Consider the following 268,662-nt stretch of genomic DNA (forward strand, 5'->3'; position numbering starts at 1 on the left):
ACATCCCTGACCACCTAATTTATTCTATGATTGCTGCATGGTCTCTTTCTGAATTGCATCTGAAGCATTTGTGACTTGTCCATTCTTGGCTTTTGTTCAAATAAGTAGAACATTCATTTATGTCACTGGCAGTAGTGTTGCTCTAGCTGCAGCAGTGTGCAGATGCAGCCCAGGCAAACTTTATAAAGTGAAATCTTTCACTTGGGCCAGTTCCTACAGCTGGACTAGATACAGATACTGTATGCCCACACAGATTGTGCTGGATCTGAAGCTAGCAGCAAACACATGGCTGATAAAGGTTGTGAACAATTGCTCTGGTAGAATGAGAGAGGGTTTCTTTTTTCCAGTTTAGTGCATTAGATTAGACTGATATGGTTTAGGATGACAGGATGTCTGCTATACCCATTGATATTCTCTGTTTTCATTGGAAGAAATTACAACATCAACCTTTGTGAAAAATTGGATTTGAAATTCCCCTTTGAGGAGCTTGTGTGTTTATACTCTGGCCCTATAGCTTTGCACTGACATGAGCACTGACATGCTCTGGGGTGGTTGAATTGTGACTAGCCATGAGGGGCTCTGGACTGATCAACATCTCTGATTTATAATCCAGATTTGTGATCCTGACCTTGAACTACACTCCATCATTTCTGACCCTTAGAAGTATTTTCCTTACTGCTAAGTGCTCCTCAGATGGCTTACATAAAACACTTCCACCTCTGCAAACTTCTTATTTTGACTGTGTGCTCTTTGTCACCTGGGACTGGCCCTCTGGTTGGTACTGTTGGTGTTTTTCATGAGCAGGGACTAGAGCTGAGTGAATACTCAGCTAAATATTCATTTGCATTCAAAAGGGAACTTCCATTTAACTGTGGTTGTAATCCTTTCATATTTGTTTTCCATGAATATGAGATCATGTGAGCTTTACTAGCATAATACTTCTCTGTGAGAATGCCCATGTGACTTACTCATGGGAGGCAAACATTTAATTCAAATGTTGCATTTCCAAAACGAGAGTGAGATTTTTCTATTGACTTTGTTTTGATTACTTATTCAAATAAAACATTACAATCCTTGAGGATAAAGCAAAGCAAACCTAGGCAAAATTATAGTCAGTGGGACAATAAGCAGTCACACTCAGCATGTTAATTTTTAAAAATAGTATCAATATAGTCCAAAGATATATGGGGCTTAAATTCACTTTTCTTCATTTATTGTAGAACATACATTCCCAACTGAAAATTTCAGTGTGGATTAAAATATTCATAAATGAGATGATCTGCAGACATATAATTATGCACTGGAGTATTTAATTCATGATTTTATAACAAGCACATTTTAGACTTGAACTGCAGATTTACAATTGATTCAATGTAAACTTTGCCAAAGAAAATCCTCTGGTAAGATCAAAATGTGTGAGTTAGAGGTGTAGGATGTGGTTGCTTAGTTACTAAGCAGGAGTCTACCTGAAAAGCACAGAGTATGGAGAAGGGTTTTGCCCTTTACTTTTGACTGACATTTCTGCTGAATGTTGAACTCTTAAACCAATTTTAATAAACAGTGACTCCAGTCTGGCAACCTCATTGCTGCTGCAGCCAGTGCTAGTGCAACTAGCAGGGAAGATAGAATCAAATGGGAAAATTCAGACAAAAATTCAGACAAAAATTTAGACAAAATTTAAGAGGCATTTTAGAGAAGGCATTTTGGACATCTTTCTCTCATATGCCATCCTAGTTGCCTTCAGATAAAAAAAAAAATCACAGAAATTTTTTATCTGTTTTAATATTTTCAATTTATCTTTGGATTATTTTTAATAAAATTTTTATAACTGCTTAAAATTAAAAAAACTTAAAAAGATTGTTAACCTATAGTATTTAAAATTAGTTTTCTCTTGAATGTGATTCTTGACAGTAACAGTATTTAACAGGATTCTGTGATGTTTCTGCAATTTGCCAAAATTTTTTCAAATATTTATAATGTATTTTCACCACTGTCTTGAAAATAATAAAGAAGACAATGGATTATTCTCCTTTCAACTGTGCAACACTAAGTTAGGATCAGAGATGTTTTTCATAATTTGAACCTTAGTGGCCACAGGGAAACATATTTTTAAATCAAATCTTTAATGGTTTTCATAATTGAAAGAGATGCTAACATATTGTTAGGAATGCACAAAGCTTTTGTTTTAGAAGATATACAATTTTGACTATGAGTGAATCTTGGAAAACAGAATGATTTAATTTGCCATCACAGCCAAGTGATCTATATGAATGATATCAGACAATCTTATGACATTCATTTTTATGCTTCTGCAGCTGTCATCTTGTCTTTTTCCAATTTTCTTAGCTACAAAACAGATGTCAAACATTTTGTTTGTAGAAGTTACCCTGGAATTATTTTATCACTCACACCATTCATAGGCATTAGTGTACCTAAGGATGCAATTAGTAAAGAAATCTCTGCATGAATTGCAATAAGTATTGTATTAAGCTATGCACAGTCATTTCTTTACAAATTCTAGAAAGTACAGAACATTTTTCCAGAACTTGCATCTTAATGGAAGGTCACTGTCAAAGCTATGGCTACTGTGTAGAAATGTAGTGTGACCAAGAAAGAATATATAAATAATATGTAAAGCCTTTTTCTGAAGGAAAATATGTATTCCTTTTTCTGAAGGAATCTTCCATCTCTGAAACCCTCAACCACACCTTGCTATCCAAATTACGTTTTCCCCCCCTCTCTCCAATTTCATCTTGTGGCTTCCTTCAGCTGGCCTCCTTCATTAACAGTTCCTGGCACACAAGCAGGTTAGTACAAGAAAATCATATCAAGATGAAATCTCCTTTCACACAGGCTGCTGAAGCCTGGCTGGGAATTAACAAGAACCTTCAGTAAGGGTTCTCCTGAGCAAATCCTATTAACAGCAGGCTGGCATGGTCAGTCAAAACACTGAAATATTTCATTTGAACCCACCAGAAGTCATTGGCAAAGTTTTATAGTGTTATTCCTTGTATATATCCTTAGGTGGGTTAAAAGAGTACAAGCGATGGTCGGAGCAATGTTGTATTTTAACAGGCAAAGCACAAAGCAGCATCTACAGCTCTTACTTCAGGTGAGTAATTTAGCATAGTTTCAGAACTATATAAAAAAAATAAGTTGTTTCTTTTAAATGCTGTGATTAATTATTATTGAAATGCTAACTTTCTTTGAGCCAAATTCTACTCTGAAAATGAGATTTAATCAAGAGTTACAGTTTTTATTGTTACTCTGTGAAGGTTTGATTGATTCAGTTTTCTTCTTGTTCCTGCAAAAATGAATGCAATGACTCTTAAAAAGTAGATTATCACCTTCAGAGCAGAGTCAAAGGATTTAGGAAGAACCTCAAATAGGGGATGGATGAACATATTAATGACAAAGGAGTTAGCATTCACTGTCTGCTAGGTTGAAATAAATTAAGACAATTTGAGTATATGTATGACAAAGCTTTTTCAGTTTCCTGAAACCAAATTTGTTAACTATTAATGTGTGCTAAAGACCCTTAACCCTTTCATGAAATGTTGGGAAGTAAGATGTGCATGTTAAAACTAAAGTAATTTTTCACTGTTAGTAATATTATTAAATGTGGTATTTTGTCCTGTTTGTTTTTGTTGGGTAGGTAGCTGCTCATGTTCTGCCAGTTAATCCTGTTCTTGTGCCTGTTTTAATTACAAAGCACTTAATAATGTAGTGAGTGCTTCTAATAAATTAAAAATACCTGGATAAATAGAGAGGTGGTGGTGTCTATTAGGGACAATATCCAGGTTTGGTTAAAACCAGGAAAGTCTGCCTGAGCTCCTAAAGTAGCTTCTGCAGCTTGACACAGATACAGAAGACTTGCTCTCAGCTCTAGCAGAAATGCCTGAAGCATAAGGACCTGGGAACTTCTCTTCAAGGACAGAAATAATCAGCACACACAACATCAGATTTTTTTCTGTTCAGCCCTCATAAATATTGTTGCTAATTCTACTTGTGACGGAAAAGCATTTTGCAGCCTTGTGAGGTTTTTACATTTTCAGCTTGGTGTGGTTTAACCACAAGCTGTGTTGCTTGGGCAAGAACAACCTTCTTGTGCATTTCTCTAAAAGCAATGGTTCATATGCCTCTGATACAGAGGATAAAATGTTCAGGCTCTGTCCAGTTTCAGTGTTTGCCACATCAGTGGTGCTGCCAGTCACTCTGCAAAGCCAATGCAATGTAGCTTTTAGTCACACTGCTTACACTAACTTCTGATATTCTGAAACAACTGGGACTTGCCATGGGCTTTTAATCAGGCCCTTATAGTTCTCCTTTTCATAGTATCCAGCAGCTCTTAGAGGCTGGGTTTAGCAGTGTTTCCTAGTGAGGTCTCAGCAAAATTTGGATTGTATCTTGTATGAGCTCACATAGAAACTGAGTTCTTTGAAAACCTTCATCACCATTATCTGAGTGCAACTTTATCATTCTAGAGCAGTAACCTTTCTGGGGACCTCAGCATGGGTGAAAGTACTGGGCTGAGGAGAAAAAAGGGATCAGGAGAAAATGTACTACAGTAACCCCTTATTAGTGAATGAATGCACACTCATGCATACTTCAGCTATCTGCTTTGATATCCAAATACAACAGAGCTATAGACTACACTCAGAATTTGACCTTCAGTATCTTTCTGCCAGGGTATTTATTCCTCAACTGGATTCTTAATTCTCAGGCTGTTTTTGTGCTAAGTAGTGAAGAAGTCTGGTAACCCCTGCTGTGCCAGAGGAGATTGGCCCTGTGCAGTGACCATGGTGTAAGACTGGCAAACTTGAGCCTGACATGTAATGACATCTCCTGCCAATCCTTCCTCATCCACAGAAACCAAGCTTTACTAAGCTGCTTAATGATGGCATAATGTTTACTTCCTTTTCAACATAGGTAGAGAAGGGACCTGAAGAAAATTTATCCCATTTTGATCATGCAATATTATATGTTGTGAAACACAGGTTGTACAGCTGAGAGCATAACAATTTGAGGACAGAACTACCTCTGGGAAAAAAAAAATTCTGTTGCACTTCTGCACGTTATCTGCCTTTTATATTGCTGTTTATCTTTGTTACTATGAAATACATCTTTCTGCATGATGGTCATAGCTCAAATATTATTTGAAGGGAATGTCTACTGACTGTCATTTTGCTTGCTCAAGCCTTTGGAGTTCTTGAAATGTAAAGATTTATGGCTTTTTTACTCTGCTTGTCCCTTTCCTATGCATATATCTCTATATAGACATATATCTCTATCTCAAGCTGGCTGATTAAAGTAACTGGTGCAGAGGAATCCCCATCCTAGGAACAGTATCTTCTGCTATATCTGTGGCTCCAGTCAGTGCTTGTCTTCTGAGACCTGGAGGAAAAATATACACTACAAACACAAAATCAAGGAAGTGTTTTTTGGTGTTTTTTTTTTTTTTTTTTTTTTTTTTTTTTTTTTTTTTTTTTTTTGGGTGGTTTTTTTTTTTGTTGTTGTTGTTGTTGTTTGTTTTTTTTTTTTAATAAAAAATTTTGCTGACTTACGTTAATTTGCTACAATACTGAAAGCCCACCTATAGAACATGGTACTACAGCTTTGAGTAGGGGAAATTAATTCAACAAATAAAAGGCCCTGATGACTCTCTGATCAATTATCAGAACTGCTAATTCCCCTTTAATAGTAGGGTTAAGATGAGGATGTATTTTGTGAATCTCCATAGCACTGGGCCAGATATCCAGAGTTTTAAAAAGAGAAAAGAGCACTTCTCTTTTAGGAAACAATCTGAATTTGTTTTAACATCCCTGAATGGTTTCTCCTTCCTGTGCTAAACCATTTTCAGTGTGTAAGTGGCTACCTTTGCTGGTGCTTTTTGTACCAGCTGCATTGACATGTTCAGGAATACATGTGAAAAAGGCTTTGCCACCACACCTTAACATTACAGGTAGTGTATTTTATTGAGAGCCATGAAAAAAAAAAAAAAAAGTAGAAAAAAGTGAGGCTTGAAGCAGGCTTGTAATGTTCATAGTTTGTAAGGGAGCTCATTGCCCCTAAGATGGGTATGCCATTATGGGGAGTTCTCTGCCAAATGAGGAGCAAAGCTGGACATCATTGTCTTCACACAGGAACTTCAGATGAATTTGGGACCCAGACCACTGAGTGCTTTGGAGACTTGGGCTGGAGTCAGCATTGCAGGAAAACACTAAGAGGGTACCAGTCCTAATGTGTGCAGGTGAGAAGAAATATTGCAGCCTTCAGCATTTGCTGGAATTTCCTAAGAGCTCATGACTTCTCACTCATGTGTGTGACATTGCTTTGGTCTAGACAAGAGCTGACAAAAGCTTGTATAATGAGGAACAGGTCATCATCTGATGCTGACTCCCACAACCATTAAATGACATTGTTTTTCCAGACAGTTATCATAAATAACATTTTCTATTAGAACATATGACAAAAACTCTATTACAGTTTTTGCTCTGGTTTGAAAGAAATCCCTTTCTACAATTCATGGTCAAAACTGGCTAAAAGATTCTGGAATGTGGCTTTTGTGATCAGAATTTTCTGCTGTGAATTGAAAAAGAAAAAAAAAATTCTTTGTCAAGGGGGTTTGAAGTTGACACAATCCAAAGTTAAAACTTCCACACAATCTAAAATGACCAAGAATATTTGTGAAGTGTAAGTGTAAAGTTTGATGACAAAAAACCCTTCAGAAAAGTCATATTGCCAGACAACAGTAATTCAAACATGACCACATAATATTTTTTCTTTTACTCTAGATGTCAGCATCTCTCATAAATAAACAAATATATAACTTGCCAGATGAATTATCAAATCCCTCATGTTCTGAAAATAAGCAGTAACTCAATAAAGATTTTTTTTTTAAGAAAAGTTACAATATTTGATGACCCTGTGAAATTTACCCCTCTGCTCCAGCCCTCACCTGCACCATCACACCTCAGGTCACTGCCCTCCTGGGTGTGCTATCACATGTGTTTATTGTGATCAGTGCTGCTGATTGAAATGATCCAATTTAGTCCTCAAATGGTGCAAGCAATTGAGCTGGTGCAGAGGAGAAGGCACTAACCTCTAAGGAAGGGATGAGTACAAGCCCTATGTGTAACATCCTAGCCCAGTGCACAGTTGAGACCAGTGTTTCCTGGAATTACCCCTCATCCTGTATTAATTAATGAGTGACAGGGACTCTCCCAGCTGCTGGCCCCTGGTGATCAACACACAGTTTGTTGAAAGGTGCTGGCCCGAGGGTTTGGCCCATGGTGACTAATGCTATTCCAAGGGATTTAGCAGCTAGCACAAATAAGGCTCTCTTCCCAGGAGATACTGTGCTTAAGAAGTTAAAATGGTTGAATACAGCAGGCATGGGCTAAACTCCATCTCCCTACAGACTGAGAATGGTCCTGGGTGGTGCTCATTTGTGAGGATGTCTGCCTACACATTTATTCATCCATCTTGCCCATACCACATGATCTGTAAAGAGAAAATTATTATTCACTGTCCCTCTGCAAACTGTCACTGATCACTCTGGAGGGAACATGGCCTTCAGGAGTACTAATAGAATTGTAGAATCACAGAATAGTTTAAGTTGGAAGAGATCTTTAAAGGTCTTATGGCCTAACCCCCTGCAATGAGAAGGGACGTCTTCAACTAGATCAGGTTGCCCAAAGCCCCACCCAACTTGACCTTGAATATTTCCAATGATAGGGCATCTGCTTCTTCTCTGAACAACTTGCTCCAGTGTTTCAGCACCTTCATTGTAAAAATTTTCTTTCTTAAATCTAGTCTAAATATACCCTGTTTTATTTTAAGATCATGACCTCTTGTCCTATGCAACAAGCCTAAAGGTTTGTCTCCATCTTTCTTGTAGGCTCCCTTATAAGTACTGAGAGGTTGTAATAAGGTTTCACTGAAGCTTTTTCTTCTCCAGCCAGCACAACCCCAACTCTCTCATAATTTCTGTACAGGAGAGGTGCTCCATCCCTCTGATCATCTTGGTGGCCCTCCTTTGGACCTATTCCAACAGGCCTGTGTGCTTCCTGCCCTGGGGACCCCAGAGCTGGGTGCAGCACTCCTGGTGGGTCTCAGCAGAGTAGAGAGGCAGAGTCACCCTGCTGCCCACCCTGCTTTGGATGCAGCCCAGGACACGTTTGGCTCTCTGTGTTGTGAGCACACATTGCCAAGTCATATCCAGCCTCTCACCCACCAGCACCCACAGTCCTGCTCTGCAGGGTTGCTCTCAAGCCCTTCTCCCCCAGCCTGTGATAATCCCAGGGATTGCCATGACCCAGCTGTAGGACTTTCTCAGAGCCCCTTGCTAGCACTCTGTCCCTCTAACCTTGGTGTGTCATCTCACAGCTTGTCACAGGCAAGCCTGGCATTATCTCCCTCTCCCTTAAAGCCTAGTTTAAAGCTCTGTTGACAAGCCCCACTAAACTGTGAGCAAAGATCCTATTCCCCCTTAATTATGGGGGGAAAAATATAAGGTTTAAATTTGGCCACTCTTCAACATCAGACTGAATTTGACCCACAGCCACTGAACACCATTGAAAGGAAAGCTGCAAAATAATTACTTCTGGGGCTGGAAGAAAATTGCTGGGCAATGCTTCTGAATCCTTTTGCTGCAGTACTGTCATTTTTGTTAGTTAATACTTCTTTTAGCAAGGAAACTGCTTTGATTTAGGTAGAACTCAGAACTTCTCTGCTTTCTTAGAAAAACAGAATTATGCTGATTTGTATTTTTTCCTTGTGCAGGCTGCATTTGTTTGCACACAAGATGGGAATAATGAAGGAGTCTACAAAATTCAGCTGGCGAAATTCTATCGGAGTTTGCAAGAAACAAAACAAACACAAAAACAGCCCATCAAGTAAAAATGGCTGATTGATGCAAAAGGCAACACAGATGGAGGTAATGGGGTTTCAAAAGAGGAATTAGAGAAGAAGTGAATGGAAGCTCGTAAATCTGCAGCAATTCAGCTTTGCCAAGAATTGCAGTGGGAAATCCTCATTATGGGAGATATTTCCATTCTGCACTCACCCATGAGAGCTTTGCTAGGGCAACCACAGGGAAAGCAGGAGACTCAGCCATCAGCATTCCTGAGCCCTGCCAGCCTGCACTGCTGACTCACAAGGCAGCCTTGAGTGAGTCACTCATTGCCAGATGCTTCCACCTGACCTTGTCAAGGTGCTGCAAACAAGGAAGCAAAACAGACTCACCTTTGGCAACTCTGGCAGACAAGTTTTATCATGTTGTATTCCAGCTTCCCCCACACCACCAGTGAGCAGTGTGGCCAAGGAAGAAGCTTTAGACCAGGCTGAGCCATTTTTGGGGCTGGGAGCCACTGCCCTGGTATGGCAGACACATAAAGGAGTTGTTGTAACAGAGGAGGATTTGACTGCTGCAAAGGAAACATGACAGACAACTGTTGTAAAGTTCTTTTCACACAGAAAGTGGAGAACCTGGTTGGTGGAAAGCTTTTTGTACATAAGCAGCAGAGAAGCCAGTGGCTCAGCAGATCCTGTGGGAAAGATCAGTGGAGAAGGAGGATGCAGAGTCCCAGGGAAGGAGCCACATAAACACATGAAATAGCCTCCTACCACGCAAGCTCAGCTGAAGGACTTGGATAGAGGCTGGTCTTAAATCTTACACCAAATGGGAAAAATATTGCTGCTTCTAATAGTGGACAAGTGTACCTGGGAGGGCTACAAAATCTGGGAATTTTTCTGTTTTGTTCCAGCAGTTTCTCACCAGAGGGCATGCCACATTGCTAGTCTGGGAAGGGCAGTCCTTGTTGGTGTGACAATCTGTCTCGAGGCAATTGCTGTGACATGCTCTTTCTCTTCCACAGGATCAGATGTGGGCAGCCTGATCTATGTTAGAAAAACATCATCAAAAGTTTCTGAAATAATTCACTTGGGACTGAGCTTTCCTGAGGGTTTTTCTCTGTAGTGCCTCTCTGTAATATCTCTTGTACCACCACCTCTCACCACTAACACTGGGCAGGACTAACATGACTTGCAAAGCCTAAAAAAAGAGCTGAGACCTGAGTGGTGTGTGGTCAGACCTGCAAGCTCAGGGGAGAAGGAGCCATAATCACCTGTATCCTTGCCTAAGCTTCATCTCCCCTTGCCTCCCAGCACTGGCTCTGGATCAAACTTCCCTGTTTCATGACAGGAGACAATGCCATTAATCACGTTGCTGCATCCAGGATTTATACATAGAAAAATCCAGATGTGTTCCAGGTTATCAAAAATCCCTCCTGAATGCCAGCAGAGGGTTAGTTTTAGGCTGCAGCTGCCCAGGTACCATTCTGGTAAGGATCCTTACTATCAGCTATAGGGGGAGATTCTTGGGGAGGGTTGGGGAGGGGGGATGTGAGAGGCTGCCCTGCAGAGCTGTAATCTGGGGTTTAGAGTCAGCCCACATCTCCTACAGTGCCATTAAAGTCAGAACTGGTGCTCTCACTGCAGAAGGCAGCTAAGACAAACACAAGCTGTGTCCTAAGTGCTGCTCCCCACTTTGCCCATCTTCCCCAGGCTCTGTGAGGACTGTGAAATGCAGGAGGGTTTGGGATGGGTCTCAGCTCGGTAGGGCTGATGAAGGTAAACTGATGTGAGTTATATAGTTCCTGTTTTCTGTTACTGTGACCGTTCTGTGACACCTGAAACCTTCAGGAAGTGATTCATAAAAAGGCATTTGCAGCAGCTTAGGTGCACTAAGGGAGCAGTAGGAAGAGGTGTCAAGAAATCGTCACAGGTATGGGAAAACCCAGCTGTGACCACCAGCAACACAGAAAGCTGTCCTGAGCTGCTGGTCCTGAGCCAACAAGCCAGGCTGTACTGGAGTGGGTGTGTCTGCACCAGGCGGTGGATCCTCCCAGCACTCTGTCAGTCACCCCAGCAGGATGGATGTCCCCCTGTGTGAGGTCTCCCCCTGACACCTCAGAGTACCCCACAGGGAGCAAGCCTTCCTTCAGAGAGAGAGAACCTCCATGCAATGAGTGCCTCTCTCGTTTCTGCTCTGTGACTCTGTTAGAAAACCAGGCTAGTGAAATACTCTTGCCAATTTTAATCCCTGGATAGCACAGTGAAGCCTTATGTCCTTTGTGCTGCTTCCAGCTACAGCATTAGTTTTGCTAAATATATTAAGTGTTAGAATTTTTGTACTCTCTTGGTAGTAACAGAGAAAAATAATACTGATGCTGGAGCTACCCATTTGAACTAGTGAAGCACTGAAAACTCCCAGTTGTCTTTGAATAGAAATATTTCAGAGTATTACCTAAATATCTTGGAACAATATTCAAACTATGTTTTCTTTGTGAGATATTTTATTTGATGTTTGCTAAACATTTGATGTCTGCAAGCTACTGAATTTGACTCTCAGCTCATGCTGAGCAGTAAGCAACATGCTTTTTGGCTGCAGGACTAAAGCTTTCCTCCTGACAACTGGTGACTTGCACACCATTGTCTTTCTTTCTTTGCATTTCTGCAGGTAATTTATGCTAAATTAATGAAGCATTTTTAGAATAGCTTCTAATCACCAATAGAAAAACCATTATGCTATCTCAGAAGCTGCAGTTAATGAAATGATGTGGTTTTACTTGCAGTGCACCTAAGTGCTTTATTTGTCCCTTGAAAAGAGCTATAAGCTAATTTTCTCTTTCTGAAACTATCATGGGCATATTTTCTGTCACAGCCAGGGCTGTGTATATTATGTGACCAGCTGTCTTGTTAAATTCCTTTGAGCAAATCATCAAATAGTGCTGCAGATTGTTCAGCAGCCAGTGGGTGTAGTGAATCCATATCTGACACCTGCATTTTCCCTGCTGAATCGAGCTGCCCAGACCCTCAGAGGACCAAATGGGACAAAGGGAAAAATGGGAGCTGTGAACTGCAGTACCACCAACGGGCTGCTGCATTGTAAGGATACAGACATGTGCTTTTGGGACATAACCACTTCCCAGTGATGAGAAAAGCTGGGGAAAGCAGCGACATTGGAGAGGCTGGGAAAGAGATGGAGCAACTGGAGTGGGAGAGCATGACTGCACCCACTGTCAGAGTTTCAGTGCACCAAAGCCAGGGTGCCTCACCCCATAATGACACAGCTAAATGGAAAGATTTTGTTTCTTTTGTGTCTCCACCCAGCTAGATAAAGATATGGCTAATGAAAGCCAGGTCACACCTGTCTACTGGCACCTTTTCCTCTCTCATTATGCGTGTTACCTTCACAGATAGATTTATCTCGGCAGAGAGATAAAGGCGGTTCTTTCTGTTTGTTTTCTGTTTTCTTTTTAATTTTAGAGGAAGTGTTTCATACCTGAAAGATACAGATTACAGTTGCTTTTACTTTCTCTAACCTTAACTTCAGTGGAAAAATGGGAGTTGCTGAATCTGTTGTGTTTGACCCACTAGAGAATAAATATGTAAACAAAAAGTTGGGGCTGCACAGATTATAGCCCTCTGACAACAGCTGATTAAAAGCCTTGAAGTAAAACCAAGGATATCTTAAGCAATTTCATGAAATAAAAAATATTTATGATTCTGGTTTTAATATTTTCACATATCTTTTTATCTTTTTGCATATTATCATTTAAAGAAATTTTAATTTACCTCAAAATACTTGTTAATTCAATGGAAACACTTCACTGTCTAGTACAGCTGGTTCTAGACCTGCATCTTTTATCAATACCTTCTCTGAGGGAATCCTATTTATTTCTAACAGACAACCCAAATCAGGATAATAGAGTTTAACCTACAATGAATTAGGAATGCATGGCTCAGCTGAGAAAGCACAGGTTTCAGTGAATCGTGGAATTATCTGTCCTGAAGCAAAAGCCCTCCTTGAATGTACTCTGTGTTCAGATAAGAGAATATTTTTTCCACTTCAAGCCTACAGCAGAAAAATAAAAGTCCTCATGTTGAAACCACAGGTGCTTCATGCAACACTGAGTAAATTACTCCAGAGTGAGTTTGGCTGGGGAGAAGTGACAGTCTTTTATTCATTGCACAAGCACCTCAGTCAGTCTGTCTGCTCAGGTTTCTGGAAACCTCTGTGGTCTGATTCACTATTTCCTTACTGTTTGTTTTGGGACTGGGAGTAACTATGCAAACACGACATTGATGCAATGTTGTAGGGAGTATCTAGGCTAATCCCTGCATTCAACTTCTGAACATGTTTGTTGAGAGCAAGGCCTTGGATTCCTTACTGTCTTCTCTACAGAGCTAAGTCTCTGGAGATATAGGCACCCACAGTTTTTACACTTATTTTCTAGCTAGATCACCATATGCAAGCCAGTGAAAGAGAGAGCTTCTAGTGTACAGTAAATGTTCTGACAGTTGACATAAGGACATAGCACAAAAAATATATTTTCACACAAAACCATTCTGCAAATTTGCAGCTTCTAAGAAAATATAATTGTCTTCAAAATCACCTGAGATAGTCAGGCTAACATCTTGGTTTTGGTAATTGGTGCTTTCAGGGAAGAATTAGAATTTGCTTCCTTCCAGATTTGTTCAAATATGTCCAAAGATATAGTAATTCTACCAGGCCTCTTCTGGTGACTCAGACTTTAGCTGGAGGGCCGCTCTAGGGGCCAGAAACCGACTTTTAGAGACCTGAGCCACTTTTTAATATGCATTCCAGGCAGCATCCATCTCAACTAAGAGTAGCTGTGAGAAACATCTGACCTGTTCTAGATGTCTGCCTTATGAAGAAAGGTAGGAAAGCTGCTTCCATGGGTCAGCTGGCAGGGATCCATTCAGTGCCCTCAGATGTGGAAGCCTGCAGCCAGTTTGGCCACTACCCTTTGCTGCTGAGAAAGAAGCAGGATTTGACACAATAAATACTTTATTTACAGTAGCAGAAAGTGTGAAGGAAGAAAAAACCAGCAAACCTTTCAGCCCTGCTTTCCAGTTCCTGATTCTCCAGGGAGTGTTGTGTTGGTTTTGGAGACATTTATGAGGGAGGATTTAAAGTTTCCTTTAAGAACTGCAGAGTTTCTAAGGGTGGGGTGGATGGTGTTTGCAAGTCTTTTTAGGAAAGAAAAGCTTGACTTGTATCTCTCTGCAGACAGGGCCACTTTCAGTTGCAAAGCAGTGGTATGGAGACCAGAAAGGTTTCCTGTTTAATCTCCCAGCCAAAACTAAACACGGGAATAGTTCTCTAGAAAAACACAGGTAAAAAAATGGCACTTCCAGGCACTGACTACAGAACATCAAATTGTTGGTGGCTGTGCATTGTAAACAGGTGCATTGCAGACAGATGGGACAGAAGTCCATGGGACTCAGGGTGCATCCCAGGGTGCTAAGAGAGACAGCTATGGATTTCTGCCATCTTTGGAAGACTGTGGTCATCAGGGAAGGCCTCCAAAAACTGGCAAAATGCAAGTGTCACATCTGAAGTGTGAGAGAGGATGCTAGGAACTGAAGGCAGGTTGGCCTAAAGTGGAAAGATTATGAACATATCTTCTGGAAGCTGTGACTGGACACACGAAGAACAGACAGAAAACTAGGAACAGCCAGCATGGGCTCAGCAAGGACAAATGATGCCTGCCCACCCTGCCTGTCTTCTGTCCTGCAATGGCAGACTCTGTGAACGAGAGGAGAGCAATGTTCATGACAAAGATGCTAAACAGTACTGGCCCCAGCACTGACCTCTGAGGAGACCAGTAGCAACCAGCTGCCAGTGGAACTTTGTACCTCTGACCACAAGTCTTTAAGCTCAGCAACGCAGCTTAAAGCTTTCCACCCACCATGCACTCTGCTATTTGTTTCAGCAGTTTGGCTCTAAGGATACTGTGAGAAGCTACAGTGAAGGTCAAGATCAAATCAAGAGGCAGCTGGCAGAGGTTGCAACAAAGGCAATCCCAATCAGATAAAAAAAAAACCAAACCTCATGGTGGTGGGGGGGGTTGATTCTTATTTTGGAACCCCTGTCCTTGGAGATGCTGATAACACTATCAGCTATCCAAGGCCCTGACAACATGTTCTGAGAGAGCCACATTCCAGTGAAGGGGTGGCCCAGATGGATGGAAGGCACCCAGACAGGTCCTTTCCAAACAGAATTATTCTGTGATGCACATTGGATTATAGTATGTGTTTATATGTAGGTGTGCAGGAGACTTCCAGCACCATCTCTGGCCTTGTGTGGGAGGCTGTTTTGTACCTTCATTCAAAACAGTTGTGTCTGGCTTTCTCCAAGAGAAGAGATAACCTTCTGGGAGCTCATGTTTTTGTTTCCACTTCTGTTAGGGAGATGTCAGAGTCATGAAAGTTACTACTGTGTGCAAGACTAATTACTGCCTATTTGAGAGAAGGAATATGGGGCTGTATTGCCTTTCACAAGGTCAGGTGTGGAAGCAGTCTGGGCAATGGGAGGAGGTGTGTGCTCTCCTGCAGAGGAAGAGCTGAAGAACAAAGCTGTCAGACTGCTGCTTATCACCCCCAATACACATCTCTGTTTTGTGTGCAAATTGGTATTTGCTCCATGCCTGACCCTGGTCTAAAATTAAAGATAATATTTCAACATGTTCTTGCCATGCAGAGACAGCTAAAGGGAATTAACAGCAACCATAGACCCGTGGGGAGCAGCAATGAGGAGTAGTATGTACTTTCTCTGTCCTCCAGACAGGAAACAGAATAACCTCTAAGGGCTCAGCCAACAAACATTTCTGTGACATCATCAGTGTTTAATCTAAACAACTCATGTTGATATTACCTCCAATATCATGATAGAGATAATGCCTGTGAATGGACAGGAAGGCTCTACATTGTGGGGCTACATCCATGTACATTTTATATCTGATGACATAAGCACTCATATCTGTGCTCATTCTGGATCTTAGAGGTACATCTAGTAGGGCACTTCTGACCCATTTTACAGCAAACCCATCTAACTGACATTCCCTCTGTGGTCAGAGGAAAGATTTAGGCATTTTCAGGGGGTAATTTATCTCTTTTGATAGCAGATCTTCAGAATAGATTATACAACTTTCTGTTTTTCCAAGTTACTGAAAAGGAAGTGTGGGTAACAGGCTCAAATGCAGATATCTTCATTGTGAACATCAAAAGTGCAGATTCATCCCACCCTGATTTTTGGGTGTTGGAGTATTTGCCCTGAGTAGCCTCCCACAGGAACCCTGTACCTGCTGTGGCAGGGGCTGTGTGTGAGCTCAGGCCCTGGTGCCCAGCCCTTCCCCAGCTATGCTGTAGCTGTTCCTGTGCCCTCTGCCCATGCCCTGCTGATCCAGACTCACTCCCTGGACTCCCCACATTGACTTCATCCCCAGCTCCTTGCCTGCTGCCACCCTCTGAAGGGCTTGATCCAATCACCTCAGCTCTAATGCCATTTGCTGTTGGTTATCTTGCTTAGTTGTGAGCTGATGCTCCAGTAGTCTCCCACACGTCTGGCACCAGCCCTGCAGGGATTTCACAACAACCCAGAGGGGACTGAAAAGGTGTCAGACATCAATGGGCAGGCAGCTGGGCTCCATCTCAGGTGTCTAAAGCCAAGTGTCTGCATGAGAGCAAGGTGTCTAAGCTCTTGGTACAGGCAGCAAGGATCTAGACCATCTAGTTAGTGGAGTATGGAGAGCAAATGTTGGGATCAGCCTCAGGAAGAAAGTAGTTTGCTAGGCTCCACCAGCTGTATGGGCTTGGTCTTTGTCTACCACTGGAGTTTAAGCTGTATCTCACATTCAGGCACTATAATTTAGGCAAGCTAAATCCCACCCATGGTGACTAAAAGGAGAAGAAATAAATACACTTAATAGAAAAATATTTAAATGATCACTCTCTGTGTTAAAAATTATGATTTTCACCTGAAAGGTACAGAAAGGCAAAAGCTTTGTGGATATTTAAAGTTCACTCACTGTGTCTGTACATGCAATCACACACTCTAAGAGTATTACATACACTCTCACAAAATACATCCTTTGTTTACAGTCATATGGATTTACAAACACTCCCTGGAAGAACAGGGACACACTCATTGTATAAAAGATATTTTTTGCTTCTGTAAACCATTCATGTAAAATTATAAATAATAATTTGGGATATTTCACACACATTCTTCTGCATTCTGTGATTCTATCTCCCCAAGTAAATGAAAATATTGGTAGTGTAAATAATGATCTCCTCTTGCCCAGTCTCCTCTGCTCAGTTCTACAGTATCGTTATACCCTCCCCTGTTGCCATAGAAATGATTGGTATGTCCAATCATCGCACTCTTGCCATACCCTTGCCTCTACATATTATGTATTTTGCCCTTTAAACCAGAGTCTCTGTTGGCTTTTTGATATTTTTGGTTATGTTCTGCAGAGACAACAACAATGAAACATACAAACAAAAGAAAAAAGAAAACTTTGGCTTTGGGAAGACTGAAACTAATTCAAAAGAGTTACCTGTATTAGTACTGTGAATATCCATGATTTTACTGTAAACCTTTGACATTTGTTGTTCTTATTAACTCCTAGCTCTGGCAAGCAATGACTTTGTGAGATTCTTAGCATCTTCTCATGCAAAACAAGTATTTGCAGTGTTTAAAGCTTCCTAGCTATGGAATGTTAAACACAAGGGAAATTTAAAGACCTGCCTTTTGGGTGGCCTGCTGATTTTAGGGGGAATTAATTATGATTTTTGCAGATTTGGGTTTCCCTCTCAAGAAAGCAGAAGGAAAAAAAAAAGAACTAATCAAGCTCTTCTTTGACAAGATGCAAAGAATAGCAGTCAAAACGATGAATTTAATTTTGCTTCACATGTTTCATAACTTACTAATGTAAGCTGCTACTTCCAGACTCAGATGCCCATTCCACAGCACGTTATGACTCTAGAAAATACCCTGGGGCTGCCTGGACTTCCTTTTCACTGACTTCCACTTCCCTCAGGAGTGCCTGCAGGGATGTGGCACCAGACATACTCCCCTTGTCCCTCTTTACTCCCTGCCCCAGTCCTTTGCTCAGAGCCCCAAGAAGGTCCCTACATTCCCCCCTACATCCCCTAGGCAGGAGAGAGGGCTTTCTGTTCATCCAAGGCTTTGCTTCCAGCCCGGAGCACAGGAAACAGACAAGCCAGGTTTCAGGGAAGGGGCCGGCAGGTTTTGCGCCCCTGCTGCCTCCTGCCGAGATGCTCAGCATTTGGTCCAGCCCCAAAGGATGCCCAGCCAGCAGCACACAGGGCAGTGCTGCCACCTCTAAGCTGAACCTCCTTCTCAACCTCCTGCCTTTTTTGGGGACTTCACATCCCGAAGCTGTCTTCAATTCCGATTTCTGCGAAGTGCCACTAGGTGGCCCGAGATTGAACCTCTGCAGGCAGCAGCTTTCAGTGGGATGTGCGTGTGTGGGGGGCAGGAATTTGGGAATTATCCTTGGGCGGTGCGCACCACCCTCATCGCTTCTGTGATTTTTAGATCTTGGTTGCAGATGCTGGAGGAGGGAAAGGGGCATCCCAGCAAACCCTCTGAAATGGGAACGAGCTCATTCTTATTTCTCACGTGAAATCAAACAGAGTTTTCTCTTGAGAATTGGGACTAGTGATAGCCTGGAGCCTAGTAGTACTCCTTGGAATACCAGCCACGCTGCCACCCCAAATAAAAATGTGTATTCTTCTTCTCTTTTAAACTTTTTTTTCAAAAGCAATTGTTACCATCATCAGGGGCATATTTTGACGCAGGTTAGCTTTGAGAACTCACCACGGATGAGAGGTCAGCAGATGACAAGGGTGATCCACAGGCATCAGTTTTATGCCTGCCACCCTTCTAAGCCTTTCTCTCAGAGGTGCCCTGAAGTAATTGATTACTCCCCATTTCTCACTTCCCTCCATACCAAACCTGTGTTTCCTGCCCATTCCTGTTCACTCTCACTGCAGGGTGCTCCGTGTCCCCCTTCCTCACCGATACCTGCCCGGGTGTCAGAGCTGTGGTTTGGCACACACGCTCACCCTGTGCCTCTCCTGCCTCCCAGCCGGAGCTGCCCCTGCTGCTCGGGGCCATGAGAGAGGATGCTGCGGGCAAGAGCCGGGGAGGAGCAGGGAAGGCGGGATGCACAGCCCAGCATAGCCTGGAAAACCTCGCCCTGCTCCCTGGGGAGGCCAGGGATGAGCTTGTCAGGGTGTCAACACCTCAAAGGCAAGGAGGAGGGGGGAGGGGGAGAGAGAGAGGAGATAGAGATATCGTTGAGCAAGAAGGTGCAAGTGGGTGCCATCAGCCAGTTGTTTGAACTATAAACAACTGCAGAGATGCTGGGAGCTGTAGCTATGCTAAACAGTTGGCCCATCCACCTCCTGTGTTGTTCCCATTTTTCCTTCTCTCCTCCACAGTCAACAGTGGCCAGCGATACCTTCCCTGACATTTTGGATTTGATTGGAAAACAATGTATATCCATGCAGGCAGGTAAGAACTGCAATGCTGGCAAGTCAAGCACGTGGTCTCACAGACTCTGACAGCAAGTCAAAAAATCCCCCCACTCCCTTTCAGGCCTTAAAAATTCCTAATTTAGGGGCAGAGGCAGCAAAGGTGAGCAACACCAAAGTGCTCACCTGGCTCTTCTGGGGTACAGAGTGGGGAAGTCTCATTTGGCTTCTGCACAGCAGCTACCAGAGCTCCTGCTAACCATCCACAAATTAGGGGCTTGTTTTAAAGTGTAAAAGTACACTTATCCTCAACTTTGCTTTTATTGAGAGAAAAGGGATAAAAACCTAATTCATAAGCCCCACCTAAAGCCTCTTCCCCAGTGTTGGCTCTGCCTCAGCCTCCCTCCCCACAAACATTACCTGCCTTCCCCCCAGAGGGCTCCTCCTGTCTTCCTCGTTTTTAGGGTGGAGGCTAATAAGCTCCCCAACCCTGGTAAGTCAGTATTAATTAACCTGCAGATCCCTGCAGGCTTCCAACACCTGCTAACTGAGAGAATCCAGCCAGGCTCTCACGGTGGTTTTTTTTGGTTGCTTTTTTTTTTTTTTTTTTTTTTCTTCAATTGTGCACACAGCAAGCTTTAGAACCTGGAATAAGAGAAGGTTATAAGCTCCAACTTTGCCTGTGATTTACAGTGAGTTAGAAAAATATAAGGGGGAAAAATAGTATTTTGTAGGGTCTGTTTTCTTTCTTCTCCTTTTTTTTTTTTTGGTTTTTGTTTTCCTTTTAATTTACACCAGCAACCTCTTTTGCATGGGAGGGGCATCTGCTAGGCAGCACACTGCTACATGCCATTACCACCTTTCTGAGGCTGGGGGAGGCACTTTTAGCTGAATTCTGCTTCTCTGCTAATGGGCACCCTTCTCTGCTGGCTGGTGGCTGCCATCTGTGGCAAATGTTTTAGAGCATGTAGTCAGTCACTGTAGGATGCAGTTATGTGGTTCAACAGCTCTCTAGGGACTGATTTAGGGCCACTACAGTAAGGCCAGTTGGAGCTAATTGGATTTCCCCCCCCCCCCCCCCCAACCTGGGTTTCCAGATGTGACAAGACAGCATAGCTTTATTAACCTGTGTTCATCCATGCTCCCTGCTACAGAGGAAGAGATTTCTTTTTTTTTTTTTTTTTTTCCCCTTGGTGTTGAATCACAGCTTAGTGGGGGTTGTTTCCTGCCAGTTCTTGAACAAGAGCCAAGTGGCATTCCTTGCCTGCTGGAATTTTACAGCATGCAGCGAGCAGGGGTGCCACCCTGCTGAATGCTGGCAATTTTTATTTCAGTGAGCACTTCTTGTTATCTCCACTAATACATGAGTCATTTTTCAGTGGACTAGGAAAATCAGAAAAAAAAATCCCTAGCAACATTCTTCAGTGACCCTTTCAGGTGGCTAAAGCTTTTACAAATATTCCCTCACAGCTAACAGGACACACTGGTAAATAGCCTGTGTGCAGAAGGATGAAAATGGTGTTTTGTTGGGCTACCATCCCACTCTCCCCTGCCCAGGCTCTGTCTTGGTACCAGATTTGGTGCTCTGGGTCCTCCCCACAGCCACTTCACCATTCCAACCAGATGGAAACACAGAGCTGTTTCCTGCTAGTGCTTTGGCCCAAGACCAGCTGGGCTGAGAGGGAGAAGAAAAGGGCCCACCAGGTAGGGAAGATGTTTGATCAATGTAGAGCAGCAGCCCCAGTTCATCTGCCAGTGCCACTCACATGCCACTCAGCCATGTGTTATTTATCACAGATGAGAAACAAAGGTCCAAGCAGAGCTTAGATGACTTCCTGGAGGTCATAATATAAAAACCCAGCTTTTCTCACAAGTTTTGCTAGAGTGTTGTACCAAAATATCAAACAAATTACTTGTATGCTATATTTGTTTGGCTAATCCTGTGATTTAGATAATGGAAGCTTGGCTCCATATGCACTGTGACCCCTTCTAGGGCAAAGGAGTGTGTTTCAGAGAACAGAAATAATGTTCTGCCATGGCTGTTGATCCTTTACATTCTGCAGTTGTTCCCTGAGCATCCCCACAAGAATAAGAGTTCCACTTTTATTTGTCTTGCAGATCTTTAAGAGAGGCAGAATGTTTGTGCACAATGCAACTCCAGAGCCAGAGTAGAGAACATCCTTCAGATCAGCATGGTAAATCTGTTCTTCACAGTCCAGGCAAGGGTAGTGGTGGCTCCTCCCAATACAAGTAGCTCCAACAGGATCCTTAAAAGAATGTTTAAAAGGACACTCCATCCACCTTCAGTCATGGCAAAGACTTTAGGAAATGTGGCTCTGGAGCAAGAAAGACCACATGCAATTCCATCTGCATAAATGTCAGAGGCTTCACTCCCCTGGAGATCCTGGATATATCTGCTCATGTCTGGTCACTCCTTTCTCCTCATGTCACAATTAACCTCTCTGCTTTTTTTTTTTTTTTTTTTTTTTTTCCCCATCTGCTAGCAACAGGGCAAATCTCCTTTTGTATGGAGAGCAACTGCTGTTTCCCTACCACCAAGCCATCACCCACAGTGATGGATCTTTTCCATCCTAAATGATTCCATGCTTCCATACAGCTCTTCTCTCACTAGCAATGGAAGGCTAGTACTGGAATAGTGGTTCTCCCCACAAACTTCCTACCTGCCTTCCCAGACAGTTTCCCTGTGAAGCATCATCCCTAGCTGTGCTTGGCTTGCCTAAAGGCTGCTGCCCTTTAACTGGAAGACATGCTTCTGGCATTCCTGGGCAGTGAATTACAATCATGTTGGCAGCTGCCCTCTGCCCCTGTCTATTGCAATAGCTCAGAATGATGCCAGCAGGCCCTGGGCTGCATTGGGAGGAGGGTCACCAGCAGGTCGAGGGAGGTGATTATTCCCGTCAGTTCAGCACTGGTAGACAGACACAGCTGGGGTTCTGGGTCCAGTTCTCAGCTCCCCAGTACAACACAGACAGGAACTTGCTGCAGCAAGTCCATGCAGGGCCATCAAGATGATGAAGGGACGAGATGTTGAGAGAGCTGTTATTATTCAGCCTGGAAGAGAAGGCTCAGGGGGATCTCACCCTTGTGTATAAATACTCAGTGAGGTGACTGAAGAAGATGAAGTCAGACTCTAAGTGGTGTCCAGTTAAAGGACAGGAGACAATTGGCAGAAATGGAAATAAAAGAAATACCATTTCAACATTAACTGCCCCCTGCCCCTCCTCCACTTCTCTAGTAAAAGGGTGATCACCCAGACAGGGTGTGGAGTCTCCATCCTTGGAAACAGTCAAAATCTGACTGTACCCATTCCTAAGCAACCTACACTAGCTGACTCTGCTCTGACCAGGTGTCAGACCAGACAATTCTCAGGGGCGCCTGCCTCCCAGCCTTAACTGTTCTATGGTCCTATTTGCTGATTCTCATGTCTTGCAGTCAATCCCACTACCCTTATCTTAACCATCCTGATGAAATGCTGTTTAGCACTCCTGGGTGAAGGAGCAAATTAGCTCTTCTGCAGCAGATACTCTGAGACACCTGAGCAGCAGTCAGATGCACAGCTGATATGGGGAGTAGGTGAGAAAAAAGCTCTTTCCATAACATATTAAGTCCAGAGAAGGGGATTCATCCCATCTAACTCTGGACATTTGCAGTATAACCATTTATGTCTGAGTAGTATATCTAGACTCCCTTTGGAGTCAACACAGAGAAATAGGCATTTCTACAAAGTGACTCATGTGACCTATTTCACATGAGATGAATCATGGCCAAGAGCTGCCCTTCTTTCTTTGCTGACTACTGTGAGGAGAGTGAGGAGTGAAGAGGTCAAGTTTGGACTTCTACAGTGTAGACATCTTACAATATTTAGGATGATTCTCACCTCTGATACTTGTACAGAAGTATGTTATTGCCTAGAGAAAAGTTTTACACACCATAAAATGCAGTCAAATTTGATTAATGTCTCTTTGCTTACTAAGAGGATTAAACAAACATACAGCTGAAAAGGACAGGCAAACCCCAGAGCACTGCAGATTAACAGTTCATACAAGTGATCTAGGGGGTGGATGGAATCCTATTGTCTTACTCCAAGACTGAGTATTTTAGAGATACAGGTCAAGGGCACTTTGAGTAATGGGACTTCATCTAGTAGATTGGACCAAAGTTAAGGACCCTAAACCCAACCCTACAGACTCCTTGCCTGGTTGGGCTCCTTAGAGTCCAGGGGAGTCTAGAGAACTGCTTACTTGATCAGTCCATGCTACTGTTTCTGCGGTGGACAGAAGAGGGCTGTGGATAAGATGGCTTGGTAAGGATATGTCTTAGAGCATTCTTTGCAATTTTTGCAGATTTCTTCGCATATATCCATCAATAGGATCTTACCAGGGCAGATCTTCACCTCATCACTCTGTTGACTGAGCTTTCTTAGTCATAAACTATCCTTGGCCTGCAATGACAAGCAGCAAGGAGGTCATGTGTGTCCTTGGCAGTGACAGGCCCTAGGCTGGGTCCAAGGCTTGAAGAGCATGGCAAGAAGACACAACCTCTCTTGTTTTTTTATTTTGAAATAAGATGAGGCAATACAGCATAAAACTGTTTTCCCTTTTAGCACTGTCTGGCACGCATCTGGAGAGCATCTGGACAGAAGAGTGATCGGAATTGGCAGAAGTGGTTTGTCTGTGCAGCATGATGGTCCTGGTGCCTCAGACAGTCAGCTTTACCCTTGTACCAAGGACTCTGGGAAAAGGCAGCATAGCTCCAGATTTCATCAGGCAAGTGATCTCTGAGCAAGATGCTTAGCCCCAGGATTTTTCAAGGGAAGCCACAACTTCTAGATAGCTGCGTCATTTTGGGATGTTAACACTGTAGAAAAAGGAAAGATTGAGAAAGAGTAAATAAAGTCAACGGCCGAGGAAAATAACACGCAAAGTGTGAATGAAAATAGTTCATTTCAAATTAGGTACCTCAAATCTTAAATTAATTCCTGGTATAAAATAACTTGTGACCTCAAATTTCTCAGAACTTTAATAAAGATAATAATGTGGGTATTTTTCTGAAGTGCTTAGATATGTCATACAACTCTATAAGATTTAAGTGTTATTAAGTGTAGGTATGAGCTGCTGTCCTGTAAAATGTAGTATGCAAACATGTTGGAAACTGCTGTGGGATGCAGGGAAAAGGTTGATATTTAAATATAATTTTAAACCTTGACAGTGTAAAATCTCATCATCAAAAAATCATAGTGTTCTGTCCCAGGTTATTTTGGTGGTGAGAGGAAAGTGACTAACTGTACAAAATGCCTGATATACCTGGTGCTAGGGTTAGTGGCCCTTATTTAAAACTCATTAACTTCCCTCATTTTGTATTGCCTTTTCTTGCCTTTTCAATAGTATGAAAATACATTTTTTCTTCCAGCTGAGCCCAGTGAACAGCAGGACAGGGCCTTTTTTTCTCTGCTGCATGGGTGTTCAGAGATGCATGACCTCCACCTCTTCTTGGAGTGGTGTGATTCCATGTAGGTCAAGAACAGTCCAGCTTCAAGGGTTTTTACCCCCAGTCTTGTTAAAATTTATGTGCAAGGCAAAACTATTTTGGTGAGCTTACATTCACCCTCAGTGAGCTGACTTTCAGATGCCAACATCAGTGTAAAGAGAGCCTTTCTTTCCTGGAGGAAATCAAGGACTTGATCAGGCAGGGAGCTGCATGCAGGGTTTGAGTACCTCCGTCAGTGTCCTGGGGAGCTCTGCAAAGCCTTTTGCCAAACACTTAGGATCTAATCTGGGCACCTTTAGTTCTTGAGCTGTCTTCTAAACTGGGACTTCCTCCTGTGGTGCATGCCTTCATCTCATCATTTCTCCCTAAGTATTTACACCAAGCTCAAATAACGGCTCCAGGCTGGGCTTGTGAGAGGAGGGAACAATGATCAAAGCAGCAGAAAATGTTTTCTAGGTGCTGTTGGGAAATCATGTGCTGTTTTTCTTTTCTTTGTATAAATTTTCCTGCTTTTTCCATTTCATGGCTAACTGAGCCAAGGCCAAATTGCCTATTCATCACTGCCTAACAGCATCCATATCTCTGATGATGACTGTGTATAGTAAAAACAGCAGTCTTAAATAAGAGAAGTTGGTCATTAGAGCTTCCATGCAGTTTCAGAAGCAGAGCTACCCTAATTCACAGAAGTTAAATATCTGTCCCCTTGACTTCACTTTGCAAGTCAAATGGGTAAATAATTTCAAAAGTATGCACGACTTTATTGAAAATCTTTAAAACTGTCACTTCATGAAAAAGCATTGCCTGGCTGCAAGGGATTCATCACACCTGCCTGAGATGCCTTCAGCACAGGCTTCAGCCTCCAAACTAACCACGACTTCTTCACGGCCACTGCTAAGATACCACTCCTCTGTGCCACTTCATTGTTTCTTTCATGATGAGAGGAACCTTAAGATTCACCCTGGAGATGCTCACTTCTTCAAATGGACAGGTAAAGCCCACGTGTTTTATCTGGAGATAACAGCTCTCAGTAGACCCTCTATACTCAGTGTTTCTGTTATGACCAGAAGATCCCTAAAACATTCACATTTCAGAATAAAAAGTAATTGCGTTGATTAGTTCTTCACTAACAGCTACACCAAGGGACTTTATCAAACTGCTGTGTCACAGCAGCCCTGATATTTGGCTTACTTAAAACCAGATAGATCACAGAGGGTAAATGAGCCTCCTGTTAAATTAGCAAGATCTAGAAATAGACAGAAAATGCCTCTGAAAGCAAAACTGTAGCTAAAATACTTCGCCTTAGATCAAAACCCAGCAATGCCCCATAATATCCAACATTCTACTGTATTTTGATGACAACATTTTGTTTAGGAAGCAACACCTGGACAATTATCTTGTGTCAATCAGCAGCCCTTTTCATTTCAGCCATCGATGATGACCAGCAGGTGTCTTTTATTTCAAATTACACCCTCTAAGGTGATACCAGCTGAGAGGCTGTGTCCCTTTCCTTGGACCTTTCTTTGGTGTTTCTATTGACATGTCAGCAGCAGCCCCATGAGATCTTGGCTTTGCTTTGGAGTTAACTTAGGAAGTTGCAAAGCCATTTCACTTGTGCCTCTTTGCTGTCATGGCCTTTCTGTGATGCCACTGCCAGGCATCAGAACTGATTCACTTTTTCTGGAGAGTGTTATTTTTCAGCTGATGTAGGCTTAACCCTGCAAATCCTTGTTCTGCCAATAGCAGTTGCCCATGGAGGTGTGAAGCCAGGTACAAAGCACCAGGGAAAGGAGCAGAGGAAACACTTTAAGTTAGCTTCACTGACAAAGCCAGAGTTTCCTGAAATTGTGGCCTCTGTGGACCTCATGCTGTATAAAATGAAAGGTAAACCTAAACCAATTAAGCCTGTGTATTAATTGTGGAAATTCTTACGTGGTTCTAAATTTCCTTCTACAGCACCAGGGTTTTAATTTTTCATTTGAAAGGATAGTTAATTCTCACCTAAGATTTTTTCCCCCTTTCTTTTGCATTTTTGTACTAATTCACTCTTCATCTTAAAGTTAGTTTCTAAACACAACTCCACTCACTGTAAAACATAACAGAAAATGAAAATCCCTTCAACATTCAAATAAAAGTGACTTGGAAACTGAAGAAGAAAGCTTTCAAAGGGCAGACTTCAGTAGCTTTAATGTTTCTTTAAAATACATGCTCTACACTTCAATTTCAATGTTAAATTCTATAATTTACCTCACTAAGTCACAATTCTCAAAGATTTATGAATTCACAGGGAGCTTGCACAATGCATGAAGTTCAACATGGGGATAAATTTTCAGAATCAAGGATGGCTGCACTCAGACCAGGGGCACTGCAGGAATTTATGCTCTCACAGATTCCTTGCAGAAGCCCACTGCTCGAAGTGCATTAGCTTCATTCTGGGGACACAATAACTTCTGTACCAGCTCAGGCCATGTTAAAGGTTGGTTATTAGCAGATCAGCTTTTTTGGATCACCTTGCTCTGCATCGGATGCAGACACATAACATCATCATCTTTTCATTCAGCCCAAGAATAAAAAATATTTCTGTGCTAGCTTTATTTACCAAGTTTAAGCTGACTTCAGTATCTACTCCATAGATGTTCTGTGACAAAATGCCTCCCTCAGAATTTTTTGAAACATTTGAATTGACAGAATAAGTTCATAAAGGTTCAGTGATTTGCATCACATCGTCATGGCATTTCTGACTCATTATATGGCACATCAAGACTATGTTCAGGGTCATGCCAAAATGAGGCCCAAGTTCTTAAAAAGTGATCCCCACTGATCTGCTCATGAGCCTGGCAGGCTTGCAGACTCAACTTGAACTCTGTTTATATAAGCTGAAGGGCTCTGAAAGAACAACTACTTCCACACTCATTACCTTTCTGCTTTCATCACGCTGTGGACACAACAGAGCTGGATAAAACAAAATAAAATCTGCAAACAGGTGTTATTTCCAATAATTATCTGTTTGCTTACATGGCTCTTGTAAGGACAATGCAGTGACAGGAGCCAAGGAGCAGGAGGATAAGCAAAGGATTGCCCATATGCTTTCTGGGGAAGGCCTGGGACATCCTTGCACAAGCACTGCCTGTAAATGCCTGCACAGCCACAGCCACCATCATGATGGCAAAGCAACTTTTCTTATTCCAGGGCACAAATGTGGCATAAGCAGATTGTCTCCGTACTGAAGACAGGTTCCAGAAACTCTGGGTGAGCATCCCCAGGTGCCCTCGGATGAGATAAAGCACATCTAGGCAAATGTGAGGAGATACAATACTCCTCGAGGAGTTCTGACTCAGATGGGGAGCAAAAGAGTTTGCTCATAGCTACTACAGAAATGGCTCAGGGCTCTGTATAAGAGGTGAAATAAGTGTCACACTTGGGTCATGGGAAGATAGCTACAAGCCAGCTTAGCTACAAGCAGAGATAGCCTGTGACAGCCAGTCACACTCAGTAATTGCGTACTTTGTGTGACAGATAGCAGACCCAGAAACAGCTAGCTTGTTAAAACCCTAGAGCATGGGCAGGGTACAAAAATATACATGGGATCTTCTCAATTAGCCCAAGCATGCAACAGTATTTTTCATGCCAGGTTTGTGAATCGTTGCCTGGCTTAAGTCTAGCTGCAGGACTGACAACTGTCTGATATGAAGTACAAGATTCTGGACTGTACTGCAAGTTCAGTCTGGGTTGACCAATTAGGGATGTGGAGTCAGTGAAAGACTGTGGCAACATGAAATCGCCCTTTCTTCTGCGCAGAAGCAGCCTCCTTGCAGAGGCTATGGTTCCATGGATGCAAATCTTGTGTGGGCATGTTCAGAGTCAGATTCAAAATGCCCCAGCTAGGTGATGCAAATTTCTGAACTTCACTCTGCTGGTTTAGATTTGTTTACAGATTTCTCTGGAAGCATGTTGTCCTGGCAAACTTCATACCATTTCAGCTGTCAGCTTCTCATGTCCTATGACTCTAGATGGACCAGATACCATGTTCATCACAACTAGCATAAAAACATTACATAAAAATTGTATTGTGTTATTTTCATAAGAACATTTTCATATATTCATTTGTGATCTGGGTGAAGTTAGAACTGCTGGGTGCTCCAGTACTGCACAAGTGTGATATTACTTATTGTAGGACTAAGGTTAACTTTTCCCATTAGGCTATACTTCAGTACAGTTTATGGTAACTCTTCCCAAAATGGTTTTCAGGGCATGGTTTCGTGGTAGCTAAATCCCTGTGCAATAACAACTTAAGAAATTCCCACTCTCACATAACTGCCCACCACTCATTCAAAGCAGGGTGCTAATGAGAGGTAAAGCAAAGCTTGCAAAAAAATAAAGATGGTGCACTCTTTTTTTGCTAAGATCAGCCTAGCTACCAAACCACAATACAGGAAGCCATACTAGCACAGCTGAAAAAACAGCACAGATGTGGAGCCTGGCAGGGGATGGAGAAAGGTGGGTACCTCCAAAGTGCTGACAGTGCTGACTGTACTGTGCCTTCCTGCATGGTACCGACAGCTGTGGAATGCGCTCTGCCTCACTCTGCCATTCTTCCTGCACTAGCGGGATCGCTATATTTAGACAGCTCCTGTGTTTCAGGAGTCCTTTCAATCCAGTCCCCAAAATGCTAATAGAGGAAGCCAGCCTCAAGGAGTACAGCTGGTGGAAAGCTGCTCCTTTCTGGCTCTGTGCAACTTCGTGTCACCTACATCAATATCTACATGTGTGTCCCCAAGCTTGGGTCCAGCTATGTGCCTGAGCCTTGGCTGCGTGCTGGAATGAGGGAAACTCATCAGCCTGGGAGGCAGGGCAGTATCCTGAGGAGTGGGAAGCAGCAGGATGTCACCAGCAGCAGTGTGTGCACTGGGCAACCAGAGCTGCAGGAACATGTCCATCCCATATGACATTAAGATGCAGCATGAAAGAACCTGGGTGTGCCGGCAGTGATCATGCAGAGCAGCTCTCACATGGAGGTGTGAGATAGGGGTGGTGGAAACAGCAGAGCAGGAAGGAGCCTAAGCTGGAGGGAGGCTGATTGTGTGGCATCCCTCTGTGAGTGATCTGCCCCCAGCGTGTTGTAATAAATAGCATGAGAACAGTCTCTAGTCTCCCTCTGCTCTTAGGATCCCACTTGCAGCAGGAGAGCTGGACTATGCAAAGCCTCACTCAGCCCCACTCACTACCCTGTCCTCTGTTACTTATCACCCTAGCTTGAGCCTCCCTCTGGGATTTTTTCAGCCAAGGAGAGAACCATTTCCCTAGAGTATGACGGGGCACATGTCTAACACTTCATGCTATAAAGGAGGTCAAAATCACTCCCATTTTCCACATAGAGAACGGGAGTGGAAGCAGGAAATTAGATGCCCCAAGGCTATGGGATGAATCAGTAGTAGAACAAAATGAAAATTCAGAACTTCCTGTCTCTTTACTCATCTCCTTGAATACTGTTGATGATTAAGCTCATAAAAAGTTAGTGCAGTTGATGACCTCTGCATCTCTGGTCAGTGATTAGGGCACCAGAACATTAAAAGCGGAAAATTATAGAACAAAGACAATTTCAAAGAACTTGAAAAAAAATAGAGGGCAAGGAATTTCTTTTGTGGCTACAACATAAATGTTGGGTTCCCATTACTCCCACGGTGTCTCTTCCAGTAAGGAAGGAAGTTTCTCTAGTTTTACCCCTATGGGTCCACTGAGAGTTGAAATTGGCTTAAGCCACAGCCACAACCAAGAGGCAATGCTATGGTTACACTTCCTGCCCTCCCGTTAGTCTCTGACCCCTCTGCTTCCCTTTTGTTAACACAACTGCTCAAGGAGGCACGTGACAAACCAGCCCAGGGAACTGATCAATAGTAACATTAAAAGTTATTTTCCTTTTGTGGGCTATATTTGCTGAGTCCTGGCTCACTACACAGCTGTAGGAATGCTCATACCGCACAAGGGATGAGGTGGCATTCAATGGGAATAAATAGCCAGAGAAAGGGAAGTTTAGGACCCCTCTTTCAGGGATGCTGAAACTGCTCAGGGAGCTCCAACTCCTCTGTTCCCTTCACTACCAGTGAGAAGAAATGGGTGCAACTGTATCTGAGGGTGATGGAAAGCAGCACGCATGCCCCAGCTTTCTCCTGCTTTGCAGTGGACTCAGATTTTTTGATGCTTCTACTGAAGTTTTTAATTAGAAACACCATGTGTGCTCTGTGGAGTAACAATCCACAGGGGTGAAAATGCCTTTCCTTGCATTTAGTCTTCATTATGATTTTTGATGGCTGTCCCATTCCACCTCCTTCAGGATTGCTGATTTCACTATGAGGAAGAGCTAAAACAGACTGCTCATCTTCTTTCCAGTGGTTTTAGGTTTGGTTTTTTAACCTTTAGACTTTCACGCTGGGTAAGTACATTGAGCTGGTAAAAAGCATGATGAACATGTGAACAGAGTGGTTTTGGCCACAGCTGAAGAGCCTTCTTCCTAAAGAATGCAAGCCTTTCATCCCTCACTTGAGTGGGAAGGAAAAGGAAGGTGAGGCGTTGTGGTGCATCACCCTGGGAAGTAGCAGGAAGCTCTCTTGTGGCATTTACTGCTTTATGAAAACTACTTTCCCCTAAAGTTACGGGATGCCTTACTTTTCAAGAATTCACAGTCTTATTGCTAGAACTTTAGCAGTAGTCAGATTAATACTAAAACACACCAAAGAACTGAACTCACTGTAATAAAACAAAAGTTCAAAGCAGAGAGGGGACATTGTGGTGGAGCCACATGAGAGGTCGGGTGAAACGATGTGAACGGTGAAAATACGTATTTGGGCTCAGACCCTCATCTCTAAAAAAACTGGGCTGTACTTTTCAGAGGCACAAGAAAGTTGTTACATACTGGGTTTGGAAAACTGACAGTTCAGAGTTTGGGCTTGAAAATCTTTCAGCATTCAGAAACACACAGCAACAGTCTCTGAGGTAGTATTAACATTGCAGAAGGGGATTCTGGAGTTGTAAAAGACATGTTCCACATAAATGTTGTACTCATACTCAACAACAGTGAAGAAAGGATCAGGAAAGGACTAGAAATGAGGACATCACTATGATGCTGCATGGGGAACACTGCATGAACATGATACGGAAATCCTTTTACTCATCTTAAAAAGGAAGGCATTAAAAACAGAAATGGTTCAATGAAGGGCAAAAATTCCATTCATGGTATCACTAAAAAGACCAGAATTTGCTAGTTGGCAAAAACTGAGGGGAAAACACATCAGAAGTCTCTAAAAAAATTAATATAATGAAGAAAATTAATAGGAAATTGCTGGTGTCTCTTCCAAAACAAAAACCAGCAGGGTTTTTTTTTTTTTTCAATCTAGCAAAAGGTGGTCTCCAGATAACATGCTAACTCAGCTTTGGAACTCCCTGCTAGAGGACACCATAAGAGCCAGAAGCATGTATGAATCCACAAAGTAAATAGGCAATCTAATGGAAGGAAAATATAAATAAAAAAAATTAAATGCAGTACACCAAACGCTGCTAAAGAACTCCCTGAGCTGTAGAGAGCTGGTAAAATAAGCCAGGAAAGTATTATTGGATGGTAAAAGTATCCCTGTGATCTTCTCTCAGCATTTACTACTGGCTACATCTGGAGATGGATGCTGGGACAGACAGCCAATGGGTCTGACCTAGCAAGGCTTCTCTTACACATAAAAAGGTTGAGTTAAATAAGCCATGTAATGCAAACCAGGCCGATGATAATAAATCTTTATGGAAATCCACTTTTCAAAACCTACTGCATCTCTAGCCTTGACCTTGCTCCTGTGCATGCACTGAGGCAGACACGGCACCGGATCCACTTGAAATTATTTGCCTTTTCCTGACTATAGGTTCCTGTACAGAGAAAAAGGTTTCCTGGTCCAGGCTGGAGTTTCCTTCCTTTGTATCTACACTTAAAGTGAAAATGAAGTATGCCATTAAACTGTTATGGTAATTTATCCTTACACTTTCTGCTCAACAGGTTTGCTTTGTTTCAAAAGTATGTTTCTGTGATACTTATAGCTATGTGTATGTAATTTTGTGGTTAAATTAGAAGAGAGAGGAAAACCCTGGTTCCCACAGGAAACATAACTCGACCTCTTGCAAGCAGGTAACATTTTTGCCGTATCAGTGTGATAAAGAACTTCAATGAGAAACAAATCCTGCCAAGGTTTACACCTGTGTGCAACTGTCTGATGTGTCTTGCTCAAGTGAGGTTAATGAGATTTTTCCACGATTCAAATTCTGCTGGATGATTCTTCTGGGTGGGAAGGGAGCCTGAGACAGCTCTGTCAGTGTTAAAGTATGAGAGATGAGACTGCTTCTGTGGGCCAGGATTTGAGTCCCTTCCGTAGAAATTTCTTTGTGGGACAGGAATACGTTCCCTGTGGGCCTGCGGTCTCGGGGCAGGGGTACCTGTGACATTTTGCTCGCCATCTCACCGCACGGTGAAGAGCAGCCGTGACAGACTCACACTGTCCCGAGAGGCGCGGCGGGGCTGCAGGGCCCGGTGCCTGCCCCGGGCGCGGGCAGCGGCAGCGCGGGCCGCCCCCTGCAGCCGGCGCTGGGCCGGCCTCACGGCCCTGCCGCGGACACGCGTGGGGCTCCCGCCGGCCCGCCCGGCCCAGCGCCGCTGCCCGGCGGACAAAGCCCGCCCCCGCCCCGTGGGGCTACTGCTGGGCGGCGGGGCGGGCAGGCTGCGCGGCCGGTTCTCTCCCCGCCTGCGCCCGCTGCTCCCTCCCTTCTCTCTTTCTCTCTCCCCGCGAGTTTACCCAGCAGTGCTCTGGTGCGGGCGCGTTTCCGCCGGTTTTTCCTGTTGGAGAAGGGAAGGGGGAGCTGTTCTCTCTCTCTCTCTCTCTCTCCGCTCGCAGTATATTTTCTCCTCCTCCTTCTCCTCCTCCTCCTCCTCCTCCTCCCCGGCTATCTTTGTCTGGCTCGCAGCACCCCGCTCCAGCCCCGCGCCCCTGCCCCGCCGCCGCCGGGACGCGCAGCCGCTGCCCGCCGGTGCCCGGCGCCGTTTGATGCGAGGGCAGCGCCGCGGGAAGGGCTCGCAGGCGGCGGGGGCTCCGCCGCGGCGCTGGGCGTGAGCCGCCCCCCCATGCGAGAGCGGGGCCGCGGCTGCCACTGCCGGCTCCCGGCGTGAGCGCCGCCGGCCGGGCCGAGCCGTGCCGTGCCATGCCCGGCTGCGGGGCGTATCGTGAGGCTGCCAGAGGCTGCCGGCACCGGCGCCGCTCTTGCCGCCGCCGCCGCGACATGGTGTGAGCCCGCTGCCGCCGGGGACGCGCGGGCACCCACCGACTCACCCGCTCAGCCACCGACCGGCCGGCCGGGATCCTCGGGGGGATCCAGCCCCGCACCGCAGCGCGGGGAGACGGACGGACGGACAAACAGCAGCACCCCTTCTCCTTCCTCCTTCCCTTCCTTCACCTCCCTTTCCCCCCTCCTCCTCCTCCCACCATCCATCTATCTATCCATCATCCCCCCCCGCCAACCCCTCCCAATGCTGAAGAGTTTCAACCCGGCGGGGCTGGAGTGAAGAAGGGAAGGGCGGAAGGGAGGAGAGGAGCGGAGCTCCGCTCAATTCACAGCTGCTCCAGGGAGGGAGGAGCGGCCTCGCTATTATTTAACAGTGAAGAAAAAAAATATTAAAGGAAAAAAAAGAGAAGAGACGGGAAAATGGCGAACGATTCTCCTGCAAAAAGTCTGGTGGATATCGACCTTTCCTCCCTGCGGGTGAGTGCCGGGGCCGGGGCGGGGGCCCCGCGGGGCCGGCGCGCCCCTTGCCGGGGCTGCGGGGCCGGTGGGGAGGAAGCGGCCGGGCCCGGGGCCGGTGCCGGGGCGCGGGGGGCCGCGGCTGCATGCGGGGAGCCCTCCCGCGGGGGCGGGCGGGGGGACCGGGCCCTGGGCTGCTTTTCCTTTGTTTGCATGTATTGGCATGTGCGTGGAAAAACAGGGCGCAACAGCTGCACGCCGCCAGCAGCCGGGTTCGCTGGCTGGGCTCTGCCAGCAGCCATCGCCTGAACAAAAATGTAACCCCGCTTCTCTTCTCCCCTTTCCTCCCCCGCCCCCTCTGCCCCTTCCTCCCCCTAGGACCCCGCTGGGATTTTTGAACTGGTGGAAGTGGTTGGCAATGGCACGTACGGGCAAGTCTACAAGGTTTGTGTCAGAATTTCTTCTCCTTTTGTTGTTGCCGATTTTCCAGAGGGTACCCGCTGCCTGCGCCGGGCTGAGCACACGGCTGAAGGCAAGGCGAGCCGCCCGCACTGGCACCCGGAGCAGTGAGGGGTGGTAGAAGTGTTGCCCTTGTCATTGTTGCTGGCCTTGTCAAGTTTGTCAGCCTCTCGGCTTCTGCTTTTTCAGATGGGTGCAAATTACTCTCCTAAGTACCCGTCCTGTAAATGGTGAAATACGCCTTTGTTGTCCTTATCCTTCTCTATGCTCCCTCCAGAGAAATGACCAAACCAAGTGGACGCTGTCAGAGTCTGGCTGGGTTATACAAATACGTCCACAGGCTTATTCTGCTTTGCTGCTGGAAATCCTTATGGAAGTTGCTGCTGCTGCAGTGACTTTAGACAAAGACATTGGCCTTAATTAAAATTGTCACCCGGTTTCCTTGTTGGAAATCCTTCAGAGTGTTGAAGCTGTGGAGTTGGGGGCGAGTGCATCTGATGGGCTGTGCAGAGATAAGGGGTGCAGAGTGACAATAATAAGTGACTGAAGTAGAGAAGCTTATTTTGTGAAAATCAGAATTCCCAGAATAACCTGTTTGACAAGTGTATGACTTTAAAAACTAGAAATCAGAGAGTGCCCATGTGGGTGTGAAACTAGCCTAGTTTTTTTTCTTTTTTTCTTTTTTTCTTTTTTTCTTTTTTTCGCCTTTAGTGTGCAGTCAGTGGAACAAACAAATCTTAAGCTTGCATGACTTTGCAGTGAGTGCTAGCTACCAGGATGACTAATTATTCACACAGACTTAATACTTGGCTAAAGATTGGAGGCTCTAGCCTTAAACTGTAGAAATGCAAGATGCATTTGGAGAGAGAAGGAGGAAGATGAAGATGCTTAACTGCTTGTTTGGTTTTTTGGTTGCTTTTCTGTTGTCGTTTTGTTTTGTTTTTCTTTTTGCTTATAAACAAGGGGGTGTAATTGGTGAGTTTCCCTGATGGCAAGATACTGCTGCTTGCAGCGCCAGTAACTAAATAAAGCGCTTTGGTGCCTCTTCTGCAAATGAAACACATGTCAGTTTGTTTTGAGGGCATGAACCTCAGCTTTCCTGATGGAGAATTAGTCTGCCTGCACAGTGTATTAGTTGCTTTTTCAGACTTGAGCTGGAATAGCCAGGCTGCTGCTGTTGGTATAAAGGTGGAAAAAAGAATGTGGCTCAACAGGCAACAGGAGAGGGGGACGATTAGTAAAAAGCTGCACTTTGACACAACCTCAACAATTTAATTTTTTTCTGCCATTTGAAACGATACAATTTTTTCTGTAATAAATTTGCTCCCAGAGCTTGCATCATCTGAACCCTTACTAAAAAAAAAATAGGGTGTGAATGTGTGAGTTGAAACTCTCCGGTTAATTATTGCAATTTAGTGCACTGTTTCTCAGTGTACTTGTTAATGCTTTTGAGTTAATGAGCAAAGTTCTCCTTAGTTTACCAGTCTTGACAACAGAAACTTTAAATTTTGTTTTCTTTCAGTAAGGTAGAGCTCTCCCAGAATAGTTAGCATTAGAAGTGAAACGGAGCACATGCATTTGTTGCCTTGGAAGAGTTGAACGAACACCTGATGTCTAAAAGCATCGGTGTCACTGTGATAATGGGGAGCAACAGGCAGTCTCCTTTCTTGCCGTAGACCCTGCTAGACAGTAAGGGATTGACAGGTGTTGAAGTTTGGGTTGGCACTGCTTCTTCTTAGGCATTTGCCCACTTTTGTGTACGTGCACTGATAATGTGGACACCTAAGAGGGCTGTGTGTAAACAAATAATACCAAACCAAAAAACTTCCTTGCTGTGATAAACATCTTTTTTTTTAAAAAAAAACTAATGAAGTTATGTTAAAAAAAAAATTAAAAAGTTGTTGCAACAGTATTTAACTTTTCTCGGCCACTTTTTTTGCTAGGAAAAATGCTCTAGGGACACCCAAAGATGAGACTGGATGTATATGTTTTGAGGGCTTTCATAGGAACTGCATAACCTAGGGAAAAACGTGTTTACGCTGTATTTGCTTGTTGCCTTCCGCTTTCCTCCTACCCGGCAACCACTTCTTGAAATCCCTCTTCCTGGATGGTTTTATTTCCCGTCCGAGCGGTGTGGCATGGCGGGGGGCGGGGTGCTGGCGGCTCCTGAGGAGCCGGGCGCGGAGCCGTAGCTGATGCACTTCCACGGTGGTGTGCCGGCATCGGCGATGATGTCACCCGGGCGCGGGATTGGCTGGCTACCTGCCACTGCGGGAGGCCGCGGAGCGAGCGGGAGGCCATGACGTTATCTCTTTGTCTGCCTCCCGCACCCGCCGGTGATGCCCGAGGTCGCCTCCCGCCTGCCCGGGGAGTCGGCTTTCCAGCAGCGCTGGCCAGGCCACTGTGCCAACCTGTTGGAAGGCAGAAAACAGCCCTGGTGTTCTCCTCTTTGCCTTAGCTGAGCTAGCTGGAAATAGCTCATCTGTATGCCTAGCGATATTTCTGTAGCTGGTTCTACCTTAGCTTTTTATTTAGCTATATGTAGGTGTATAGATGTTTGTACGTGTATGAAATGTGAGGGCAGTCCTTGGATGTTTGGCACCTAAATGCGAGTTACTCCCGCGTTTTATGCATTAAATGGCTTGGCTTAGGTGGAGTATTACTGTGGGCCTGGGACCTCACTGGTGAGGTGGTAACACAAAGTTTTATGTTGCTGTGCTTGAATTGGGGTAATGGCTTTAAACTGAGAGTAGGTTTAGACTAGGTATTGGGAAGAAATCCTTTCTTCTGAGAGTGGTGAGGCACAGGAACAAGTTGCCCAGAGAACTTGTGGATGCCCCATCCCTGCAAGCCTGGGTTGGATGGGGCTTTGTGCAGCCTGGCCTAGTGGAAAGTTCTGCCTGTGACAAAGGGGTTTGAACTAGATGAACTTTGAGATCACTGCCAACCCAAACAGTTCTGTGATTCTGAAATCTATAGAATTTTTATTATTTTCATCTTCATTACCTTACTGACACGTCTCCTGTGTGAAGGAGCCTTGTGTGAATTAATGGGGGGCCTGGGTAGGTAAAAGAAAGGGCTGTTTTGGGGAAGCCTTTGCCCACCAGAGGGGAGGGGGCAGCGGGGATTGCCTCATTCGTCCTGGGGCCAAGCAGGGCTTCTCTACTGCTGCTCGGAGATCCTGGGGAATGAGTTGTTTTCCCTTTCGTAGTTGGTTCGAAACCCGAGAACGATGGCGTGGAAACTGCACCACTTCGATTAGAGAGAAAGCAAAAGGTTAACCGCTGCCAAGTACGGCCGGCAGCGTTCCGAGGCGGGAAGGAGCGGTCGCGGAACCCCCTGGGTCGGTCGTTCTAACACTTCTGGGGAGTCCCAGGCCAGCGCTGGCTTTGGGAGGGAGCAGTCTCCCTTGGGCAGGCCGGTATCAGCTGGCGGGAGCCGAGCGGCGTGTGCGGGCCGGCCCGGGCCGCGCCTGTGCCCGCGGCGGGCGGGGAGCCCCGGGCCGGGCCAGCGCCCTGGGCCCGCCGGGCAGGGCCGGCACGGGCACGGGCCGTGCTGCTGCTGCTGTGGCCGGAGCAGTGCTGCTATACCCGGACCGGGGCAATGCTGCTGCTGTGGCCGGAGCAGTGCTGCTATACCCGCACCCGGCCGTGCTGCTGCTGTGGCCGGAACAGTGCTGCTGTAGCCGGACCGGGGTCGTGCTGCTGCTGTGGCCGGAGCAGTGCTGCTATACCCGGACCGGGGCCGTGCTGCTGCTGTGGCCGGAGCAGTGCTGCTGTAGCCGGACCGGGGCCGTGCTGCTGCTGTGGCCGGAGCAGTGCTGCTGTAGCCGGACCGGGGCCGTGCTGCTGCTGTGGCCGGAGCAGTGCTGCTATACCCGCACCCGGACCGGGGCCGTGCTGCTGCTGTGGCCGGAGCAGTGCTGCTGTAGCCGGACCGGGGCCGTGCTGCTGCTGTGGCCGGAGCAGTGCTGCTATACCCGCACCCGGACCGGGGCCGTGCTGCTGCTGTGGCCGGAGCAGTGCTGCTATACCCGCACCCGGCCGTGCTGCTGCTGTGGCCGGAGCAGTGCTGCTATACCCGGACCAGGGCAATGCTGCTGCTGTGGCTGGAGCAGTGCTGCTATACCCGGACCGGGCAATGCTGCTGCTGTGGCCGGAGCAGTGCTGCTATACCCGCACCCGGCTCTCCGGGCCCGCCGCCGGCCTGTGCTGCGGCTGGGGAGGAGCACGGATGTGCTGCCCCTCTCCTTCCCTCCTGAGCCAGCCCGGTCCCGATGCCGTGTAGCTGGGATTTTTCAGCCAGCTCACCAGTGATTTGCTGCCTTAAGGGCTTTTTTTGATCTTTTGCAAGTAGTGGGAGAAGCATTTTAAGCATTGCTGCGGTTAGGTTTTAGTTTTTCACATCCAGCAGTAAGCTTAATATGAAGTTGGGCTTGCACCAAATGAGAACATTCCTGGAATTTGTCTCAAGATAAGGTCTTAGCTGGGTGTTTGCTTCCCTTCTGGTATTTTATTTTATTTTATTTTATTTTATTTTATTTTATTTTATTTTATTTTATTTTATTTTATTTTATTTTATTTTATTTTATTTTATTTTATTTTATTTTATTTTATTTTTTTAAATGCAAAAATTACCTGTGGCCTAAAGGCAATTGTTCAATACTTTTGAAATTTTAAAATATCTATCATCTATCTGGTCATTCATAGAGTCATAAAACTTTGTAATTCTGCTGTTGAGACTGAACCATGTTAACTTGCTCAATCACTTTCTCCTTTGTTGCGTACGTGTCTGTTTTTAAAGACATCTAACACTTTAGCCCTTGTGAGTGTCCTGTTACATCTCTCAGACATGTAATTGTCTTGTGGCAGTAATGGCTTGGGTGGAAGGATGTATTTGTGGCAGTTCTGAGGCATAGCAGGAGTGCACCAGAAAGATGAGAATTAGGGATGATACTCCTAATTGCCCTAAACGGAGGCTGGAGTGACTTTCTAAGAGCCTTGTAATAGTTAATTCATAGTGAAGGCTTCTTTTGTTGATCTATGTTGCAGCCTTCCAAAACTGCATGTAAATGATGTGTATTGTCTAACTGCTGGCTCGTAAAAGGAAGTGATGTAAGATGCGATCGTTTAAATGCTGATTTGAAAGTAAATTAAAACTTGGCTAAATGTTTTCCCACGCTAAGGATACCCTATTTTTGTCTTAATGGACTTTCTGTCTTACAAGGTGACCATGTAGTGGGGATAGGAAGATAGGACAGCTCTTGGTATTCTCTAGTAACTCAGCTAAGGGTGTTTTTTCTTCTCTCTCTCCCCTTTGTTTCTCTCACTGCTAAAGGCACATCATTGTGGATTCAAATGATTTTGTTAAACATGAATACAATTCTAGTCTTATCACTATAAAGACGAACTGTACTGGGGATCAGTTAGGTCACTGGCTTTCAGGAACTGGTCCAGACCAGCTCTCTTAAGTACAAATTGCACTTCTTCCCTTACTCCTCTGATTTTTTGTGGATTGTGTTGCAAAGTGAGACCTTGCTGTTTTAGAAATTGTGAAGGACCAGGCAGCGGCTGGAATAATGGTATTTTTTTTGGGTCCTGCAGCTAGATGTTTACTTTCCTGTCCTCCCCTAAACTGACTGAACTTTTGACCAGTTCTTCATCACCCAAATCCTTCTTAATTAAATATACAAAAGCCAGGCAGGTGGCCAGTGGGGATTACTGATATTTATTTTTATTAAAAAAAGAAAAAGAGAAAAGAAAGCAATGTGCCAGTTGTGGGTAACCACATGTCCCTCTTGTTCTTCCTCCCCCAGTCCCATCTGTCTGTTTGCAAAATGTGGGGGTTTTGTAAACTCCTGGGGCAAAGACTCCTTATTCTGAACTAATTAGAAGAGTCCCAGCACTCTGGGACTTGAGTGTGTGCAGGGCTTCGAGGTGATGGCTGTAACAAGATCCAGCCCAGAGTTTTGTGCTGACTCCTAGACATTTTTTTCAGCTTTCTATAGGGAGAAATTACAACTGATGTGGATAAAATTTCAGTTGAAATCATCTGGTACTCTCTCCTTGCTTTTTGCATGTGTGGGCTCCCTCTCCCTTGGCAATGGTGGGGGTCGTTTGCTTGGGCTTGTATGTGAGGATGGTTTTTCCCATCAAGGTTTCCTCTTGCACCAGGCATGAGGAAGCTGAGCTGTATCTGTAGGGCCTGGAGTAGGGGTTCTTAGTCATTTTGGGGTAGTGAAGAAAGGAGAAAACCAGGAATGTACACCTTCCATCCCTTACTTAATTTTTATTCTCTCCTAGAAATGTCATGTAGTTTGGTGATATGTTGTCTAACTTCCAAGCACCAGAGCCTTGGCCTGATAGCGCAGAAATCCTTCTTTTGGTCTCTGTGATGATGGCAGGTCTGCACCTCCCACCCAAGGGAATGATGTAGAGGAACGTCCCCAAAGGCAATGCAGCATTGTAAGAGGTGCTCACCCTTTGCATTTCCTTGCCTTCAGCATATACATTTTTTAGTATAAATTTTTGGACTAGAATGCTAGCTGACTTTTCTCATGTGGTCTAGCACGTGTTTGTATATACACATTATGTTCTAGTCATCTTTTCAAGTGGTACTTGCAGTTGAAAGAGTGTTTTAGCCCACTATGTTGTATACCTACCCTCCTGAGACCTGTTTTCTGTGGAGGAAAGTGGTATTTTTGTTTTTCCATTTTACATTTCTGACTGTACACTCTGGCTCCACCAGGCTTTGGATGACGTTGATGTTTAAGCTCAACAGCATTGACTTGCACAATGTGAGCCTGACTGTAGTCAAAGTTACAGTAAGATTCTTATCTGCATCCTTATTTTAGGTCTCAGCCCACAGAAATTGGTGGAACGAATACAGCTTGCTTGAACGAGAGGTGGATTTGGGAGGGGATCTCATAGCTTTGCACAAGAGTTCTCTTATCAAATACTTTATGTTTGTAACATTATGGGTCTCTGATTATTTCTCAGGTTAGCATGGGCTCTAGAAAAGATACTGTTGGCTCTAAAATCAGCCAACTATGGGAAGGAGGAGGAAAAAGCCCTCAGTTGTGCTTATGTCTTGGGAACCTTGAGGCAGTTTTGATTGTAGAGGGCTTGGGGATTTTGATATTGCATCTCAGTCTCCAAAGTGTATTTTCTGCCTTGGATGCATTGTGAAGCACTTTCACAGAGGCACAAAAAATATGACCCTCATTACAAGCTGTGGAGTACTGCTGAATGGCCAATACACTCTTGTGAAGCTCATGATACCTCCAGCTAAGCCTCATTCCTGGTCCTCTGTCATGTCTTGAGCAAGTCCTGATGTATCTCCTCCAAGGTGGCTGTGGGGCCCTGTAGGCCTAACTCATGTGGTATCTATTTCAGTGTTAGAGAAAGGACAGAGCAGCTTTTTGAAAGAGGAGCAAATACTGACTGGAGACTTGATAGTACTGCCAGCAAAGCACTCCCCTGCTCTCTCAGGCTTTGCTGTCCTGCAGCAGAGTGAAATCTGCTGTTCTGAGTGTAATGAATAATTACAGTTTGACCTCAGTGGTGTTGCTTTTAATTTGCTGCCAATTGGGAAATCTGTGAAAAGCACCACTAAAGAAGGATGAAATCACAGAGACTTTCAGAGGATATGCACTTCAGGGGCACATAAGGATCAGATAGAGGTATGGATGGAGTAGGCTTTTCTCCACTTTACTTAGAAATTGGTGCAACTAAGTCCCATCTCTAGTGCCCTATGCAGCTCAACTGTATGGGCATGAAGGGTGTTGACATCTCCCAAAGGTTCTTCTATGGCCTCCTGCTTGACCTTGCATCATAGTTGCAAGTGAAGGATGAAATCTATGGGAAGATTTGGAGTTACGAAGAGATAGTAGGACAGTTCAGAGAGAAACAGTCTACTGAAAGGTGAATTTACAGAGGAAATCAGAGAATGAAGAAGGAGAACAAGGCTTAAATGTAGAGAATGAATTAGGACTGTTGATAGTTGTGGGGAAGAAAAAGTAGTGTGGAGTCAAGGAAGTGTTTAATATAGGAAAAAGTAAGGGACACCTTAGTTGTTAGTAGAAATGTATTAGCACATATATTATATTATATTATATTATATTATATTATATTATATTATATTATATTATATTATATTATATTATATTATATTATATTATATTATATTATATTATATTATATTATATTATATTATATTATATTATATTATATTATATTATATTATATTATATTATATTATATTATATTATATTATATTATATTATATTATATTATATTATATTATATTATATTATATTATATTATATTATATTATATTATATTATATTATATTATATTATATTATATTATATTATATTTATATATATATATATATATATATATTTTATTATATATAATGAAAGAGATTAGCTTTTAGCCATGGCAGCTCACTAGTCGGCCAGGCTTTGGGTTTATGCACACCAGGGAAGTGTTCATTGACACGTTTTTGTGCTGATTTCAGCATGGCCCAGGCTGAGGAGACCTCCCTTAGCCCACCTAGCTGTGTTTGACTGTGTGCCAGAATAAGGGATGTGTTTTGGGGGGGATGGTTTTACACTTCTGGCAAAATGTTTCTTTCCCACCAGAGCCACACCTTCCTGGGTTGCTCTGACACTGTGGCTGTCATTATCACTGTACAAATAGGACACTGCAAGTGCCAACAGGTCTTGATTGGCCTGTCTAGCAATAAAACAGCTAACGTGGTAAAACTCCTAACATGGATGCAGTTATACTGGTATTGTAGGGCTTATCTAGTATGTCTCTGTCACCTCCCTTTGGAGCTGTCCCGTGGTGCATTGATAACAGTTGCTCTCAGTGCAGGGATTGCAGTGATTCATGGCTTTGTACCTGTGGCTGAAGGGGCCGCGTGAGCGGTGGCCACTCTCTTCCTGGAGCAAGGTAGTGCTAGCCCTGGAGGAGGTCTGCTGTGGGCTGTGGTCAGGATGTGGCTGCTGGGGCTGTTGCTGGTGTGCCACGAACTTTTGTCTGCTTCCTCCCCTGCCCCTGTGTGCCTTAAGCACCCCAGTAGTTCCCTGGCTCGGGGGCTGCTGGCATGGTCCACTTGCCAGGTGTTCTTATCATCACCCTGGTTGAGAAAGTCCTAAGAGATCCCTCTGGGCACCATAGATTTGCAGCTTTGGAGGGGTGGTGCTGCTCCACTCTGTACCTGCTTTCCAAGGTTTTCCTTCTAGTTCCACTCTGCTCAATGGAAATGCATGTCCACATATCTATCTGTGACATCCCTCTGCTTCTTCTTTGGCTATTCATTCTGTGATGTTTTAACTCCCAAAATAGCTTTTCCTTTCAGTTTGTCTGTCCATGGAGTTCCCCTTAGTTTCACTGGGTATTATAGGGCTCTGAAGGTTATGCAGGTATTATGTGTAGATACTTGGGTTACCATCTTCTAATGTTGTTCTAGTCCATGGTGTGGAGTTGTTGGCTGTAGTTCCTGCACTGGGAAACTTCACCAGAGAACAGAGGTGGATGTGTTAATTACTTAGGTAGGTAAAAGAATGGTAGCAGCTCAAAATAATCAGTTGCATCAAATCTGTTTTATTAACTTCCTGTGGACTACTCTTTACCTCAAAGCTGATGCTCTCTGGGACTGGCACTGTTAAAAATTGAAGGCTTAAAAATATGACAATTTCAGTTAAGCTCTGGCAGTTTCAAGAGCTTCTTCTCAGGATTGAGAGAGACTAGCTGTAGGGAATGACAGTGGGCAAGTTCATGATTCTAATTTAAACTCTGAGCTCAAAACAAAGTAAACCTGTCTCAAAACTTGCTCCCTAAACTTTCAGCTGTCTAATGGTGTTGGGTTGTTTTGTTTTCAAATGCAGAAAAGAAAAGCTTAAGGTCTATGGGTCTTAATATGCTATTATGAAGTATTCTATGCCTTGCTTGGGTTTATGTATCTTAGAGTCAGGGACCCTCCCAATAATGTTTTGGTTTGTTATTTTTCTTTATTTTTGTGCTTCCCAAAGGAAAATCAGTAGAAAATTTAAAAGAAAGCACAACTGTACCCGTCTTACTGGCTGTTGTCAAGAGGGAACACTTGTAACTGAGCTATAAACCCTTACAGATAGGGATACAGAAAGAAAATCAAAATGCTGGTGAATCCTCATCTGTAGTCCACTACCATGAGCTACTGCAATAATCAAAATAATTCTCAGGGGAACTGGTGCAGCAGAGTTTGCAAATAATGAGGTATTTGCTGACTGGAAGCCCTAATTAAATTTGTTTTGTGCTTCCCAAAAAACTGATAGTGCTGTGTATTTCCAGTTATATTATGGTGGCCTGATGGGTGAAAAATGCATTTTGTAGTGAGAGCTGCTTTTACACACAGATGCTCAGAAATGTAAAGCTTGTTTCTGTGCAGTGGGCTTGGATACTTTTGAAGGTGCTTGTGTAGTTGGGCTGCTTACAGTCCTTTTGCTGCTTGATCTGAGCTGTGTGCTCTTGGACTTGGTGGAGAGAAATAGGACAGGGGAATAGCCTCTGGAGATAACTGCCATAGGATGAGATAAATTACTCTTTACATGAGTCTATGTCTGTTAGTTAAAATGGGAACTTTTGATGAATGTCTCAGTTTTATGTCTTCTGAATGTCTAAGATTGGACAGGTTCACCCCACTCTGTACTGTGTATGTAGCAGCTCTTGCAGTCCATGTTCTTTGTGGGATATATAGTAGGAGTGAAAATGCCTTTGTAAGTGAATATATGAAAGTGAGTGATCTGTAAAACCCCACGTGCCCATCATGGAAGGGAAACATCCATTTTCTCAAAAAAAAACTCATAAGGGGCCTGTTTTTGCATTTACCAAGAGGTGAATGTGCTAGCTCTCAGTTAGGATTCTCTGCACTCTTCTATGAAGTATGATAACTTATATGAGACAATTCTTTTCAATCAGATTCCTCAGAAGTTTTGCAGAAATAAATCTATCAGTGTGAAAAGCAGTCTCCTCACTGTGCTTCAGCAGTAAGCACTGGGGTCTTTCCTGTTCAGGTAGATAATACATCTGTAGAGAACACATTTAATCCAGGTTAGTGTTTGTCAGGTGAGAATTATAGAGGTACTTTAGTTTTTTATGATGTTGATAAGGGTTGTAATTAAGTACCTGATATTCAAACTCTTTTTTTCAAACGTGTGCTTCTCTGTGAGGTGTCCTTTCCCATCAAACCTGTTTTGTTTTTTATTTATTTATTTTCCCTACCTGTGTTGTTGTATTACTTCTTCCTATCTGTAAGCTCAGCTAGTAGAATTTAGTCTGGTTGTGACTCTTGTGTTTAAATCTCGACCTGTTGTAAATCCAAGTATCTCTTCTCTAATTAACACTTGAGTTTTTTCAAGACAATATCCTGGGTATTCCTTCAGCAGCTACAGTGGACATTCCTGAAGTACTTGAAGTTTCAGATTCTGTACCATTTGTTAAACTGAACTTTCAATTGCATGGTAATGTCCTGTATAAACACAGAAGGAAGTGGAACTCTTATGTGCTTCTCTGATACTCAAGTTATCCACTATGCTTTACTCCAGGGTGAGGAGATGGAGAACTGATGTAATTTATTCCCAGCCACCTAGGAAATATGTAACAGAGGTACAATCCAAACCTCTGAACACAGAGTAGTTATGTGCTTTAATCAAGAGAGATCCCTTCTTTTGCCTTAGAACTGGCTGGGGTCAATTTTCACACTTACCCATGCCAAAGAGAGGGAAGATTTTGCATGCTGACCCTGTGGTTTCCTAAAAACTGCCCAGAGAAGGGGTCTAAATATCTTTGGGTGGCTAGGTGGGTGGATCTCATAGAGCAAGTCTCATGGTACCCCTGCTTGTTTTGTATTTGTGGTGGAATTATGTGCTGGCCTGCAGTTGGTGAGGTTTCTGCTTAACTGTCTTTTGCAGAAAGACCTGAACTGAATTGCTCACATTTAACTGTACTGCTGTCTGTAACGGAGGTGAGGAAGGTATTAGGTTACTTTGCCATGACTAAACAGCAGCTTTAATACCTTTAAAATTGGTATATTGACATTTATGAGCAAATATCACATTACAGTGATAGCTTCAGGGGCCTTCTGCTGCACATGAGAGCTCTTGGTTGCTTTAGAAAGCAAATAAATAAAATTTTAAAGGTACCCTAACACAGCTAAGCATGTTAAATCAAAAATGCAAGGTGATGCTATATCCTTGGATTATCCTGTCAGCTGCTGCTATTTCAGCAGATGAAGTTAATGATGTACTGTTGCAGGAGAAGGAACAAAAGGTGCATCATTGATAACTACAGGGGAGTCTGGGATATGACAGCTTGTCCTGGGGTCTGTTTGGAGTAGTCTCTATGCTGCAGAGTTGGGGTTTGAAGAGCTGGCATGACTCCAGGCTCCCTTAACTTGTCGCCTTCGCCTGTGTTTCTGGTGTGGTCTTGTGGGGGAAGAAAGAATGTCAGCCTATTAATAGTGACAGCACAGGCTTTCTCATCTTCTTCTCTTAAAAATCACTGGAATGCTTTGAATAACAAATAAATGAAAAATATTTTCTTCCTTTTTGTTTTTCTTTTTTTATTTCAGTCTGAGTGTTGTGAAAGGTGTACTTTGCTCTTCTTTTCTCCCATATGGAGCACACTGAAATTCTCTGATCTTGTCTTTGGCGACTGTGGATAACGCTCTGTACGGCTCCCCCTGTGCGTTTTCACCAAGAGTTAAGTTCTGGGGTGATGACAAGTGAATATGGAAAAAATGTTTCAAGTCATGTGAAAGAAATGTTACTTGCTAAATAACTTGAGTGTTAAAAGAAAGAATGGGAAAAGCTTTTCTTAGCCTTCTTGCAATCTTATATGGCAAGGAATGAAAATCTTTAATATTGACCTAATTTTATTTGTATTTGAGATCAAAGAGCCCTTGTAAATGAGGTGCTTGTCTTGTCTGTCAGTGGCTTTATGGTCTTCTGAATGGCTTGAGGCACTAAATCAGCTCTGAGTAATGCTACCTTTCCTTAGGTTTCCTCTGAGGTAATGGTGGAGTGCTCTAGTTTCTTCTTCAGAAAGAAAGATACACTCATTGTTGAGAAGACTTCTTTTGGCTAGTTGCTGAATTTGGAGGTGCCTCCTCATGGACCGAGTATTGTGGCAATGCTTGTGCTGGGTTTTGGGAAAGGATGAGAGAAATTGGCAATGAAATCACTGTCATTGACACTGCCTCTGTTAACAGATCAAGTCCTTGCTATGATCAGGGCTGGCTTTGGAGTGTCCTCATCTGCTGCTGCTCTGTACCTCTGAGCTCTTTGCTAACAGAGTGTGTAGTCAGTGCATGCTGGTGTTGTAAGAAAGCGTGTTTTGTGTACATATGCTATGGTTGCACTGGGCTATGTGGGAAAGGGGAAGGTTTTATTTCTCCCCATCAGAAGGATTTCCTATTTCAAAAAGGAGAAGGGAAGGTTAGGCAGACAGATGGAACACCTTGGGTGGTATCTGGTTGCTTTATTCCTGCACGGAGAGGGATCCTGCTAGCTTACATGATTCAGAGCTGTGCTGAAAGCACTGGGTCTTGGAGATACCTGGAATTGCTGAAGAATCTCTTGATCCAGTAGCACCATAATGTGGATTTTAATCTTGCTCTGTAACTCAGAAAGGAGAAAATGGGGAAAAGAAATGTGAACAGCATTTCAAATGCATAAAGATGGCATCAAAGTAGTTTGTAGATTGTGAGTTTGGAAAGAAAGCCATTAGACTTGAGTATTAAAGTGTTTTGCTACTGCTAAAATCTGTTCACCCTGTAGGATTCCTATGCTTAGGACAAGAAGAGATTCTTCTTAAGTGAAGAATCCCAAATCCTCTTCCTTATTCTTTAAGAATTCTTTTTGTGGCTGCCATTGTCTCAGCTGTTGGCTGTTGTGAAATGGCACATCTAGACGAAAACCCACTGAAGGGGGTGTGGGTGGTATGGTACCTCTGGGATTGTAGTTGTGTCTGCTGAGCCTTGGCTGCTTGTGGATCTCTGTGGTGGTGGATGCTGCTGACTTGGCAGTGCCTCTTCTCACCTCCTCTGCTTGGAGATGGTGCTCATTTGTGGCAGTGAGAGGTGCCCAATAAACAGGGAATATCACAAAGCCACTTGTGTTGCTGAAATTTACCAAAACCTGTCTTTTTGTCAAGGTTAGATGAAAAGTTTGGGTTGTGTTTTTCTTTCAAGAGCTCTTGGTTAAAGCTCCATTAATTGTGTGTCAGTTACCGTATGTGTTATGATAATAAACAAGAGTGGAAAAGATTAGATTTATTTCAGTAAACATTTCACCTAGTAAAATTTTAATAGCTTGTCCATCTTCAAAGGCCATTCCTTTTTCTCCTGTGCAGATTGTGTGCACCCAGCAGCAGTACAGAGTGTTTCCCTGAGAGACGTGTTTATAACCTGACCTTGAGATGCTGTTCTTTACAAGATGCAGACAGGGTTGTTCCAAAGATGCTCAGTCCTGAGTTTCTTTGCAAGGCAGGGATTGAGTTTGTCTCTGCTGTGCTGGATCTTGTGGGTTTCTTTTAATAGTGACTATGGACAGCTTTGAAAGATGATAAAAACAGCATACTGAAATGACTAGGGACTTGAGGCTGAATCACAGCCATCAGCAAAACCACATTTCGGGAACAGTTCTGCGTGACAGCAGAAAGTCTTGTGAGCACCCGAGCCAAACTTCTCTTCAACAAATACAGGATTTCATGGTTTGAATGTTTTGAGGGAAATGCTTTGAACATCTTTACTGTCTTAGGCCAGCAGGAATGCAAACCTTAACAGATTATGAAACCACCTGTATGCTCATAATTTAAGAGGTGTAAATGTCATTTGAGAAATGAAGAAGTGTGGTAGAATAAGAGCATGGTAGAAGCAATCCTTGTGCAGAATTGAGGTGGGTATTGGTTTAACTTAGGTGGTATTTTGTTGTATTTTTTTTTTTCTTTTTTGTAAAGCTAGAAGTACTTTGACTGTCCAGGAACAGATCATGTCTGCTGAAGTCAGAGGAACTGAACTGAGTGTCAGCCTGGCTCTGGAGCTTGTGGTTAGAGCTGTGTGGACAAAGGCTGGCACATTTTTGGTTTGAGACAATGTTCACATGTCAGACTTGAGAGAAAGAAGTATTATTTCTAGAAATAACACTTCTCAGAAGCACCTCAGGTCCTTAACTTCTTTGACTTATTCTTTAATCTCTTTTTGTATAATGAATTTTGTAATTTTGCCCATTTCCTTAGTGGTGTCAGGTTTCTCTCCCTTTGTGTGGTTTGTTTTGTCCTTGCTGTCTTCCTTCATACTCATCTGATGTGGGTGAATTCCTCCTGCTAGTCTCCCTTCCTCTAAACTCTATGCTCGTCATCCTTTGCATTTCTTCCTTTGGACTTGTCTGAGGCCTTTTTTTTTTTCTTCTAGAAGTAACTAACAAATAGAAGGATATGGTTAAATCCACATGATGTCTGGTATAATGGCTCTAGTTCTGCCAAGATGAATCAGGTATATTTGTTTTTACATTAGTGTGTTGCTCACATGCATTCTGTAGCTTCTTTTTTTTTTTTTTTTTTTTTTTTTTTTTGTGGTCTCTTTTTACCCTGGGTTTCTGAAGAAATGAAGCTTTGTCCATTTCATTCTGTCCTCAACACTTTTTCAACCTCAGGGCTGACTTCAGCTGTGTTTGGATTTGTGGATTTGGGTTATGGGTCTGAAATCCTTAGAAGTTTAATGAAAAAATAGATGACTAGATCCTCCCCCCTGCTTCTCGTTAAACCCCCTCATTTTTGGTCATTAGGAAGGTGTGTGCTCAAACTTCAGATTACCCCTGCTTACAGATCTGGCTTCTTCTCCAGTGAGGTATTTTTTTTTAACCCTGGTCTTCCAGAGAAAAAGGATGGTACCATTTTCTGAAGTTCTGGTGTTCCCCTCAGTCAGAGGAGCTCTGAGGGGAGATGCTCTCTGCTCTCTCTCAGGGCTTCTCTCTCCATTGGGATATAAGATGTGAGATTTGGATATGCTCACTAAAGTGCATTGAAAGTCTTTGTCTAGACAGGGCATGCTGTCCTTGACACATGCTAAGTTGGTGTGGTTTAAAGCCTTGGGTACTTAGTGTGTCCTAACCTCAGGAGGTAAATCCAGGGCTAGACAAGCCCCCTAAGGAGGTGGTGGACAAGGTGGGGATTTCTTTGCATTTGCTGTGACTTCAGCTGGTGCCTGAATGCAAAACTAGTAGCAAACAGTCATAAACTCTGGATGCTTTTTCTCTTGTCAGCTCCTGTCTGAATAGGGGCTTTTTCATGACACATACTTGTTTGCTCATGTTTCTCTTTTAAGGAAAGCAGTTAAACTAGGCAATAACCACCAGTAATTCAGTGCTCTATTAAGCATGTAATAAAGCAAGCCCCAGATCTCTTGTCTGGAACCATTAGAGACTGCCACCCTTTGTTTCTCTCATTGGGGAGGAGGGAAGAAATGGGGAACAACCGGGTTTTGGTGTGGGAAGGACAAAAGGGCACCAAACAGGGGAGAGGTGTGATGGTGTGGTGCTCCCGGGACAGGCATCACCACCCTGCCCAAAGAGTGCAGGGTCAAACCCCAGCCTGTGCTGTCTGCCTGCCATGGCAAAACATTGTGAAGTCTGCTTCAGATTTGTTCAAAAAAGGAGTTGCAGCCCCTTGTGATTGGTGCCAATTCAAGCAGGGTCTCAGCAAATTCTTCTGATCCAGGCACCTCTCCTTGACTACAGGGCTTGCTATCATATTCTGACCTTTGTTTAATCCAAGAGCAGCCCACCTGTGGGCTAGCAAGTAGCTGATTTCTATTCTGCTTTGCCTGCAGTTGTTGCTAAAATACAACCTTCTACTAAGTTATCAAGTGGACTTTGTTAGAATTTTGTTTTTTTAAATAAAACTACTCCATGGTACAGAGTAGAAACAAAGCAAAGGCTTTAACCAATGTGTGAATACATATTTAGGACGCGTGTATTATAGAGTTCTGGGAAACTAGTGTAAAAAACAAAATTCAAGTGCCATCTTACCTCTGAACTGCCCCTCAAAGCCTAAAACACAGCTTCTGAAAATCAGTTTGCTCTTTAAAAAAGAGAATGGCTTCATACTCTTTCTCTCTATGATCCTGCAAAAAGCATTTCCAGAGGGTACCTTTCTTACACTTATGCAGAACAAATTCTAGCAAAGCATTTCACTTTCTTCTCTCTTCAGATTTATGAAAATGAACTCCATCATGCCTTTTCAAAGTGTGGGTTTAAGCAGAAACTCTCAAGGCATTTCAGTGCTGTTCTGATGCAGCTGTTAGTTTAAGAAATCTCTTTTTAAACTGAGGGTGGCTGTTAATTTTATTCAGGAGAGGAAAATGCAGTGTTGAGTTGGATAAACTGTAGCTGATACTTATTTTGAGATTGGGTGTGGCAGGTAAAAAGACATTCTATCAGAAACATGAAAGAAGAAGGACTGGTTTAAATTTTGTTACAACAAATTTTAAACAACCTTTTCTAAAATTCTCTCCTTCTGAAAAGTGAATTACCAGTGCTGCATTCCGGGAGAGCACTGTCACCCCCTGACATTCTGCTTTGACTTCTTTATTGCAACATTTCTGCCTTTTCAGTGTATTGTGACAAGTGTTTAGATGCCCAGCGCAGCTCACTGTAGGACATGCAATATACATGAACTTTTGTTTCTTGGGCTTCTAGGTGCAAGGAGGTGCCTAGTGGCTCTGTAAGTGCAGAATGGCAGTGTGTGTCGGTAGGTGCTAGGCAGCTGTTAAAGAGGAACTGGGGGAATGGAGGGAGGAGGGCAGGTTGTCTCTGTGGGTCTGCCTTCATTAGCTTGACTTGGAGCTGCCACGTGGACCTTCACCACATCCTGTCTCTGGCTCTGTGGGTTAGCCCGTGTGATTGTCCCCCTGAGACTGTGTGGGCATCATGGCCTTAAGAAATGGTCCATTTAATTTGCCTAGATGATAATAGCATTTGATGTGGGATGCTTTAAATGTAGAGTTACTGCCATTGGAGCCTGGAGCTTAGTCACAGTTTTCCTTGCTGGTTGTGCTTCTCTCCCCCAGATGTGTTCGGGGTGATCCACTCTGTACACAGGAGCGATGCTCTTCCATTGGGAGCTGTTCATCCTTTTGCTTTGATTCAGATTCTGCTGCCCAGGAACTGCTTTCCTGTCCTTCCTGGGTATGGAGTGGATGGGAGAGCAGGAACACAGCAGGCTTATTATATACTCAGTTTCTAGCCTGCCAGGTTTACCAGATGAAGTAAAATTAGTTATCTGTTCAGAGTTTTTTCACCTCATGGATGAATTGAGAAGTGTGTAAGGGTGTCTGTGGCCTTGTGCCATACAGTGAGCAGTGGAGGATGAAGAAACTGCTGTAGGTTTCATCTCCAGCCTTCCACATGCTGATTGCCCCTGCATCCCTGTATCAGTCTTTCAGATGCTGGATAGTAATGCAGTGGTTTCCCTGGTAGCAGCAGGGAACAAATTATAAAGATCAAAACTCTCTTTCTTGGATATCTGCAGTTTTGAATGTACTCACATAGCCCTTTTTCCCCCAGGAAAACCATAATTGCATCTATTTTTTAAGATTACCTCCTCTCTTCACCCCCCCCCCCCCCCCCCTCCGCCTTGATCTCCAAGGAGGTGACAGTTGTGGAAGGATTGAGCCAAATCTGGTTTTTTAGGTATTAGGAGGTACTTAGAGCAGTTTCTGCTGAGACCACCATCTGGACAAAAATTCATTTGCTGAGGAGCTGCAGTGGTTCCAGGGGAAGACTGTTCACATGGGGTGTGTGTGGTACCAGCAGGCTGGAAAGGCAGTAGGGGAAGATACAGGCTGCTTTGTGGTTACTCTAGGACACTGTGTTTCTTGAAGTTTTTACTGGATGAAAAAGAGCAAGCAGTCCTTGCAGATGGGCTTGGTGCTGACCTCTGTAATGTACTGGGTAGGCAAAAGATTCTAATCATTGTTAATTTCTCCTATGTGGCAAATTCACTAATAATATAGGTGCTCAAGTACTTGGGAGTCACTTTTTCCTTCTAGGGATTGGTCCTGTACCTGTCCCATACAGGAATTGCTGAAAGCAGCCTAGGTTCTTGGAAGAGTTGAAATTGCAGCATATTTCCAACTTGACCCCTTGAAGTGTTTGGCTCTTGCCCTCGGACACGGATCTTGTTAGTCCTGCTCTGCTGAATTTAACTGGCTGTGTTTCATGCTCTCTCTGCTGGAATTGATTGAAGATTAGAGCCATGTGGACGTGCCACACATGTCCCACTCTGGGGGCATTGTACTGGTGGGGCTTCACATTCAGGCACCAGAAGGATTAAAGGGCATGCTTTGGAAAGATACTTCTTCATCTTGCTGATAAGAAGCACTGAGCACACAGGATGGAGGGGCGGTTAATGCCCCTTTTACCCAGGGTCTGTTTAAAGAAAGGCAGTAATTCAGCTAAAATATACATCCACAGTTCATTTCTGTTTAAACTGAAATTATTGAGTAAAGAAGTGCATCCTGGGAACAGATTAAGCTGTATGCTGGGAAAGGAGCACGCTTCTCTCAAGCTCAGTTGACAGCAATATGCTTCAGGGCTTTCTGTATTAAATATTTGATAAATCTCTAGTAGACTTGAATTCTGTGTGGTTTTAATTACTTTTGATTTTTTTAAGTCTGCAGGATTTTGACATCTTTTTTTTCATTGTGATCCTTTTCCATCATGAAATGACCACTTGGGTATAATCATTTGTAGCCACATCCTGATGATGGGCAGAGCCATCCCTGTGGAACTGGCCATAAGGCTACATTTTCAACTCTGGGAGGTCCAGAAAGCTCTGGTCTTGAAATTTGTTGCTTCAGAAATACAGAAATACTTGGTTACCTTTGTTGTGTTATCATAAGGTTGGTTTTAGTGCTATTTCCTATACTTTATTAAAAATCAGTTATTAAAAGTGCAAACATATGTATTTCCTTGTAACGAACCCTTTCTTTTTCTGCTGTTGGCAGCAGTTTTCTGTAGGGTTGTTAGCAGCCACTGCTTCCAGGCATGGTGGGATGGGAGTGAGGAGTGGTGGAAAAACATTTGCGCCTCCTATTTAAAAAAATATATATATTATATCAAAAAATATTTAGGGGTTTGTTTGGGTTATTTTTTTGTTTGTTTGTTTGTTTGTTTTTAACTGGAGAGAGATTAATTCTTCTTGTGCATTCTAGAGCAGAAGTCTGGGTCTTCCTCTCTTTTTGAGTTATATTTGGAATGTATTTGCCCATCTGTGTGCTGTAAGTATGTAGGTGCCACTGGCCTCTGTGCATGTTTGCTTTCTTCCCTCCCAATTCCCAGCTGGCACAGCGAAGACTTTTCACCTTCCCTCTGCATTGCATTCCCACCCTTTGGATAAACTTGCCTTGTCAGAGGGCTGTGGGCACAGGTGATTTCTGCTGAATAGATGCACCTGCCTGTGTGTCCCTGTGTGATTTATATCAGCCAGTGCACTGGTGTTCTCAAAACACTGAATGGAGAGGAGGGAGGTCAAGGGGAAAAGAGCCCAACCAACTCGGCCTTGAGCAGTTACTTGTAGCTGTTTCAGGCAGCCTATTCTTGCTGCTTACTCATGTTCTTGGGGCCTGCAGGCTCTGGACTGCAGAGGATAAGAAAAAAAAAATATATAAATCCACTCCAGAGAGAACTTGATTTGTTTATTCACAGTACAGATATCCCTCCTAGCAAGTACACAGATTTTTTTTTTTTTTTGTCTAAGGGAAAAGTGCTGATTCCGTGTAAGCAATTGTGGTGTTTTGTTGTGAGTAATGAATACATTCCTGTGCAAAGCAGGACTGTTAAAAAATTATTTCACCCAGCTAGGGGTGCAAGCTGGTGTTTGGTGGTCTTTCCCCATTGCTCCTTGTTTTGACCAGGTCTGCAGCTATTTGTCCTTTGAGAGACCCTTTCTGGAGATGTTTTCTGTGACTTAATTTTTTCCCTCTCTACTAATGGTATTTTCTTGGTCTCTCAGTTTGCATTTTCCATCCATCAGAATATTTAATACTTGAGACATTAATCTTTGTTCAGTCTGTTTTCCATAAGGTTATAGGTATGTAAGGAGTGCTGGAGACAGCTAAAACAAAAGACCTTCCCAGACAAGAAATATAATACAAGCCACCTGAGTAGCTTGGTCTTATCCAGCTGCCCGCTAGCAACTCTGCTTTTTTTCCCCTCAGCCTCAGGGCCTCTGTGAAGTCTCTCCCCTCCAGATTTGCCAAGTGCTTGGTTGCCTGTTAATCACTGGTAATAAAAAGCATGTTTAAGATCAGGCAGGTGTCTAGGGATACTTGATCAAGACTATCTGTCTCCTCAGTCTGCAGCTTTTTCCAGCAGTGAGTGTGGAGGAGTTACTCAGACCCCCAAAGTGCAGCTGAGCGAGCAGTTTGCCTGTGGGTACAGGCTTGGCCATTTCCCTCTGACCCCCTGCTTTGTGCAGAGACAGGTATCAGGCAGATCCTCATTTTTCAGGAGACATCAGGGAGGGTGTGTTGTGTATGGCAGGGTAGAGGATGTGTTTGCTTTGTGCACAGCACTAGTGAAACTTCTGCTGAAGGGCTGCAGTTCACCCTGCTCCTTGCTCTGAGAACAGATGTGTTTTAAGGGGGCTCTGCTGCTATGGAGCCATGGAGAGCTGCTCTCAGCATGGATATGGGTCATAGGGTCATGGTCACATTGCTGATGAGGGTTGGATCTCTCAGGGCTTGTGTTAGCCATGGATGACCCTCTGGCTGACTGCAGGTTTGAAAATTAAGCTCAGGTGGGAGAGCCTGTTGGTGCTATCTTTGTCCATCACTAGCCTTGGCCAAAACTCATCAGCACCTTGGTGTTGCCCAATGCTGGTTCAACTCCTTGTCAATTCATCTCTGTTATACAAGTCATTTGCTGACAAAACAAAGATCTGGGTCACTGCTCTTAAAATAGATTCAGCATTAGGCAAATTGCTCAAGCAAGCTCTCCTTTCCTCTGAGAAGGCAATGTCAACCCAACCTCATAAGGATACCCCTAAGAAGCACAGCATCCTATTGCAGAGGCTCTGTCAATTTAGCCCACTTGCCTAATACACTTTCAAAATACAATGCCCAGCTGTTTGCTCAACATTTGACTGGTGCCTTAGGGAGAAAGGTTTTTTTTCTTTATATTAATGCAGATATATGCATCAATATGATTTGTTTTGTTTTTTTTGTTTGGTTTGGATTTTTTTGGTTTTGTGGTTTTTTTTTTTGTGGTGGTCCTTGCAAATAGTTTTTTTCTTTGTGCTTTTGTGTCTGGAAGTGTGATCGGCACATTTAACTTTCATCTATAACAGCCATAATAAATGATAGCTATATAAGGTGATTGTTGCCTTTGCTTATAGGCAGAGTCTGGTGGTGCCACTTTCATCTTGATAACAGTCATCCTGAAACTGCTTTGAACACGCTGTGCCAAGTTCACATGTGGGTGCACAACTGGTCAAGGTTGAATTACTCGTGAAATTAATTTTTAAGGTCACAGCCAGGCCTCTGTGGACTGTGATCCTGAGTTTATAGGGTCCACAGTCCACAGTTTATAATTTGCTGTACCCCATGCCCTGCTCTGAGAGTTCTGTGGGCTTCCTGGGCTGCAAAGCTGCCTGGCAGTTTCTTCTGCATGTGCAGGGGATTTCTTCCACTTTGTAAAGGACTGCTGTTGCTGGGAGTGGGACTGGAAAACACTGATGAGAAAAGGGGAACTGGAAAGCAGGATATTGGTTCTTCTTGCTCATCAGAGTTCACCTCTCTGTGTCTATTGACGTTAATGTGGGCATGGAAAGCATAGTAGCCACTGGTTTGGTGAACTGTGAAGTCTAGGTGGAATTTCCCAACTGAAGAGCAGTGATGTGAGTGCTCACCAGATACAGGGAATGCTAACAATTCTGTAGAGTGTTAGCAAGAGCACTTGGCTAGTGGGGAGCGGGGTTGCAAGCTCTTCCTTTGGGATGTGATCTCTTACCTTCTTCCCTCCTAGTTCCCTCTAGCTACTGTAATGTAGGAAAGTCTTGATAGATTTGATCCTGCTGTCTTTCTGAAATTTTAATACTTGTGAGAATAAAGTCTGATTGGTTTGGGGGAAGGAGGTGATACAATGCATAAGGATTTGTGTGGACTGTCTCCTTAAAAGTTCCATGTCTGCACATCTGAGAATGTTGAAATACTGTTCAGGTGAAGAGAGGATGGTGGGTTGGTTGTTACTGACAGTTCTTCCACTTGGAAGAGGAGAGGTGGGGATGCTGTTAGCTACTTCAGCCCCCTCCCAGCAGTGTACTTGCAGGAAAAGCAAAGTGCCTCAGTACTGCTGAGGGGTGGGAGGGGAGGGCAGGCTGATTTGAGGAGGGGCTTTTGGTACATAACAGTTTTACCCCCAGTGATGGACTGAGGAGCAGAGGGAGTCAAATACTTCTGTAAAAACTGTCCTTGATGGGAGCAGAAAGCTCCCTTATCAGGCCTGTAAGGCCCAGTGGTAAGTCCAAACTCTGTTTGTCCTGTCAGCTTAGAAAAAAACATGTCTTCTCATAGACTGGAGGAAAAATCAAGGATCAGCATGGTAATTATTAATTATGTTTCTCTACTTTCCCTGTGTTGCAATGTTACTTTGTTTCTTTTTTAATCTTTTTTCTTAATGAGGAAGCTGAAAGACTAGTCAGTGATTTTAAACAGCCTTGCTCCAGAGGACATTGCTACTTTAGAAATGAACTCCTTTATTTTGCAGTGCTGCATTGAGGTTAATCCTGACCTGGAGCCTAGCATTTGGCTTTTCATTTTGGATTCTTCCCACTCCCAAATCACAGATCTAATCAACTTAAACAGCAATGAAAGATGGCAAACTGGGAGAAGGCTTTGTAGCTGTTTTCCTAGAGGCTGGTGCTTGTCCTGGTGGAGCCTTTTTTTTTCAGTGATGCTTTGGTAGCAGAAAATACTTGTTTGCTCCAAATCATTAAGTCAGGAATGTGGACTAAAGGAGGATCAAAAATTGTTTCAGGTGGTTGTCACTTTTTATTGCATGTGTTCTGAAGTTTTGGTGTACTTAGCCCAGCACTAAAGCTGAATGACCTTCAACTGTTGTTACGTCTTCACTTGGGAGCTGAGCTCTGGGCTTGATTTTATGCTTGAACATTTTATTCAGGAAGGTGAGGATTAGGACATGCTGGCACATGGGTGTGCTTATGAGATCAGGTCCAGAGTCATTAATGTGATAGTACTGAAGTACTGTGATGTACAGAATGGAATTTTTCAGCAGGGTGATGCTATGCTGATGTATACTTCAGATTCTTGCTGTATCTTTAAAAAATAGTTACCTACCTCTCTATCTCTGTTCAGCAATTTATTTTTTTTTACAAAATTACAAAAAATGACCCCAGAAATCATTGTGTTGTTTTTATTTTCTTTTTTTCCTACGGGTGGCATATTCACATGGGCTAGAAAAATAGCAAAAAGCAAATAGAAGCTTGCTGGAATGGTCTTGGGGCTTGTGATCTGCTTTTAGGTATTGTTCTCTTTGCTGAAAGTGCTGAGCTAAATCTTAACCAGGGTTTGAATGCTGAAATCACATGAGCTGCTAATTTTGACTCAAGAGGTAAGACAACAAAAGGAAGATGAAGAGAAGGGTGGACATAATGCAGAGATGTGGAATTAGTGTGTTAAAGCCCCATGCAGAATATTCCTATTCAGGCATTTCATGCAGCTTCTAAGAGCTCTCGCTACCGTGTTGTTGATTGGTCTCCTCTGTCTCGGTACCATGAATTTTTCAGTGTGTGAGGGAACTGTGTGTGTACTGCACATCAGAATAATATAAATCATGCATGTTAACATACAAAAGGGATAATGCTGACTGCTCTGTCAGGTTGATAGTGTCTTTATAATCAGGACTTCCAAATCAATGTCCTCACCTCAAAGCATGGAGCTATGACAGCTGTCTCTTGGACATTTGTCTGTGTGTATTCATTTTTAGTTCCTGTATCAATCACTAGCTTTATGCAAGGCTTGATCAGGTTGATAAAAGACAAAAAAGGATCCATCTAATACAGCTCACAGTGAAAGTGGCACAGTAAGTTCCTCCTGCATGAACAGCAGTCCCCTGATATATCAAGGAGACCTGATTATACAACAGGACTAATCAGCTCTGGATGCTGCCATGAATTATGGGTTGGCTTAAGTGCTGTGGTACACATTTCTGCCTTAAATTATGTCAGAATCAAAACAGAAAACCAGAGCACAAAGCCCAAATGTCAACAAGGCTTAACCCTGATAGAGACCTAAAGAAGATAAGGAAGAGGTTTTTTAATGTAATTATAACCTGTCTCTTCTATCCAGGCTAGCAAAAATAAACCAGGTTATACTGGAGCTTCACTGCATAATGTTACAAAACCATGCTTATTTAAATGTAGCTATTTTTATAATATGCATTGTCCCTTAATGGGAGTCATGGATAAAGTGCGTTGACCCACTGAAACAGCTTAATATAGAGGTACAACATTTATAGAAGTTACAGTGAACTCAGCATATTTGCACTTACGGCAGAAAAAAGGTGGAAAATAATGAATGTTTTAAAAAAATATCTGCCTGGTGTAACTATATGCCTTTTTCATCCTATGGAGAGCTAATTGGTTGTTCCTGTGCCCCCCTTTTCTTTCTTTGTCTGTTTTCCATTTTTAATTTGCCATTTACAGTGGTGTAATTTTGGCATCTTTTGCACACAACCTCCTCAGTTTTTTTAATTTCAGATACCTACAATTAATGTCTAAGGCTTACTTGTTTACTCATACTTAGTTGCATCTGTGGTTGAGAGATTAATAGGTGCTTCCAGGTGATTCATCTGACCTGTCTTAGACCTTGATGAAAAGGTGACTAGCTGAAACTAGCAGTTAAGTGCTCTGGATTGGGACAGATGTGTTCCCTCTCGCCACCTGCATGATATGCCCAGCTCAGGTCACTTTGTGAAGAGGATGAGGAGGGTGGTGTTGGTCTATTCCTGATAGTTCCCAAACCAGGTCCACAGCTATTAGGTGAGTTTTGGTGGTAAGTGTGCTTGGGAGGTGGTGATTCAGACCAAGGGCTTTCAGAAATACAGCACGATGCTGGCTGTGAACTCAGCTGTTTCTTAGATATGCAAATCTACTCCCTCTGATTTGGCTGGAAGAACTGGGTGTCTGTCTCCTCCTGATGAGATTGTTTGTTTGTTTGTTTGTTTATCTGTATGGAATTTTCAACATTACAAATTTGGAGTATAATTATAATAATAGATGGCATGGTTATTTCACAAACATGTGCCCTCTGCTGTGAAGAGATACTGCATTCAGGAGCCTATGTGCCCATCTACAGCTTCATACGCTCTTGCCATATCTCTGTTCTGGTTGTTCCAGGTTTCCCATCCTCAAGAGCAGCAGCAGTTTCCAAGTATTAAGAAAAAAACAATAAAGGAATTCTCTGATTATTTTTGGGGTTGTCCTGTGCAGAGGCAGGAGTTAGACTCAGTGGTTCTTGTGGGCCATTTCCAACTCAGGATATTCTATTTCTGTGATTCTAACGTGATTTAGGAAGGAGGAAATTATTAATGGATTGGTAAGAAGCAGCACTCTGTTGGCTTATTTTTATGCAGGCTGGGAGTAGTGAGTGACAGCCCCTGTGACGTGCAGGGTACGTCTGTGGAGGAAAGCTGGCACCTACCTTGCAAATAATGACAGTCTAAGCAAGCTTGGCAAAGGGGTGGAGTGCAGGGAATAATTCAATCTGTGAGGGTTTGGTTGTACAATGAGGTCGACTTCTCTTGGTTCTCATTCAGTCTTTCTTCTAGGGTTTTACTCTTGGAGGGTTCGAGTGACAGACTGAGGGAAACTACTACTCATATACTTCTCCTTGGAGAGGACTCTCAAAATTTGAGAGTATTTGGGTATTTCTCCAGTGTTTGTTTCAGCAGACATGTCATCTGGGAGAGCTTGGCCCTTCCCCACCACCATGTCCTTGGCCGGGCTGGTACAGCCCTGGCAGCAGCTGAATTTCAGTGCCTGTCCAGCTGCACAAAGTGGCTCCAGGTGCCAGAGCAGTGGGGAGAGGGAGGAGGAGGAGAAGGAGGAGAAGGGGTGCAGGGCTTGGCTGTGCTATCAAAACAAGAGCTTGTGGTTGGAGGCTGTCAGTTTGTGTAAAGTGGTTTTAGGGCTTTTTAGTACTGGATCAGAAGTGTTCTCATCAAATATGAATCTTTGCTGTACAGACTCACCTGGTTTGAATCTGTTAGCAGTTATTTATTTATTTAGTTTAATCAGGTTAACTTCCTACTGATGGGGCTTTGTGCTGGTTTGGGTGTCATCCTCCTGCAGCCAGTGGAAAGCTGGCAGGGTGTCCAAGCGTTGGCTAATGCAAGAGTAAAATGGCTGGCTGGCTGGCTGCTGGCTTCTTGCCGGCATTTTGGGGTGGGGCTGCAGCCAGCTTTGCCTGCCCCACGGGTGCCTGCTGGCTGGGGCTGGCAGCTGGTGGGGAAAGGTCCGGCCGGTCCCCAGCTGGCAGCGGCGCGCTGGCACAGCCGTGACACTTCTCGCTCGGCTCGCCTGGCCCAGGGACAGCCACCGTGGGGTGTACCCAGCCAAAGGAGAGCTTCACCCGCCTCCCTGGGCGTGTTGGGGGCACAGTGTGCCGGGCAGGATGCCCTGGCAAGGTGCCCCTCTGCAGATGAGGTCCCCACCACCCTCGCTGGGGTGCCGTGACAGCTGGGAACTGTTAGCTTGGTAGTGGGACCACATGCATTAACATAAAATGTATTTAAAATGTCAGGCTGGAGCACTGGTGGGAGATCCCTCAAGTCTCACCTGTGCTGTGAAGATAACCATCCAGGCTTCTTCCCCCAGAGTACAGCACAGCCTGAATAAATGGCCCTTAATGCTGAGGAGGAACACCCCACAGCTTGTCTCCCTCAAAAAGGGCCACGGGGCTTGCAGATGCTTTCAGCATTGTCATGAACAGTTTCACCTGCATGCTGCTGATTCTGAGTGAGCATCACACGGGGCCTGTTGAGATGAGGCACAAATCCTATTTAGTTGATGGTTTCTGCTGCCCCAAAGAGAGCTAAGAAAACCTGTGCCTCTTTCTCTTCCCTCCTCCTCCTGGTCCCTGTGTCTGTGGGATGGAGAATGTACTGGGCAGTGCAATACTCTTTTTCATTTATTGCTGTTTCTTGATGGGAGATTAAATCAAGATGCAAGCAACACATGAGAAAATAGATTGATAGAGCATATCATAAAGCATACAGAAGCTGTAGCAACCATGTGCAACTTCTTGCTAAGTTTTTCCCTGAAACTGTGTTTTGGCTGTGCAGCCCTTTTATTTGTTTGAACCAAGGGTGCTCCCGCCTTACGTTTACTGTTTTTTCCTTTTGCAAGTCAAACATCCCTCAGGTGTGCAGCTGAGCCAGTTTGGGTGGGTGGGACTGAAGGCAAGAGGAGGACAAGCATATGCAGGAAGAGACATATTCTGGATTCCTGCTGTGGAGATGAGTAATCACTGGTGGTTAAGGCAAAACAGGCGAGTTACAGATAGAGTTTAGTCTATTCCTTAAGTCTCTTTTTCCTACTGGAGTGCTGTGTCCCTATTTGTGATTGAGGTCTAAACATCTGAACTCCACAGTTGCAGAAAAAGGTATAGGCTGTGGTTTTTGTTGGTATTGGATAAAACTTGCAAATTACCTTACTGGTTTTTTATGGTGAGCTTTGAAAAGATGATCTGTAGCCATGTTCAAAATACCAGATAATCTGTGAAAGGGATTGTTACGCAGGAGGTGCTTGTGTACTGTCTGGCTATGAGGATATAAACAAATCCTAATTTGTTTTTTTGGGACTAAGTTTGACTATATAGTATATTGAGGAAGGCAAGGCAGAGCTGGAGCCTACTCACATAGTTGCCCAGCCTGGCAGTTGTAAAGGTTTTGTGTATGAGGCCATGAACAATGGCTTGGAATGTGATGCTATTGATTTTTTTTCCCTGCAGTGTTTCATAAACTCTGTGCAGTTTAACTCGGCTTTTAACCTTGTATGCAGTTCAGAGTGTGAGGCTTCTCACCCGGTGTCAGATGGCTCACTCAGTGGAAAAAAAGCCAGGCACCCTGGAGCTCCAATCCCATCAGTACGTGGAAACGTGCCCGTTCTGCTGTCCGATTCCCAGCAAAAGCGCCTGGGTGGTGGCAGCCCTCTGGGGTGGTCCCTGGGAGCTCTTGCACAGCTCACTGAGAGAAGCATGAGCTCTGTAGGCTCCATACTGCCCGGAGCCTTAGGCTGCAGTCTCAGATGCCTTTGTTTCCTGCCTGGATTGCTATGGCATCTGTTTGGGCTGAACGGGGCTGTGCAGCACAGTGTAACTCTGCTTGAGGAGTTTCACTCTGCGTGTGGTACTCAGCACTTGCTGAAAAGAAGTCTTACAGCTACCTGGGACTTGTTTTTAACCAGTTACCGTTTCACAGAATATTGCATTGCATATTCATTAAAAAACCCCCGAAACATAAAAACTGCAGTGGGGGTGCTTTATACTTTCTCCATGTTTTTTATAACGTTCCCATTTTTCTGGATGTGCAGGTGTCTCATTTACATTCCTAGAAACACAGCCTTTGTGTTTCCTTTAAAGTCAAGGTTTCTGATCTGTTGTACTTAGTTAGCTTAAGGCATCCTTGGCATCGCTCAGGAACACCTTTGAGAGGGGATTGTTTCACAACACAGTACCTGCAGGTGGTGATGTCATGGCAACACGAGCAAAAGAAAAACGATTAGGAGCATTGCAGTGTGAGTTGGGTTCCTCCTGTGCTGTGTCACCCAAGGATGTGTCTTCTTGGCTGCTGAGTTTCTGTCACAGCATTTGTGCCTTTGTGTTGTGGTGTGCCTCTCATACAGCTAACCCTTGGTACAGGTTATTGTGCAGGCTCCCAGTTGCACAGATTTGGATTTAGGTAGCGTTGCACTTGCCTATCTGACTTATTTATTGCTGTTTCACATGGTGGATCTGTAAATACTGTTGAAAGACATGCTTGATAAAACAGTATTAGGAGAAAAGCCAAAGCTGATTTTGTCTGTAGGTGGAGTGACTGACTGCCCCTCATAAATAAGATGATTAACACACATGCACACATCAGAGAAAAACCCCAATCAAAAAAAAAAAGCCTTGAAATGTTCACTTTTTCCTTTAGACATCACTCTTGACTTGCTCAGGACCATGACCCTGTGTTGTGAGCCTCAGACAGGTGACTCAGAAGGGGTGCTGATGACAAAATATCTGCTTGGAGTTTCTGATTATGAGAGGAGATCGTGTTTCTGCTTCTCTTTGCCTTGCCTGCTTAGCCACGTGGCAGCTGGAGACATTGTATGTGTCTGCACTGGTAAATGTTCTGAGGTCACCCCAAAAATGAATTATATGCTGGACAAACACTGGAAATGTAAACATAATTTGTATTTCCTGGAGTAGCCCTCTTCAAACTTTGGTGAAACAGAAGAGGGACTGGAGGGTCTCACAGAGTTTGTACAGGGAAGGTTTTGCTGGTAGGATCAGCTAAAGGTGAAAAGGTCTGACACATAGCTGATTGAAATAAATGTGTTGGCTAAAGTTAATGATTGCAGTTTCCTTTGCTGTTTTTGTTAATAACTTCCCCTAGTGCAGCACTGGAAGTGTTCACATTTTTAAAAAAAAAGTTTTGGGTTGCTGAATCCACAACAAATCTTAATCTAGAGGTATCTCAGAATAGTATGACTCAAAGTGCTGTGTGTGGGAAGCTGAAACATGGGACCTGTGTACTCTGCCACTGGACCCCATATAAAACTAAAAAAAACCCCACAATGTGTAATTTTGTATTTTTGTGTGTTACACCTTTAAGTTTATACCTCTGCTTAAACTCAAGTTATCTATGAAAGTGTATAAATGCAAGTTTTGCTAGAAGATTTGGATATTGAATGCAGCTTTTATTATTGAACACCTTTGGAAATCAAATTCTATTGTTTTATTATGGAATTATTTTAAGCAAGGACAAATGCTAGGTCTCTCTCTCTCTCTCTCTTTTTTTTTTTTTTTTGAGCAGAGGGTGTACTGTTTAAAAAAAAAAAAATTAGCACTGTGTTAAGTTGTTTGCAGCTGTTAGGATCCTAGTATGTTGCTCCTGTGCTTCCAGACAGTGTAGCCATGATGTAGGCATTGCACTTGAATTCTTTTCATTCTGACAGCACTTACAGTTTAGCTGTTGGGATCTGTTGGAGTGCAGAAATCCCCACGGTGGGAAGGCATGCACATGGGCTCTCCGCTGAGAAATCATTCGATTGACACCCCCCTCCTTCCATGGAAAAGTACAAGCATGTGCATGTACTTTTGAAAGCTATTTATTTGCCTTGCAGAGGGTCAACTGTAAAACCCTTTCTGAAAATATGCTCCTTGAAAACCTCCTGAAGTATGGTGGGCTCAAGCCAGAAAGATCTTGTTTTACAGCCCTGCTGTCATGAAAGAAATCTAAGTGTAGAAAAGAATACAGTTTAAATACCTCAGATATTTATTTTGTCCTTGCTTTACACAAGCCTCCTCTCCCTCCCTGGGCTGGGAGGTCAGGGCACATGTGTGTGTGTGGCTGTGCTTTCAGGGGGAACCCTGCTGCACAGGCACTTGTGGGCCTGGTCTAGCCCCCTTATTGCTTTAACAACTAATCTTTCACCCATTTATAATTCAAAGCACTAATAAATACACCCTTCTCTCCCCAAATTCTCAAGAATTTCTGCAGTCTCCTGTTTGATTATGTATCTCCATGCTTGCTCAAATAGCTTCAAGTGTTACCCTGCCAAATGAAACCTTGAAAGGGTTGTACCTTACCCACTTGTCCTGAAGACAGAAAAGAATGTTGATATTCACAATGTGAAAATAAGTGTTTGAAGATGGGTTTTGGTCTGTCAACATGAACAAAAATCCTTCTCTTGTTTGTGTGTTAAGGGTCTGTATTGTAGCCTTTACAATATTACTCTGTATAATCCAAAGGCCTTTCATAGGAGGCATTTTGAATTGAAAGTTAAAACCAGAAAACAAACCAGAAGTGAAACTCCTGCATTCCTATGATTGCTTGTATTCCTTTCTTCTTCTTAAATTCTGTATGGATTTTTTTTCTTTTATGTTTTTCCATATCCTCACAGCAAATGGTATGTTTGCTACCCACTAGGAAGCTCAAACTGCTGCCTAGCCCAGCCCTTGCTTTCATGGGAGGCCTTAATTTGGAAGAAAATTTGAGCATTTCTATAGGCTGCCAAGAAAAATTGGAAGAACTTGTTTCATGTTGGAGTTCCCACCTTCATTCTTAGCTGTGGAAATAAATAAAAAACTTGTTTTGACAACCTGGAGTATTTGCCTGAATGCCTTCCTTGTCACTGATGGATGGAGGGACAGGCTTGTAGCTCTGGGTAACAATGGGCCAGGGAACACTGCTTCCCAGAACATCTAGTGACAGGACAGGAATGAAGGCCTAAATACCTGCTTTCAGTCCCATGTGCTCCAGGAAACTTCAAGATGGAAAAAGTGTAAGATTCAAGGATACCTGGTTGATGGCTTTGTTGATACGTGATCCTATCTGTGGATGCTCTTGTTTCATTCTCTCTTGTTGTTGAATAAGTATAAGACCCTTATTTTAGGCTACTCCCCTTCCATTAAGACCTCCTAAGAAAGTAAGGAGTGACATACTGAGTTTGGAGTGGGCCAGGTTTGTTTGCCTGAGGCCAAATAGGAAACTGCAGTGGGCTCTAGAGAAGTAATCTCTTGCAAAGAAAATGCTTCTTCAAATGGTGGTGGTACTCATTTCCCAAAGTGGAGCTTGCATGAAACAAGGATGTCTGTACCACTGAGGTAGTGTGGTGTCTCTGATCTGTCTGTCCTGAGAGAGCTGTGCCTGTGGGAATGGGCTCCTGCTGATGGAGATGTGACAGTGTGTCACAAAACTCTCCACCTACTATTGCAAAATTTCCCTATGAGTTTTGCTGTAAAGGCTAGCAGAAACCAGAAGCATTTGGCGTTGGGTCAAAATGCTGGGATTATTTTTCTTCTACTTGCTGTGCTTTTATATTTTTAAAGCCAAGGTGAGATTGGTAGCAGTCTCTAATATGTGTTCACTTAATTTCGAGGTACTTCCAATAGTACCTTGCCTGCTAGGACTGTTTTAGACTATCAGGATTTTGTTAGTTCCAGAGAGGTCTATAGAAGGACAATTGTTGGTATCAGTTTCTGCACTGAGAGTTCACTGACAGTGAACATACAAGGACTAGATCTGGTTTTGATCTGATTAGCTTGTTTATAGCTTGAGCTAGAAGAGCTGAAAGTCACTTTGCCATCCTTTGTTTTCCCTGGCTGTTGCTTTTTCTTAGAGTTTTACTCCTCCTTGGGTAGTCTTTCCAACTCCGTTTAAAAGGGGCTGCTGTGTTTAGTGCATTATTTGTAGAAGATCTAATGTTGACAGGCAGTAATATATTTAAACAGCTTTCCTTGAAACCTTTTTGTCATGGTTGGACTGTCTGGCAGGCTGATTGTATTGTGCAGAGCAAGGGCATGGAGTCAGGTTTCATGTTCTGGTTAATTTGCAGGTCATTTCGAGCTCAGGGTATTGCAGGGAGAAGGCAGCAGAGTTGTGTGAAAAACATGGGGTTTATCACTTGCCTGTGTCTGGGTTTTTTGTTTTTTTTTGAAAACTTGTTCAGAGGAATTAGTTTTCCTGCCTTTCCTGCCTTTCCAGTTCATGCCCTAAAAATCACTGAACTTTCAATGAAGAGGTAAACTTGAAGTCACCCAATTGGCTTCCTTGTTTGTTATGGTTTGATTTGAATGAAAGTTTTATGTTATAAGAAGGAGAACTCTAACCAACCATCAGTGGTACTTTAGCTCTTCACTGGTGGCCTTTTCCTGGTGGTGGTGTCCTCATGGCACTGAGGCCTTGCAGTAAACCTTAAGATGAAGAAAACTCCGTGTAGGGCTGCATCTGTCCTATAGTTTTTATAGTCTCTGCTCTAGCTCTGTTCTGCCAATAGTGAGTGAGAAATGTGATTCTTGATGTGGGAGGTCAAAGATGGCACCAGCTACTTTCTCTTCGGAATACAGATCACCCAGCTCCTGAGGCATATACACCTTCAATCACTCCTTGTGTTTTTGCTTATTCTTCTTTTCACTGTGGAGGGAAAAGTAAAGCAGAAAAAGTAAAAGTCATATAAAATTAGAGTTGTGAGTCAGGAGAGGTTCTCTGTCCTTTCCCATGCAATATTAACCGTGTAATTGTCTTAGGGATAAACAAGTGCTGGGAGCAGTTCAGGAGTCTGAAGTCTGATCACTTTGGACAAATCTGTGTGGTTGGAAGCAGTGACAGACAAGAGGACACAGCTGGAGGCTTGCTAAGCTGCTTTGCTTTCCAAGAGAATGACAACACCTGGTTAATCTGTCTCTGCTGTGGGGTGCCTGGCTGTCCCCCTCAGTGGGACAGCAAACAAGGTGCAATGAGTTTGGACCCAAGAGCAGGAAGGGACTGAGGCAGGAAAAGTCCCTGCTTGGTGCGGGCAGCTTCTGAGACAGTGGTGTCAGGGTGTCAGGGTCTGCTCAGAGCCATGTCAGGACCTTCTTGTGCCAAGAGCAGCTGTTAAGGAAAGGCTGACAAATTTGATATGAATCACCCAATATGGGGAAAAAGCCCTCTTTAATTAACTAACAGAGAGAGAAGCAGCTGGTTCTGAACTGTGCCCATGCTGTAGACCTTTCCTCAGACACTGTCAGCTTAGCCTGCTATCAGTACCTTGCCACCCAAACCCAATGCTTTGGCCTGTGAGTTCTTACTGGTGCCATTTGTCCTGGGGGCTTTCACCTAAATGAGGACTGGGTCTTGGATTTGGCCTGGGGAAAACAAATTAGGCTGTGGATCATTTCAGGCACTTTCATGTGTGCTTTGAATTTGCTTTACTGGAAGAATAAGCATTTAGCCTTTTTTTTTTTTTTTCTTCCCTACTTTAGACTAGTGATGGCCTGAGTTTTCCAGAACTACTCCACTGAGAGAAGGAGAAAAAAAAAAGTGTTTAGGCAAATGAAGGCTTCTGCAGCTTAGTGCTTGTCTACATGGGGAAGTTAGTGCGCAGTAAGCTAGGGTGTGAATTTACAGCACGCTAGCTGCTCTGCACTAACTCCCCCTGTGGATGCTGAGTGTGCACTAAGAGCGCCTGTTGGGCAGGTCAATTTAGTCTGCTGAAAGAAAGTGTGCTGAAAATTCACACTGCCACTTCCTTTGCCCTGACTTTCCCATGTAGACAAGCCCTTAGTAGAGATAGAGTAAAAAGTCTTTGTTCATAGGACTGCCTTAAATTCTTTCTGCTTTGTTGTTTCTTCATTCTTCTTTCCTTCTTCTCTTCTCTTCTCTTCTCTTCTCTTCTCTTCTCTTCTCTTCTCTTCTCTTCTCTTCTCTTCTCTTCTCTTCTCTTCTCTTCTCTTCTCTTCTCTTCTCTTCTCTTCTCTTCTCTTCTCTTCTCTTCTCTTCTCTTCTCTTCTCTTCTCTTCTCTTCTCTTCTCTTCTCTTCTCTTCTCTTCTCTTCCCTTCTCTTCTCTTCTCTTCTCTTCTCTTCTCTCCTCTCCTCTCCTCTCCTCTCCTCTCCTCTCCTCTCCTCTCCTCTCCTCTCCTCTCCTCTCCTCTCCTCTCCTCTCCTCTCCTCTCCTCTCCTCTCCTCTCCTCTCCTCTCCTCTCCTCTCCTCTCCTCTCCTCTCCTCTCCTCTCCTCTCCTCTCCTCTCCTCTCCTCTCCTCTCCTCTCCTCTCCTCTCCTCTCCTCTCCTCTCCTCTCCTCTCCTCTCCTCTCCTCTCCTCTCCTCTCCTCTCCTCTCCTCTCCTCTCCTCTCCTCTCCTCTCCTCTCCTCTCCTCTCCTCTCCTCTCCTCTCCTCTCCTCTCCTCTCCTCTCCTCTCCTCTCCTCTCCTCTCCTCTCCTCTCCTCTCCTCTCCTCTCCTCTCCTCTCCTCTCCTCTCCTCTCCTCTCCTCTCCTCTCCTCTCCTCTCCTCTCCTCTCCTCTCCTCTCCTCTCCTCTCCTCTCCTCTCCTCTCCTCTCCTCTCCTCTCCTCTCCTCTCCTCTCCTCTCCTCTCCTCTTCCTCTTCCTCTCCTCTCCTCTTCCCCTCCCCTCCCCTCCCCTCCCCTCCCTTCCCTTCCCTTCCCTTCCCTTCCCTTCCCTTCCCTTCCCTTCCCTTCCCTTCCCTTCCCTTCCCTTCCCTTCCCTTCCCTTCCCTTCCCTTCCCTTCCCTTCCCTTCCCTTCCCTTCCCTTCCCTTCCCTTCCCTTCCCTTCCCTTCCCTTCCCTTCCCTTCCCTTCCCTTCCCTTCCCTTCCCTTCCCTTCCCTTCCCTTCCCTTCCCTTCCCTTCCCTTCCCTTCCCTTCTCTTCTCTTCCTCTTCCTCTTCCTCTTCCTCTTCCTCTTCCTCTTCCTCTTCCTCTTCCTCTTCTCTTTCTCTTCTCTTTTCTCTTCTCTTTTCTCTTCTCTTCTCTTTTCTTCTCTCCCAATTCTTCCTCTGTTTTTTTCTGTCTTGTCTCTCATCTTTATTTTTTCTCCTGCTTTTCTCTTTTCAGTGCAGATTAAATGTAATTGGAGCTTTGTCTTCCTGGTGAAGATTCTCTGTACACATAAATTTGGGGGCAGTGAAGGAATGGCTTCAAAGGGAGGCCTGAAGTTGTATCATGTGCAAGTGTAAAATGCTGTTTTACCAGATGCAGAAGGGGGCATGTCCTCCAAAACATAAGGTGTGCTTGATTTGGCTTAAACAGTATAACCAAAAGGTAGAAGAGCATAGTCATTTGGAGGAACTTCCCCTTGCTTAGAAGATGAGAAGCTATTTTTAAATGAAACTGTATGTTTTGTAGACACAGCATTAGGTTTGTTTAATTTTCAACGATTAGGGGCCCCATAAAAAGCCCCTCTTCTAACAAGTACAGACAATAATTCTCTTACTGGTTCCTGAGGTATCAGGGCAGATTAGTGTTGTGGAAATTATAGAAACAAATTAATTTTTTAATAGGTTATGCTCACTGATGGTTATTACTTTCAGCACATTTCACTGCCTATTATCTCCGTTTATTTCCTCTTGGGAAGTAGGAAATATGGGAAGGAAAATCCTATGTTCTGGTACAAAATGCAGAGCCATCAGTCCTTTTCATTTTTGAGATGGTTTAGCACATAAAATTTTGGCTGTCTCATACTGATATTTGCTATCTAGGTTTCTGAGAAATAGGTTGTTTTCGTGACTTAAATAATGGAAGGAAAATTTGCGTTTTATCTTCTTAATTGGGAGGGTGAGAAGGTGTGGTTACATACATGTGTGAAAACAAGCTCTTCTGCAGCTCATCTCACTGTGCTAAATTAAGCCCAGTCAAATGGGTGAAATAGGTCAGGTACAATGTTGCACCATACTGGCTTTTCACCTACCCTGGTTCCTGGTGGAGTTTCACAGAAAGCTTTTCCAATATGCCTTTTTCCCCAGCCCTGATGAGGAGGGAGATACAGGCTCTTCCCTCCTTCCTCTCTTCAGTATGCATGTGCTCATGGACCCGTTGTGTGTGTGTGTGGTTATGCTGGATGCAGTCCATTTCATCCAGAGTTTCCAAATGCAAAGGAGGGTGAGTGATTTGGGGGTAAAAGAGACGTTCTAGGGTTGTCTTTGATACAGAGATCTTGTTTTAAGGATCTGCACTCACTGAAGTATGGCAAAGAGGCTGTGTTCAGAGCTTCCTTTGGTTTTATAGATCCTTCCCATCTATGCTGTCTTAATGCTGCTTTAAGAGATACTGCCACAGGGGTTGGAAACAATTTTATCATCCTCCTCTTTTCAACAGAATGTGTATTTTTGTTAAGTAGTTTGTCTTTAAAGTAGAGAGATTGTGGTGGTGGCTTTTGCTTGGTGTCCTGGCTCATGTGGCAGTGAGTTAGTGAAGTCTACTTGGGTTTTCTGTAGAAGAGGTCATGAGCAGTAAATACAGATGTGCCACTGTGTTGGGATGTTTTGACTTAATTCTTCCTTACCACTGTTTCTTGTCTGCTACAGTGTATCAGCTGATACTTTGTCAGCCTGTAAACATATATTTATTTTATAGAGAGTTTATAAAACACAGGAGTAAGTTCCTGTAGTGTTTGAGAATAATAAATAAACCCCCAATGTATATCTGCAAAGGAGCAGCAGTTCCTTGTATTATAATTCGAATGTATTGTTGATGGATGTCTCTTATATAAACAAGCCTGAAAAAAAAATCGATGTGGTAGGTGCTCTTGCTGCAATTTCCCTTCCAAATTAAACTGATCTATGCCCTTTTTTTCTTGCCTGATGTAACCTCGCATAAATTGCTTTGAGCTTTTTTTTTTTTTTTTAATCTGTCTGGTCATTTCCTTTCTTTTCTGGCATCTGTGGTGGGAATATGTCTCTGTTTAGCTGCTCCTCCCCTCCTTTCCATTTTTGGGAGACCCTTCTCCTATAAATGCTCCCAGTGCCAGCTTCCCTGGGCCGCTGCTCTGGACCATGCCCAGCAGTGAACAAAGCTGAACTTTAGCAGTCTCTTGGCTTTCCAGACGCCTGCCTGCTTCTGAATAGCAGCTGGGGAGACTGACGAGGCACTGTTCGTCTCCTGCTTTGCTGTGCTTAGGCAAGGCAAGTCTGGCTGCTGGGACTGTGCCCTTGCAGGTTTATGAAGATGTTACTCACCTTCTATTTGCCCAAGTTAGGGTTTGAGTGACTCCCTTCATAGCCAGCGGGGCTCAGAGGTGGGATTGTGCCACGCCTGAAAGCTTTGGCTCTGCTGAGCTTGGGGAGCCTTGCTCTGGAGTTCTGCCTGTTTTCTATGGGTGAGAAGAGTCATTCAGAGCACTGCTTTTGATGTTTGAGCACCAAACTCCTGAACACAATTAAGCAGGGCAAGAAAGAGAAGGGAAACGGGACTCTCTACTTTCCCAGTTTTCCTCCCTGGAGCTGGGAGGTGCAGGGGACAGCATGCTGCAGCAGGAGCCATGGCAAAGCCTCATTGTGTGGGGGGGCAGCTAGCTCTGCACACCGGCTGGCAGCCTGCTAGGAACTTGAAGGTGGCAGAGATAAGGCTTGGATCCTAGTAACCCGACTAATAAAAGACTTATTCCAGCCTTAATAAGCTCCTTGGACAGATGGATTCTGTTGGACAGATGGATTTAATCTGGGAAAATGATTACACGGCATTTGTACTCATTAGTATTTTTGGTCTTGGTATTTATGCCTTAATATTCTTGGTGAAAATACATCTGTGTAAACCTGCACTGCTTCTGCTTGCAGCAGTGGGGCTTTGTGCTTCCCTTTCCAGCCAGGTATGTGGTGTACATGTGTGCCTCTGTATTTTATAGACATATGTCTATACATATACATACAGGTATGTAGATATGTATGAAGACGTATGTCCATGTGTCTGTAACCTTACTGTAGACTATGTGCTCCCACAATTCTTGCATGACTGAGCTGCAAACTTCCATTCTGATAGGGCTCTGCAGCCCTGTGTTCCCTGAAGGTGTAGCTCAAGGTGATTTTCTAAGCTGGAATATTCTCTTCCCAGCTTGCGTGCAGCCATGTTTTTGAAGGAGACTTGGCAGTTCTTCAAGTTAATGAGGGGGATCAAAATTGAGACTTAGGGTTGTCCTCATGTCCCCAGTAATGTATTAGACAGCAGGATGGATCAGAGAGTAACTGAATAGATTCACAGTCTTCATATAACAGAGGAAAGCTCTTGCAATGGAGTGGGCACATACTTAGGTGATGGTTTGGGAATAATTGATGTTAGAGCAGAGGATGCTAATGAGCATCATCTTTCCCCAAGGTTCATTTAAAGCAAGAAGTTATAGAAACATAGAGTGAGAAAGAACATGCCAAACATTTTGTGATTGGACTTTATATTTTCGTTGCCTTAAGTGAGAGGTGCTTAATTTTAAGCACTTAATTTCCCCATTATAGATGGGTGTCATTTGCAGCTCTGGATTGGCTGGGGATTTTTGAAATAGCTGGAGCATGATGAAGTTTAAATGAAGTCAGAAACCGAAACTTACAGTGGAAACTTTCTTAATATTTAATTTACTACCTCTAGAGCTAGTGGAAAAGGGCTAGGGGCAGAGGGGAAGGGAAGAATGATATTCCTGAATTGTTCCGTGATGTGTGAGTGGGTGTTTCAATGGAACAAAAAAACCCCAAAGTTAATTTCATAAGATTTATCAACTTACTTTTCTATAAACTACAGTGGTGTTTGCCAAATATTTTTCTTCCTTGGCACTTCATTTTCCTATAGGTGCTTTACCAATGCTACCTGTCACGGAGGATTAGCTTGGTAGTTTTGCAGGCTTTGGAGGAAGGGCCATGTGCAGTGGGGGTGGTTTTTGTTACCTGCCCTGGAAGTCTGGGCAACCTTGCTGGCACTGTGATGGTGCTGGGTCAGGTGATTCCCACCCTGTCACCTCCCTGATGCTGGGTTGCCCTGCAGGATTGGCAGCCTCCCATTCCTGGGACTGCCCAGAAGGAATCCTCTTTGAAATACCTTTTACTCTGTAGGTGCCTGCACTTTGGGTTTTTATAGGGGGTGTACTAAGGTGAAGGTATTAGTATTTAAAATGTTTCAGTGTTTTCTCAGATACAGTGTGTGCCTTGTCTTCTCACACAGGTAGGCATGAATAGGTTAGCTGTTTTCTGTTTCTGTAGGGGCCTGGAAACCCCAAGTAGGGGTGTCAGAGGTCCCTCATCAAGCCCTTTCCTTGTGCTCCCTGTAAGGCATGAGGTGCACAGATGGGGTCCTGGTCCAGGTATGTGACCCAGCAGAGCCAGGTACTCTGGAACTCAAGCACACGGTGCAGGTTGTGCTGTTGTTGTGAGACTTCTCTACCCCTCTAATTGCCATACTAATGTGGATTAGTAGTGAAATACTTGGGTGGAAAGTGTTCATGTTATGTTCTGATTTTTTTTTTTTTTAATGTGTATGTGTCTCTGACTTAGTCCTTGTATGTCTTCTTGATTCTGGAAAGAAAGAACCTGAGTAAAAGACTCCAAAAATGATGTGCTTGTGTTTCAGGGAGCTCAGTGCTGTTATGGTGAGGTGCTCAAGACCTGTTTGCTATGAAAGGGGGTGAGGTTGTCAAGCAAAGAGCAATTAAACAGTTCTTGAGGGAACAGATGATCCCAGGTGTGTAATTAAAAATAGTGGTCTGCTGCTGTCATTGCTGTTTGGGTTTGCAGTTAGAAGCAGAGCCAAGAAGGGCAGCAGGCAGCTGCCCCTCCCATAGCCTGGCTGCAGGATGCAAAGGCCTGTCTGCTCAATCATTCTTCCCCCTGGTACCTGCTTTCCCCCTGCTTTTCAAGCACACCCACAGGAAGCCCCACCCCAGCCAAGGGAGTGAAGCCTGTGCATGCTCTGGGGTGCTTGTTACTGTACAGCCTGCTTCAAAGCACCAGCCATCCCTGTACACAGAAAAACCTCTTGCTGTGTTCAGTTGGATACTTCATGGGTTTCTCTGAAAAAAGTGCTAACACAGCCCTTTAGTTATAAACAAAAAACAGAAGAACAATTGCTCTGAAGCAGCATCATTTACACTGGCTTGGCAGTGTGTCTTAGAAATTTATTTCCTCCCAAGTTACAGAATTCACTGGGTTTTTTCTGCCTTTTTTGTTTTCCAGGTAGGTGTTCTGTACTAGGTATTATATTTATAAAGCACCTCCTAGATGAATCCCTTTATTTAAGGGAATATCCCCTCAGCTTCTCTCCTTTTTCTTTCTTAATGATGGCTTTGCTCCTCTTTCTGACTGGTGTCATGAATCATGTGCTTATTAATAGATCTCTGTCAAGGTCTGCTTTCTCACAGAATTCAGAAGGGGAGCAAATGATGAGATGTCTTGTAGATGAAGAACTGCTGTAGCCATATTCTAGGTTGAAAAATAAAGAAACTCCAAACCTGCTAGCAGGTGGTAATTTTTCTGTGAGGAAGGGCATTAGAAAAGACAGTAGAAAAGCAAGTCTGGCATAACTGTGACTCTCCAATTTTTTCAAGTCCTGTCCTGTTGTGTAAGGAGTGCAGATGGCACTGAGTTTTTGACCATCCGTTTCTTTGCTTGCTTGTTATGGTTCTTCAAGAATATTTGCATGCATTGCCTGCAGCAAACCAGAATTTGCTTTTATGGTGAGATTTGAGTGACTCAAGGGAATTTCTGCTGTAGTTTTATTTAAATTCAAAACACGCCTTGATTAATCACATGAAGAGGGGTCATGTGGTCAGTATCCTCTGTTTTGCCAGGAAAATTATTATGCTTCCCATATTCAGCTTGCAAAGAGTAGTTGCTGGTGTGTTCAGTTGCTAGTACTCAGCTGTGATGGATGATTCAGGGTTCTAGGATAAAGACCTTTGGACTCCTGACTAAATTCTTGTGCTCAACTTTTTGGCAAAGCAACTAACTGAGCTAGCCTTTGTGAATATCTTATTCACTTAGGGTTTGCACAAGCAAACTGAGCTATGGGGCATGGCCAGGGACCTCCTTGAGTGCTTGCAGGTGAGCCATGGGGGTATGTGATGTGCTACTGGAAGTGTGTTCTTGGTGGCAGCCAGGCAGAGGGGAAGGAGTGCCTGCCCCAGAGTTTGTGTCACACAGCCATGGACAGAGCTAGCTAGAGCTCTGATGCCACTCTAATTTAGAGCAGGCAAAAAGCATGTAGGTGGATTTCAGTGGGTGAATTTGGCTGCAGAGGGATCAGTGGCAGACACCTGGAGTGAGGAGGACCTTCAGCAAGCACTGTCTCACCAGCCAGAGCTCTTCTGCCTTGGGAGTGAGTAAGAGTGTTTTGGTAACATTGATGGAAAGGAGAAGTTACCTTCCAGCCCACAGAAATATGCAAAACCCAAGTTCGTATGTTGGATTTCTTTGCTCACAAGTTGAGAAGCAGTAGATGTGCAGTTGTTCTTGCAGCAACTCTCTTTTTGCACCCTTTCTCTGTGTAGCCTAAAACATGGACAAGTGGAATATGGTGACATTTGTCATAACTGTAGGAAAACTAAATGGAAGCTTGTGTGGAAAAAAGAATAGTCCCAGCTGGTCCAAAATTTGGGTCCAAGAATTGGATAACTTGAGCACAAAGAAAAAAATTTCTGCTGTAGGCTTTGGTAGAGAATGGTGGGGGCTTTTCATTTTTCAGTGATTGAAAAGTACTGTTTTTTGACAGCATAGCTGTCACAGACCTTTTTTTTTTTTTTTTTTTTTTTTTTTCCTTGTAGAAATAATGATTCCTTAGGGTAATCTTGCTCTGAAGAGTAGGTATGCATTTGCTGTTCAACTCTGCTCTGGACCATGCAGGCCAAATCCCAAATAATCCCCACATTTAGTGAGAAGAGAATTCCAGCTCTGGGGCTGAGCAGAGTGTTAGTCGTGTGTCCATGTATTGGATGGAGTGGGAAACTCCTATTTTGGAGATGCCTGTTGTTAACATTGGTAGTCTTTGTTCCTTGAACCCTGTTCAGAGTTCTTGGGATGGCTGTATGTTATCACTCTCCTTGGAGATTATTTGCTGTGCTTTGAGCTGTGATGATTGCCATGAGGTTGAGGCTGTCAGTATTATTTGGGTTGCCTTTGTAGCCTAAAAGTAAATATTTTTATCGTAGCCTGTATTCTTGGGAATTGCATGCACATGTTAACCACTCCTTGGAAACACCCTTACTGAGCAAAGCACTACTGAGAAAATGCTGTAATCTTTGTTAAGAAGTGGCAATTTTGGTCTCTTATTCTTTCTCACTTAGATTTCTCCTCCTGGTGCTTATTCACCTTGATTGCTTGGGAACATGCCTTTTTCTGGTGTATGTAGGAGGCCTGCTGTATGAGGAGTTATCTTTAGTTTTTGGATGGATGTTCTAGGACATTGATACTGAGGAAAATACAGATATCCTGGCAGATTTACATTCACACATAATTCCATTGATCAGGGGCCTAAAGGAGCAAATTATTTAAATTTATTCATTACATTTTTGTAATTCTAGATTTGAAGACTTTCCTGTTTTAATTAGATGCATGGGAGAAGCCTGTATCTAGTTTATTCTGTGTACTGAAGAAGTAGAAACATTTGGGTTTGGATTAATTAGAACTAACAGTAATAAATTGTTTTTCCCATAGCTCTCAGACTGTCTTGAAGAGCAGATTCGTCACTGTGATTGAAGGTGACATGAGGACTGAGTCATATTCTCAGCCCCATCCAACACTTGCATATAATAAGTTTTAATTAATTTTAAATTTGGAATAAAACCCCGTCTCATGATGGTCTTTATGCTATAAGAGCATGCTTTGTGTTTTTATAGTAAGGCTGCATTTTGAGTGATTGCTACATGGCATTTTAAGATAGTTTTTTAGAGGGGAATTTTTTCTAAAGAGGCTTTGCTTTGTGTTTTTATAAAAAAAAAAAAGTCTTTTTCTGGGAGACATTAATGAATATTAAACTGAAAGATAATTTACTTTGTCTTTTTTATGCAATGTTCTTGTGCCCTAGCGTGGTTTTGAACAATGTTACCTTTGGGTACAGGATGAAGGTGATGACAAGTTGATGAAGTATGACGACAAAGTGAGACTTAATTTTAGCATATTTTGTACTTGGAAAGTTCACTAAGTTCTTTAACAGTCTGATTTAAATGCATCTGTTAGTTGCTTAACCCATGACTGAAGTGGAAGGACAAACCTCTTAGCGGGCAGAACATGTAATCATGAAAAGTGAATAACAGCTTGTGATTATGGAATTGAAACTATTGGTGAGAATTTTTATAGTGGCATGTAGTTTATATAACTAACCAAATTAAAATTTAACCATATGTGAATATCTTTCCTCTTATGAAATACATTTACTTTAAAAAAAAAAAAAAGGGAAAACAAACCCCAAAGGAATTCAGCAGTTACAGGGAGCGCATTGCATTTGATCTCTTACCAGTCTTTCACTAATGGTATTTTAAAGTATGAATTTAATCTTAATGTATACATAATTCTCTCCTATTTCCACTTGTTTGATTTGGACTGTGAGAACAGAGCAACAGCTAATATCTGTGTTTATCAATATCTGTTTCCACATCACCACCTCCTCGGGGGAGAGCTTTTGCTTTCAGAGCAGTGTTTCAAAATCACTTTTCTAAGCTCAGAGTTGAGCTCTCCTCCCAGAAGCTGGCAGGCTGGTTGGTCCTGAGATACATGGAGGGCTGTTTTAATTTACCTGCTGCTAATTCATAAGGAAGAAAATGTCTGAAAAGAGGGGAGGAGTAGGGGTAAAAAACCTTGCTTTTTACATAGAGCTGTGCAACTCCACTTAGCCAACTTGATATTAAATCCTGATAAAGGGAAAACAGGAACTTTTTTTTTGCTTAGTTACTTTATGTCAGCATTACACCTTCTCAACTGCACTTAGGGCTGAGTCCTACTTTTTAAGATGCCAGTGAACTGCCACTGTTGATGTAAAAGCCTGTTTCCAAGAACTTAAACTTTTTCTACACAAAATTCTAAATGTACTTGGAAAAGCCTAAGAACTTCCATGTGGCATCAGGCTGCAGATCTGTACTGCCTAGGCAACTGTCTTTAGTACTTGTCAGTGATTGAGAAAAGGATTAAAAATACGTATACAGACAAAAAGAGAGACTTCCCTTATTACCAACCCTTGGCAGCTGATGCTGGGGGTTTGCTGTGGATCTAGTTCATCCATACTTGATAAGCCTTATGATATAAACCATGTTTCCACCCTTGGCTTCAGTGGCATCCAGTGGGAAGGAGTCTGGCTGTGTGAAAAAGTACTGGTTGAACTTGCTACTCAGTAAACAGTGGTAGGAGCACCAGGAGGGCAGAGGAGAATCAAGAGCCGTCTGCAGCTGGCACAGCCTCATCTTTCCTACCATTCTTCTCTGCTCATTTCTAGATAGCAAAGTTACACCTACACCTCAGCAGCTTGATGACCTGTGGGTTGTGTTGCATGGATTTACAGCCCACTTCCATCTGCCGGACATAATTAATGATCTGTGTGTGTCCATCTATTAAAATATCAGGCTAGTGTAAACAGTCATTTTTCCTTTGGAAGCACGGCTGCTCAAAAGCATGCTATCACCAAATTGGTATTTGTTTTAATCTACAAGTTGGAAAAATATGTTTTTCTGATTTATTAGGCTGTCTTGAGGGCTCCCTAAGTCAGGCCTGAATCTTGCTGTCTCCTGCAATCCCAATTAGGACTCCCTTCCAAAGCTGCTATGAATCCCATTTTTGCTGAAACGCTTTCATATGTTCTGCTGTTAGAGGAAGAACACTTGAGATGAAAATTAGTTTGTTAACAGTAAATATAGGTCTCAAGCCTGAGGTTCTTTTTAGCTATGAAAGAGCTCTTATTCCTGAGTTTCTGCAGTTCCTTTCATACTTCTCAACAAAATATAGGATGAGTTTTATGAACAATCAAAGCAATTTTTAGGTGCTGCTTGCCACATAGTATTTGTTTGGTAATAGTTCCTCAACTGTAGGGTTATCTGATGTGATTTTCTAATTTGGCTCTACAGACTATATTCTAAGTGTATGGATTTCCTTGTTGCTCTCCTTTCAAATTTTTCTGTATGGAACTTGGTGCATCCAACTGTTTTTACCTTTTGTGGAAGGAGGGAAGAAGATAGCAAAAAGGGCACATATAAATGTTTCATGGTATATTCTTATGTATGCATGGTATATTCTCATGAACTTAGTGTTCATCAGATCAGTAGGGAGCACAGTTTTTTCTAGAATTGGTGTCCACCAAGAAGTAGCAAATTTGAATAGCCCAGGAAGACAGGAACAAAAGGATGTGACTCATGCTGCATATGTCTTTCAGGGAGACCAATGAAACTGTGAAGAAAGACTGTGAATTTTTGTGTATGTTGTTTTTGGCATCTGGTTGGTTTGCAAAAGGCTTCAATTTTTATTAGGAAGAATGCTTTTTTTTTTTGCTTTTATTTTCTGAATACTTTCAGCAGCTTCAGAAACCAAGATTTTGAGGAAAAAATGTTTGGGTTATTACTTCTTTACTCTTTGTTAGTAAAGAGTGAGAATTATGATTTACTCTAATAAATATTTCCAGGATATAGTAATCTGCAATGAAATATGGCATGCACTAAAGGTTTCCTAAGATATGGAATACATTTTTTGTATTTTTCAGAGAGTGCGTAATCTTATTTTTTTTCCAGGATGGAGTTGATTAAAAAAGGTTTGGTGTTTTTTTTCCACACCAGCAGTTGGTGACATAGTTTGCCGAGCATGCAGTATATAAACAGATGAAAGCTATTTTTGATGTGTCATTGTCTCAGCAAGATGGGAATTGGCAGCACTGATGAAATGACAAGTACTTGGCGCTGTCGACTTGACCACATGGCTGTCAGTCTAGCGATTAAGAGCTGGCAGGCGAGGATTGCTGTGGTTTTGAGCAGAGAAGCTGATTTTCTGCTGTAGAGCCTGATTCTGCACATTTTGACTCATTTTGAGGTGCTGAAATCGGGTGACTTGGCTCAAGTGAGGTAGGGGTTGCTGGAACATCCTTCGGGACTGAGCGCTCAGGAGCAGGTTTAGTGCTCAGCAGGTGCCCCTATTGTGGCACAGGGCTTGCTAACACACGGATGGATGCATGGACACACATGGATGCACGGACACACGGACAGACACACACATGTGCAGTCAGGTCACTGCCTTCTGAGCCAGAAGGATTCCAGCCTTGAACTGATCCTTGGACACAAATCCTCTGGGTCTCTGTCAGGTCTGAACTCTGGGCTGAAGTTACATTTGCTTTTTACAGCACTGCTTCCAATTCCTGTTGGAAATAAGGAGGATAAGTTGTTTTATATTGCTTCCTCTGAAATGGGCATCTTAAATTACTGTCCTCTTAGGTACTGTGCGGGAATGATTTCATCCTTTAAACTAGCCAGTTAGATGAACACCATTAATGAAGAACTTGATCTGTTGATGGGTACAAAGGGAGCAGAAAACATGCCTAAATGTAGGAATTTTCTCTCCCTGTGGGTGGGGGATGTATATGCCCCAGCAGTGCCACTTTCTGTGGTGAAGGGCTGACATTGTTGCATAAAAGGGTTTTCTTTATTTATTTTAGTGGCACAGTTTAAAGGCTGATTGGAAGGATACTCCAGGGCTGTGCTGTTTAAAGGGCTCCTTGTGGCTGGTTGAGCAAAGGGCCTTTGTTCCTGTGCAGACTCACGTGACGGCAGCGAGGGGATAAATAGCGACAAGACATGTGCACAGCAAAGCCTGACTTATCTCTGCAGCCCCCCTTCCTGCCATCTCCACCCTCCCACCCTGCTGCAGGCCCTTGGATGATTTTTTAAAAATATGATCCAGTGTTCTCTCCTGTAGTTAAATCTGGGGTGAGCGGAGGAAGGGGGGAGGGAGTGCAGAGGGAAACCTCCAGCCCAGTTAAGATGAAGTTGCCAATGACTTTCTAATGCTGTAGAAAGGGCAGTTCTCCAGGCGTCTTTAGGATTTTAATGAGTGTAGCTGATGGTTGGGTTAGGGCTTTCCTTTCCTTTTATGACAGATTGCTGATACCCGTCCAGGAAACCTAAATGCAGAAGTCATTTGTGGCTGCACCATTGTTCTCCTTCTCATCCATCTCCCCAGGTGTGTGCTCGCTGTGGCAGCAGCCATGGGTGAGGATGGTGGGAGCTGGGTGAGGATGGTGGGAGCTGGGTGTTCTGTCCTGGCAAGGTGCTGCACATCTGTCCTGCTCACAGCCCTTCTGTTTTGTCTGTGGGCATCTTCCTCTGCCAGCAGATACGTAGGTGATCAGTGCTGCTCTCCAGGTTTGAGGAGCATGCTCCTACCAGCCCTGCAAATTAGCCATCTGTCTTTAATGACCTCTCTAGCAGGGGTTGGTTTTGGGGTTTTTAAATTTTTTTCCCCCCCTCTCTATCTGAGTCAGGAAATTTTTCAGTATTGTGCCTGGTGGTTTCATGTTACAAATCATCTCAGCTGGCTTCTCGTTTTATTAGCCATTTTTCTGACCACCTTGTACTGGCAGTAGGGAAAGGGGGGAAAAGCCACCCTTGGGATCTGAGGCTTAACTGCTGCCCCTGTGTTGTTTCATTTTCCTACTACTTCTGTTTTTCAGGCTCAGTTTTAAGTCACAGTTGCCAAATGTTTGAAACAAGATGGCTAGGCCTATTCTACCTTGAATTCATTTCAACATTTTAAACTCACCATAAGTGTGTTAAGGGATTTAAAGTTGCTTGGCCATTTCAGAAGTGCAGCAGGTATTAATTCCCTGAGCGCCATCTTTATGGAGAGAGCTGGACCACTGCACGGTTTTGACCTACATTTATCTGATGAAAGGAAGAGGGCATGAAATACAACTCCTCAGTTGTTTAGTTCTGGTCTTCTTTTTTTTCCCCCCCTTTGTTTTGTGAGGACATCAAGAAAGAAGTGTGGGGTCGGTGTCTCAGAGTTACCTGAAGCTTTTGAAGTCTTGGAGGCCAGGAGCAATACAAATGTGAAGGGGGGATGAATTCTTGCCATCACTGGTCTCAGGCTGGCTATCCACAGAGCTTACAGCAGCTTCAAAAAGCTATGAAAATACTTTCTTTAGGTATGCATAGGCTATTGGGTTTTGGTTTTTGTTTTAAATTCTTTGTTTAGGAGTTTAAGATACAAACTGTTTCTTTGTTTTAAGAGAGAAGTGAGTAGCCATCAGTGATTAGCCTTTCCTGTGTTGCATACTTAATCAGATATTATGTAAAGCTCCTAGCTACTGGTTTTTTATTCAACACAAGATCCAGCCACTCCCAGCTCTGACCTACAAGTTTTCCAGACCTTTGAAATGTTGCACTATTTCAGGTACAAGTGTGACTGATGGCTCTGCTCCCTCATGGAGTATTGCTGTTGTTTTGCTCAGCACATCCATTTTCTCTGGATGACTGGGCTTCAGGGAGGTCCTGAGCTTGCAGCACTGCAGATTCTCACAACAGGTTAGGTTAGGCCTGCCATGAGTTATGAAGATAACAGGCTCTTTTCACAGCTTTTAATACTAAAGTTTAATCAGAACTTCTTGCAACTTAGGCTTTTAGCACTCTTGATCCATATGAGAAGGCTGTTGACCGTGGATATTTTATAAGGGTGGCATCAGAAGAGAAAATTATCTACTCATTAGCATTGACATTGCCAGTTGGTACAAGTATAATATTACATGTCATTGTCCCTTGGTGACGTGTAGTTGTTACTGAAAGTGTCACACTGTGGTTTGTGACTCTCTGTTGGAGGCTTGAAGTAGCTTGGAGCAATGATTTCTTCCCCCCACTCTTCCTCCTTACCCTTGTGATGCAGCACTGTGGAGCTGTTGGCATTTTACCTGTGTCCAGAGGGAGCCCTGGAAAGGGGATGCTGTTTGGGGCTGAACTCTGAGGATAGCAATAACCTCTGGCTTCTCTTCTTCTGGCTGCCCCCAGATGGCATTAGGGAAGCCTTAGCTTTCATTATGGTAAATTGCATTAAATGTGCCCTTTTGATTGCTGCCCTTGTGTTGTTAGAGTGCATTTATGCCAGATGAAATACCTGGGTTTGGAGGGGTGTTTAGGGCACAGGCTGAAGGAATGGTTTTTATTTTGCATATGTGGCTTGCACAAGAAGTCTTTGAATCTCTCCTGTAGCTTCTAAATTAATTCCCAGGTAGTGTGAGGCCTGCAGCTCAAACTCTTAGACATGACAAGTGACTATTTGCATGCCTTCAGTTTTTGGGAAGGCTTTAAGAAACTTGTCTTTTTGGAATGACTTGTGAAAATCAGTGATTGCTTCTTTTTCCTTTTTTTTTTTTTTTTAATTACCTTTGAAGTAACATTGAGTGCTATCATTTAATCTTTCTTACTGCTGATGCTGAAAAAATGCCATTGCTAGTGTGATACCATTTCTGTGAGGTTCTGGGGACTGCTTGAGTAAAGGCAGCAGGTGGTTCTTTTGGTTTCTCTCCCTTCCTGCTGTGCTCTTGCTGGGGAACATGACTTGTTCCCTCCTGCCATGGAGAAGGCTCTTCAATCCAGGCCCTTGGGGATGAACTGATGGAGATGTTGGGGTGGCCTGAAGGGCAGCAGAAGCCCAAGAAGGTGGTTAGCTCAAAGCAGGCACACACAGTTTGTGTCTGGGTACCAACCAGATAGTCCCTAGGTCCTTGTGTCCTGTGATGTGCTGGCATCGCTGCTGGCAAGGTTGCTGATGGCCCTGTTGATGGTATCAACACATCTCCCACTGTTCTCCCAGTCACGGCTCTGGAAAATACCAGGCTTCCTCTCCTGACTTGAGCAAATGTCAGGTCTTGTTACTAATCAGTTTTTTCCTTCTTTTCCCCACTAATCTTCCTGTGAGTACTCCCTGTGCAAGTCTTAAGAAGTGGATCAGCGCTTGAATTTTCATCCCTGTAAATATGGTACTCCTGTGTGCTGACTTACAAATCCCATTGAAATGTCTTATGCTGCTGTTTGGTTTTTGAAGTATTTCAGATAGGCTCTCATTGTCTGTGAGTGCATGCTTGCTTATTTACTTATCCGAGTGCCCTTTGGTCAGCTGGAGGGCTTCAGTCGTTTTTGGCTGCACTTTGGTAGATCTGTAACGTGTGGTTAGCAAGCATGCTTAAGCATGGTTTAAAATTCTTATGGCTGGGCAGAATTACAACACGCTTCTGCCAGCATTGTGGTGGGAGCCAAATGGTGTCAGAACCGTCTGAAAAAACTTGCTGGAAAAAAAATGATGGAGAGCTTCAGCAGTCAGGGACACTCAGCCAGGCTGACCTGTGTTACAGCCTGGGTTGGCCAAAGCCACATCTGAGCCCTGCCCTGCTCCAGCCTGCCGACCTTCTGTGCCATCGATTGCTGCCCTGCCTCCCTTTAGGGACAAGGAGGCTTTGGAGATGAGGCAGGACTTGGTAGAGGTTGATGGGGAAGAGACAGGAGGAAGGAGCAGAGGTGCTTTGGCATGGAAGAGCAGAGATTGATTCACTAGCATTGGATGTTAGTCGGGACCATAATCTGTATTCGTCTGTGTCATCCTGGGCTTTTAGTAGGCACTTTCCATAATTGTTTTTGTAATAGTGGGCTAACCTTTCTGAGGGAAAAAAATGGCCAACAGGTTTAAGAATAAAAGTCTGGCTATTATTGTAAAGGAAAAAATGTTCTTAGCACAAATGGGTAATTATCTCCCAGAACTTGGTCTTATCTATTCCCTGTTCTCAAAGGATCTGATGATACCATCTCGGTGGCATTTCCTCAGGAAAGTTTGTTGCTCAGATCCCCTGCGCCACCCTGCCCTGCCCGAGCCACTGGGAAGTGGGGGGGGTTGGGGGGGAGGGAGGACCATGTGGACATGTTTTCTGAGAGAGACAGGAAGCAAAAGAGATTCATTGCCCCCTTCACCTCCACTTTGCTCGATGGAGTGCCCCACTGAGAGCACGTTGGGCATGGCAGAGGTCTGAGCACACATCCTCCTGGGCGCCTTTGCCTGGGCCATTGTGTTCATGTCTGCAGAGTGCTAATCTCCTGCATGTGATCGGTCTCCTTTCGGTGTCTGGCCTAAGTTACTTAACAACCAGCAGATTAACCTTAGATTTCCTCTGCTTTGAGGGGGAAGCCTGTTCTTTTCTTACTGAACCAGGACTTGAACCTTATGTAAGGGACCAAAGGTGTTGGCTGCAGTCCTTGGATATGGGATACTTGGCAACATCTTGTGTTACTGGGGCTTTTTTATAGTGTAGGTAATTTGAAGGGGGTTTGGACTTCTGTTCTCCTTCCAGCCAAGATCCAGGTGAGCTGGAAACTGTATTAAGGAAATCATATATGCCATCTTTTCTTGCCCCAGATTCGATAATTTATGTGCACGTTTGTTTATATATATCTCTGTGTGTGTACATGTATGCATGGACAGGTAAACAATCCATTCATGTAAAAGAATCCCAGGAGATGATCTAGTCCCTTGTCCCAAGCTGCAGACCTTTGGTCTGTTAGGCTGTTCCTGATCGCTAATTTGTGCAGCCTCTGATCTCATGGTACTGCATCCTCAGGTGATCTGTTTCTGCAGGCAACCATCATCAATAAGGAGGATCCTGTAGTTTATAGCCTGAGGCCAAGGCTGGAGGTGCAGGGAGGGGAGCTGCCAGGGACCTGCTCCTGGTGGCAGGAGCTCATCCTTAGCTGAGTTTTTAGCTGAATCCCTGAGTCACACCCACAGACATCCGCTCAGGTCTGGTCTGAGTGAGGTGTGAGCTGCTGGTGCCTGGCGATGGGGCAAGACGTGGGTCTAAGCTGTGACTGCAGCAGGAGGGTCTGCTCAGATAGATGGGCTTCATCTGACAGTGAGGGACTCTGGAGGAGTTGTTGCACATACATGGGCGTCCCATCCTGGCTGCTTCGACACCCTGCTTTCTGCTTATGTTATCAGATGCTTTCTTACTCTTGGCTTTTGCCCATTTTTTTGCCTGTTCCATCATGCACATAGCAGCTTCCCTGCTTTGCCTTCTTACCTCCACACAAGGACAGGAACTAACTTCTTGCAGTTTGGCTGAAGCTGAAAGCAAAACAACCTTCTCTTAAACACCTACTTTGTTTTGGTGGGCAAGGTGGTAAATCTCTTTGAAAGAACATTTGCACCACACTTGCTTTCCTGTTTTGGGATCAATGCTTCTTTTTTCAAATATGATAATTACTGAAAGTAATCAAGTCACCCATGAATACAAGTGATCCTGTACTTTAAGACAAATAACTTCTGGCAAACTAGACCTTTTCATTTCCTCTGGCATCAAAAAAAGGTGACTTACTCTACCCATAAACACCACCAACCTTTCTGTTTTCCTGGCTTTAGCTGAAAGAATGTCCTGAATAGTCCTGCATTCATCTTGCTGGTGTGAGAGAGCCTGCTTTCGTGGAGGCATGTTTTGAAAAGGCTTAAGTTACAGTTATGTTGTCCTCAAAAAACCAGAATTTGTTTTCATAGCTGAGGACAGAATAAATGGATTTCTTTAAATAACAGTATTTTTAGTAAAATTGTGGGGAGTAGAGTAGTAATAAAATTGTCTACAGCTGAGATAACATTTTATTTTATTTACTTACGTGTTTTTTTTCTCCTGGTGGAGAGCTAGCACAAGGCATTGTCATCGCATGAGCACAGCAGAAAGGTCAGGTGCTAATTTCTGTTATTCAAGAAAGGGACAAGAGCTGGAGAAACTCCACTCTGCTGTTGAGCTCCTGATCTTTATTTGCAGCTTGTGAACTAATCTCTTTGTTCTTCTTGTCAACGTGGTTTTCTTCCTCCTCACTTTGTTCCAAGTCAGCTGGACATCCATCCATCCATCCATCCATCCATCCATCCATCCATCCATCCATCCATCTTTGAAGTCCATATTTTTGGTAACAGCAGCTAAAGTCATGGAACCAGGAATATGTCTCAGCCTTTCCAAATTATTTCTCAGTTCCTTGGCAGCTCTCAGAATACCTGCTTGGAAAGGGGAAAGGTGGATATTTTTTTCCTCTTGTCAGGGTTCATCACAGTTCCAGTCACACAGCACAGTGGTAGTTAATTGTGAACCCATGCTGGAAGTGATGTCCTTGGCAGCAGTAAGTTTTTCTTGTTGAACTTTTTGGCGTGGAAGTGGCTTTTAGCAACTCAGTACTCATGAACCTACTTCCTTAATTTATAAATATTAAATAAGAAGAATTAAATGTCTTCTGATTTTAGTCTTTAAGCTAATGAAAATGAAGTAAATCATGGTTATGGATGAACTGCTGTGTAAACTTGCTGCTGTAAAATACTCTGCCAAATAGAATACTATAACAAAGTAAATCCTGTAAGCCTAAAGCTTTATTATTGATTTGATTTAGGCATGTATACAAATGCTAAGAAAATACTATAACTTTGGGTTCTAGTCTAAGTTGTAATTCAAGTTGTAAAACAGTTTCCGTTATGAGCCTCAGATTGGAGACCCTCTTTTTTTAATTTTTTTTTCCTTTCCTGTTTTGGCTGACAGTTTTCATCTGGCTCGTTGTCTCTAGAGGTTGCTTTGAGTGTTTGTGCTTTGTGGTTTTGTTCTGGCCTTGGAAATCAGGAAGGTGATAGGAATTAGTAGTTCCCTCCATCTGACTGAATTCTATCCTTTCTTTTATAGTGGGTTATAGCAAACATTCTAAACTAGAGGAGAAATTGGCATTATGGGAAAACTTGATAGTTCTTGAGATATGGAAATACTTTGGTATTGATAAAGCAGTCCTTTGGTGGAAGAGAGCCCTGAGAAACTGTCTCCATCAGAACTTTACAGTATTTTCTTAGAACAAGAACTATAAATAGTATCACAAACTCTATAGGTTAGAGCTGTGGAAATTCTAACAAAATCATGTTTATGGGGAGCTGTAGTGTGTTTGGTAAACATTGTCAAAATTTGGTCATGGAATCCCTCCTTTGAGCCCTGCAACAGGAGGCGCAAGCTTCAAGAAGTGATTTTTTTGTGTTTGGTGTATTTTTGGGGATGTATGTGGGTTTTTAAAATGGATTTTAATACTTTTATTGTCTGCATGGTTTCTGTTTGAATATCAAAACTGCATTTTGATCACTTTAGAAAGCATTTTACTAATCTTAAGCATACCAAGGCTTTTCCTTCCAGGTTACCAAGTAGCTGGGAACTTGCAGGAGCTGAGTGTTGGACATAAGGCAGCCAGAGAAAAGACCTGAATTTGAAGTAATGTTTGTTCAGGCCAGGCATTTTCCAGGCAGGCATTTCTGCCCTAACTGGGACAAGATTAAACTCTTGGAGTATTTGCTGTCTGGGATAGCTGGAGTGCACGTGCTTTCCTGAGTGAGGGCACCAGGCTGTAAGCACTCTGGACCAAGAGATTTGCCTGTGTGGGTGGCTGGATGGTGTCTGACACAATGCTGATTTGGTCATGATTTGAGGCCACTGAGTGGTACTGAAGTGTAAATAAGAAATAAGTTGACGCTGAGCTGCACTCTCACGCTGAGCATGTGTAAATCTATTCAGTCCCAGCAGCCTGTTGTTCCATGTTTAGTGTTCAGTGCGAGCTGCCCCCAGTACCCAGACCACATTGGTAGCTGGTGGAGAGGCTGCAGCCTTATCTTTTCCCTTCCTTTGCAGAGTTAGCTCTCTGGTTTCATTCTGCTCCTAATTGAAGAATTCATGTTGAGTTCCCATTGGCTGCACATCAGTTTGTGCCTCTCTGAGCTCTGGGGATGTCCCAAACTCCTCTATTCTGCCTGCAGTGCAATTCCACAGAGAAGGGCTTCTTTGACTTCCCTTGATTCGTGCTGGGTCAGATTCTCAGGACGTGGCTGGTGGGGAAGTTGTGTGAGCTGCAGGCTTCCTGCTCACCCCATGTGAGGCATGTCTGCCTCACACTGTCCCTTTGTGGTTTCTTCAACTGTTTCCCTTTGGGAACTGGTGACATCATGTATATTTTCAGTGATACAGAAAAACTGCCTGGCAAATCCAGCCTTGTTCATTTGTTCCTATGGACATCTTGTACCTTGAAAAATAACCTGCAGAACATCTGCGTGCAGGGGTGTATTTACTCATGCTATAGATACCCACTATGAAGTTTCTCCCATCTGTTCTTCTGCCTAGATGGATTAATTTAATTTATAGCTTGCTGCAGCTGTAGCTGCAGATGTGGGAGTCTGTCTTTTCTACCCGCAGACCCAGGGCAGGCTCTTGCTCAACCTCTGCTCCTTTTTCTAGCATTTTTCTGAGGTTTAGGATCCTCTTTGATCCTTGGCTCGCCTAGGAAGGCATGAACTGTGTAAACCTGAAGGTAATTGGTTGTTCTACTCAATAAAAAAGCTCTGTGTCTTTTTTTTTTCCTGAAGTAGCTTAATTTTTGCCATGATTTCCCCTCTTGTTTTGCTTCAGCTGTTGGTGTTTGGGCATAGTAATATAAAACAGGTAGCACTGGGGGGTATAAAATAGTTATTTATAAATACTGCACGTGTAACTGCACTTCCACATCCCCCACTTCTTGCTGTAAGCTTGGTCTTCTTTTGAAATGCCAGAAACTTGATAGCTTAAGAGAAGTGGGATAAAGCAGATTGTTGGTGTCAAACCCAGCACTGGAAAGAGACAGAGAAAGGGCTCAGGGAGGAATTGCACTTCACATTTGCATGTGTTGTGAGGTCAGATATGCGTTTGTGCTGAGTGGTGCCTTGGTGACCTCTGTCATTCTGTTGAATGACTAATCAAATAGATAGTTAAATGCCTTCCAGTCCAAATTGTTCGTCCTCCTTTCTCAACAAAGAGAAGAATAACACAATTTTAGCCCACTGTGCTGTTCCCTACTGTGCTATAGTGTAGGCCTCACAGAGGGCTTTATGTGAGACTTGACATGGGGAGAAGATAATTGGACTGTTGCTCTTTTTTCTTACTGTTCTGTTAAATTCATGATGCACTTTCCTCTAACCAGTGCTCATTATATGTAATCTTATAAACTGCCCTTAGTAATATTCTAATGGTTTAGAGACACACAAAAGCACCAGGCAGAGGGTGATCTTAGGACCTGATTAATGATGTCTGCTGCTCCTAGGGGAGGAGGGTGACAAGTCCTTCCTGCTGGATGCGTGGTGCAGTTTCTTTAAATAGCTGTAACTCTTGCAGCTGAGCAAGGAAGGAGCATGAGGCTGTGTGCCCACTGAAGTGTCATGAGAGGAGTGGGCTGCACCTAAGTTCTTGGTGGTCCTGCATCACAGCATTTAATGAATCATGACCTGGGGAGCTAAGAATCTTTTTGCTTCAGTGCAGTTCCTCAGGGGTCCCAGCTTGCTCTGCAAAAATTGTCATTTGAGGGTGGGATGTAATCCTGCAGCAAATGCTAGGTGGGTTTTGGGGTACAGAAGAGGGTCCCTGCAGGTGGAGGGTGCTGCACAACCCCAGGCTGCTCCTTGTTTCTGGAAACTTCTTTCTTGGATTTGCAGAATTTTAAAATAATTTGGCATAGAGTGAGCCATCAGTTGCAAAGTGTGGGAGGAGTTGGACTGCATTAAAGGCAGTCTTTTCTCACCACCCCTGAAATACAGAGCCTTTGGAGGATCTAGTGACTTGTAATTTTAGAAACAAGAACACCTTAGATCTGAAAGAATACCAGCAGCTCCAGCTCCAAGCCAGGCAAGGTATAGAAGTGATAGTGCTGAAGCAGTGGAGTTTTGTATTGAAGGGCAAAATATCTCTGCAGAGAGGGAATTCAGAAATTTATTTCATTTTGCTTTGCTTTCAGGCTTACAGATAAAGATCTGAATTTCCTCTGCATCAGCAGATCTTGGATTTACAGCCTCTTGAAGACATCTACATAATGCTGTTAATATTTGTTCAACAAACCTTCCATTACTAAAAAAACTGCTTTTTTGGAGACTGTCTTAACCTGCTCTTTTCCTTTTGCTGTGCTGAAGAGAAGTGCAAGAATTAAGAATAATCCTTCCTGTAACCCCTTTCTTCCTTTTCATATTTACTGTGGAAAACATGAATACTCAGAAGCTCAAAGTCAAAATGCATATACTCTCTGAAAAACCATGCCACCTTTTCAGGAATAGAAGGTGGGGTTTTTTTTTTTTTTTTTTTTTTGTTGTTTGGTTTTTTTTTTTGTTTTATATTTGTTTTGGTTTTTTAGTATATGGACTCGAGAGTGAAAAATTAAAAGGTGGCAGGATCTCATCTCACGTGAAGTAGTAGTAATCAGTAGTGCCTTTTTGAATAGGCACTCCTCTTCCTTTTCATCCTGGCTGCCAAACTGCAGCCTTGTTTGCAGCATGCCTTTTTATGAAGCCACGCCTGCTGCTAAGCTGCTCCTGGGTCCTTTGTTCCAGTCACGTTGAGGCACTTCCTCAGAGTCAGAGGGATTGATCCCACTTTCAGGGGCCACCACAGCCCAGTTGCCTTCAAAACCAAGGTGCACCCAGCTGGGACACTGCCTTTGAGCTGTTGTACTTGGGGTATTGCTGGTGATGCCATTGTACCTCAGGGGCAGTGGGATGGGACCCGTGTCCTACTCTCTTCCCCTCCACTCTCCCCTCTGCTTATTTTCAGCAAGGAGAGCTGTGCTGGAGCATCCTGTCCTGCCTGGCCCCCAGCAAATGCTCAAAAAAGACACAGAACATGACATTCTTTTCTGCTTGCCCTGGGATGTCCCACAGGCATCAATCACCCATATTTAGGCTACAGAGATTGAACTGCAGGATGCTGGCAGTCTGGTCTCAGCCTCTTGCTGGAGGAAGAGGAAGTCTGACTCAGCTTCCTTGGTTTTCCCTCAGCACCCATGATTTTGTCGCTTTGCTTCTGTGGTGTCATCTGCTCTCCTCTGGATCTGGCATGGCACTGAATGTCCCTGATGCTTCTGATGGATGTGTCCAGTGCTGCTTCCTGGTCTCAAATGGCCACTCAGTACAGAGAAATTGGAAACACTCTTGTAAGGCATTAGTGCTGGTAATATTTAGCTGTTCTTTAATATGTGATCTATCTGCAGCAGCTTTCACTCAGGAACATCAAAGCACTTTTTTACTGAACATTAATGAATTACATCTGACAACACAACTATGGAGTTGGTATTTTTATGGATTAAAAGAAAACAACCAAAACAAAACAGAAATTTGAGTTGCATGTTTAAAATTGCACAGAAAAATCTACAGCTGTGGTGGAAATGTGTCATCTCCTTCCAGACCTGTCTTCTTGACATGCATTCTCCCATCTCCCACTGTCTTGTGGTGACAGACACCCCAGATTTGTGTTCATGTGTGTCTTTCAATGTGCCTCAAATTGCTCAAGAGAGTAAGTCCCTTCTGAATTTATATTTTGAAATTTCTGCTAGTTTTCATGGCAAAGCTGGAAAACTAGAGATGGGGGCTGGGTAGGGTGGGAAGATCAAGGTCTAGAGTTTATCCTGGGAGCTGACTCTCTACTGGATCCTGGCAATGTGCACATCTCCATGTTGCCTTCCAACCCCATGCCCATTGTTCATGGGAGCATCTTTCTGATGCTTTTGTGTTCTCTTGTAAGCCATGTTAGAGCTACCTGCTGGGTTCAACAGGAAAAAGAGATGGTTGGCATGTTTTTCTCTTTCAATGCAAAGGCAAGATGCATCTAAGGAAGTGAAAGGTGGTCCAAGAAAATTATTTTTTTAGGTAGCAGATTTGGCAGGATAAGGCTTGAAAAGAGTTAAAAGAAGTATTTGCAAACTGAGAAGATTTAGAGGAGTGGTCACAAAGGTAGACATGCAGATGCTGTTTGGGTCAGACTGTAACTGCTTGCATGAACTGGATGAAAAATGGTGGCAGTGCTAAGATCTAAATGTGTATAGAAGCTTCTCCACAAGTAATTTTATATGTGCAGAGGTCCTCTGGTATAACTGTTGGTTTCAGAAGTAATTTGGCAGAGAACTTATGGTCTGCTAGAGAGTTTTGCAAAAACATTTAATGGATATTTGTTACTTAAGTTTTAAAATTCTTGTTAGTGGTACTTTTTCATAGCCCTTAACTACCTGTTTTGTAGACTTGAGAAGTGTGTTCTGGATATTGCAGCAGACAAACAACACAGAATGTAGTTTCTTCCCATTTTTGAACATTAGGCCCTATTTTTTCCCCACTGAATTTGAGGTACCTGTATTTTCATGAACACCTTCCATCACAGCCAAAGTAGACAAGTAGAGTCCAGTCCTGGAAGTGTCTGTGTCTATCTGTGGTGGAGAGAATTATCGTTAACTCTCGTTAATGGCATCATTAAATGGATAAGCCTTCTTTAAATCTAGCTTTGAGGAATCAAATTATCTTAATCTTATTGGCAATAAGTCACAAACACTCCTTTTTTTTCCCCATTGGGAATGAAATTTGGCACTCTAAAGGGAGAGTCCCCTGTGCAAAGGCACATAGCCAGGTTGTGATAGTGGATGGGATTACTAAATCCTGGCCTTTGCTCATCCTTACAATCTCTTGTGTGCACACTTGTTTCCTGGACTTGTCTGATGTAAGGGTCTGCTGTCATGTGTTGACTTCTTAGTAGTGACTAGGCAGGGACCTTTTGTGAGGATTAATGGTGCTGGAAGCAGTCTTCTTTTTCTTTCTCCATCCTTGCTTTTTTTTTGGTTCTAGCTTTATGGAGTGGGTGCCACCTCCTTTGTCATGGTATATCCATGAGAAAAATTTTTTTGTCTTGAGTTTGAACGTTCAAAGTGAGTAGGCATCTTAGGAAAGAAGCTCCATTGGGTGTTGCCACCCTCCCCTCCCTTGGATGATTTTTAGATTGCTAGGCTACAGGTGAGTGTCACATGGGATCCAGTATCAGGTAATCTTGATTGAAGAAAGAAAGGCTTTGCTCATCATTCACGAGGTGATTCTAGCTGGGGGAAATGAAATCCCAACAATACTTTAATTTATTAGGTGTTCTCTCTTGAGATTCTGTTTTCTGAGATGAAGGGAGTAGTCATGGCTGGGAGTACTGAAGATCTGATGTGGAGGAAGAGATGAAAGATAAGGCTGTACTTGCACCTACATGCCATAAATTCAGCTCCCTTGCCATTGACCCATCCAGCAGTAAAAATGCAGTCTCTGGTTTGTTTACAGTTGTTACCTCCTAGCTCTCAGAGCTCTGGCAAAGCTGTAGCATGGCAAGGCTCCCCAGGGTAGCTGTGCCAAGCCAGACTTGCAGACCTCTGTCTTGGTTCTTCCCTGGGCCATCATCTGTCCTCTCTGTTGTTTTTGACCTGCTCTTTCTCTCAGGTCTCTTTCATAATGCAGCCTAGAGAAATATAGCCCAAAGGCCTTTTTTAAAAGTGAATTTCCTTGAAGGAATCAGACTTCATTTAAGCATATCGTGTATCTCTCTAGTTTGTTTGCTTGGAAGGTATTGGCACAGGCTTGCCTATGCATTGAATGATTTCTATCCTGAGAGAGAGCTAAAATTTGTCATTAGTAAGGGTATACTTTTTGCTGAGTGTGTGACACATTCACAGGAATCATAAAAGTAGAACAAATTAATTTCTGCCCGCAATGAACATGAAAATGGAAAGCTGGAATGATCTACTTCAAATTCCCACTAGTTGTTTCTGTTGTTCTGTAGCTAAGGATGGTTCTTGAAGACTTTAATGCAGCAGTCGACTAGACTTCTCTTTTCTTGCTTGCCACCTCTTGTTGAATTTCACCCACTGATTGCAATGCTAGCTATAAATGCAAGTGGCAAACAGTATAATTAAGTAGATTAAACCTCTCTTAGTTGCAGACTTATTCACATAGAGGAGAAGTGTTTGGTTTCTTCTCTTTTTTTCCTTTTGCTCTGGAATAGTGTCTCCTGAAATTCTCTGAGTAATGAGCAGGCGAAATAGAAGCCAAGTATTATAATTTTAAGTGTGTATAGAAGATAGTTTGTTACCTACTGAAGTGATAGTAAAAATGAAAATAAAAAGCAGAATCATCAAAATCCATTGAAGTAAAACCGAGCACTTGCTATTTTTTTCTTAAATGGAGTGCTGATGTTTGCCAGTAACTTTTATCTGCTAACTTTCTTTGTCCCAACCATTTGGTTTCACACTGATGAACCCTTGCTCTATGTGTCTTGCAGATATTTGGATGTAACAGCCCCTCAGTTTTAATTCTTTGGATCTTAGATGATTCTATCTCTGATCTCTTAGCTTCACTCTTTCTTCGTTGCACTTAGGGTTTGTGGCAAAAATCAGAAAAAGAAATCCTACCTTTCTGCTGGTGGAAAGTACAAGCTCCTTCCCTTCTTTCTGCCATGTGGGCATCTTAAATGCTTCCAGCTTTGAATTCTCATGTTTATTTGAACTCAAGCCCAGTGTAACATCCAGTTAAGCTGTGGGGGTTTTCTTGATGTTTCAGATGGAAATTCACTGGCAGCTTTGAGCTGTGGTTTGTTTATTTTCTTTCCAGGCATCTCAGTTTGGGATGTGCTATAGCTAGATGATGAGAAAGAGCACAAGATCCCTGGGTTTTTTACTTTTTTTTTCTAACTGAGACAGCTTCTCAGGCCCTGATCTAGGTAGAATAAGACCTTTGGGACACACCTGTGTACATATAGGGACCTGACTGCTCTCCTACAGATCCTTCAGTGTGCAGCTGCAGTGGGTGCTCCATAGGTGCCCTTGGGAAGGGTAAGAAAGCCCCTGGCTTTCCCTTGAAAAGAGCTGGTTGTGGAGCCTCCCTGCCACAGACAAAGTCAGGCGGAGGTGAGTGATGATGGAAAATGTGTTTTGGCGTGACTGAGGTGTATGACTCTGTGTGTTTTTCACCTTCAGTGACAGTGGGGCAGCATTCCAGCCAGAGTTCAACAACTTTGCCACAGATGGGTCTCCCAGGGCTGTGCTTTGCTGACTGTATCCAACACCCCTTTCCTTTGTGCCCTGTAGTTCCTGGATGTTGGTAGTTTCCCTGTGTGGTGAAGCAACCTTACCTGCTGGGCTGGTGAGTGGGGTGGGATTCTGACTTTTATCAGGGTCTTCTCACTCAGACTAGGTGATGTTGGTGGTGAAGTGGTTATTGATGCTCAGGTTTAGAGCATGGTAGCATAGTCAGCCCTTGGCTTATCTGTGTGTTTGATGGGGCTGCCCCACACTTGGCATAAATATGCATCTGCCCATGTGTGCATCCATAACAGCACTTCTGGCTAAACTTTGTCTTGCATGTGCTTTGCCTGGTGATCTACGGTTCAGTGAAATTGCTTAAAGTGTTAACTATTGCTTGTGCTTGTGTTTTGCAAAACAAGTGCTTGGACTTGTTCTGAAATCTATTTTGACAGCAGTTGCAATAGCTGTGCACTATAATTGAGCAATCTATTCCAGCATTCCATCTTCATATTTTCAGTGCAGACACATGATTATAATAAACTGTAATGCTTTTTCAGTAATTAGACAAGTGGTTATAAATTTATAAGGCAAACTTTAAAAGCATTGGAACTTTTTAAAATCCAGTTTCATTGCAATTTTTAAAATAGTTACTTTGTTTTAGCTGTCCTCATATTGTGTACTTTGGTGTACTTTGGGACAAGGTCATCTGAGGTGTCTAGACCCCTCCCCAGCATGCTGGAAATCCAGTCCTGCTGGTGATACAACATTCATATTGGTGGAAAGGACTTTGTTTTCTTTCCCTGATGGGAGAAGAGAGTAGAAGTAGTAGGGCAGCATCACAACTGATTTAATTTTGTTTTCAGTGCATGACACTTAATTGGAAGATTGCTTAATTCTAGGAACTGCTGTTCTGCACCACCATACCACATAATGTAATTAGGTCATGGCTGTAGTGTTTGGTTGGAGTACCTGATTGTGATTAACACAACTGTTTTCCAGATTCAAGTGGTGATTTGTTTAAATGGTGGGTAGCTTTTCAGGCAGTGTTACTCAAACTTTGTATGTAGGTTTCCATATGTCCTAGGAAAGTGACTGAGCAGAAACCTTAAAACAAGTGGAAGGCTTCAACTCCTAAAAAAAAAAATTATTTCCAGTCCCCCCCTCTTCAGTCCTTTTTGTAAGGTTGGAAGTGGTGGAACGAATGGTAAAAGATTAAGTTTGGCTACAGCTTTGGCATTATTTATATCTGTGTTTTAAGGATTAAAATTTTCTAAGGTTTAAATTCTGAGTGGGATTAAGCAGTATTTTCACTTGTGACTTCTAACAGAAAGCTTACTGGAGGCTTCCAGGCTTTTCCCCATGTCTCTGAGCTGCAGTAGCTGAGATGACTGGTTATTTTGCAAAGAGCCATGCAGCAGGAGGCAGTGTGCTGGCTTGGCTCCAGCTGTGCTGCAATCCAGATGTGTCTGGGTGCATCCTTCACAGTCAGCTGCATCTGCTCTTGGAGACACCAGTGTATTGGCAAATACATGGGATCTTCCATGACTGCTTCTTTGGAAACCACCCAGCTGGGGATGGAAACTTTGGGTGTGTAGGGCGCTCCTGAGTCAGGGCTGAATGATTACTGGAGAAATATTTTTTTGTTTGCAGGGGGCTGGGACTTTCCATCTGAACTGTTTATAGGTTCCCATTTCTGTATTTAGGGGAGATGAGGTGATGGGCCCAGAGATGATCAGCCTGCTGTAGTCATCAACAGGGCTGGTCCACTGTCTGCTTCCTTCATGTTGTGCCCTGGCCCTTGGCAAGATGTGTCCCTGCTGCCTCTCCCTTTTATGTGAGTGTGGCTGCCAAGATATTTGCAGGGCCAGAGGGACAGCTTTGTTGCTCCTGTGGGTGAAGTGTTCTTCCTTTCCCTTTGCCACCTGAGAAGTGGTGCAGTATTATGGAGGCTTCATGGATAGTGATGCTGAGTTAAACTGCCTGGCTATAACTACAAAATATATGAGTCATGGTTCTCAGCTGAGTTTTGATCATTACTTCTCTTTTGAAGTCCAGGGCAATGGTAAGTTGTCTTATTTGTTCCAGTTTACCAAATGATTTACAACCAAAAGCTTGGCCTTTCTGACTAGAAATTTTTATATTACATCTAATGGCAGTTGTGGTCCAGAGCAGTGACTTGTGGTTTGCAGGAATGGCTGATCTTGGATCATGAGATGAATAATAGTTTTGTGTGTGTTGTGGTGTCACGAGAAAAGAGATTTTTATTTTTCCCGAAGTGCAATTGTTACTAGAAATACTAAAAAAAGTTTTCGGTGTATATCCTACCTACAGCTAGAGATGTGTGTACTGGGGAATAAAACCACAGAATCATAGAAATGTTTAGGTTGAAAAAGACGTTTAAGATCAAGTCCAACCATTAACTGAGCACTGCCAAGTCCACCACTAAATTAGGTTCCCAAGTGCCACATCTGTATGTCTTTTGAATACCTCCACAGATGGTGATGTCACCACTTCCCTGGGCATCTTGTTCCAATGCCTAACCACTCTTTCTGTGAAGAAATTATCCCTAATATGCAATCTAAACCCTCCTTGGCACAATTTGAGTCCATTTCCTTTGGCTGTGTCACTTGTTTGCTTAGGGGAGGGTCTGACCCCCACCTTGCTACAGCCTCTTTTCAGGTGGTTGTAGGGAGCAGTAAGGTCTCCCCTGAGCATTCTTCCCCAGGCCAGACACCCTCAGCTGCTCCTCATGGGACCTGTGCTCCAGACCCTTCCCCAGCTATGTTGCCCTTCTCTGGGCACACTCCAGCCCCTCATTGTCCTTGTGAGGAGCCCAGAATGGAACACAGGATCTAAGGTGTGAACCACTCTACTGCTGATACAGGCCAGGGTGCTGTTGGTTCTCTTGGCACATTCCAGTGTTTTCTGCCCCTTCTTCCAAAGGCCATGAACTCTCCTTTTTTCTCTAAGTTCACCCAAAGCGCTTTATTCATGTAGCCTTTTCCTTCCAGCTTGTCTTTCATCACATGGGGATGGGCTGTTCCTGTGCTTTTAAGATTTCCATCTTGTAGAATGTCCAACCTTTCTGGGCCCATTTGCCCCTCAGGGCTACCTAGCAATGGACTTTGTCAACCAGTTTCCCAGACAGGCCAAAGTGGCAGTTCTGCTGCCCTCACCCTTACTTTTTTAAAAGCTGAAAACTTCACCATTTTGTGATTGCTTTGCTCAAGAGTCCTCCAACCATCACATCACCTGCTATCCTTCTCTGTTCACAACCAGCAGTCCTAGGCAACTGCCCTAGTGTCCACATTTGACCAGCTGCATCAGGAAGTTAAAATCTTCTACACTCTCCAAGACCCACCCAGACTGTTTCCTCTCTGCCCTGTTGTATTTCAAGCAGACGTCTGGTAAGTTAAAGTTCCCCATGAGAATAAGGGCCAGTGATAATGAGATGATTTCCAGCCGCTTGTAGAATATTTCATCTGCCTCTTCATCCTGGTTGGGTGGTCTATAACAGAATCCTACCAGGATATCTGCCTAGGCCTTCCCTCTGATTCTTATCCATGAACACTCTACCCTGTCATCACCATCATTAAACTCTAAGCAGTCAAAACACTCCCTAACACACAGGGCTACCCTACCACCTCTCCTTCCTTGCCTGTCTCTTCTGAGCAGTTTATAGCCATCCATTGCAGCTCTCTAATTGTATGAGTTATTGCTCCATGTTTCAGGGCAACTGTAGAATGGTTTTCTTGCTGCGTGACAACTTCCAGTTCCTCCCGTGCTGTGTGCATTGATGTAGATGTGCTTCAGTTGGTCTCTTGATTCCGCCACCTTTTCATGGGAGAAATCCCTGATTCTTGTGTGACCCTTCTCAGAGACTTCTGTGGTTTCCAAAACACCAGTAACCCATCTTTGCTGTCATATGAACCTCCAGCTCCAGCCTTCACTAAGACAGCAGACTGAATGGTTCTTCCAGGCTTATCTCTAGTGACTCTGGTTTTATCCCTTTCCACTTTCAAACCTATTTAAGGCTGTTTCAGTGAGCCCTGTTAACTGCTGTCCAGAGATCCTTTTCTCCCTTTGGGACAGGTGTACCCTGTCTGTTGCCAGCAAGTCTGCTGTCATGTAGACTAACCAATAACCAAAAAGCCCCAAAATTCTGCTGGGGACACCACGCTCAGAGACAGGTATTGATCTGCTGACTCTTCCTGTAGAAAGAAACTGAACAAAGCCTTTTGCACCAAAATAACTTTTGCTTAATCTGTGTTTTATTTGTACCCTGAGTTCACAGCAAGGCAGGTAAGGACCAGCTGCAGTGGCAGCAGTACTGTGGCCTTGCTTTGCAAATTCTCCCAAGGAATTTCTTTCCCTTTTTGTTTGCCATAACTTGGTCTGTGAAGGCCTGTAGTGTGTTATTTAAGAGTGGTGAACATGTTTTGACTAGTTTTTGTGAGGCACTTGGTATGTTCTTGAGTACTTTGTAAAAAGTCATTACTGGAGAACACACAGCCTCCATTTCCTTAATGCTGTTCTTTTCCGTGGATTAACCTGTGAGCTGAATGTGTTGCATAATGGCTTTTCTGTCTTCTGGCCCTTTCACATAATAAACATATTGACCACAGGCTTTGGGAATGCAATTTGCACACTATCGAGGTAGCAACAGGGAGGAAATGACATTTATTTTGGTCCTTCTTTTGCTAAATAGATAAATGGTTCTGTAATCGCCAAGATTGGGGAGTTGTTCCTGACTCTGGTATAGAAAGGGTTGTTAGCACAGGCTTGAATTTCTGAGTCAAACTCCTGCTGACAAAGCAGAAATAGTTTGAGGTCTGAAAATACTGCCTGAGTATTTGAAAATAGTTGTGTGGACACAAAGCTGTTTACAGATCACTTGCTGGCCATCAGCCAGTTTCTCAAGGACAAGGTGGTTTGGATTTTTTTTTTCCCCTTTAGAATCACAGATGTACTTGGCAGGTTATCAGAAGATAAAAATGCTGGAAATAGTCTCCTGGTTCGAGTCCTCATTTAACTAAAATACATACAATTTTAGGCTAAATGTTGCTTGCAAGCAACTTGGTAAAATATTTCTGAATTTGTTCATCTGTATGGGGTTACAGTATAAGGCATAGTCCCTACTTTTTTCAAGAATGCTTCTTACTGTAGTCCTCCTGCAGCATACCTTGTGCTCTACAAGATGTATTTCGGTTTCAGCAGTTTCTGCCTGGCGAATTCTGGCTTCATAGTCCATAGTGGCAAGGAGATGTGATTAACTAAAACTGGTGGTGTTTGTAATGGCTAAAGGAAGAGGTTTGAAGGGTAGAATATCCTGAGTTGGAAGGGACCCACAACTCTTGATGGAGTGTCTCCCCTTAGTAGGAAAAGTGAAAAGCTCAAAACCATGCAGTTCCAGCCCTTTTTTTTTTTTTTTTTTGTATGGGGTAGCACTGGAGAAATATTAACAGTTGGACTGAAACATTTTTTATATATATATACACATACATATATATGTGTGTGTATATATATATATATATACACATACATATATATGTATGTAAATAAATGTACATTGAAGAGTTCATTAACTTTTCTTCTTTAATGCTAATGTTCTAGAATTTTTTTAAGGCTGCCAGTGTGAAATCTCTCATTTCAATCATGTTGGAATAAAATTCATTATATAGCCTGATTTCCTTGCTCTGCCCAGCTGTAATGTTCTGCTGGGAAGGTGTACATGAAATATTTCCCCTTCCCGTTGCCCCTCATTAATATTAAGCTATCAGCTTCTCCCCATGTAGTGTGTTTGTTAGCATCTTGTGATGCAATTAGACTAAAGATGGGACTCTTGATGGGGGCAGCTGTATGGGGCAGTGTGTGTTGGGCTCCTCTGTGCAGCAGCAACCCCAAAAACATACTAAAAAGTGAAATAAAATGCAGCAAAGGCAGTTGCTCCCCCCTTTCCCTTCCCACTGTGTCTTTTGCATTTACAAGGGGTTTTGTGCCTTCCAAAACTATTGCCCCATCCATTTAGCATTCTTGTAATAAAAGCAAAGGTTGATTTTCATTTATTACCCCTCCTTGCTGCTCTCCAGGAGGCTGCTGGACATTTCAGTCTGGTGCCTCAGGCAGCCAGGACCTGAAGCAGGGTAGCTGGACACTTGCTGTGTGTGACTGTTGGATGCTGCCCAGGGAGGGACACTGACCTCTTTGCTGCCTGGTAGCTGTCACCCATTTCTCACCCTTTGACTGCAGATGGATTGCACCAAGGCTGGTAGGGTGTGTGTGGACTTATTTTTCCCTCTGTTGTAGTGTACAACCTCTGACAGTGCCCCCCACAAGAATGCAGGCTGCTTACAACAGCAGTGATGCATGGAGGGGCTGGGACTAGGGTTTGATTATTATTTTTTTCTTCCCCCAAAGAAAAGTACATATTTTGTGGCACTTCTCTGTACTCAGTGCCTAAATACTTAAATTTCTCAAGGACATCTCACCCCCTTTTTCTGGAGGGGTGTGCCCAGCACTGAGGTGGTTTCTTTGTAAGTTGGTGTCGAGTATGAGCAAAGTGAAACAGGTGCAGACTTGCCTGGGTATGCAGAGGGCCTTGGTCACAAGGTGTCACTTGCTCCTTTCAGTTGGAAAGCTCTGCTCATCCAGGATGATGATTAGATGTCAATATAAATTCATTTAAAAAGCAGTCAAACGAAGAGAAGCAGCCCCAGGCTTTTTTCATCCAGGCTTATTTTGATGTCACTGTGCAGAAGGGATGGAGAGACTCTGCCCTTTATCTGCCATCTCTCAGCTGCAGAAGCACCTGCATTGTTTTAAAGCCCCATGTGTACCCATGTGGGGACCCTGGTAGATCAGTTTGGGCCATACTTGGTCTGAGGTAGGGACTTTGTGTGGTGCCTGATGTCTCTGAAGTGACACTGGGTGGTTGTGATGCCTTGTGGCAGGCACAGGGCTTGCTCTGGTCACTTGTGGTGCTTCCCTTCAACCTAAGTGACACAGCCCCTTTGCAGGGACTTGCTATGGCCATGCCACCAAACTGAGCTTGCTGCTCCTTCAGGCAGTAGTCAAGACTGTGAAAAGTATTTTGTGGTGAAAGTGCTTGTCAAGGTGTAAGATGAGAAATTGGTACAGTCTGTCTCAACAGATTGTGTAATTTTGTTTCTACAAGTACATGTTCTATAATTTTGATCTAAATTCTTTTCTTGATATTCTCTATCTGGCTCATTTTTAATTATAGCTGCCAGAAAGAAATTGTTCTCTATAAAAGAGACTATTGCAGGGCATCCAGAGAGACGAACTGGTGTTAGGAGGGGTGTATTTAGTGACTGGTAAAGCCATTAAGGTAGGGTGAAGAACTGGTTTGAATGAGGGCCAATTGATTTTAGTTGATGTTTCCAAAGGAAGCCAAATGTGCTATAAGCCATTTGTGTCCACGTGGGAGGTATGCCTCTATTCTGATTGAATTAGTTTCTTTTGTTATAGTTTGGGATTTTTTTTTTTTTTTGGTGTGTCTTTCAGTAGTGTGCTAAGTCATCTAGGAAGGTTTAAAACCAGAAAAATAGTGCAAGGATTAATAAAGTCCTTTTCTTTTTGGACAGCTGAGCGTGCAGACTCTATTATAAGAGAAATTGAGTGGTGGTGGTTTCAATAAAGGTCACTAAATCTGGATATATCATGGTGGTGACTGGAAGAATGGGATGATGACTTCAGGGATGGCTCTTGAAGAGGGTCTCTGCCAGGCTGGGGTCTCCAGCCAGTTAGCTCAAATGTCCCTTTAAAAGAAGCATCTTCTCTGGTGCAGGAAGCTGTGGTGGTCACCTACAGAGCAGCAAAGCATGATCCAGCACCCAACTGATGACTGGGGTGTCCAGCAGAGGGGCAGCACTCAGCACAGTATATCCTTCAAAAATTTTTCTATGGCCTGGTGTGAAAACACATCACAGCCTCGCTGCCAGCGTTTCCAGCAGGGCCCTGTTTGTCAGACTTTCCTCTCGGTATTTGAGGAATGAAAAACAGGGAAATCTGGAGCTTTCACTTGGTAAGGGAATGTTTTGTGCCATTTGAGCCAGGAAATGTGTAGTCTTGAAGGGATCCCAGTTGGCTGAATGGACTGCAGCTGGCATGACTGAGTTAACAAAGGACCATCCATAGTCCTAAACTGCACGGCTGCACTCCTCTTACCCCCCCCTTCCCCTGCAACATCTCCATCTTTTGCTACCTTTTTGAATCTATTACCAGGTGAAGTATTTCAGTGGCTGTGAACTGAAACCAGCATGAACATCAGGCCTAAGGCAAATCTTTCAAAGCTCCTTGGGGAATTGGTGTTGTTTTCCAGGCGAATTGTCAAGAGAACTGGCTGCCTTTGCAGTTCTCTTTCTGTCTTCTCCCATCAGACTGAAACATCTCCTGCTGCTGGATGTGATGAGGTGGAGTGCTGGGATGATGCCTCCTAACTGAGCTCTGCAATTGACCTGTTGTTATCCTGGGAAAGTTAGATTGTGGCTTTCTGCCACACTTTTCCCACCATCCTTTCTTCCCCCTCCCCTTTCTTTTCTTCCTATTTAGGGAATGAGCTGTTTGGGAGAAGGAAATGCCTCTGATAATGTATATCCAGCATCTTTCACAGTGGGAAAGCTACCACAAAACTAGGAATCAAAGTGGAAAATCAGTGAATAGAACTCTCTTTTTTTTCTTCCTAGTGGGAAACATCTTTTCAGTCTGTCCCCAGAAGGACAAAACCAATAATAACTGTGTATCTTTCTGTGCATTATTTCACAGAATGCAGTACTATGCATGAGTAAATTGTCATTAGTATTTCTTCATCAATAGAAGCTAGTGAGCCTGTGGATATCAAAAGCAGGATAGAGAGTGTGTTATTTTCTGTTTTGCTTTTTGGGCATTTGATGTCAAGAGTTAGACAGAAGGAAAACACAAGAGCTCTGTCCTGTCTGTGACTTAAACAGTGACAGTCTTTAATAGCTCTGGTTGGTTTGGGTTTAGAAGTCATCTAACAGGATGACTTCTTCTCCTGTATTTCTGCACTGATTTTCCAGGTTTTTGTACTGAGGTTTTTTTGCTCATTTTTATTCTAGAAGAATTTATGCCAGATAATGTTTATCTTTTTGCTTACAAATTCATCTCCATTGCTGCAGCCTATGATTATTTACCTTACAGAATGCTGTATCAGTAGGAACAGCATAATTTTGGCTACAAATGCAGTTAGATACTTTTTGCTTAAGAACACTTTAAGTTTTTGATTTTGACTGGGGAGGTTGTTTTCACTTTGTGCCATTCTGTCTTTTTGCCTGTCAAAAATATGTTCTGTTTCCGCCACAAGCACTATTCCCATTGCTTTTAGCAGAGTAAACCTGGTCTTTTCAGGGAGTGGAAAGTAATGCCATGTGGAGTCCAAGTTTTCCCAATACAAAGTTGGTTGGTCTACAGCTTTCTATGCTGGTGAATGACAAAAACAGCTGATGGTAAACATGACTTGGAGTAATAAGTTATCATTTATTGCACTGGGGCATGCAACCTAATAACAGAGTATTTATTGCTTCATGGCCTGTTGCCTCAGGCTGGTAGGAGTTAAGAGTCAGCTGAATGAGAAGCAAAATGGAAAGTTAAGTTTGGCATGAGGGCATTGTCCAGCAATCCCTACTAAGAGATGGCACTTTGGTGAATTTTCACTTGATGACATGTCTGAATCTGGTGTGCTGCTTCTGTGTGCATTGTGGCAACTGAAATTGGATTAGTAGTTGTTTGTTTGGTGTTTTTTTTTGTTTTCTTCCAAATAAATTCCTCTTCTTTCTACAACTGCAAGCATAGATACTGGGAGCTGGGAGAGGTTTACCAAACACTTAATTGTACAGTGGACAGGATAATCCAAAATTGCAAGTCATGAATCACAAATGGTGCATTCGTTCCTTAATGTGTGATGTTGCCCCATGTGCTATTTCCATGCCATTTAGCTGGGCAGCAAGCTTCCAGGAACAGTCTCCCAGAGGCATGTTAATATGCAGGTCTGAAACTGTGTTAGTAGGAGAATTACATTACTGTGACATAAATATCTTGGATAATTGGGGGGGGGGGTGGTGGGGAAAAGAGGTAAATTAGCTGATAGAATTTCTTTTGCACTTAATTTGCATAGTTCTTTGATAATATTAAGGCACAGGAGAAAAAAAGCACCATGAAAAACAGCACATAACACCACTTGCCTTTGAACCTTTCTAAAGTAAAAATTTTACAGTAATAACGTGTGCAAAGGAAGAAAGAGGCAAGAAGTAGGTGTATTAACTGACTTGGAGAGTGTGGGAAGGCTTGAAATTTATAATGTTCTGCAGATCTTGGCAGTCTACCACGGATTCCCCTTGTCCCCTCTGCTTTTCAACATGCATAAAGCCCACTGAGATGAGAAATAAACACCATATTGCTATCAGACATGACTAGGAATGTGCTGAAGTAGTGGATTCAGTTTAAGATCCAGTTAAATGCTGCAGTATTGCTGTGTTGATGAGAAGAACTATAGCTCTGTGTAAATGAACTTGCAGTCATCTGCATGAGAAGAAACAGGACAAGATTTGAGGTTGGCAGTCTCAATTCCATTGAATTGCTCATCCCAACAGGCCATTTAAAAATGCAGTGGTACAAGTAGCACTCTTAAAAATATTCTTATGCTGCCTCCTTGGGAAGATAAACCAAATCCTTTAATATGAATAGAGCCATGAAATGAGGGTGAGGAAAGTGGGGAGAATGTGTAAGAAACAAGAAGTAGGTCAGAAATTTTGGTGAATAAAATCTTAATGTGGTCTGATGAAGGGAATGTGTTGGTGGGCTCATTTCCATGGGGACATGCTGACAGTGCTGATGTTTTCTTGTGGTGTTCCCATGCTGAAACCTAGTAAGAGGCAAACTCTCACTCCCAGGATGATGTAGCCTTTCCTACCTGTTGCTGCCACTGTTTGAAGAAACCTCTGCAGCTTCCTCAGTCCATTGGCTCTGGAGATCAGTCACCTTATGCTTAGCAAGATGCTGCCAGGTTGCTGTTGTCTTCATTGCATGTTTCATATCCACACAGCATTCTGGCTATGGGGCAGTATCTTGTGATCCTCATATATGATATTTGGTGTCTAGCTATATTTTAAGAAACTGCTGTTTTCAGTTAGCATTTTGCAATAAGCAGAGCTTTTCAGATATCCAGATGGTAATTGCCAACTATTTGCCTGGAGAAACAAGGCTGCAAGAAGCTCTGCCTTGCCATGGGGATGGGGGATCCCTGGATGCCCTGAGGGGACATGTGTCCATACTGCACTAAAACAGAGGCCTCATTCTGCATGACAAATGTTATCCCAGTGGAGTGGTGTTGTGTGAGATATGGTGTCTGGATGGAGCCTTGATGGTTACTGAATTTGAAGTGCCCTGTGAGCAGAATTTGAATAAATTTTAATCCCAGGAGATTGAGTTCACAGGGTTTCTCCCATCTATGATTTCTGCAGTTCTTTCTTCACATTCAACCACTTTGCAATTTTATTATTACTCTTTTTAACACAGACAAATTTTTCCAAAGCAAAAGCTGGCCATGCAAATCTGATGATTGGTTTCCAAAATGGGAATGCTTAGCCATTTCATGTTTCAAGCAAAATTATACCAGCATGCTAATAGTTTGACAGGTCTGCTCTTGAGCAGAGCTGTTAAGCAGATAAACAAACAAATACCCTGCTCATGCTTATATCCTGTGCTTGCGATGTTTGTTTTTTCCCGCCCTCTGAAAATATTTTTAATGAAAAGAGTGTGGCTTCTTTTTCCTTCTCTCATATAAATTACTGTCATGCAGTCCATCCCTCCTCCTCCCCATATGTTGTAGATTTTTAGAATATGAGTGCTCCATACATTATGGAAAGGGTATTTGGAGTAATTTTAAACAATATTCTGAAGTGACCAGGATTTAAATTTGGTCTGGGATCCTGAGCAGACCACGCTTCCCACACTCTGCAGTTCCCTTGCCTTCAGTCCCTTAGGAGGGTTATGTAGAAGCTTTTTCCCTCCCAGAAGCAGCAAAGTGAAACATGAGCAGTGTCTGTGTTCTGCTGTAGCTGGCCCCAGTTTTCATGGGGACACTCGTGGAGGCACCAGCAGATCCCATAAAGCTGCAGGGGAAGGATGGTAGGGCTGGTGCACATTAGTCATCCCGAGTGGGCCAGTCTCACAGGGAAGAACGCTGACTTCAGAAAAGCTGTGAAGTCGAGCACTGGGAAATTTTACATGTCTCTGGAAATAGCAAGCCCACTAGCAGTTAGTAGATTTAAAATGACAAATAAAGCAAAAATCCCATGAAAATGACATCCTGTCCTGCTAGTTCACTCTTCTACATGCCACATTTTCTGCTTCGGTATATTCTGCCACCATTTGAGCACCTCCACTTAGCTGCAGAGTGAAGGAGGATCTGTATTTCACTGTTTTTTTAAAAAAAAGTTTCTATCCTCAGACCTCCTTAGTGTTGTGAGGACTTTTTCCTCAGAGATGTCTTTGTTTCTCTGTTATCTTTAGCATATTCTTTTTGTACCTAAAACTGTACTTCCCATGTCCTTGAGCTTTCAAATTTTTTCAACAAAGCTGTGGAAAATGGAGCAGAGCTGAGAGCAGGCATTTTTCCCCCTTAGTGTAAGCCCTTTTCTCCTCCTTCCTTGTGGGATGCTAAGTCTTGAGGAGAAGACCACAGGCCTTTGTCATTAGGCAGAGATCCAGGGTGGGAAATTGGAGTTGGAAATCTCCTGGGCTTGCTGAAAGACTTTGGTTCAAGAAGTAGTAAGGTCAAGGTGAGGTCGGTGTTGGCTACTGCACACATGTTACGACCCCTAACTTTGTTTCAAAATCAAAACCAGCTTGAGACCAAGCTGTAAAAAGAAATGCCTGCGGTAAAGCGAGTTTACAGAGCAAGCAAAAGCCTGAGCACAGTAATGTATTTATAGAAAGCACGTGGATTGGTTAGTAAGGGGGAGAGTGAAGCACAAGAAGAGTTGTGGAAGAAAGCTGAGGCAGTGAATTCTGCAGCATTTAATCCTTTTGAATGCACCAGCAATGCCTGGCCATTACCTCCATGGAGGGCAGCATAAGGTGTGAAAGGGTCAGGATTTCTCTAAAGAGACTAGCAGTTTGGGGTGCTTCAGTTCTGGGGTGCCACTCTCAAAAGACCCTGTAAAGAGATTAACATGTTAGTCCAGGCAAAAAATAGACTGTTCATGTCCATCATACAGATTTCTGCCTAGGAAGCTCAGAAATTGGCAAGGAGAGAAAAAAAAAAGGAATTTTGACTTCAGTTAAATGTTCCATTGTGTTCTTATCATCATTTGTGATAAAAGTGAAGGAATTTAATAGGCATACCTGTTGCTAAAGAGCTTGACTGGTGCAGATAAGAACCTTTGGAGATGGTGCCTGGGAAGGTGGTTGGGAGACTGGGCTGTTTGACTGGCTTAGGATAGACTGCTGGGTGTTACACTGCTGAGTGTTCAGTGGAGAGCTGGAAAATACCAATATTAGGACCATTTCTAAGTGCCTGTTTAGAAAAAGTACACAACAGCTAATTGATGTCTCTACCTCATGTAAACATACACTGGAGAGAAAAAGGCTTTTGTTAGAAGTCAGCTGAGGTGAGTTACAGCCCACCAGGGCTGGAGGGGCCTGCCATGCCCCTTGCCTCCCAGCCTGTCATTGCATCCTGCTGGCTCTGGCTCTGTTTCCACTGCAGAACAAACCAGTTTAATTTCCTGGACTGCAGTCTCCTGCCCCGCCCCGCAGTTTGCTTTTTCTGTGTTAACTTTCTGCCATTTTAGTGATCTCAATCAGCTTATCATATGATACAATGAGTGCCAGAAGGAGCTCGGTGCTCCTGGGAGAAATATGTGACAGGAGGCTGGAAGGAGGCAGAGGAAGGAAGGGTAGGAGCTCCCTGCTGCAGGAGCTGGGATCTATTAACTCAGCTCCAGCTGTACTGAGAAACTGTACCCTTACTGTGGTGTAGCTGAAGGGAGATGATGTTCTTGTTCTTTTGTGAGACAGGCAAAGAGAGCTCTTGCAGGTCTGGTGCATCCCTTGCAGAAGCCTCACATTTTTTACTTGGGAAGACCAAACCAGTGAGAAATGTCCTAAGCCCTAAGAATGAACTAAACATGCTTGCTAGGTAAAGCATGTAATATATCACCGAGCTACTAGACATTGGTTCATACAAATAAAATATGCAACACGTGGAGTTTATTCTGACATGTTAATAAACTATCATTACTGACAACAAGCTTTGCTAAAGTGAACAGAAGGGAAGCTGTGAATATAACCTGTTTGTACTTGATAATCATTATTTTGATGTGGAGAAAAAGAAATTGATGCTAAAATTTGAAGAGGAACACTTTAAATTTGTTATTGTTGTTGTTGTTTTAGCCATCTAGAGTATTTGTAATATTTCCTAGAAGTATCAGAAGAGTCCAGCATAGCTGGGGAAAACCCAGTGACTGGAACTCATGTTCAAGTGTTTGCTCTGTGTAAGCTGAAGGAATGGGTGAGATGCTGGTGCTGACTGTTCTCTCTCTCTCTTACTCAGGGTCGCCATGTCAAAACAGGTCAGCTGGCAGCCATCAAAGTCATGGACGTTACTGAGGTGAGTAGAGGAACCTTCTGCTTTATTAGCAACATGTAAAATTTAATAATGAAATGGTATAAGGGTTACCACATATTTCTGTTGAAAGGCATGGTCCTTGCATGTGAATGTTTGCTCTCTGCTTGCAGGACCTTAACAAATTACATTATCCTGTCTGAGGGCATATGGGTGCGTGTAGCACTCTCTTTTCAGAAATTTCTTAGAACAGGGAGAAAAAGTTCAGACTGCTTGCTTCTCACTTTTTTTTTTCTCTAAAATGTGTCATCTTGCTTTTACCAAAAAAGAAGGTGAGGTGTACATCTGCTTGATGTAGAGGACAGTGTTCTCCCTGGTACATCTGCAGCCTACACAGGATATATGTTTATTCAAAGAAATGAGTCCAGTATAGTTCCAAGAAGCCTAAAAGCAGAAGCATCTGCAGGAATGATGAGCAGACTGCAAACAGAATTCAGCAATGTAAAGTAGTTGTACTAAGTGACCCATTGGGATTTACTGTGGAGCTTCAGATGGGAAAGAGGGGGAAATTAACCCAGTCAAAGAAATAAAAAATATATGCTTATATTTTAATTCTTGGGTGACTTGCAGTTTATCTTCAAGAAGCAATCAGTTTAAGTTAAGTGTTCAAAACAGATGAACTGAAGCATGGGCTTCTTCCTGTTACTCCATTTGTGTTACATAGAGTTCCATTCACAAATTAACAGCTTCAAATTTAAAACTGAATGAGATCCTCCCATGTGATATCTACATAGCTTGACTGATACCACTCTTCTGTAGAGATGTTGTGCCTTTTCAAACTGTCATATTCTTCTGAGCTCCTCAGCTTTACACAGGGGGAATAATTACATTAATGCATGTACATTGTACAGAGCAGGGAGTCTTTGTTCAAGATGGTTATAGCAAGCAAAAACTCTGCAAGGATATTGCTGCAGAATGTTTTATAGCTTAGTGTGTGTATAGATGCAACAAGTAAAAATGACCCTGGACACAAGGTCCTAGAGTGGTGGGGTGTGATGGGTAAACAGGCAGGAGAGGAGGAAAACAAGAGGCAGGGTTAGGTCAACTGATAGGACTTCAGTCTTATCTCTGAATCTCCAGTGATCGATGGGCAGCGTGACTGCTGCGCTCTAGCTTCAGCTGTTGTGTCTGCCAACAGCAAGATATTCCTTTTTTGTCAGACGGCTTGATAAAGATCAATTTTCAGCTGAAGTTTTTCAAAGGCTGCCTTCATGAGGAGGCAATGCTTTTTTTGATGCATTAACAAGCAGAGAAACCAGAGAAGAATGAAGGTACATTGACACACAGTGAATGTTCTTTGCACAGCAAATGTTTTCCTTTGTGCAGCAGTTTTACACAGGGCAGCTTGCTGGACTGTGCATGACAGTGGTTTCTTCCATAATACTAAGATTGGCTCTGCTGCACACTCCCTCTGTTTTTAATAGCACGTATTAATCACAAACAGTTGTAAAAGAGAGGTTGGACAGAAAAAGGAAAAGAGTTGAAAAATGCTGTTTATAGTATGGCTAAGCTCATATTGCAGAAGATAGCTTAAGTTTGAAACTTACTGTAATTTTTGTCTGGTTTTGAAAAGTGAGTTGTATATTGCCACTGTCTTTTATCTCATAAGTGCAGTGCTTTTTTAGGGGATGAAGGGTAGTCAGAGAGAGGAGTTTGGAGATATTAGCCCCATGCAGCTTAAAAGCATTGTCATTCATTGGAGCTCATGTGTTTTTGCTTCAAAGTAAAGAACTCACAGACACTAAAAATGTGTAAATTCTTCCAAGTTGTTCTAAGCCAGCTCCACTTTTTAACAGCCGGCATGGGTTGTTGCATGTACCATTTTCTCAGTGGCAGATGTGGCTGTAGGATGGTCTTGTCCAGCCTTGCTTGCTGGTTCCTTCCCCATTTCCCAACACTTGTGCCAGCACAGCTGCCTTGGGGCCAGATGTTGACCTGGATCAGTGAACGGGTTCTGGTTCCAGTTTTAAAATATCCTTACTCCTCTCCTTCCCCTGGTTATTTATAACCTGGATTGGTTTATTGATTGAGTTCAGCACATGATGTTCCAAACTGTTGTGAGGTTGCTATGAGGAAGGTGGCATGAGACTGGGAAAGAGCCACTGCTGGCTATCAGGGAGAAAGGGCAGTAGCTCAAATTGGTATTTCTGCTGGAGATGGCCATATCCTCAAGCCATAGCTTCCATTCCTCAAGGGTTTGTTTCATGAACACCTCCTTTGCTGGCAAACATTGCAGGTCCATCCTGGTTCTAGCTTGCCACAACAGTGGGAGGAGAGAACAAGGGGACAGAGAGGGCAGTGGCTGCCACCCATAGCACTGTTCCAAAAGAAAAGCTTTCTTTTTGAAATGAGAGAACCACAGCCACAAATTCACCTTGTCAGATTGCTTTAAGAGCTACAGTTAGATGAACTGCTAATGGTAACGCCCGTGGAGAAAAAGGCTTGAGTGGAAACTTTCACAAAACTGAAATTGTGATTTTCTGATGAGTGGTTGCTTGAAGCTGTTGGTGATTTGTGCCTATGTGCGTATTTTATTGGCAGTGTTTTGCCTTTCTGCTTAAATATGAGTGGTGCCATGGGGGATATCTGATTATTCTGACTAACCTGAACTGAGAACAGACACAAGACTTCCTTTCTTCTGGGATACCTCTGATCCAGTGCTTGCTTTGCCAAATGTTTAACAAATTAGAAAACTTAATGTATTGGCATGCTCTGTGGGCACACATTGCTCAGGATCAGCAAAGTTAGGTCTGTTCTGGGCTGTAAAGCTTTGATCACGCAAACAGGAGGGATGTCAAAGTCAGAGTGAAGGCTTTCCTTAAAAAGTTTTGGTTGGCATGAAGAAAATGAGGTAGTATAACCTCTGGCTAGAGGCATTGGAAGAAATATTAGAACTCTGTAGAGCACACTGCAGTGTGGAAATGCTCTTCATCCTTCTCATCTTTTCTTGTGGTTTTCTCTTTAGATTTTAATTTTGAAAAGAATGGTGGCAAGGATGAGAAAAGAGGAGGTGGGCTGAAGCCTATCAGCTTGATCTTTGAATAAATTATGACTAGTTAGTTCTGCCTGAAACGTTGGGGGATGTTGATGTGCATAAAGCTTCCCTGCTTCTTCTACTTTCCTCCTTTCTAAATAAATAAGGAAAATACTTAGAAGACTGGATCTTTATTGATCTTTAGATCTACAGCATTAAAGCAAGCACTAATGGAACTGTAAGACCTAAAGATCTATAGATTTTACTACAGAATGGTGCACAGATAGGTCTTCTTTTTACTTTTGAAGGGCGAAGCTGCTGTGCATGTAGGCTGAAAAAATTCACTGGAGCATAGAACAAATAAAACCAAAAAACCCACCAGTTTTCATCAATGGAAAGCTATTCTTATTCCTTGTTGGAATGAGCCCAATGACCATAAAAGGGGAACAGTGCAAACTATCAGCATAATGCACACTTTAAAAATTGTTTTACAAAATCTACACATGTAGGATGAATTTCATGCTGTATGCTTGTTGTGAGGGAGGCATTATATGTAGTCTGTCATTAATCTTTCTTGTAAGGCTTCTGTTCCTTTTGTGACATTGGTCTGGAGAAGGTGGTGTTCAGTCTGTGTTGATCCCTTCCACTCACTGACCATACTGTTTAGGTTTCCATGACTGTAAGATTGCTATGACTCCTAAGATTTAGCAGTCCCTGTTTAGTTAGAAGAATCTATTTTCTTGTGAAGCAAACAGCATTTAAAACCTTAGCAAAGCTTACTTGGCAAACCTGCCTGTATCCAAGCTGCTAACTTGCATTCCACCCTGAAGCTTGACTCTGCTTTAACTGCTTTGGAGCCTTTCCTTGCAGCTGCACGGTTGTTTCCAGTGTCGCTCCTGTGTTCCGCTTCCAGCCATGCTTTTCTCTTTGAAAAGTTTAGTAACTGATTTTGAGGGAAAAACACAATTGCTTCTTTTCTGTTTGTTATAACCCCTGACGCTGCTGCTTCTTCCTCCTACCTCTTCCCACACACACTCTTGGCATCCCTTGGGAAAGTTTTCTGCATGCCTTTTTTAATAGCAGCATTTCTCAGCTCTTGTGCCCAGTGTTTCATGACTTGTCCAATCTAGTCTGTGTAAAATTATGCTAAGTAAACAACTGGATCCTGTATCCTGCTGATTTATGAAAGAGGTTGGATTGCTTTTAGTGCTTGCCTGTCTTGCCCTTTCTGTGTGTCCTCTGCAGAAAAATTAACAACCTCAGACCAAGGCCTCCAGGCCTGCAGAGAAACATGGCTTATCTCCCATACCTAGACAGGAAAGGTTCCCCAAGTTACTCATTGCCATCTTCCTTACTCTGCTGACTGCTTATTTCTGTTAAATAGCAAAGTCACTTTGATTGTTGTGAGTCTGTGTCTTGGCCTACATAGTGGTATAAACTGCAATCGTGTGGATAATTTGTCCATTTTCCATAGGACATCTCAAAGCACTCTGCAGAAAAACTGCAGATAAATAAAAATGTGTGTCCCCACATAAACTAGCAGACAAAGTGAGGGAAAAATGAGCTAATAAGCCAAACCAAAAGTTTGTCCTATTATGTATGTTCTTGTTTTCTCCATGAAAACTCAAAGAAAATCCATGGATTTTGATCTTTTTGAAGGGGAAAAAAAAAAAGTTGATGGCTCACTCTGGAAGATGGAGAAATACAGATCCTTGTGGCCCTGTGCAACAGAACTGGGTCAAGCCAGCCTGGAGAAGCTGAATAGAGGCCATTCTTTTATTGTAGAGATATGAATGCAGTGCTTTACCTGGCTTTATCTGGCTTAGTGCAGCTGCCTGATAAAGTACTTATGTACCAGTCCATGGCTGTACTTACTGTGAAGTTAGCCAAAGCTAACCTAAAGCCACTAGAATTACCAGAAGCCTTGGCCCTTCCAGTGTTTCATAGGAGTCACTTCTTAATGTGGATTGGGGAAAGTGGATCTTAGGGACCTAAAAATCCAGATTGTTCCATGGAGAGTACTGGCACTCTGCTTGCTTGTCCCTGAAATGAGAGATTGCTTGCTACTAGTCTGTGCAACATTTTGCAGTCTTTGGTTAAACAGTTACCTGGCAAAATAAAGAATCATTCTGTGGAAAAGAAGTAAATAGGAAAGCTATTTACAATCTTGACAGCCCTGCTGTCCAGTTCTCCTGAAGCTGATTAACCTCTGATCTGTTCTAGGGATTAGGTTAAAAAAAAACCCACCACCACCACCAACAAAAACAAAACAAACAAAACCCCATCAAAAAACAACCAAAAAAAACCCAAAAAGCAAAAGCAAAACCAACAACAACAACAACCAAAAAAAAAAAAAAAAAAAACCAAAAACTGCTGGGAACTATATATTTCAGAGGAAAACAGAGCTGGACAGAGTGGTCCCTTGAGCTGTAACATCTGGTTTTGGAGGAGGTCAGAAAGAGCTGTAATAGTATTGCAGCCAGTAGGGTAGCCTTTTTTGAACTGCAGATCATTTGTATAATTGACTGTTTCCTTCTTTGAGATCCCTCACCTACCTCTGTTGCATGCCCTTGCCTAGCAGTTTGGCACAGTTCTTTCTCCTGCTTTACCATGGACCTGATGCCAGAGGGTTCAGCCCTGGGTGCTGGCTGATGTCTGTGTGGGACTGGGCTCTGCTGCAGCTTCATGCTGCCTTTTTTCTGCAAGACTCATGTTTGGATCAGGCAGAGGTAGTTCTGTCCATCTTCAGGGCAAGAGCAGTGCAAAGAGCCTTGCAGGGGTGCCAGACATGTCACAACATCCCTGCCCTTGGGTGGCCAGGAAATTTTTTGGATTGCTAGTTCATAGTTCTAACAGAGCAGAATGACATTTAACTCTAAAGAGCCTTTTGTCCTTACAAGGAGCAGTGACTTTATCTCTCAGCAAGGCAGATACATCTAACACCTGGTTTAAGTCAGAGCTGCATTTTCTGGACACAATCCAAGAAATTTCCTGGAGCAGTGCTGGCACCAGTTTGGATAAAGGACAAACTTCCACTCTCTTCATCTGGTTGCTCAGGTGGTTAGCAAGATAGTCAGGCTGAAGAAGCTTATTTGGAAAGGGGAGGATGTCTGGTTTGGTGCAGTTGCAAGGAGACTGAAAAGGGAGTTTTACAGGCGATTTGAGATCAGGGCAAAAAGCTGTGGCTGTTAGCAAGCAGCTTGGGAGATTATACTGCTGGAGAGAGCTGATGTTGAGCACTAAGGCTCTGCATTACTGTGTCCCTGTGAAGAGCAGCTTTGCACTGATAGTGTAGTGTGTGTTTGAGGGAAAAATTGGCAAAGGGGAGAGAAGAAGGCTGAAAGAAGCAGATACTTTCCTTTTGCATGAAGATTCTCAAGGGCACCATTGCAGCATGTCAACAGCAATAGAGCTTTAGCTGTAAAGGCTTCATGGTGCTCATTTAGTAGGATTCCTGTTGCATGGCTTTTTCAGTTGAGGCTGGCAATGGCTTCATACTCAAAGTTGATTGTGGAACACTGTGAGTAAAGTGTAAATAAAGCAGTGTTGCCTCTGCCTTCTCCTCATCTGTATGCTTATGTCTGATGTGCAAAGCTCTTGTCCTGTTCTACCAGTGCTCTGTAAATTGAAATGTAATTTAGATGACACAACCTGAAGTTATGGCCGCATAAGGGGACCTTGCTGTAGTTTGGAGTGTAAAAGAGTCTCCTTTGTTTTAGGGAGACAGCTTTAAAATTTTGCCTACTGGCTTTAAGAGAACCACATAACACTCTTATATAGCATAGCAGACAATGCTCAGGATATACTCCTCAGCTGTGGCACCAAGATCTGTTATTGCTCATCAGTATGTGAGAGCACGTGTTTAATATTGGAGCATAATAGAAACGGCTGCAGCTGATTTCTATAGGCAGAAGGGCACAATTGCATATTAAGAAGATTTCTCTGCAAGTCTTGAGCTCCTTGTGCAAGTCTGGACTTGTTTGAAAATTTCCTTTGGTCTTATGGTACAGCTGCAGTGGCATACTGAGAAAGAAAAAGTCACCTAGGTGAACTTATTGACATCTGTTACCATCCTTGGGCACTGTCACCTGTCCAGGTGGACAGTACTCATGCATTTAGACTCTAATACTGTGCCTGTTTTTCTTCAGTCATTAGGCTTGATACCTGGAATCATCTGAAGTCCATTGACAAAGGGGTCATCACTAATAGATACGTGATTTCATATGTATACCAATGACTGCTGTGTCCTCTGTGGAGGACTGTGTCCTGGACCCTAATGCTAACAGTAGTGAAGGCTCAATGTGGGTAGCATGCAGATGCTTTCACAGTTGAGATATTTTTCCTACAGGTCATACCTGCTCTAACATGAATTTGAGCAATAATAACCTGTGCAAAGTCTAGGGATGGAGCATTTCTTCTGAGCTGAGAGGAGCTTTTGTGGAGGTGGCCTCAGTGCCAGTGATTTGCTGCTGCCTTCCCCAGTGCTGAGCTCTGATTTTCTCAGCTGTTTAAGGAGGTTCGAGTTCTGATGGGAAACAAATGTTTTGTGTGCAGATAATAGCAGAAAGTATGGGGCTGCATTTTATATCATTTCTATCAGACAGAGCACAGCTCAATTTACCCCCAGTGAGTCAGACATACTGTCTACTCAAGGATAACAAGGCAGTCCTGTCAATACAGTGTTAGAGCATGTGTGCTCTTGCCAGTTTGGGCAGAGTGAAACCAATAAGGATTGTGACACAGCATTGTGCTTTCATTTTAGCAGGTTTCTAGGCTGAACTTGGGTCTGCTGAGTATTCTTCCTGTCTGCATAGGCAATCAAAAGATCCCAGGTCCAATATAAGCTTCTGTCTTTCAGAGATACTTTAAAATCTGGCTTGGGCATTAGGATCAAAGTCAGGGGAATTAACTCTCTGTTTATATTAACGGGGATATATCTGCTTGAAATGTAATCTCTCTTGACTGTGTTTAATTGTATTTTCATAAACTGCACCTGCCTGTGGGCTCCTCCTGTTTTTGCTGCAGCATTCCATATTTTTATCTTGACTTCCTAAGGAAATGAGGCTTCTTGGTGATAGTGAGTGTGTCCTGCCTTCTTTTCCACCAAATACCATTTGGATCTGCTGGTCAACTTCAGCCAAGTTTAATGAGGAAGAGAAATTCCGGAGATACAAAGTCCTGACAAGTTATATGAAAACTGGCAGGCTGCATGGAGAAGGGAGGGGTTGAAATTTATAGCCTCTGCTTTGAAAATGGTAGGCAGACCTTAGCCACCTTCCATTATCAGTCAGCTGGCCACTGTTTTGCAGTAAAACATGAGGAGAAAGTATATCACTTCATTTTTATTTAAGGAAGAAGTTCTGTGCAGTGTAGCACATGCAAGCTACTTTCAAGCATTTTAAAATTTGCTCTGGTTCTTTCTTTAGTTTATGGGTCCACAAATCTAGTACTGTGCATTTGAGATTATCCCCTGTGATCTGTCTTCTCTCTGCTACTTTCTTAATGTGCCTGTGTATATATAAAGATAAAATAGCAATGTTATTCTCCAGCATTTAATGAGACAAAAATGTTTTTTCTAAGTCCCTTGACAGTGCTTCTTTTGCAAGGCACAGTTTGAATGATTGTGTATACAGTTGTTGGCAAAAATAGTCTTAAAGCCCAGCTCCTGAATCTAGAGATTATGGTAGCAAGTGCTAATGCTCAAGGACCTGGGAATTCATTGTACTCTAAGCTGGTTTGTAACCACAATAAACACTGCCCTTGTGCCTAAAGCATTCTGCTTCCCCTGTGCCCAATCTCTTAAATATGCAGTGGAAAGTGTTAAAGGAGCCTTGAAGATGCTGTGCAAACTAGTTCAGTTGATCAGTGTGGAAGATTCTGTTTGCCTTCAGAGCCTGTAAGTGTCTCAAATCCTTTCCAACGAGGCTTCTGTGTACATACCTCTAGACAGAAAGTAACCTCTTTGTCAGAAAACAATAGATAAAGTGCAGAGAGCACTTTAGATTGAAGTGCAAAGGCGTTGTCATTAAATTGCAAAGATTGGTGCTTCCTAATAAGCACTTGGTTTAGTGTTGCTCTCTCTTACTAAGACCCTGCTTCAAGTATGATTAGAGCAATGGGAGTCTGGCCACAGAGGCACATTATTTTCGTTGTGATGTTTGTCTGTTGATTTCTTTAATTTCAGGCTTTATTTCTTGAACACTTAATCAGTGTTTTATTCTGAAAGATGAATCTGTGAGAAATGAACAAGCTAACAGCTGAAGTACTACTGTTCCTGTGTGGGCAGCAAGCACCTGGGTGTTGTGTTTTGCCTTATATACACAGGTAAAATGGTAGTTTCTTTACCTAGTGCATCACTGGTGCAGAGGATGGAGGTGGGAGCTCCAATAGCCTGCTCTCTTTTGTACCTCATTCTCTAAGATGATGGGTGCCTTTACAGGTGTCCCTCTCTCTGCCTAGTGGAGGGGTCAGTTCCAGAAGTAAGCTCAGCTTTTGTGTGTTGGTTGATGTATGAGGTGTTGCTGCAGTGTTTCTCTTCAGCAGCAATACTTTCCACTGTACCACCTTCTTCCTGAGCTGATGTGTTTGATTCAAGATGTGGTAAGAACTAAGTGGAAATCCTAGTGTAAATGCAGTAGCCCACAGACCTTTGGATAACTATTAGTGTCATGGCTAAGCACCATGGCTCTGCCTGCAAGAGTAAGAAAGGGGAGCATCCATGATCCCTGAAAATAATTTTCTCATGTGGAATATTTTAGCGAATGGAAATGTAATTGGGCAGAGACCAGAGGCAGCAGGGAGAGAGAACAATCCTGGTGGCTGCTTGGCTCCCCCTGTGCTAACCTGTCCTGGCAGGGCTGCAGGCAGACAGGCAGCCCTGAGTCACTGCTGTGGAAACACTGATGCAAAGGCAGCATTATTATGGAAGGTTTTATTTGTCTCCTGCATATTTTACCTCAGCTCCCTTTTCACTAGCATTTATTGTAGTTCCCTTTCTTTGAGTGGGACAAAATAATTTTTTGTAAATGAGTTTGTCTTTCTCCTTCTCTTACTACACTTCTTTGCAGCAATTTTTAAAATGTGAAGCCTTGCATAGATAATAAAATGATAGAGTCACATGGATTTATAGATCAGAGGGGGCTGCATGGTCAAACAAGTCTGCACTCGAATTTGAGTCCCTGAAGGAGATGTCTGTTCCTATGTCAGAATTGCTGCTGCTCCCCAATTCTGATGAAAGAGTTTGGAAAATGTACCTAGCCTAGTCTTGATTTGCAGCACAAATTGTAAGAGTTTGCACTGATGAAGTAAAAGTGGATGGATCAGCATGTAAATGCAAACTCCTTCTCTGTGCCTACAAATGTAAACAAACTGTGTGTATGTGCAGGAAAATATTTCTTTCACTGGCAGGAAAAAAAGGAGGAATAGTTACACTTTCTATTTGTAAATGTTCAGATGGCATCCTGTTGTGTTAGCAACATAGGTGTCTCTGACATAGGTGTCTCTGATCTCCCCATTTCTAGTAACTTCTCCCTAGAGATAAGGTTTTACAATACAACAAAGACAATTGGGTGTCTGGATGCTATTGTAGGGATAGCCTTGCCTCTCCTCCCTTCCCTTCTGAGTTCCCCTTACACCAGCATCTATCATGTCCCATCCTGTGCTCCACTGGCAAGGAAAGATATGTATTTTAAAAAATATATAGATTAGCTTTCTACTGTTTTTGCCCTTGGTAAAGCTGCCTAGGGGGTGGGTGAGAGGGGACAGGCAGGATGGGAGTGGAAGTGGCAGCATCTCCACAGGGCTGCAGTTGTGGGGCTGCATGAGGAATCCAGAGCTGTCCCTTTGCAGTGCAAATCCCAGAGCAAAGCCAGCTGCAGAGCCTTTCCAACATCTTGACTGCATCTTTCTCAGCCACCTGCAGTGACCGCTGAGGGACTGTTTGTAGTGCCCTGAACCTGCAGATTTAGGAGTGAAGAATGGAGTGTAGAGGTCTTCTGCAGGCATTCCCCTACCCTCTAATTCTTTCCACTGTGCAACAGGCTATTTTTAGCCTGCTTGCTTGCCTTAGAAATTACTTCACTTTCTGCTTTGGATGATTTCCATAACATTCAATGTGATTCTGAATTCCAGTGTTCAGGGTAATAGCAGAGCAAACTATCGCTGTGTGGCAAGCTCAATTCCAACAGTGGAGCCAGAAAACCTGTGCTGAGGGTGTGGGATGTGTGATGCCAGCTGCCTCTGACCTGGTGACCTGTGGGAGGCTGGCTTAGCTGAACTACATTGTGGATCATGCCCCATGTTTGCAGGCAGAGAGCCTCATTAACCCTGAGTTTAACCGTGCTTTGGTTAGTGAATGGCAAAAGAAAACAACCCTTTAGTGGACTAATCCAGGTAGCCAAAGTAGATCTACCTCTGAAAGACATCTGTTTGCTTTAAGTGAAGTCCAGAGTCAAAAGCCCAGCCTGCCCTTGCTGTGTGTGCTTGGATGGTACCATTGCTAATTCACTGAATGTCACTCATTCTTCCTTCACACAGTAGTTAGATATGATTTAAATTGGCAGTTTCTTTGTCAATAAAGTGCTCTTAAGCTATATAAAGCATTAGAGCAGACCTTGAGATGAGAAACCATGCTCATCTTAATGCATATGATGCATCTAATCATTTGCCACTTTGCCATATAAAAAATATCAGAGAATCAAAGAATCACCAAGGTTAGGAAAGACCTACGAGATCATCCAGTCCAACTGCTCACCTGGCACTATCACTGTAACCCCTAAACCACTAACCCACATCACCCAGCACCAGATCCACACACCTATTAGACACCACCAGTGATGATGACTCCATCACCTGCTTGGGCAAACAATTCCAATGTCTGACATCACAAACAGTGAATTAAAAAAAAAAAAAAAATCTAATCTGAATCTCCCCTGTCTGTTTAAGACCATTTCCTCTGGTCATCTCACTGAAGGCACAGCAGAAGAGATCAGCCCACATCTCACTAAAACCTCCTTTCAGGCAGTTGTAGGAATGATGAGGTTCCCCCTGAGCCTCCTTATCCCACTCCCTCAGCTGTATCTCATAGGACATGTTTTCTAGACCCTTCACAAGCCTTTCTGCCATTCTCTGGACACACTTCAGCACCTCAATATCCTTTCTATTTATTTAATATAGCTAGTTCTGTAATAAATGAATTTCATACAGCTGCTTGATAAAGCAGAAGAATGCAGTTCAGTGAGTTTGGGCAGGGTGTTGCAGTTTCATAGGAAAGGACTGCATACTTAGCATCCCTGAGGCAGTGCTGGATCCAGAGGGTGATGAAGACTGGCAGTTAATAGGAAATTTTCTTAGATAAAAAGGAAGGTGTTTCTTCTACTGGTTTTCTCTGCAGCTTGATAATGCATGGGATGAATATACTTATGGGAACTCATATACTCAGGAGCTGTATATTCAGTGGAGAACAGAGGTTGAGCCTATTGCTGTGGGTCAGTATAGATCAACAAGTTGGAATTCAGTGTTTCAGATTGGGGGAAAAAGACATTTTGGATCAAGGCTATATTCTTACAAATTTTCCACTTTTTTTTATGGGTCTTGATTAAGAACCACTCCGGATAGATTGGTTCCTGTTTGGATTAGAAGTCTAATCCATGATTGTTTACAAAAGTGCCCATATTTATCAGCCTTTGGAGGACAAATGGCTACTTAGAGCATGGATAAACAGTCACAAACACTGCTTAGCATGGTTCCATGAGCTCCTTGAAAAGTAGCCATCCTCACTTGGTGTGGCAGATGAGCAGTGATAACTTGTGCAAGTGTTTTTCTGCATTTTTCCTCCTGATTGCACCCAAAAAAAATGAATGTGTGACTGCTCTGCTTTTGGCCATCACTAGAGGGCTTCAGAGAGATAAACCTGCTTGCCTCCCATGATGTCAGGAGCCAAAAGTTTCTTCTGAAACCTGATACACAGGGTTGTAAAAGAGACATTCAAGTTATGCTAGTAGGAGCTTATTGGTGTTCAGCAGTTTTTTTGCAACTTTCCATAATTCTTTTTTGCTTTTTAAGCTTCTCTTTTAATTATCTTTACAAGATGAATGGTAAAACAGGTGTGATATGAGTAGGGCTGGTGGGCACCTGACACCACTTAGAGTTTTGCAGAACACTGCACTTCCCCAAAGGGAAGCAATTGCAACATGGAGATTGTTGGTGTGCATGGGCATGTGCCCACTCTCCAGGCCAGCACTGTGGAGAGGTGGCCAAAACTGGATGTACACTCCATGGTTCCTCAGGAAGAGTGTCTGCTCACGAACCAGAGGGAATAAGGGATGTATTGTATGAGAGACAACCTTTAGCTGGGTGTCTTGCTTTGAAGAGGCTTACCAGCAAGTTGGAGAGCTGCCCTCAGCCAAGCTCACTTTCAGTCAGGAAGTTTTATAGGCCATGAAAACCAGCAATGTCCTTTCTCTTCCATCGTGCCCTGCCTTTATATGCAGCAGCACACATGCACTGCCCTCATCCTTCGTGCTTTGGATCAGTGGCTCAGCGTTAGCCCAGGAAGACTTGTGAGTGCCTCCAACTTCTCTGTGCTGTGGGAACACTGCAGCACATAATGGCTGCGATTCAAAGACAAATGCTAGCTCTTTGCTACTGATCACTTTGGCAGAAAGCCCCAGATGCTCAGAGACTACAGATGGAGCTGTTTTGGGGAGAGTTTTTTTGTTAAGGGGGAAAAAAAAAAGCACCCACAGCCTTAGGATTTTCTATTATTATTAAATATCATCAGGGGTGGTAGTACTAATATTACACTTTTCCATCTTTTTAATAGCCTCCCTATTTCTCCTTTTCTTATTCTGTACCCTCTGAACCTCCCTTTTCAATTCATGTCAGCTAGAGCACAGCTAAAAGATTTTTGTAGTGGTGCATCATTTTTTAGTAAACCAGTGAAGGCAAGCTTAACCAATTTAACCATCAATTTCAGTGTGAGACTTTTCTTTTTGAGTGGGCTTCGGGATATCTACATGTGCCTTTTGGAGGGACTAGGCTGCAGGAAGCTGCAGGAGGGGAGCCTTCAGCTGTGACGGGCTTTGTCCAGATACCTTAGTCTGGCAGAAGCTGACCTCTGCAACACATGATCTTTCACTTAGCTGCCTCTCTCCAGCTATTGGAGAGGTCTGATTTGCTGTGTGTGGGATTTCTGCTGTTTCCATGCTGCTTGGCAATGTTTCCAAATCACCCAGCGGATCCTTGCCTTGGTCCTGGAGCTGGAGCTGGAGCTGGCAGGGTTGCTGCAGCTGTCCCTTTGTGCATTACTTCATTGTCACACAGCTCTGCTCTGAGCAAATCCGGTGCCTTGAACCTCATCCTCCTGAATTTGCTCTCCAAACAATCTAGGTTTCGTCTTTTGGATGTAAATGCCTTCCCTGTCTCCTCCACACATTTTGGCTGGGCTAATTGCTCTTAGTTTGATTTCAAATCAAGTGTGATTAAGGGAAGATTTCTTCAGACTGCCACCTAATCATGTTACCAGACTAGCATAGCAAAGAGTTGTAATATCTGTTGGGGTGAATACCCTGAGCACAAAATTACAGGCCCTTTCCTGCTCATGAGTCATCTTCCCCTGAGACTCTGTAGTGATAGCATTACTTTTATTTTAACAGAAAAAATCTCTGAGAAGGCGACCAGTTATTTATCTGAGCAAGAAAGGCCATGTTTCTTGTTTTTTTTGTTTTTTTTTTTTTTTTTTTTTTTAACTCTGAACTTTTATCTATATCCTTAAGGAAGGCACTGCTTTGAGTGTAATTCCCATGCAGATGCTGGCTGGGGCCATGCTTGGCACAGGAAATGTGGTGCAGACTGGGGAAACCAAACCAATACTTTTTCTGAGGGAGATCAGATTATATTATATATTGGGGGATTTCAGTAAAACATGTTATGCCTGCATTTATTCTACAGTCAGGTTGCTGAGTTTCACTTTTTAACAGGGGGTTGTGCCTGTCTGAACTGCCTGCTTGAGAAAAGAGCCTCCAGAGCAGCTCACAGCAGGCTTGTAACACACACCCAGACACACACATGCACACCCTTTCTGTGTTACCTTCCTGTCTGAACATGTGCCCAGTGAGTAGAAGAACCAAAGTGAGCCCCTGACCACAAGCCTGAGGAAGCAGTGTTACCCATTGCTGCCCAGGGAGGCTTGCAGCAGTCTGGATGGGGTGGTGGATGTTCTACCACCTCTTCCCAGACTATTGCAGGGCTTTTTCTTTCTGGATGAGGTGGCCTGGCCTCTCTGGTTTCTCTTACTGGCTTTGTGGTTGATGTAGGACCTGCCACAGGAGAGTTTTGGACTGAGTAAACTTAATTTTCTTCTCGTCAGCATCCGAGTGCTGGTGCCTGACTCCCTTGTTCTGTTAGGACTGCCTGCTGTGCATGCACACCTGCAGTTTTGAGCAGATGTCTGACCATTCAGTATTTTGGTTCCTGCAGGTCCCCTCTGCTAGTTGTGGTGCAGTTGTGACAGGCAAGGCACAGCTGGAAGGTTAGGGTCTGGCAGGAGCCCCTGCTTTTCAGCATGGGAGCAGCAGGGCAAAGGGCCCCTGCTCTCAACGTTTCAGCTCAAGAGGGAGAGACTTGTGCTGGGATCTGAGCTGTTTGTTTTTAAACTGGAGAGTGAGATGCCATAGCAGCTCTGATTTTTGAAGTGAAATACCTTTTAATAAATGCTTGCCTGTTCACAGCCCAGCAGCAAAAACAAACATGTACTGTAGCATTAGGACTGTTTTATATTTTTTCCAGTCCTGTTTTCTTGGCTGTTAATCAAGGTCTCTTTGTCACCTTCCCAGCTAAGGGTAAATGCAGCTGGGTTGTAATATTTGCAAGCATTTGTTGATTTTATTTATCCTGATGGAGGCAGAAAGGCTTTTCTTCTCAGACAGGTAAATAATTAGATGGCCTAGCTTCCTTGCTCAGAGAACACGAGTAAGGGAGAGTGGGGACCATGACACCCCATTCAATACATGGACATGAGCATCTTATGGCTCTGTTCATTGTTAATTCACTCCTGCAGCACTGCTCAGCTGTGAGGTTTCCAGGCGTGCTTGGCAGCACCGACAACAAAAACATCTGGTCCAAGAATATAGCTCCCTTCTGCTGGCAGCTGCATGAGAATGATTTTGTACATGGTAGCATAGAGCCAAATGCACTTAACTTGTACACTAAAGTGCACAGCCTTTATAGAGCTTTGGCAGTGCAGGGCGGTTTTTAATGCTGTGCATAAGTCAGCGTTAATCTACCAAGGAAAATCAAAACCTCAGCAGCCAGTTTTATAAAGAACTCGCTTATCACACGTGCCCAGACGTGGCTGTACCTTTGTACCTGTGTAACAGCTGTTCCTGTCTGAACACAAAGGAAAAGCCTTTTGGTTGCAGCCCTGGTTGTCATCTGTCCTCCGGGAGGTTTTGGCACAGACATGAAGGGAAATTCGCCCCTCTCAGACATCCCTGAATTCCACTCGTCAGCAGCTGCATTTGTTACTGATAGAGGTTGTCTGTCTCCCCTCCTGTTTTAGAAAGGACCTGGCAATTGCTGAAGAAAAAATGTTAACTGTGAATCAAATAGTTTGTGTGTCTGCTGGTAAATGGTAATTTGAATGATTGGACCTGATAATTACAGACATCATCATCTTGTCAGTCAGTTGTAAATCATTTGGTAATGGATTTCCCATTTTTAGAAGAGCTGTTTTTTTGAGCAGAAGTGTATTTTAGAGGTAAAATATAATATCCATATTCCTTCTTGCTTTGAAAACCCCTAGGGTTATAAACATGGATCTCATACATGAACAAGCAAGTTGGAGAGGTCTGCTTTAGGAAAGCTGCTCTCAGCATACACATTTCTAGTTATTTATTTTCTGTTTATTCCTTCAGAGTGGCTTAGCATGGTGATTTTTTTTCATCCTTAAAGATGTTGTTACGTTGTAGGTTTTGGGAATGAAGAAGAGCAGGGAGGAGCAGAAATCCCAGGTCTGGTCTAGTATCTGTCATGGGCTTGGGTTTATCCTTTGCTTCCCAAGAAGTAGCATATGGTTTAAGGGCTTGAACAGGTTTCAGTAGGTCTGTGCAGGTCTTGTGGTGTCACAGCTACTGACCTGATACTGTTTTTTTGCTCTGTCACTGTTATGAGGAGCAGTTTTCACCAAAACAGAGGGAAGAGAAGGTGGTGACAAAGGCAGTAGGAGCGAGCCTCCTCCTCCCAGCTTTTTACATATTCTTTGTGTGCAGTGTTGATGTAAGAAATCAAAGACATTTTTTGGAGTATCTTGAAAAATGATTTTGACAAACCTGTAGGGCTTGGTCCAGTCTCCTCCCTTCTCCTCATCCCAGCCACCCATGGTCTGTGCAGACAGTGGTTTATTCACCCTCTTTCTCAAACACACAGTGGGCTGGTGTTGCAGCTGTTTTTGTGATTCCTTCTGTCCCTCATCAGGTGAGAGGAATGAGACTTTGAACCTCTTGGGTCCTCCCTATTGGCACTTGGCATTTTGGATTTGCAATAGTTTCTCTGCATAAGGCAGTGGGGGAGGCTGTGGATTACTGACAGAGAGGCTGAGTGGTGACTAACATTGGACCAGAGGAGCTAAAGTGTTTAACCTTTAGGCAAAGATTACCTGAAATTAAAACTTGTAAGGACTTGTGCTCTCACACTGTGTCATTCAATCGTGTTTGTAAGACACATGTACAGATCGGACGATTTCTTTTATTCCTGGGCAATTTACATATTTTGGCTGCTTCACAAAAGAAACCTTATGTTGAATAAGTCAGATCATGATCTCACACCAATCCTTGCTTACAAGAAGATTTTTGGAAGCTGTAGCACAGTGCAGAATTTTGAGCTTTCCTTTTGTGGGTGTGAAACAGAGCACAGGTTACTGGCTGCACTAAAAATGGGCATTAAGCATAGAAGTTCCTAAGCCAGTGTTTTACCTTCTGTGTTTGTGGATGTGACAGCTGTCTGTTGGAAGTAGTTTCACCTGGCAGGTGACAATGGTAGACCACTTTGCAAAAGAAGTGTTAAATCTATTTCTTCGTAGTAGCAGACTTAGTGAAGTGTATGGCACTCTATATTAAGTGGATTGGTTGGCTGCAGAGAAAACACAGTAATTTCAGGTTTGGGACTTTTCTTAGTATTTATTTTCTGACAAAATGCAGGGCTTTGTTAGTGTTGCAGACTGTTTTAAATATTTGGAAGGAAAAATTGCTGCACTCGCAGCATTTTAATGAGGACAGTTCCCTTAATTAAAGCATTAGAAGACTTAGGGAATGTGGACAGCTGAGGGATTAGCAATATATTACAAAGTTCTTCCATCTACTAGTTGATTTGGGATCAGAAGACCAAGACCATAATAAAACTTTCAGTCTTCCAGCAGTTATTTACTTGTTTTAACCATTGATGTGACCAAAGTGATCAAAGCCTGGGTTCATTCTGTCTTAATTTTAGGCTTACAGTGTTTATACTGAAGCCTGGAGTGTAAGTGACCTGGAGATCTGCAATTTAACATGGGGGAAAGGTGCCTGTGAGGGATGGGTCTGTCCCCCTGAGATGGTATTTGTCATGTAGATGGGTAAAGGTCACTGGTGGCAATGTGTCTCCTGGAACTGTGAGGTACTTACTTCATGGCTACCAGCTGCTCACTGCTGGCAATTGTGGTGGTACTTGTTTGTGCTGCTCTGTGTTTTGGGTCTGTTTTTGTTTCTGGTGGTTTTGTTTGTTTGTTTGTGGGTTTTGTTTGTTTTGGTTTGAAATTTTTTGTTTTTATTTATTTTTTTAAATTTTATTTCTTATTGTGTGATTGATTTTGGAGTACCATTGCCAGTCTGCCCCCTTTGCTTTGCAAATCTGTCTGTTTGCTTTTGGCCTAAATAATATCATGTACTGAGCAGTGGCAGGCCCTTCAGGAAAGAAATGGTGGCATGTGATAGAATTGCTGAATTTCTCTTGTAAACTACTTTTCCAGCCCCATCTCATTTTGATAAAAGATTCTGTATGAAACAGCCCTGAAGAAAGCCCAAGAGGGATTACTTTTCCATCCTCTCAGTTGTTCTGTTCCTATTTGGGTGTGTATGGTTATAGCTTTTGTGTTTGTTATCCCAGACGGTTGGGATATTTTATTTGTCTTGTAGCATTTGGGTTTCCTTCATTGTGTGAAAGAGGGATTGTAAATAAATTTCCTCTTCCCTGTTCATCTACAAGACTTGTTGGTCAGTGTGGGTGTGAGGCTGTGTATTGAGTAAATCTGTCCTGTAAGGAAATTAGTGTCTTTGTGTAATTATGGGTTTTCACTATGTATGTACTAGAAGAACATTAGTGTTATGCCAGAACCACTATTTTTAATGTATTTTACTTTATTGGCTTACATTTCTGCTAATAAAATGTCTGTGTGGCATTTGGTGCATAGGAAATCTGCTTTCAGTCATTTCAACCTTTTGTTTCTTCTCTCAGATGTTTGCCTTCTGCCTCCCTCTAAGTTTAAAGCTAAGTCTCAAGCCAGAACTTCAGTTTCTTGTTGAATCTCTCCAGCTGCATGAAACCTGCAGGACTTGGGAGCCTTTTACATCTCCCAGGTCCAAACTAGAGCCCCAGCAGTGTCTGGACTGCACATGTGGGGAGGGAGGGAGGGACTCATGTGTTGATCCCTTTGGGAAGGAGATCTGCCTTCCAGCTGGGAGTGATGGAGTTTCATACTGCCCAGGGCAGAGCAGGGACCAGGCAGTGGGCAAATGCCATCCTGGGCTCTGTCACCCCCTGAGATGCTGCTTTCCTTGGCATCAAATGCATGCTGAGATTGGAGGTAGAAAACCTGTGCAACATTTTGGCATTGTGCATCAGCCTGTTTTCTCTCCAGTGTCTACATCTCTTCTAATTATCTGAGCCTGGAGCTTTGCATAAAGGAGATTTCTTTCTTTAACACACACAGGCTTAATTTTAATATCAGCTAGGAAGGGCTTGTTCTGATCACAAGAAACCTGAGACTGGATGTAGAAATTGTATAGCAACAGGCATTTTTATTGTGAATAATAGTGATGAAAGTAGGGGACTAGTCCTTCCCTCTTTTATGAGAGCTCTGAAGATGTCAGTATAAGGCTGGCTTGTTGTGTAACTTGTAAGTAATTTAGGCTTGATGAGGATGGACAGTTGAATTGTATAGCTGGGACAAACATGCAATCTGAGCAGGAAACTCTTTTCAGTAATCAGGACTAGGATCAAGGAATTAGCCTTGGAAATAGAGGAAGGGATTTGCCCTTAGGAGGTTTCTCTCTGGGTTGTCTGGAAAAGCCTATGGCATCCTGGGATTTTGCTGAGGGAGGTCAGCAGTGGTGTGTGTGGTTTCTGTGCCTTCAGAGCAGCTCATTCAGTGACCAGTGAAGGCACCGAAGGCACATCAGGCAAGAAAGAAAATACTGTTGTCGAAGTGACTGGCAGAGGAGGTGGTTTAGGGGAAAGACAACAGACAAGTATTGTCTTCACGTGGTTTTTGGCTCCTTCCTGCCTGCACGTGATTCCATCTCCTGCGCCTGCACAATGCTGCTACACAGGCTCCTTGGGCACTGCTGGGACCCTGCCTAGGAGCCGGTCCTTCCTCATGCCTCCTTGTCCAGCTAATGTAACTTTGCTTTATGGCTGCAGCCTCAGCGAGGGCACTGTCGTGAACAGCCTGGCTCATTTGCTTTCTTGTTTCAAACAGTGCCTTTAGCGTGCAGTAGGGAGGGTGTTGTGCCAAGGGGAGACAAAGCAGCTTCTGTGCTGTGTGTGTTCGGAAGTGTTTCTCACCTGCTTGATGAAATGTTGCCACTGAAGGTAACTGAGTGTGGTCATAAGGACAGCACTGTTCTGCCAGCCAGTCCTCACCAAAGTAAGGGGCTTTTTTGACCCCTGAAAAGCTTCACAGCCTGCACAGCGTTGCTGCTTTTCTGTTCCTGGCAGCATGGCTCTGTGCCGGCAGCAGCAGCAGCTCGCAGGCTGGTGGGCAGCTCACAGTGACAGGATGCCTGCTTCCAGAAAGCTCCCAAATGGTAAAGCCCATGAAGGCCTTTCTGTGCGTGGGCTGTGCATGTGGATGGGGGCAGAGGCTGAGGCTCCCTCCCAGCAGTGCTGGGGGATGCTCACCACCCGTGCCACTGCTTGCTGGATGGCTGGTGCTCCGTCAGTGTCACCAAATGTGTGGCTTGATGGATGCCTTTCTTAAGAGGGTACAGTCTGAAGGCCTTGGAAGAGTCTGTGTTTGGGAAGGACTTGAAGGACAGTGCAGAGAAATCAGGCAGATGCTGATGCCAAGGTGGGAAGAGTATGTGGGTAAGGGGTCCGTGGAAAAGAGACCTTGCATGAGAAGTGAAACAGGCACAGAGAATGCTGGGAGTGAGAAGGTAAAACAGGAGAGAGACAGATGGGAAATAAACTTACATGAGGTCTTTAGCTTGAGGTGACAAAGCTCAAAGGCATATAAAAAGCTCTCAAGAAGGATGGGATGTAATAAGAAAGTTAAGATTTAGGAGGGATTGTATAAGGACTTGTTAAATGTTTATTGCACTTTTTGATTAAAGTCTTATATTTAAAACAGTTTAGACTTTCCCTCCCAAGAAGCCTTTGTTTGATACTTTTTCTTATGAACTGTTTGATGTCATATTCCCAATTCCAACACTTGGTTGTGGTGTTGGAGAGGATCATGTTTTTCCACGTTGCACTCTATGCACTGCAAGCTGCTCTGCTTTATACAAACTTGCTACCTTGGCAGTCACTGGCAGGGACTTACCCACTCGGAGTATCGTTTCTCTTGTGGTTTGGTTCCTCCTGAAATTACAGCCTCCTTCCCGGCTTGGAGGCAGCACCACAGCTCCCAGTTCAAGTCCTGTGCTGTGTGCAGTACTGCCCCAACTTTCCCTGCCAAAACATCTCCCTCGTGTGTGAGAACTTTATTAACGAGTGCATATATTATGGATTCCAGCAGCAGAAAAGGTCACCTATTGTGCGAGGCTCTATTCAGACGTTCCCTGTCCTGGACAGATTCTGCTCCAAATGGATGCTGGCCACGTCTGAAGTGCAAAGAGGAGGGAGGTTGTGACACTCAAGCAGAATGGTAGTTTGCAAAAGTTGGTGTTGTGATTTGATTTATCCAGGAAAATTTTTGTTTGTGGTTTTGGTGTCCTTTAGGATTTTTATTTTTATTTTTAATAGGAGTGGAAGGCAGAAATGAAAAGTGAGAGGAAACGAAAATAAATGGGGTTCCTTTTGGACGTCTGTTTTTCTTCAGTTAATGTGTCAGGGGTAGATGATAAAAGAAAGGGAAAGTTGTTATCATTTTGATGCCTGTGAAGGCAAACTGGTTTCCTCTCCACTGCTTGGGGGTGGTTAGCAGTGGGTTTTGGTTTTTTTTTAACATAGGTTAGCAGTGCCTTTTCACTCCCAGTGCTGGGCTGAGGCTGCTGCCTGCTGCTTTACACAGATCCCAAATCTGCCGTGATCTCAAGATTCCAGAATTCCAGAAGCTACCACTGGAGCTCAGGAACTCGGCTTACTCTGAAGCCCCAGGCAGAGTGTTGCCAGCTGCCATTCTCCAGGCAGGGCAGTTCCATGGGTACAGGCAGGCAAAGCTTTGTGAGCAGCACTGGGAAAGCCAAGGAATAGAGATTGAAGGCTTCCCTCACTCCATCCTGTTTTGCTGGTGTTTGACTTTCCACTGTTTGGTAGTGATATTAATTCTAAAAAACCTTTGATAGTAGCTTAAAATGACTGGATGCCATTTGTGTGAGGAGAGCAGAGATTTGTCACTGTCTTATTTCTTAAATCAGAAGGCAAAGTTAGCGAAAGGACCAATTTGTATTCTGCTTCACACTTTTGATTTAGAGCAGTGTATAAATCATCTGGTAGGATAAGTAAACTTGCTCTCTCCTTTATCACAGAACATCGTTTTGCTGGACTGTGTTTTCTCATTCACATTTCTCCTCACCTTATTAGGGTAAATAAAACAATAAAACCTTTGGAAATTCTCCCGAGTTTCTTTTCCTCGAGCTGGCAAAATAAATATCCAGCCAAGACCAATGGTCAGACAGATCTTGCAGGTGGGGGAGTTTGGATGGAAAGTCACCACTTACATGCCCTGAGATATGTCTTTGCTCTATCTTTAAGAGGCTTGGGTTTTTTTTAATTTTAAAATTCAGTTCCTGAAATAATTTCATTAAGCTATAGAGCTTGGGAAACAGTGTTATTTCCCCCTTACTCCTCTAGGTGTGCTTCTCAGAGAGAGCTTCTCTTAGGGGTCTCATTTGTGTTTCAGTGCTGGAACAAGTCAGGACTGTTGTGTTTGGTCTCCTGAGGTATCTAGACAGTGATGTCTAGGGACAGACTTGAAGTGATTTTTCTTTTCCTTTGGTTACATCCTTGCTGATTCTGACACTTCTAGAGCTTATTTATCTTCTTTTCCATCCCTCAAAAATGTCCAGCAACGTGCTTCAGAATTCCTTATCTTCTAAAAATTTGTGTAAATAAGCAGCATTTTCATTCAGTAATGAGGCAGGGAGTGGTGTGTTACCTTTGGAAAACAGCTGATAATCTTCCTTACATGGATCTGTAGTAGTAGCATTTTTTTGACTGCTAGTTTCTGCAGAGACAAACACGGTCAGATACTTAAATCTTCAGCTACTTAAATCATCACAATTTTGTAAATGCTGAAGTAATAAAAAGGAGTCATTGATTTGCCATCTGCATGCAGAAAGCCCCACACTGATATTTAGTGTGCAGTGATGAATGGAAGAACAAGGGATGCTGAGCTTTGTGGTGGAGCAGTGAGCAAGCGGATCAGGTGCTGCTGGGTGGTAGGCTGAGGTAACACACCTGGGTTTATTTTTAGTGTGCTAATTCAAATGGTTAGAAGTTATCTGAATGTACATAGGTGGATTTCTGTGTGGGAGTCATGCGCAGGTTTTAATCTTATAGGCAAGATTATTTTGGTAAAAGAGTGTTGCAGTTAGAAACCCCTAGGGATGCTGGCACGTCCATTTAGTCTCTGAAGGGAAACACATGAAAAGGGAAAGGAAAGCTGCTCCAAGCTTGATTTAACCACGTGGGTCTTGCAAAAGTATAGCTTACTGCAAAAATTACTGGTAATCAGACATGCTGTCACAAACAGACAGTGAATGTATAAGTATAAAACACTTCCACCGGCTAGATCAGAGGGAAGACAAAGAGGGTTTCAATGGGAGTTTGTATTCACAGATAATGGCTTAAAGTGGTAATTGATGCCAGCTGCATAAAATCACTAGGAAGGGCTCACCAGCTGCCTCTCTCCTTCAAGAAAAAAGGATGTACTTTTGTATTACTCTATGAGAATGACACTCTCTTGCCTCAATCAGTTTTAATTTTCTGCTTTTGTGATACCCTTGCCTCTGGTGGTGCAGTGCGTGTGGTGTCTGGAGGAGGTGACAGACCTTCCTTCTCTGAGGCTGGCTCACATGTCCAAATCCCAGGACAGCCTCTGAAGCACCTTGGTCTCCCCAGGGGTATCACTGCTGCAGGCTGCAACCTGCCCTCCCTGAGGCACGTGTGTCCATAAGGAGATCTGTGCGGAAATGGCCTTATCCGGTGAGATTTTTGGGTGGGATCATCTCACCCTGATGCAAGACATCTGCAAGATTGGTGTCTACATTTTGCTAATGACCTCACCCTCCTTTTGTAGTTAGTGGGGAGAAGTAAACACCGGTAGGGTGCACATTGTTTGGCCTCTTTCAGATGTCCATATTGGGATGAAATGACCTGTACCCTGGAAAAAAAAAATGCTCCTGAATCTGGAACAGAACAGTTTTGGTCTGGCCAACTTGTTGTTTTTAATTTCCTTTTTTTAAAGTCTTCCACCAATTGCTGTACCACACTGGTGCTTCAGCCTTTTCTGTGCTGATTAATCCTCATAACAGTTCCTGTCGCCACAAAGTCTTCAGGTCTCATTGCCAGGGAGTTATCGATCCACTCTAAGTAAGTGGAGTCTTCCAAAGCCTGGCAAAAATTACTGAATCCACTTATTATTGTAGACTGGATTGAACTGTAGGTGAGGTGCTATTTGTGTTGTGGACAAGTGCTCAAAGGCAGCTGAAATGTGAATGTAGGACCATTGTTAATTGTAGTTCAGGGAGATATTTGGGGAGATATTGCTGCAGGGAGATTCTGTAATACCCTTGAGCCTTTGAGCAGGTGCTGTGACACAGACTCAGTCTGCTGGCTCTGTGTGTGCCTTTTCTGTTGTTTGTTCTTCAGGATTTTTTATTTTGGAGGGTAGGGAGCTGGGATTTTTATTATTTCATTTTTCAGAAATAGATCCTGTTTAAGTATTGTCATTTTGGCTGCTGTTACAATAAATAAACACAAACAACCTTTAGGATATCCTGCCCATTGTATTGTAAAATCTATTGTGTTCATGTGCTGAGGGTAGGAAGTAATTTTTATCTAAAAAGTCAGTTCAAAATAGCAGATGAATCCAATTATACATATTAACCTACCAGCAATTAAGTCCCAAAGCATCAAGTTTAACAATGCTCCTGTTCTTTTTTTTTTTTTATTTATTTTTTGCATAAATGCACAGTTCAGAGGTTTGGCGTAATATAAGCATGTATTCCTCCTCTCTTTTTTTTTTTTTTTTTTTTTTTCCCCTTTTTGCATATAGTCTGGATAAATAAAAAAGTCATTCAACAGCAAGGACAACAGAAGCAGCTGAGGAAGCACCAAGTTGGCTTTTGGCTCAAAAAGCTTTTCTGACAACGCTTTCTCCCAGGGCTGCTGTTCACTGGGAACTTTGATTTACAAGATTCTTTTACTGTTTTGTTCAGTGTTCCAGAAATACACAGTATTTTAGTTTAAAGATGCATTCTGAGAAGATATAAGAATAGTTTATCCCTAGAATTCTGGGAATTCTGTCATAATAATTTACAAGTAAGCCTTGCATCCCACTGTTAGAGTATTTGAAATAGTTGTTAGCTTTGTAGCAGAGAGTGGTGTCTTTTATTCAAGCTGGGTGTACCAGTGTGTATAAACAGTTAACATGTAGCTAGTATTAACATCTGCCTATGTCATGCATAGGATATTTGATTGCTAGCGTGGTACAAATTGCAAGGAAGTTTAAGGCTTAAAATTTTATCATGTAATCAGCTTTGGCATCACAGGATAATCAGAATATGTGCTACCATTCCCATCAGCCAGCAGCTGTAGGGAGAAGTTTTGGGTTCTTCCTGGAATCAATTTAAGGTTTTTCTGCGTGGATATCTACGGATATAAAATTGTGGAGCAGAAGGGGATATCCATCTGCCTTTTAATTTGTTGCCTTGATAGGTGCTTGAAAAAGACTTCCTAGGTATGGGAAGAGAGAGTTAGGGGTGGGTTGGTGTCTGCTCCTTCTTCTGTGTCTGCTGGCTGCCTGCTCAGACAACACCTCAAAGCGTGTGTGGATCCTTCCATGCAACATGTCCTGCTATCACTTCAAAAGCAGGTTGTGGGTGTTTTAAGGAGTGGTTTCATTATGTTACCCATTTCAGCTCTTGGCAGGGATGACCTCCCTTCACCTGAGCTGCTCTTTGCTTGGCACCTTTCTGAAGAGGGGGGAGCCAGGGGAAATCCTTCCTCTGCCTTTGTGTCTCAGCATCCTGTTTACTGCCTGGGCTCCTTGCCCGTTCTTCCTGATGCACTTGCTCTTCCTCCACAGAGGCAGATGGAGGAGGAGAAGGAAGCTTGTGCACGAGGCAAAAGCCTTTTTCTTGCAAAAAGGGGAATTCCTGATCTCCACCTCTGTTTTCCTGTGCTAGTCCCATGCTGGCATCAAGATGAGAACCTGCTTTGCTAGCGGGTTTCACAAAGCCACTGTATGGCATTTAAATAGAGCTGGTTGAAATTTCCAGAATTGAAGGAGGAAAAATGAGGAAGGTGGAAATAAAACTCCTCTGTCATAAATTCTCAGCCTGCCAGCTATGGATTTGCTAAAGGTATTACAAGCTTTTGAAACAGATTATGTCATGTTCCATCACTGGATCAAATCCATTGCATCTTTTATTTGCTTTTTTACACTACTGAAAACTTGAGAAAGACTTGTTTTAGACCAACTCAATAGACAGGATTTTGATGGCATGAACATCAGAGGGGTTTACTGAGCATGATGTTGGTATGAATTGAAGTTTAGGAAAAAAATCTACTTGTGTGAAGGTGAAGAATAAATCAGTAATGCCTGTGATATATTAAACATATTTGGATTTGTTTTATTTTTTTTCCAAAGGATGAAGAAGAAGAAATCAAACTGGAGATTAATATGCTTAAGAAATATTCTCATCATAGAAATATTGCAACTTATTATGGTGCTTTCATTAAGAAAAGTCCTCCAGGACATGATGACCAACTGTGGGTAAGCAGATGTTTTTCAAACATGTTCCTAAGTCTTTCCCTATTGGATATAGATTGATGATGAGAGCAATACCACTTTATGGGAAGATGAACTAAAGGAGTTTGGTGATTGCCTGAACTGCTAGATAAGTGAATCACAGAGGCTAATCATATATCCTTAAGGGGATGTCTGAACCAAGATTTGGTGTAAGCAGTGGATTTGTTTTTTAAGTAACTTTTTTTCCCCTGTTTCCCAGTTGGATAGTAACGTGTTCCATAGGAACAAGGCAGCTGAGCTGAGCAGTAAGAATATGTGACTGTAAAAAGAAAGCTGCACTTGAGATTGTACATTTTTTTTATCCCACCTCATCTACACCCTCTAGAGGACTGAAGTTTGGGGTTGAAATGGCAGGGCGTCTGTTCTTCTGTAAATAAAAAGAAGTTAAAGGATAAGAAGTGTTGTAGTGATGTGATCCATTTGATTCCTTCAGCATTGGATGTGTTCTTACTGCTAATGCATTTTGCATAGCTGAGCAAATCCAGATTCCCAGCATTAAGTTACAGTGATTAAATCAGTCCTTGAAAATGTGGTAACTAATGTGAGACACATTCCATATATGTCTGACACACATTGAAGACATTTGGTTGAATCCATTTTCCAGGCAGAGATGTAAAATATATTCTCTGCTTCATAAGAGTTTCCCAAATCAATGCTGTAACCTGATTATTTTGCTTTGCTAAACAGCTAAGATCTGTGTTCAGTGTTGGTTGTACACTGGTATTTGTTTTGCAGCTTGTTATGGAGTTTTGTGGAGCTGGCTCTATCACAGACCTTGTGAAGAACACAAAAGGGAATACCCTGAAAGAGGACTGGATAGCATATATCTCCAGAGAGATTCTCCGGGTAAGGAAAATACTGTGCCCCACACAGAAACAGTTTTACAGAGATGTGGCCTAGCTTGAGGTTCTGCAAGAAGCTGTTTCTGATCAATCCCATTAGCCATGTCATCACTTGGAGAGTGCGTAGGAGCAGATAGATGTCTGCTTCACATCATTTAACTTGGTGTGAGTTGTACTGTATTGTAGCAGAAGCCTTGCAGAAAATTGCAATTTCTAGTCATGAGAAGCCAATAGAGGAGGCAGTGACCTTACCTACTGCAGAAGCTGTGAAAGTGTCCACAAGACCTGAGGCTGAGCTAGTGTAGTAGCATACAGAATGGGCTTTTCTAAATATGCTTGCAGCTGCCTTTTTCTCCTCCTGACCAAGTCCATGGAGAAAGAGCTGTTGGTTGGCTCAGGCAGCAGTCAGGACTGCTGTGCTGTGCTGTGCTCTAATCTTGTGTTATCCCTGCAGTCTGTCTAGATCAAGCAGCTCTGTCACTCTGTGTGGCTGTGCCCTGTGCAGTGCTCACAGGTGGTGCTGCAGAAGATTTTCAGGAAGAGGAATGCAGCTTACCAGTTGTTCTAAAATAAAAACTTTAACTAATTACTCTTAATATTTAATTTCCAGTTGGTACAGTTTAAGTGCTTTTTGAATTGGCATTTGTTTTGCTTCACTAAGTAAATCTGGGATGGTTTTCCTATGCTTCTTTGTAAAACAAATTGCCTCCTACCCATACCACTACACAGTATGTTTGTTCAATTGCTTAATCATAAATGAAGTTCTGAAGGGCTTTATGTTAAAGGAAATGAGCACTGGCTCTTGCATAAATCAATGCTGCTGTTGTCTGTGTTACACATTTGCTCTGCCTTGGCAATTTTTAAGATGAGGATGGAGGGAGACACATAGGTCTGGTCTCTTGCTCTAATTTAAAATGCTAGAGGAGAGTCTAGCTGCTGGTATTTGACTGGCACATTTTAAGTTATTTACAAAGAAGTAGTTGTATTTCAAAACAAATGGTTAGCATGCTTTAATATGAGAAAAACTAATTCTGCAGGATTATCTTATCCTTGATTTGAGAGACATGTGGGCTTGGAGGTATTCCATGCCATGTTGCATTCATCCTAGATCCTCCTTAGATAAAGCAGTCAAACACTTGCTGAGAAAAGGAAAAAATTATTTATCTCAGAAAAGTGTTAGGGAAAACTATTTTCTCATTCCAGTGAGAGATTTGCAAAAGGAGCATTAATTACTGACCATAAGGAACTGAAATATCTGGAAAAAAGGAATGCTAAACACACATTGCAGTGCGATGTTTCAAGCCCTGATTCAACACAGAGTTGTCAGAGGTGCAGGAGATAGGTCATGTAATACAAAGTTAAAAGGAGCTAAAGTGCCAAAGATTGATGTAGGTTGAGACACAGGTGAAGGTTGACCCAGTGGGTCCTTGTGTGGTTGGAAAGGTCTGGGGACTGCAGGAAAGTGGAAATGTGCCCCTCTGTCTCCTCCCAGCCCTTTGCAACCCCAAATGTGTTTTTTCCATAAGGTTTAATGGTACTCTGGAGAGAACAGACGATTATCTCTCTGGCTGGGTCGGAGTAGCAGAAGGCTTTAAAAATATCCTGTGTGAAGCTGTGGAAAAGCCTTCATTCCTGTGAAAAATAAGACCACACTTAGAATTAGCAGTCAGTGAAGGGTCTCAGGGACATCAGCTGTTCACTTGATCTGCTTGTCTTTTGGAAGAGAAACTGTGGATGGTGTTTTTTTGTCACACTCATTAACTGTTTTAGAAAAGAAAAACAGCCCAATGGTTATGTAGGCAAACTGGTAAATGATCAGTTAATGAAGAACATGTGTTAAGAAATACTTCTCTCTACAGCAACCACTACTCTCTTAACCTCTTGCAGCTGTAGAGGTTCTATTTCTTTATTTTTCTCAAAACATTAAAAGACTATGAGGGCAACATGAACAGGCAAGATGATCCCACTGGAGACTACAATTTTCCAAGCAGAAAACTGAGGAGAGCCCAAAATACAGGCAGTTGCTAAGTGGATTGCCTGTTGTTCTCCCAATTACATTAGAGAGTAAAATGCAACATATGTCTTTCTCAGCCCTCCCTCCACATGGCTAATGCTTTGGGGCATGTATCCAGGTGCTGTCTCAACAGAAAGCACCGTATGCCAGGAGGTTTTGTTTCCTTTGGAAAGTATAACGCTTATGCTTTTTGGTTTTTTTCCCTTTGCGTTTTTTTTCCCAAGGTACAATTATCTGGCTTCATGTTTATGGAGGCTAGAGAAGAGAACTGCAGTTTTGCAGTAGAGCATGTCTTTGTCATCTGTCCTCCCCTGCCCTCAAACATGACTGTCAGTCCATCACCCCCACCTCCTTCTCGGGGGTGCATATATACACGTGGATGCTGCCTCCTTTCTCCTTCCACCTCCCTTCCCAGCTAAATTCTGAGTGTGACCCTGTGCATGTGAGAAGTCAGTGGCATACACCAGCACTGATGTCATTTAGAATGCAATTGCACAGGGACTTTGTGGGAGCTGAACTTTCTTCACAGGACAGCTGGGAGGTGTTTGCACAGTGCAGATGTTGGGCTGTGTTTAGGTACTGTGTATGCATGATCTGAGGCCTGTGTCTCTGCTCCATCACCAAAAGCTGTGTGGGTGGTGTGCTGCAGGTCCCAGTGCACCCAGTTGCAAGAGGTGGAGGCACAGTGCTGTGACCTTTAGGGCTGCTGGGTATGGGTAGTCTGTTGCTGAGCCAAGAGCCTAACTCTGCACATCCTCTCCTTCCTCTCTTCTCCTTAATGCAGGGGTTGGCACATCTTCATGCCCATCATGTGATTCACAGGGATATCAAAGGGCAAAATGTGTTATTAACAGAGAATGCAGAAGTGAAACTTGGTAAGTAGGTACACATGTCCACTTCCTCATTTTTTCAGCCTTTAGTTTTATGATGTTCCCAAATTAGTTTCATTCTTCAAGAGCCCTGCAATATGTTTTATAGCATGAGTACTCTGTCAGTGGTTCCATGTGGATTGACAGCCTGCATGTATTTCCTCCTGCTTGGAGAGGACAGAGCACGGTTTGTTGTTGAATTTGGTTGGAAGATGTTGGTTTTCATGCCAGAATCAGTGCAGGGATAATTTTGTTTCCCCCACTGAGCTGTGTGTAACTTGAGTCTGTTCTGATTCACTTTATTCTGGACTTGGGAAGTGTCAGGAGTCTCTCTTGTATTTGGTTTTAATTAAAATAGCACCTGCTGTTCAGGTTCTGGACACAAAAATATGATCTGGACAGCACTTTCAAGGGAGCGTGGCATTGAATTCAAAACACAGTTCCAGCTCTGGCATGCCTGCTGAAAATCGTGCTCATCCCTGGGCTCTTCTCTCCTGCCAAGTGGACATACTCTTTTTTGATTTCCTCTCTAATTTGTCTCTTTCAGTTAGTGCACATGTCAACCTTCTGTGTTTGTATCATGCTACACTCGCCACCTTTTTTTCGTTAAATATAGAGCCATGCTGAAGGCCTCCCACCCAGCCCACATCCCTTCTGGTTTGCATTACACCTTCCTGCAGCATGAGGCATGGGAAGTTGTCCTGGCTGCTGGAGGAGGCAGCTCTGGGGAGAGCTTTCCTTCATTCGGTCCAAAATGGAGCACAGTAGCTTCCAAACCATTGCTTCCACTGAGCTTGTCTCCACCAGTTTGTCAGTGTCACTCAGATGGTGGATGCAGTGAAGCTGACACAGCCCTCTTAGGGCAGATGCAGTTACTGGTAGAGAAGGATACACAGCACTGTGGTCTGAGCAGGGTGAAATGAAAGGCAGAAAACACCTTTGTAATGTGACTGCTTTGTAATGAAATGGGCATCTCTTTCACAGCCTGTGTGCATGTGTGCTGCAAGTTAGCACTTCCTGAAAAATCCTCATATTTTGCTCTCATTGATGTTCCTGCTCTGTGCATTAAAGCAGAGACCAGCTTGCTGAACAACAGATTATTATTGCTGTCCCATTTTAGAACAGAAAAAGTGGTGAGCTGAAAGGGATGTGTTTATGCCTGTGATTTTCCCATAGCACGAGAGGTACCTTTGGGAAGTGGCTGTTTTTGAGTAGGCAAAGGTGCTTGGTTTCACCATGTGGGAAGGGAATAAATAGCCTTTTCTCAGCCTCCCAGGCAGTACTTCTGCAGCTGTGCTCTCCCTTCTGTCCAGGCAGACCAGTGAGAGGTACAGGAGAGGAGATTGTATGCTGCTGTGTCCCTTGACACTTGTGCCCAAGCACATTGTGTGTGAGCCATGAGGGCTCACCTGCCTCAGAATTAATCCTCTTACTTCTCTTCAGCATGGTCCTCCCACGTGGGACTTCTACAGGGCTTTACTTTCAAATCACTTTGCAAAAGTAATCATTGTGTTATTTTTCCCCTCTTATTTCATTTTATTCTTTTCCCACCACAGTGGATTTTGGTGTGAGTGCTCAGCTGGACAGGACAGTTGGCAGGAGAAACACTTTTATTGGGACTCCATACTGGATGGCTCCAGAAGTTATTGCCTGTGATGAGAATCCAGATGCTACGTATGATTACAGAGTAAGAGTCCTGTTCAAAGAAAATACCCAAAACATGCACTTGCAGTATAAATGTCTGTGAACTGTGGCAGGTTTTGAGACTTCTTATGCTTTGTAAGAGTAATAACTATTTTGTGTAGTTACATTCTTATTACTGAAGTACAAGGTGAGGATACTATCAAATTGTGACCTTTAACATTTTCTGCTGCTTGTATTATCATAGCTTTGAGATGTAAATACAGGACTTCAGGGTGCTGTAGGTGCTCAGAGAAGGCAGAAAAGAGTTTACCTGGAAATGCATGTGTTCTCAATTGTATAATGACTGTACCTAAAATTGTGTTACACTATGTCCCAGTTATAGTGCTAACCCAGAACAATACATTTCAGGCCTTGCCTTAAATAGAACCACTGTCTGGAGAGCCAGTGAAGTACAGAAGGAACTCTTATAACTATTTTTGATTTTAGGATATGTATATGTGTTTTTTTGGATAAAAATTTATCAATCACAACATTTCTTAACAAAGATCATTCTTTACATAGCTTGCTGCAAACCATGGATTTAAGGACTGCAAAATCATAATTGGCTTGATGGTATTTGCATTATCCTTAAGAATACTAGGTATATGTATTTAAATATATCTAGTGAAAACAGTGTAATCTTGAAAGTTCCTCTCAGCTTTAACAAGAGTACAAGGAAAAAAGAAATAAAAATACGGTTTTAAAGAAATCTTTACTTAGACTAATGCATTGTTCCAGCTTTAACCAAGGGTAACAAGGATATCAGGAAGCCAGGGATTAAGGGCTTACAATGAATTATAGAGCTGAATATCAATTATATCACTTTGCTGAGACTGATAGTGTTAGCTATCAGCATATTTGTGTGTGTCTAAATCTCTGCAAAAAACCCATATTATTTGAATTGGTGTTTTTGTACATTTTGACTAAGATTGATCCTATTTATCTTGATTTAATTGCTTTTTACATTCAACATCTCATTGTACTAAACCTAATGTTGTATATCTTTCCAGATAGAGTTGTTGTTATTAATAAGGAAGGTTTGCTATTAAATGATTTATTACGGTAGAAAAAAACTCCCTGCAATATTTGTTAATGCAGCAGTGATGTGAAAAATAACTCCTCTGGCCTCTGAAAACACCTGTTCATTGTTCCTGGTGGAGCTGTAGGGTGGTCTCTCACAAAAAATTAGTGTTTGAAAGATTCTGTAAGATTCTGTGGGCATATGCAATTTAGCTTAAATGGCTGCATTTGACTAAGAAGAGTGCCTTGCTGAGTCTGAAAATATGATCTTTAGAAATGCTTCTCTGCTTGTAGTGCATGAAGAGCTTATTTGCTCCTTAGTTTTAAGTAATTTTTTTAAAATCACAATTGTGACCAGAAATGAAGACTGCTTTGCTCAAGAGCAGCTCTCTTTCACAGCAGTCACCTTCAATATTTTGCCCATTAAGCCGTGTCAGTCTCTGGAGTTGGTTCCTTGCCAGGACTCCTCCATCTCTTCCCTGTGTTTGATCTTCCTGGCTCTTGTTTGGTTTCTCCCAAGTCAGAGGTGCTGGCCAGAGGTGGTACCTTGAATGGCTGCCACTGAAGGACTCTTGTTCTGTAGTGTTTTAAGCAAAGCTTAGATGTTAGGGGAGGAATGTTGGCTTTGGCTGTAAGTAATGCCTGTGGTAAAGACAGAGGTGTCAGTTTTGGGAGCCTCTGCCTTTTCAGTGCTGACTAATTCACCTCTCCTTTCAGTGGGCCTGTATGTTCCTTTTGTTCTTGCTTGTTTGTTTACACATCTGAAGACTCTTTCTTGTAGTTTTTGACAAGTGTGGCCACTTTAAATTTGAGCTGAGCTTTTGCTTTTATAGCTGCATCTCTACACACCCTGGGAATGCTCTTGTTCAGTTCTTTGTTGACAAGGGAATATTGAAAATTCTGTTGTTTCATAGGCTTAGATTTCTGGCAAATGTATTTCCCATTGTCATAATGTGAATATATTTTTATGTGCTATTGGAAAGGATTGTTTGCTCACTCAATAAGAATACTTGTGTTTCTGCATGTACATCTGTATTATGTGAAAAGTAGGATTTTATGGTACAGTTACAAGATAACAGAGGCTTATATTATTTAAATAGCTGTGGTATTTGGTTACAGCCTCACCTACAGGGCCTCTCTAAATAGTAGTCTTTCACTGTGTGAATGGGTGAATCCACCTACTAACATCTGGTGTGTCTCTTTTTCTGCAGAGTGACCTTTGGTCGTGCGGCATTACGGCCATAGAGATGGCAGAAGGAGCTCCCCGTAAGTGATACCTGTGCTTCTCCAGAGGGCTCCTTAAGGCTGAAACATACACTTGGGCCATGCTGCTTGTAATCTGAGCCCAGTTTTGAGGTTTCTGAAAGTATCCCCATGATATTTCTGTTCTCTTTGGTTTTGCCTGCTCTATAAATATGAAATCCCATAAATAGCAGTGCTTTTGATAAAGATAGGGTTGTGTTTGAACACTACAGTGCAGACTGCAGTAATTTAATTTCTATAGCAGGAATATTTGGAAACTAATCAAGGTCTGACTTCCTTCCTATGGGTAGTATATTGTGTTTTGGAGTTGTGTGTCCCACTTTGACTATGGACTGGCCTGGAATACTGAGAACTCAGCTGGGGAGAGGGTCAGTGGGGCCTTGAGGAAACAGATCTTAATGAAAAAAGCATTTGTAGCAACTATTTCTGTGTTGGCTTTCTGTCAGTCTGGATAATGCTAACATTGCTTCTCCTTTTGTTTCCACTCATCAGTGGGTGGTGTTAATCTTCCTTAGCGGTGACACGGCTTAGGCTGTAAATCCTTCTTCAGGACAAAGCATTGAACTTAGGTATTCTCAAGCAGGGATGACAATCAGTTAGTCTGGATTTAAGAGGAAAACCTGGAAACAAAATTGCCCAACTTTTTAATAGGTTCTTTTCCTTTCATGTAGTTTTTTCAGAATATAAAGGCAAACAGCAGATATGTGAGAAGGACAGAAACCTTTGAAAAGAAAAGAAATTAGGCATGGTGTTCTGACTTCTAATAATAATTATTATGAAAGTCCTTATTGATCTTGCAAATGTACTTACCCTCACCATCAGCTGGAGCTCTGTATTTAAAAAATAAGGTCCTAAGGTACCGAAGAGCAAGTTAATTTTTTTGCATATAAAAGTCTACCACCACAACACAGCCCAGTTTGAAATATCTTTGAAATAATCATGTTGAAGTAAAGTATTGGTATTTTCCACCTAAAAATTGGTCATTTTGTTGTAGCTGCTGCCTGATTTTGTTGTTATTCTTACTGACTTTAATGTAAGATTTAAAAATCAAATCACAATGGTCATGTGTTGATTCATGTTTTAGGAGGCTTGATAGTTTGAGATTGTTTCCTTTTTCCTTCCTAATTGCACGTTTGCATGAATGTCCAAGTGAGAGCTGCTCCCAGGGCACTTCAGCCAGCACTGTATTTTAAGTGAACTGCCTCCTTTTTGCCATACCTTCTTGTTCAGCACATTGGGTTGCCTCTATGGCTTTCAGTTAAAAAGCTGTGGATTTTGTAAGCCTAGAATTGGACAATAATATTTTGTTCATTTCTAAACAAAAGCAGAGCTTGGCCCCCTTTGTGTAAAAGCACAAGAGTGGCATTTTAGAAGTAAGCAAAGATGCTCTGTGAATGCTGAACAGCTCTTGTCCTCTGGGCCCTACCTCCTCTTCCACCAGCAGCTGAAGAGTCCATCTCTGTGTTTGGTGGTCTGCAGGAATCCATAGGGATCTGAGGGACTGTTTTGCCAAGATTGTGGCCCCTTATTTTTGAAGGCAGATTTCTCTTCACATCAGTCTGTTTCTCCTGAATTTCTCTTGTGCGGTAAATGTCACCTCATCCTACAGTGATAGCTCAGGCTGAGACTGAGGGTGTAAGAGATCAAACATAGGAGGATGGTTAAAACATTGTCCCTAGAGACCTGTCTTGGGCTGCCTCTCTCCCTTCTGCTTTGTTTCCCTGTGTTGGCTCTGCCATGTTGCTTTGCTATGGAATAGGAGGAAAAGCTGTCCAACACTGATCCTGGACTCCCACTAAATGTCCACTGAAACAAACAGGACTTCTTTGGGCAAAAGTTATGGGTTTGCATTTCAGTTCTGCAGACAATCTTTTGTGTGATACAGACCCTCCTAGGCTTCAAAACTGTCATGCCTTGAAGTAAAGAAAATACCCAGGTCTAGAGAGTGAAAATGCAACACCCTCCATAATGGGAGAGAAGGGCAGGTAGAGGGAGGATTGTATGGAACAGTAATTCATGTTGTTCCCTTCCACCATCATTGTCTCCCAGTATTTTATTGACTGGAAAGTAAGTCAGATGACATGGGGCTGGAGGAGGGCCATGCTCAGATGTTCCCATCTTGGCTGATTCTGGAGGTTCAGTCTCTTTTTCTCTTTGGGCTGCCATTGGCCCATTGAGCTATGGAACTGTTATCATTTTGGGCTAATTCTGTTTAGCTGTGTTGCTGTCTGCACCTGCTGCACGGATTGGGATGGTGGGAGTGGTTGTGGAAGCTGAAGTCATGGCATTCACACAGAGGACCTAAACCAGTGTCTGTATGTCTCTGTGTGGTTTTGTTTTCTTCCCTTCAGCACTTTGTGACATGCACCCCATGAGGGCACTCTTTCTGATACCCAGGAACCCTCCCCCACGGTTAAAATCCAAGAAATGGTATGTATGAATTGTATCTTGCTTGTAGTCTTGTGTAGCACAAAGTTTTCTCATATTGCATACTGTTTTGTTACCCCTTCCACAGAATTGTAAAGCAATTTAAGTTAGCAAAAATCTCTGTTACCTTTCGTGCATCTGAATCAGAGCATGAAAAAAAAAAATGTATGCATTATTTAGTTCTGTTTGTCCCAGAGAGATTCCATCTCAAATTGTGTGAAAATAAATACCAAGGTGGTGGTGTTTTTTGTTTGTTTTTTTTTTTTTTTTTTTTTGTAGAGCAGCATCTGTATTAAGGTGACAAATGGATTCATGTTTTAAAATATAAACTCCTGCAGCACTCTTAATATGCAGTATGTTTTCTCAGATGTATCATAACACAGAAACAGAACAGTACTATGGTGTTCTAGTTGCTAAATAGAAAGGAGCTATTAAAACTAATGAAGGCTTTTACTATAATTATTGTAAACGGTTGGAATTGAGTTCCTGCTTCTTGCCAGCTGAGAAGAATCCATTAGTATCAGAGGATTTCCTCCCAGTTACTGGTTACAACTGGCACATATGAAGCAAAAATACTCCCTAGAAAGAGATTTCTTGTAGATTGAATGTGATCCTGGGATGCTGTGATCCTGTCAATAATGAAGTGATTTGACTGTGTATTCAATATCAACATAGTATAAACTTGGCTTGCTTGCTGAGCTTGGTCTTTACCTGGATTGACTTATTTATGCACTTGTATGCTGTCAAGGCATTGCTCTCTCTTACTTGCCTTCTGCATGTGTTAAGGGAATAGAGATGCATATATGCCATTTGCATTAGCCTTTCATTAACCTTTTTATCTGAAATAATAACATTCAAGGTGTGAGGAATAAAAAAATCTGAACAACCAAATTATGTTGGATTCAGACTTTTTTAATTGTAGTAGGGAAGTGAACTGATGGATGGAAATAATTGTTTTTACTCTTAACCATGTAGTGAGGATGTTTGCTCTCCAAGCACTGGAGCAGGTTGAGAGCACCTATTAATTAAAAAGCAGCTCTGGCCCAAGGCAGTGCTGCTGTCACTCAGCTGTTTTGATAGTGTGCTCAGTGGCAGGTTATGAGAAGGTAGGCCAAATGATGACAAAGTTGTAGAATCATCACAGGATGCCTTAGGTTGGAAGGGGTCTTAAAGAACATCTAGTTCCAAACCCTGCTATGGACAGGAATGACATCCATCAGTTCAGGTAGCTCAGAAATCCATCCAACCTGGCCTTGAGTGCTTCCAGGAATGGGGCATCCACAACTACTCTGGGCAACTTGTTCCAGTGCCTCATTGCACTTTTTGAGTATTTCCACTATTGGATTTTGGCAGGTGGCTTGTTTGGTGAGCTCTTTCTGGAGAGATCCCCTTTCAAGGGTTCAAATGAAGTGCAAATTTCAGAAGGTGGTGGTGCAGCTTAGCTAACTCCTGTACCCTGTTACTTTCTGCTGTGTGCAGGAGGGGTTTAGTTTTGTTCATGCTCTTAAATAGTGTCAGGGAGAATTTGACCCAAAGTGCTTTTGTTGAACAGACAGCACTGACCAAAATCCACCTATTGTTCTATAATTTTTTTCTGTGTGTGACTCTTAAGGTGAAAAAACAAAATCTAAAATAATGTAATTCTGTCAAATCTGACTCTGTGAGCCCAGGTGCATGCAAAAGGTGCTTGTGTCAGGAGAATGGCAGACATAGTTCTCCTGACTTTGGGTATGGCTGTCTGTAGCATGGGTAGGTGGAGGCACACCAGAGCTGCCCTGCCTCTGCTCCAAGCAGGCTGGATTCTATCCAGCTCTGATCCAGAAGCAGCTGGGCTGGGTTACCTCACTCATGGATCCTGACTTTCAGAGCAGTTCTGCCTCTGCACGTTACTGTGAGGCTGTGCCTGAGTGCTCCAAATGTGTTCATGTCACCCTGTGTCCCCCCAGCTAGTGTCAGCTAGAACACACTCAGATCTGTTTAGGAGGTACACTTACAGGCAGCACTTGTACTGTCCTCTGGGGCATGATGCTCTTTGAGGAAATGAATTTGAGGAAGAACAGGAAAAATGTTTCAGTTGAGTTTTAGCTCTCATCTTTTGCTTTGTTTTTTTCCTTCCTGCTTTCTCAGGTCGAAAAAGTTTTTCAGCTTTATAGAAGGTTGTCTAGTGAAGAATTACATGCAGCGACCTTCTACAGAACAACTGTTGAAACATCCCTTTATACGTGACCAGCCAAATGAAAGGCAAGTCCGAATTCAGCTTAAGGACCATATAGACAGGACCAGGAAGAAGAGAGGAGAGAAAGGTATGCAACTTCTAAAAATCAAGTCTTTACAACTTGTCAAAAATGCATATTTTTGTCTTGCTTTGCAGTCTAAATACCCACCCTAAGAGAAGCTCCTATAGCCCAAATCCTTAAAAAGTTCTTTTTAAATTCATAGTTTGACTATCAGAAGGCTTTGTTTTGTCCTGTCCTTTACAGACAAAGTATCAATTTAAAGTGCTGTATTTTCTGATACATTAAATTTACTCACTTGTTGGCCACTGGCTCTTCCATACAAGCATTAAAGAGTATTTAGGAGTATATTGGCATATATGCCTTTCCCTTCTTTAATCTGTGGAGGTTTATTTCCTGGATTGATGCCATAAATCAGACCCACAGGAAATAACCCATCACAAGAGCTGTGAAGCAAATGTTTTGGGCAGCCTTTTCTCCTTCTTCAGGTGTTGCTGAAGTTCTCCAGGTGTCTTGTCTTGCATGTCAAACCTGGTCTTGTTCAGGGAATTTGCTGGAAGTCTTCTCCAAACCACTGTGCTGCTAGGAAGATGAACTTATATATATGGAATGAGTTCTAGGGTCTGTGATAGATCTTCTCATTGAAGGGGACAGGAGCTGGTTTACTGAGGTGCTACTGCAACTCACCACTGCCCTAAAATTAAAGTACTATCCAGGCCTTTGTTTCTTTCCTGTTAGATGAGACGGAGTATGAATATAGTGGAAGTGAGGAAGAAGAGGAGGAAGTGCCTGAACAAGAAGGAGAGCCAAGGTAATTGCTTTTGGGATTGCTTTGGGCAGTCCGTGCCAAGTCTGAAGGTCTGTGATTATAAACCAGCATGCTAAATTTCTCTCTTATTAAGTGGATGTACAAACCACTCATAGGGTTTGAATACCTATGCTGTGACTGTTAAAGGTTTGAAAGCTTCACTTCCTATGGCTTAGAGCCAACAGACTCTGGATGGAGGGAGATTTATGGCAAATATGATTGATCAGGGTCTCCACAATGTTAGGATTTGTCCTTACTTTGCTTGGCCTCATTTCACACCTTCCACTGAGAGCGTGTGTTTGACATACATCCAGTGTCTTTGCTCTGAAAGAAATGAGATTAAACTTTAACATCAAGATATATTTTATTAATGTTCCCCTGCTTTGGCAAAGGTATTTAATGGCCCATCAGGCTTTATCATCCAGAAGGCTTTAACTTCCTCTTGTTGCAGTTCCATTGTCAATGTGCCTGGAGAATCAACCCTCCGACGTGATTTCCTGAGGCTGCAGCAGGAAAACAAGGAACGTTCCGAGGCCCTTCGGAGACAGCAGCTGCTGCAGGAGCAGCAGCTCCGTGAGCAGGAGGAGTACAAGAGGCAGCTGCTGGCAGAGAGGCAGAAACGCATCGAGCAGCAGAAGGAGCAGAGGAGGCGGCTAGAAGAGGTAGAAACAGGAGACTGGAGTTTGGGGGCAGAAGCCCCTCTCCCCCTTTTGTTTCCCATTCCTGCACCCATTTAAAAAGAATTCCTTGTAGCCTCAGGTTATCTCAGGGAAGAAAACATTATGTGAAAATCCACCTGCAAAAGTAGAGCAAAGAACTTAAATCTGTGCTTGGCTACTTGAATGTAAGATATCTTCCAAAGCATTTGAATATCCAGCAGCTCCTGTGAAGACAACAGGAGCCAGAGCTGGGTTGTTTGAAGGTGTTTTTTGGCTGTTTCTTGGTCTCTGTCTAGGCTTAGGTAGGTGTAGAGAAGAGGAGACATAAATTATTCCCAGGTGTACTTTTCGAGAGTACTTTTTTGAGGACCATAACATTTTTCATATTTCCCTCTAAGGCTTTCTCAAACATCTGTGTTTGGCACTCTTTCGTGGTAGATAGAAGCCTGTTTTTTAATATATTACTCTCTCCTGCACAGTAGCTTAATGACTAAAAGCCACCTAGATCATAAAATAATAGAATGATTTGGATTGGAAGTGGCCTTTAAAGGTAGATCTATAAATATGTTTTGTAAATGAGTGTTAAAATTATAAATCTGCAAGAATTACAAATATGTAAATCATACTTTCGTGATACTCTAAGTATGCAATTTCTATACAGTAATGGAAGATATAAGGAAGTGAATAAATGTGGACAATATTGTTCTCTCATACTTCTTACCTCCTAAGATCCCCTATGCATTTATACATATATGTGTAGATGGAATATGCAGTGTGAGCTTCAGAGGTAGGAGGGTTTCAAAACAGCTCTTCAGGCCAGAGCTGGGTATGACAGAGAGTTGAAGTGAAACCAATCCTCTGGCTCTTCAGGAAGTGCAGGGTCAAATTCCAGTTGTCCTTAAATGACCTCTTGCTTGAGTCTGTTTCAACCTTTCACTTAGCAGTGATGGAAAAACTACACCCAGTCTGGTTTTCCAAATCCTGGTAACATTTAATGAGGATGCAACCAGGACCAAATGTTGATTTGCATCCCATGACCTGTTTGCATAACAAGTAATACAAAGTTCCAAATACCTTTCCAGGTCACATTATGCTCCTTATCCCTCTTTTCCAAAGTGCAAATCAGTTTAGTGCTGCTATAAGGAGGGATTGGTAGCTAAGATTCAGCCACACGTGAATCCATAAGGAGGGATGGGGGGAAGGCATATAAACCCCATTTCTCTTCTGTTTCTTCCCCAACCTTCAGAGAATGCCAAGATAAACCTCATAGCACTTCCAACTGCTTTTAGACTGTTTGTAGGGGGAGTAAGTAATAAAAGATACTAAAAATAAATGTGAAATAAAACATCAGTATTGTTAAAGGTGGGCAAAAGTTGAGCTATTGCTTAACCACTCAAATTTTTCTTAATACGGGAGTCAATGATTTCTTTTAAATGCTCCTTTAATCTCTAAGATTCTGCAGGCAGTATTTTTTGTTGAGGAAGAGGATTACAATTAAATTATCTAGGTCATTTAACTTTAGTAATCAGTGCAACTCTTAAAATCTGGATTTTCTTTTTAAAATAAAGGAGCTGCTGCTGCTAGTAGTGGGAACAAAACAATGCACCATTTTCCCTGCATAGGTTCAACTTTTTGAGGATGTTGCAGTTACAACTGAATGAGCAAGTAGAAAGAAAAAGCAGTTACCTGAAAGTTATGTTTAATTAGTCTACTTTTTAAAATCCAAAATAAAACTGACAGCTTCCACAACCCCAAGACAGCATGTAATGTAGATTGTATTACTGAATAAGATTGCACGGTAAAACATGTAAAATTTGTAAGATCAAAGCTTTTTGCCTTGTATGGGTCTGTAACCTCTGCCTGGTTCCCTTGGAGGCATAAATAGGAATGGTGAGTTACAAAAGTTTCCTTTTGCAGGTGATGGTGTGGGCATATTGTTCATCAAGTGCATTAAATAAATGACTCACATTTAGCTTTCAAAAAAAACCCCTACTTAGTTAATTGGATCTTGTGTTGGAAAAACATAGGATCCCAAGTGATTTTTAACAAAACAGCAGCCAAAACAAGATCTTTCAGATGGGGGAAGGGTGGTAGACACAAATTTAGATAAACATCAGTGTTGTGACACAATTGAAGGCCAAAATATTTAAATGCTGTCACTTTGTCCTTAACTCACCCCCCTATTTTGATGAAGCCAGTAAACAATGAAGACTCCCTTGGTAATGGGAGTCAAGATTAGTGTCAGGCATTGAAGCTCAGGGCGTTCATAAATTCGTTGATATTTTTACCAGACTTGCTTTCTTGTAATTTTTGCTTGTGTAAAGTATGTATGCATGTACCTATTTAATATTCTTTGGTAGAATTTTATGCATTAGATAATCTTCCTGAGCAAGTTGCATATACTTCCCCCCCTCCCCACTTCCTAAATTAAAATTGAGGGCTTGTTCTTACAATGCTGGCACAGAGCCTAGACGGTTTTGACCGAGACTGTAACAGGAACGGTGTTTAGGACATCTGCCAAAAACTGTAATTCTCAGCAGTATTAGAGAAAAGATTACTTTTTAAAAGGCATATAGGTGACTTCTAAAAGTTGTTGTTGCAGGAACCTTGTAGTTTTTGTGCTACTGAGGAGGTGAAAGTGATATCTGATCAAACTACAGAAAATTACTTGAGAATATTGGGAAGGGGATTTTGTCCTACCCCCAACCCTCTTTTAAAAGACATATAAAGACTAGCAACTATGTAGGTGTTTAGATAGTTTAAACAAGAAATCTGAGCTGTTCCTGGCTGGTTTAATGTGATTCTGTGATTCTGTTTAGCAACATGGAGGCAACTGCTGGGTATGAGAAGGCATTTGAATTTGTACTTTGCAAACCTGAGTCTGGCTCAGGAAATTCAGAATTGGCTGTGGTGGAATCCCATCCTCTGTGGACCTCCACAGTTCAGGATAGCTTCACTAAATGGTGTCTCTGTCCCTGGTTATGAGAACCTAAGATGGATGTTTTTGAAGTGGTAGGTTATAGCTACACGGGCAAGTAGTACAGTCCTGTAGAAGCAGATCATGAAGCACAATAATTAAAGTGCTGAGGACCTGAAGACTTCATGTGTTTAAAGACAGGAGGAATTCCTTTGGACTCACTGAGGTCTAGACTCTGTGCCTGCTTGTGGTTGGAGTGCATCAGCCTTTTTAATTTGATCCAAAAGGTGTGGTTGGCACTCCAAGACATCTTCAAAATACGAAACAAAACTGGATAAGTGGAGATGTTTGGATGATTCACTTCAAAAGAGCACTCCTGATCTGAACCAAGATGCTAATGTAGGTGTGCCTGCAGGCAATTTTTGCCAGGGCTTTATTTCTTTCACAGAAGGGGAGCTTATTCTTATCTACTTAATTTGAATTGCTTGCAGCTTGGATTGGTACTGAGTAAGAAGTTCTACTTCTGGTTTATCTCCAGTGTGGACAAAGCAAAAATCTCTATTAATCTTGCCAATTCTCTTCCTAAGCTGATACCAGGCTACCTAATTCTTTGTGAAAGAAATAATTAATATAGGTATCATCAGTCTTCTTCTGAATATGAGACACAGTAATAATATTTTAGGAATTTAAAATTAAAGGATCTGTATCTATCCTGAGCATTTCACTGTATGAACAAGGGCCTGAATTTGTTGGTATAGATGGACTGCATGTGTAGTTGCATTGCCCCCTCCTGGTAAATCATGCTTTACTGCATGGACTTCCAGTTTGGAGATGTCAGGTTCCATTATGAGACCATCATTATTGCACCCTAAAACCAGATAAGGAGCCAGGATATTGACACTGTATTTTCTTTGTGGTTTTTTTTAGTGTTGTTTGCATAGTAAATGCCCATTTTGGGAAATGCAGTAATTTGAGGCAGTATGGGCTCTGTCAAAATTCTGTTTTGGCATGTCTGACATTTCTTTGAATAGTTCTTGCCTTGTTTTCTGGCTAACAGTTTGCTCCTTGGAAATAAGCTTTTCATCTGACATGTGCAAGAAAGTTGGTAATACCATACTGAACTAAGGAGTATCTGGATATTCATCTGTAAGTTCAGAAATATAGATCTGTACCTGCTGTTTATTGGACAACAGTGTTTTATGTCAGGCCTATTTTGTCGTGGATGACAAAAAATGACAATATCTGACAATCACATGAACTAAATTAGAAGGCAGATTTTTATATGTAGAAATATGACATTGGTTTTAACTAACGGTTTTCCCTGTTCCTCTCCTGTCCTTTGGGCAAGCCTAAGGAAAACAGTGATCAGGGTTTTGGTGTCTTCATGGAAGAGTTGCTAGAGCCAGTCAGGAAGGCAACCTTGTGCCAGCAGATGGATGCAAGAAAGTCAGCTATAAGGCTGGCCCTGAAGCCAGTTTGGGTCAACCCGACCTGCTACCAGCCACCTCTGGCATTGCTTTGACAAGATGGACCCAAGAGATGGTTGTCACTGTAGGTTTCCTCTCCCTGGATGCTTAAAAGTAAATTCCCCTTCGTTAGTGACGTTGGTTTGATGCTGAGGTTTCAAAGACCATGTGCAAAGGAAGTGAAACCTTTATTTTACAGCTGGGGCTGGGAATAAGGGGATTGTGCAGTGTGTTTGTGTGGCTCCTGCAGTGCTGGGTGCCTCCCTTCCCACCTGGCAGGAGGCTGAGGCAGTGTCCAATGGGAAGGTGGAAGTGATGCTGAGAAACATGATCTCTCTGCATACTTTGGTGCATAGACAGTAGCACATTTGTGAGATCTGACTTAAATCCTTTTTATCTCCCTGTTCTTTTACTGGGTAATAAATATCGCTGATGTGCTGTGTTAGATATCTGGATCAAGGCTTCATTAAAAATCTCGTCTTTTGACAATTGATTTTGTTTATTTTGTGCTGCCATGGGAAACTAGCTCTCTTAATCAGTTTGTATCTTATTTTTTCCTCATATTAAGTTCAGTTATTTGTAATTATTGCTGAATACTTCTGAATTAATTCAAGAAGTGACAAATTTGCCTGTCTTCCTTGTAGTGAGAATGATGCCATCCTGAGATCTGCAATATATCCACTTAACAATGTCAACACAATATTGTTTGAGTTGGTAAATGTGCATATTATATTAACCAGTCAGCAGTGTGATGTCTCTTGCATCCTCAAGGCAGCAGAATTATTGTACTACACATCTTAGTTTTCTTAAACAAAAGCCTGTCAGACTTGATTAGCCAAGAAGGACCTGAATATATTGACTTAAATGTAGAAATTGCTTGACACTGATGCATATATTCAGAAATAAAAGTGCCTGCTTAATCCTTTTACAGTGCTTAAAAAATGAAGGAGGGGAAACAGTGAAACCTATGAAATGCACCGTGTGCCGTAGGTGCCTTGCAGCACTTTTGCTATTTTTATATCTACATTCATTGAAGAGAGCTGGTTTAAGCACAAGTGAAAAGGCTAGTAAATGGATTTAGTTAGAAGAGATGCAAGAGCAAGAAAGCTGTGTTTCTGAGAAGATACAGAAAGTGTGGGGGATAAAAGAGCTTGTGTGTTGTGGCACAGGAAGGTGGTAGTGAACCCAGGATGATGCTATGGGCCAGAAAGGAGGGCATGATAGTTATGGTGGTCTTCAGGAAAGTCACATCGTCCCCCAAACCGTAGTTAATGAAAGAGAATTGGAAAGCACCTTGTATTATTTAAGAATCACAGAATGATTTGTGTAGGAAGGACCTTTTAAAACCATCCAGCTCCAACTTCCCTGCCATGGGCAGGGAACACATCAAGCCCCATCCAGCCTAGCCTTGAACACTGCCAGGGGTGGGACATCCACAACTTCTCTTGTCAGAAAAGCTCAGAAAACCTCAAGAACCATCTTTATTTTACCCCCTAGTATTTTTTTCTCTGCTGTCATGTCAGTATAGATTCCAGAAGATGGAACGGCTGTTGATATTTCAGTTACTTCATAGTAATGCAGGAAAATGTTCCAAGCAGAGAAAGCTCATCTCACGAAGTCACGCAGCAAGTGTAGATCGGCCTTTGCTTTTCCAGTTGAGCACAACTATGAAAGTTGCACCAGTAACTGGATTTGTGAACCCAAATTAAAGCTTAAGTGTGAGTGCTGTTTCTTGCAAGACTATTTGGAATACCTCAAGACAGGCAAATCTGTGGCAGCTTCGCTTCAATAGAAATTGGGGATAGTATTAACCTTAACATAAATGTGATAAGGAATAACCAGTGTAGGTTTTCATTTTGTTCTTGGGATTAAATTTGTACATGTTATTTTTTTTATTTAAATTTATTCCATATTTTTTAGCATATTATAGAAACCTATACAGAAAGTAAATGTAGTGATATTCCCAGCTGATGGTTGAACAGGAGACAGCTGGGTCTTTTGACACTTAGGCAGTTGTGGGAGGCTGCCTGGGATTTCGAGGTAGGTGGAGTAACTGGATGCTTATGCTGAAGTGCAGGAAGAATTGGTCACGACTGTATGGGCATTTAAAATGTCTTCTCTGAAGTCATACATGGTGCTCCATAGACATAAATGAGTCAGTTCATGCTTTCTAGAACTGTTTTCCAGGGTTTTTTTCAGACTTAAGCAGACCTAATCAGTGCCAGTTTGTATTTGGGTCATGTGTGGAGGCTTATCTATGTAAGTGTAAATCTTACTTCAGCTGCTTTTCCTCTTTTACATATAGGTGCTTTTGATGTTGTGGGAGGAGCTGAGGTTCTGTTGGTTAGCCTTCCTTCTCTCTTAGGCAGAGTTTTGGGCAGTGCATTGAATTAATCTTGACTGTTGGGCCAACACTACAAAATTCTTAGCAGACTGTGAACTGTTTTAAGAGACAAGCTACTTACAGAAAGTTGAGATAGTTGGCATTTGAGTTAGCTGATTCAGTAGGGCAGATCATTCTCTTTTGGCAACAAGTCGATTGTTGATGTCAAGAAGGTTGCCATCTTTGAGCTCAACAGTTGTTCGAAGATTGGGATTTGTTTTAGCCTCTCTTGAAGGGAGGAGTGAGTTTCCACACCTCAGTTGTCATCAAGAATATGGTACATGATTCTGTGTGTGTGCATGAAGAAACCAGAGAGTCTAAGAGAAGTTTCTTTTAGGGCTAGATGTGTGCTGGGTATGAGTTTAGTTTCCTGGTGGAACACTTGCATAAAATGCTTTGTCACTCAGTTGCAGAGCTTGCTAGTCCTGGTAAATCCCGCTCTTCACCATAGAAAACAACTCCACCTCTTTCTTTGATAACAACAAAAGTAAAACTCTGTGGTTTCTTTTCCCTTTTTGTAGCAACAAAGAAGAGAAAGGGAAGCTCGAAGGCAGCAAGAGCGTGAGCAAAGGCGGAGAGAACAGGAGGAAAAAAGACGTCTGGAAGAAATGGAGAGGAGGCGTAAGGAGGAGGAAGAGAGAAGAAGAGCAGAGGAGGAAAAGAGGAGGGTAGAAAGAGAGCAGGTGAGTCCATGATACAGATATATATGTAATAGGTTTGTTTCTTCTAATTTAATTTTTTCAAAAGTAGTAAGCCTAAATCAGCTTAGATGCAATGTAACACTAACTCTTTCATCTTTGTTGTTTTTGACAGCAAGTGCACTAACATAGGATTGTAGGGCTTTATGGAAAATTCTGGCAGCCTCAATATTCTCTCAAAAAAAGAAGTCTTGTTGCAGTACTTATTCTAAATTCAGCTCGTGCCCCTGGGCTGGACTAAAATCACCAGAATTGGCAAAATCAGCCCTGGCGCTGAAAACTGTTTCTAGGCTTGTCATGCTGGATCAGTGGTTCGTGCAGGACATGCCCCTGTTCAGAAGGTCTCCCAAAAGAAGGACAGCTCTGTTGTATGTCAGCTTCTGGCATACAGAATTGATCATTGGTATGTGCTTTGAACACTCTGAATTTGAGATGGAATCTTTGAGCTGCAGAGGATTTTCCATCCTAAAACTTCAGTATGCAATTTCCCTCTCTTACTCTCTTTAAAATCAGTAATGTATGCCCATTCAGGCAACAAGTACATCTTAAGTTATACCAGTGTGCCCTTAATACATTGAAAGTACAACTGAGAAATTTGTTAAACTGTGAAATTCAGCTGCTATATTTATGCATGAAATCTGCATGTTTTAAAATCCTTTAATAACTTTAATCAGGGTGATAATCAGAGCAATACTTACTGTGCATGTACTGCAAAATACTGATTGCAAATAAAGGGCCAAAACTTCTGTCCTAGAGGCTGATTGATTGTAAATTTCCCATTAACTTCAGGAATGCTGGGGTTGGCCTGACATACTTTAATTTTTTCTTACATAAATTCACTGTTTTGAGATCACTGATGATTGTGTTACTGGGAAATTTTATTGTGTTTGTGTATGTTTCAAAGATTTTTGAGTCAAAAGGAGAGAAGATTAACCAATGGGAATAAATATATGGAAAATCTCTAATTACAGCATAGCAATTTGCTTTTGGGCAGACACCGGGTATTCCCCCAGCTGCTTTTTAAACTGTTGAAATGCTAATTACGCACAGTGCCAGTAATGACAAACGGTTAATTGGTGTGGCCAAGCTGAACCACTCTGAATTTTTATTCTTTTTTTTTTTAGAAGAAAAGACATGTTCCCTATTAGAATTTTTGTTAACTCAAACTGTGGCTCAGCCAATGTGCGTAACAACAGTATGGTGTATCCCATCAGTCTGTCACAAGACTTTCTATAACTCCCATCACTGTATCACTGATCCATTAATTTCTTTATGCATACACTGTAAATGTGTGCGTGTGCTTGTGTGTGTGCGCATGCACATGTTACATACTTCCATTAATTGCATGATAGGATGTTACCAGCTTGGGTTTGGTGCTTCAGAGTTTGAGTTCTTCTAGGGGGTAGGTGAGGCGATGGGTAAATGTCTTGACCTGTTGAGGCTGCAGGTGAAGAGATGGCTAGATGGCAAGAGCAAGTGAGTTTGGTCTAATATCTGTTTCCTGGTGGATGTTTGTTTGTGTCATAACCATCGCATAATTCAGCAAGGCTGGCAGCGTTTGCTCAGGAGAGGCTTCTGGTGAGGGCGGCAGGGGAGACTCGGCAGGGCAGGTCCCAGTGCACTTGGCAGAGCCCGTTTGGGGGAGCTTGTTCCAGCTCTGCCTACACTATGCCTGGCTCTAGCTGTTGCTAACAGTTCATCGCACCAGTGCAACACACTAATGTTTACTACAACTTGCATGTGACTTTGTATTGGCTGTGTTGAGTCAGACTTGCTGTGTTTTAACTTCCCAAAACCTTCAAGTGCATTTTGCTGCTTCTTGAAACCACTTCCAAAATACATAAATGAGCTCTGGCCTGTGCCCGCAACATTTGCAGGAGTGCAAATTTCAGAACAGAAGTGGCCAAAATCTAATGCTCAGGAGGCAGGGCTTCCTAAATTGTTCTGCAGGCACTAATCCATCCTGAAGTGCGTTTCTCATTAAAGCTGAACTGGGGAAGTAGCGTGTGGTGTTCCACCCAGGGGGTTCTGATGCATTCCTTTTGAATAAATTTATTGCTGGGTAATTTCTATGTGACAGGAGTATATCAGGCGACAGCTAGAAGAGGAGCAGCGGCACTTGGAAATTCTACAGCAGCAGCTGCTCCAGGAGCAGGCCATGTTACTGGTAAAGCACTGTATCTGTTTTGTTCAGTAGCTATAGGATCCATTTATCTGGCCAGTCCTAGGCTTCCCTCAGTCGGGCACAGCTGCACTGACAGTATGACAACAAAGGAGCTTGATTAAAAGGCCATTTATGCTAGTGTTGTGGGCTGACAGGCACATATGAGAAGTGCTGTATGGTCACACTGCTTTCTGGGCAATAAGAGGAGGCTTTATGTTAAAGTGGAACAGTTCTGGTGTGGTGGTCGAGTTTCTGAACAGACCTTGGCATTCAGTGAAGAACTAGAGTGCTTGTGTTGCAGATCAAAAGCACACATGATATGTAAATCCACCCCAGGATACAATGGCCTAGTGTTGGTCTAAATCATTGTTTTATGAACTTTACACTGGATTTAGTATAAACAACTCTTTTTTTCCCTCTAATAAAAATCAGTTTTGACATAATTCTCCGATCATGTCAAACTTAACCGTACACTCATGACTTTCCCAACACAAGACACAAGTCATATGGGTCTAACTTAGCTCTTGGTTACACGTTAACAATGAAATAAACACACAAACAAAAAAGAAAGGTGCAACCAGAAAGGTGCATTTTTAATGGGATTGGTGGGGACAAGTCCACCATACAGTCAGTGTCACGTCTTGAATTCCTCACCCGTTCTCTCAAAGGAATACAGATGGCGAGAGATGGAGGAGCACCGCCAGGCAGAGCGACTCCAGCGCCAGTTGCAGCAGGAGCAAGCCTACCTCCTGTCGCTGCAGCACGATCACAGGCGGCAGCAGCAGCAGCAACAGCAGCAGCAGCAGCAGCAGCAAGAGAGAAACAAACAAAGCTATCATACCCCTGAGCCAAAATCCCACTATGAGCCTGCTGAAAGAGCACGTGAGGTGAGTCCTGCTTGTGGACAGGAGTCTGCTAACTGCTTCTCTGCCTGCTGGCATCTGCGTGACTGCACTTCTGCTGCAGTATAGTTGGAGGCCAAAGCACCACTCATAAGGGACAGGATATTTTAAACTGTTGGTTACTGGTTTTCAAGCCCTAGGGCAGCTTCTGAGTACTTCTGCTGCAGTCACTGGAGTTCAGACTTTTTGAGGTGTAGAAGTTGGAAAGAAAGTTTGAAAGACTGCAGACTAAGGGAACCTAGTTTTGGAAGGATCAGGTCAGGAAGTTATATCTGTGCTTCATCAGACATGTTTTCTTAGGAAGCCCTGGTGCAGTGTTCTGTGTCTCTGGCAAGTACTGGTGATTTGAAACTGAGAGGCAGTTGGAAAGCACAAACCTATGATGGATGTTAACACTCAGCACATGTTTACACATTTGGTGTTTTAACTTACACTTTTCAAAATTTCCTTCTCATGAACACAAACCTGAATTTCATTAGTTTCATTTTTGAAATGTTAAGTATTCTCTTCTGAGATCACATCTTTTGAAACTCTGTGGTGCTGCCTGCTTGGACTTCAGGCACTCACAAGTTGATCTGAAGTGCTGTTTCTTTCTGTGTCCCCTATCTCACTGGTCCATGAGTAACATTGCTAAGCAAGTAAAGGCCTCTTTGATGTATATTTGGCTTTCTTTCAGTGATCTTATTTTTATGTTTCCCTTGAGCACCATACTGCCCACAAACCACCAGACTGGGCAATGTTAGTCAAAGCTCTTAATGGCATTCATCAGCTGCATGTGGGAACTAGGTAAATACATTTTGGAACAAGAACAGAAAATATATTTAGGCCTGCTAAACATGATAAAATAGCTCTTGGTTCAGCTTCATCCAGCAGTGCTTCTTAGTCTTTGAAGTACTGCTGTTTGGGTTTGGTGGACACAAACTCATTTATTCTAGGTGCTGTTGTCCAAGTTCGTAATAAACCGTGTTTGTGCTATCTCATCAATTCTGCTTGATGGTTGAAGTATCTGATATGTGTTTCTTACTTGGAAGAAGTTCTGACTTGTCTGGTGTGTGATGGTGCAGACATGGAACAAGCCTCGTCCTTGTTGCATGCTCTTGGCCCACCTCAGCGAAAGCATAGTGCCAGGCTAGCACTTCTGTCCAGCCTGAATGCTGGCTGGGATTTGGAGGAATGTAGAACTGTATCTGCTTCATTTTCCTTTCAGAGCTGAAAAGGAGAGAAACTCACAAAGATTCAAGTGTTACATCCTTTAGGAGAACCACTGACTTAGCTGTTTTTCTGTTGTAGTCTTTCTTTTGTGTTGCCCTAGCCCAAAAGGGTAAAGACAGAAAAATTGGTTAGTTGTCAGATCTTTCCAGAGAATATTGTGTAGTAGTCTTCTTAAAAAGTGTGATAGAAGTGTAGCAATAATGTCTTGATACCTGGCAGTGGGAATGCCACCAGTTAATCCTAACAGCAGGCACTAACATCATTCTTTACATAAAGTAGTGAGTTGGAATGAGTGTTCTGTGCCTCACACTTTCAGCCATACTGCTCTCCAGAGAAAGTGTCCACCTACAGAGATGCTGACCATTGGAATGGTAAGCTGAAGAGGACTGACTTTCCTGACTGGCTAAGTTTAATGGTGATGAGTTTTTTTCCTCCTTGCAGTAGCAATGAGGATATAAGGAAAAGGACTTCTAAGGTTGGCTTTGGGAAACAGCAGGGAGCTTAGAACTTAATACCACTTTCAGGTCCAGACAGTCAGATGACTGGAATAGGACCTGTTTCTATCCAGGAATGCACTCTATCTCCTTGCCACTTCTTGTCTGGTTTTGAGGACATGTTACTCATGCAGTTTATGTGCTTTGTGGAAGAAACTTTCTATCATCTGCAGTTAGAGATGTGAAAACCTGTTTCTTCAGACAGGACGACTTGAGGCTTTTCCTTATTCTATTCATAACAAGGAGTCTGGCCTGTTTTTTAGGCTTTAAAGAATGGTTCTATGAAGTTGAACACACTGGTGAAAATTATTGCATGGTGAAGATTCTTGCCTCCATTATTGCTGTACTTCGCAAGACATGGTGTGTTTTGTGTAGACTTTACAGAAGCTTGTCTGCTCATCCCTATAGGCAACCTGGTACTGTCCTCAAATTTTGGAATGCAGAGGCAAGTTAGATTTGTAAAGGAGCCCACCTGAGGCAAGGAGTCTGGAAACTTGCCTGTCTTCTGGAAGCCAGTCTCTCCAGACCATCACTGCTAGGAAATCCATCACATTAGGAAATCCTCCCAATACTGGTTTTGTGCTCTGGGCACAAGGGTTAAAGCAAATGAAATCATCCCAAGCTTCCAGTCGGACTTTTGGTGCTTTGATAAAATACTGGGAGTTTAGCATTCCTCAGAGGCAGCTTACCTGGCACATGCTGCCTTGGTACTAGCAACAGACTTTCTTGGGAAATGAGAGGCTATTTCCTTTCTGCCTGTAGCCTCCCTCCATCTCTTGTCCTTCATACCTCTCACTTTGTTTTCAGTGTTGTGGCCTTGAAAGAGGTGATGTTTCTGCATGGGGACCTTGCTTGATGTTTTTCTGAGGACTGAGCACATTCTGATTTGCTCTTCCCCTCAGCAAGCTCTTGAGGCTAACATAAGATCAATTCTGCACCTTCCTGAGAACAGGAAACATTCTGATGGGACTGTCCTCTACAGCCTTTGAGTTAGTGCTGAGAGTATTTGATAAGAGAGGCAATGATAAGTCCTACACTTTTGTGACTAAAGCTGAACCGACTCCAGTGTTACCTGAGAAACATATCCTCCTGTCTCTTTTTCTGTTGCTGAAGAGAGAAGCACAGGACAGCAGATAACCAAAAAGCATTGGTTGCATAAGGTGGGCAGTTAAAGTGAGGGATAGCAATGGAAAACGTACTTTTAAATTGTAAAGTTGTTTATGTTTACGTATATCCTTTTTATTATCTGTGAGGAAAGTATGGATAATTTGTCTAGGCAGAAAGAAGCTCCATAATGGTCTTTCATTATATTGTCTCACATCTTCCTAATATGGATTATCCATATGGATGTACTTGGAGCTTTGGTGTAGTTCACTCAGTGAACTTACAGTGCTGGCAAAAGTGGTGGGAAAAGATCCTGCCAAACCCCAAATTTATTTGCTTGCTTTGTGGTAAAGAAAAGGTTGTACTCCCCTTTGTATTTGTGCTGTAATTGGTTTTACTAACTCAAGGCTTAACCTCCATTTATTTTGGCTTAGGTGGAGGAGAGATTTAGGAAAACTAATCAGGGCTCCCCTGAAGCACAGTCTAAACAGATGGGCAAAGTGTTGGAGCCACCAGTGCCTTCAAGATCAGAGTCCTTTTCCAATGGAAACTCAGAACCTGCTCAGCCTGCCCTGCAGAGGCCAATGGAGCCCCAGGTAAGTGCCCAGGAAAAGCTTGGTGAGCCTGGAGGGAATCCAGAAGTCCTAACATGTTTCCTTCAAATTTGCAGATCTTTGCACTTAGAAAGCCTTTTGTAAAGGGTAGTATTGTTACACAAAACAGCTTATTTTGTGGATTTACTCTGTCTGTTTTTGCTTATTTATTGATAAACTGATGGATTTGTGGGTTTGGTGGTGTTTTGTTTTTTTTTTTTTTTTTTTTTGTTTTTTTTTTTGTTTTTTTTGGTTTGTGTTTTTTTTTGATGTTAGAGCTGGACTAGAACTGTTGTATCCCATTATTACCTGTGCAGCAGTGACATAGTGATTTAAATGCTGGTGGCAGTTGCAGAGCATTTTCCAATTCAGAATTTGCTCTATGCAAGGTTTTTACTACTCAAAAGGATGCTCAGGAAAAAGTGCATGCTTGCTTGGTTTTTAAAATTCTTGCAGAAAAAAGCTAACTAAACAAGTGGGTTTTAATAGTGTGAGCACTGTTTCAAAGGGTTTGCAAAGCATGTCTAAGAAAAGCAGGTTTGTTGTCAGCAGGCCTGCAGTTGCTAAATAAAGCTCTGTACCACCCCTGGAAAAATCAAGAAGAGATTGAAACCACTGAGCTGCATGGTAGCCATTGTTTTGTTGTTTTCTAACGAAGAGCCTCCAGATCTTGACACCTGATCTCACAGGAGTTATGGCATGAATTGAAAAAGTAACCTTTGTTCTAAAACTTAGACATAGCCCATGAATTCTGAGCAATTCAGGTATGCTAAATTAAACAGTAGAGTTCTGCATTTAGTACCTCGTTTCCATGCAGAATTTTCTTCTTTCAAATAAAGTCTGTTGATGACAGTGCAAGCTAAAACCATCCCTGATTGTGACTAGGTATTGCCACTTTTTTGGACAACAGGAGAATTTGAACAGACGGAAGAGTGGGAGAAATCAGGACAGAACTTCATCTCTTGCTCATTATTTCCTGGCTTTTATTCAAACCTCTATGAGTATTTCAAAATATTGGACTTGTATCTTCATACTCTGTGCCAGTTACTTTTAAAGTCTGTGTCTTTCACTCATATTAAGGATAATAAGGCTCTTCAACAGCTGTGTGTATTAAAATTGAGGAAATAATAACATGAAAACAAATAACAGCCAGCCTACTGAAACTGGGCTTGAAAGCAAAGTTTTGCTTAATCATTAGGTGTGAAAACAGCGTGTTCCTCAGTTATGACTTTTCCTCCTCCTCAGTTTCAGAAATTAACTCTGAAACACAGGCTTATGCACAAAGAGGAAGTAGGCTGAAGGGTCAGTGTGGATTTCATTGGAAATCCTAATGGAGTTTTAACTCCATAGTCACTGTTATGCCTTCTTAGTATGTGTAGTTGAATATGTGTGCACATAAGTGTGTGTGTGTGTGTACTTTGTGTATAAGTATGTATATATGTACAGTATACAGTACATATATGGTGTAAGTATAATATGCATTGTACATATGTATACTATATACAATATATATTATGGTTTTTTATATATATTGCAATAACTGTAAAGGAATAAAGGCTTTGTGTTATGGTCTTTCTCCAAAAGTTTTGAGCTTTATCTAGTCCCTGAATTTGTTAGGACACGTAAATGTCTGTTGTTTGGGTCAATTTACAGAATTACTTAATTCTGTACATTGCTCCAATTGGATGTCCAGTTCAAATTTCCCAGGCCACCATGAGACCTGGCCAAAGCCCACTGAAGACCAGGGACCAGAGAGTGACTTCTGTCTTGAGTGGCCTTTGAGCTCAGGCTCATGGTGCAGATATTGGATCCCCTTTTCCTCTGGGCACCAGTGTATGTGTATGTGGAGAGCGTATCACACCAAAAATGCATATGTGCTGTATTTTCAGTCTGTTACGTTCTTTGGGCGCTTGCCTTGCTTTTAAATGCATCGATTCCACGCCACGCTTACCTAATGCCATAACCAATTTGTCTCTGCCTGCCCCACCTGCCTTTATTCTGTGTTAATTGGAAAGCCGGTAATACTGAGCGCATTGAATGTTTTATGTTTTGTTTTCTTGTAAGGTACAGTGGTCCCATCTGGCATCTCTCAAGAACAATGTTTCCCCTGTCTCGCGATCCCATTCCTTCAGTGACCCTTCTCCCAAATTTGCTCATCACCATCTTCGTTCCCAGGACCCATATCCACCTTCACGCAGTGAAGTGCTTAATCAGAGTTCTGACTCTAAGTCGGAGGTACCCGACCCCACCCAAAAGGCTTGGGCTAGATCAGACAGTGACGAGGTGCCTCCAAGGGTAAGGAGTAGAAAGACAGATGTGTGCTATTTTTTTATTATTAATTACAGTTTTCTTAAGGATGTGATGCCCTGGGCACTGGGAAGACTGTGCCCTTGTACCAGCACTGGTAACAGTATTTTGGAAGGCAGATTATTATGTAGGTATTCAGTCAATGGGTTAATGATAATCAACCTGAAGTACAATATTGAACCTTCATATAAAATTGTTAATTATTTATAGAATGCAGCTATTTCAGAGAAACAATTTATTATGCAAAGTTAAAAAATAATTTCCATACTCAGGAAAGAATTCAAAATATCCCTGAGGTTATTGCTCAGAGTTAATATTCCTCTTCATATGTTCGTAGCCCAAACTATGAATCATACACTTATTTAAAATTGAGATGGATCTGAACAAAAAGGAAACATTCAATTTATTTCCTCCTCCTCTCCCCCTTCCATCCCCCCTCCCATCCACTGGGATTTGCTTCTTCTAAGTATATTCTTGCTCCCCCCCACCAGTCTTTGCCTTCTGCTGATCCATTCCCGGGCATTTGTTTGGTTCCCTTGAGCTTATTCTCCTAATTCTCATGCTGTTTCAGCAAATTGCTTTGTGCCTCCCCTGCTTCAGTCAAAATGCCATATTCTTTTCAAATGTCTCAGTAGTTGGGAGGGTAGTGGGGTGTGTACGTGTTCATGTGATAACTGTTAAACGCTACTTAATATTCAGACTAAACCTGGAGTTCTATTCAAATTCTGAACAGCATCACAGCTAAAGCTTTTGGCTTGGTGGGTGTTTGTTTATTGCTTTTGGTCATTGATGGTAGCTTGTACTTAAGAACATGTTCTTAAGATCTTAAGAATATAATCTGTGGCAAGAGAAGTTTTATTTTTCTCTGCGTCCTCTTCATGAGTTTAACACAACCTTTTTTCTCCCAAGGTACCTGTGAGAACAACGTCCCGATCGCCAGTCCTGTCCCGCCGCGATTCCCCACTGCAGGGCGGTGGGCAGCAAAATAACCAAGCAGGACAAAGAAATTCCACGAGGTTTGTAAGCCTACGTGTCCTTGCTTCTCTTGAATTGGAAGGAAAAGGCTTATGGGAAGCCAGGTGTGCCTGTAGGATGTGAAAGGAAGATTATGTTGGATCCCTTTTCAGTAATTATTAATTTCTCTTGATGTAGCACGTGTCAAAAAATGCTGACAAAATTTCTTCTTTCCTCTTCTCATCTGAGTTGCCTGCCTTCTGATTTTTGCAGTAATTTCAAATATCCTTCAAATGTTGGAAATGGCCATTTATGAATATCTTGCCTTTTGGTCCAGCAGATCAGCTTGGATATACTGGCAGCAGAAGGGCTTGTAAAATCTAAAGTGAAGAGAACTAAGAAACCTTCTGGCCTCTTAGCCGGGCCAGATTTTGAGAGGGGGAAAAAGCCTCCATGGGCTATGACACAGAGCACCCAAGGTCAGGAAGGGGGAGGAGAGAGCTGATTCCTGAGTTCAACAGAGCAACATGGGCAGGCCACTGTGGAATTAGCTCACTGGATAGGGATGAGGGTATTCTGGTATTCTTTTTGGCTTGTGTTTAGTGCCTAGGACACTTCTGACCCATTTTTAAACCTGCTTGCATGCAGCTTAGGGAATTGTCCACTTCAGGTCAGATATGTAAGAATGGGAGGTAGGTAATTCCAGATAAAAGGAATAGCTTATACCCACCTAAACTTTCTTTTTTAAACCATCATAAATAAGGTGATAGTTATTTTGAAAGGAGCCGCTGTCTGGGTTGTGAAGCATTACTGATGCCCTCATCTCAGCTCTGAAGTGTTCTTTCAGCTGAGTTATTAGCAAAACACAGATACAGAGTGATCTACAGAGTTTAGTTTAGAGCTGGGAATCTGGGACTCAAGTGTATGTGATGAAGAATTTCTCTCCTCCCTTGATACAGCAATATAGAGCCTCGTCTGCTGTGGGAAAGGGTGGAGAAGCTTGTACCAAGGCCAGGCAGTGGCAGTTCTTCTGGCTCAAGCAACTCTGGCTCCCAACCTGGCTCTCACCCTGGCTCTCAGAGTGGGTCTGGAGAGCGGTTCAGGATGAGATGTAAGTCCTTCTCCTACCCTTTGTAACATTGTGTTTCTAATTTTATTATGCTGTGAAGCACTCAGTAATTAAACATGATAACCAGCACAGGAAACCTTTGAGCATGCTGTGTCAAAGAAGGGTTGACTTCCTGTACCCTCTTGGCTGTATGTCCTTGCTTGGGAAAGGCAGTAGACACAGAAATCATCATCAAACTGTTTGTTTCATTGTTCAGGCACTGCTGCATTTTCCTACGTGCAAGCAGCTCAGTCTCCATGCCCTCACAGCTCCCTCCCCTCCTCATGTGTGCAAGGGCACATTTTGGTACTTGCTGCCTGTCACCCTGGTGATTGTCAACAGGGTGCAGACGGCAATGGATAGGTCTCAGCTGGACTATGATGGAGGTTTTCCAGTTTGTAGCCACACTCTGAGTCTTTGATTTACAGTTGTTGTGACCATTTACTTTGGTTTCAAACAGAGGTCAGTTGCACCTATACAAATCACAGCTTATGGTGGTTTTTGTACAGTCTTTCAAGGACAATGTAATAGTGTACCAGTAAAACTTGGGTCTAGTGGTCAGACACCCCTAATAGTCATCTCACAACTCTTCCCCACTCCAGAGTGAAGTAAGAAAACATATTTTAGCTCCCTGCTTAATCTGCTTTGTTCTGTGTTCCTTTTGGGGTCTTGGCACATGCAGCATCATCCAAATCAGAGGGTTCGCCATCACAGCGCCATGAAAGTGCACCTAAAAAGCCTGAAGAGAAAAAGGAAGTCTTCAGACCTATCAAGCCTGCTGTGAGTTGCATTCACCTCCCCTGTCCTCCTTCACTTTCAGGTAGATTCACAAACACTGAGAGCTTCATTCAGTGCCATCAGGGGTGAACATCAGCTGGAGTTGTATTTGTAACTGTGGGTCTAGCAGCATGTTCCGGGTAGTGCAATTGCCTGTGCACATCAGTATTGCAAACATTAGATTTTGCACTGCTTCTGGGGTTGATTTCTGCTCTCTGGTCTTCTTCCTTCCTAACATGCCTTTCTCTCTTTTGATCTTGTTCTTCCTTCCTGGGGCTGGACCAATGATCGTGCATTTGACCTGAATGTGCCAATGCTGGGCTGAATGGTGCAGGGAGAAGTGGTAAGACCTTAAGTTTTTCCTACTTTCTGTGAAAGATTTCTGACATTTTCTACATCTGGCTGCTATTAAAATTGATTACAGCTCTGTGTCCAGTTATATCTTTGGGAACTCAATGGATTTTCAAAAATTTCTATCTCTCCTTGAAACTTCTTCAGCAGCCATATTTCTTATGATACTGCAGTTAGTCATAAACATAGTTGGGTTTCAGAGTATGCACATGATTTGGCAAGACCCCCTTAGGTTGACTCTTCTGGTGCCTGAATTTATGAGAAAGTGAGTTTTGGTAACTGTTAGGAATAAGTCAAAGGAAACAATACTGCTGGGGCAACGGAAACACAAAAGCGAACAAGTGAACAAACTCAGCCACTAATCCTGTGGTCTTGTGTTACAAACTTTTCTTGTCTCTTACTTGCAGCATCAGTTTTAAATTTTTTTTTTCCCTCTCCTCTCAGGATTTGACTGCATTGGCAAAGGAGTTGCGAGCAGTAGAGGATGTGCGACCTCCACATAAAGTAACGGATTACTCATCCTCAAGTGAGGAGTCAGGGACAACAGATGAGGAAGATGATGATATGGAGCAAGAAGGAGCAGATGAATCTACTTCTGGACCAGATGATGTCCGAGCAGTGTTAGTCCCTCTAACAGTGTTTTGCATCCGTTTTGCCTTGTAGGGGATTGAAGGAAAAGGATGTTAGCATTTTGGCTTGTATGTTAGTTCTTTCATCTTACTACAATCTATGAGCAAGTCATGGGAGTCTCATATGTTCATATATTCAAGCACTGAGGATAGTCTTTTCAATGTCCTTTCTCTCTTCTTGCTTGATTTTTTACAAAACAAGAAACAGTTTAGCAATATCTTGACCTTTTCTTTTTTTTTTAATAGAAAGGCTTTTCTAGGCAGCTTACATAAATATTCCACTTGTGCCACAATACAAATTAATTCTGGGTATGCCATGGTGCAGGGCAGTGACAGCCAGGGCACTAGTGCTGTTATCTCACTCCAGTTATTTCTTGTCTGACAAATAGGTCAACGTTGAACTTGAGCAATGGTGAAACAGAGTCAGTAAAAACCATGATTGTCCATGATGATGTGGAGAGTGAACCTGCCTTGACTCCTTCTAAGGAGGGCACCTTAATTGTTCGACAGGTATTACTTTTCCTTCCCTGTGCAGTGCTGCACCCTTTCTGTGCTCATTAACCCACTCGCTCATTCACCCATGCTGTTTCTACATTATATTTGTTGTTCGTATTATCAAGACGCAGCTGTAGTGAATTTCAGATGAGCAAGATGTTTGATGCATGCAAAGAGGAGAATAGCCCTTCACCCCTTGCTTCTGTTTTGCATGCTTTCCAGTGACACTCATGGCAGCACCATATAGACTATCTCAAAGTCTGTGAGAGAGAAGGGTAGAAAAGCTGCAGGTGTGTGGAACAAGTACCTGGAGCAAAAACTTGTTTAGTTTTACCACAGAACCAAATATGTCTCTCACGAGTGAAGCTGGGAGGGAGCTGGGGTGGGAGCACTCAAGGTTTTTTAAAATTGTTTAGAACCTGTAGTTTAGGGCATACAGACCACCCAGATAACATACACACATGTACATGCAAATTCACACAACAGTTGGTGTGGGGGAGAAGCGAAATAGGTGGTGAGGCAGAGAATGTGGACAGAGCTAGAGTGCTGTGTTGTTGCCTTTGATTCTGAAAATATTGCATTCTTGTGCCTCTGAAACATAATGGTTCCCTGTTTTTAAAATGAGCTTGTGTGTTAATGAGCGTGCTAGCTTATAGGAGTTTCCTCAGTAATCATATTTCTGAGTTTCACAACTGAATGCCAATTTCTTAATTGAGTCCTCTTGTTTGAAAATTAAGATTTCATGGTTATTGTTTTAAATAGTTAGCTGAAGGGATTCTCCAAAAAGTCCAAACTGCTATCTATATAGGGTCTAAGTTAGTTTTAAATTAAACAATAGGGAAAGTAAATCCTTACCCACCCCCAAAAATGTACTTGTCCCTGTTGTGGTGTTGGACTTAGCAGCGCAGTTGTTCTTCTGTTAATTGGTGAAACTGGCTGTGCAAGTCAATCACATGAACCAAGCTTTTGCCTGCTGGTGGGAATTTCACGAATTTTTGTAGCTTTGCCCACTGTCCCTTTCCATTCAGGCATCAAAGCATGGATTATCAGTTAATTTTAAAAGATAAATAAAAAAATATATATGAAAAGGTAGGAAGTGAGGGAGAGAAGGAGAGAGGTTGCTAGGGATATAGACCTTTAAGCAGCACTTGAGCAAGACAAGTGTGCCTGTTTTTTCTACAGAGTACAGTTGACAAAAAGCGTGCCAGCCATCATGAGAGCAATGGCTTTGCCGGTCGCATTCACCTCTTGCCAGATCTCTTACAGCAAAGCCATTCCTCCTCCACTTCCTCCACCTCCTCCTCCCCATCCTCCAGCCAGCCGACACCCACCATGTCCCCACAGACACCCCAGGACAAGCTAACTACTAATGAGGTATGTCTTACACCACAGCTGGCTGCTTTCATAGGGTTATAGCAGCATTGCCTAGTAGCTAGTTTGCAAAGGAACTCCAGCCAATCTCCCCTGCTTTTTTTTTTCTGTCACCTTTGTTCCCACCTCCCAAATAACACATTTCAGTTCTGTGTAAGAAGCCCTTAACTCTAGAGCAGTCCCACGCCAAACTTGCCAGTTTACTATTTTTGCTTCCTTTTAGTGAGTCATTAATTGCATGGCGTTCATTTTAAACTAAACTTGACTACTGCATTTTCAAGCCAATACTCTTTTTAAATTCTGTTTTATTCCGGGAGCAGGCTAATTGCAAGCAATATGCCTCTTCAGAATTAGCAGTTAATTTTGGCTTTGTCAGTAAAGGCTGGACTAGTGTCTCCACAAATATGAGGAGCTGCTTGTGGAAACTCACCCTTTGGGAGAGGAAGTGGCCATGGAGGGATTTTGCTCACTAAAGTTTGCTACGTGGGCTGGGTGAACTAATCAGGTTTTGCCTGGGAGGGTTGTAAAAGCTGAGGTGTTTTGGAATAATGAATGGGGGAAAATATTTGGGGTTTTTTCCAAGTATGTGTGTACTCTGAGAAGCAGCTGTGTAAAGATGACTGTTCTCCACCAGTACTGATTGTGTCCAGGTGGAGAAGGCTTTACCATAGGGGAAGCTCCCTCTTGCTGTCCTGGGCTGATTCCAGGATGGTGCCTTCCTTTACTGAGTGCAGGTGGGAAAGCCTGGTCCTTCACTTGTGTGTAACTCCTTGCAGCAGAGGAGATGCACACCTGTGAATGAACAAAGGGCCATTCACCCCTCACCAACCCCAGCAGTGAGCAAGGAGCCTTGTCTGCTGCCTCCACTCCTGGCTGGGTGACCAGCCTGGCTTACAAGGAGAGCCTCTTAGCAGGGGGTGGTACAGGGCAAGCAAAACTGCTGCTTCTCAGGGTAGAGTCCTGCCATGGAGGTGTGCAAGTGTTGTGATGAGGAGAGGTTGCAGTGAGCTGGGTAGGTTTATGGCAATGAACATATTTACCACATAATTATAAATGCTTCTTAACCACATAGCAGGAGGAAACTCTGCAGTTTCCTCCTGGAAATTCATTTAGCATTATGCATAATTTTCAGCTATGCTTCATTGGTCTTTGGTGTTTCTCAAAGCGCACTCATGTAGGATATAGAGATCAGTTGATTGATCCAGAGATATGCTTGCTCCTGACTTTGGCCTAAGCAATACATAAGCAGGGTTCAGTTCACTCAGATGGGAACTGGGGGCTGTGCAGTGCCTGGTGACAAGGGAGCCTTTTGGTATTGGGCTGTGCAAGAGAGGGATACACTCCAAAGACCCATTGCTATTTTTGTCTGTAGAGGCTTAGGAACATCAGAGGTTGAAGATTAGCTGATGCTAAAGAAGTGTGTTGTAACTACGTTTGCATACAACTGGGCAAAAACCACTGCTTGGTATAACTTACCATATGCACACCCTTTACATATATACACACACCTTTTTTTTCCACTTGACCCATTCTGCTTCAGTATGATATGTTGTCACTATAATACTAAACTGGCAAGGGTTTTTAAGTTGTTCCATTTCCACTTTTAACAGTTCATTGTTTCACTTGTCTTCTTTCTTTCTTTGTTTTTTCATGTTTAGACCTCATAACTCAACAAGCACCAGTGATTTTATCCACTACATATTCATAGTGTCATGTCACCGTTTGCTACACCTTCCACACTAATCAGCCCCTTTGTTCGATACAGGTTTAATATGTTGTTTTGTCAAATAAAGGTGGAAGAATCTGCTGCAGCTTTCTGGCAAGAGGCTCAGGTTAAACAAAATAGGGAGAAAGAGCAGTAGTGAGCATTGAAACATAGTCCATCATAGAAGTGAATGCTTGATCCCAGATGATTCTGATTTTGTTGCACAAGCCAAGAGATCAAACTTCATAATTTAATTAACTACCTCAATTCAGGAGTTGCTTCATAAATTCAGAAACTGTAGGTAGTGGGCAGCTTGCAGATAAAACAGTATTCATACATTCAAGCAGATTTTCAAAAGGAGAGACATTCCCTCGCTTTGTGCCTGACTGTAGTGGTCTGTACTAAAAAGCTTTGCTAGCAGCTGAGGTTCAGGGATGGCAGTTCAGCTAATTACATTTTGCTGTAACATGTGCAGTGTGCATATGTATCTAGTTCAGGTGTGGTGCCTGCAGTGCGCTGTGTATCTATAAAGGAAGTATAAAAGCTTGGGGAGGCTCTGTAGCATGATTCCATAGTGACTTTAAAATGTTGGTGTTTGTTATCCATGCTTTTTATTGTCATTAATATTAATAAAGTTGAAATTTACATTGCAGACTCAGTCCGCTAGTAACACACTCCAGAAACACAAATCTTCCTCCTCCTTTACACCTTTTATAGACCCCAGATTACTACAGATTTCTCCATCTAGTGGGACAACTGTGACTTCTGTGGGTAAGTAAAGTAGCTGAAGAAGACAATTGAAAAAGGGTTCAGTGACTTGAGTGGCTCTTTAAAGTACTTAAGAATGTTACCATCATGCTTTTTATTTGTTTTGCAATGGATTGCATAATTTATTTTCTTTTTCCATTTACATTTCTTACAAAAATAAGGACTTGCTCAGTATTCTGTTACTGATTTGGGTTGTATAATGGTAAAAATATATGTCCAGAATCTGGCACTTGAAGGGTATTACATGCACTTTACTTTTTTTTTCTTTCAGTAGGATTTTCTAGTGAAGCAATGAGATCAGAGGCAATAAGGCAAGACCCTACACGGAAAGGATCAGTTGTCAATGTGAATCCCACCAATACACGGCCACAGAGCGACACACCGGAGATTCGGAAGTACAAGAAGAGATTCAATTCTGAGATACTGTGTGCGGCCTTATGGGGTAATGCAAGCGTCCTCTTCCCTTGCCATTCCTGAAATGTAGATGTGCCAGTAGAGCTTTCAGCCTCTGATCATGTATCTCCAAAACTGTAGCTGGTTCTCTGCATTTACTCAGTGCTTGTTTACAGCTTTTTCCTTCCAAGACCTGATTATTCTTGTGTTTTTTAGAGTATGTTGCTTCTGCTTTGATAGAATTTCCCACTGTACATATATGCTTCTGATGGCACGGTTCAAACTGTGAATCACAGGAATCATTAAGGTTGGAAAAGACCTCTGGGATCATCAAGTTCAGCATTTGACTTCCCACCACCAGATCAGCTAGACCATGGCACTCTGTGCCACATCCAGTTGTATCTTGAACTCTTGCAGGGACGATGACTTACTACCTCTGTGGGCAGCCTGTTCTAGTGCTTAACCACACTTTCAGTGAAAAAGTTCTTCATGATATCCAACCTGAACTTGCTCTGGCATAGCTTGAGGCTGTGTCCTCTTTCCTGTCACAGATTGTCTGGGAGAGGCTTCATGCAGTTAATCAGGATGTCCTTTTCAGCTCTTTTTAAGCCCTGCTAGTACATCTCTTGCAGCTTTTGGGAGTTTGTAGTAGTCTTTGCATTGTACACCCGGTGCACACAGGGTATTCTTCTGAAAAATAATCATCATCTAGAGGCTCTTGTTAATGTATTGTTGCAGGGCTTGATTAAGGTGTGTTGCGTAAGATGACTTGTCGCCTCGATTATCAGTTTATGTAAGGAAGTAAGATGGAAAAGAAAAGGATAGAAGGAACATTTTCCATTCTGAGACTTAGCTTTGTTAACAGTGATTACTGCAGAGAGAAGCTGGGTATGAGATGTCAGCTGACCAAGTGTTTCTGGTCTTCTTGTCACTAGGAATAATTTGTGTTGGTGTCAGTCAGGCTCCCACACTTCATCAGGCTTAGAGCAGTGCCTGTTGCCTGCTGCAGTGTAGAAACTCTGCTGCAACACCTAATGAAAGCTTTTATGTTATTTGTCTTCTGGCCAGAATCTATGGGGGCACCTGAATTATTTCCTTATCTAAATGTTAATAGTTGGTGCTTGTGTATATTACATACGTATTTATCTAGTATCCCAAAACAGGGCAGATTATAAATGCACATGCATTTATAAAATTTTTAAAAATTATTTATTTTAAAAAAAAATATTTATTTATTTATTTCAAAAATTTAAAAATATAAGAATTGGCTATTCCTCTAAGGCACAGAATTATTGTAAAGGTAACAGAGTCCCATCTCTTGTTTATATTTTTATAGCTTTTTCCAAGGCTTTAGTTCTCTTTTGGGGTTATTTCCAGCATTTCCTCTTTCTCAGAACAGCACTTTAGTCCCCATCTTCTTCTGCAAAGCTGTGTCAATGAAATAGCTCTCCCAACACCTTGTCTTCTTATCTGTTGTTTCCTTTATTTCCAGAATTTACTGGTAAGAATTTTTACCCCAACACTATTTCTGCTTGAATTCCTGTGTAAAATTCTCTGATAGTTAAGGCTTGTGCAAATGTAAACTTTCAGGCTGAGACGCCAAAGGCAGAGAAAAGTCATATTATGTCAGTAAAGATGACTCATAATTTCTCTGATCTGCCTTGTTTTGCCAGTAGCAATTTGTATTAATGGTTTTATATTTCTTTGATCTCTATATCTGACTGTTAGGGTGGTTTAAAGAATAGGTGTAAAATCCTAGAGGTGTTTTACAGCTGTAACAACAGCCCTTCATTGAACATTTAGGGCCAAACCAATGGTGATACAAGTTGGTGCACATGCTTACTTCTTGATAATATTTAACTTCCTTTGCCATTAAGAAAATTAAATCATTTCATGGTGGTGCTTTCTAGTCAAAAAGGGGGGGACTTGCTTTGCTTTGCTTGGCTTTACCAGTGGTAATGCCAGTAGTATCTGGCAAGCTGCTAATTGCATTAGGTCCCTGATACTGTTACTTCTAGCTCTGAGTGGTAAAATTCAGTGTTAGTGACATGGATGCAGTAAAACAGATTTTTGCACACAGCCTCCACAGACAGCCTGTACTTTTTCAGGAAGCGTTTCCATTTGTTTGAAAAAGCCAGAACTGCTTAATTGTAGGGTGGCAGTAGAAGAGCTCTGCTGTCTGGGAGTAAGGAGGCTGTCTGCTCTGTAAAATACAAGCACTGCTTGCCACCAGTGTAGTATCTCATTAATTTAATCTCAAAGTGCATATAGCTAAAGGAAAGGGTTGGGAACAGGTGTGCATGAGAACTCAAAGCACGAACAGCTGCACCAGAAAGGCAGTGGTAGGAGAGGTGAGGGTGGAGGCAGGAGCAATGCAGTCCTCATGAGCAAAGAGGGGAAGGGACCCTGAGGGAGCAGTTTGCATGTGGCTTGCTTTGAGTTGTAGCCCATGCTGGACAAAGTGCAGAAATGCATGTTGAAGCTTACAGCTTTAGTCAATGGGTGCTGGAGCTGTGGGAAGGAGAACAGGTGCCGGGCACTTCCTTGGCTGGTTTGGTGCTGCTTCAGCCTGTGCTGAGCCCTGACTCTTGTGTGGCTCTTCCTTCTGCCGCTTCCCAAGCTGAGGATGTCTCCCAGTAAGAGGGACAGTCTGTGTGAAGTGCTCTTGGGTGAAATGGCCATTTCCCGTGGGGGCTGTGGGATGGGATCTGGTGGGGGAAAACCATGTGGGAGATGGAAAGGTGAGATGTGGGCAGGACAGGCATGGAGGAAGTGTCAGCAGCTGAAGGAGAGCCTGGAAGGTGACAAGCCTCCCAGGAGAAGTGGCAGAACAGCAAGTCTAAGCAAAGATTCCTTGGGACTGCTGATACCTCCTAAGTTTTCTTACTGAAAAGGGTAGAGAAGATAATGGAGAGATGTATGACAATTTCTGAATTTACTATGGGCTACATCTGTTTTTCTCATCCACCCAGAGGTTTTTAAGAGTACTCCAGCACCAGCAGCTCAGCCTCTTCTCCATCATTCCTTCCTCCTGACTGCAGTTCTGCTTTCCCCTAACATCCTCTCCCTTTTCAGAGGTACCTTGTGCCCCCTAGGTCAGGCTTAATGTGCCTTCCTTTTTGCAAGCCTCTCCCATGCCTGCTATCCAGGGGGTTGTTTAGGTGAGCAATAATGTCGTTTTTCAGTATTGTGAGAAGGCACATCACTGCTGTAGGTGCAGACTGCACTGAGACACACAGCCATACCTGGACCCTGGGCCCACCTGCTCTGTCAGAAAAGGTTCATTATGGGATCAGCCCAGATGGCCCAATGGCACAAGTATAGTTATCTGTGGGGGTTAATTGTCTGACAAGGGATTAAGATCATTAAGCAATGTAACTATGATCATCATGTGTGAGTTTTGCTTTTCTTACTTCATTATTTTATTATGCTAAAGCATGGCAGTTTTTATATTGGGATTGCAGCATGAAAGTCTAATAAAGTGAGTCATACATCTGGTTTGATTTCCATTTACTGTACGTGAACTATCTCTACAAAATTTGTTAGCTTCTGGACTTGAACACTATTGCAAATAACAAGTTATGGAATTTAGGAGTGATAATATATTAATATATATTTAAAACTTAGTCCCATATTTATCTTTTATGTAAAAGAAATGTAATTGGTTCTAAATAGTAAGGTTTTATGGAACTCTTGGAGTGTTCCAATGGACTTTTGGAACTTTGTGTAAAGAAACTGGCCTACTGACTTTCTCATCGATATTTGCTTGATCTTTAGGAGAAGCCTATGGAAACACAAGATTATTGTAGTTCCTCTAGTTTTAACATTCATATGGAAAAGATTGTTGTGAAGCTGGGAACAAACCCGGTGCCTACCCTTTTGTGGGAGGGCTGCAACACAACCTGTTTCTCTCAGTGGGAACTGTTTTTATTGCCATGTCCTTGTCAAGAGCACCCCTCTAAACATCTTTGGAACACATAGGGTTGCATACCACTTTGAGCCTCACCCCTCCTCCAACATTAGCATGCCTTTTTGTTTGGGAGCTTGTGCTCTAGAAAGTTTTCCATGGTCTACCAGTCTCTTATTCCCTTGAGCACTGTTTGGTGTCAGTAGTCACTGTGGGCAGGTAATGAAGAGAGCCTCAACATCATGAGATCTTTTAGACTATAGGCAATTGAGACCCAACCAGCAGTGGTTAGACCTGCTTGAAATAAGACAGTTGCTGTATCAATCATCATTTCCTTAGAATATGTGGAAAACTTGCTTTACTAAATTGGATCTCTGTTTTGTTTTTTTTCCTAGGAGTGAACTTGTTGGTGGGCACTGAAAGTGGTCTGATGCTGCTAGACAGAAGTGGGCAGGGGAAGGTTTATCCACTCATCAATCGAAGACGATTCCAGCAAATGGATGTACTTGAAGGGCTGAATGTCTTGGTGACAATTTCTGGTAAGTTAACTGTTGGAAGCTATATTTTCCCTCCATGTGGCATGGTACAGCAGAAAGATTTTCTTGGCAGCCTGTATATTGAGGGGGAAGTCCTGACTGAAGTCAGTGGGTTTTCCATCATTTCAACTCTGAGTCTACAGTTTATTTCTGCAAGTGAATCGTTTTCCACACAACACCCATGCCTGCTTGCTCCCTGTCCTTCCTTCTGTGGGATGACCTTTAAAAATGCTGCATGAGTTTGTGGGAAATGTCTCATTTTGTTTCCTTGTTCAGAATTTTGAGAGCTGGAAGTTAATGTTTTGTGAAGTTTGGGAAAATGGCATTCTTTCCCTCTGTCATGATTGCTTTCAACCTGGTCTCTTTCTAACGAAAAAATAATGTGCTACTTGGGTTTCAAGACATTTTTCTTGTGTGTTAAAATCTGTAGAATGGGGAAAGATCTTGCAAAATTGGGAAGTAAGAGTGATGTGCAGTAAAAGTGTGAGAGAGAGGAGTACAGTGTGTACATGGTGTGGAAATAACCAGAGTGAGAAGGCAGATTGGTGCCTGGTCTCTCACTGGATGCAGTTTGGAAATGGCAAAGCAAGAGGAGGTGGTGGTGGTGCTTGTGTTTGTTTTGTGTATGCTGATCAAAAATATGTTTTATGAAGCTTGAGGTTCCAGACTCTTAGGCTCCAGAAAGTTATGATGTAAGTTTAACCTGCTGTTAGATAATTTGATGTGGTGCATTGTTAGTCTTTCTTCGCAGGTGTTGTTCAGCCATTTACCTTTTGTTTTGGTTTGTTTGGGAAATCAGCCTTTGCTATGCTGTGTGTGTGTGACTGGGAGAGCATGTTATAGAGGTTTCTCTCAGGATTCACTGTTGTTGTTCAGAGCCACCTAAATTTTTTCAAGGCTCTGAACCTCTCTAAGTCTGCTGGAGGAGCTCTCTGGCTCTCTCAACACTTGTTCAAAAGGACACACAGTAGACAATTCAGTGGAATTTAATGCATTAGTGATTATGTTACCACGGATCCAAAGAACCATGCCCATGCTGCTGTCATCAACATGGGATTTGTTTCTGTCTGGAACAACTGAATTTTATTGGCTTGTCACTTGCTACATTCTCAGATACAGCTATGCTGTGAAATCTATAAAAAGGAGGAGATGAATCAAGCAGTGTTTAAAAATACACAACCTGCTGTGTGTCCCTTTGATGTCTAATGCTGTATGTTAAAATATAAGCTGTTTGAAAGGCACCATTTGATCGAGTTTATTCTATAGCAGACCTTGTAAACAAAAATATTGTATAATCCAGCTTGTGTAAAATCTGTTGGTTTGAAACATACCCTACACAGATCACACGTCTGTGATTCAGTCTTGTGTATAATTGTTTTAAGTTTATTTATTTTTGCGTCAGTCACAATTGGAGTACCCTAGCACATCCGTTTTCTTTGTTTCCTTCAAAACTATTGCTTCCTCTGTGGAGACACGCTACATTAACCCTTAAGAAATCAGCTGGTCTTTGGTTGTTTTATGCCTTTGTGCCTGTGCCATCTCCTGTGTTTTATAGGAGGTTACTGGAGTATGAGGCAGAAGAGGCATCCTTGCCCAGTGAAAGGCAGGGCAGGGGGAGCATATTCAGTGAAACCATAATACTGTTATGCCCAGGCTTCTCCTTATATCCTGCTTTTGTCTTCTGTGCTGTACATCTCAGTTTTTTACCCTCATGCTGGATTTCCCTAAATATTTTTTATTTGTGATTAATTGCTTCACCTCCAGGCAAAATTGGAATGGTGGAGTGAGGGTATGTTTATGCAAATGGTGTTTTTTGGCAGATTAATAATGGAACTGTCTCTGAGCTTTGTCCCAGCACTGCTACAGCTTCACTGGAAACATTGTTCAGCTCAGTGTGGTGCAGTCAATCTTATGTTCCCCTGAGTTTTTTGGGAAGTGATGTTCTGATGGTGATAGGGTTTGAAAGGTGTCACTGTGTTGTGCAAAGAAGTTGCCGTGTGTTAGGATTTTGAGAGGATTGTCACCTGAACTTGCTTTTAATAGACACAGTCTTGAGTCTGAAAACACGAAATCAGTTCTTGCCCCAATTTATATTCGAAATACAGAACTTCCTGACAACAAAGCTTTTGGTACTGAGATACTGAGCCTGCTAGAAATGGTACAAGAAAGCCTTGCAGGTAAAGCAAGAGTACTTGATTGGTTCTTCAGTTCATGCTGTTGAGAGGCAAAAAACATAGTTTCATTTTCTCAGGTGTTACAGTGCAGTCATAAAAATGCTGGAGGTGAGAACAGCAACGTGCATCCACAACAGACTCCAGTTGTGGCTCCCTGAGGGTTTTGCCAGCCCAGCTGGCTGATGGTGGCACCAGGAAGGCAGGAAGAGATGACAGAGTGGAAGAACTGGTTGGAATCTGCCCCTTAATAATTAAAAAACACGACAATAAAAACAAAAACTCAGTATAGAAAAAAGAACTTTGCATTTGGAATTATGTCTGTGGGAGAATCCAAGCTGGGAGTTCTGATAGAATTCACTGTATGATTAGTTCATTTGATGGCTGGAGCAGAGTTTTCTTTTTTATTTCATGATCGTAATGATTAGATTTTCACAAAATAATAAAAAAGACCAGAATTTTGAGAGCTGTTTAAACTGACTGGTAGAGCTTTACAAGGGGAAGGATCTAACCTTCCCCACTCCAAATGTGAACGTTAAGAGGCAGCAAACTTGTTGAAATACATGCATAGCCATGTTTATATAACTAACCAGTCCTGCTCTTTTCATGTCAGGCTGCAGAAAGGCAGAGGAATTTCCTGTCTTGTGACTTTTCCTTGTGGTCTAGACACCAAAACACAATGGGAACACACTTGAGATACTTCTCAGTTGTTTTGAAAAATATTTCTGGTTGGAGAGAAATACCCTGGTGCATATCATGTGAACCAAAAGGAAAAAAATAATAGCCACATGCTGGGAAATTCCCGTGTGTACTTTTTGTTCTGAGTCTTCAAGTTTGACTAAGCTACTGGGGAAGCTACAGCCATGGAAATATCTGAGGCAGAATTTGTCTCCTTGTGGGAAAGGACTCAGCATGGTTTTGAAAGCATTTGGTACATTGTAGAGACCCTGAGCTCTCTGAGCTCTTTCTTGCCCAGAACTGCAGTGGCTTCTGATCTGAACTATGTTTCCTATTTGTCAGTGTTTTTAAAAGAGCCCTTGTGGCTATCGTTTGCAGTGTTTTTATTGAAGGACCTTTTTTTGGTTATATGTGGGACTTCTGGAAATACTGTTTCCTGCTCTAGTCCTCTAAATCCTGAGGAGGCTACAGGAGTGGTAAACATGGCTTAATAAATATTAAGTCAGGAAGTAAATCAGGGTCCTCATTTACTGCCAAATCTATAGCTACTAGTCAAAGCAGGGATGATCTCCCTTCCTCAGCCACAGCTTAATCTGTGGAACTGTAATGGTTCCAAGCAGCACAGCAGCTGGAGAAAGGAGGGTGCAAGCTTTGAGTAAGTGCATTTAGGGCCATCTTCTCACTAGCTCAATTAATGCTATGTAGACCATTAGTTGTTAAAGAATCACTGGTAAAGTTTATCATGAACACCTTGCTTTGCATTCTAAAAGGCCTTCTGGTGTTGAGAGTGAAAAGTCTGAGCCTATTTCAATGACGTGGCAGATGCATTGTCAGTTGAAGATAGGGCAGCCTGGGCAGGTCTGCTTCTTTCACCTGTGGAGCAGAAACACCTCTCACAGTTTCTGTGTGCAGTATTACACCCTTGTAGCTCAAGGGAAGGGCTGCTGACAAAGCAGTCATCAGCTTTTAGCAAGCAGATGAAGTTTCAGGTCTCACATTCCATCCTGCTGCTCTCCTACAGTTTTGTGTCAAAAAGAGCCATTCTGACTCAATTATATATATATTTTTTTAATCTCAGTGCTGAACTCTCTGGTGCTTTTGTTGTGGGAGTTCCCTGTTCTAGCGGAAGTTGTGTAGATCCTAAGAACCAGCTGAAGAGTTGTTCCCTTGGGTTTGTCATTGATGTTTGTGTGGTGTTACCATGTGTATCTGTCATTGATTATTGGGAAAGCGCATGTCTGGGTGGAGTCTGGAGTGAAGCTGTTGTGGATGAAAAATTGAGGGAGATTTCTGTGGTTGCAGCATTTTCTCCTTCATTGTCATTTTGGTTTGTTTTGCAGAGCTTTCTGTTTGCTTTTTGAAATTGTCTTCCTATGGAGATAAACAATTTTTTTTTTCATTTTGTGGTCAGGTAAGAAGAACAAGTTGCGAGTTTACTATTTGTCGTGGTTAAGAAATAAAATCCTTCACAATGATCCTGAAGTAGAAAAGAAACAGGGCTGGACAACGGTGGGCGACCTGGAAGGCTGTGTGCACTATAAAGTTGGTGAGTAGCAAATGCAGTAATCAAATAGTTGTGATAGGGGATGGCTGAAAAAAAGGAACTGCAGTGCATGTAGCTATTGGGTTTACAGTTTGGTTGGTTTTATTTCTAGCTGACTTACCTGTTTCTCAGGGTGAACTTGCTGGCAAAGCACCAAGATGGCAAGTTACAGGGTTAAATTGAAGATAAGAGAGTTTTGTGGTGGGATGATGGGCTGGGAACTGGAGAGTGTGCAGATCCCATCTATCTCCTTCCTCTAATGGATGAAGCTTCCAGAAGAGTGCTGGTATAGGCAGTGAGGGCTGGTAACATTCCTCCACTTCTGTTAGACTCTTTAGGTAATAGAGGGGTTCTCGTCCCCAGCAAGTGTTTTCTTTACTAACAAGTTCCCATATCTTCTACCATGATGAATTTACGTGCTAGAGTAGACTAAAAAAAGTCTCTCTCTAATGTAGATTTTAGAGATTGGGAGGAAAAAAAACCAAAAATGTGGGAGGAGAAAGGAAGCCCAGGTAGCAGGCAAGCTTTGGGGAAGAATCTGGGAATAGAAGCATGTCTATAAATTCAGGGTGAATCACTGATTCCTCTTACCTCATGAAATTCCCTAATCCATCTCAGATCTGCTGCAGTACAGTTACAGAATCAAGTGTTTTCACCAGGCAGGTGCTCTTGGAGTGGTTTTAAGTAATTTAAATGGATTTGGAAACTTCCACCGAAGCTAGTGATGAAAGACATGTAGCATTCACAGCCAGCAGAGTGTGTTTAGTGAGCCTGCTGCCCTGCAGGTGGGAATATGAACCAAGAGCTCTTTCTGCTGCTTCGGTTTCATGGTGCATCCTAATGGGCACTGGATGTTGCCTCTGATTTGATTTTCTCCCAGGAGCCAGCTCAGTTCCTCTCCAGCTGTGTCAGTCAGTGTGGAGCAGCAGCAATCAAACTGTTCTCGGTCTCCTCCTGTCGCATGTGCTCTTGGAAAAACCTGCTAATGGGGTGTAATCAATAACAATGGCAGTAAGTGACTGCTGAACCAGGAGCTTGACCCCGAAAACAATTAATAATGCACTTCTCTGCTATCATACCCCAGGGTGTCCACAGCATAATGAAGTGGCCTGTTAACAATACATCAACAGCTAGTGAAAGGAGGCTTTCCAGCAGGGAAGCGTCTGAAACAAAGAGCATTCTCTTCCAGATGAAGAGGGGTTTGTTAGCCTGGGCTGCAGCCTGGCACTGAACTTCCCTCTGAACCACAGAAGCACAGTGGATTTTTTCAGGTAGTGAGAGGCCTCTTTGACAGCTGGGCTTCAGCTCCCAAGAAGGAGAGCTCTGCCAGTGCTTGGTCTTGCAGTCTGGACGCTGTCAGCGAGGCAGCTGGCACTGATCACTTCCTTGTCTCTTTGATGCAACAGGGGTCTTCGATGTCAGGGTGAAGTGGAATTGATGGATCTAAGTTGCTTCAGGCAACTTTTGGCTCCTCTAAATGAGAAATTGCTCTTTTGAAACTTAAGATTTGAGTGAATTCCCAGAGAGCACCCAGAGCAAATAATAAGGATTATCAAATGTCCCTTTTCACAGATGAGGTGGTTTTGTTCAACAACCCCCTCTTCCCTGTGAAAAAATTCCAGGAAGTCTTGTAAGCTAGACAAGACCGAACAAAAGCTCTGTTTTTAGTCAGTACAGCTGTGGATGTTGAGACTTTTTTTTTTGTCTGTTGAAGAAGTGTCAAGTCCCTTAACACTTACAGTTCAGTCTTGTTTTCCTGCACCGTTAAAAGAGCAAGTAGAAGCATGGATCACTATTATAACTGCACTTCATTCCTGATAAATTATGGGAATTTTTTTTTTTTTCTCAAATGAGTTATCTCAGACTTTAGGGACAAAGGAAAGTGCTCCACTCTCAAGCTTGCCTTTTGCTCTTGAAATTGAGTTATTGTTGTAATTTTCCTTTCTTCCTCCTTTCCTCTGGGTAATTTTTCCATCAGCTCAAACTGGCACTGCCAGTGCTGTGACTGCTGGTAGTGGACTCTTCCACTGTGACAGCTTTCCTTTATTGGAATGTCCCTGAAAACGCCTTTCCTTGTCTTGATGACTAAGCACTGTCAATGTGGAAAAAAAATAAGTGGAAATAAATGTATCGACTGGTTAATTCTAAAGGTGCTGACATGGTCAGTTGCTAGTTAGAGTAATGACTTTTGTAGCATAAATGAATCAAAGAGCTTAACTACACAGAAGTAGCAATCCTAAAATGTAATACTACTAAACTCTCAAAATTACAGTATTTCTTCATACTTACATAAATTGTCTTCTTTTTTGATACAACTGGAATGACTTTGGAATTATGCTGAATTATTTTGTGTTTTCTTTTATTTCAGTAAAATATGAACGAATCAAGTTCTTGGTAATTGCATTGAAGAGTTCTGTGGAAGTCTATGCATGGGCACCAAAGCCATACCATAAATTTATGGCCTTTAAGGTACAGTATATTTCAGCTCTAGGTAGGATTTTCTCATAACCCCTTGCAGTTATCCCTTCAACAGAAATGTTCTGACATTGCATCATGGCCATATTCCGAGTTCTTTGATAAACCTCCACAAACTTTGTGTTATATTTTAATTTAGGAGGGTTTGTTTGTTTTAAATTCTAAGAATAGTACATTTAAAGGTCTAAATTGTAACTGAGCATAAACTAATAATGACACAATATCACAAGTCTTTGTTTGCTCTCTCTGTTAATAAAACATGGGACAGAGAGAAGTGGACTGAGTCTAAACTTCTTAAAGCAGAGCAAGTCATGAAGTGATATTCAGCAATGTTATGGGACTGTTCTTAAATACTACTCGAATGAAATTAGTTGGTATAATTGCCAGGTTGGTTTACAGACAGTTACTGTGGGCTGCGCAGATTGAAGTACTGCAGTGTGTCAAATTGCCCTGAACTTTGGGGAAAACAATTCTTAGTAAAAAAGCAAATGGACCAAGTAAACCCTACAGAAAATATCTTAGGTGATTGAAATGCAGCAGTTTGCAGAGCAATCTGTCCTTGTTCATGAGAGACGTGTCAGCCTGATGGGTCTGGTGTCTACGGACCAGAGGGATGTGGAGGAGTAAACCCACAATGTGTGCATGTGAGCATGTTTTTGTAAACTCCATCGTTGTTCTAAGCAGTAAAGTGAATCTCACTGATGGTTGTCTCACAGTCATTTGGAGAATTGGTACATAAGCCATTGCTGGTGGATCTAACTGTAGAAGAGGGTCAGAGACTAAAAGTGATCTATGGCTCCTGCGCTGGCTTCCATGCTGTTGATGTGGATTCAGGATCCGTCTATGATATTTATCTACCAACACATGTAAGAGCTGCTGCTATGTCTGGGTTTTTCTCTTTCTTTCTGGTGGATCACCCCCCTACCTTCAACCCTTTCCTTTCCCCAAATGACCAATGTGTCAGACTGTCCCTGTGGATCACTGCCAGATGTTTGCAGTGGTAAATTGGGTGGAGGGATCTGAGCAGATATGGCCACATGTGCTGTGGAGTTTCTCTCTCACTGTTAGTCCTCACCTTGTAGTTTCTATGGTTTGGAGTTGCCCACTCAGATCTTATGAGTTTTGAAAGGGTTGGCAAAGACCAAGTGACTTTAGCTATCAAGGTTTCCTGTTGTGCATTGTACACAGAGGTGTTGGATGGGCCACCCTAAGCACTGTTCAATGCAGTGCAGAGACCTGAGGTCTGCATCTGCTCCATTTGTCCCAGGCTCCCTTTCTGTGCATGGAAGGAAATGGGCACTCGTAGAGAGAAATTAATCTTGCCTCTATAGATGCCTGCCTTAAGATGAGAGGATTTCTGCTCCAAGGGTTTGTAGGCCTTGGCCACTGTGGTCTAGCTCAAGGGCAGCAGAGCGAAGTGTAAAGTGAGTGCCTTTGGGAATAGATGATCTTTGGGGTCCCTTCCAACCCAAACCGTTCTCTGATTCTGTGAATCCCTGATGTGTCAGCCAAAACCAAAAATCACCCATCCCTTTCTTCTAGCACAGGCTCTGCAGCATTAAAACACTTCCTCTTCTGTCTCTCTAGATCCAGAGTAGTATCCAGCCTCACGCAATCATCATCCTCCCAAACACGGATGGGATGGAGCTACTGGTCTGCTACGAGGATGAAGGAGTTTATGTCAACACCTACGGAAGGATAACCAAGGATGTGGTTCTGCAGTGGGGAGAAATGCCAACTTCAGTTGGTAAGTGCCTCTGGTGAGCCATGTACAGTGAGCTCTTAGGGAGTGTGAGTCTGTGCACATGGGCAGGAGGAGGGAACATCGAGTGTGCTGCTGCTGCCTCTGACGTCAGTGCTGTATTATTTCTGGAAAACAGCTGTGCAACGGGAAGAGTAATCACATGGATCTGCTTTGTGCTGAATTTTTTGTGAATAAAACCCAAACAATCAAGTTGTGGACTTCATGATTGAAAAACTCACCATGACCTCTGTAGGCTGCTGCAGAATTTTTGCTAGACAGCCACAAGGTTGCCTTTCAGTATAAAGGCATATAAAGTGGAAGATAAGTAAAATATTTTGTGTAAGTCTTTGTAGATAACAAAAGGTATACCTCATTTGATGTCTTTAATTCACCTTCAGATTGCTCATCTCTCCTTGCACCATTCTCCCTCATCTCTCCAGCTCAAAATAAGGTTGAGAGTGAGAATAATGAGTGTACTACACAAGTACACACCAGAATCCCCCCTGTCTGTGCTGCTGTAACTCAGTACAGAGCAAAGCATGGGCTGTAGTGACACCTTCCTTTTGCTGGGCAAGCACATTGCATTTTATGGGCTGTGGGATGGCTGCATGTATTGGGAGATGACTGCTGATAGCTGTTTGAGCAACAGGAACAACAATGCAGCAGGAAATTTAAAGAAGTTAGATGCACAGCATGTTCTCTCCTGTGCTGATTAACTCTTGACTAGATCTAAAAGCAAGCAGAATATATCAGCTGGAAAATTCCAGAGCCTTTGGAGACTTGAAGTAGTGAAGTAGTAAATGGCACTGAGGCAGCCAACACCGTCTGATCATCTCACCTGGCAATTTTTAGTAACTATTTGGCCCAGTTAGCACTAGTAGAATATTTTAAAAGAAATAATTTTCCATTGGGATGGTATATGCACTGTTGGGGTACATTATACTGTAGTAGAAAATTTTATTTAATTGCACTGAAAACTAATATGAATATGTTACATAAAAGGAAAGTACTGTAAAATTAAATATTTTTTAATTCTACTGGCTAGGAAGTCCTTTTTATTTTTCTGTTAAGTATGCATGCAAATCAGAGGCAACAGCTTAGTCTTCCTTAAGTTCCCTTATGTTATTTTTGACAGCATTCCTAAGACTGCCCATCAAATTGTTTTGTGAATGTACTTTTTTATAATGCTGGTGACTTTACTTTTTATTTCATTTTCGTACTGCTATCAAAAATAGATTTTTTTTTCCTCATGCTACTACTAATCTGTTACCTGTGACACTCCAAGGAAGAATGTTTGGTTTGTTGTTTTATTTGTGCACAAAGGAACACAGTATGTCAAGTAATATTATTTCTACTTTTGAGACCTTAATGTGAACCTCCTGTGAGATATACAGAATGATTTTCTGTTGGCTTTCTCAAGGAGATCAGTTTTTCAATTACTTCATTACTTATTGTGTACTTACTTCATTACTCCTATTAAGAGAGGCTAGGTAATTTTTTTCTAGTTTTACCTTTCCCTCCAATTTTTTGTTTTTGCTGACAAACTCCATCAAGGAGGGAAAATAACATGTAAGACATGGAGCTGGTGCTTGGGATACACTGTTGTGGATGGGCTAAGTCTATTTAAACCTTGGCTTCTGCTTTCTCCTAGTCAATACCTAATTAATATGTCTCTTTGTCCCAGACTTGGAAGAAAAGGGTTGTGTAAAAACTCAATGTTCCCTCCATTTAATTAAAGGTTATAAAGTTTCCTTTGTAATGAATGTTCAAGGAAGAAGTATATAAAACAGAAAACACGCAAAAGAAATTAAAATTTAAAAAAGGTGTTTTTTAGGTGTGTGAGTGTTCTGAGGCCAGAAATAGCACTGAACATGTGGGTAGCTACAATAATGCACATGCAGGTCATTTTTAACTAGTGTGTGTCAGGATATTCTGTGCTTTTTCCATTCCTCCTGTTGCCCTCTGCTCGTCCTAATGTGCTGTTTTCTTTCCAAAGCATACATCCGCTCTAACCAGATCATGGGCTGGGGAGAAAAAGCTATCGAGATACGGTCGGTGGAAACTGGACACTTGGATGGTGTGTTCATGCACAAAAGGGCACAAAGACTCAAATTCTTATGTGAACGCAACGACAAGGTACATTCCCTCCCACCCAGCTTTTTGCCAGGATGATAATTGTGTACTTCAGTTGGGTACTTAGGTTGGGTTGACTCTGAGCAGCAGCCAAACACCCAGCCAGCCTCAAGCTCTCTTCCCTTTCCCTATATGGGGAAGAAAATAGTCAGAAGGCAAGAAGACTCATGGATTGAGATATGGACAGTTTAATAAGATAGCAAAAGTTTAATAAGACAGCTTTTGCATGCAAGCCAGACAAAATAAAGAGTTAAGACACAGTCTCCCATAGGCAGGTGGATGTCCAGATGTTTTCCACACATAATGCTTGCTTGAGAAGACAGATACCATCACCACAATGTCCCTCCTTTCCCTGAGCTTTTATTGGTGTACATGATGCTGTATGTTATGGGACATCCATTTGGTCAGTTTGGATCAGATGTCCCAGAATTGTCCCCTTCCAACCTCTTGCCCATCCCAGCCCACTGGCCTTTTAGGGGTGAAGGAGCTGGAGAGAAAGCCTTGATCCTGTTGTTCAGCAGTAGCCAAAACACTGTTTAACATGGGTGCACAGCCCTGCACCCTACAGGCATCAGCTCCATCCCCACCAGCCCAGACCAGCACTGGTTACACTGCAAATAGTGCAACAGTGAAATAGTGGGGACAGTGAAGGCATATTAGAACCACTGCTGTTGAATCCTAGCTGTTGAATTTGCCAATCTCTTTTCTTTGCAGGTTTTCTTTGCCTCCGTGCGGTCAGGTGGAAGCAGTCAAGTCTATTTCATGACCCTTGGCAGGACTTCACTTCTGAGCTGGTAGAAGCAGTGAGATTTGGAGAGGAATTGCTGACATCCAGAGTCTGAGATCTTCATAACTTGGAATTATTTTCAACTGGAGTACAGACCTGCACGAGTGCAGCACTCTGTGTAAATGTGTGTGCAGGCATCACTGGTGTTAGGTTTCTTTATGTTTTTCAACTGAGGCTGCGAGGCAGCTGGTGCTGTAAAGATATCGCCATCAGGTGCTACAATGTCTTTGAGATTTGGGATCACGCTAGAAAGCTACAGGTCTTCTTTTCCCTTCAGCTCCAGTATTCCTAGGATTTGAAGGACTCTGTTTGTTAGTGTTAAAACAGAGGAGGGGGGAAAAAAGGAAGAAAAACAAACCAGGCTTACCATGAACATGCTGTTTGTTGAGTGGACAGGAGGCAGGCAAGAGAAGGTGAGAAGAGGTGTAGAGAGTCAGACTGGCTGAAACAGAGGGCAGATCTAGTCTAGTAATGTTAACAATGTATTTAATTGACATTTCTTTTTTGTAATGTGACAATATGTGGACAAAGAGAAAGGTGCAGGTTTTAAGAAGTTAATATTTATAAAATGTGAAAGACACAGTGACTAGGATATCTTCTTCTTGGGGACAGGGAGGGTGGGAAGGGTCTTGGGGTGGAATTCTTAGGGTTTGTTTTTTTTTTGTTGTTTTTTTTTTGTTTTTTTTTGTTTTTTTTTTTTTTTTTTTTTTTTTTTTTTTGTTTCTGCAGTTTTATTTTGGCCTGGCCAATAACTTTAGTCATTTTCTGTGTACCAGGTGTTGCCTGAAACATGTGCAGGTGATTAAAAAAAAAAAAAGGAAAAAAAAAATTCATTTTCTATAATGATTCTGTGTTAGGCCAGAACTTGGTTATGTCACAGTATTAGCACTGCCTCAGTTAAAGGTTTAATTTTTGTTTAAACCTAGAAGTGCAACAACAGTTTTACCACAGTCTGCACTCGCAGAACTAAAAAAAAAAAAAGAAAAAAAAAAAAGAAAAAAAAGAGAAATAAAATCCAAACTACATATGTTTATTTTTTTGTGCCTACCTCATTGTTTTTAATGCATAAAATAAAAGAGGTGGTTTAGTTTATACGTTTTTAGAAGAAAACCATTAATGTCTAATTTAATCTTAATACCAAAACTACCAGATTGAAAGGTTTCTGACTGTTATTGCATAGCAAGTTTCAGCAGGAGGAGAGAGTAGTCCGTTGTGGCAATGGTCGTAGTGGTATGGCAGTGAGACACTGATTAATGTAATTTGCTTACAAAATTTGGTAAAGCAAGCGTTTTTTAAACCAGTTTCATCCTTAGTAGAAGTCTGAATTTAGCCTAAACCAGAAGTTTCACTCTTCTAACACATGGGCTTAGTAACAGGCAGGTTAAAAGTAACTAGGCTAGTTCTATAAATTGTTTAATGTTGTAGGAAACATTTTGGGGCGGTGATGTTTTTCTTTTTAAGAATGCAATGCACTAAAACTCTTTTAAGAATGTAGTTAATACTGCTTATTCATAAAAACAGCGTATACCTGTGTTTAGATGTAAGATCCCAGCTCTGGCTTTTTTCCTTTCTTTTTTTTTTTTTTTTTTTTTTTTAAGTCAGTTTTATTTTATGAATAAGTTCTGACATTTTTAATAAATGTCTTGAGAGTAATAATTTGTTTAGTGGCTACATGTTCATTACTTGAGAAATCTTGAGTGTATAATAATCTGTTGGTGTTGTAATAATGCACAGTCTCACGATTCAGCCATTTTCCTTTTTGTTTTCTTATTCTTTTTTTTTTTTTTTTTTCCCTTAATTCCTTTGGTGGGGTACTTTGCTGACAGCTGCCTTAAGCTGTTCATTCAGTGAACAAGCTCTCAGTGTTTCATGGGCTTTGTCTTCTGCTGTGGTTAACTTTCCTTCATGGCATGACAGGTAGGGCTTTTTAAACACGTGTTCTTCAATTCAGTCAAGCTGACGGCTCGAGCGACTGGTCACACAATCAATTAAGAGCCAAGAGCACCAAGTGTGCAAAGCTCAGACTCCACAGACCCTTCTTTTGGTGTCAAATCTGACTGCTGTAAGTCCTTCAGCCCCGGCCAGGCTGCTGCTGAAGACTCCTTGGAGCACCGCAGATGGTTGAAAAGCGAGCGGTAAACGCGTACCTCCAGCGCGTGCGTGTGCACACAGCAACCCCCACTCCCCACCCCCAAAAAAGAATCAAAACTCAAGAAAGCCTTACATTTGCTGGCGGAGGAATACCTAGAACTATTTTTTTTTAATTGTATGACTTTTGGATAGTGTTGAAGGTGAAGGATGTGTTCTTTTCGGGCCCGGTGTGGTCAGCCAGAAGAACGACCAACCTTTTGTACTATAATGACTAAAGGGGACTCTGAATGCAGCGTGGGTAGACATGGGTGTGATCACAGAGCTGCCCTGTAGTGTAGTTTGCCGAAGCTGATTCGATCGAATGTCAGTCTGCGTGATTTAAATCTTCCAGTGCTATGTGGTCAAAATTAATCTAGTCCTTGAAAGCTGATGCTATTCACCTAGAGGAAGATGCTCCAGTGCTGTAGGGATGCCCAGGTCATGAATATGTGCTGTTGAAGTTTTGAGGCTCCGGGGGAGGGTGGCAATCTCCTTCCTTCCGTGGGTCTGCCCATCTGGCAGCTTCTGCCTCCACAGAAGTGCCAACATGGCAAGGTAAAAACAGTATTACAAAACCACTTCGTATACCAACATCCAACTCTTCAAACAGTGCTTTTGTAAGCAAAGAAGAAAAGAAAAGCTCCTAGGTTTAGTTTTAAGCTTTAATAAGTAATAATTTTCTGTATCTTTAAGTCAAAGTAACCCTAACTTGTATGACTGCAGTGTTTTTATTTTTTATCTTATGCACATGTTATGTTGGAGAAAATGTTTACAAAAATGGTTTTGTTACACTAATGTGCATCACATATTTATGGTTTATTTGAAAGTGATTTTTGTGGGTTTTTTAGTTTTTCATAGTAGTAGTAGTACACTTTTTGTGATTTATAACCCCAAACTCTGCTGATTATAAAGATGCTAAACAATAATACAAAATGACAAACTGCATTAAAATTACTAATCGTAGAGCTGCAAAGCAGACTGGTGACAAGTAAAACACTCAGCCTTTTTTTTGCAGTGCTATCTAACTTGTCTTCTGTGTATTATGGAAATTACTGTTTTTTCCCCGTTTTTCCTTAAATAAAGTCAAATTGACACCTATTGTATGTGGAAAGTACTTTGAGTATCTACTGGCTGCAGAAATCAAGCTGCATGTTGCCTAGTTGCATGTTACTATATGAACAAAAGACTTATTGTCAAATCTCATAATTTTAGAGACTTTGACAATAAATGTGGGCTTTTGAGGGTGTTTTTTTGATGTTGTTTTTTTTTTTGTTTTTTTTTTCCTTAAAGCCCAATTTCCTGGTGCAGTTGTTTTTTTGAGAATTGCAGTTACTGCTTTTACAAAGAAAGGAGAATGAAAATCTTTGAAATGTGAGTGTGGGCCCGGAAAGAAGTTGCACAAGGAGAGCTTGGGTGCACTGTGAACGTGCCCTCCTGCCATGCTGCCATCAGGAATGAGATTTTTGTAAGCTGGCATTGCTTATTCTCAGGAGTGCAATAAACAGCAGTCCTGAGCTGGACTCTTGCAGAGCATAGAAGCACAGCTCCAAAATAGCCAGTCTTCCCAAGTTGTAAACCACAAATACTGAGGAGGTTTGATGCAAAGCTGCTGTTTTCACACCCAGGGTTTCCCTTGGGCTTTGCCTGTGTTTTTCCACCACAGGCTGTGTCTGTTTTCTGAAGTGGAGATAAGCAGTAGACGTTTCCTTCCGACTAGGCTGGTCTCTGTGTGAGGAGGAGGAGGAAGTCTGTGGTCCCAGACCTTCTGCCTTTCCTTTCACTCTCATCTGCAGAAGGCATGGGATGTGGTGTAAGTTGAAAAATGTTTCAGGGTTTCATTTGCTTCCTATAGACAAAGGTGTCTGAAATCCATGAGCCTCCAGCTTTTCCGCTTCTGTAAGGATAGATACTGACTGAGCTTAAAAACCTCAGGACCAGCCAACTGCTGGTCAGGTTCCTGCTGGCTCTGCTCCAGTTGCTGCTTCAGAGCTGCTGGATTTTCTCAATCATCCTTGACCCACTGTTAAACATGCTTAGGTGCAGCTGGGTGAGCACTGTTAGCTGCTTGTGAAGACAGATGTGAGCTGATGCTCGTCCCAGTGCGCAGTAAGGAGCTGAAAGCAGCAACCCCAGATGTGACTTTTGGAGCAGGTGCTGGCAGAGGAGAACAGGGAAAACGTTTGTGCACAATTCTGGTGACTTACAGTAAGAAGGAAATTAAAAAAGATAAGAACATTGGAAACCATGTATCAGATCTCATTCCTCTATGGGACTTGTGTAGGTAGCAGTGGTGAGAGACACATAAATTTTTGCTTTGTAAGGGAGGGAGGGATGTCCATGGAACAGAAGAGAACAAACAGTGCAGCAAAGGAGCATGTGCATCCTAAAAATTAACAACTGAATTAGTCAAACCAGAGAAAGAAATTATCAAATGTTAAATTTAAAACAATCTTTTTTCAAAGCTTTTGCAAAATCAAATTAAATATTAGCAAAGTGCAGAACACTTACCCAGGAGATTGAAGCAACAAAAATCCAAATTAGAAAAGATAACAAAAGCCAGCCTTTTTCAGCAGGTTGCTCTGCTGAAGTCATGTGCTAGAGCAGTGGGATTGCATAGAGCTGTATGTGAAGGTGGGAAAGTCCTGTTTTGTGGGCTGCTACCTTTTGTGCAGAGACCTTGTTAATTCTTCTGTTTGTATTCATGTTGTGGTCTGGGATGAGGACTGTAAGACTGCTGAAGAGAGGCTGAAGTTGCAGAAACTTCAAATGCAAGAAAAGAGCTGATGGCAGAGAGGGGACTTGGCACCGTGCATTCAACACAGGACTCTGTGGTCTCAAAATGCTCTGTGGCAACACATACAGCAGCAGATATGGGACTGCATTTCCACCTTAGGCCCCAGTGCCTTTTGAGCTCCAGCATCTCAGCCCAAAGCTGTTATCTTTTCTAAATCACTGAAGAAATACTAGCACTGAATTGTGCTGCTTTGCCTAAGCAATTCAATGAGCAGTTGTCATGGCCAGCCTGGGTTACCTGTGGCTGGCTGTTGCTTTGCCAGGGAATCCCAAACTGTCCAGCAGAGAAACAATGCTGGGAACTTAACTGTGAGATTACTTCTTTTGAGGAATGTGCTTTGTGGCCAGGATTTCAGCTGCACATAAGAGGTCTCCCTTGCCTGCTGGACTATATTGGGGTGTGTGCTCAGCAGCTCTAATTATGTTCAATTGTAGCTGTCTTCCAGTATGTACAAATTCACTGCTGAGCTCCAGCACACAGCTTTTGGCCTATTTCCAACCCATTAAAAGCAGGAAAGCTGGTAACAACTTTGACTTAACTTTTTTTTTAAGCTTTTTTTCTTAAACACACTGCTGTGTTGGTGCTGCTTGGGGAGGTGTGAAAATGCAATGTCAGGCCAAAACTAGCACAGCCACTATAGCCACTTGGACTGCTGTGAAGGTTACTGGTTTGGGGGAATTAAATGAACATCAGGTAATAATTGCAGTCACTTAATTTTCACTCCATGATTGTGTGGCTCCATGAAGCATAAGCTCTTAAAGGGTAAAAACTCTGCCCCAGAAATACTGATAATCTTACTCTCCTTATCTCACTGGTTTATTCTTAGTCTAAACAATAATAAACTTGGGAGAGAAGGAGGGAGGAAGGTGTTTCATTGTTTAAGAAAATAAATCCCTGACTCAATCAAAGTATGCCCTTTCCAGCTGAGGAAATGACAGGGTACTTTCTTTGTTAAATTCTAGTAGGAAATTCACTTTAATGTTTCATTCTCAGGCTCTTTTGATTCTGTGGGGTAAATATGTGGCATGGGAAAATCAGATTGATTTGTTCCAATTGCTGCATGTGGCTCAGATTTTACTTGCCCTCTGTATGAAATTTATATTGCCCAATCTTGTGTTTGTCATTCAGCCTAAGTTGTTCGTTGAAAGGCATTGCCATACTTCCATTTTATTTTCATACTTCATACTTCCCAAGCAGTTTTGCCCAGACCATGTTACCCATAGAAAAAAAGAAAAAAAGCATTTCTGTCTCCGAAACAGCTGATGGAGTGAAGGGATTGTAAACAGTGCTTGTGTTAGCTCTTGTCACAGGGAGGTTACAGTCAATTTCTGTTAGAATCCTGTCAGTACAGTTAGCAAGACTCTTACAGACAAAGCTGAAAGAGTAAATGATGTGTTTGGCAGCTTTTAGTGAGTCAGAGGGAGAGTTAGAAATCAGGTTTTTAGTTTTAAGATTCTTCAAGTCAACGAGGAAACCACCTTGGCCCCTTTGGGAATGGGTGTCTCCCTGGTGGCTGGTGAAGGAAGTGGAGTGTGGTCCACACGTTCACATTTCTGTGCCAGATGCTGACTAACCTTTTGGTAATTGAGACAGGAAGGCATTTAGCAAGGTGAGATATGTGAGAGAGCAAAGAGCACATTTTCTGCTTTATTGCAATGATTTTACCAAATTTTCTACCGCTGCTAAAGGATACATGTGCATGTAGCTTGGCATGGAGCATGTTGCTTACGTGCAACAAGGAAAGGTCCTGGCTTTTGGCAATCCTGTGTCTCATAGTGGTGCTGCCACCAGGCAGAAGTGGACCTGGGCCCTCCTAGAAGAGCCTTGTCATGAGCTTTCTCAGCTTTATCTTCAAACATAGCATAGGCACAATCTAACCTCTCTGCTCCCAATCACTTAGTTGTGTCTAACCTCCACCTAATGCTGAAGTGCAATCCCAAACCTGAAGGCAGATCCCACCATGGTGCAGCCTACACAGAGCAGTTGGCAAAGCCAGACTGGTGGGCAGCTACTAAAGCTGTGTCCTAAGAACTGTCTCTCTAGGCTTCATTAAGTGCTAGATCTACCCCCAAACCTTCTGGAAAATTTATGTGGAAATTTTCTTGGTGTTTCGGTAATGAAATTAGCTGAAAGATAAGAGCACATACTGGCATAGGATGTTAAAATGCAAAATATGTAATTATAGACTCACAGTTGTAATGACTCTAATGGATATCAGAGACAAGTATAAAAGGAGAATAAATTATTTCAGGGCATAAAGAATCAGTTATGGGTAATTAAGCTGCAATTATCATTACTGTGCTGCTGTGATTGGTTTTTTTAAACTAATTTTTCTAAAATGGAAAAACGCAAGTTAAGCATGAATTCATCTATTATTTGCCATCCAGATAAAAACATTTTTCTAGTTCTTTTCAAAATGTGCCAGATCTCAGTTTTACAGTAGCAAGAGCACCAGGGATTTTTATGAAGTGATTTATTTCATGTTACACAGCTGCATCATTTAAACTCATGTTCAGTGAGGTGCATAAACTCATGCCCACTGCCAATCAGTGGAAGCCAGCAATTGAGTTCTTAACATCTTTAAGATGAAGGGATTTGGTAAATCTAAAATCCAGGGCTTCAATTCAGAGCAAGGACATCACAGCTTAGAGTGGCCAGCACTGTTCTTGGTTCAGTCTGCAGTGCTGAGATGGCTGAACCTGGAAATCAGCTCCTAAAAAGCTGCAGTTTATGAAATTGAGACCAAAGCTCAAAGTGTCACCTTGCTTTAAAAGGGCTCTTAAAAAACATGTCAGGTGAGTATGTGCTCCATGAGCAGGTGTGGTGTGGGAAGGATCAGTAGTTCTGCTCATGAGATCAGAGACCTGAGATGGCAGTGGCATTACAAACAACGAGCCAGGATGGCAGGGGGACACTTCTCTTCATCTTCAGGCACTGAAGACTTTGCAGCTGGGGAGGAGCTCCTTACTGGCACCAAATTCAGGTGTCAGAAGTGACAACTGGAAATGTGGATAGAGGACACCTTTGCCTTTATTGCATGCTGACCTGCACAAAGGAGAAAAGGAATGAATTCCAGGTTTGCTTCTCACACCATCTCTCTATGGATGACCCAAGGTAGGAATATTTGCTGAAGAATTCTTAAAGCCTTCATGTCCTTTGGTATTCTGGTTGGCTTCCAGCTGCTGCAGCAGAAATGGGGTTCCCAGGGAGGTGGGGTTGTCTCAGATACCTTGGATCTGGAGGAGAACTGCATGCTTGAGTTTAGGTACTCACATCCCATCAGGATTTTTTTTCACATGATTGCCATGACACTAAACTGCTCAGTGCAGGCCTTGACATCGGCTGCATATGTTTTTAGAAATAATTTTTTAAAAATGCTGAAAACTTTGAATATAACAGGGTCTATTATTCCTAACTTAAACCAGACACCTCTTTCTACTGCTCTGCATTTGTAGGCTAATCTTGAAGAGTCATACTCACTCTACAACAGATGGTCCTCATAAGAGTATTCAAAAACTTCCTTTATCATCATTAATTAGTTTTTTAGCCTTATGCATACCTTGATAGCATCTGAAGTGCTTATCTTCTGAGAAATTAAATCAATTTAGTACTATTCAAAAATACTAATGAACTTTTCTACACTCTTGTTGAGGTAGAGTTAGAAACATAATTCTTCTAAAATTATCCTGACATGAAATAAAGAACAAAAGGTTAGATTTTTATTTTTTTTTTTGCTTTACATCAGAGAATTTAAAAAGCATTTTGTTTCAGAAAATTCAAAGGAAGACATTGCAGTATTTGGCCAAAAAGAATTTCTTCATTTCTAATAACTGTAATATTTTGCTTTCTGTAATAATCACAAGTATATCATTATGCTAACTTTAATTTGAATTCTAAAGGTATTTTTGTGCTGCTGAATTCATTATCCCTATACAGTACATTTTGAATGGACAACTTCTTTCATAGCCCAGCTCACAAAGTTTGTCTCCAAGGGAAATGTGTTGTATCAGTTTGCATTTACATTTTTTGAGAGCTTGGGTATATGTGTAAAACCCCACAACCTGGATGAAAGTGCTTTTTAAATTTTATGCCATTGATTAAGTGTTGCAGGGTGAATCAAACAAAACATTCTGTCTCAGTCAAGCTGACCTCTTGCCTTCCTTGACAAGAGTATCTATTTCACAAGACTAGCATTTTTTCTCATGAGAAGTATCAGTTAAATAGCAAATTAATTTTCTGATTAAAAAGGAAAATGCTAGGATGGAAAAGGCATAGCCTGGTGTGATTTTTATATATGAGGCACTGAGGTGAAGTTCTGTCCAGCTGGCCAAAGTTTTCCCTCCTGAGCTGCCCCATCTGCCCCAGGGGAGAAGCCCATCATTGTCAGGCCATGGCACCCACAGATCTCAGCTGCACACTTGTGGGCAAACAAGTCACCCATATTTTGGGCAGGTGCCTCTGAGTGTTGGTTTTTGTTACAGTAATGAGACCTGGGGCAGAAGGGGGAAAGCATCAACAACTCAGAGACTTTGCCAAGGCCTTCCTCAGGTGCACTAAATCCTTGGGGTTCAGCCCTCTGTGTCTCCAGCTCACTGAGGGACAAGGGAGCTTGTGGCAGATAACAATTAGAGAGGAGGTATAAGTTGGTTGTTTTCTAGGGGAAAAACAAGTAGAACAAAGGTTTAAGCTGAAAATGAGGAAAAAGGGTTATAGTGCTATGCTGTAAACCCTACAATGGGTCTCTGGTCTCTGGTTATCTATGCTTGTCTTTAGAAGAACATTTATTCACTGCTTTTAAACATGTCTTCTTCCAAAGGTGCATGTCTTGATCTTTATTTTCTGAAGACAGTACAAAAGAAATTTTCCCACAAATTCCATTTGGAGGCTTTTAAATAGCAGTTAATTGCATCACTGATGGCATGGTGGGCATAACCCCTCATGGGCAAAAGGAGCAGATCCCTGGTGTTCCTGTGGCACATGCACGTGTCTGTGAATCAAACAGGCTTTATTCATTGATCACACTGTCACAGAGAATGTCTCACAATTTGGGTTCCTAACTGAAATCAGCCCAGTATGTTTTCCCCTGGGATCAGTTTGTAGCTGAGATCCACTGCAGCAGTGAACAGAATTAAGCTTTTTGCCCCACTTCTGTAAACAGATCCAACCCTTTTAGCTTCAGTTTTGTTTCTAATCATGAAGACCATGGTGTTCCCATTCCTGTAAATGAAATGGCTTAAACTTACATCTTCTTCCTATTCCTTTGTGATAACAGCTCTAGGGGAAAGAAAACATGATTTCCTGCTATCTGCAAGATGCTTGCATGACAAGGCCAAATACACAAGAATTCTCTGGAGGAAGGAGCTGATATGCCAGTGACTGCACACCAGGGCAGCTGTGGTTGGATGCTGCCCACAGCTGTGCCCCACAGCTGGAGGTCCCAGGTCTGGGTAGGCTGGTGAGGCTCTGCACCTGGTGCTGCACCCTGGGGCTCACCAAGCTGGGGGGAGCTCCCATCAGCAGATCCCATGGCTGGGTGACACCATTGTTTAGGATCTTCTCACACCTGGCTGCATCTGCAGCAGGAGATGCAGCTTTCTTCTCTCTGCCAACAATGCTTTGAGGCCCTGCAGGACTCATTAACTTGGATTTTTGCAGCTGCTGTAAATTCAATCTTACTTGAAGAAGTGTTTCTGTTGATGTTTCTGTTCCATTCTGCTTTTATCAGCTTTTTTTTTTTCCTGCTGCCTGTTCTTCCTTCTTTCCTTCCTTCCTTAACTGGCTATCATACTTCTGTTTCTGCCAAAAAGCAGTGTTTGTTTTGCAAAGTAATGGGTTGAAGCAACACATGGGAGATTCTTTTAGTGGATGCAGCTATTGCTACTTCTAGCAAAGACACAACTGTGTGGTACTGGGGTTGTATTTCTGCACTGCAGTGTGTAACTGTGCACATATCCTAGTGCAAACTCTGCCAAGGTGGGCAGACACTGCAGCTTTCAATCAAACAGCTTCAAGTTGCAAGCAAAAGAGTTTTTTTAAGAAGCTGAAAAATGTCAATACTTCTAATTGTGATGCCCAAAATCTGCTTGTAGTATCTTGACAGCATTGTTTTGGTTTTTTTATTTACTTGTTTGGATGAGCAAGTGAAGATAACCTGCTTCAATCCATAAGAGAGAGGTTCATATTTCAGCTGAAGAAGGCTTCATTGCTTTTTTATAAGAGGTTGTGAATCTCACCTTGGAAAGTTTTAACAACTGTATCCATTCTCAGATTAATTAGATTTTAACATATAAACTTACTATAAAAAGACCTCCAGAAAACCTGAAATTTCATCCACCCACAGTTAAAAAGATGTATGATTAATTCTAACAGTTGGTACTTCTGCTGTGGTTTTCCTAAAGTAGGGAGACTTTTCCTGGAAGGACCTTCCATGTCACTGCTATACTGCTGCTTTCATGATTATTTCAGGCAAACTCCTAGTAAAGGATAGAAGGTAACAATCTTTCTGCAGTTGAAATATGGCATATTTTTAACTTACAGTCTCAGTTGATTGGTGCAATCATCTCCTTACTACATGTTCTTAAGATGTGTTGTGGGAGGAAGTTTCAAGAGAGAAAACTGGTAACCATGAAAATTCATTTGTGGCACCTTGGTATTTTTCCCTTCAAACTTGTGTGAGACTGGTGGAACAACACTGCCTGCAGAAGCTGGTAGGGAACAGCCTCTAAAAGAGACATTGGGTAAGACTGGAGACATCCTTTTAACTTCTCCTTTAGATTCTTCTTTCTGTCCCTTCAAAAAAACCCCAAAACCCAAACACCAAAACCTCCAAAGGTTTTGTCTAAGTGCTATCAGTTAGATGTGTTAGGAATACATTTCAATGTCTTCATCTGTTAAGAGACTAAAATTCTCACTTCCCTACACTTAAAAGTTTCAGCCTACTTCATCTGAGTATGATTTGAGTGGCAGATCCATCCATCTTGGAAAGGCATTGTGTCTAATTTTGCTCAGGAGAGCAGGAAATCTCAGAACGTTTTGCCTTAATGTGCTGCTCACAGCCTACTGCAGCACCCAAACTCTGGCAAGCCCTTGTGCATTCAGCAGAATATATCACTAGCTGGATTTCTTCAAGGTTTGAAATGGTTTGTAGTCCATTTGGCTGTCATTTACCAAAGGGGTCCCTTTGGGGTATAACAATCTTATGTTTTGTTCTCTGCCACGTCTGTGATCTCCAGATCTAGGAACAGGCAGGTCTGCTATTTCTTGAGTACTGTAGAACTGTCAGTGTATAACTTCACAAGTTAACCTTGAAATAGTGCAAGTGTAAATGTCAGTAGCTTTTCCCATAGATACATTGCACTTTTTATATTGCTTTACTTATTACAGTTTTATATTGCTTTTTTTTATTGCAAGAGAAGTGATATTAAGTTTACTTATGATCTTTAAGAGGTACTGCAGGGAAATAAAAATGCTGTGTAAATAGACCCTGATTAGAGACCTAGACTCTTTCTCATTGAGAGAATATGTCTGAATTCTTCAAGAACTGGACTTGGGTAAACAGGTCTGGCCATATTTGGCTGAGTTACCCCCACTGTCACCTTTGGCTTGTGCAATGCTGGAATGTGTAGTTGCCCTGAGGTGACTACAGTAGTACTGGGACAGGGGCAGATTTTTTCAGAGCCCAGATCTGAGGTTGCTTAGGCCAAATGTCTCAGTTTGGATCTTCTCAAGTTAACCTCGTTGCATAATGTTGTGTGAGTAAATAGATACATGAATGGACTTGTTTTCTCCCTCAAGTCTGTGATAGTGCATTGGGAAGTTAAACTGATGGGCTGAAACTCATTTATTTTACCACTGCTAGAAAGTAATTTTAAGAACTGATGTATTTGAGGCATATATAGAAAGAAAGTACACATCCTTGAAATGAACAGCATGTGATATATGAAAGAAGAGGAGGGAACAAACGGCTAAAAAAGGTAAAGTTAGCAGTGTAAGAGTCATTGGGCACAGACAGATGGATACCAGCTGTCTTTTTGGTGGATAGTAAGATATGCTCTATGAACTGAGAAAGAAGAATGTACTTTAAGTGAACACTGGTAAACCTGTAGAATAAAAAAGATGAAAACAAGATTTAATTTTTTTTAATAAATAGGGCCATATTCTGTGTAAAGTATGTTTTTTCTTTAATGTTCAAATGGAAAGGTATTTCAGGCTGTTTCAGTCTCTAATGCTGCTGAAAAACCTCTGGATTCATGATAATAAATGAATATTTATTATGTATCACAGATGGAGAAGAGAGCTGTTGTTTTTGGAGCCAGGAAAAAAAATAGTTTGGAAGCATGCCACAATGTGGAACAAATTCCTTGTCATAGTTGTTAGGAGAAAATTATGCAGGTAATGTTAGTTGCAATAGATGTCCTGCAAATGTCATAATTAGTAATTTGATTCCCAAACTCCTATATCCTAGGGACTGCAGAAAAAATTTGAAAATATACATCAGCAGGCCACATTAAGCTTTAAGACATGAGTGATTATAATGGCCATTTGGCTTGGTTTCTTCCAGGAAGGATTTCCAGGAGTGAATTCTAAATGCTCTTGGGTGCTCTCCTCTTATATCTCATTCCACAGCACTGCTGACTTGTTCCAGTTGAAAACTGGATCATTTCAGCCAGGGTGAGCTTTTAGTTGTCAACCAACCAGCAACCATATCAAAATCAAATTTGTAAAGAGGAAGCAAGTTGAAGCTCTTGATGTGTGGCAATTCTTCCGGAACAGGGCAGGTGATGTGCAATCTTGGACAACCCCCAGGGACAGCAGATCAATGAATACTTGCAAGGAGATGTTGCCTAAGTAACCACAGTCACAGGGTCATATTTCACAAGTGTCTTTTCCTATTACTTGAGTAGTACTGGGATGCTCTTGGTACAGTGAACTCATGGCTGCCTCTCTCACCTAGAAAACCCAAAGCCCTACAGCTTCATAAACCAGCGTGCTTAGTGTGAGATTTGGCGTGGGCTGAATTGGGGCTGCAGAGGGCTGAGCTGTTTTCAAACATGATGTTGCCATCTCCATGCTCAGCTCCACCTGGTGCTGGAGCAGGGGAAGGTGAGGAGTGCATGTTCAGCACAGTTTGTTCTGCAGTCAGTGTCCGTAGATTCCGTTTCGCTCTCTCCCGCACGAGCACAGGTTGCCAGTAAGTGCTGTGTGCTCTCGGCAGCTGTCAAGCGTTGCTTCCACAAGTCTGCAGGAAACTCGTGCATGTTCCAGGCACTGCTCTACAAAGCACAGGATGTCCTGGGCCCACTGGTATTATTCCTGCAACTCCAGTGCTCCTGCAAACAGCTCCTGCAAGTCCTGACTGTTGGATGCCCTATGACAGATTATACGGTTTTAAGAAGACCTGGAAGTGCTTTCCACTACTTTGTTTATTAGGGAGCGTTTTCCCATAGTAATGTGTTGCTTTTTCTCTTGATGTCCAAAAGGTCCTGAATACCTTTTGTTCTTGTCTTACAAAGCCTTTTGCTAGCAAAAGAGTTAGCTATTTCCTGGGTTAGCTGCAGCATGTACATAGGTGTATCTATGCCTGCATTTTCAGGGCAGAAAAGTAGAGCTCCTTGTGATCCTTGCTGAACACTGCTGAGAAATATTTTTATATCACAGGAGCTGCTGGCTGCAATGTGAACAGCCTTCATGGATGAACTGGGTTCTTGGCTGAGAGACTTCCCTACAGTGGTGCAAATGTGGAGAGAGAATGATGCAGTAAAACTCTTCATGGGAACAACAGCTCTCCTGCATTTGTACCACTCTGGGCCTTGTTTGTCTCCTGCATCCTGGCCTATTTCCTCATAAGCTATTTTGGTTGTATCAGTAGGTAATTCACTTCTGTACAAAATCCCCCACTGAAATATGTGATCTGGTTATAGCAGCCTGGGCATGACTGATAAGGGCATGGGGAGGACACAGGTCTGCAGAGAGGTGAAGGTTGTGGATTAGAGCAGTTTAAGAGATGGACAAGAACATGTATCAGAGGCACATCAGAAGCTGTCTCAGGGTGTAGATGAATTTGCATCCAGCTGCTGCAGGTGAACTTGTTCATATCTAGAAGGGTTTGTTTCTGAAAGGGTCTTGATAGTGCACATAAATACTACAGGGTTTGCAAACTCTGCATTCTGTTTATTGAGCATGGAAAAGCTGAACCCAAAGCTACATGACCTTATCCATGGCAAATCCTAAATGAGGCACGAGGTGTGTTGAAAGCCTCTCAGTTCATTATTCCTCCTATGCACCAGCTTCTGATGAAAAGCCCTCTTACATAAACATCAAATTTGGCACATTAACAGAATCCTTTCCTCAAGGTGGTATTTCCTCATCTTCTCAGAAAGTACAGCCTTAAGGCAGAGCTCTGCCAGGCACTTTTCTTCATTACAGCATTACAAGGTTTTGAAAGGGTCAACTAAGTAGTGTTAAAACTGCTGGTTGCATACACTGTTAAGAAAACAATGAGAATCTCTCTTTGCAGATTGCAATGCCAGAAAGTTTCAGACCTTTCTTCTGTTCCACAAAGCCTTCAGAAAGCAGAGTTATTTTATGAGGATATATTAGAAAAATCATACTCTTGTTTTGTAGTAGTTATTTGAAAAAATGAAGAAGGAAATTTATCCTAAGACAAAGAGACAAATGGTTTGAGCAAGGTCTGGAGGGTGCCATCCTCGTTCTGATGGTGCTGTGAATGCTGAGCTGCAGGGGCCCTGCCAGATACTCTCAGCTCCTAATAAACGTGGTACCATCAGCAAACTCATTGATGTATTTTGATCTGAAATGACTCAGCACTGCTGCTACTGAAATTTTTAATTATGCCCTATTATATAAAGTAAATACTTCTCAGTACAGCCCTTGGGCTCTCCCTATGCATGTAAACATCACTAAAATGCTATTAGCTGTGTTAATAATAAGTAAACTTACTTTCTGGCTGGAATTTTGTTGTAAAATAGCTTTGAGTTATCACAAATATTAATCAATTTACATGGAGGAGTGTTCGCCAGATTACTGTGGTGTTCCTATAGAGCACAGCTAGCATCCTGTAGCTGTTCTACTTTGCATGGGGCAATGGAAAAACAGATTGCAGAGCAGGAACAGAAATCCTACAGGGCTTTCTTGTCTACCCTTCTTTTGGGGACTTCTGCAATTTGAATGCAATCCTTTCCTCTCAGTACATGGCAGCCTCTAAATTTCTCTATGTATGGATACATAAATGTCTCTAATATATTTTTTTCTTTCTCTTTGTCTCAATCTATGTATGGACAGAGTTGCCAAGAACTATGAGCCTTCTTACTGATCTGTTACCTTCAGTATTTCACTTGGATATTCAAAAGTCCAGCAAAAGGTCCTGTGGCTTCTGCATGGGACATGTAATTTCAAGCCTCTCATCTCAGACCAATATCATAAACACATCAGGAAACAGGCAGCAGCTCTGAACCACTGAGTGCTGTGTCCTTGCTGTGCAGATCTGCCATTAGAAACTTCAAGGGAAGCAGCAATGGTTAAGGTTCCAAACACTGCTGCCATATCTTTATGATATGAAATGGTTAAATTTAGTCCCCCCCTTTTTTTGTGTGTCTTTTGTTCCCAAGGCTACAGTATCAAGCCAAGAGCCATATCCATAATTCATATACCCTGCTGAAACTCTTCTCCCTAGGAAGTCTATTCACAAAACTTGTGCATTAATCAAAATAGTAACTTGCAAAGGTCCTGGGATCTTTCAGCTTTCTGTGGAGAGGAGGGGAATGGCTCAGCACTTATGAACTGGCATTAAAGTAAGTGCAGGGCTCTACTGGTCTCCAGTGAAATAAATCTCTCTGAGATAACAGGTCTTGGAAGTTGCAGCCAGAAGGACCAGCAGGGATCTGAGTTTTATTTAGAAGGAAGGTCTCAATCCAGGAATGTTTTGAAGGAAAACTCACCCACCAGTTTTTTGCAAACTTTAATGAAACTTACCCAAATTTTCCTGCAAATGGCAAAGCCTTCCAATGAGCTAGGTCTGAATGAAAACTCTTCCAGCTTGTACTTAAGGAAAATTTGCACAGCAAAGCAATACTACGATTAAAATCTCTCTTTTCTTTTCAAGATATGATTGATAACAAAGATTTAAACAAACAGCATTCAATATTGTTTTGTGTAAAATCCTCCCAAAGTCTTTAAAAACAGTTGCTGACATGATGAGTTCTCTTTCAACCTGGTGCAGAGCATTATGTGCTGGAGAAGGGTGTAAGTAGGGCATTTGAGGGCTGAAATCCTCCCAAGATCAGTTTTGCTACTCCATGTGTATTTGTGCTCTGGTTATGTGGTCAGCTGTTAGAACAGAACACCCCAAGCTTGGCTGATGGTAGCTGTTTTTATTAAAACAAATGTGTCCATTAACCTGAATAATGATACAAAATCTGACTTTCTTCAGTGCTTCACGGTGAGTGTCCACCAACTGAACAGATAAAAGATAAAAAGATTGACTGGGCCTATCTGCTCTTTATTGCAAGTATGGTCTTGCAACATCACTTGGCTGCTTTTGTTTTTCTTTTTTAGAACAATGGTGTTGCTGGGATTGGTTGTATTTCTTCTGAACTGATTTGATTTCTCCTAATTTCCGCTGCCCAATACATTGGTTCTACCCCTGCCTCTTCATTTAGAAGCAGAATATGTTTCATCTAATTATTTGCTCTTCATTTATTTGTAACCCCCTCTTCCATCCTATCACAGATCCAGAGCAAGTCTTGCTCAATTTTTTCTTAAGCAACTCTTTATGCCAGTCAGAATTTCTGGTCATTGTGACACTACACACAGGACAAGCACAAAGAGAAATAACAAGTACAACTGAAACTTTGTTGTCTCTGTTTTTATACCAAATGCACTTTCATGTGTTGTCTTCCAACTCAGCCCCCTCCAAATCCTGTGATAATGAATTACACATTAATGTAGTGGAGTAGAGAACAAATACCTTGGGTAATTGTATCTGCTATGTGTAATTCATATGACTGCTTCTTAAAAGTGTGTGATATATAGTTGTGTTTCAGAAGGACAGTAAATCTAAAACAAATGCAAGATTTACTGCCTGCCTTACATAAATGACTTCATCTTCTTGGTGAGACAAATACTTGATTCAGGAGCATGCAATAAAAAAGTAATGTTAAATATTACCCTCCCAGTACACCTGCAATTATGTATGATCCATATCAGCTCAATTTTTTCTTTATCACAGACCATATGTTTGTCACTGTTTTTCATAGCTATGAAGTAACCTTTTACATACTGAATTTAAGTTCAGCCAACAAAAAGGCAATTATGAACAAAAATCTTTGTCATCTGCTTTTCTCTTTGCCTCTGAAATCCCTGTTTGCTGGGTTGGCTGCTTAAGCCAAGCACCATAACTGGTTTAGAAATTTTCTTTTGTGCCTGTTGTGGCTCATGTAACTCTATACAATTTCATGGTCCTCAACTGGACACAGTTCCTCCTCTGTCTGCTGTTACTGTGGGCTTGTTGTAATGACTGCTGTGTTTTTTAAATCCCTCAACACTTCTCACATGAAAGACCACAGAGCACACCATGTTTTTTCATATATAAAAAAGACTGATCATGATTGCAGCAAACACTATGATTTTGGAACTGGTGGAAAAGAAAAAGCTAGTCAGCAGTCTTAGATTTGCTTTTTTTCTAACATGTTCCTAGTGCCCTCACTGACTCACTGCCTCTGGTCTGAGAAGATGCCAAAGGTGTGGGAAATGTCTGCTTGCTGTCCTCCTCAGCATTGTGGCTCCCAGCCAGCCCTGCCTCCCATCCCTGCCTTGGGGAATGACTGTGGGGGGGCTGCAGCCTTGCCTGGAGCCCTGCACTAAGGCATGGTGGGTGCTGTGTGCTTGCTCCATCCGAGCAGGGGGATGGCTGGTCGCTTGGGAAAGAAGCAGGAACCTCAGTGTGGTTGTAGCAAGTTGAGGGTTGGTCTCTTCTCCCAGGTAACAAGTGACAGCATGAGAGGAATTACCTCAGGTTGTAGCAGGGAAGGTTTAGATTAGATACTAGGAAAAATTTCTTCATTGAAAGGATAGACATGCTTTGGAAGTGGTGAAATCACCAGCCCTGGAAGTGTTTAAATGACATGTGGCACTTGGGGATGTTGTTTATGATGAACATGGTGGTGCTGTGTTAATGGTTGGTAATCTTGGAGGTTTTTCCAAAGCGAATGGTTCTGTGGATGGCCTAGGTTAGAAAGACATAGGGGCAGCAATGCTGGGGCCATGCTATGGTCCTCTCAGCATGCCTTTTCCATCCCAAGCATCCCTGGAGCCCTAGGCTCTTTTACTCTCTGATGCCCAACCCTAAACAAATCCCTGATCAAAATTCGGTATATTTATGCACCATTTTATCTATAAGAGAAGGAAGAGCAGTAAGAAATTTTTTTTACTTTTTTTTTTTTTTTTCATTGGAGAGGTACACTAGGATGCATTGATGTTTAGACTGTCACTATTTAGTAGTTTGGATTATCCTCTTCAGTTCAATTTATAGGGAGAGCAATATCACTTTACTGCTTTCAACAAACTCAGCTTTGCAACAACACTCCATCACTGCTTTTCCACATAGCACCATAAATCAAGTAGGCTGTGCCCAAGGATGGTTTTTACTTTAAATAAAATCGAGCAAACCCCACTTTTTCAGAAATAATTTGTTTATTTCACTAGTCTATGGCTGTGCACAGAAACTCTGGGCCTCTCTAGATGTTACTTTGTCCCTTGTACTCTGTTGATTTCTATACTGAGGGTCTCCGCCTCCCTGACCCTTCCAGCTCTTGAGAATATAATTGTTTTCCAAGTCTGTCTGCTATGTATTGCAATGAAAGGGTCTTTGGAAATCCCTGGAACCTGTAGTGGTGAGACAATCTGTAACCCAGCCATGGCTGCTCTGGCCAAACTAGCACTCCCTCATGACAAAATGGATCCCTTGGCACATCACCTTCTATTTCTCACACTTAGTCATATACAACTGGGGTATGTCAGCACTTTTTCCTCTGGCTAAGCATGCAAATTCCTATATTCTTGGAGTCTGTTGTGCATTGTGCTAATCCCTCTGTTTAGTCTTTCTTTTTCTGTCCCAGTAATTTGGTGATTCTCAGAGTTGGAGAGCTCCTTTTCTTTCCTTCCCTTTTCTGTGCTCCTCCAGACCCCAACTTGGAACTGTGCACAGGGGTATTATAAATTATTAAAACCAGGTTTGCTCCTATCAATAAGCCCAAGAACATGTGTTGGTGCAATAGCTGTGGTTTACTTTGCATCTGCTTGCCAGTCAGCTTTCAACGTTCAATATTTCTTAATGCCTTGTCACCTTATTCTTATGAGAAACAGAGAAATTTTCTTCGGTTTTTAATTGCATGAAGTTCTCTTAGCCAAACTGGATAACAGAATAAATAACAAAGTCCAAAGGATTGCAGTTCTTGGATGCCAAACATTATCAACCACAGAGCCACTATAACAGGGTAAGTTCCTCCAGGAGAGACAGCAAAACCTGGGAGCTGCTATAAGAAGCTGGCACATTAACGACCCCGTGTAGGAATGGTGTAATCACCATTCCATGATGCCTGAATTTCCATTTCCCCTTCCATTGACTAGGGATAATGAACAGACACACCTTGCTTGTGGAGGCCTTTTGAAAGTTTCTGTTGCAAGGAACTTCCAGAACTGAATATTTCTTGATATTTTGATTATTTTATTGGCATATCCAAGGAGAGAAAAATCCACCCAACTGTGGCAAGGCACTGCATGTAGCCCTGGTGTGGGAAATATCTATCTAGTGAGATGAGCAATGAGTGAGACATATGGGGAATAGTCTGGTCTTCAAGTTAGGAATTTCACAGCTATGCTCCAGCATCTCGAGCTGTATAAATGAATCATCAGCAGAGTGAAACCACAGAATGACACCAGCTTCCCTAAGAGAGTTTCTCTATATATATAGCTGCTAGACTTGCATATTTCTGTTTATAAATACTCAGTGATATCTAACCGCAAAAAGACATGGCCTTCTCAGCAGACATCTACTAAAAAAGAATAAAATTCTTGTTCTGTCTTTCATTTCTTCCTGAGTTATTCTAAACCAGACTTTTGCACCTCCACATAAACAACAGAAACTTGAGGTCCTCATACTGCTGCATGTGATCAAGATATTTTCTGGATAAAAAGGCAGCCAGGGCAGAACTCTTCTAAAGAAAACTTTTGAAAAGTGTTGATCCTTGTTAGATGTATTTGAGGATATTAGTCTATCCAGGAATTCCAGTCCCTCACTTGATTGCCCTTTTCTAAAAGGCCAAAATTTCTACAATCCATAATTCTTTTCTTACTTCTCATGAACCTGGAAACCATAATTTGCTTCCAGCTGTTACTTCTTTATACCTCTTTGCAAGAGAGCCTTAATGCAGGCTGTCACACTAAAGGGATGTTTTGAGATGAAAGGGGAATCAGCACATTTGTGATTCACCAGTGATCTGGAAAATCACTGAAGATTTATGTTGTCCATGAAGAACTTACTAAACCAAAAAATATGAAGATAGCAATTATTTAGCTGCTGTGCAATTACTTAGCTGCTGACTATGCTGCAGCGCACCTTTTGTTACCCATGAATTTTTTTACTTGAGGTAGCGTGTGAAATAGTCATGTGAAGACATGAGTGTATGCAAGCTACCATTCGTCAGAAAAGAGGAAAATTAGTCATATATTTAGCAGTCATTTCCCCTTTTTTTGGGAAATCCAAACACATATTTTCTCTCTGTCTGTGCCTCTGTTTCTCTTATCCTCACTCTACGGAAGGAAAGAAAGTTGGGTCTAAAATGTTACTTGGTTTTGACACAAGTCTGATTGGGCAATGACAGACAAATTTCCGCTCTGTGTAGAGCTCAGCCCTATATAAGGTCCTCACTAGGAATTTTCAGTCTGATAGCTTCTTTCTGTGAGACATATCTGAAAGACTACAGAAACACAGGTAAGTGAATCTGACTGAAATTTGGGAATGAAAACCTTCCCTAAACCCTCAAATGGTGTAGAGCTTATGGAGGTTGTTAGTTACTAAACCAAGGGACCAGAAAGCTATGAACAGAATAACCAAGTATTTTTGTCAGGCAAAGGATCTGAAGAGAGAGAAACTCACCTGTTACAGGGTATCAATGTGAACCATGGGGCTTGTTAATGCCTCTAGCACCGGGTTCAGGTGTAGCTGAGAGAGGCTAGAGCTCCATACTGATTCCCTGGAAACCCACGCAGACCTGACAGTAGGGGAGATGACCCATGGTTATGAAACAGTATTATTGAGCAAGAGGTTGGTTTTGTGGTGTTGTAGAGATGACAATAAGCTGGAAATAGTTCATTGTAGTCAAACTATCAGGTAAGGTCAGGTAAGTATAGTTACTAGAACAGGGAGAAATTTGGATTAAAACCATGATGGAAGTATGAGCAAAGGTGTACACCTATGAATATGGTTTTCTTATATTGGTAGAATTTTTTTTTTTTTTTTTTATTTGAAGTAGTTGTACAGTCATTTAATATTCATTTAATGTTGCTTTAAGGTAGTGTTAAATGCATGCAATTTCCATTTGTGTATATAAAATGGAAATAGTGTAATGTATCATGTGGATATGTGTACTGTATTTCTAATAAATTCCTTACATAGAGCATAAACTAGTGCCTCTATCCAACATGTTTTATATATTTTTGCCCATGGCACACCAAGGTAAAGCATAATCAATCAACTGAGTAGCAGGAGCTGAGGCCTTGTGGCAGAGCAAAAGCATACAGTGATGTACACAGATGCTGGCAAGCCCATGCCAGGCCCATACACATGACACTCAATGAATGACTGGCAGAGGAGAATTTTGTTTTCTCTTAATAGCCACCCTGTCTGATTTTCAGGACAGGTTGTTCAGGGTTTTCCTTACCTTTTTTTTTTTTTTTTTTTTAGAACAGATGGTAATAGTGTCCATGCTGAAAACTTACTTGTGCACCACCAGCAAGACAGGTATACGTTCCATGAGAGTCAATGTTTTTTGTCCCAACAGAAACATTTGCTGGAGACAAGAAATCTTGGCTCTGATGTAGCAGGAAGTTTTCACACTAGCTGGCCTACTTTGCTCCTGTGTTCACACAAGCTACTACACTACAGCTCACTTGAAGTAGCTGGCCTGTGCCTCAGTCACATCTTATTGCAAAATAAGCAGAGCTAAATTTTTCCACCCATAACTGTTGCTCTGAAAAGCTGTGGGACAGCAGCATCTTGTGGTCCACTGTTTTCATCTTCTGGAGTGAGGGGGGAAAGGCCAGAAGTGATATGTGTGCGTCAAGCCAGATGTTCTGGTTCCACAGTTCAGCCCCTATAAACTAGGGATGGAGACACCTTTCTGCTCACTGAGGATGGACCAAAGCTCCCCAGGTTTGGAGTGAGAAAAGTAACAGTTAATTCTTTAGACATTGTTGAGTATTTTGATTATATAATCTGTCTTGTAATAAACTTCCTTATAGATTTCAAAACACTTTCCTTCCACCCTCTCCTTCTGATTTCCTGTGGAAAAAATGCATGAGCTCTTCTTTGTCCTGGTGACATGCACAGTAGGTGCCTCTGCTTTCAGACTCCAGCAAGTCAAAAATACAGGTAAGTGTATATTTGTCTTTTTTCCTTCTCTTTCCCCCACCGTTATTTTTAATATCCCTGTCTGACAGTAATGTAAAAATATCTCTGATTTATATAGAAAACTGCCCAGATCACACAGTGTTTTACAAACACTACTATGAACTGCATGGAGAACCTGTGGTTCTGAAATGCCCTTCCCCCAGATACAAACATTTGGATTTCTCTGCCTTGACCCATAATATCACATGGTATAAAAATGGTTCAAACACCATGATATCAGGAAGAGATGAAGATTCAAGAATCTGGGCGAAAGGAAATGCTCTCTGGTTTTTACCAGTGATGCTAGAAGACTCAGGAGTATATATCTGCACAAAAAGGTGGGTATTTAAAAGAAAATCTAGTTCACTAACAAAATGACTATGTCAAAATGCATTTGATTTTAAGCTCCAGTTGTATTCAGAGCATTTCTGGATAAGATAATTTCCTTGCTGACCATATTAGAGAGAAAAAAATGTGGGAAGTCAGGACCCTTGGAAATCTGGATGAATTGTGGCACAGGATTGCCACTTTGGCTACAATCTCATAGTAGAACAGTGTATAGAGTTTTTTCTAGTTACCTGTGAGCCAGTCAGTGCTATGGCAGGTGGGGCATGCTGCAGGCAGCAGGTTTGCTGAGCACAAATACCCGTGTTGCACCTCAGATTGCCTTATGAAGCATATATAAGGCATTGTGGCTCTGCAGTGGCTTTCCTCTTCCCTCATTCATATACCTGGTCTTCACTTTTCTTCTGAGTCATGTTTTAAACCAAAATTTGATTGAGTTGGTTTTGCTGGAAGACTTTTCATGAGACACAGTGTGTATTTACTAGACTGGTACCAGACAAGTGATGTTGCAGTGAGTTGAGACTTTAGCCATGGCTCTTTTCAGCCCTATTGATAATTTTTTTTTTCGGAGTGTTTTCAATCTGACAGTGCACTGTACCATGTCAAAAGAGGTGCCAAGGTCTGGATTTGTTGAGGACTGAGGAAGGCAAAAAATCCCATCATCCTTAGAGTCTGAACTTCTGAAGATGTTCCAGGTCCCTGTCCCCTGCCATCTCCTGCAGGCAGCCAGCCTCTCAGTATACCTCTGGCACTCAGCTCTGGGGTTTATACTGGAGAACATATCTCCAGTATCCCTGGAGCTGCTTGTGGAGATCATGGTTTCCTTGCTTGCACAGCACACTTTGTGAGGGATGTGTGTCAGCAGTAGAAGAGATGGACAAGTTGAGAAATCATGCTCAGCATGTTGGGTTGGCCTTTCCCAAATCTCAGCAGCAATTTCAGTTGTGGAGCAGAAGAGAAGACACTGACAGTGAAGCCCAAATGTCAAAAGGTTGCAAATACTGTTCTAGAGCAGAGTAGTTGCCTGAGATGTTCAAGAGTGCTTTTTAATCCCCTTTTTGGACTATTCTGCTTCACTTTGACAATATAAAACACTATGGCAGTGTTACTGAGAGTAAAATGCTAGTGAAATCTAGTAAAATGCTGTGAAATTTGCTTGAAAAAGACATGCAAGAGCCAAGTAGGTAACTTCATTGCTAACATTATTACAGGTTTAATAAAGTGCAAGCAAATTCCATTTCCTTTGCCAATTATCCCACAGGGAAGCCTTTCTTTATGATCTCTTATGATCTTTTTATCAACTCTGTAAAATGAAGGTAGCAGCAAACTATCACAGATCTCTGCTTCTGTGTTCTGTGGAGCAAATATTTTGGATTTGAGCATCTGGCCTGTACGTGACAGATGGCCACAGTGCCCTGGCAACTGTGTCACTCTGTTTGCAGCTGCTCTCCGAGGTGGCAGCCTGCCCCCCCAGCTTCACTGGCCCCTTCAAATCATGCACCGCCCTGAGTAGAGGCATCTCTGAAGCAGGCTTCAAAAGATTGCAAAGGATGGAATTTAAGCATTTATCTCCCAGTGTGGTCTTCCTTGGGACTGGAAGTGATTGTCACTTGGGGCCAGAAAGAAAAGTTGAATAACGAGAACCTTTCAAAGCCAGAACACCTTCTTTGCTACACAAAATTATATTTACTCGCAGAAATGTCTATGGTTGTACAATAGTAACTGCAGATGTATTGTAATACATGCTTTAAGCTTTTTATTTAATTATTAGGGTTTTCACAGTCAAAACCTCTTCCAAGGAAATGGGGCAGGGTTCATGACACGTGCTACCGTTCAGGTTAACGTTCCCCCTCTTCATGAAGTAAAATCGTGCTGCAGCCCAAAGGTGTACAGGAAGAAAAGACTGAAGGTCTGAAGCAGATGTGTCAACATGTTTAGATTGTGCCAAAAGAACAGTACCAGTGATTTTTCAGCATCCCTCCTGGTATGACCTCAGTCTTGGCCTCAGTTAAGGAGGGAAATTGAGTCAGGAAGAAAACAAAGGTGCAATTTGAGTTTCCCTCGGTCACTCTTCCAGGCTCACCTCTCTCTGTTCTGTCGGCAGGAACTCCTCCTACTGCGCCGAGGTCTCCATCCACCTCACAGTTGTGGAGAAAACAGCTGCTCGGGAGATTTCCTATCCCCAGATCCTCTTCACTTTCACCTCTGGAAAGATTGTTTGTCCTGACTTGTGGGATTTTTCACCAAACAGGACAAGCCTGGAGCTCAAGTGGTACAAGGTAGAACATTTACTTCCTCTGTGTGCATAGCCTCATACCAAGTTGGCACATAAATCTCCACTTTACGTTTCTCCTGAACATCATGTTCAGCATAGTTCATCAGTCGTGGTACAATATACTGGGAATTTTGGGGCAGATGTACACATTTTAAGAAAAGTTCTCTGGGGCACACTCAGCACAGGATGAAGTGTTCCACATGTTTTATGCTCTCACAGGCAGTGCAACTGTTAATAAAGCTAGATTACACACCCAACTCCAGGGTTTGCCACCTGATATCAGGCTCTTCTCTTTGGCACCCTGCTTCTTTTTCTGGCCCCTCTAGTGAATCCCATAAAGTAGACTTCCCAGGGAGACTGCCTCCATGTTCAGGTGGAGTAGCTTTCATTAATCAACTGGAAGACGCCATTTGGAAATACTGGATGAATTACATCCTGCTTGGAGTGTTCTCTTGCCTAACCGGCCAGTTTGCTGCTTTTGAAGTAGGCAAGCCTGATTTTGCCTCTAAGATCAAATGCAACATCCTTGGCTGCTCAATTTCACACTGGGGAGCAGGGGATTCTGCTTCCATTTGCATAATACCTTAGTTTAACTTTTATTTACACTCCCAATGGGATCACATGCTCTGCCTTGTGCAGCTGTAGCCTTACCATAGAATGCAATATACAGGCTGGCTTGCAGTGCCTAGGTTATGATCTGTACCATACCAGCAAAATGTTCCTGCTCAGGACTCCCTTCAGAAGTGGGAAAATAACCCACTTTATCTAAGCAAAAGGCTACCCCTCTCAATAAGCTTTTTTGTTACAAATGCAAGAAAGAGCTACCCTGCCTTCCTGAGGAAGGAATGTAGTTTCTCCTAGCAGGTCTCCAGACTGTGTGTGAATAGAGCCTTAGGGATACAGAGCAGGAATTTCTAGTAGTTTATAGGGTAAGTAATGGTTACATGAAATCTTGCATGACTACAAGTATTTGTCTTCAAAGACAAATATTAGAATATTACTCCTTAGGCCTTAGAATATTGCTGTTTTGAGGTCATGTGTGGAAAACGGTAACATTGTGAAAACCTCCTTGGGTACTAACATCTTGTGTGATTGCTCTTAAGATGACTCAAGGAAGAGCCTATTATGTTTTCCATCTTAAAATGTGCACTTTATGGAAGAGCTATGCACACACATTATAGATAGATTAAAATAGCAGTTCTTCACACTTCATATTGTGCCGTTAGGTATTTTAGGGATGGATACAAAAAGAACTAAAAGAACTTGTGCTTTGGTGGGAAAGCAGAACTGCTCAGATTTCCCAGTGATAAATGAACTTCTAATAACAGAGAGACAATCTGTCTGAGAGTTACACAGGGTGTAACCATAGCTATCTGAGTCATAACACCAGTTTCTGTCCTTTCGCCAGGATACTCTGCTTTTGGAAGACAGCAATGAAAGATTCATCATTCTGAAAGATTCAGCATCTCTGATCATGACATCTGTGCTACCAACAGATGCGGGGTATTACACCTGCAAGATGTCATTTCCATTTGAAGGTGTGGCGTATGAAATCACCAGGACAATTCAACTGAAGACTGTTGGTAAATATAGTATTAGATGATCAGAGGGATGGAGCACCTCTCATACAGGGCAAGGCTGAGATAAGAGAAGGCTTTGGTGTGACTGAATTGTGGCCTACCAGTCTGAAGGGGGCTTACAGGAAAAATGGAGTGAGGCTTCTTACAAGAGCATGAAGTGAGAGGACAAGGGGGAATGGCCTCAAACTGAAAGAGGGAAGGTTGAGATTAGCTATTAGGAGGAAGTTTTTTACTGTGAGGGTAGTGGGGACTGCCCAGAGAAGTTGTGGATTACCCCCTGCCCTCCCTGGAAGTGTTCAAGGCCAGGTTGGATGGGGATTTGAGCAACCCAGTTTAGTGGAAAGTGTTCCTGCCCATGGCAGGAGGGTTGGAGCAAGTGGTCCTAGGAACCTTTCAGGAAAGGTTCCTTCCAACCTAAACCACTCTGTGGTTCTATGATTCAATGATGGACATATTAAAACACTACAGCACATAAGAAAACCTCTCCTTTGCTAATGACACACTTAAGAGGAGCTCATGCTCAGCCCTTCAGCCGTGCCAAGGAAGCGCCTGTCCTGGCCTGATGGGGCTCCCACTGCACTCCTGGCAGGGCGAGGGTCTCTCCTGCAGGTGTTTGTTAAGCGGAATAATTGATGTCTTGGGGGCAGGAGGGGGTGTGTCGCCGCACAGGGCTTCAGGGGAGCTCGGGGATCGGACATTTGGCGGTGGCTCAGGGCGGGGAGAGGCAGCTGTGCCACAGAGCGGGGAGAGGCCGCTGTGCCACAGAGCGGGGACAGACAGCTGTGCAACGGGGCGGGGAGAGACGCTATGCCACAGATGGGGGAAAGGCCTCTGTGCCACGGAACGGGGACAGACGCTGAGCCACAGGCCTGGGAGAGCGGCGGCGGGGCCGGGGGCTGGTGCGCAGGGCGGCCGGCAGGGGGCGCCCGTGCCGCACATTCCTCACGCCGTCCCTCACGATCGGGGTCCTGCCCGTCCCCACAGCGCGGCTCCGGCTTGGAACCGCAATATCTCTGCTTGCCACAGGGTTTGGCAATCAAATCCTTTCCTGGGACACGGCAGGTGTTGGGTGAAGCGGCATGTTTCTGGTTCTGGGGCCGTGTTCACATTTTGTCTTGTCTTAGCCCTGACTCTGTTTTCTTTTTCTGCTAAGAACAAGAGAAGAGAATTACCCCGATAATTGTGTATCCAGCCCAAAAGACAACATCGGCTGCTCTTGGTAAGGCCCAGCATATTTGGAAACATTTAGTCGGAGAAAAACTAGAGCAGGTCCTCTAATGTTATAATTTGTTGACATAAAGTGTTGTAGATTTTTGATCTCAGTTATATTACTTGAGGGTCAGTGCTGGAGTATTCTTTGCTTTTTAATGTCTACAGCCTCATGCTGTCTTCTGGGTATATAGATATAGTCCCACCTTCAGCTGAATGTCCTCACCCACACACAGCATCTCTGGGTGAAGCTGTGCTGCTGGTTAATGCAGTTGCTCCAGAGGGGTAAATCACACTTTGGGCTGAAGTAGGTCAGAAAGGGCAAGGCCACAGGGATATACACAGCCTTGCCTCCAGGGAATGTGTTTAGTGCAAGAGTTGCTAAGTGTTGCAATAGGGAAATTATTTGGTTAGCAGCAGAACAGACTGCCTCACTCAAGGGTCTTGCTGCCAAGTAGTAGGGGATTGAAAGCAATCTGAGATTAAACTTCAGTTTTGAAAGTAGTGGTTTTTGAGGTGTGTGGGATCTCCCACTGGAGTTGTTGGTTTTCACCAAAAGAAAGAGTAGTTCTTCATATGCATGCAAATAGTTTTTAAATTTTTCTTTTTTTTGACAGGCTCTAAGATGACTCTCCCATGCAAAGTGTTTGTTGGGCTGAGCAGCCATTTCCAAACTGATGTGGAATGGCTGGCAAATGACACCAGTGTTGATGTGGTTTATAAACAAAGCAGAGTTACAGAGGGGGAACGACAGTAAGTCTGAAAGTGCTTCCTTGTGCTTATTGTTCTAAACTGCAGTGCTACAGGGGTGCAGCTGAATGACAGGTAATGGGAAATGGACAGATCTGAAGTAAAGGTGAGAGCTGAGAAAAAAAAACAAAGGGCAGGCAAGCAAAAAACCCCCAAGCCCAACTCAATCAGTGAAATAAATTCTTTATCTCTGTTTCTTGTTATGTGGTATTTTGCAAATGACCCAACTTTGAGACAAACTTTATCATATTTTCCTGAGCAACTGAGCTGTTGTAAGGCTGACTGTAGTGGAAAGCAAGGAGACTTGATCTTTCCCAGTGTTTCTCTTATCTCTCTCCTTACCCCATGCCAGCAGTGGCAACATTCTCTCCCTGACATTCATAAGGGTCTCTGAATACACTGAGACAACAGAAAATTATATAGTGGTTTGATTTTTTTTTTTTTTTAAATTTTCTTTGTTTTTATTTTCTAAATAACATTGTTTTTTCCCCCAAGCTTGTTCTTTTCCACATTAGTAAGTTAAACTGACTCACACGGACACCCGCTGAGTTCTGGAACAGGGTAGCACTGAAGGGAATGCTGGTGGGAGGGAAAAACAGGATGTTCCACATCCTCTTGCCCTGATTCATTGAGTCTCCTAGTCTTGAGGAGCTTTCTTTCAGCTGCCTCATAGCTTCACACCTCAAGGTTTTTCCATCTGCCTCATAGCTGCATACCTCAAGGCTTTTCCCCCTAGGAAAGGGAAAGATACCTGCTTTCTGTACCTGTGATGTGTTACCTGTAGTGGGTGTAACTCACCTCATCCAGGCACACCTCTTTGTAAATGTGTTCTAAACTTTTTGACTCAAATCTCTTCATTGAGGACCAAGTCAGCTTGTTTCGTTTCTTGTTTAATGAAGCTCAGTGTCCAAAAAGATCATTACTCTTGCCTGGTGGTTCTGCCTCTACTGGTGGACAGAGCCTAGAAGGTTCCTTGTCTCTGGGATGCCATTTCCTCAGCTATTACTTGCTAAACTGGTCACACACCAGCTGACACCTTCCCAAATGGTTTCTGGCAATTTACAGGGTTTAGCATGGGCTGGAGGCTGTTTCCAATATAGTCTGGGGATGTGGCATCTGTATTTTGAGGGACAAGAATGTTTAACCGTCATGGATGTGAGATGGTTTTGGCAATTTGTGGCCACCAGTGACAGATAACAGCCTGGCCATACTGCAGGCAGAGGTAACATAGGAACTCAGCTGTATGCCCAAGCCTTTAGGTGTTTTCCCAGTCCCCACAGTATGGTGGGGAAAATTGATGTATAACCTTGTTTATACGGATAAGTGAAAACGCATTGAACCTGTGGCCAGGAACCATGAAATGTGTGGCAGCTATAGTCTCTGCTGGCTTTATGATTCAGTAGCACTTTCTTACTTGCACTTGAAAAATGACTTTTGTTGTGCCTATCACTATCATTATTGCTTTTATGTATTATCATGCAATTGCACAAGGACAGTGACAGTGACAGCTGAGGTTCTTGTAGAACCCACAGTGTGTGAGATACCCAATTCAATTTGAAGTCCTTATTATGGCAGCATGACAAAACAGCTCACATGCCACTGGGAAAACAAATTCCCTGCAGAAATCTGTGGCACAGAACTCCTGGGAGGAGCAGCCAGGGAATTCCATTGCTGCCCACTGAGACTCAAGTAGTTGGCACAGCTGAGTGGAAGACATCCTTGAATGCTGAGGGACTGGTTCAGAAATGAACCAATATCCAATGCATTTTCTTGCTGTTAGAATAAACATCTCAAATAGAGAAAAACAATCTTATTAAAATATTTAACATTCAAACTTTCTTATTCTTCCAGAGAAATTGTAGAAAATGGGGAAAACTTCATTGAAGTACCACTGATTTTTGATTCTGTTGAAGAAGTGGACTTTTATACAGACTTTACCTGTCTGGCCGAGAACAGATATGGATACCAAGTTCTGCCAACAAGGGTCAAGCAGGAAGGTAGTTATTTTTACTTCTTATTTTTAAATATTTTTTATTATTATTCCAATGCTAAATTATCATCTGATCTTTTTATACTGTAAGAGCTAGTGTTGGGATGAGTTACTGCCTGGGGAAAATCTGATTGCATCTTTCACTTGTAGTCTTTGATACAGCCTGTTCACAAAATGTACCTTCTGTAGGTAATTTACTGACCTACAGCAAATGCAGGGATAAGGATCCCTCTGTGCTGGTATATCTGTTTATTGGACTAAATTTAGATACTCTGTGAAATAAGCGAAACCACTGTCAAATTCTCTTTGCAGCAGGGCCAAATCTCCTCCAGTTCCTCAACAAGTAGGGAAAAAAGAAGACAGTAACAGAATAAATTATTAGAGTGTTCCTTTTCCTCATGCACAGACTGCTGCCAAAATAACAAGAACTGTAAATTATGATGGGTGTTGTTATTTTGGCTCCTAGTCAGGGGAAGAGAAGACCTAAACTCAGCGCAATTAATGTTGCAGTGTGATAAACCATTGGCCAAGAGCCAGCTGTATAAACAATGTGAAGCAATGCTAATTGTTTCTTTGCATGACGTTGGTGAACCACCAAAGCTTGCTCACACTGTCTTAGAAAGGCACATGAACGCTTTCAGACTTCGTTATCAGTTATGACTCACTCCAGCACCCTATGATGAGGATTTTGTACTCATTTTGCTGGATCATGTGCTGCCCTTGTCTTCCATGAGCTACACAGGAATAAATACAGAGGAGGCAAAATACATTGGAATAATCCAGGATGGTCTGGACAGACACTGGTGTTGGAAATTAGCTGGATTTGGGAAGAAGTTCTGAGTCTTGGGTTGATTGTTACTGATTTATAAGCTGCTCTATAGGAAAAAACTATTCACACAGCTTGAGAGTGGACTAATTGTTAAGTATTCCTGCTCTATGTGGCGCTTGGATTTCCTGCTTGGAATGTCTCTGCTTTTAACAAACCAAGATAGAAAACACACAGCTGCTCTAATCAGGGTTCAGAAAGTTTGGTGTATGCAAAAGACTCAACTTTAGGTTCTCACTTTCTGTTGTTTTCCAATCCTTCCTCTTGTCTTCATGAACACATTTCCCAGAGTGCTCAATCAATAGACCTCTTCCTTTCAAAACTGACAAGCCCTGCTGGAAGGTTAACTTGCAGACATCCTTTTTATTGTCATTTCTCCTCTCCCCACTTGACCTTAGAGAACTATGTTCCTGGGAGTTTGTTGGGTTTTTTTTCAATATTTCTAATATTTAATTTGTTTACTTTTCCAGCTGTTGGTGTGTCCTGGTACATTGTGGTGATACCTGTTGCACTGGCATGTGCGATCGTGGGAGGGATATACATGCACAAGTGCTGGAAACGGAGAGCTGATAAAGGATACACAATACCAAAGGTTTAAAATCCACTTGGTTCTCCAACTGCCAAAAGAACAAAAAATCACCCTGGCTATCTTTCACATCAGACACAGAGAGCATTTCAGTCCCAATATACTGAATTCGCAACAGACTCATAATAACAACTCTTTCCCACTTTTCCCAGTCTTCTATGATCTGATGAAGTTAATAATATAAGTTTGCATTTTTATGCTGCGTAGATGCAGGAAATCTGGTTCTATTATTTTGCACCGAGGTTGCAATCTGTAGAATTTTGGAGCACAAAATCTTGCTCTGGATATGGGAAGGGCAGGGAAAGGGAGGTGTCCTCACTCTTTTTAATTCCAGTACATGTAATATTTTTTTTAAAAAAGGAAAAGAAACCACTAAAATCTTAAAAGGGAAACTAAGGAAGCTTGCTACAGAAGGACTATTTGAAACTAGAGTGAAAAAGCAATTTTTCTGTGCAACTAAATTTATTTTACTTCGGTCTAAAAAGCGCCATTTGTTTTCCCTTTTCCAGAGCCAAATGCAGTTGCCATGGCAACTGTATATCTATGAACTTCTCCACAGAAAAACTGGTTTTGTTCATCATTTGGATTACACTTTGCTTAAATAGACTGTCTCAGAATATCCTGCCCCCAGAGATATCTCCATCTGTATAACAGATAACCGTACACAGAAGAATTCAGTTCTGTTTTATCTACCAAGATGTTGTAGCTAGAGATTCATAGGCAGCTGTAACATGTTGTCATCTTTGCCAAGGAAAGAATTGGAGGGATGTTTAACTATTTTGAGAGTAATTTGACTAATAAAAAGTTTTATTCCTGGAAGCAATTGGACTGATTGCAAGTAATAATGAACAGTCTCATGCTTTTGTGCCTCCAGCCCTTTTGTGACCAATCTGGTGTAGCTTCAGATTGTGTCCTTTAAATTGCATTATGCAACTTGGTTACACAGGATTCAAAACACTGCCTGTTAGGTTAAGCTAGCTGGATTCTAGTCTTGACATAAATCATAAGGGAGCAATAAATAATCAGTGACTATGTTGTACTTTGAGAGTCAGAATGAAAATTACTTGGTTACTTCCTCTCTTCCTCTTCAAAGAGATACCACTCATGACAGCTGAGAAATTGTTGAATGATATATAATGTGTATTATCTTCATCTGTACAGGAGGGAAGAGAACCTGCAGTAAGTCCTAGATTAGTACAGATCCATAACTGACAACTCTTACATTCATCAAGGATAAAACTTTTTGTTCACATAAGTCATCCCAGAGGATTTTCAAACTCCATAGGAAAAAAAAATCAGGAAAAGCCTTGGCTCAAAAAACCCGAATAGTAACACACTAGAGAAGTGAATGGCTCACATCCACCTGGGAGAGACCATGACCTTGTGCCTTTCCACCACTGCTTCAAGTTGGCTCTGACTTTGGCCCAATAAATGTCTGGAAGGATTTTAAAGAGTAGGATGTGGTTTGAGTTAAGAAATATTCACTCTATTAGCAAGAACATTAATATGTAATGAGATTTAAACCAAAGGCTCCTTTTAAATACTCTAAATGTTTGTTGAGAAGATTCAGGCACAGAGATTAGAGTTCTGACGTAGTTTAGGTCAAAGACATCCAGAGAACACCACAGGACTAATTGTTTCCAAGTGTAGAATATTAAAGATGATAAGGACTACAAATATTTTATGGGCAGATGGGAAAAAGGTGGATGCAAGTGTGGAGAACAGTCAGTCCACTTGGATATCTGTGCTTTGAAGGGAGAAAGCTATAGATGAACTGACCAGTGTTGGAGGGAACATCAAAAATGTTTTAGGAGCATCAGGAATGTTCATTATTTTCAAGCAATTGCTAGTCTGCACCTACAGAACACATTAGGTTTGTCAATAAGTGTAATGTTTAAAAATGTGATTTACCCTTCCTTTCCATCTGTATCCTCCAAGAGTAGTGTGATCACATACCTGGCTGTAGATGCAGGGTTGGATTTCACTAAGTACTGGAAAAGAAGCAGAGCTTTTGATATACAGGAATACCAGTGCCATAAGAAAGTTAAATACCTCAGATCCTTCTCCAAAGCCAGAGAAGGAGAGAAAAATATGAAAGTAAGATAACAATTAGGTGTTTAGGGAATTGCTGTTACATACTCAGTGGCATCTTGAGTGCAAGAGAAAATAAAGAAACAATGGCTTATCTTTTATGAAGTGATACTTCCTTCTCTGACTACTAGTATAATAATATTCTGACAGCTTTCCTCATATGTAGATGTCTTCAGGTGAACTACACAGTGTAAATATTTTACAGATAGATTTGAACAAGTGAGCTACATAATGCAAATCCTTTACACTGGTTTATATAATTATACACAAGGGCAACATGGTTTATCAAGGTTTTGAAAATGTTATGTGAAAAAATGGAAAACAAATAAAACCCAAACCAAAATGCTGGTGTGTGAGTTGAATGGGAAGAAAGATGGGAGCTATGAGATGGCTCTTTGAGGATGGCAGCTCTTTCCCAGACATGAAAAGAGGTACAGCATTAGGGAACATCACTTCAAGGATTCAGGACTCTGCACCACAGTGTTTCTCTTTGGAAAAATTATGGATGTAATGAGGACAAGATTACCTTGTTCCTGGGACTGTGTGAGTTGGTTGCATTTTCCAGAGAGCTAGTCTATCTGCAACAGCTTCAGAGGCACACCTACAGAGGGGAAAAGACTGGTGTACCATGGTCTTGGCATGAGTTAGCATCCAGGAGAGAGGCTTCTCATGCAGAAGTTGTTTTCAGGAAACATGAATTGAGTTAACAACTGTTTTCTGATTTTCAGTGTATGTGATCTTGTTGTCATTTATCCATCTAAATAGGTAGCTTAACTAATGTTCGACAGAGTAGCACCAAAACTGAACCTAAATATAATGTGAAGAGCACCAAATAATTTAATCTGCTGGCTCCCAAACAAAAACACTTAAATAAATGTGGGAGCAAGTGAAAACAAGGGCTAACCTGCATATAGAGTTGATCTTGGCTGATGAAGAAAAGAAAGTTTTTTTTTTTTTACTCTAGTAGCTGGGGAGGGAAGGCATGCATGCAGGAGGTCAAGGACCTCCTTGTTGAAGTATCATTGCCAGGAAGAGTAGTTTAGGTATGAACAGCTAATTAAAGTGTTTATGATTATTCTGCCTCAAGTCTGTAAAGCAACAGGTCCAGCAGAGCAAAACAAAGTAAAAAATTGTTCTTATGTTTTGGAGCTGAGAACTCCCTGTCCACTCATAACCTTGCAGCTGCTAAAGATAGCCGAGGGTGGGGTACCTCTCATCCAGCCTTCTTACAGCCTAAAGGAATAGAGGTAATCCAAGATAGCCACTGATGTTTCCTCTCCACTCAATTGACAAAGACTTCTCTCTGGTGCTAAAATAAACGGGATAAAGTGCATCTCAGAGGTGTCTGTCTTTTTCCACCAGTTTAAGACAAAGCAAGATGAATCCATTCTGCATGGATTCATGGATACAGAAATGGCTGGTTGTGGATCACTGGATATCGGGTTATCAGACAGGTTACAAAAAGAAACAGTCTAAAGCCCAAAGACACCTTGTTATACAGCTCAGGCTTCTGGGCTTTCTTGGGAAATGACTATAGTGCTGGCAGCTCTATGCAGAGCAAGCACTGGCTCACACTAAATAAAAATACTGTAAGAGGTTGGGAAGCAGGCCCAAAGGACTATATTATAGAATCCAACATAAGAAGGAGGCTGAAAATGTCTAACAGGTGCCTTGGAAAAATTTGTGGCTTCACAGATTGTATGGTCATGAAGTGCCACAGCTATTACAAGAAGAAAAGAAAGAGATGTCCTATGTGCATGGCTGAAGTACAGAGAGCCCTTCTGGGACCAGGAGGAAGTCTGCTGAGTGACTGACTGCAGGTGAGCTGGGGCCTGTCACCCTTTCAGCTCCCATGGCAGACAAGTGTCTGTTGGCTCCTTCCTGGCTCTGCTGGGCTACAGCAGAAAATTGGAAAAAACAGTTATATAGGAAAAGAAATATCATAAAACTTGCTTCCAGTGGACAAACTCATGTCATTGATAAGAAAACCACATGTATATGTATATGTATATGTATATGTATATGTATATGTATACATATTTCTGCTTTAGTGTGCTCATTGCATTGGGAACTATAGTCTCTATCAGTCTATACATTACCTAGCATACACTAGTATACTAGTATATAAGTATATAAGGTAAAGAGCTTAATAAAGCAGCTGAAATATAACTCCAGTCAGTTTTCAAGAGGAGCATATTATCTTCCTGAAATGCTTCAGCCAGGCAATATTATTATTATTATTATTATTATTATTATTATTATTATTATTATTAATAATAATAATAATAATAAAACAACTTCTGGAAACTCATGTAGAGCCAAGTTCACCTTTTAGAGCTTGGGAAATTCATCCATTTCTGAATCTTAAACTGCAAAATGTAGTTTGGCTCTTGTAGTTGTATGTCCATTCTACCCATTTTAAGTTTTTGCCCTAGTCAAAATTGTCCCAGAACCTGACTATGACTTCAGGTGTAAAAATCAAACTCCTTTGTAACATGTTGAAAAGGTCAGTATCTCAGTCCTGATAAGAAGTGAAGGTCCTCTCTTTCTCACAGATTTTACTGATTTGTCATATTTTGCGTCGTGCTTCAGGAATTTCTTATATGTACTTAAATTTCATAGAAATGCATATCTTGAGTCCTGTATGGATAATGAAGCATTGCCAGTGTTTCTATCTCGTGAGGTTCAAATGGTACATTCATTTAAAGATGTAGAGGTCCAGTTCTGCCTTGGTTATAAAGGTTTCATTTATCCATCTGTTAAGCTGTGGGATAAATGAATCATAATGTTTGCTTGGTTTGGCTCCCAAATGTGCTTTGTCATAAGTGCTAAGGAGGCCAGGCTATGACTGGAAGTAGTTGATACTTGATGTTTGTTTACTTGCAAAAAAAGACTCTCAAGTGACTTGTGGCTTTCAAGCTGGAGGCACAAAGTAATTAAAGGGTGTGATTACATGTACCCTCAGTACGTTATTACCACTCTTTTTGCTTTGACTGGGTCTTACCATGGCTGATCTTTCAGCTGCTTTAAGGACACTCAAGAGGAGAATGAGGGCAAGGCCTACGGTGATTTCTTTAGTCTCATCATCATTAGCTAGCCTGTGAATGCTGGAGACTCGGGCATCCTTATCATTAAATAATATAATGATTTAGGTTGGAAGGGACCTCAGAGATCATCCAGTTCCAATCCTCCTGCCATGGGCAGGGACCCTTTCCACTAGAAAATTTCAAGTGGAAATCCCATCCAACGTGGCTTTGAACACTTTCAGGGATGGGGCACCCAGCTTCTCTGGGCAACAGGTTCCAGTGCCTCACAACCCTCACAGTGACAAATTTCTTCCTATTACCTAATCTAACCCTACACTCTTTCTGTTTAAAGCCATTTTCCCTTGTCCTATCACTATAGGGTCTTGTAAACAATCCCTCTTCAGCTTCCTTACAGGTCCCCTTCTTGTGAGCAGAGAAGTCCTATGAACTCAGGGAAGAAAGAAGTGTCCTTGATCACAGCTGATAGGTAGTTTTTCAGATGAATCTAAGCCAGTAAAATGCAGGAGGAAGCATGGTAGAGAAAGAACTGAGATTCATATTTCCACCTAAGAGTGGCAGAACTCTATGACTGATTGCTTTTTAATAGGAAAGAACATATAAGATGATGATGATGATGATGATGATGATGATGATTACTAATTGTCTTGTTGATGATGATCATTACTACTACCACATTGAATGGTGCCATTTAGGAAATATGGGTTGCATAGGAGAACATAAACATGGGTGGAAGAGTGTGAGGGAATGGACAACTTGTGAGAATAAGCAATATGAGCTTATTTTCTGCCTGGAAAGGCAATAGTGGGTGATAATAACTGCCCGTAAGTTCATCCAAAGGGACAGTGAAAAAGTAAGGGCATATAATTATTTCCACTAATGAAGGAGGCTGCATAATAAGACTGGAATAAGAAATGCATAACAAAAATTAAGATGCCTCTAATCAGTGCAGCAGTGAGGTCCTGAAAGAGCATCTCAGCAGGAGCAATGGTAGGAAAATAAATTACTTGAAACCTAGAGCTGGGTACAGCTATGAATAGGATTTGATGTGTGTGACAGCAGGGGGTCTTCCTGCAAGGCTGAATCATGTTCTCTGGCTTTGTGTTCTTTACCTTCATTGGAAAAGGCTGGACAGCTGAAGATAAAAAATGTCATATAAGAGTTTAATTACTGTGTTATTATTATTTCCTCAGTTAAATCTGCCTTGATCCTATTTATATACCTTTCTAGCTTGTAAGGGCTGGAAGATCAAAAGAATTAAACACTAAACACAATTGCTGAATATGTGTTTGTAGATATGTCCAAAGTCTTTTAAAATCAGCCAGGAGATGCCAGTTGCCCCTGGAAAACAGCCCTTAATGAGTGTTGCCTTAATGGGGGAATGATCCAGTCTCTAAACCAAACTGTGTTGTAAGAGATAATTTAGCTCTTCATAAGGCTCAAGTGCCTCTGTTGCAAAGAGGAGGAGAAGGAAGTCCTTAAACGCTACTTTGTTGTTTTCCACTCATTCTTTTAAATGTCACTTTCTGTTTGTTTATTTTATTTTACTGTTTAATGACTGCTACTTGTGGCATTAATCTCTGGCCATCCATTGGGAACCAAGATGGAGCAATGTCACCCCAGTGAGGGTCCCAGGAGCTTCCTGGCTTAGGCCAGCAGATCTCACAGACTGCAAGCAAGCAGCAGAAGTGATGTCTCTGCTGTGAATGCCAGGTCACCAGAGGCAAGGAGCAAAGAGTGCAGTAATGATATGTTTCAGTAGCATCCAACTTCCATCCCTGGGAGAGTGCTTTAGAACATAGAAACCAGCTGCCGAACCACGACTGCTGGAGGCTCGTCAGAAGTATTTTATAGTTTATGGGATTACATTTCAGGATTTTTGCCTGCTCCTGCGCAATGGTTTTTTAAAACCTTCATTATAAAAGCAAAATATTGATTTACCCAAATGCAATCCCCTAATCTCTCTTAAATCAGAAAACTCAAGCTTTTCATTGTCTATCCAGTGTGAGACAACACTGATTGTGCAGAGGCAGTCTGAGACTGTATATGCCAGTCACCAACAAGTGGATTGTGACTTAAATCTTATTCTTGAAAACAAATTATGATGCAATACTTTGAGGAGGTCTGAGTGTGCCACAGCTTGTTTGCACAAGCAGAAATTAATCTTCAGAGAATATCTTTGTTCCTAGTTTTCTTTAGGTTCAGTTTCAACATTTTCTTTTTCTCCATCTCTCTTTCATTTATTGTGTTTGTAGCATGTATTTGAGCAAAGTAGATGCAAGACGGCTACCTGTATAATGAGCCTCCTCAGGGTGGTGTGGTGGGAGGGAGAGGAAAGAGATGAGTCCCAGTGCAACTCCCCTGTAAGCAGTAGTCCTTCTGCTTCCTCTTTTCCTCAGGGCCTGCTGCTTGCCCTCCAGACCCTGTCTCAGTTACACCAGTGGCACATTTTTACCTCTGTGGCATTGTACTCAATTTCAGGCTATTTTCTTTGGTCAGCAAAGTCCCAGGTGATATCCAGCTGACCAAGTGCTCCAGGCCTGGTTGTTCTTCTTCCTGTATGAGTGTTCAGATGCAGTTGCTTCGAGTTTAGTTCCTGGGATGTTTTCCTTGGAGGTGGATTAGTTCAGATTAGCTCATGAGGTGGGAGCCTTTGACTCCTTGCTATATATCTAACTTAAAACCAGACACATAATTATTATTTTTTGAGACCAACAGAAGTATGTCACCAGCTCATGGATGCTTGTGGTCTTATGCTCTCATTCAGCCCTTCCATGTGAGCCAAGTAAAGTTTTATTGTATGAGATCAGAGTTTGAAAAGTATTTGTGTATTACAATAAAATAATGTGAGTCAAGGCATTTGTAGTGGATTATTTTTAAATGCAGATGTTGATAATAAGGTATTTTCAGTCTCCTGCATTTCTCATATCATTAAAATCTGTAAGAGTGATGACTATGGACTAATGCAAGACAGCTAAATTTAGATCATGAAAATAAATGCCAGACTCCTAATGGCACACAGTAGGTTGGTAAGTAGTGACTAAAACAGCTGCAGCCTTTTCACTTGGTCTGAGCTTGTCCTTTTAGGACAACTAGTTAGTGTGTGCATGTTTTGTTTGAAGAAAGGCGCAATTTTAAAGTTAGTACAATTAATTTTTGCTGTATGTGATTTGTGTGCTCACCTGTTGACCTCTTGCATTCAAAAGTCATTGACTTTGCCTACATCTTTATTCATGGACATAGCAAAATTAGACTAAACTCAACAGAAGATCTTGGATATTTTAGCTTGGCATGCTATTAGCCTGAGGGACATATGTGTCACTCTGAAGTATTTTAGACTTTTGCAACTTATTATTAAATAGCTTAACACATTCTTTAAAATAAAAATATAATGAACTTGAGCTATTTGTTGCTCTCTCACAAGCCCCAGAGAGCATTTCAGAACACCACAAAAGCTCTGGCCTCCTGTACCCTCTGCCTGGAACTTGTGGCTCTCCATAGTTTAAAGGCAGGGTCTCAAATACTGTTTTCAAAGCTATATTTGCTCCATGGGCTCTGCACTCCTGTACCTCACAGTGAATATGCACACGCATGATGGAAAGAAAGGAACAAGGTGTCCAACAGTTCTCCTAATTTTGATGAAACCTAGATGAAATTTATGATTTTTTTTTTTTTTTTTGTGTTTTGAGTTAGTTTTTTTTGTCAGCAGGATGACTCTGATTAATACTACTGCAGAAGAAGAAAGAAACACCCCTTAAGAAAGCTTTCTTAAGATATTCTAAACTATTGCTAATCTGCAATGTCTTTGAGTTTATCAGGGACATTAACAACCATTAATAATTCAGTAATGCATGCAGCTAATCTTATTTGACCAATAAATTGATTCTTTGCTACAACATTTGTAATAAATAATTTAATGATCCAGCTGGTCATCAAAGGATGGACTAATCACCCATGTGTGGTTTAAGTAACTTCTTATCATTCCACAGGAGCTTTGTGGCAGAGCTAAGGATGAAATCTCATTCTCAAAGAAAATGTTCACATCCTTAAAAAAATCCTTCTCTTTTACTCCAAATCCTGCTTCATACCTTACTAAGTTCCAGTTTTTACAGTGGATAAGAAAGGAACATGAACAGCTTCCTGCATGGTGCAGGCCTGATTATTTTCCATGGTTTGGGACATCCCGTGCTCTCCAAGCAGAGAAAAAACCAAAGTATCTTGTATTTAAAGTCAAAGGGATGGAGGATGTCAATTAGAGAAATAGTATTGCAGTGTATGGCATATTTGTTGTGAGTGGACACAGAAAAATACTGCCATTCAAAGCTAGGGATTATGATGTTGTTTTGCCTCTCGAGTGCCTGCTTCTTCCACCGATCCTGACCCTTTGACAACTTGCTTTGGTCCACTTCTGACTGCATCCAGTCTCAGCCTCCACCCTGATATTTCTTGCATCTCTCCTTCCTGTTTTTGGGCACATTGTCTCTTGCAATTTGGCTATGATAAGATAAAATGTGAAATTGTGTCATATGTTCTTACTCAGTATCTCTGTACTGCTTTCCTGGCTCCAGTTGTGAAGAAAAGCTTTTCCATAAACATCTGCCAGCTGATGACTGCTTAAACTGGAAATTAGCTCTTTGATTCCCTTAGAGAAGTACTTTTCCTTCCATGTCTGGGAACAAGCCTGCACTTTTTCTGGAAAGGCATAAGCTAATGCTGAAGGCCATTGGGTTCTTGAGCTGTTTTTTTTCAGACACTATTAAGCACTTTGCATCTTAACTTGCATCCTTCCACACAGCACATGCAGCATGCCTCTGCACATACAAAGTGAAGAGATTGTGTTTTACTTTGAAGTATACCCTCTCAAAAAAGAGATCATCAGCTTTTCTCTATTCTGGCTTGAACTAGGCCAAGCAGACCTATGGACTGAAACACTCTTTTTTAAAAATGTGAACATCATCACCCTGATCTTGCAGTGTGTCTAAATTCTGCACATCCTGCACCTTGGTCTATAGATCCAAGACAACAACAGTAACTCCACCTCCTAATTTCTGGCATTTCTAACCCTACAGGTCTAATTCAATATGGCCTGAAAATTTCCAAACTATCTACAGTTGGATGCTGATATGTATACAGAAGCACTTGCTACAGAATGATGTGCTGTTAGAGCTGTGCCAATTGTCTGCTGACTTCTACAGAAGCACATCTAGCACTGAGGGTAGCCTGAAAAGCTGGGTTTTGACACAGCCATAGGTTCCCTGGGAAAGGGTAAGACCAGATCTAAGGTGTTATTTTAGAGTGAGAAAGCTGAAGTTCTGTCCCAGAAAAGTGGTGTGGTATGCCAATCTGCTCCTGTCTGAAACAGCCAGGGGAAAGGACAAGGAGTGTCTGCTCCAGCATCTGGCACAGTTTGCTGGTTCTGATGAGTGGCTGTTGTAGGAGACAGGTTCATCCTAGCAGTGCAGCTCTCCAGCCTTGCCTGTCTCCATTTTCCCTGTCCCGTTCTCATCTATTTCCTGGAGTGCATTGTGGCTCTTCCTGTCTGGAAGTGGGAGGATTTGGGAAGCCCTTCTTAGGTCTCCATCAGCCATCCTTCACATGAATAAATAAGCTAGTTGGGCCTACTTCTGTCTGTGCTAGTGTTTTGTGTTTTATGAATTCAGAGACCTATTTATTTATAGCCATGGCTGTTGATCCACTTGTACAATTCCTTTAGAAAGCACCTTATCCAAATTTCTTGGTCCTTGCTTTCCTTAAGAAATTCCTTAGAACTGAGACTGATGGTTTTGGCAGTTCTGACAGCAGCTCCTAGCTCTTCCATATTCCTTTTTATTCCATAGCAAAGCCTCAGATTTTCTTCCAAATGGGTAGTAGGCTAATTGCATTCTTTTGGATCAAAGATTTTTCCAGTCTCATGCAACTTGTGGTACAGATTTACTCACATCAGTCATTCCTGATACGTAATAACACCATTAGAGAAAATGGAAGAAATGTGAGAAATACTTTGTGTTAGCTAATTTCCTGGTCACAGGTTGTGTCAGAGAGATAAATATGTTCCACATGAGAGAAGTCTTTCAAGATAAACATTAAAAAAAGTCTGTAGTAGTTCATATCCCCTTTAAAACAAAGATTTGATGTTCCTTTACTTCAAATAAAATAGATTTCCTCTAAATTTATTATATTTTATATATATATATATGCATGCTATAAACCCACAACAAATATTCTGAAGTTTCTTATAATCCTTTGTGTTATTTTTATTCACAATATACTGTGAGATATTTTATTGCAATTTGGCCAGTTAATATGATAGCTAGATTATATTTGCATGCTGATTAACAACGATATGGGAGAGGATAAAAAAGGCATATGACCAGTTTTTGGCTGCACAGTTTGATTGTATATGATTCTTCTGAAGTCCAGAAAAAAATGGAAGACAGGCTACTACGATGCTTTCAGGTGAAAAATAAAATATGACATATAATCAGTCTTGTGGCCAAGACAGAGTTAAAGATTTGCCAGAAGTGGAGACCTGAACTATTCAAATATATGTTGGGAAAGAGACAGAGGAGGACATGGGTGATTCAGCAAGTTCTGGGAATGTGTTAGTGGCAACTTCTTATTGCAGAGGCAGAGGAAGTTAATAGATAAGTAACAGTAATTATATCTCTTTGAAATTAAATGCAGACAGAAGTCACATTGTAATGCGAGTTACAGGAGACTACAAAACAATAGTGTTTCAAGTAAAGGAAGGAAGTGCTGGATCGAATTAAGGCAGAGAGGTAGGAGGATATCTTTAGAAGGCATTTCAAAGAATATCTAAGGAACAAGAACATAAGTAGGAGACAAAAAGCTGATTAAAAACAAGGTGCATTTGCCAAGAGCAACACATGCCTTTTAAGTTCTGTTTCCTCTTTTGCAGGATAACAGTTTAAAGAGGGGACAGTATTTTATTACCTCAGATGTAGTAAGGGTTTTGAGGAATGCCATAAGAAAACATGGAAAACATGATGGAGATTATGGGAATGTAAAGGCTGATGCTTGACAGCAAATTCTGCTCATGGAGGAGTCAACAATGAATTTCTGTGAAATGAGGGATTTTTGAAGGCAATGTTGCAAATTTAATTCCTGTAAATGGCTTGACTTTACCAAATCCAGTAATTTAGGTTAACAATGTAGGTGATGGTCTAAGGAATAGATTAATGAATTTATGCTTCAAATTGTAGTAGGAAAGGGTGGAAGCACTGGAGATGCACCCTAAAGGTCAAAGTGGGTTTGGTATGTTGGGGTGATGGTATGTGATTATAAATCCAAAAAAGAAAATACCAGGAAAAAGAATTAGTGTCGATTAGGAATCTGATTAGGCAATAGCAGCTCTGCCATGCATATGGAAAACAAAATCACCCAGAAATGGAGTTAGTAAATAATGCAAAGCAGTTACAAGAAAGACAATTTGCATTGCATATAGTAACAGGGTTCTTGTTCATTTAGCTTGAGAAGTACTTATTCAACTGTATCCTTATTGGGAAGATCTTATCTGGCACTGAAAATTCACTGAGTTTCAAAATCACATTTTGAGAAAGATGCACATAAATTTGAGACAATCCAGAATAAATATCCAGAAACAAGATTTTTGGAAAATATTATTTATTTGGAACAAATTGAAACAACTGAGTCTTTTTATATAAGAAAAGGCAAAGGGAATGTTGCATAAATGATTGCAAACTTTCAAAATGGCAAGAAGGTAGCAAATAGTAATTTTCCATGTTGACTGGATTAAGACAAGGACTAATGTCTTCAGTTTTGCATGGGAACATAAATATTTATGTCCTGTATTAGGGAAACTCTACAGCAAGTTTTTCTAGTTTAAGGGCAGAAGTAGACTATGATGGGGCAGAGGGGGGGTGTGCTCTGTTTTGGCTGGGATGGAGTTAATTTTCTTCAAAGTAGCTAGTATGGGGCTGTCCTTTGGATTTGTGAGCATAACAATGCTGTATATACAGGGATGTTTTAGCCATTGCTTACACAGTATCAAGACCTTTTCTGCCCTTCATCACACCCCAAGGGGGAGAAACTGGAGATACACAAAGAGCTGGGAGGGGACACAGCCAGGACAGCTGATCCCAGCTGACCAGAGAGATATCCCATATCACAGGACATCATACTCAACCTATAAAAGCTGGTGAAAGAAGAAGGAAGTGGTGGACATGTTTGGAGTGATCACATTTGTCTTCCTAAGTCACCATTACCTGTAAAACAGCCTGGTTTTCCTGGAGACTGCTGGACGTGTCTCTGCCAGTGGAAGTGGGGAAAGGATTTCTTGTTCTTCTTGGCTAGCATGCTTTACCTGTTTAACTGTCTTTATCTCAGCCCACAGGTTTTCTTACTTTGACCCTTCCAATTTTCTTTCACATCCCAGTGGGGCTGGGGAAGTAAGTGAGTGGCTGTGTGGGGCTGAGTTGCTAGTGGTATTTAAACCATAGTAAGGAGACTAAGAAATCTCTATGAGTATGTTAAATATCCATCTGAACATTACAAATCTACCAGCCGTACTTCATGACAAAAGCACAGATTAGATGCCCTTGTGACATCCTTTTAAGTTACATCCCAGCTTTTACCTTCAGGGTCCTGTACAAGGGTTTATGGGGTCACTCCCTCTTTGTGCAAGCAGAAATGTACACATGCATCAGTTTAACGTGTCAGGTCAGGCTTCCCTCTGTAGTTCAAACAGCTTTATCAGAGTTTTATGGATTACTTCAGAGTCAATCTTTTCTTTGTGTGCACTGAAGCAGAGAAAATTTTGTTTGTTTTTTAACTCCCCAATAATCCATCAGACCTTTTCCTGAAGCAGGCTGGAAACATTCCTTAATCAGAAAAATTTAAGTGAGGAAAAACCAGACTCAATCTGCAAGTGAGAACTGAGTCCTTTTCAGTAGTCCAAATTTTCCCTTTGCTTCTGTTGAGGGAGAGATGTAGTTTAACCTCTCAACAGAAATTGGTCTGCTTCTGATTCTCTAAGGCTGAGCTTCATTGTTGAATGTTTGAGCTCAGTATGCCATAAAATCTGAGGGTTTTTCTCTGGAAGCCTTAAGTGACATTTATGAATAGCAGGATTCAAAATTCACCTTAACACCTCTTCCTCATGCTGCCTTTCTAAGTCTGTGGACACAAATACACATTTTGCATAAACATACAGTTCAGTTTTAGCTCAGATTCACAGATCAAGTAGCTCTATTACTAACTTTGTGTTTTTGCATTTCCAAAAGAATCTAAGGACGTATTTTCTTTCTTTCTAAGCTTCTGACCTATGATATTTGTTTTAACCAGGGAAACTGCAGTTTTTTTACTTCATTGTTGGATTTCTGTGTGATTTACAAACAGCTATTCTGGCTGCAGGAATTTGGACGTCAGCAGCTAGTTAACAAACAGGTCAGATTATTCACATTGACGTTCATATTGATCATGCAGCCTGTGAAAGTTGCTCAAGGCTTTTCTATTGAATTAGAGTTCTGATTGTCTTCTGGTAATTCTGTAACCAGTCTCAAATAAGTACATTTGCATTTTCAGTGGCAGGTACTGCAAAACATTGATACACCTTGGAAGAAATTACAAAGGAAATAAAAATGGCTTCCAAAAAGTAGATCTGAAATCAGAACTACAAGGTCATAGCCAATGTGCAGCTTTCTAATGGTTATTCACCATAAAAAATATCATTGCTAGTCAGATTGTTGCCTAATAAAATTAATTGTAAAGCAAATTCCTTTAACAAAATTATTCCCCTCACATATTTTTCCCCACATTTGGTTGGTTTATGGGATTTTTACATGCCAAAGTTGAAGATCAGCTCAAGTTATATTCTAGGGATAAAAACAATTATGATAAGGAAAAAGATCTTTTCCTCACCTTGCCTCCATGCTTCCAAGAGGGTCAAGCAATGGAGATTGGCCTGTATTTTTAAAGCTGCAGATGGTACAAACCATGAGATCCTGCATACATGTGACAACTGGCCCATTGGACTGGGAGGCTGCAAGAAGCCTCTGCAAGGCTGCAAGGAGATGGACCCTCCAGGAAGAGCAAAACCCACTCCAATTCTGCACACCTTTTACCTGCACATCTGTGCTAAACATACTCTAAATGTGCCAGCTGAGAGTACGTGGCTTGGCACCCAGCCAAAGGTGGCAACCATCCATGTTGTGTTGCACTGGACTGTAATTCCTGTAAGGATTAGTCAGAGGCTGTGTGAAATTTGTAGTTATTGGCAAGTGTATTGTGATGCTGTTCTCAGCAGCAGCCATGGAAGAAACAAGGTCTGAGAGCACAGAGCAGTTTTTAATTCAGCAATGCAGATGGCAGTGGAGTGTGCTGGGGAAGATCCTAGAGTTTTCATTAAGTGTTCTCTTCAACAAATAGAACTGTGACATAAGATATCACTCAGAGAAATTGTTCAGTGATAATTTGGCTGAAAACTAAGTGTCCAGGCTTGAGATTAATTGGCTCTTTCTTAATTTTGTACAGCTTGCCTTATTTCTAATTACACACAGCTGTCCTTTCAGTTCATACCTAGTCTGCTAGTTGCTGGTGACCAAAATGTGCCTCTCATTGAAGCACATACCCCTTTCCAGCACAGAAGGCTCTTTGGATGCTGCTTTGAAGAAGCTGCATGATTTTCGAAGCTGCTGAGACAAGAACATACCTCTCTGACAGCTTTGGTATTACCACCTAATCAAGTACCTGTGAGAGCAAACTGTGCTAGATGTGGTCAGACAGGCAGAACAAAACCATACCTGTCAAAAGGCAAAACAGAATTTAGTCTCCGTATGCTTAGTTATATGATTTAGGTTTAGATAGTCCTGGAAGGAGCAAGGAGCTGTATTCAGTGATCCTTGTGGTTTCCTGCCAACTTGAGACAGTCTATGATTCTGAAAGTTTAGAAACTTGTGCCCTGAGGTGGGATTCTAGAGAGAGGCAATGCCTGGAGGAAAGGCAGACAGGTTGGCAGCACCTGTATTTGTTTGATTATCCCTTAACATTTTCTTGTCTTAGTACTGTCCTAGCTTCAATGCCACTTCAGATTAAGGGCTCAGTGGATAAGATGAACCCAGAAGTGAAAGGGCCTTATAAGAGTTAGGTAGGAAAAACATCCAGTGTAAGGAGTCAGAGCTGTTGCTTCCTGAAAACAAGTGGAAACATTTTCAGCAGAAACTGTGCACGTTTCCAGCTGAGACTGTGATTCCCAAAGGCAGTTATGGATTGTTATTGTGGGCTGCAGTTTTCATAAAATATAATATATTAGTAATTGCAGTCAAGCAGTCTAGTCTGGCAGTTACTCATTATTTCTGCTATATTAATATTCCTGGCAGGATCAGGGCAGTCTTCTGTACTATGCAGAATATGAAGCAAAAGAGAAACTGATTTGCCTTTTTACAGATATGCATATATCTGTGTCTCTTCAAACTTATTTAAAACTCTTTTTTTCCAGTTTTCCATCAACATCACCCTGTAAGTAAGCAATCTTTTCCAATAAGTTTAATCAGAAGCAGATTAGGTCTGTAAGCAGAAGAAGCTGCATGTAAGACATGCATGCTTCATTGGCATATATAGCACTTTTCTGTGCAAAGAGAAGCTATAAAATGAGCCTGGCTTTCAAAGGTGAAGTAAAAAAGCAAGTAACACTTTGGGGACAGGTTGGGAGATTTTCCTTAAGAGAATTTGGTTGTGACATATGACAGCTCTTCCTTTAAATGACTGTTTTTGAGAGAGATAAGGGAGCCTTGCAGATGCCTTTTCCAGTAAATCCATTTGCCCAAAACTATTGCACAAAGGGCTCAGAACAAATAGGACTCATGTTGGAAACAGTGTGCTGATGCAGTTCTTCCATAGTCAGGGTTTAAAGGTTTGTTTCAATAATTAGCACACGCTGTTGGCTACCGGAGAGCACAGCTTGCTCCCAGTCACTGGCATGACACAGGAGTAGATGCTGCAATGAACCTGAATGGAGCATATTTAGGGATGAGTGATACCTGAGCATACAATGGGGTACAATCCTCTTCTCACTCAGATTAGGGGCAGTGCTTCCACTAACGTCAAAGCTGCTACTCCGCATGCACAGTGAGAATTGCACTGTTGGCACATTTTGAGTATGAGCGAGATATGTGACAGTACTATTGCAGAAAAGCAAGATTTTACTTGACTTGTACTCCTATAAATGTGGGTTTGGCAGCTTCCCACTTTTCCTTACCAACACTTGAAATAATTAACTGTTAGGTTCCTACTACATGAAGACTGAAGCTAAGTAAGAGAATAAAAGCTTTCTTCCTTGAGGACAGGTGGTTACTGCTCCTGGTGGGCTTTCCTTGCCATAACATGGGCTTATGTATTGCCAGCCAGAGCTTTGGTTTTGTTGTGGCTCATTTAAGGTCCCAGTAATCCAAATAATATTGGAAGAAGTGTTTTTCTCTTTTGTATGTCACTGTTAAATGAAATAAATTATGAAAACAGAGAGAGGGCTTATTGGTTTTAACATGCTCTGCAAAAGACAGAAGCATCTGGTCTCAGTGCCTAAGCAGTTAGGATACTTTTTGGCTATGTGTGTTGTGCATTGAGTAAGTTGGTATAGCTGGGCTCAAAGTTGTTCTGACTGCAAGTGCTTTAAAAATAAGAAAGAAACAGGAATTTATTTAATCAGAAAACCTCATAAAACAAGGTAGAAAGTTTTCCTTTACTGAGGACAGAGTTTTCTTGATTGTTATTACTGGAAAATACTGATTTATTAAACCTAAGCTTATCTTAAAAATTAATTAATTTTGGCCAATATAATTTCCATGAAGAATCATTTTTTTTTCCTGGGACATGAGAGAGCAGGCTGAATTCTTTATCCCAAAGCAAGTGAAGCGTGAGATTGAATCTTTCTTACCCTTGCAATTCTGGCTTTCCTTCAGGATCTAGGATGTTATTTAGGTTTCTGGTGAAAAACTTAGAAAGATTTGTTCTTTAAACCAATGTGTTAAGAGAAGAAATATCAATTGCTTTGATCTCTTCACCAAAAAAATATTTTGTTTCCTCCTTATCCTTTAGATTTTGGAGTGAGATTCCACAGGCTTTTTGACCTAATTTAGATAATACTCTGGTAGCTGCCCTCCCCATTCATATCCAAATCAAGATACTATTTGGAACATGTGGCTTGCCACAGATTCTTTTGGATTTCCTCTCAGTCTGTACTGATAAGACAAGAAGAAAGAACAATATTTTCACAACCCACTTGGCCTCCTCATTCATAGACTGCAATATCTTGATCATCACTGGCACAGAGCAGAGACAACTTCAGAGCGGCACAGTGTGAGAAAATGGAGCTTTTCGCAACATCAAACCTGGCTCATTTATATAAGTCAGCTGCAGGACAAATGCAATTCACATGAGAAAGCAGCGATCTCCTCCTCTCCCTTATCCTCCTTCCCTCTCCTTCCCTCTCCTCGTTCCTTCTCCTTCTCCTTCTCCTTCTCCTTCTCCTTCTCCTTCTCCTTCTCCTTCTCCTTCTCCTTCTCCTTCTCCTTCTCCTTCTCCTTCTCCTTCTCCTTCTCCTTCTCCTTCTCCTTCTCCTTCTCCTTCTCCTTCTCCTTCTCCTTCTCCTTCTCCTTCTCCTTCTCCTTCTCCTTCTCCTTCTCCTTCTCTTCTCCTTCTCCTTCTCCTTCTCCTTCTCCGTCGCTTCTCCTTCCCCTTCCCCTTCTCCTTCTCCTTCTCCTTCCCCTTCCCCTTCCCCTTCCCAACCCCCTCCCCCTCCTCCTCCTCCTCCTGCTCCTTCCCAATCTACAAAGGAGAGAAGAGAGCTGTATCTACTTTCTCACTCACTGTTGATAGGGGTACTTTAGTCCGCAATTTTATTTGAGTGCTATTAAGTAAAAAATTATGGCGTTTCATACTGCCTTATGCAGATTCACATCACTGATGCTGCTGACCTATGAGGAGTGATCTCAGAGGGATCCTACTGACCTCTGTGCTCGTACTTGAAGTTTGTTTTCCTCAAAAAGGCAAGGTGACAGACTTTGCATGCACTTCAGAATTACTTAGGCAACTCAAATACATTAAAACATACTGTAAGAGCTGTGAAAGGGTCTTATTAAATCTTCTCACAGAACTTTCTGAGAAAATGAGAGGTTTAAGTTTAGTGTTGAAAAATAGAAATCCTGTGGAAAACCAGTATTAGCTATACCTGGAAAGACAGTAATCACTGTCCAAACAGCTGGCTCTTCATTAGCTATGTTCTCATATGGATAACACTAGTGACTAATTCTCTGAAAGCAACACTTCAGTGATGAGCAGCAGTCTGTCAGATGGGCTCTCTGGTGTTGTTAGGAAAGGAATGGAGAATGGCACTAAAAGGGTCCAGACTCTGTATATAAGTGGCTGCACCAAAGTAAGCACACCAGTGCCTTGGAAAGAGCACACAGTCCTAGTCCTCCAACCAAATGCAAAATACAGCACAGAGGAGAGTGTCACAGATGATTGCTGGTGTGGGATGGCTTTGCCAGCAGGCTCTTCAGCTTGGACACGCAAAGAGGATCCTCTGAGTCATGAATAGTGATGGAGAAAGTGAGCAGGAAAAGAGGTGTTTATGCTTTCTCCTATAATTAGAGCGAAGGCTGCCCAACTATTACTGAGTGGCGGACTAAGAAAAAGCAGCAGTGCTCCTTTTTAAACATAGTGTATGGCTAGTGTTGAATGATTAATGTGCAAGTCATTTCCATGGGATGTGAAGGCAAAAAAGATAATAAGTTTAAATAGAGACTAGAGAGCTATGAAGGGAAAGTTAATTAGTAACTACTGAATACAGACATGACCTTTTCCTGACGGGATGCCTGAAATGTTATTACTGGAAAATAGGAGAATATAACAAATACAGACAAAACTCTTATTAGCCTTGTTCAACTGCTGTTTTACAAGTACCTGCAGCTGACTATAGTGTGAGACAAGAGATTGTCTCAAGGGTTGTATGGCCTCTAAATTTGGCCTTATATATCTGTTCTTCTGCCACATTGCCTCTAGCAAATGGGAAGTTTTAAATGCCTTTATTTTGTGAACACATTAGTTACCATGCAGAGCAAATGTAGGGAATGCATTTTTTTTTCCAGTGGCTTCTGGAAAGAAATAAGCACTATTTTTAATATAAACTGATACAGAATCATAATGAGATCAGATAATGCCCTATTTTTGCATAAGAACAAAAATAAAAGTGGGAAGGTGGTGCAGTGGACGTGGATATGAAAATATTTCAAATGGGCAGTAGTTATTAATGACAGAAGTCTGTGCCTAAACCAGGCTCTAACTCAGTTATTTAGTGGAAAAATAGGAGAATGGGGTTTAGACAAACAATGTGCTGTTTCCTGATCAACAAAACATTAAAAAATTCTTATGTTCTGACACCTTCTGGGGCTCCTTAGGGACGCTGCTTACTTAGTTTCCTGTTTGGACTTCCTAAAGGATATAAGTAATAAATGATGAAGCATAATGAAGGGAATATAATCCAGACAGTGCTTTCTCTTCTTTTTTTGGTTCCTCCCCAAACACAGCAATAATTTTTAGAAGCCATAAATGTTGGACATCATGCTGCCCAATATCTGGATTGCACAAATTTGTGCACAGGATGTTTTAATGAAAGGACTTTTGTAATGAATTTAGTAATGAATTTATTTTAAAGGACCTGCCACATATCACTATTATTTGCTAGAAGTTACATCTTTCATGCAAGAAAGAAACAATGAAGCAAAGATGTGGATCCAGCTCTGCTTGTGACAAAATAATCTTTGGATTAGCTAATGTTAGTCAGACATTTTACATTTTTGTGAATGTTTTTAAGCTGACAGGATGTCCTCTGGATCTTGGCTAGGAGCTAAACCAGAGCTGTTGGAAGACACTAGAGTTCTCTTCCACAACACAAATTTAGGATGAGATCTGCAAGGTGTAAATATAGATATACAGTTGAATTTATATTCTCCAGTGATTTCTCATCACTAAAGGCATTATAACAGGAATATACAGCTAATTGGATTAAATGAAGTTTGTTACCTGTGAATGGGGAAAGGCAGATTAACACTAGTTCACCATACTGAGGTATGAAAAACTGATAAGTACAAGAACAGTGAGAATTATACCCATGATATCTTCTGAAGAAAAACTGTCTCCTCCAAGTAATGACAGTTGCTGACCATGTCCTTTGCTTACATCGTTGCCCCAGACACATGGAAGCTGTTAATGGGGATATTTTACATCTGGCCAGTGAAAACCAAATTACATGACTCAACTCATCTTACTAAAATTAGAAGCAGCATCCTAGTGAGTAAAGGATGCAGGAGACTTAGGGTTTTTCAGAGATGCTGGATAGGCCTATGGGTGTTGCACAGATCACGTAATTGGAAAAATCTAACATTAACTGCACCATTTTAAATCCCAAATTGTGCACCAGATAATCCAGACCTGCAGATCTGCATAGTTCACGTCACCTCCTGTTAGCTCAGATTTACTCTCTGTTTTCCTTTTATTATATACTCCTTACTATGTTTATATTGTCAATATAGCATAACCTTGCAGCTGTGTCATTAAAATGCACAGAAAAATCCCCTGATATTGCCAACATGAGTTCATCTCACAAGCAAATAAAACTTTTTATCCAGGTGCTCAGTCTCCATAAAGTTATTCAGGTGAAAGGCCAACTACTTGAACTCTTAATTAACTGACATTTTTAGCCTCTAGACTCAAAGAAGGCTTGTGCTGTGTCCTCTCCTTTAATTCTGAATTTCTATATATTTATACTGTGAATTTGAATAAAGGAAGAGTATCACTTCAAAGTGAGGTTTATTTTGCATAAAAAGCAAGGGATGAGGGCTCCTTACCATGTACTGAGGTGCCTCCCCAAAGAGGTTGGTAGCATGGCTGTGGCCTGTAGCTGGAGCTAATTGTAGGGTACTGAGACCTCAGCATCTAAGTTAAGCTACGGGTGTCTTCATAAAATCAATGCAAAATTATAATGGGAAGCAGGGGGAAGTCAAACATGGTTAGAAGGTAGGTTTAAAATAATTTTCAGAAATTGTGGTTTTCCCCAAAAGAGTCAGCCCACATTACTCAGAAAACTTCAAATGCTTAGGGCTATAATGTACTCTCTGTTGCCATGTTACATGAAATAATTTCTGTTTCAACAAAACTTTTTTCCTGTGGCTTATGTGGTCTCATTTCTGTAATGATTACATTATATATTAACTTACAGAATGATGCATTACAAAATCTATTTGCAGGAGGAAAATCAACCCATCCCCTTGGGAATAGACAGCACAGAATGATGGTAGTGTCTGAGCCACCTCATGGAGTTACCATTTTCATTTCCCATTTCAGTTTTAAGAGACATAAGATTTCTTTATCTCTTAAAACTCAAAATGTTCTGCAAAATCTCTCACTTGTGTTGCTTTTTAGACCTACTTGGTTAACCAAAGTTCAGCATCCTGTGGGTTGTCTCTATCTCGAGGAGAGGTTGATGATGGACTCAGATATCTTTGATACACTTCTTGTTTTGCAAATAAAGTCTTATTTCCTCACCACAGAGCACTTTGCGTAGGGAGCTGTTTTTACTCACAGCTCCAACTCCTCTTTATGTGAGCTTTATTTGGTAGTTTATATTTATTCTTGAGCTAGAGATTAATTATGGCTGTGCATTCCAGTTTTAGTTTAATTATATGCTGCATATCTGCTATATAACTTCTTAACAAGCTTCAGTTTGATGGTTGTTGTGTTTGAACAGTTTGCAGAAAAGCAGAGCTATAGACATCATCATTGGTCATTATTTTGACACAGCTGGCTCGCAGAAAATTGCTTCAAAACACAAAAGCATCTTTTGCAAGGCTGTGGAGTAAGACTGCTATACAATGCTGTGTTGTGGAACAACAGGAACAAAAGCACACGTGCTCATGTGGCAGTATTTCGTTTAGCAAAAAGCAGAAAAGTAGAATTCCTGCAGCACTGAAACTGTTGCTGGAATCACCAGCATTTGACTGCAAAACAAAGAAAACGCAGAGCAAATGGTCTTGCTTTACCCAGTGGGATTTGGCATCCCAAGAGCTATAGATGTTTCCTGCAAGTGACCAAGAGGGTAATAATTGCAGGAACTGATGGCTTCAGGCAGCAGTGTCGACCTGATTTACTATTTTCTGTTTTTATAGAGCTGGCAGGGAGATAGAGAAGGAATACTTACTATATCTGTTTTTCTAGGAAAATCTGTACAGTGTCCTGTAGACATAAATTCCTTCTAAGGCTGATGACTGACCTTTCCACACAGGCATTGTCTCTACCTTGTCAACTATAAAAGGGGAAAAAAACCTGAATATAGCATTTAAGCAGTTGTCCTTCACCCTCTTCTTCAGTGAGGCTTCTGTGGGCAAAACCCACATGTACAGGCTCTAGGAAATCTATGGCAAGCCAGAGCAGCAAGGGCTTCTTTTTGCTGAATGATGTTTTCAGAAGGAAAACCATGAATGTTTGGACAAAATTAGAACAAGTCAGACGAAACACTAAGTGCACTTAAGATATGACAGGAAGGAAATTATATGTAACTTTGCAAAATGAAAAGTGAAGTGCCCCTTGGAATTCTCTGGCAATTTTCAATGGGATTTCAATGGAGTTTTGTGAGTTCTTCAATTCACATGGGTTCACAGAACTGGGGATGAAGATACAACCCTGCAAATCTGGAAGTGACTGCATGCTTTGTACTTCCACTCCTTGAGATTACCTTTTGAGATAAGCGAGTGTCAGAATGCTGCAGGCTTGCCCATGCTCTCTCCCTCTCTCCCCTGTGTAATCAAAGGGAGTCTAATCATCACTTTGAGTTATTTTTAACATTTAGCAAGAAAACTCCTAAATAAGTTGAAAGATGATGTCATAGGAAATGGAATAAATGCTGCTGTGGTTTAACCCCAGTCAGCAATTGAGTGCCACACAGCCAATTGCTTGTTCCTCCACTCCGCCCCCAGTGGGACATTGAGGAGAATCAGAAATAAGATAACCTTGTGGGTTGAGATAACAACAGTTTAATACTTTAAAAAAAAATGGTGATGAAGATAGCAGTGCTGAAAAGGAGAGATATACTACTACTACTACTACTACTACAACTACTACTACTACTACTACTACTACTATAAGAATAATACTGATATAAATCTAATCCTTTTAATGATGATGATAAAAATAATAGTACTGAAAAGGAGAAAGGAATAAACCCCAAGATGCACAATACCATTGCTTATCACTTGCCAACCAATGTCCAACCCATCCCTAAGCAGCTGTCACCCCTTCCTAGCCAGCTCCCCTCAGTTTATATACTGGAAGTGATGTTCTGTGGAAGGGAAATCCCTTTGGCCAGTTTGGGGCAGCTGTCCTGGCCATGGGTCCCCCCAGCTTTTGGTGCACCTGCTTGCTGCTGGAGCAGGAGACACTTAAAAGTCCTTGACTCAGGGTAAGCTCAGCAACAACTGAGACATCAGGGAGTTATCAAGGCTATTCTCAAACTGAATCAAACCATAGCCCTGTACCAGCTAGGAAGAAGATTAACTCTATCCCAGCCAAAACCAGGACAATGGAGCAGATATTTTTTTTAAAAAGTGCTTAAAATTTAACTAAGGATTCATGGGTTGAGATAAGGACTGGAAGATTGCTCATCAAATACCATCACAGGCAAAATAGGCTCAACTCATCCCCCATGGATCCCCATGGGCTGGGGGTGGATCTCTGCATCCCCCATGGATCTCCATGGGTTGTGGGTAGATCTCTGCATCCCCCATGGATCTCCATGGGTTGCGTGGATCTCTGCATCCCCCATTGATCCCCACAGGCTGCAGGAGCACAGCTGTTTCACCATGGTCTCACCACATCCTGCAGAGGAATCTCAGCTCCAGTGCCTGGAGAACCTCCTGCTTCTCCTTCTCCACTGAGCTTGGTGTCTGCAGGGCTGTTCTCCTCACATGTTCTCACTCCATTCTTCTCTAGTCCCAATTAAAACTGCATCACAATGTTTGTTTTGCTTTTTTCTTAAATATGTTATCACAGAGGCATTACCACCATTTATAACTGGCCCAGCCTTGGCCAGCAGCCCGTCCATCTGTGCCAGGACTGGCTCTGCTGGACATGGTGGAAGCTCCCAGCAGCTTCTCACAGAAGCCACCTCTGTGGTGCCCCAACTAAACCCAGTACATTCCACCCCTAGCCAGTCCAGGTGCTGTCAGTTCTGTCAGGATTGTGGTATCACGGCACAGCAGAGATTTTTGCCCAGGTTTGTGAAGTGTGTGTACATATAGCTGCTAGGAGGTGCAAATATTCCCCCCAGTTATAGGTGGAATTTCTCAGAAGCCCCTATTTCCTCACAGGGCAGAAGGAGGTTTTAAGGAAGACCAAGCTGATGCACACTGGGAAGAAGCATCAGCCTGGGAGTGCCACTCACTTGGCAACTTGGGGACACCTCCAGGGCCCCTGCATTAGGGCAGAGATGCACAGTGTGAGAAGACAAGGAGCACTGAGTCACTTTTTCCAATTCTGAAGCTGTAAGAGAACTAAAAAATTACCTGCAAAGGATGTAAATATTGTGAGAATTAGGGAAATACTTAGGCACACCAGCAATTTTTTAGGCAGCTAGATAATTGCTTTCAAGTTGAATGCTATTGTTCTAATCTAAAAATATGCAGAGCTTGACAACAGAAGAAGATGGTTTGGCAGCCTCTTCCCCCTTCCCAGCCACACACAGAAAAAGATAAAACAGGAACCTTCAGCACAGCCCTTCATTGTTACATATTTTTCCAATTGCCTGGAAATGAGGGAGAGAAGTGTGAAGAGGTAAAGCCAACACTATCTCCAGAAATGTCAAAACAACCTTAGCTGCTCATAATTTGATACACTCATGTAGTGAAAAATGACAGTTTCCAACTTCTAATGGATTTGCAAGTATTTCTAAGTTATGAATGGGTTTATAAACTGTAAGACATGAAAAAGAGAGGAAAAGGATTAGGTGGGGAAGGAAAAGGATGTATAAGGGTTGGGATGATGACAATTATTTCAGGCACAAGTTTCAAGGTTTAACTAAAACTGGTTGAATACTGGAAATGTCACAGCATGATTTAAATAGTGCCTATTATGGCCTGGACAAAATCCCTCCCTGTTGAACAGCTGCATTTTATATTATACAAAAATGGTCTCATTTCATTGCCAAAAACTATCGTCTAATGTGATTTTATGTCATTCTGGTAAGAAATTCTAGATTAAAATGTCTGCCTAGTTTATGCTTTAATTATGGAACCTTATGCTCACTGGTATATAAAGGAAGAACTTTTAAATCCTTTTGAGCAGACCTTTGCTGTCCTCCAGAGTTCACACTAAATGATACCATACTTCACAGCATTTTTTTGTAAAATTAAGGTAAGAAACCATTTGTATTTGGAGATGACTTAGCTGTTTATTCAATACTGACCTACTCAAAATGAACAATGCATCTGATCTGTAAGACTTCACAAAGCATTTCACCTAGTGAAAATAGTCTATTATTTTTAGTAAAGATATTGTGAAGTAAGCACTTATATAAAAATACTAGCTTGCTTAGCACTGTGTATGAAAAAAATGCCCCAACAAGCTCTCTTCAACAGAAAGTACAACCAAACATCAATGAATCACAGCTCTGTTGTTAAAATGAGTAAACTTCTGAGTATATTTAAGAAAGTGATTTATAAAGGCATATATTCTGCTTACTAAATCAAGACAATTTCCATCACTAATTGGGTCAGCTAACCACAAAGGCACATGCCTCACTTCCTCTTCAAGCATGTCTTTTGGTGGCTTCTCAGAAAGTTGCAGCTTTATTGGAATACTTTGAAACATTTCAGAAACATCATCAATGTTCCTTTTGCAGTTATCACTTTCCTTCTCTTCTGTTTTTTACCACCCTTTTATTTTTATAATCATAAATTAAAATTCCATTTTTTCACCTTTCATACATTCAGCGATTTTTAATGAAATTTTGAATGTTTTGGGTTTCCTTCTTATAAGGATACCTTTTTTCTGTAACTTCTTTAAACATTTTTTTTGGTTCTATAAATTATTTCATATTTCTTTGTTTTATACTGCTTCTCTGAAAAAGCTATGCACACATGGCAGTTTCTCCACTCATATCCTCAATTATTTACAAGTTCAAAATACTTCTTTTTCCCTCTTCTTTTTTACCTCAGGTTTGCCTTCCCATTATTCTTCTCTGCTTTATTTAATCTTGATTTCATCATTATGAGAAATTAGGAACATTGAAACTAAAAAAAACATAAAATATTCAGTGTTGTTAGCTCAATTATGAAATGTATTTGAGAAATATGGTGAGATGATGTCAAATATTAAATGTCAAATTGCTGCTTTTTTACAAAATGGAAAATTGCCCAATATGGTGTTCAAGACAGTCTTGAGGTTTATCAACCTACAGTTCTGAAGATTTCAGCCTTACTGAACATGCTCCATTGCTTTGTGACTCCTAGTGCTGAGACAGAACAAGTCTGCAGAGCAATATGAAAAGTGGGCAAAGAAGAAAAGTCTCCTTGTATTTACTACACTATAATCAAGCTGAAAACTACTACTAAAAGAAGTAAACATGGTCTCTCCTCAGATGTTGGTGTTAATCCCACAGATTAGCAAAAAAGTGGGCAGCAGGAATTAATCTGCCTGTGCACAGGGGCCTACACCTGGACCAGAGGAAAGGAGTGGAAGAAAGAAGTACGTGGTGAATCTCAAAGAAGAGGTTGAGAGGTGTGCCTGCACAGTAGGAGAACTCTGGCAGACTGAATATGGAGCCTAAGACTGAGAAGAGAACTAACTCCCATTAAAATTGGATTAGGAGCAAGTGATTCATATTCTGGTGAGCAGTTTGAAGGAATAACAACAACAACCACAACAAAAGTGGGTAGGAAAGTGAACCTGATAAAAATAATAAATTTTTGAAGCAGGTGAAGACTGTCTAGCTAGGGAGACTGGTATTAGCCACTTTTGTAGGAAGAGAGAAACACAGGGAGAATTTGACAAGGACTGGGAGACAAATAAATGTGTGTAGGAGCTAGAGAAGAGGAAACTGCAAACTGGTGAGAATACAGGGAGGGTGTGGTGAAGGTATTGTTTGAAGGAGGAGGTGAGTGAATATATTGGGAATGATAGTCACTGGGGAGGAAGGAGCTGATGAACAGCTGTACTGTGGGAGCCCTCAGAAACAGGGAGGCTGGAGACACCTGCTTTGGAGTAGGAGAGAATGAGACTGCACATGAAAGAAGATTATGATTGGGGTTAGAAGTCAAAGAAAACAGAGACTATGATAAGAAACTCCATCTCCCAAGACTGAGAAAGTAGGCAAACAAAGGTCAGATAAACATCTTGTAGACAGATATAACATAATGCATACAGATAAAAATAATCTAGCCCATGTCTACACAATTCTGAATGTAGAACTGGCACTTAAAATTCAATAAAGAAATTGTGGACTAATATGCTGAAGGCATATTTTTCTCTTTAGTGCTGCTGAGAACACTGAAAAAAAAAAAAAAAAAAAGCAGAGCACATCACAAACCTGCCAGTAAAATGCTTACCTATCTCATATATCTTGACATCAAGAAACTTAACAACTAAACAATAAAAATTACGAAAGGCCAAGCAAGGATGAGATACATTAAATTCACAGAATACAAGTGGCTCCCATCTCTTCAGAGTGAGGGATGCTCAAGAAATTTAGGAATGAAAACCAGCATCTGCCCATGGGTCCCAGCTGCTAGTCCACACATGGGCCACATTCATATTGCATATGTGGGCCCAGAGCTGAGCACAGCTGTGAACTAACTTGTATCTATTGTAGACAACCAGGAAATTACCATCCTGTTTGACTCACACTGACAAATACTATCAAATATCTGAAAATGTTGAACTGAAAAAAAATGGATAAAGTTAAAGCACTTCTTTAACAAAAATCAAATTTCCAACATCTGCAAGTGCTAATGATACTTTTATTGTTTATGACCATGACAGTTCTTCCTTTATGGAGTGTTACAGGGAAAGGCAGGAAGCCTGGCAAACCACAGAGGACCACTTTTGAGAAAGGTGCAGTCTAGTTGCTTCAGTTGCAGTCTAAACTGCCTTAGTGCTGCACTGGTTGCTACTGTGTCCTATATTTGATGTGACAGACATGATTGCCTTTGTGTAACCTCTGAAAGCTTCCCTAAACAGTAGCTCCTTCACAGCAGCCTATCAATGCCACCATACAACTCTGCCTTGCTTACACTATTTCTTTTCCCTTCTCTACTGTGGATTTCTTAATGATTGGATCTCCGAGGTTAACAGCTGGGACAGATAGCAAATGTCATGGGGAGGTCCAGGGAGGAATGTACCAGGCACAGAATCTTCTGGAAACCAGGAGACCTCCTTTGACTGGGACACGCTCCTTCCTTTCCCTGACGGATGCATTTGAACATTGATAAACAACCTCATCTGGTCAGCACAAAAGTATGGCAGATTGATATGTTTTCTGCAAACTGAAACATGTCCTTGAAAAGCAGCTCTTGAACAGAGCAAAAAAAACAGTTTTGAGAAGCTTCTGCTAAGTAATAGAACAAGGGAAAACACAAGTTTTGTAGCTTGTTGAATCTGTGCACTTAACTTTCTGAAAATGGAGATAAAGTTTTTTCTACAAAAAGTGCTATGTTGGAGACAGCTTATCTAAAGTACAGATTTGGCTTCTTTCCTTTAACTCTGTTCTTTCCCTTGCAGTCCTTCCTATCCTTTGCCTTGTTTGCTCCTCCACCCAAGTATGCCATCATCCTGCAACAGTTCCCTGCAATGCTTCTGAGCAGCACAGCAACAACAATGTGCAGACAAAGGCTGGGGAAATAAAGAGAGCACTTACAGTTGAATCATGTGAATGAAAATCACTGTTTCCAGTTTGCCTGGAATGTGAAATTCCACCCTTGGTGTGTTCTTGCTTAAGAAAATATCTCCAACAATGTGCTGTGGTCTGACTCCTCTTCCCCCACTTCAGGCTGAAGCTCAGGAAACAGAAATCAGGAGGATTAAGTTTACTTATCAACTGGTGGCATAAGGGAGGCCATAAGAAGGCTGGGAGCATGCAGAGCTCCAAACTGCTGCTCATGTTTGCTCCAAGGGTGGTAGAGATGCTTCCTTGCATGGTATCACCTTCCCAGTTCTGCAGAGTGGCCACTCTTTGACCTGGAGAGACCACTCTGGATGTGTGGATGGAACTGGTCATTACAGTAAGTTGAACTTTTTAATGCATTTTAAAAAAAGCATTGAAGAAGCACAGCTGCTTTGTGTTATTTTAATTGCCTTTCAAACTCCATATTTAGCGCTGATGAGAGGCTTATATTGCCAGTTTAATAGCTTACACTGCCATCAGCTCAAACTACAAGTGTGACTCCAGTTAAATGCTAGACCCTGGTCCAGGTTTTTGTCTCTTCTTATATCATACTCTGGTCAAGCTAACAGCCTCTCAGACAGTGATTTAGAACCAGTTTTAGGGAATGACCCAAAGGAGGAATTTTTGATGTGACCAGCATGTTCTCTTAAACTGAGTATATTGGTCAATCTCACAGGCATCGACGTTCACCTTTTCAGTGTGCTTACTTTGAGCAGGACAAATGCCAAGGCTGCTGTGAGCAGTGGTGAAGGAGATGGATCTGAATTCATTGCAAAGTACTGCAAAAAGCAAAATCAGCAAGAGTTGATTTCATAAAATCAGCAAAAGTGGATTTCATAAGAACAGTAAAAGATAGCAATTATATGGCATGAAAGAAAGAAGCTAGTTGACTGGAGGTTATGAGACTAGTGTCACAAGCTTTCTTTGCAAAAAGATAGACAAGAAAGCCCTCCCAAAATCCACATCAGTGATGATCTCATTTGAAATTGCTTTGAATCCTGTAAATAAGGTCAAACAATATTTGCTCCCACTTGGACCTCCTGATTATTTAACAACTTTTTGATACTTCATGTAGACAAATAACAACACCCTGACCCCTAAATCCAGAGAGTTCCATTGAAATGAACAAAAATGGAAAAAGTGACATGTTTCTCTCTCTCTCCAGCTACACTTGTAAAACAGTGGTTAACCTCTGAGTCAAAGCTGTGGCTGCTGTTCATGCTGCTCCACCCCCTTGCCACAGCAGCATGATGAACATTGAATGACGGATTTGAATAAGGATTCCAGTTCACGTGTTTGTCACAAACATGTTCTCAAAACTCTTCATCGTTCTTCTGCAGGAAATCATGAAGAAACCTTTCTCTACTTGCAAGCAAGCTGTACCATGCTTTGTAATAATATTTCACTTCACTTTTCTTAATTTTGCACTTAGATGTGGCCTCAGAAATCTGACTCACCCTCCTTTTTTCCTACTAATACAAACTCTCTTCGTGCCATTCACTCAGCATGAAAATATCAAATTTTTGAGAAGGCTGTCTCTGACTGTTCATGTAGTCCTGCTCAACTTTTTCTCTTCTTTATATAAGTCTGGCTGATCTGATAAGCTTTGAAGGTCTAAGACAAAGGTTGAGACAGTAATACTTCTTATAAAATAAAAATTATCAAAATATAAGGAAGTTTACCTCAGAACAGGGGATTTGGAACATATTGCATTGTCTCCCTTGGGTGACCATAGCAAGAGTCTTATTTATTGTTATTACCAAGGTTGTCCTCCATATAAATCACTTTGTAATATCTTTTAATTTTGCATGTATTCCCTGATAAACTCAGAGCCTGACAAACTCAGTCCAAACTTCCTTGATGGGGAGCAGTCAGCAGAACAAAGAATCCCTGATGGGTGCAGGACGAAGAAACTGACCTTCCATGAAAACAGGAGTCAGTAACAACTGTTGTAGGAACTGATGTCCTACACACAGATACTTATGCCATAAAGGTATAAAAAGTAACTTGCTGCCTACCCAAAATGAATTTCTCTGCAAGACTTATTCTGCAGGTGATTTCCCATACAGACCAGCCCCTTGCTGGGGATGCACATGGATGATCTTTGAAGTAAAACTTCTTCTCCATTGTCAATTAGACCCAATCTTCAGAGTGGTTTGGTGATTGTCATACTGGTAGCACCTTGCATAATACACTTATAGGCATGCACACAGTTAAAAGTTTGTATGTACTTGTTTCACTCATTGGAATTCTGAAATAGATTCTAATATATCTATATTTGCTTTATTCTTGCAATATATATACATGTTTTCATAGTAATTTTGTAATGACTTCTAGCATATATTTATATTTGGTTTTACAACTATTAGTAAAGGTTTTGTTGTAACTTGTAACAAAGAAATTCACAGAACCCCTGACCACTGTGTCCTAAATCCTGAGAATGCTACAGTCACCGTCTTTACACACCCACGAGTCAGGTAATCCCCACAGGCATGAAGGCATGAATTGCTGCAGAGCCCATCTCTGCAGGTACTCACAGCGAATTTAGAGAAAAGATGGAGGATAAAAAGAGTACATGGAAGTCCAGAGAAGAAAAACATTTGAATTCAAAGAATTTCAAAATGAACTTCATGTATTTTGGAATGTAGCAGCTTACTGTGCCATCTGCAGCTGTATTTACTGTGAGTGGAGACCTAGCTTTGATTACCAAAATCCAGGCAAAATATTATCCATGAGAAATAACTCAATAAACAGAGCACCAGTATTTTACCATAACTTTCATGTCACAAGACAGTTGCTAACACAATTGAGCAAGGATCATGGGAAAAAACATGATGAGCTGGACAAAACCATATACACAAGGTTCTTTTCTCTACTCGCATAGCAAGATAGTCCTTGAGTGACTGCCATCAAGAAAAATGAAGAAATTTTAATGAAAATGAGCAGAAAAGCTCCTGTGGCTCTTGAAAATAACAGTATTGGAATTTGTTTGACTGTTCTTTAATTTTTTTCTTTTTCTTGCCCCCCCTTATTGTGGGAGTCCAGAGTAGTCCTCTGGCCTCCTTGGGGGTCTCAAAACCCCCCTGAGTGAGACCCTGGTGTCTCAGACACTGAATTCAAACCCCTGGGGGAAATTACCAACACAGAGGGAATGGAAACAAGCCACCAAAATTAATAAAGTGTAAATTAGATTGTTAGAACGTAGATAAATAGACTTTTGGGAACGTTTGTGATAAGGGACATGTGGCCAAGATGGAGAATTTGGGGGTGTGGATACCTCTTCCTCCTTCTTCTCCGTGTCATCTATGCGGGTGACATGCTGGCACTTTTAGATTGGATGGGGGTCAGAGCTGGACCATTTAACAAGACTGTATTGTGTTGGAAAATTGTTATAAACATATAGCACGTAATTTAGACTATATAAAATAAGCCCTGCCTTCACCAGGCAGATTCCATCCTGGATGCATGGCAGAGAAGACCGCTGTTAGCCTGGCAAAGAGTTCCTGAGACAAGAAACATTAAGCAATCCTTGAAGCCTCTAAAAACCATCTCCTGCAATCTCTCATGGGTGGCTTTGGGAAAACCCAGGATTTAAACCACTGCATGTCCTCCTGAGGTGATCTCGGGTCTAAGGAGAAACCTCGGGCAGTGACACCTTATCTTCAAAAGCCGATTTATAGCTGTGGTCCAGTTGCTTTTTGTAGCAATGAAAACACACATAGTGAATGTCTCCAAGGAAGAAAACATAATGTTAGTGAGAGCTGGGATTGCTTAACACCACTGTCAGCATTTGCCAACTCATTTTTAAAGACTGCACTCACAGAAAGCCAGCTCATGAACTGCTTCTGTATTTCACATTATTGTTTGCTTTCCTTTGGCTGAGGAGAATTGCCAGCTCTTCAGGCAATGGAAAATTTCCTAGGACAACAAAAAAAGCTCTCACAAGTTTTTCTGGAAGCAACAAGAAATTACTGTCTTGAAACATAATGCAACACACAAGGGAAATTGTTTTCCTTCTCTTCTGTAACATGACCCAATAAAAGGAATTATCATGAAACCAACGTTAAAATAAAACCACAGGATTTATTAGAGATGTTGTAGGCTGCTCAGGAAGGTCTGAGGACTGGGTTCATCTTCCCCAGCATATGGATCCAGAGTACAGATACATTTCTATGGCTGAGATAATTTTGATAATTTTGAAGAAGACAGTTCACAGAACTGCTCCCCACAATTCTTGCTGGCCACAGATGAATTATCTGATGAGATGAACTCTAAGTGCTTAAGTCTTTGTGAAAGTCTGAGAGACCTCGGAGCTGAAAGGTCCGAAGACATTGCCCTGAAAGGAAGGTGATAAGGAGGAATGTGACAGGTGCAGCTGGGGAAATTGAAGAAGGAAGATCTTAGGACATAAGTGTGGCAGGGGCCACTCTTGACAGAAGGAATTGTTTTAGTTCCTGCTGAGGGCTGTAGGACAAGAATAGGATTTAGGAGAAGCTATTGTGCTGAAAGGAGTTGGTCTCCTTTGGGTAAGATGAGAGAATTGCAAATTACTCTTATGAAGTTTGAGCTAATGTTAGTATTTGAAGGACATGTGAGGGAAAGGAAAGAAGAAAAACCATCTGGGTTGTATTATGTGTTGTGAATGCTACTGATCACTAAAAGCCTACTGGGAAAACAATTGTTTCTAATCAGTGTCCTACAATGAATTACAGGGATACCACAGGTAAGGTTTTTTGGTCTACATGCAGGAATGGAATTAAAATCTGCCTCATAGGCTTTAAATATTTTCATTTTTTTGAGGCTGATCAATCTTAATTAGACCTAATATAGTGACACTGAGAAAAAGCTATGTCATGATACAGCCACAGCAGTTTTCTGTTTAAAGTTATTTTACTCATCTTCCACATGTACTGCTAACTAGATATCTGCAAACCAATTTCTACTTCTTATTTCTGATTAGACTCTTTTTATTGTCCTTCCTGTTTGTCTGTGGCTCCTATTTTTGCAACCTAAGTTAATGGTAGGTTTGGTACACAGTGATCACAAAGACAAATTGCTGTGTCAAAAAATGTATTTTAGACTTTACAACATATAGTCAGAGAATCATAGAATGGTTTGAGTTGGATCATGTACTAAAAGATCATGTACTAAAGAACAGGGGATAGCTGTTATTAATAAATAAAAAAACAGGAAGCATAACTTATTATTGAGTGAATGAGCATGTTGTAGTTCCAGCTATGTTCAGAAGTCCAATTACTTAGGCTTTTCCTAAGACTTCTTTGCAATTAGTTTAGCATCACAGCCCTATTTAGCTTGTGCACAAAGCTTCTGATGACTAATTAAAAATTACTAACAATGGCCATGCTGTTTATTTGTTACAACACTTTAGCAAAAACAAGGCATCTGCAAGAGCACAGTGGCAATGCCAGCATAAGAACCCAAAACACCTATCCAGCAGACAAAAATAATTGACTTCTTAAAAAATATTAATCAAAGTATTATGCCCAGTCTCTGGAAACATATGAGGCAGCACTTAGCACACTGATTCATGTTCAGCCTTAGAAAGACAGCAGATTACTCTCCAGAGGCAAAGGGTTCATGCTCCAGTCATGGGAAATCAATTGATACAGATATTTAATTATTTTATCACAAGCATTATCTTCCAAACACTGCTACTTTGATTTTCTTGCCTTTTAGTTGAAAGGAATGTTTGTCTGAGCTTTTGCAGTGGTAGAAGAAAGCAGCAATACAGTAATTTCTACATGCTTCTATGGCAACTAACCCTTCCTTCTAATTTAGAATAAAATCACCAACACACCCTAATGTCTGCTGAGATAAGATTCCTGCTATTTTTAGAAGCTCAATCCACTGCAAGTTACTGCTTTTAAAGATTCTTTCTGTTTCAGCTACCATATTTTGGGTCTGCTGTAATAGTGGATATCCTTTCTGTGCTCTTCTAACAATTTAAACATGAACTGTCTTGTATGGCTTTCCTTGCGCCATTTTGTTATTTCAGTTTATTGCTTTTGTTCATGTAATGACAAGGGGGAATGGATTCAAACTGAAAGAAAGTAGGTTTAGATTACATATTAGGAAAAATTCTTTACTGTTGCCAGGGAAGCTGAGGATGTCCCACTCCCTGAAGAGTTCAAGGCCAAGCTGGATGGAGCTATGGGGAGCCTGGTCTAGTGGAAAGTGTCCATGTCCATGGCATTGATATTGGAACTACATGATCTTTAAGATCCCTTCCAATCCAAACCATTCTATGATTCTATGAATTCTAGTGATATTCTAGCAAGACACTGGGTAAGCTGATGAGACCCATGCAGCCATTGTACAGTTTGTCCAGAGTTTATTGTGTGTAATTATTTATCTTTCTGGCTGTGTGAGAAGGCTAAATCTTGAAGTCCTTTGCTCACAGTTCCGGGTTTCTTTTCTGCACATCAGCCCTTAACTGTACAATATTTAAGAGTAATTTCTGAGTACACATTGTACAAAGCAATGAGCAAATTGCAAAAGCAGAAGTTAGAGAGCTGCTCCGTGATAACAGCAGGCAGACTTGGTTGTAACAGATGAGACATTTTAAACTCACTATGTGTGTGTGTATATATATACATATGTATATAGACACTTATATATGAGGATAAACCACTGCATTCATTTTACAGACCTCACTGCAAATTAATTACAGCCTTTTTAGTTGCACTTCTGCTGACTCCAAGAGCTCTAACCCACAAAACAGGATAAGATCTTGAGGTGGATGAGTGTTGGGCAGAGATATAAAGTTGTGAAACTTGATTTTCATTTCAATGACTCAACTACTGGCTAGTGAAGGCGTTACTTGCTTTGGCTCTGATGAATTTTGTTAATGCCAACAAACTGTCTCCACCTCAAGCAAGTTTTAAGAATCTTGAAACCATTCCAGATCTGTCTTGTGAACTGCTTTGGTTCAAACCAGAACGATCCAGGTAATGTCGGTAATACAAGGATGGGTGATTTACTGAAGCAGAAATGTGGTAAAGCTTTAGGCCTGTTTAGTCACAGTGGAAATGAAAAAAGCTATAGAGCTCCTGTGTGCTGAAGGCAAAAAGGAAACGTTCCTCACAATTGTTCTCAGGAGGCATGGAAAAGAGTCACAGAAAGGATAGGAGAGAAGCATTCTGCAAAGAAATCCACAGTGAGCTTGGGTGGCACAGGAGGAGAAAGGCGTTCCTAGCATGCATTCCTGGTTAAGTGTGGCAGTCACATACATAATTGCCAAGACCTCCTCTGCAACTGCTTAAGCAGCAGTTGCACTTGCAAACATGTAAAGAAGTGATTATGGTGTAGAACTGGTGGTAGATTTTCTACTGATGGTGGATTTTCTAGCTTTCTTAAAAAAGAAAAATTAAACCTTGATTTTTTTATTTTAAATAAGATTCTAATTGTAAAACTTGTCCCTTGAGAGGAATTGTATGTTCATGCTTTTCACTTACTTAAAATGTCAATTTGAGGTCTGTTGCTCTATCCGGTATAAATTTGCTCTAAGTGCAGATGGATACACCTGATCAAGTATGAACTCTCTCTGTCTTTTATGTGGAAATGCCAAACAGCATGATTGAACAAATCTCAGTACATGAGAATCTGTTTTAGGTTACTGTCATGTGTCCAAAAATAGGTCTGACATGCCTTTGCAGGAGTAATACTAAATCACTGTTATGAGTGTCTCTCCTTATGCTTCTGTTGCTACCTTGTCCTCTCTAAGAAGAAAGAGCTTTGTACAAGAGGGACTTAATGGATGGGATTTGAACCTTGAACTTGGATAACAAGAAAATCAACCACCCCCAGATTTAAGATTTTCCAGAATGAGGATCTTGGTGGCCACAACTTCTGCTGTTGTGCTAAAGTAGGCATGTTCAGACTGAAGGAGATTCAGAACTGGTTTGTGTTTCCAATGATTTGTAGCCTTTGGTGATGCAGCAAGTTGTAGCAAAATTTAACTAAGTATAAATACTCTTTCTGACATAAATTTGTGTTTCTTGCTTGCTTTCCACATTAACCTATATTAAACCACAAGTCAAAAGAGCCCATGGAGAGCTTTGGTGGAATTGTCAAACAGTCTTTGAATTAACTCCTGTGACAGTCACAGCTTATAACATCAGTGATTGATGTCTTGGGAGAGGAGCTGCACCTTTCAGGGCCAACTGGAACATCTTACTGTGTTGTTCTGAAGTTCACCCTGGCCAGTTTCCCCTGAATACTGAAGGACACAAACCTCTGTGTGACCTCTTGGTGCTGACTGATGTCTCAGCAATGACGTCTTGATAGAAGCACAGGCATTGGTCCAGAGGTCTGCAGTTGGATGAGACCTCAGAGGCCTGCAGTTGGATGCAATGACATGTTTTTTCCAATTATATGTGAATGTGTACACATGTAACAGTACAGTTAGACAGCTGATGGAGCAATTGAGGTAACAGGTTGGGTTGTAAAATTACTCACAAAAACAGCTCTACAGTGGAAGAAGAGCAGAAATTTGCAAAATTACTGCTTTCTGACTGGAATCTTACTAATGTTTCATGATCGATTCATTCACATTGCTCTTTAAAAAGTCTAGGAAAGATCCTCTGCTCTGCGAAAAATGCATACTTTTCTCCTGAATCACAATTTTGGCAGTACTGATTGTTGCGTGCGTTCTTTCAGAAGTGTACATTCAGTTCATAGTGATTAGTTTCTCTAAAATGAGTGTCAGAGAATACTTTGGGAGTTACTTTAAAAGTATGTTCATGACACACATCAGAATATGGATATAGTGATGTGCACCACATTCTACAAATAACCATTTTATCTAGTATTAATCAAATACTCTAGACACCCACTATATAAGTTGTTCACTTCCTTGAGACAGATGGGTTTCTGCCATGCTCCCTATTCTCCTGCTACATGGCGGAGAGCTTTCCTGATCATTGCTGGCTACTGGGAGACTCTTCTTTCTCTGACTCCCTCAGGTCACCAACTTTCAGACTTTGTGCAACTTAATTTGAAGCATTGCTGTTATCCTTTAGTTAAATATTGTGAAGAAGCATATTGGACAGATAAGCACTTAGAAAAATCTTCTTAGAAAAATTTCTATTAAAGTGTATGTTTACTTCAACCAGAATGTAAATAAAGTTAATGAATGTGGATATTGAACAAAAGCAGATATGGGGATAAGAAATCACTGAATAGCCTACAGTCATGTCTTTGAGGAGTGATTAAAAGTAAGTTTATGAGAACCAAAAGGAAGGAGTTGAAGGGAAGCACAGGGGAAAACCGTTCTGAAAACTATGGACAAGGAAACAATTCCAGGGAAACTTCACCCTGGAAAATCCAATTTCTGTTTGAATAAGCTTAGCTTTACCACCAGACTAAACAGTGAGAACTGTATAGAGATTCTATACAAACCTGAAGGAAGAAACTATTGTTTGAACCAAAGAAGTGATATCCTGGCACAGTGGAAGGGATAGCTAATCAAACCAGAAAAAAAGTAAACACTTAAGAATCATAGAATCAAATAATGGTTTGACTTGGAAGAAATCTTAAAGATCATCTGCTTCCAAGTCTAACTTACAGGGTGGAGGGCAAATAGAGCTCTGCTCTTAAAAGAGAGCGTGAGCAAATTCAGGTGTTGGAACGCAGGAATGGTGGCAGCAGACATTCATATTGCATGTTCTGGTGGGTACCAGAGAGATGTGAGGGTCCCTGGACACACTTGATGAGCGGAGTGATGGATTGCCAGGGACTGGTTTCTCTGGTGTGACAGTTTTCCAGAGTAGGCATGGCAGGCCAGGCATGCCCTGGATGCACTGGGGTGCACGGGTACAATCTATTTCTTTGAATGCATGAAATGTCTCCACTTCCACCAGGCTGCCAAATGGGCATCAGTTCTGCTCTGCAGCAAGCCGGGCGCTGAGCTGGCCACAGGGCTCTCACGCTTTCTCTCCAAGGTCAGCCCAGCCAAGGCTCGCCGTGAGCCCCGAGGGCAGCCGGGGGGAAGCTGCGCTGAAGTCAGCTCGCCAGCGCAGGGGATCGCAGCCTGAAGGGGAACTAAACCCAAGCGTGACGGCCAAAGGAAGTGGGCTGATGCCCGAGAAAACGGGCTTAGCCAAGCTGCGGGGAGATGCCAGGAGATCATACAGTAGCCCACCGCGAGAACCAGCTCGCCCTGTGCCAGGTGCTGCATGCCCTCGGGACCCGGCGGGGCTCG

The 268,662-nt window shown here is 42.1% G+C and overlaps 2 protein-coding genes across 10 annotated transcripts; both read left to right on the top strand.

Moving 5' to 3' along the window:
- Positions 1–34,024: 34,024 nt before the first annotated feature.
- MAP4K4 (mitogen-activated protein kinase kinase kinase kinase 4) lies at positions 34,025–198,403 on the top strand. 9 transcript variants are annotated; one of them, XM_056485690.1, is made up of 32 exons: positions 34,025–34,662; positions 35,020–35,085; positions 113,097–113,153; positions 140,429–140,554; positions 141,326–141,436; positions 144,231–144,321; positions 145,872–146,002; positions 148,230–148,284; positions 150,633–150,711; positions 152,836–153,011; positions 153,681–153,753; positions 154,202–154,412; positions 161,697–161,858; positions 163,954–164,040; positions 164,706–164,924; positions 168,184–168,345; positions 170,407–170,637; positions 171,559–171,665; positions 172,563–172,714; positions 173,394–173,491; positions 174,284–174,459; positions 174,858–174,978; positions 176,146–176,337; positions 178,693–178,810; positions 179,082–179,249; positions 183,503–183,646; positions 187,904–188,038; positions 190,404–190,504; positions 191,227–191,376; positions 192,098–192,257; positions 194,251–194,390; positions 195,102–198,403. In XM_056485690.1, exons 1-32 carry the CDS (start codon positions 34,606–34,608, stop codon positions 195,183–195,185), a joined length of 4,140 nt encoding a protein of 1,379 aa, XP_056341665.1. In that variant the 5' UTR covers positions 34,025–34,605; the 3' UTR covers positions 195,186–198,403. The 9 variants fall into 9 exon arrangements, with proteins under 9 accessions (XP_056341665.1, XP_056341680.1, XP_056341721.1 ...); XM_056485696.1 differs by having other exon boundaries at positions 34,039–34,662; positions 170,413–170,637; positions 179,079–179,249; XM_056485684.1 differs by having other exon boundaries at positions 34,040–34,662; positions 179,079–179,249.
- An 18,397-nt stretch (positions 198,404–216,800) lies between these two features.
- Positions 216,801–230,827, top strand: IL1R2 (interleukin 1 receptor type 2). Its single transcript, XM_056487389.1, has 9 exons — positions 216,801–217,106; positions 218,636–218,765; positions 218,863–219,121; positions 221,233–221,407; positions 222,812–222,986; positions 224,137–224,202; positions 224,810–224,945; positions 226,794–226,939; positions 228,229–230,827. Exons 2-9 carry the CDS (start codon positions 218,687–218,689, stop codon positions 228,354–228,356), a joined length of 1,164 nt encoding a protein of 387 aa, XP_056343364.1. The 5' UTR covers positions 216,801–217,106; positions 218,636–218,686; the 3' UTR covers positions 228,357–230,827.
- Positions 230,828–268,662: the final 37,835 nt, after the last annotated feature.

Source organism: Oenanthe melanoleuca, chromosome 1 (genome assembly GCF_029582105.1).
Source record: "Oenanthe melanoleuca isolate GR-GAL-2019-014 chromosome 1, OMel1.0, whole genome shotgun sequence".
Classification (NCBI taxonomy): Eukaryota; Metazoa; Chordata; class Aves; order Passeriformes; family Muscicapidae; genus Oenanthe; species Oenanthe melanoleuca.

Excerpts from the sequence above, each read along its gene's own strand:
- MAP4K4 (XM_056485684.1), top strand. The coding sequence starts at position 34,606 with ATGGCGAACGATTCTCCTGCAAAAAGTCTGGTGGATATCGACCTTTCC. Across the intron at positions 146,003-148,229 it reads ATGCTACGTATGATTACAGA|AGTGACCTTTGGTCGTGCGG; the intron begins GTAAGAGTCCTG and ends CTTTTTCTGCAG. Across the intron at positions 190,505-191,226 it reads ATAAATTTATGGCCTTTAAG|TCATTTGGAGAATTGGTACA; the intron begins GTACAGTATATT and ends GTTGTCTCACAG.
- IL1R2 (XM_056487389.1), top strand. The coding sequence starts at position 218,687 with ATGCATGAGCTCTTCTTTGTCCTGGTGACATGCACAGTAGGTGCCTCT. Across the intron at positions 222,987-224,136 it reads AATTCAACTGAAGACTGTTG|AACAAGAGAAGAGAATTACC; the intron begins GTAAATATAGTA and ends TTTTCTGCTAAG. Across the intron at positions 226,940-228,228 it reads AACAAGGGTCAAGCAGGAAG|CTGTTGGTGTGTCCTGGTAC; the intron begins GTAGTTATTTTT and ends TTACTTTTCCAG.